At 38.0% G+C, this 288,358-nt stretch overlaps 5 protein-coding genes across 12 annotated transcripts; 3 read left to right on the plus strand and 2 right to left on the minus strand.

Annotated features, from left to right (window-relative positions):
• Positions 1–29,148: 29,148 nt before the first annotated feature.
• Positions 29,149–33,340, minus strand: MZT1 (mitotic spindle organizing protein 1). Its single transcript, XM_010405567.3, has 3 exons — positions 33,171–33,340; positions 31,105–31,250; positions 29,149–29,702 (listed from the first exon to the last, which is right to left on the minus strand). The coding sequence occupies exons 1-3, from the start codon at positions 33,217–33,219 to the stop codon at positions 29,679–29,681; spliced, it is 219 nt and encodes a 72-aa protein (XP_010403869.2). The 5' UTR covers positions 33,220–33,340; the 3' UTR covers positions 29,149–29,678.
• Positions 33,341–33,484: 144 nt separating this feature from the next.
• BORA (BORA aurora kinase A activator) lies at positions 33,485–51,881 on the plus strand. 2 transcript variants are annotated; one of them, XM_039548179.1, is made up of 12 exons: positions 33,485–33,631; positions 34,221–34,391; positions 35,491–35,597; positions 37,933–37,978; positions 39,399–39,480; positions 40,702–40,767; positions 41,512–41,568; positions 43,614–43,831; positions 45,169–45,322; positions 46,340–46,941; positions 47,326–47,457; positions 48,930–51,881. In XM_039548179.1, the coding sequence occupies exons 2-12, from the start codon at positions 34,236–34,238 to the stop codon at positions 49,107–49,109; spliced, it is 1,800 nt and encodes a 599-aa protein (XP_039404113.1). In that variant the 5' UTR covers positions 33,485–33,631; positions 34,221–34,235; the 3' UTR covers positions 49,110–51,881. The 2 variants fall into 2 exon arrangements, with proteins under 2 accessions (XP_039404113.1, XP_010403871.1); XM_010405569.4 differs by lacking the exon at positions 33,485–33,631 and adding an exon at positions 33,658–33,947.
• Positions 51,882–51,997: 116 nt separating this feature from the next.
• DIS3 (DIS3 homolog, exosome endoribonuclease and 3'-5' exoribonuclease) lies at positions 51,998–72,102 on the minus strand. Its single transcript, XM_039568369.1, has 21 exons — positions 71,806–72,102; positions 69,510–69,667; positions 68,575–68,768; positions 68,389–68,462; positions 67,130–67,297; positions 66,058–66,222; positions 65,042–65,155; positions 64,820–64,957; positions 63,623–63,769; positions 62,285–62,401; positions 61,371–61,472; positions 60,703–60,767; positions 60,518–60,602; positions 59,801–59,928; positions 59,257–59,343; positions 58,451–58,607; positions 56,662–56,876; positions 55,433–55,601; positions 54,875–55,033; positions 54,345–54,467; positions 51,998–52,307 (listed from the first exon to the last, which is right to left on the minus strand). Exons 1-21 carry the CDS (start codon positions 72,040–72,042, stop codon positions 52,218–52,220), a joined length of 2,892 nt encoding a protein of 963 aa, XP_039424303.1. The 5' UTR covers positions 72,043–72,102; the 3' UTR covers positions 51,998–52,217.
• On the plus strand, positions 71,698–178,820 carry PIBF1 (progesterone immunomodulatory binding factor 1). Of its 7 annotated transcripts, none has more exons than XM_039570142.1 (18): positions 71,698–71,820; positions 73,354–73,669; positions 74,503–74,603; positions 76,829–77,027; positions 81,954–82,073; positions 90,260–90,393; positions 92,435–92,543; positions 95,824–96,005; positions 97,739–97,864; positions 101,868–101,966; positions 134,725–134,890; positions 138,130–138,280; positions 141,742–141,832; positions 146,945–147,047; positions 148,818–148,948; positions 157,999–158,083; positions 175,782–175,958; positions 178,184–178,820. In XM_039570142.1, the coding sequence occupies exons 2-18, from the start codon at positions 73,418–73,420 to the stop codon at positions 178,238–178,240; spliced, it is 2,283 nt and encodes a 760-aa protein (XP_039426076.1). In that variant the 5' UTR covers positions 71,698–71,820; positions 73,354–73,417; the 3' UTR covers positions 178,241–178,820. The 7 variants fall into 7 exon arrangements, with proteins under 7 accessions (XP_039426076.1, XP_010403875.2, XP_010403872.1 ...); XM_010405570.3 differs by lacking the exon at positions 71,698–71,820 and adding an exon at positions 72,194–72,753; XM_010405571.3 differs by lacking the exon at positions 71,698–71,820 and adding an exon at positions 72,194–72,697.
• Positions 178,821–197,790: 18,970 nt separating this feature from the next.
• On the plus strand, positions 197,791–216,429 carry KLF5 (Kruppel like factor 5). The gene is given in 5 exon segments (XM_039548306.1): positions 197,791–198,157; positions 198,160–198,209; positions 200,101–200,977; positions 202,070–202,129; positions 214,514–216,429. Coding segments are annotated over 5 exon segments (1,335 nt in total). The 5' UTR covers positions 197,791–197,988; the 3' UTR covers positions 214,693–216,429.
• The last annotated feature ends 71,929 nt before the right edge of the window (positions 216,430–288,358 follow it).

A 288,358-nucleotide genomic window follows, 5' to 3' on the forward strand; every position in this document is an offset into this window, starting at 1 on the left:
GAGCTACCTAGAAGTCAGCCCTGAGCTGGTCATCATGTGTTTCTCTTGACAATAGGGAGCTTGGCTGAACCACTAAACCTCTGTAGGTATAAACTGGATGGGAGAGTAGGTGTCTGTCCTTTCCCACTGGCTACAGAAAGATTACAGACTAGCTCAATAATTAGCACCCAACATCTAGGAGGCTAACTTATGGTAAAATAAATCCTTCCCAATATTATTTTTTTATCTGTAAGAAAATAACTAGACAGCTGCATTCTTCACAAAAATCTGATAAACACCCAGTGCTCAGGCTCACTATTTAGAATAAATACAGAAAAATTTATGCAGGTGAAGCATATAAATAAAAATAGTCTCATAATGCATATGTCCAGTCAGGATAAATTAAACCATAATTATTACCAGCCTTAATTATCCAACCTTATATCAGTTTGTACAGCTTCTGAAGGCAGTTCAGTCACATTCTTGCAGCATTGGTTTTGCAAGTAAAATCCTGCTTAACTCAAGCAGGATGTGTCCTTGTCTCAGTCCTCTTTGTCACCTCTTATGCACATTACTGCCTGTATTATCACATTTTGTGATAACAATAAAGAGCCCATGTTCCGTATCTTAACAGAGGGTGGAATTTTCAATCCATAGAAAATCAGTTCAGATTCAAAGCCTAGGTCCAAGTCTCTGCTGAAGGCTATGTGATCAGCAACCTTTAGATAAAACAGGATTACTGAGCTTGGAGCCAAATTTTCAGGGGTCTAGCAAATCAATTCTATCATAAGTGACTATGTTCTCTGTCTAACAAATGGAGATAAGTAGATTAAAGACTATTTTAAAGACCCTCAGGAAGTAACTCTGCCTATGTAAATCCAGGCATGTGGATTTTACCCCTGGAGTCTGACTCTTAGAACAACAAAAAGCAAGGTGATCCAGTCTTGATCCAGTCTTCTCCAAGTGAAAATCATGTTGAACCTATGCTCTTGACACAACACTGAAATCTGTCAATAAAGCTGATGCTTTGAAAAGGCTGCCTCAAGATGCCATAAAATGCCAACAAAGTCACACAAACCAGTAGAGAAGCCAGCACAGCCTTTATGAGAGATTACAGCTCATGTGTGGAATGAAAGGGCTATCCAGCTTCCAGCAAAAGTCAATGGGTACTGCTTATTTGTCATTACCACTCCTCTACGCAAATTTTGAAGGTTGGACAATTTACAGTTGCTGTATCAAGTGTCTTAGCCAACTCCATGTGGCTGACTTTGCACTTTTACTGGTATGAAATGACAGGGTGCTCTCCAACAGCAAGGTCTTGGAGCAGTGGCATAGATGCAGCAGAACAGCTGCTGGTGTGAACACCTGGTGCATCTCCAGATATCCACAACTGACTGCACAACAACCATGTGCACACTATCAACTGCACACCTGAGGTGTATCAGTTAAAGAAAGTGGTAGGCTGCAGCTGTTGCTATCTGCTGTGGCAAAGAATGCGTGTTCATATGCCCAAAGCAAGAATAATAAAGCAGAGCAAAAAAAGGTAGGAATGCTGGTATAGTGTTAAGAGTGGGTTCCAGCTGAGTATGTGGAAACACAACACACAGAAAAACTCATCAGTTTCTCAGTGATGAAATCCCCCAGCCTGAGTCTCCATATATCAGATCAATGCAAAACTTCATCAAAGGCAGGAACAGAGACGGGTAGGTCTTGTCAGGATTTACAAAAGACACAGGAATACAGCTAATATCCAATATAGCATTGTCTCTGTGTGCTCCATTTATTTTTTCTAAGACATTGTTCAAAAAGGTGCAGCCAGAGTCATCCATTTCATGGATTAAAAAAGTGAATCTTTTCCAAACGGCAATATTTTTTATTTAACATTGTCTTCAATCTCTAGTCTTCAATGTGCAGGGATAGTTGTCTGCCCTAAATCTCATGTATGTATGCATCATGACTTCTTCATAAAAGAACAGTAGAATGTTGAATAATATGTAAATTTTATGTTGTAATGAATTGGGTCCTAAGATCTTTAAAGGTCAGACACCTGATATAATACATCATGTTCTTTAATATCAACTACAAAATAACCGTAATAAATTTTGCCAGTACCATATCCTCACACGCTGTTACCCACAAAGAAGCACCAAAGGAAATGTGTCATTTGTCAAAACATGTAGGGAAGGTGATGTGTGTACAAGTAATTTTAAAAGTATTGCTAAGGTTAGGCATAGTTATACAAGTTACAAGGTTGGCTTTTCAGAGAAGCAGCACATTGTCAACAAGCCTGTTGCTTAAATTCCCTAGAAGATTCATAAAGCCACAAGGCTATTTCTTTTACAGTAAACTGGCATCTAATGAAATGCTTGTGAATTAAAATTAGCTAGCAGAAGCCAGACACATGGCAAATTGAAATTATTACCAGACACATGGCAAATTGAAATTATTGATGTACAGTTAACAGAACAAGAAGCTGTAACTAAAAACACAGTTTATTTTGTCACAAATTCAGTAAAGCCTGTAAGAACACTCTTTAGGCCCAAAAGTTAAACATGTTTAAATACCTCGTTGAACAGGAAAATCATAGACATATGTTTCAATTTAAGTGCACTCTTAAATGTTTAATATAAGAGGTACTGAGCAGTTAAGTTCAATAGGCATTTCCTTAGCAGAATATCTTCTGGCAATATTAATACTAACAGGAGGAGAGATAGACAAAAACGTGAACTATACACAGACTTTGCACACTGCGATGACTGTACTCAAGATTCCTTGGGCACACCAGAGTGTCAAAAAGGATAGGGCAAGCACAAAAAAAAAGTATGTAGCTCTCTGACAAAGTTTCACAAAGATAATATGTGAGCCAATTTACTGCTTCTTCACAGTCTGCACAGGTAGGCAGCAAAGCCAAGGACAAGCAGTACACATACTCACTGCTTTCTTCGCTGGCTCAATTTGTGCCGACTGCTCCTGCCTTTGAAATGTGAAGGCAGCAAACCGGTTACAAGCTATGTCAGTGGCCAAATCACCAAACTGCACTTTACAGAAATAATAAAAAATAAGAAGTTTCCCTGACCTTCTAAAAGATAGCAAAAGGAAACTCAGGATCGTATCAGCACAAGAAAAGATGTATCCAACCATAGCTAATGCCACTGATAAAATATTGACACTTAACTAAAGGGAACTTCTGTCTAAGTCAATAAATGGTTTGTTGTTGTACTGTGTTCCCTGTGATGCAATTCTAACAATATGGCACTCGAACCTGGTCTTCCAGTATGCTCCTCCTTGTATGACTGCTCTTTCTCCCACTTACACAGGGTAGGATTGAGATTCTTCTTCACATTCACTCAGATTTAACCACATCCCATGTAGTAGCTACTTGAGAGTTAGGTGTCCAAGTTCCAGTTATAGCCAACAGAAAGATCTGGGGCTCAATTCATTTGTCTTTGTGGCAGCTTTGGTGCCACCTGAGTCGCTCCGAAGTAACCCAGTGAACCTCACGGTGCTGCTTTGGAAGGTCTCACCTGACACAGAGCTGGGCATGTATGTACAGGGCATGAATGGTGCAGCTGACTACCCTGAGAGCTTAAACATCCAGCCCATGAACAGATGTCTGCAATGGAGGCATACACACTTAGATAAGAGAGCTTTGAGGGACTCCCACACTTGCTGTTTTTCTTTGACAAGACCTACGTAGTCAAGCTCAAACTGTGCACCATTTATAAATAAGGGCCTCCAAACAGGTTGTCTGTTGCTGAGAACATCTAGAACTCTGAATGCCAGGCAGAAGTGGTGAATGAACAGGCCTGATTTCAGCCCTAATGAACAACTGCTTTCTCATTAACCATAAAATGAAGCCCCAACAAGAAGCTCTTTAATGACTAAATCTAGGAGGAATGAATGTAATGCTTAATTTTATGCATTTCTTTGTTGCCACTCATAATGTATTGTTATAGTTTATTTTATTTCTCTGGTTTTATGGAGTTATACGCATGGTCAATGGCAGAAAAATAGTCCCAGAAGAGAAAGCCCCTCTGAACAGGAAGTGTAGAAGGGAAGTTCCCTTTGGCCCTCTTGTAGCAGGAACAGATAGACCTGAACAGAAAGAGCATAAAAATCAGGGAATAATCAATGAGATTTCAGTCTGCATATTTGGCAGATTATACTTACCTTCCTTGCAAAAGTCTTTGGAAAATTACTGCTTAAGACTGTGCAGCTTTTTACAGGGGATGAACTGTGCAAATTGTTACTTTTTTACATATTTCCTAAGATACATTCTTCCTTTGATACCAGCACATAACCACCATGTATTAAAGAAATAAGAGATTTCCCCATTAGTGTAAAACAGATGTATATTATAGGATTAGCACCTGAAGAATATAATTTTAATCTTGCCATTTCATAAAGAAGCCTTAATTCATAAATGTTAATGACACTGGGGAGTAACAGTCTTTTCCCTGGAGAAAGATTAGACCTTATATCATATTGTACATTATTAGACAGAGTTTCAACTTGGGTTTTATTGTCGTGCGCATTTGATGATTTTTTTTTTCGAGTTTATACCATCATGGAAAATATTTTCACTTACATGAAACTTTTAGATTTGAATATACATGACATAAACATAATTTTTTAACCACTTAAGCCATTTCTGTTAAGGCATCACAGTTCACTCTCAGAGAGTGTGTCTATACAATGCATTTTTTACTTACTAGTGTTGTTTACCACAATGTGTGATGCACAATCTTCTAAAACTGTTTCTTACATTTTAAATTAATTCTAATATAGGTTTATCAGTTCCTTGTTATGGTGCAGAACTTATATTAAATTCTGTGATCCATAAAACCTTTTTTTGAATGACACATAGTTTAGTTTTTCATTTAGAGGCTATAAAAGTGTTCACAAAAGTTATGTTGGAAAAAAAATGATTGAAAGTGCTAAAACACTGTACAGAATATAAAATCCTTTCATAGACTTTTTATGACACATGAAACATGAGTCTTAAAGGTTTAATGTTACTGACTTTTATACAAGGCTTTTTAATTCTTGATTCCAGTTATGGTTCTGCAAATGAACTGTGACATTAAAAAGAATCAGGCTGGAACTGCCTTAGCTTTCTCTCTAGATGAGTTTCTCCTGGCCATGAAGGGTTCACATAATCTGCCCCACCCTGCCCACGTCTGGTTAGCACTAACTCGCTATAGCAGCAGCCAAGTGTAAATCCTGCACTGCATTAAATCTGCCTAACACAACACATCCTACTCAAATTTGTCATTTAGGTTAGGTGGGCTTATAAATTGTTAAGAAGGGTGAAGTGTTACTTAATTTCCCTTTCTCTTAATATTTAATAGCGTGCTACAACAATTGGGCGCGTGATTTAATTGACTGAATACAGAACCAGCACTGACATATACTCAAATAAAGAGAGACAAAGCCAGTTTTTGCACTATTTGCATAGGGGTAAAGAAGCTCATGCTATTGGGACCTGTGGAGTAACAGGTTCTTACACCTTCTAACAGCTAAAGGAAGCCAAATACTCACACATGGACCACCGTCCCAGCTCAGCAGATTTCTAGGACTCTCCAAAGGAGCAGTGTCACCATTTTCTGGGCCCTTCTGTGGGTGGATCTGTCACTAGATGACTGTATGTGCTATGTTCTCAGACAAATGTAGACATGGCCCAGCTGGAGGGCTTCCCTCATACAGCAAGTGACCTGCAGTACATACACCACATTGGGAACTACTCGTGGGGCAAGGAACTGCAGTCTTCTTGCTCTCCCAGAACCCAGCTCTGCACAGATACCTTGGACAATCCCATTTTGCCTGAAAAGCAGATCATCTCCATTGCCCCAATGACTTAGAGAGACCTGAGAATGACTGAAACTGGGTTTTCTTTGATCTGGACATTTGCAGCTATCTGCTTCAACAGGTTTATCTGAGCAAATTATCTGAGCAAGTTTTCTATACAATCAACAGAAAGAAAAAGGATGTGACTAACCTCATCTTGAAATAAGTGTCTTACAGCATTAGAAATGCCTATTTCTCTCCACAGAAGAAGCTAGGATAACTAGGTCAGGTCTAGATTTATATATATTGGGTCTCAGCCTTTGAGTCACTTCAACCTGACAACAGCCAGTCGAGAGAACACTGCAGTAGCAGAATGTGCCATGCGAGGGCTGTGTCTTGCAATTGTTCCCTACTGTTTGCATCTATACAACTAAAATTCCTTTATCTCTAAACACAATAGCCCTGACTCTACTTCTTACTGAGAAGAGCCCTCAGCTCATGCAGAACTCTGCCCAGCTATCATTAAAGATACACATAGAGCCCAAGTTGTGGCTCCTTATTTGCACAAATGGACAAAATGGATGATTCTGGACTGTGCTTAAGGTCAGGCCCCAAACCCGCTCAGTTTACTTGTGCAGGTACAGTCAAAGGCTGCCGGTTGAAGAGAGCCTTTAGCTTGCTAGTTGGTGTAAATGTAATATTATCAGTACATGAAATAATTGGCTGGGACTCAGTACCAATTGACTTTGGGTCTTGTTGGAATCAAAATATTTGCTGTAAATACTTATTCATGCTTGCTTCATATTTCATTACAAAATTATTATAGCTGTAGTATGCACACTTAACAAATTTCGGAGTATGCCATACTATAAATTATTGAAAGGGAATCTCACTGTTCTCTACAGGGTTAAAAAATGTCAATGAAGGTTTTCTGGCTTTTTTTTTTTCTTTTTAAATCCAATTATCAAATGGAAAAACACATTTACAGCCGAAGTTAATAGTGCATGATTGTGAAGCTGCAATCTAGTTCATGAGCACTCTGTCCAGCAAATGTTATGATCAGTGTGATTCAGCTGCTGATGAAGAAAAATCCAACACTGTTACCACAGTACATTGATCTATTCTGAACTAATTTCACAATATCAGGGTTTGCATTGGTTGCTCTTGAAAATTTGACAAGCATATTAAAGGCAGACAGAAAAAGATTGTACATTGTACATTGACGTTAACATCCAAACTTTGTTTTCATTTTCTCTTTTTTAAGGTTTTTATTTAGATTTCATCTAGAGAACATGTTTGAGTTGCATTTGTTGGAAGACATATTATCCTTACTGTGTGAAGGAGAAGAAAAGAAAAATAAAGCTGTAAAGTGCCATGAAAAGCTGTCTGCTACAAGAGCAGTATTTCTCTCCTGACAGAAAAGCTCCATGTTCTTTTTCCAAAACCCCTCACTAAACTCAGAAACATTGATCCAGACATTTCTATTGCTTCCTTGCTCCACAGGTTGATTACATACCTCACAAAAACTCAGAGCTGTTGTAAATTTTCGAACAAGAGAAAGCATACCACTTATCCACGCTGCAGTTGGATGGCATTTTCACTTTCCTTATAGCTTCCCCACCCACCATTTCCATTCAGTCTCAGGACAGATTAAAGTATTACGTTATGTTAAGCGGTAACGTAATGTAAATACAAATTAGAAGTAAGGTCTTGCTCTCAAATATCTCTAAAAGCAATCCAGTAAATAGAAGAATTCTTTTTCATGACATATCACAAAAACGGACAAAATTGTGCTAAAAGAATGAAGGTCAAAATCTGGATTTTTTTAGGAGTTTTTTTTTGGTCAGTGCTTGGATAAAAGTTCCAGTGCCCAATTTCAAGTGCAGGTATGCTGGGGAAGGGGGTCATTTTCTTACAGTGGGTCATCTTACCATCTCAGGTCTCCCTTTTCTCCTTGCTCTTCCTTCAGGACTTCCCCACTTCAACACAGCCTTCTGGAGTCTCTCTCTGTAAACGGTCATTTTAGTCAGAATGAACCCATACTCAAAGCTTTGTTTTTCCTTGTTCTCAATGTTGTTCTAATATGTGACTTCTGAGGTGAGAAAATATATATTCTCAAGTATTTTGAGCAAGGGAAGGTTAGAAATGAAAATAGCACCTAGACAAGCATAATCTCTCGGGCAAATGTGTTTACAAAAGAGACAAGGCTTTTTTTTCATAAAAAAATCCAAAATACCAGAATCAAAATAATTGTTAACAACAGTTAAAAGTGTTGAAAGCAATCGTAACCAACAGGACTATATGAGAGAGACTGAAGTGGGACAAAAGAAAAAGACATTTTCTTAAGCTATTGAATTAAGGTAGTGATAAAAGATAGGAGGAAGAGTGAAAAGGTAAAGAACTACAAGATAGCAAAGAATTTTTTTTTAATTTCAAGTTAACTCATTGCCAAAATTCAGTAAAGCTACCTAACCTGGATGAGTGCTGAAAATAAACACAGAAGGAGTGTCACTGAGATGTAAAACAGAGCAAGAGAGAAACAACATTAAAGTAGGAATAACAGCACTAGCAAGGAAAGCAGACCTAAAAGGGATGACATGAGTTCATAAGTACATTTTTCTGCTATACCAGGTGTAGGTACTTGCTACTGGCGTCTATGCTTTCAGAACTCACTTTCATTGTGTTTTTCTTTCCTTGAAAATTTCTTTTACTTCTCATTTATATTTTCTTCTTGTCCCTACATTGGGATGTTTTTTCTAGATGTCTCTTCACTTTCTTTGCATACAAACCCTAATACATATATTTTTAACTCAAGGAAATTCCAAGTCCCCTGTAGAGTTGACTATCTAAATCCATATGTAGGTGACTTCACTACCTTACTTGAAATTATTCATTCATCTTTTATTTTTTTATGAAGATATCCAGCTACAGATATACTTCAGCTTTTCTTTCCATTGAATTCAATTTGAATCAAGTTGTGATTGCTTGATCCAAGACAGTTCTATTTTTATCTGAAATAAAGTTTAAACTAGCACTGTCTCTTAGTTCAGGAAGAGTTGGTGAAAGGTGTGCTGGGTATGTACCACTGCATGTAGTTTTCTAGGCACTTGCTGTTTTCTCTGTTGGGACTGGGCTAATGGGAATTCTGTTTGACTGTGATAAAGTCATTCTTATACTGCTATTAGCACCACTTAATCTAGTACACCCTGTCCTTCCTCTACAACAGGAAAAAAACTAACTCATACTGGCTGAACTTCTAAGAGTTTCCTTCTCTCTTACTGCAACAGAGGGTTGCACACAACTCAAAACAGAAGGAACACTTTTATAGCTGACCCCTAGCCCTAGACCAGGACTACTTTTATCTTTCTTTTTTTTTTTTTTTTTTATGATTCTGGATCAGATTCTTTCTTCTCCCAGGAGCCACTCTCTCCAGGGATTTGCAAAGACATATGCTTCATGTGGGAGGCTGAACCGGGAGGCTGAACCAGGATGGTCACAGCTGTAGGAGCAAGCTAACAGAGGCAAATAATTGCTTTGCCTGGACTCTGCACCATTTACTATGCCTCCTCAATAGGAATATTTTTCTAGATGGTATTTTAACTTACACGTGTCATTTTAAATGCTTAAATAAACCCCACAAATATATTATTATGGAGCCTGTGAAAAGCTGCTGTTGCCTGGTAGGGTTTGAATCTTGTCCATGGTGTTGATCTATTCTGCCTGCAGAGGGAATTAAATTAATGTCAAAGTCTCCTGGCCAATACATATCTACCTCCACAAAATGGAAAGCATCTTGATTCTTGCAATAGTGGCACTGAGCTGACTAAAATAATATCCTTTTCACTGCCATTATACTAACACAATATAATTGGGGAATTGCTAGTGTCCCTATATTTAATTTTAGTGCCTCAGCAAATGATCCTAATAGCCTAATGGCTAGATGCTGCTGTTGCTAATGCTGTTCAATTGACTAGGTTTCAAAGTGTATCAATGAGTCTTTTAAGTATCCACTAGAGCTGTAAGGGTTCAGATTACAGCTCTTAAACTATATGTGATCCCTAATGAAAAAAGGGGAAAAAAAAGTAATTGATAAAGCAAGCTAAGGCAGCAAAGTCAGCAAAAATTGTGCAGGTGATCTAACTTCACTCTACAACCGGGTGAGCACAGAAATTACATTTGGTCACTAAATAATGCACCTGGGAAAGTAAGAAACAATGCAAATAATAATCCATTTTTTAATTAAATCTTAGCTAGGTCACAATGATGATTTTTTTTCTTAGACTATAAGTATAATCAGGGGATTTGTAAAAAAAAAAAATTGCCCTGTAACTTTTTATGAAAATTAACACATATCTAGTATTGATCCTGATTTGTGCATGTTAAAACAACTCTCCTTGGGTAAAATATTCTTAAAGTCAATAATATGCTGTAATCTCATGTGACACTAATAAAATAACACAAATGACAATTCATTTTTGTTTACTTGTCTCCTCTTTAATGGATTGATAAATTTTGTTAAAAAAAAAAGAAAACTAGATCTTGGTGCATAGTAGGCATATTTCTAAAACAGTTCTGATTGATTTTTTGAGTCATTTTTGAAGAAACAATCAATCTTGAGAATTCTTTTCTGAAACATATTTTAATGGCTGTTGATATATGTTGTGCATTTCACAAACACCCAAAATGCTGCACTGAAGGTCTTAATCCAGCAAACACTTTACACTTGCCTCCCCCAAGCATTTGATTTCTCCAAACATACAAGCAGCTCCAGTGAGGCACAGCTGATTTCACAGATTTCAAGTTAAGCATATGCGTTTGCAGATTCTAGCCTAAAAGAAGCTGAGATGACACAGAAAACAATTCTGTCATAATCAGTTTATCTGTCTACAATGCCAGCTGTATTTATTTCAAATTACTCCAAATTAAAATGGCAGCTATTACCATTCCTCAAGAAGCTGTACTTTGCAGCTTCTCGGAAAGAGAATAGGAAATGGTGAAAGTGCTGTCACAGTAGTGCTAAGAACTCCATGTATTCACTGAGACAAAACGAGCAAACATGAAGCTATTCTTCTGCCAAGGGCAATATTCCATCTCCTCAGTTATGGGAGAGAGAGAGGAAAAATAAGCTAATTTACTCCACCTGTACTAACTGATAAAAGGAAGTAGGGTTTCAAGGTGTTGTGATGCTTTTGAATTTTGTAGGTATGGGCAAATATTTTCACAGGAGTAATCTTAGTAGCCTTGGCTGATATTTTGATGTTCACATAACAGAGCTAAGTGCTCACTAAATGGCAGAAAAATAAAGCCTGAATGGGGAAATGGCACCAACTTATCTTTTCAGAGGGGAGGTAGATTTGGAAGAGTATTCACTAGACCAGAATGCAAAGTGCTGTTGAGTCCCGTAGAAACATTCACAGATCCGATCTGTGGATAAACTTGCCACCCTTTTGCACTGACAACTCCAGACACTTAGTTTCCTATGACTTTGTGTTTGGGCTGTCCTTATTCCCCAGTTACAGAGATTTAGATGTGACTCAATGGCACTGAAATGAAATCAGGACAAGCAAAGCTAACTATTTCCCCTTTTAAACAGAGCCTCCTGGAGTATTTTGGTTTTTTCTTTTCTTTTTTTTTTTTAATTTTAAGAAAAATCCCTGCCTTATAGATTTTCTGGAGCAGAAAGGATATTGTCAATGACTAGTAATTTTTTAATAAAAAGCAGGAATTGCTGCAAATAAACAAGAAATTCATTTCAAAATCAGAGTACTAACATTTGTTTTAGTTTATTGCTTGTGAAAAATTCTTTCTTGTCAACAAAACCAAAGAAAAACTTTTTATATGTAAACCATACCACTTTGACAAATTACATATCCTGAAAATTCCAGTTTAGACCAGTTAAATTCTCTGGCTAAACAAGTTTTCAGTGTTGCTACTCTGTTGCGTAAAGATCTACTCCAGAGACAGGTTAACCTTTATGCCTTGTGCTATCTGTAGGTATGCATTGGCTGAAATACCTTCCTACCTCTTCCTGATTCAATTTAAGGAAACAGATTACTTGAATTACGTTACCTATCAAGTCCTTTGCTTTGTTTTTGCCTTAAACAGCCCCTCTTCTAGTCTTAAGCTCCTAGAAATTCCATCCGGCCCCCCCCGTTCATTAAAACAAACACTGCCTATTTTATTATTTGCAGTCCTGCCATCTCTCTGCCAAAACAAAAGGGTAGATTGTCTGCTGCAGGAGACACCTGGAAGGTGCACAGAGTACAAAGGCCAGAATTCAAAGGAGTTCCCAGTGTATTCAACAAGCAATTACTTCTGCTTCTGATGGGAGACTGTCATCTTCAAACACGAGGCATTCTTCGGAAAGATTAGTCCAAATTACATTTTATTACATTGGCCTTCTTGGACGGCCTGAACTTCATCTCGTTCTTATTCTAATGGAATTCAATCAAGGGTATTAATATATTGTTTATGACATGTTTGGAGTTCTTGTGTTATCAGCATACATTCATGAGAGGAGCTTCAAACAGTATCAGATAACAGTGAGCTGGATGTTGGATGCTGTACAGCACAGGGGATTTTATCATCTTGTTGAACCAGTGGCAGTGATTAAATTAAACTGTCTGAACAAAGCTTTTGCATGTCAGGCTGTTGAATGGCAAAATGAAAGAGTGACACACTTCAAAGATCAAGGAGAGAGAGAGCTGAAAAATTATACTTACGTAACTTCTTATTTAATATACTGATTAACTGAACCATTGGCTGCCTGAGCTTTTTCTAAACAATAATCAGAACAAAATATTTTATGCACCCAAGCATCAATACACTACATGTGAATGCCAAGGTGCATGCAAAGTTCTCGTATCACTGTTCTCCCATCTCTGTGAGCACCACACTGAATCTTACCAGTTTTTCCTGCCATACTTTCAAAAAATTTCCAGAAAATCTGATTTACACCAGTTTCCCTCACAGCTCACTTTTCATATTTGTGAGGTCCAAAGGCAAAATTCTTACATCTTCTCTAAAATATGTAATACCAATATGCATAATTTCATATACACCAGTAGGACTGTTAGTGGGAATAAAAAGTATTCATTAAAGTAAGGGCTAAAATATCCAGACCCCAAGCTCTTGAAATGCAATGTAGTAAATAACTTATATTCTCTTTTCATATCAGTTAGAAAGAAAAAAAAAGTGCTAATATGGAAAGACTGGTTGCAAGAGAAGAAAAAACAACTTAAGCACCTGCTATTGTCCCAGACTGTCTAGTTTCTGAAAGTAATGACTTCAGACAAATTTCATTTGTATATGTGAGAGCTTTTAATGTGTGCAGCATGATTTACAGTATAACATACAGATTGCTGGTATTTTTGGCATGAGCTCAGATATCTTCCCTCTACCAAATCTTATGTAAACAAATCCTGCTACCATTTCATCTATTACACTGCAATCTCCATAAAAAAATGGCTTTCTTCTAAAATCCCAAATAAGAGAGTCCTAGATTTAAAATAAATAGGCTGAACCAAAAGGCAATTTCTGTTACAAGGTTTAGCTGAATCTTCACCGAGGATGGATTATTGGCTAGGTATTCATTTTTTTAAATATTCATTGCTAGCATAAGTCAAATTTTAAGAAACATGGGAATGATTTTCTTTCAATTCTCTGCAGAACCCAGAATAGGTCTTGACCTTGCTCACAGTGTTAACATAATAGGAATTATCATTTCTTATCAATAATAATTTCATCCGATTACTTCACTTTGCACATTTAAACAAGTTTTAGTATGCTTTCTGCATAAATAAATAAATTTCCTTTATTTATACAACAAGATTAATTTGTTTTCATGGGCAAAAATGAAAGCATTCTTATTTTTGTCAGAGCTGTGGGTTAAAAACCATCTTCTTCAAGCCTTCCAGTGTTTTTATTTGATAGTAATATTCTTCCTTCTTGTAGAGCCATAGTGCAATGACATCCATTAACATTCAAAACCAGAGAACACTTTCAAATTCAAATCCACTTGAGATGGTACAGTAACAGAAATGGAGCCTGAGGGAAACAATTTTGAGAATAAACAGAGGACCTACCCATTAGAATATTCCACTGTGTACATCATTTTTTATAATTGGTGGTACATATGTGTGCATACATGTTTATATTTCATTGCAGCTCTATGAATAAATCAAGATTTAATATTTATGGCAAGCAGGCTAAATATTAGATGTTTCAGTGCACTACAGTGATTATGCAATAGTACAAAGACACCTAATTATCTGGTGTAGATTTAAATATATATGTGTGTGTGCTTCTTTAAAAAAAAAGCAAACAGTAACATTCCAGAGATACTTGTTTATGTTAGGCATTTGAGAAATTACAACCTATGATTTACTACATGCAGAATTCTTACTTTTTTTATCTTTCTCTTTTTTCATCATTAAACTGCACTGTATATGAGAAAATAGACAAATAACATGAAAAGTTCTACTTGCTTGGCAAACAATTGCTTAATTTTCTTTGCAAAAAGTAAATACTACATATTAGCTACTTTTGAGGCATGGACAATCTAACTAAAATAATGAAAACATTTTACTAAATAGCAATTCTATTTTACTATTTTCCCAATATTTTGGTATTTTTCCAATAATTATACTTAAAATGCCTATATATTTAAAATGCCTATAAAAATACTGGCTTTAGTATCATGCAAGTTCCTAACTTTGCTGACATGAGCAGCAATACAGTAGAAGGAATCAAGGAAGCTCTCCTGTTTAATTTCAGTTCTGCTACTAGAGAAGGCCAGAAAAAAAAGGGGTCTCATTATTCGTGCTCATATCCATGTAAGACAAGGAGAGTGTGACCCAGGTTGTACACCAAGTTACTACAGCCCTCTGTGTTGCAGGTTTTTTTCCAATCTATAGACTAGAATAAAAAATGCATAGTAGTATGTACACAGGTAACATATCTTTTATTGTGTCTAAGAATATGTACGTATACATGTATATGTATATATACACAGTGCTTTGAGGCTTTGTTTTTTTACTTGCTTAAGACAGGTGTAACCCACTAGTACAGAGGTTGAAAGCACTGAATAGCTGTCAGATTATAACAATAGTTTAGAATTTCCCCTGGTGACTTTTAGTTACTATGTGATTTACTTAGACTTTTCAAATAAGACAATTTTCAGATACTCGTAGTGTAAGTTCCTCAGCATGTAGACATTTATTCATGCAACCAGTTGCACTGCACTCAGCTAAAATACTATATGACTAATGGTTGTTGTGTCTCCAAGAATGAAATTCATCTGATCGATAACAAAAGGCTGTGTCTAATTTAATCTAGATAATTAGCAAATTAATATAATTTGATTTATCCACAAAACAAGTCAGACTGTGCCCCAAAGTTGCATCTCTCCTTCAACAAACAACATGCCTAAGGCAACCAGCTCAGCAGTAGACCTCATTATGGTAAATGTGAAGTTAGACAAGGTGAATCTTCAAGCTAAATATCTGCAAAGTCAAGTTATAGCATGAGGGAAGCAGGTCTCCATCACAAGCTATTCAAGTGCATGGGAATTCTACTGTAGATTGTAAAGGAAAAATAAATATATTCAATGCAGGATTGCAACCCAAAGCAGAAACAAAATGAGTGCTTTCATGGGCTATATAGGTATGAAAGAGTACAGTAACACTCTGAGACATTCATTCTTTATCATCAATTTTTCTTAAATAGGTGCACTTCAAATAATTGTAGTTTATTAATTATGTTCTCAACAACAAAATTCATACTACACTCCTAGATCTGAAATAGAACGATGTTGTGCTTTGGTGGTATTATTCCCCATGGAAATGTGTCAGGAAAAATGACATTTAGCCTTCATTTCCTGTATTGCTAAACACTCCTAAACTCTGGATAGAGTCTGGGGAAAGTTGCTTGTGAATTCCTTTCCTTACAATGCTATTCCCTAAAATGTCATGCAGACAGAGGCTTAAACTGTTCCATATTCCATAATGTAAGAAGAACCAGCAAAGAGTGGAGTCCTGTTTGTGCAGTAAAAGCCTCATTTAGAAAATAACTTTACAACATGACTTTCTGCAGATAGAGGATGCATTATTTCAACTAGAAAGCTTGAGGAATGCATTCCCATTCTTAATACCTAGGAATATATTAATTATTCTTAAACATGGCTGTTAGAAGCATTAGTACATCGATATAAAGCAAAGAAAAAGGCAGTTTACAGTGTGCAAAAAGAGCAAGGCAATATTTTACTGCCTAAACTATATACTTGCATTAATGCTTGCGGTCAGAATCCATCATCACGCATCAATGCATGCCAGGTCGAATAGGAAGGAAGCACTGCTCTGACTGGCAGCCATAGCATGGATCAAAAGACCAGAGTGATATGCTAATTTGGTTTAAGATGAATAAGCATGTCAACCACAGCATTTTATGTAAAACAGAACTTGTGAAGTTTTGCAATCAGGTAGACACCAGAAAGGAATTACAATAATCCACATGGAGGTGACAGAAGTACTACATGGATTAACACTGCAGCTGCGGCCTGAGAAAATATTATCCCCAACCCAGCAACAGCAGGCACATAAGTGAGTAAAAGGTGTAGTGAGGATGGCATGTAAATGACTGCTGGAGAACACAGAGTAAGGTGACTCTGATTAATGTTGGCAAGGGATACAGGGAAAAAATGTAAAAAATGTGTCTACAGACAACTCAAGGAATCCATTGAAGTGCTTATATGTGTCTTTTATCTCCATAGTATGTGAAACACCTTTGTACATTTATCTGAAGGCCCTTACTCATCAATGCATATAAACTGGCAATTTGAGATACATCCAGTAGAGGTAAAAAACAGCAGCAGGTGCCTGGCAAGAGGGAGGACAACCCCTACCTACAGCACAGGGCTGCAAGAGGCATTAGCTCCTGAAATGCTCCTGAGAGGAATTTTCTTTTTCATATATGGTTTAACACAGTGTTCTAATAACAGTTCTTACTTCTTTGCAGAAAGATTACCATCAGCTAAAGGAGATGCAGCAAAATCACTGCTGTGCAACATGGCTGCCTACTTAGAAATGGAAAGTCACAGTGAGAATGTGGTAAGCCAGTGAACTTGGATTGAAGTGGCTATGAATAACCTTATAGAAGCAATTAAAATATTTATTTAACATTCCACCTTAAACTCTAGGAAATACTTGTACAAGACTGGTAGCCTCCCACCTTCCAGTGAGAGAAATGGTACTCTATGCTGCTTGGAGGGCATTTATTTTGGACACAGCTTTAAAACACAGAGCTTATGTTAAATGTATATCCTAATGTTGCTGTGCTTCACTTTATATGAACAAGGATTTGCTGAGTGTCAATAAATCAAATTACATTTCCCCAGTGAATTATGCTGGACGTGGTGTGAGTCTACTTTAAAACATACATATAATATATAAAACATACATTATATATATATATAATATATATATAAAATACAAAGATTATGCATTTTGATAAATATGGATATAATTTCTTTTTGCTTAGCTGGGATTGGTTGCACCTGGACAGGTATTTTATGGGGACATTCCCGGTGAAACTGGTTATCCTTAATCTATTGAATGCAATCAGGTATTTTAATTGAGAAAATAACTACATATTCAATGTCAAGTAGTTCAGTGGTGTTTAACCAGCTGCTAAGTGTCAAGGCTTCACACTTTGAAGCTGTACATTGCAAACTAAAGATTAAGCATGTATATGTACATTCACATGTACACAGCCAGGCATAATCCTTTTACTGAGTAGCAAATAGACAAATAAGGCGTAAGTGTACAGGACCTAAACAAGTAAGCTGGATTCACAGCTTTACTAATGTATGAAAATAATTTTATAGGAAATATGCAACCCAAAGCCATCAAAGTAGCATATATAGTTGCAATGGTATTCAATATAATCTTGCAAGTTTTGTTTTTTGTGAATTTACTAAAATAAGCACTTTGATAAGCAAACAAGTGTAAGAGATGTAGGAGCTTCGTTACACAGCCTCATCGTTTTTTTGTCACTGTCATTGTCAGTCCTCTGTCTTGCTACTCTTCTCTGGGTACTCTTCTTGAAATTGGCTTATGAAGTTTTTCAGAACTTCATCAGAAGATGCATTACACTAAAATAAGTTTATTAGTCCCCTTTTTCTTCTTGATTTTGGTAATGACACATTATAAATTCCCCTATCTTTCTGTCTGGCTCAGAGAAGAAAATAACAGAATGTTATGTGGCTTGGGATGCTTTAAATGTTGTTAGGCTCTGTAGGAGATGCTTAAACTTCTCACTCTCCAAAGGATGACTCCTACTTTCAAAAAACATTTTGGACACTTGAAGAACGTCATAGTCTTGGCCACCCCTTAGGCCACCTGGTTCTTGCAAGGTTTGTAGTCTGAGCATATGTTTAGCTTGTTCGTAGGCAAAACCTTTGGACTATCAGAAAGCCCGTGAAAAAATATTTAGCTTGGGCTAGATTTCGGCTGGGCTACTGTAAGGGAAAAATAAACAAATAACAACTAAGTATACCTTTCAAGGCCTATTTGTATGTAGTCTCCTCCAGACAAAAGAATCAACAAGACGCTTGCAACAGTGCCATCTGGTGACTCCCATACAGTCAGCTCTAACAACAGGATTCATTTGCAACAGCTACACATTTCTGGCAAAAAAGATACCCACAGCAATCAGGAATGCTTAATTTTCAGTTGAACCAGTAAAAACAAATGAATTTCCATATTTGGACACTGTCTGCAATCAGAGAAGTGCGCTGTCTACTTTCTATATTTACAAAGAGCAGATAAAAGAGTAAGACATACAAAATTGTAGGAAACAGAAATATTAAAATAGTACATCATATATTGTTGTACACGTTTGGAACTACAAAGGAGCTATGTATGCACAGTTAAGGAAAATAGTGGGATTAAGGAAAAAAGCAAAAGATCTTGAGTCTAGTGCTCTGTATTTAAAACTCTGGAGAAATTAGATAATTCTTGAATTAGCACTTACATTGTACCATTCTTTTGAAAGGGAAACTGTGATGACCCAGGTAACTTAAAACTAGTAAGCATCACAAAAAAGCCAGGGAAAATTAATGGAAAAGCTAATAAGTTGATGTGGGATTCAATTAATACAAAATTGAAGGAATGAATGTAATTAATGATGGTCAACATGGTTTTGTAGAAAATAGGTCTTGTTAAATAAAACTTACTTTGTTCCTTGATGGGATTATTAATTTGGTTTATAATCAAGTCACCACTCTATCTGTAATTGCATGCTTTTGGACTTTCATGGGAGTTCTGACTTTAGAAAACATGACAGCCTTTTATTTTTTTAATGGCTTACGCAGTCTCAATAAAAACTCCTCCCATAAGCTTCAGAAATGGATAAGTCTTCCAAAAATCTGTACTCAAAAGCAAAGACAATGTTGAGACTTGATTTTAACAAGGAAAGGGCAAATACACAAACACACATTGTGGCCATATTATATAATGCAAGATCACACACAAGCAGGAGCAACCATCCTGATTTTTGCAGGGTGCTACAAGGTTCTGTAGCTGAGCTGATGCTTTGTCATGCGTACCCTGGAATTAAATGAAAAGAAATTTGCTGATATGGTTTGTAGCTTACAAAAAAGCTGGCAGAGTGACAAATGTAAAGAGAAAGCAGATAGAAAGAGGGTTTTGAACTGTTCAGTAAGATGGACCAACTCAAATGAAAGCCATTTTAATGCAGATATATGAAAAGCTAAGGCAACAAGTTGGGCCATCCTGGAATGGTGGAGGACCAACTTCTCTGAAATAGTAACTCCAGAAAGGACTTAAGGGACTGCTAAGGAAGCATTAAGCAAAGGGAATTCTGAGTGTGATACTGGAGCAAATCAGATAGATCTCATCTCCACACAGCAAAGGTGAGATTGCTACCAGACTGAAGGGAAGGGGAAAACCCCATAGGTTGCAAAGAAGCCCAGAATGAGTACTGGAGAGAAGAAGAAAAATGTTTTACAGAAAGAAAAAATCCTTTCAGCTTATCAAAAGGAAGATAGAGTGGTGACTTGATTATAATAGCTCCCTCAGGAGAAAAGCCCACACACTAGAGGGTTCTTTAGTTAAGAAGGAAAGAGCATAACAAGCAGCTGTGTACTGAGCTTGAGCCAGGTAAATTAAAACAAGAAATAAGGCACACATAGTTTAATAGTGGAGATGATTAACTGTGGAACAAACCAACAAAGGAATCAGTGGATACACTATCTCTATTAATGTCTTCAACTAAAGAATAAATGTCTTGTTGGATATGCTTTATCTAAACACAAGCTATTGAACTCAATAGAGAGGTTGTTGGGTGAAATTCAAAGGCTTGTGAAATACAGGAAGTCAGAGTAGGTGATCTAATGGGAATATTTGCAAAGACTAATCTTAGCCTCAGGATACTGGTCTCCTTGGGTTACCTTTTCAGTCAATAGAGAGTTTCCTTTAGAGAGCAATTCAGAATAATTTTAGCGCTCTCTTTGCCCCTCTCTCCACTGACTGCAGAGAAAAACAAAGGTTAAAGGATAGTTGAAATAGTCTGGGTTTTGTTTTTCTTTTTCCCCAAAAGTACTACCACCATAATGTATAAAATTGCAATTTTATTAACTATTTGGGAAAGGGCTTAGTGGGTGTGGGGAGTACTGGGATGAAGATGGGGACAGCTCTCTTTTCACTCATTAACCCTTGATAACCTAATCTGATTATACTGGGAGCTACACCTTGTCCCTGAAAGATTATCATCTATGGAGAGAGGCTGATTAATACAGCACTTCTATCCTACCCCCTTAAACAGCCTACTTCAGGAAATCTCCATCCTACTTCCATTCCCCTCTCATTTTGGACAACAAAGAGAAGAAAGAGATTGAGACACATATTTGGTGGACAGAAATGAGCTCCTTGCCAGAGGGCAGGTGGGAGTATTCATCCTGCCTCTACCTTTTATTTTCACTGCTGGAAATGATAGGGGTTGTCTTAATCCTTATGTAATCTACCACATCTAATAAATTTGACTCTTTATTTGGTATTTATTTTAAACTGTGATGCTGCTGTGATATTGGTACATCCATTGGCATATCCTCAGCAGGGAAGTTATATCTTCCTACGCTGGTTAGTCTAAGTGGCACCCTTACCTTGAGTATGCCTTCTTGTCTAAAACACTGCAGATTGCTGAGTAACTGCCAGAAAGCACTTAAATACAAAAGAGGAAAAGCTAAAGTGGCTATGAACTACAGCGGGTGACAGAACTTCCTTCAGTGCAGTTTCTAAGACAGTTTGTGTAAATTCTATTACTCTGAATGAAAAGGAAAAGATGCCACTCCCCATTTGCCATGCTGAAAACTCGCTCTTCTGTGGCCATTTCACCACTGGTATATCCCTTCTTAATAAAATTTATATAAAAACATTACAAGAGGTTAAGTTCTTAAACCTCAGTTCTCTCTTTTCTGAGCCAAAGTTATGTGATCAATAGCACACTTTTTTATTCTTCCTTCTACTTTTAAAATGTTTTTAAAATAAATCAAAAGGTTAAATTGCACCAGTCCTTCATTAAATGGGAAATTGATCCTAAAATACTATTTATTAGAATCTATACAAAACTAATAGAGGGATATTTTACAATGCTGCAGCGCTGGTTGCAAATGTTTGCCTGCCATCTAGTGGAATATGCAACAGTTTTCAGTAATACTTCTATTTATTCTTCTACTTTGTGTTTTACAAATATTGGAAGGGCTTAAAAAAATTGCTGACATAAACATGAAAACATGTATGATAACAGTACCTTCTTAATAAAATTATTAAGCAGCAAACTTTAGTTGTTGCACAGACAAAATAGTCATTTTTGTGGATGTCAAGGTGTGTAACACCAATTAGGTTCTGTCTGCTGATAATCCCAGAAGTTGGGACAGATAAAGCCGAGTAAATCAGAAAGAGGGCAAAGCACTGAGATTTTTTCCCCTAGAGTTTTTTTGCTAAAACTATAAACAGACACCAAATGTGACTTGGACACATCACAGAACATTAACAGCAAAACTCAAATAAAAGGTGTGTTTTAGAAGAATGAAGGATATCTCTGATATTTATGTGATCTCTCTACACACAACACTGCCATATATTTGCCAATGCATTTGGATACCTACACTGCAGACTAGACCATTCTAGAAGTATTTTAGGGATACATAAATAAAGAAGTTTGTGCACCAGGACACCGAGCAGATTTGAGCATGCGGGACATTGCACAACTCCACTTTCTCTGATAGCTGTGCACATATGACAACCAATCAGAATAATTCTATCAAAACCATTTCCAGCAGAAAAATCCGTCTCCAAGAAAACTGTTATTGAATAGTGTCTGATTATCTTGAGGATATATTGTAGAAATGACTGATGAGAAATTTGAAAACATTGAAGCCTGACCCACTCTAATGAGAGAATCAAAACTGAGGGGAAAGGAGAGAAGAAAATAATGAATTGTGGCAGATAGAGTTGGCAGAAAACCCAACTCACAGAAGATAAATGGGAATACAAGACATAGAATGACAAATTACAACACTACACTGAAGGAAATCTTTGGAATTTTAGAAAAATAATTTTCCTTTTAATTTTAATTATTATTTTTTAATATTTAGATGAAGGAAAATAACCTATTTTAACTGGAGTATCCTCCCATGCGAAAACTATAGGATTTTCCCAAGCAAAATCATGTCTTTATTTCCCCCACCTGGTCACACTTAAGATGAACAAAATCCGTATTCCCTGTTGATTCATGTGCTCTATTGCTATTCTCACTAACTTTTGTAAAATTTCACAGGGCCAATGCTGAGTTTGGCCCAACGTCTAAAAATGGAACAGCTGCTGTGAAGCCATCTAATGAGAGCAGACAGCCACTAATGTACAAAGACTGGCAGCTTTATTACTGATATCATGCTTACCAGTGAAATACATAGTCTGAAATACCTGCTAAAAGTGCAGGCCAGATTGTCAGTCTGTGTATGCACCAGAGTCATTTTTCTGCCTTCAATGAGAGCAATCATCACAGCACGTAGGAATAAATAGCTGTGCATGTACCTTGAGTTGTTCCTATGCCTGTGACAGGTTTTACCTGAAGTGAAGCTAAACAAAACATTCCTTTTTGAATTAGAGAAGCACTTGCTCTGGAAAGAGCCTGAATTTTTCTTCACTCTGTATCTCTGTATATCCTATATCTTACACAATTCAAAGTGCATCCTGAATTTTACGTAAGAGAATAGCAAGCCTCCTCTTTACATGTCCTAGGAAATGATTGTCCAGATGTTTTTGTTTGTATCTTTACTTCAAAATGTGCAAGTCTAGTGTATGATTCTTCTTTAAACCCCTGACTGAATCATATATATGCTAGAGCACTGTATTTGCAAAGTATTAATATTTTTCCCTAACACTGATCATGCAGCATTTATGTACCATAAAGTCTCAGCCTTTATGTGCATATTATTTTAACATCCTGGGGTTTTCACAGATGTGAATGACAAATACTAAATAACTACCTGCTGCTTACTATAGGCTTTGAATTCAATGCAAGTGCGCTGGTCACAGGAATGAGACTACTTCTCTGTCCTTGATTAGCTGTCCCCTCACAAAATTATAATTAATCCTGTTAACAACCATATGTCCCTATAAACTGGCTTGGGAACAAAACCAGGGTGTGTACCAAGCAGCTTTCCAAGAATGCAAGAAGAAATGAGGAGCTTTTCCAGTATCCCAGGAAAGTGGGATGGAATGAGAGCTGGTAACTCAGCTCCTTCAAGTCACATCCTCACAACCCACAACAGGCAGCAATGCAAGGAGGGATTGGCAGCCTTATTGTCTTACCAGTGCCAGCTTCAAAGCCAAATGCCAAGGCAATGTGACCACCTAAGTCTCTCTTTCCTCTATCTCCTGTCCATTAAATAGGAAAATAACTGCTGCTATCTTCAAACATACTAAATTTGGATCTGGTGTACAAATAAAATAATCATTAATAAATTCAAGCTGGGATGTTCCTCAGACTCTTCACCCTCGTGAGGCCTCCTTCCCTAGTAAGGGGTCCTCCTGGCTGCTTCCTTGGGTAACCACAGTACAGCCTGACATCTTCTTCACTCCTTCATTTTCCATCTCTTTCAATGAAAGTTAAATTTGAGCATTAAACTCCCACTTGCCTACATAATGACACCACTGAGCTCTTTCAGAGATCCATTTTCATGAGCTGGTCTCTTCTTACGTGTAAAAATTGGAGGTGAGAAAATAAGAACATTTATAAAGTGATAATAAAAGTGCCTAGACTCAATATATTCCAGATTTCCAGTGCAGATAATTAATAGTTGTGGTGTTTGGGTTTTTTTCATCAGGTAACATTTAAATATCTTGGAAGCCAGGCTTCCATTTATCTTACTGACAGAAACACCACTGATAGTCATCCTAAATATTCCTAATTTTCCTCACATTACTTTTACTTAGAGCTGTTTTACACTGCCCTTCACAGACTCCGCAGACAGAGGCTGCTACAGCCAGCCTCTCTGACACCCTGCAGAGAGGTATTGCAGACTTCGCCCCAGAAACTGGATTATAACATCTTTTAGAAGTACTTTTAATTTCATTTTAACAACATCAAGCAGTAACCAGTTGTCATTTCCCTAATATGCTATGTCAAAGATTACTTACTTTCACTCCTGGGAAGTTGTGCCTTATTTTTAAGATTTGATTTCTCCAACATCACCTATTGCATCTGCTTTTCTCTGTCAGGTTAAAAAGATGTACCCACAAGACTTCCTTTTTGCTCAAGGGCATAACTAGGGTCATTACATCTCTTCTCAACTTCCCTTTGAGAACCTGCACAGCCCCTGAGTGCTTTGAGACCTCTTCAGGCTTGCTTTCCCATCCCAAAACAGTTTTATGGCTTCATTTAAATTATCCCTGTGCTTTCTTGAAGCATAAACAGTGGGTCTGGAAGCAGTAAATAGACAGCATTACGGTTTTACTTCACTATTTCTACTTGATGGAACGATTTTCTGTAAATAACAGGAACCCTTCCTACAAATTCACAAAAACCTCACAGTAAAGTATCTGTTCATGATGCTTCAAGAATCCTTCTCAAATTACCATTTTTCAAATCCTGAGATTTTGGTTTCACCACTTTTTAAAGTTTTTTGGTTTTTCTTTTTCAAATCTCACTCCCAAGCTAACATGACACCAAAACAGGGAACAACACAGTACATTTGTGCTTTTACTGAATGATGCCGATGGTGCTTTAACAGAAAATTGTCCTGCATAAATTGAAGCATACAGCAACACAGAATCACTAACGTTGGAAAAGGCCTTGAAGATCATGAAGTCCAATCATCAACCCAGCACCACCACCACATTCACCAGTAAAAGATGTCCTGAAGCGCCATATCCACACATTTTGTGAATGCTTCCAGGGATGGTGACTCCACCACTGCCCAGGGAAGTCTGTTTCAATGTTTTACAATCCTTTCTGTGAAGAAATTTATCCTACTATCTAATCTAAACTGCTCCTGGCACAACTTGTAGCCATTTCCTCTCATCCTGTCTCTTGTTACCTGACTTTTTTAATCTTTCAGTCTTTGCTGATAAAATCCCAAATTTAGCAGCTGGATGTTTGTACTGGCGTGAGGTCACTGGTATGAAACTCTCTGTCCCTGCCCTCACTCCTTTAAAGGTTGAAATTACTTTGACATACCTTTCATTCTTTGAAATTCTGTTTTCAAACTTTAATTAAGCAGTAATATTTGTGACTCAGAGTTGAATCTTCAAAGTAAACTAACCTGACAAAGTCCCTAGCTCAGACCACACATAGTAATGTAAAGCTCCTCTTTAAAGCAGGTTGTCTACAGCCATACTACATCATGCATCACTGTTGAGTCCAAGTTATTGTCATTTTTTGTGCCTTTTAATTTAAAGTATATTCAAATAATAAAAACTGCAGTGTTTCTGTAGCACGAAACTGAGCACATAAAAGCAGATGGGATGTTTGAAGTCGGAAAGTGCTGGGGAAGAACAGACTGCTCTGGTGTGCAGCCTGCTGGGACCAGTCCCTGGAATAAAGGGTGCCTGCAAAAGCACACGAGTTAAAATCAGAAGGAACTAGTTGATTGAATCAAAAAGCAAATCTAGGATTGAACCAGTATTTGCTCACCTAAACAGCAGCAGGTGGGAAAGAACATTGGGGATCCTGATAGTTATCAAGCATGCCACGCTCTCTGCAAGACTGGATTCACAACTGTGCTTAAACTCACAGTCAGAGCTGCTGTATGTGACACTGAAGACACGTGTGTAAAATGAAGTGACACTGAAGACTGGTGTAAAAATGATGCATTTTATTCTAAATCACTGAAAAGGAATGAAAATAAATGGTCAGCTCCTGCTCTAGGTCACCAGTGGTCCTTTGCAGTCTGATACATTGTGTGCTGCATGACTTACTTATAATTAACCTCAAAAAAGGGATAAAACAACAAAATTTCCCAATGATAAAATCAGTGATGGTAGCAAGACTACTAGCAAACTGTGATGAACTGCAGAAACACATGGAAGATTGCTTAGGAAAAAGTGGCAGATGCAATTCAGCACAAACAAATAAATAATACACATGGAGATAAACAACCACAGTTTCCACATATGAAAAAATAACCTCTGAGCTTATCACTTTACTAAAGAGTGAGATCCTGCAATTACCCTAGATAATGCCATAAAAACAGCTCAACATTCAGATCAAATTAAAAAAGCAAGTCAAATATTAGGAATTACTAGAAAAGGAATAAAGAACAAGAAAGTAATCAAGCAGGCCTAGTACTTAACTGCATGGCTAATGTTGCATGCATTTTTGGTTCCCGTCTCAGAAAATAATGTATGAGACCCAGAAAAGTTTCAAACAACAGTAAATACAGATCCTATTCCATGCTTTTGGTCACTCAAATACTAATGCATTTCAGTTTAGAAGAGGAAGTTTAAAGGCGAGTTACATATCTGCAGAACATGGCACGGTAGAAAAAAGTTTACTGTGCAAGGGACATTAAATTAAACTAGTGAAAATCAGGCTCCAAACGAACAAGAAGTGGCAATTCTTTATGCAACAGCCATCTATTGATAAAGGCTGCTGTTACTCAGGAAGCATATATAGTCCAAAGGAAACTAGCCAAGTACTGGAAAAAACAGCATTGAAAATTACTAAATAGACAAACCATATGATGTTCAGGAAAGCCTGGAATAGAAGACATTTAAAAGCCAGGAGAACACAGAAGAAAAGCAACCAAATGCGCTTGCATTGTTCTTATCCTTCCTCAGGCAGCTGCCTGCAACTACAAAAGAAGCTATTGTGTTAGAAAAAACAACTTCGGTCAGGACCTGTATAGATATTCCTAGTTTATCTTCTCAGGAGTTCCAAGAGCATGTAAGTAAGGAGCAGAGAGGAAAAGCACGTGCTGTTTGCTCGGCTTCTTGGTTAAATGTGATAGAAGGTGATGTGTGTTACAAATGCAGCCAAGACTTCTCAGTCATCAGCGCCAAGTCTGAGCACTCATGTTCACATAGTGAGGATGCTATTGAAGTGATACACTTACCTTGCAGCACAAGCATTTCCAGTATGAAACTTTCTACTAGAGGGATTTTCTTTATCATGTTTCACCAGGAAGAGGAAAAATAAAACTTATTGTATTTGTTGTGGATGGTAACCCAAACCAAAAGCAGTCGGAGTTTTCTTACACCACCTTTAAGAAACAGCATGTTCTCCCTTTTTAGTTCCACATAATAAAGAGAAATAATGCATTTTTAATTTTACAGAAATCAAATTGGGGTTTTGAATGTCAAACACACGCCCTTCTGTAATTCTGCAGAACAAATGGTCTACCAGAAAATGTCTAAATACATAAAAGCTGTACGCTTACAGATGGTAAAATGGTAGATGCAATTTACTGGACAGTTGAAGATCATATAAATTATATCAATTATGTATAAATTCTCATATTGCAGTTGCAAGCTGGTTTTAAGCATTTCAGACATTGAACCCAAACCAAAATTGAGCTAGCAAGTCAGAAAAAACCCTGGAAATACATAAATGCAAACTAATCAATAGAGTGACATTCAAGGGAAGTCATCAGACTTCCTGTATTACCCAAAGATCTGGCAATGGAGGAAAAGGAAATGCACCAGCAGAAACATGTATTCTAATAAAATTTCAGTATTATTTTGGGCACATTTGCTATAATTACAGCAAACTTTCAGAGTTTAAGTTATACAAGGGAAATCTCACAGACTTAGATGTGACTCCTGAGACCAGCAAGAATGCTTCCCAAGCCTCTTCTCATTGTTGACATGTATTACTCAGTCCAGAGAAAATTAAGAGAGCTGATTGCTCATTTGTGCTGATCTGACTGGAGTTTTCATGGTATTTTACTGAATTTTCAGATTTCCTAAGATAAATTTCATTGTTGATATATTTTCATACAGCCAATATTCAAGTTATGAACATTTAAAGTCAATTTGTAAATTGATGCTGTGAGTGTGCAAAATAAAACCACTTAAAAATTCCCCAGTTTGGTTATTTACAGCATCTTCCTGGAATGACTTGTTGGCCAGGCTAACTGGAAATAAAGGTAAGTGATTCACTGCAGTATAAATATTTTTCTATTCTCTCTGCCAGCAATATGAAGTATTTAGCTTCCTTCCTTGCTTTTTGTAGAGCTATGACCCAGAGTGTATATGATGTAAACTCTTAAAGTAAAAAGAACTTTTTATCTCTGCACAAATGTAATTTTAGGCTTAACTAAGATTCCAGGTTCATTTTGAAATCTGCTTTGCCCTATTAACCCTGCAGGTTGCTTTAGGTCCCATTAGGACTACACTTTGAAACCACCATTAACAAAAAGTCAAAAAACCTTAAATAAAAAAAAAAAGCTTAAACAGCAGCAGATGAAGAACACACAAGAAAACATTTTCTTATGGAGTAGAATTCCCAGATGCAAGGATGCTTACTGGAAATTAACACTTGTTTTGGCATCAGTGAAGGTTACTAGTGCTAAATGAGAAGACATTCCTGTACCAAGCAGCTGCTTAAAGACTTACTGATACCTATCAACCAAATCAGATGCTTCTCATGTATGCACTGACCATTGTATTGCAGTAACAATACAGCCTTTAGATCCTGTATAAGTGCAACAAATGCAGCACGCTATCTCCATGAAACATTCCATGTCATCCAGAATTTAAATTTACATACATATCTACATGGATAGCTGAAGAACCTTTGTTATCTAAGTGAAACACTGTTTCCCAGTAATTTGAATTGAAATCAAAAGGACAATTCAATAGCCACATTATTTAAAAAATGCTTTATTTATTACTTTCAGCTTAGGACTTAAGTTACTGCCCTTCCTCTAAAATAAAGTTAGTATGGGCTTCATTCTTATCTGGACCATAAAGCAAGACTAAAACTGTACATGTAGTTTTTCATCAAAGCAAGAGATAAAACCCAGAATATACTAGCACTTCTAAAGGATGCAATAACAAAGCTACACTCATTATAAAAAGATCTGTTGGTGCATATTAAATTCAACAAATGTACAATATCTGGCATGATTTTAGAAGTATAGGATGCCAAAGAAGAGCAGTTGCACAATACACACAAACAGTTCACAAAAATACCAAGTAATAATATTACTAGTGAACTTATTAAAAACTTTTCAAAGCTATAATATACACCATTGTTTTGAAAAACATTACAGTAATACTCTGAAACCTTCACATACACTCCTTTCTTTTTTTTTTCTTAATAGTGGCAATCTTCAGAGCTCCTGTTAATTTTAACTTGGCATGCTTCTCATGCAGAGATGTTTTTCCATGTCAGCCTGTCATATTTTCAGCAGCCTAGAAACAGAAAAAAAATTATTCCAAGTCACCAAAAGAGACATAACGTAGATTAAATCTAATCTTTTCTTGTAACTTTTTAAATTTACCTAGAGAACTTAAAGGTCTAAAAAAAAAGCTACTTTCATTTTTTTCTAATGAACACTAGTATTTTCTAAAAAAAAAAAAAAAATGCTGTCAACTGCCACTACCCTTTACTAAAAGAGCCACTGATGTTTGCTTGTGTTACATCCTGTATCTAAGCAGCTTTAAGCTTGTACATTTTACCCTAATACTTTCAAGAAAGGCTCAAATGCATAAATATAGTTACCTTTGGAGTTTACTTTATATAACTTATGGTAATTATTACCCCATCCACACAGACAAATTATTGACACAAAACTCAGAAGAACGACACTAATCATAACTGCATAAATCACACTGCCAATTATTTGATTAAGAACATAAGTATTTTTATTACTGAATAACTCAACCCTGTCAACAAGGCATGGTTGTTGAAGACTGACACTGGTAGGTTTTAAACCAGTTATGGGACAAACATGCAGAGGAGAGCAGCAGGAATGGTAAAGCAGTGAAAGCAATGGAAGCAGTAAAATAGCCCTCAATTACTTATACACACTTAAATACACATGCAAGCATATGCTTAAGCACAGACACAAATACAAAATATGCATGAGTATAGAAAAAATGCTAAGTTAAAAATAAAGGATGCAGTCTTTCAGAACAGAAGCAAGACATAGGCTTCCCCTCCACCTACCAAAAACACCCAAAACACAAAAGTCATGACTGTGATGTTTAGGTAGACAGTAAAGAATGAAAATCCTTTAAAAGGCAAGCGAGAAGTTTTTTTAAACCACAGTTACCCTCTACTAGTTAAACAGGTAAATATTCATATATGAAAAGCCCTACATATACACACATCACAAAATCCCCTCTTGTTAGTCTTCGGAAAGGTTCAAAGCACAGGTTAAGGGGGTAAAAGCAATATGTAAAGATTATGTTAACAAGCTGCATGTAACTGTTTACAAGCACTGCTGCGCACTGTTAGATCTGAGGTTGTAGAAATGAGGTGATATTGGTTAAAGGAAAAACCTAATTGTGATATTATGCAGGTAAGGGGACAAATGGTGACCATAATAAAAATTTTTGAGTTTTGGTTGTGGTTCTTTTCCTTCAGAAGAGTTAGTCTAATTATTTCTTTTCTACAAAACATGTTATTTATACCATTTCCTGCTTCACGTTGAATTCAGTTGTATTTATTGCCTCCTCTATTGAACAGTTAATTTTCTTGATTTAAAAACGAGTCATATCCAACTACATTTTACAAACTGAAGCATAGCAAGTTGCATGTACATCTTACTCTTAAAAACAAATTTATAAGCTTTTTAAACTAGAGCATTACCTTTAGAGCTTCTGTAGCCTTACGAAGTTCTTTAATAACAGATGATAATGCTTCTGGATTTATCCCTTGTTCACAAAGCCGCACACAAATAGACAATGTCTCCATATCCAAGCCAGTGTTTAATATTCTTGAAATCTCAAACAGAACTGCAACAGAAAAAAATGAAAAAGCAGTTTAGTCCCTACAGACTACAAAAATTTCAATGATCAAAATTGTTCCTCATCAACATTTAACTTCTACTGTACCTCTACAGTGTGAACATGGTAGATGTCCATTGCTGTTTGAACTTCAACAACATGCTCAATTTTCTAGCATAAGCCAAAAGCTACAGCTTTTAACACAAACACCATGCTTTCCTGGTTCAGGAAATTTAATACTGGATAATGGGTTTTGAAAAGCTAAAGAAAAAAGTGAAGAATTCAACAATTAACATGCCTGCCAATTAGGTAAAAGGTAGGCTGTAAGACCCCTCTGTGCTTTTGGACTCCAGATAGGGATGAAGCCCTTTCTAATCTTTAGGTGTTGAGGCAGTGTCTTTGGCAGAGAGATGTAGCAGTTTCTCCACAACAATTCTGAGCTCTTAACAACTTTACAAACAACAACTGCTAAATGTCTATATCTATCCTAAATAAAATATACACATAGTTACACAGGAAGCCTGGGCTCCTAAATCTAAAGATCAGTGCACTTTCTATACCTGTTCTCAAAAGCCTTACTTTGTCTTTATTGTCCCTCCTGTCTAAATCATTCCCACAGAAGTGGAAAGAGGGAAGTTGTCAGAGATTCTCTGTCCTTCCCAAAGAAGTCTCTCTATCTGCACAAAATGGTTTTACCCTCTTGCAGCATCACAGGGGCCATAATGACCCTGCTAGTCCTGTCTTGCCTCCAGCAGCAGGTCACAGCATGGAGATCAGTCGCTGAAATGCTAATTTTTACACCGGCTCAACTCATGAGGGTCTGTACTAAGAAATGCTTTTGTAACAGCAGCGGTAACTTCAAGAGAAGTGAAGATGCTGAGAAAATAACAACGCACTACCCCTTGAACATTCTCCCTAGACTCTACTCCCTCATTAGGGCATTTTCAGAGAAAGTCTTCACATTCAACAACCCTCAGCAGACTTCCTGGCTGCTTTCCACTCTGCATATAAGCTTTTGGTATAGGCATTTTGTGGAATTCCAGAGTTTCACACTACACTGAGAAACAAGCCCAAAACATGGCAGCTTTGGTTCCTCACAGTCAGGCCAAAAGTGAGCATCTAAACTTTACTCATCTGCTCACATTTCTCATGACCTATCATTCTCCAAAGTATTTCCCAGTACTCCCACTGCCCCTTCTCTCACATTTCCTATCCCATAACAGTACCTGCATTTTCGGATTGTTTTCATAGCAGAAACTATTGTAGTTCTGTAACACCGACTACTGTGCTCAAAGCTTTTTCACTATGTTGTAGTTCGGGTTTTTTTGATTTTTGTTTGTTTTTGGTTTGGTTTTTTGGGTTTTTTTTGTTGTTTTGGTTTTTGTTTTTTTGCAGTTTACGTCGGTTTTCTGACGTGAGCCACGCACAGGAACAAAATACCGGGGTTCAGACCAGTTCAGGGGCTGCGCTGGCACCGTGACAGGGTCGGGGCCTCCGCTCTGTCCCGCGCACCTCCAGCCTCCCGCCTTAAACCCAAGATGCACTGGGCCAGGTCACAGCACTTGCATTAACCGTCACAAGGAACGAGAAACAGCAGCAAATATGTATATATGCACACGCATCTATGAATGTATATAAACACACAAAAGCCCCCACCCAGTATTCTATGTTAGTTAAATTAAAAACAACCGAAATCAAAAAACAAGAAAAGCCACGCCAGGTCCAAAGACACTCGCTCTGCGGGGGTGTTTGAACCGTTTCACGAAGTGACACGAAGTAAAAAAGAAACTGCTGCGGGCTGCATCTCTCAGCTGCCGCAACCCGCATCCCTCGTCCCAAGAGGGCAGCCCTTGTCCACGGCCAACGGCGGGGCCAGGCGTTCACTCTCCCTTGCAGCCTGCGCGTCCCTGCCCCGTGGCTGTCACCCACCATCCATGGTCTCCCTCACGGCATTCAGGCTGGCGGCGTTGCTCGCCATGGCGACCCCGCGCCGCCCGGAACCGGAACGCCCCGCGCACTCGCGGGCCGGCCCCGCCCCCCCGGCTGCACGTGACGCCCCGGCGCAGCGCCAGCGCGGCGGGGGCGGGCTTGCTTTGAATTCGTGCGGCGGCGCCCCTGGCGATTGGCCCATTCGAGAGAGGGGGAGCCCTGCCATTGGCCCAGCGGCGCACACCGCGCGCCGCGATTGGTCAGAGTCCGCAGAGGGGGCGGGGCTTGTTAAAGAGCCGCCCGGGGTGGCGGGGGCGGGAGCGGCGCGGTGGCGGCGGCCCGGTAACGGCGGCAGGTGGCTGTGCCCGTACCCCCGGCATTCCCGGCATCGCCTCCTCGGCGGCGGGAGCTTGGGAAGGCGGCGAGTGGCTCGGCGCGGTGGCACCGTCCCGGGGAGAAGTGTGAGAAGGGGCTGAGCGGGGGCGCTTCCCCCGGGGCTCCCGTCCCCTTTGCGGCCAGAGGCGCGGGAGCTGCGGGGCCCGGGAGGGCTGGGGCTGCCCCCCGCCCGTTGCGGCCGAGGGCGGGCGGTTTCAGCGCCCGGGCGGAGCGGGACCTGCCCGGGGCGTTATTGCCGCCCCGGCCGCTCGGGCAGCGCCGCGCATCCCCGCAGCCGGAGCTGCCGGGCTCGTCCCGTGTGCGGGCAGGACGGCCGTTTGGTCTCTTCTGGTGGTTGATTTGGGATTTTTTTGGTTTGCTGCTTGTTTTGCCCTCGTTTTGGTGGGTTTTTTTTTAAATCCTCCTCTTCATGTTCTCTCTTACCTCGTTTTTATAGTTTCTATTTATTTGTAATTGTTCGTACCAGTCTTATTTATCAACTTCATGTCAGTAGGTCCAAGCCACAGCTAAATTCATTTTTGTTAGTTTTTGAAGTATTCCTGGTGCCTTAAAATGATTAATCCTCTCTTCCCAAAGCCTTCAGGATGGCCCTGAAATGTCAAAAGTGTGATTTCATTGTTTTCCTTAATTTTGCTCTCCCTCTTTCCTTTTCAGGTCTAGCTTAGTGTTATGGGTGATACAGAAGAAGCTAAAATGCAGATAACACCAGAAACTCCAGGACGAGTTACAATCCTGAATCCGTTTGAAAGTCCCAGTGATTATTATACTCTTCAGGAGCAGATTGTCTCCAGTCCTTCAGTCTTTAAGTCAACGAAATCCTCATCTGTAAGATCTACTCATTAATTGTGTAACTGTACCAATATAGTGCTAATATTTTCAAATGCATCAAAAGGATATTTTATTTAGTGTACTTTAATGTATGTACCAAACTCAATAACTTAGGTGGCATTTGGAGTTTCTTCTCTTTACAGAACTATGCTGTTTTTAAATACTGATATTGTCACTTAGTCTTCCTCCCTTCCTAAATTTATTTTGGTTTTAGATACTAACAATTTGAGTGCTAAAACCAGGAGGAAGTAGATAAAGAACAGTTATTGGATGTGGTACTCTGGTCCCACTTAAAGTGGAGAAAACCAGTTTTCTTGCTGAGCAAGCTGGTTGCAAATAAAACTTAATTGCACTTCTATTGTGAGCTGGTTTTGTATTCAAGTTAATGATTTTGTGTATCTGTAACTTTTTTTTTTAGTTGCAAATTACATACTGGTTTGCAGTTGAAATTATTTTGTGATAAGCAGTAGAGATGATACTGTGATAATGAAACTAAAAAGACTCACTTGGTAGATAATTTTCCAAATATATTTGAACAGTACTTTGTAACTGTTAAATAAACGGGTGAAGCTGCTTTATTTCTGAATTGGATTTTATTGTGCCGTATGCACGGTATTTATGAGGGAGACTTTGCAGGATGTACATGGCGTTGCAACTCGGGTATTCTTAGAAATGGGAAGTGAAAGGAAGACTGTTTGGATGACTTGGGTTAGGTGTGGATACTGGATTTTCATAGAACCACCGTTTGGATTGTGCAATCAATAGGCAATTTAATTTTATCTCAAGTTATGTATCTTTAGTAGACCTGTCCTCAGAAATTGAGAAGACACTGACACCTCAGTTTGTAAATACCAGCTATAACCTTCCACTTGATAGTGTCTTGTAAATCATTGTGATACCACTACCAGGATAAAAAGCCTGACTGACTTAACTAATTCTTTTTTACAGTAGATCATTTAAATAGAAACACTTTTGATTGTCTTTGACAGGAACTATATGGAAGCTGTGATTGTATTGTTCTGTTGAGATTTGTCCTGTGATTTTACTTGTATCCTTTTAGAATAGCAAGCATTAAGATGCCCGTTTCTTTTTTCAGACACCAGGAAAATTCAGATGGTCTATTGACCAGCTTGCTCTAATAAATCCTGTGGAAATTGACTCGGAGGACATTCGACGCCAAGGAATGTATTTGAGCTGTGCTAGGTAACTTAGAATCTATTTTTATGCAGCTAACTTAGCTTTAATACTAGAACACTGTTCTTTTGCTTTACTAACATTTCAGCATAGCATTAAAGACTTTTTATTCAAATCTTTTAACATAATTCTTTACATGATATGGATATAATATTTAGATGAGGCTGCCTCTGTGCTGCTTCCTTTTAATGTTAAGAACTGCTGATCCACTCTGATTGCAGTTTGGTAGACAGCCAGATAAAACCAGTTAGTGGAAACAAGAAAATGTCTTGCCAGTGATCATTACCAGGCTACCTCTTCTGCTCCTTGTTACAACACAGTTTATCTTCTCGGAATGCTCCGCAGGGAGGCTTCTTTGGTCTCTGGGGCTCCTGCAGAAGGGTAGACTTGGGAAAATTAGCTGGGGAAGCCCTAGCACTCTCTTCGAAAGATACAGATTAGACTTAATGTGAAGGAGGGGGGACCAGTGCTAGTTACTTGAAGTAGTTTGGGGACCTTATCTGAACTTTTTTCCTTTCTCTGAAAATAACTTGTGTGAGGAAAACGGGTGGTGGGTAAAACAGTCTTGGTATTTGGAGCTTATCTTGAGGGATCGTTTTACACACTGGTGCTAGAGAATGACATGCCAGGTGGAAGTAGCGAAGGGGAGGCCTTAATGGTGAATCCTGTAGACTCCTGTATGTTTCTCAGATACAAACTTGAATGAAAGAACTGCTCCTCATGGCATGAATAGAATAATAAACCAAACCTGTCTAGATCAGGTTGCTCAGTCCTATCCACCTTGATTTTGAATGTTTCCAGGGATGGGACATCTACCACCTCTCCAAGCAATCTATTCCAGTGTTTCAACATCCTCATCATAAAAAATGCTGTGAAGTAACTTGCTGTTCTTAGTGTCTGACTGAACCTACATCTCTCTTTTTGAATAATAAAAGCTATAGGACTGTAGCTGCCCCCATCTGTATCTGAGTCACCAGGTCTTAATGTTTCTTGTCCTTCCTCTAGCAGCCTGTAGGTTTCAGACTAATGCTTTTTATACATTATTAAGCCTTAAGTTTTTAGGGATTTGATTGCCTTCTTTATGGAACCTTACTCAGACAAACTAGCTTTAATGTAGATGGCTTGTGTGACAATTCCAGGAATAAGTGATGTGGCCCATAGATATAAACATGCATTGTCTCTGTGGGTCCTTCCAGTCTGTCCTGCTGTTTCATACCCACTGTGATGCATTTTTTTTAAAAATAATCTGCTGTGACTAGAAAGAGGCTAGATTGACTATATGTAGATTTGCTGTGTCCATGCTTGCATGTTTCAGTGCATATATATACATAAAAATACAGTGATTGTATGCTTTTTTTTTTTGGTACAATTACTCTGCAAGTGTCTCCATAGAACTGTCACTTTAGCATCATCTAGGCAGACGTAATTGAAGGTGGCATGTACAAACATTGCAGATATATTCAAAGTCTGATAAGCATAAAAGAGAGAGTTTATATATTTGGCACATTTGTGTGTGCTTGTGTATCTAATAATATCTTGTTATCTGACTGATTTCTAAAATTATTCAAGGGTAATTCAGGTATACTAACTGTATATGAAAGTATTGGTGGTTCAGCTAAGACAATGATGAATATTTATAAGCTTCAAAAATTACTTCAGTAAATTACTTAGCAGTAACTGAAAGTCAGGCTTGAAGGTGACCATTAGAGAAAATCTAAGTATAGAATCTCACACATCATGAAGTAACTGAAGTAACTACAATATTTTTTTAAAAACTAAGTTAAAAGCTGCATAAGGAAACATATTCATTGTTAGAAACTGAAATATACTGTATTCTAAACTGAAGAAAGTGTGGCATACTATGTATTTTACTAGGGAGAATTCTGTGCTGGGAAGGTGGGCTGTGTCAGGAATTTGAGTGTGCAAATTCCTGGAGTGTTTTCAGTTGGCCTTTAATTCTTTACAGCTCAGTTTTTTATTCTGCTGGGTTTTACAGTGCAAGTCTAATCTCATGTTAACTTTAATAGTAAAATATATTCATGTGACATTATTTTGGAAGATCAGTTATGATTGAGTTTTTGTCCAGACATGCTGAGTAAACGGAATATTTGCAATTATGTACTTTTAAATGGTACAGATCTTTCTCAAATCAACTGAATTGAAAAGTGCAATTTATAGTATGAGACTATTGCATGTAAAAACATAGTAAGATTTAGGGTTTAGTGCAACTTAATTTATAAATTTTCTCTTGAGCATCTCTAAATCATTATATGGCTGTTCTTTACTTTTTTTCCTACTTACGTGCTGGTTTTGATAATTGAGTTGTTTTTCATTTGTTACTTAGAATTGATAAGGAGACAGAAGACAGAAGGCAAAAAGCTATTGAGGAGGTAATAAAACTTTGTGCTATCAAATATTGATTTGTTTTATCTACAGAAAAGATCCACGTCTGTTACAGGATTTCAAAACCCAGAAGCCTGTATTTCAGTAAGAAAGTAATTTTGCACCCTCATCCCTTGCAGTTGTAGTTGGAATCCACACACACTTTTTCTTCCCATCTTCTTTCAGACACGTGTAGGTCAAAACAACAGATTTTTTTCTTTTGTTTTTCTTGACTAGTGGTAATGTAGCTGTAATATAACTCTTATAAATAGTTAACTTCAGGTTAAAAATAATGACTGAGAATTTGGGGGTTTACAGTAACTGCTGGAGTTACATTAAATTTTTAAAAATACTGCAGAATTTTTGTGATTTTTTTTTTTTAATTTCTTCCAAATTCTGCTTGGTTGGGTGGAAGACTTTATTCTGGTAGCTTGTATCTTTCCATTCATTTTTCATTTTATTTTTCACTGTTCATTTGTCTAGTAGATAAGGAAAAGTAAAGTGTTTAAAATATTCACTACAGAAATCTTCAATGTTATTTCAATTAAAAAACAACAACAAAAAAAAAGGCTGTGATAGGCAAGTCTATCAGTTTCTGTCTCTACAAAAATTGTTTTATGATTCTGTAAAGGAGCTGTGTAGTTGGCCTGCAGCTAAGATGCTCTGTTGTTCTAAATCTGCATTAAAAGGGATATTTCCTCTTTGTGAGGTATAACGTAATGGATTATGCAGCTGAACAGCTTGAAACCCTGTCTCTGATAAAAATCATGCTTTTGATAGTTGGATGTTTCAAGCTGAGTTTTTTTCACTTAATTTGAGTCTTGCATTTATTGTGAGAACAGGATTTGCCATGTGTTTCTTGAAGCTTTGTGATAGTGTTCATCTCCTCAGTGTCAGGGTGTTCCACAGTGCAGCTGTGATGATAGATAGTTTCTGGTTCACAGAGAAAGACTGAAGTGCAGGTACTCAAAAGTGTTTTACCACTAACCAATTTAGCCAAATACTCTAACACTAATAATATTGCCAAAAACCTCGGTTTATCACTTTTACTATTACCACAGTGTCTCTTTATCACTTCTGTGAAATAGCTCAATTGTCAAAATAAAACTTAACAAACTGAAAATTTAAAAATAATTACTTTAAACTACTATGCAAGAAGCGTGGTAGTGACAATTCAACTTTTTAAATGAGTAATTATTGTTAAATGGAACTTGTGTATAGTTTTCACTCTGCAGACTTGAAAGATCTGAAGTGCTATGTGTCATAAAGAACACAGGGGTCTTCAAATCAAATAGTTTTTTTCTTTAATCTCTTTGGTCCTAAAATAATGAAATGTTCTACGTTTCTTTTCTTGTTCAGGATACTAGTCTAAATTTAAGTTGAAAATTTTAAAAAGTGCTCAGATGGTTTGTTTTTATTCTACTCCAGTTTTTCACAAAAAAACTCATAGTTCCTTCTCCTTGGATTGAACATGAAGGCAAGCAAGTTTCTCAGTTTAATTCAACTAAATGTAAGTTGCTTTTGTTGTCCACCCAAAATAAAGTAGCTTTTGGAGAAATTATCAAGCATATTTTTTTTTAACCTCAATTTAAATTGTAAGAACCAGTGATAAAATATGGCACAACTGATTGATTTTCAGCTCTTCTCTCCAAGTGCTTTCTTTGTTTAAGAATTGTTCATGAATGGAAAGCCTTATATAATTTTTCCTTTTTGTTATTCTTGGTCTTTGTTCTTAAATTTTTCTACTTTAATAACCTGTCTGCAACCATTTTAATTTACACACATAACTTTGTATCTCTAACGATCAACTTTGTTGATCCTGCTGATAGCCAAGTCTTCTACTTCACTTTTTTCTTCAGATATTTGCACGTCCTCTTATTCCGACTGCTTTCCTCACCGTATAAGCATATCATAAATGGAATTCTGTGTTCTTTTACCCTTATTTGCAGCATAAATTCCTGTTGTCATCCTTCTAGCTCACTGCCACTAGTCATGGGTTTTCTAAGTTTATTTCATTTATGCCACTGTTAGATTTTGTTCTTAATGCTCTTATTGAAGTTTATATATAACCAGCAGAATACAGAACAAATGGATTACAAGATGGGCAAATGTCAGCTGTAATGTATTGTTTGCATGTCCTGTTGTTTGGTATGAAAGTCTTAAATAAGTGGGGATTTTTGCAAGATTTGGAAAAGGCTAAGCTGTTAAATTTTTTTATCAAGGACATACAGCTTGTGGATAGCGTATTTTGAATTGTCAGTGGTAAGATGGTCACTTTTGGGGCAGAGAACATAAGGCATAATCTGAGATCTGGTAAAGTGAATGGTGAAAGAAAATGGTCTGTGTTCTTGAGCTGTATAAAAAAGATGAAGTGTTTCTTCACCTTTCTCCAGTCCAGACTGAATGATTTTCTGGAAATAGGTTTTACCTGAACACAGCCTGTTCAGCTAAGCATGAACTAGTCTGTTTTAAATCTCTCTTGTGTAGGGACAGGAGGAGACAAAGTTTTGGGCAGTGTCGATGCTACTTCACTAAGCTTTTTTTTGAATAGAAATGTGCTGAAATTCTCTTGATAGCTATAGTGATAACCTTTTTTCAGTACTCCTTTCTAATCTCTTCCAAACATTGATGCAAAAATTTCGTTTGGTTGTATTAAGTATTGTAACTTAGTGTTGCAACATTTCAAAACTCTGTGTGCGGTGCGTGTTTAAATTCAAGTTCTCTTTTACAGCCATAGATATAAATAACATTTCTCCCATTGGAAGACAGCTGAGCTTGCAGCCTGGGAAAAGCAATGGTGAGTAAAAGGCAATGCCTAAAATTACAGGCTTTCTCTGAAGATAAATAACCCATTTCTAATGGCTATTCAATTTCAAAAGGAAATTATTTGTTTGTTAGTATAACTGTAGAAATAGTTTTTCTTGAACTGTATATTACTATTAATTTTAATACCCATTTCTCATAGTAATTTTGTTCTATTATACTCTCTTGTATTTTTTCAAGTAAAAAATTAAGTCCCCTGTAGACTGTGGGAGAGCATTTTTTTCCAACTCAGTATATATACTTTTTCTGGATTAAAAAGTGAATGTGTACTTCAGGTTTACAATAAATTACAGTTTCAAGAAACCTTTAATATGTTGGATTGGTTTGGGTTAGAGAATCGTGATTCTTTTCTGTAAATATCAGAAGTCTTAATACATCTTTTAAACTGCATCATTTTTGATAAATACATACTGTTTTTCCTCAAGGTATTTTGATTCTTCTGCCACTTCCCTTTTGAATCCCTCCTTTCTCAGAGACCTCTCTTCTCAGCATAAAAGCCTCTAGAGAGGCATTCTTAAAACTCTTGGGTTTTTATCTCTAAGCCTAGTGTGCTGCGTGTAGTGTTGTCAAATCAGAATCGTACTTTAATTAACACTTTTCCTTATTGCAGCTGTAATTTAAATAGCTCAATTGCAGTGCAGTTTGAAAGTGAATTTTGTTTCTACAGCTTTAGTAAAAGGTCACTGTAAGCTAATTTTGTTGGTTTTATTCATTGCAGCTGCTTGTCAGACAGTACTGTCTTTGCCAGTGGATTTTAATTTAGAGAAAATACTAGGTATGTCATGCAATATCTAAATTTAATTATGAATGTCTAAATAGAAAACTTGGTTTTGTACTGTTGGCTGGGTGTTTGTCTTGTGAAATACTGTAAACAAGGTATGAATGAAAGTTTTAAGTATATATTCTAAATAGACAGTTACTGCATGTTTCATGGGACGCGTGACTTAAATTATGTGGATACAAAAATGCTGTTAGCAAGGAATTCTTCCTGCTTCTTCTAAACCGTGAGATACTTTTCTCTCTCATGGAAGATAATAGCAGAAGTTCTGTAAACAATGAAACACCTGCAACCTTGCAGAGCTTTGTTTATGGTACAATAGAAAAATATTTTGACAATGGATGTTTTAGGATTTTAGCCAATCACCCCCAAGGGGTGGCTGATCCTTTGTCCAATTAGACTATGAAGAAAAACGTCTATAAAAGTGTTTGTAAAATAATTAAATAAATCAATCTTGCTGCACAATTCCTGCCTGCTGGATCTTCTCTCCTCCTCCCTACGGCTGCAGGACACGGTGATATCGACGGCGGAAATAAAATTATATGAGTGTGGACATAAAGATAAAAAAGAAGGGATATGGAGGGCAACTGGAAGTTGTTCAGCCTGGAGGAGATTTAGGGGAGACCTCATTGCCATCTACAACTTCCTCATGAGGGAAAGAGGAGGGGCAGCCACTGATCTCTCTCTGTGGTGACCAGTGCCAGGACCTGTGGGAATGGCCTGAAGTTGTGTCAGGGGAGGTTTAGGTTGGATATCAGGAAAAGATTCTTCACTCAGAGGTGGTTGAGCACTGAACAGACTCCCCAGGGCAGTGGTCACAGCACCAGGCTTGGCAGAGTTCAGGAGCATTTGGACAATGCTCTCAGGCACAAGGTGTGACTCTTAGGGTGTCCTGTGCAGGGCCAGGAGTTGGACTTGAATGATCCCTGTGTGTCCCTTCCAACTCCAGATGCTCTGTGATTCTATGAAATTGGTTGACAGTTCTGAATGCCTGAAAGGTTATAAGCAGAAGATACCCCGTGCTCCCCCAAACAGAGCAGTAATTTGTCTTAGCAGAGCTGTTTGGTTACAGATGCTGGCCAGGAGGCTCCAAGCCCAACCTTGCATTGAGTAAAGCTGTGCTGTAGCTCTGCCTTTAGTGTACCTGAAGCCATGGTGGGGAATAGAAGTTGTGTGGTGGCAAAAAAGCCGTGACTACTGAGATAGGAGGCAAGAGTCCAAATTAACTGTCTGATTATAAGTGCTACATCAAGCAATTGCTGCCACCTTCTCAGGCAAGGGGGCTGGAAGGGGCTGATCTTCCAGTTCATAGGTGGGACAGTGGGTACAGCCAGCTCAGAGCATTTTGGCTGCATGCTTCTGTCCCAGTGTTGAAATTCAGAACCTGGATTGTGGGCCAACAAACCGGAACCGTATCTATTGCCTTTGTTTTTTGTCTTAACAAATGCTTCCATCAATACATAGTTTGGGAATTCATGAAAAATCTCTCCTACAGGGAACATCCGACTAGAATAGAGCAAGAGCAAAAAGCTAAAATAATCTGGTAAATCTGAGCATATTTTAATGGGTCTTAGTTTGTGCTTTCCTACTGTAAACTGCTAACTGCTTAGATTTTCTTCAAGTCTAATCTGTTTTGCCTCTGGATGTATCATGAAGACCATCAAAGAATATGGGAGACCTGAAAAAGAGTCTAGGTTTGCTTGGGTAGTAAAATAATCCATGTTTGACAGCTCAGATGTGAGGAGTAATACAATTCTGGGAGAAGACCAAGAAGTAGATACAAGCAAATATTTTTAAATTTTTTAAATTCAGACTTTAGTGTTAAGGGATGATGGGCAAAAGTGGAATGAACCTTAGTAGACAGAGGTGACATTTTGTAGGGATGACAAGCAGTCCTTTGGGATAGGTGCCTAAACAGATTAATCAGTTGCTGTATTGGTAAATTGGATTAAATGTTTTAATTTAATTATATATGTCTCTGTAATGGAATATATTTTTTTCCTGCGTTCTTACTGGAAACAATTTCTCCCCCACATTTCTAGGTGAATATTTTAGAACTGATGAATTTGCAGATCAGTCTCAGGAAAATCTGAGCTCTTCATCACTCAGAAGAAAGCTGTTTTTGGAAGAAAATGGGAATGTATCGGCATGTTTGTCCCCTTCTCTGCATAGTCCATGTGGTAGTCAGCCACTTGGAGTGCTTTGTTCAATAGAATTATCTCCAGTCCGGTGCAGAAGCCCCCTGGACACATCTAGTTCAGTAAGTAGCCTGTTTTGTGGGCTGGGTGGGATGTACTTTATGAGAGAGTAGGTGTTAGACTAAAAGATGGTGTTTTTTTATTTGGGTTTTCTTGGGTTTTTGGTTTTTTTTTTTTTCAAATTCCAGATTCTGAAAAAAAATTGTGAACAAAAGTCTTGAAAGAATATATTACTGACTTTTTATTATTTCAAATTTTTTTTTATGCTGCTATTCTTTCATAGAGGGAATTGTGTTTTAATTTTGTTATGAAAAGGTAGTAAGAATTAAAACATGACTTGCTGAAAGCATGTTAAAACCTTTCTTTTTTTGATAAAATGTGTATACAAAAAAGTCCCGTTTAAATCCATGAATTGCTGTCTACAATACCAGTTGATATGAACATGTAATATAATTATTTCCCTTAAATCTCATAAACTCATTTATAGTGGAAGAAATGACTTGTGGATCTTTGAAGTGCAGTGCTAAATGTGCTTTTTTTTTTTTCCCATCGGCCAGAGTTTTCAGATGAGTAGACATTTATTAAAACACAGAATGTAATGTCCATTTTTAAATTAAACAAAATGAACCTTATCCCCATGTGGACAAAGCACACCTAAAGTGGTTTAGGTGATACAGTTTTACCTGTTTCGTGGTTGAAGTGCATGGAAAAAACCTACCTACACTAGGGTAGTGTAGCTTAAAGAAAAGGTAACCTAGTAAAGAATTCCTACAATATAATTACAGTGCTGGAAGTGATGTGGGGGTGAGGGGGTATGTTTTGGTTTGGTGGGTTTTTGTTGGTTTTTTTGCTGTTGTTTGGTTGGGGTTTTTTGGTTTTGTTTTTGTTTTGTTTGGTTGGTTTTTTGCATGATAGTCTTAAGCAAGGTCATGACCACTATTCTGTTTTCTTAAGGAGAAATACTTCTGTCTTTTATCTGCTGCTGAATTTAGTTAACATGGATTACATTAAAATATAAATAGTGGCTGACTTTCATCTGCAGTGATATGAGTAAGAAATTTAGATTAAACACTTGACTAGATACACAGATGGCATTAATTCTCTATTTAGGTTTCTCACAGTTCTTAAATATAATGGATAAAATAGTCCTAGCTGATATTACGTGACAGCTTGAGTCCATTGCTCTTTTCCCCTGTGTGGAGGCATAAGGTCCAGATGAAGAGCTGCAATTGAAATATTGAAGCTAAACTAATGATAGAGATTGTCATTGTAAAGGATTAGTCTTTCCCAGTGCTGCCATATTAAGCTTTTTAGTTAGAACAATTTTATATATACATATTAGCCAAAGTTTAGATTATGAAAATAATGCTCTGTGGATTTGATTTTTTTTATTTTGAAGGGTCAGTTTTCATCAAGTCCTATTCAGGGAGGAACAAGAGCTTATAGTCTGGGAAGTATAACCAGTCCCACGTTTTCAGACGGGTCTCCTGCACATAATGGTTCTCCCGCTTTTTCACCAATTGCTTTTCGCATAAGAAAAACACCACTCTCAGGTATGGCTTAACTGTATATGTCTTACTCTATCTTGAGTAATATATTTTTATTATAAAAACTTAAAAATTCTTAGTGGAACCTGCTTCTGTTTGGAGATGAGTTCCTGTGCTTGGCAGACCAGCAGTCTCCTCCTATATGACACATCTGTGCAGCAGTGAAACACATGAAACAATGAAATGTATATACTTGCAACAGATGAACTAGAGAAAATATTTTGGAAGAAGGGATTGAGACCTAATAAGAATGAAGAAAAGTTAAAAGGGTTAATTTAATGTGGGAGGGCTTCTAAAGCCACATGCCTGAACTGAGTCAGATTACAATTCTGATTTGGCCCTGAATTATTTTAATGTTAATGGGCAAAGAATCTTTAGCTTGATCTTTCAAATCATGCCAGCTTGAAGATTATTTGAAATGAAATGACTAGTGAGAAATCACAAACATTTTGTGTCCTCATTGCTCTAGAAAATGTCACTGTTTCATGCTGTGTCCACACCTGGTAAGGCTTAATACCTTGTTTAAACATGATTATACCTGTTTATACATGATTTTTACACATTTTGATTAAACATATTTTACACTTTTATATGTGGAGTTTGCATAGATGTTTTCTCACTTGTTCGATCTTAAACTTCATTGCTGCCAAAAATTTAAATGCCTATAGATTGTGTATTGATACTTGTTCACAAAAAAAACAGAACCAGCGTTCACACATTTTCCTTTGAATACTGTATAGTAGTGACATTTGAAAATACGAGGTCTCCAATATAGCAAATCATGTCATAGAAAAGAAATTTGGTGGTGAAATGGGATAAAAACTTGCCTTTATCATGGTAGTTAAAATATATGGGTGGTTGGTTTGGTTTTTGGTGTTGCTTGTTTGGTTGGGTTGGGAGGCAACAGTCAGTGAAATACTCTGTAGTTGGGTATAAATTACTCAGTGGACTGTAGGGCTTTGAGAATGATGAGTTTTTGTATCAGCTATCAGGTGGAGTTAAACTTCTCTCATTTTTTTTCAGACCAAAGAAAATTTACTTTTCGTTCTCCAGACATTCCTTCTTCCTCAAATATAATGACACCCCCAAGTACGAGAAGTCCTTACATAGATGGTTGTTCTCCAATTCAAAATTGCTCTCCTATGAGGCTTGGAGCCTGTAGAGGAACTGCCAAATATCAGACTTCTGTCATTAGAATACCAATTGCAGTTGAGAATCATGATGAGGATGAGGAAGACAAGGAAAACGCTTCTCCAGCAGAAGCTCGGTTCCCAGAAATGGATAATGGAATAAACTTACGTCAGGAAGATGGTGATACTTTTGCGCATGGTACACATCTTGTGGTGACAACTGTGTCCATTGCACCAGATCACTCAGAAGGTTGTCATCAAAGGTTGTCATCATTTCAGGATATAGAAAGCTTAAAGGAAAATAATACTGTAGACATGGCTGATGCAGCTGAAGTGTCAGAGGAAAACACTTGGATAAAAGAAGCAATTGGCAGTAGCAATACACCAATGGCCAGCTTTATGACAGGCATTACTTTCAGTATTGAAAGCTCTCGCATGTGCATGTCACCTCTTGCAGAAAGCAGCGCAATTCCTTGTGACAACAGTAGTATTCAGGTAAAAATAAAAATACTTTTTTGTTTTTCTGTAAAACTGAGCTCAACGTGGAATATGTATACTAATATGGAAGTAATTGTTATCTTCTCTTACTTCATATGGCATGCAGGTGGTATCATGACATTTATCCCTTCCCTCCATCCCCTCTTTCGGTGGAGTTAGCATAGCAATTATAATTATTTTTGTGTTGCTATGTGCAGTAGTACATTTAACTTAATCCAAACTAATTCTGGCAGACATGCTTACAATTTGCTTTTGTTAACTGGTCATAATTGGTTTGTTGGATTAAGTTCTGTTAATCAAATGCAAATCATATCAGGTATCTGAGGGATTTAATTGTGTTAAATTACAGTACATTTTCCAAGCCCTGCTTTTTGATTTCAGGTGGACAGTGGTTACAATACACAGACTTCTGGAAACAGCATTATGGATACTGCAGGGGCTGAAAACAGTTGCAGAGAAAATGATGTGAATACTGTCGTGTTTCAGAATAAATCTCAGCTGCTTAGAACAAAGGTAGGAGTTAAATTGTGGTAAAAAAGTGATAGGCTTCCCATCTAAAGCATCCGTTCCCCATTTTATTTAGTTGCAGGGAGCCTGAGGGGAGAGACTATCAGGTGATAATAAAGATGTTAATGTAGCATCATTTCAGATACTATGTTGAATAAACACAGGACGAATACCTTAAACTGGCAATATAATTAATATGGTTTATGATAAAAGCAAAGGTTGTCTTGGAGGAAACTGAGGTATATGCATGAAAAGTAGTAGCGAGGCTGCTCATGACTATTGTAGTCTGTCTCTTATTTTTGTTTCTTTTGTTCTAGCTGCTTCATTTATTGCTAAGTTTTTAAAAATGTGCCTGTGGAGAAGGACATTTCTGGGGAAAAATTGTCTACTGTTAATTTTTATAAACTTAGCATCAAGTCCTAGACCACACCTGGCACACTGACTTGGTGGGGAACTTTCTGCATAGGTGCAGTCTTTTGATTACAAGCCCTATTTGAAAAACAAATTACAAAAGACGATACATATCCAGCAAGGCTCCTAAACTCTTAATCTTGTGACTGACAGGAAGGAGTTCTACTTCTTCCAGAGTAGCAAGTTAGTTTCTTTGGAGAAGAGAGCAAAGATCATCTCCTCTCAGTAATTATGGTCACATGGTGCTACAAACTAGTAGTTTATGGTCTGCTTTGTCTTGGAAGTCCTTCAAGGGGAGACAGTACTAACCATTACTACTAGATTATAAAAAAACCTTAAGTAAACCCATTCAGCCCTGACTTCACTTCTGGATGTGACATGCTAAAAGCCACCTCTCTGCCAAGGGGAAGTGCAGACTGATGGTGTCTTATAGAGCACTGACATCAAATTGTAAACTCTGTTCATTTAAGATTAGGACAAATGTGCCCATACAAGAGCAACAGACGGATATTTTGTCATTAACTTCTAAAAATACTCAATCTACGATCCTGCCCCAGTCACCCCATAGGACATGGATTTTGTGTGAATGTACTTACCAGAATCAATTGTCTGGTATCAAACCTGTCCTAGAGGGACTTGGCCAATGTCATGCAGCTGCCTTTTCCCACTGTTAGTCTTTGAACTGCTGGATCCTGACTATACCATATTTGGGTTTTAGACTAGGATTAAAGTGTGAAGGCATTAAGCGCTTCATTCAAATCCTACAATTGAGAGCTCCCAGGGAATGAAAAGAAAAAAAGCACAGATATTGCAGGCTGAAAGATTCAAGTCTTGCTCATTCAGAGCATGTGAGCCCTTGAAATGAGGTGGTTCTTGGAGATGGCATATTCCAAAGACCTGTGTAGAGAAAAGATGTTACTTCATTTCTTTCTCATTTCAGAAGGGCAGAGTTGGTACCTGAAGTACTTACTATACTTGAAATTTGCAGATAGCAAGCTTGGATCTTGTTTCTTTTGGAGAATTTCTGTTAGAATGGTTTTAAAACTAACTTCTTCTTATTCACCTAGGAGTGTTCTGCTTTAAGCCATAAGGACAATCAGTTGCTGAGAGCAAAATCTCCAGAGAAGCAATGCTGCTTCCAAAAAGCCAAAACACATAGCACAGTATTTGGTCAAAATGCAACTTGCAACATTTCTACTTGGAAAAATGAAAATCAAGTTCAGGGGTTTCACAAAAGTGGTATGTAGTCTTCTGATGGAGAACTTAAGCTGTGGTGTCTAATAAATTTTTATATATATGACCTCAATTACCTGGATTATACATACAATTTTGCTTTTCTAATGCAAGTGTAATAAACTGGTATATATTAAGGGAGTTCTTAAAATAATATGGAATTTTTCAGGTCTTATTAAGAAATTTATTGGTATCATTAAGTGATCCTTTTTGAAAATTAAGGTGTCTAGATTTGGTACAGAGAAACAATAGGTTTTTTTCAGAATTGTATTCCTTCTGTGGTTAGGGTGGATTCCATGAACAGCCTAGGATAACTTGCATAGGAACCAATATAACTGCAAAAGCACCTACATTTTAAGATTTGTCCCTCCTAAGGGCATGAGGGACATTTTTCTTTGTGGGAAAGAAAAAGGGCTATTAGTCTGGATTTGGATTGCTTGTCTCTAACCAGATTTATTGTGTGGCTTCATAAATACTGGCACTGGTACCAAGAGTAAGTCACTGGACTAAAGTGAATTGCTGGGGGGGTGATGAGAGCAAACACCAAATTTAGTTCTCTTAGTAATATAAAATAAGCTTTATGTCAAAAGAAGCTGTTTAGCAATTCTCTGAAACACTTTTTCTTTGGTTTGAGAAAAATCTGTGATCTGTCAGTTAGGTTTACCAGGTACTTAAGTAAAATGTACTATTGGTTACCTTAAAATCAAAAGGTAGTGTTGTTGCTTTGGTAATTGTATTAGTACTACACTTGGAGTTCATCACCTGACACTACCAGTGTCTCCAAAGAACACTTGTGTCCAAACTGATGATCTGGTACCCTTTGGAAGGAACCTCAGAAGGTGCAATAAGATTCACTGGTTTCAGTACATCACTAAGAAAGTGGTGCAGCCTTTCTACTATTAAAGTAAAGCATTTCACTTCACTCTTAATTCCTAGTATTATTATGTTGCTTACAGAAATTACCAAAAAAGATAAATCCTTAAAAATATAATTAACTTTTGCATGCCATTTGTTACAAAAAGTATTAATACAAGCAAACCTTTGATCTTTTCAAGAAAACCATCAATGAATTAAAGTGATGGATTGAGCGGGGTCAGAAGCCCAGAACTCCCTTTGTGTAATTAAATCAGATTTGGTTGAATTTGCTTGTATTTCTTTAAAAGAACCTTCTGGAATTTATAAATGTGAATAGGGGAAAAAATCCATATGATTATCTTGTGGCCCTAGTGAGTAAGAGGGAAAGAAGAGATAAGGGATACTTATTTCTGGGCTCTGTTTATGTAGAGCTCTGGTAAACTTGGTTGGATTAATGAAAAAGAGTCCATTCTAACAAGTGTTCCAGGTGAAGCAGTCTTCCTCCCTTTTCATAGCAAGGATGTCCCAGGATACTGGATGGAAGTTCTGCTTTCTGTTCTATTCCACAACCCACAGAAAAGCTTGTACCAAAGTGACAGACAGTGGCTGATGAGCAGCTATTGGCACACTAGGCCCAAAACCTATTGGTCAGACCTAAATTTGAAGGCAAGACAGTATTGTAAAAAAACCTCATAAGGGGAGGTGTGAACAGAATCTCATGGCATTAAAATCAGTATGTTAGACCTGAGAGTTGTGTGTTGTTTGAATTGAACAGTTCTTGAAGTATTTTCATTAATAATTTCCTATTGAAGGCTTTCTGAAAAGCACATTTAAGAAAAAGGGAAATGTCTGTCTGAATCACTTGATTGTAGTTCTCACATTGCAAAAAGAAATATAAAAAAACTTACTTTAGAAATCTAATGAGCAAACATGGTGTGCATTATTTTTACTTCTGTAGCAATTTAATCAGTATTTCTGTAATGCATGTGGGATTGACAGTAATGGAATCTAGTGTCATATATTAGCTATTTCATGATCTTCAAACAGTGCCCAGAAGCTGGAAATACACCGAATTGATAACTGTTAAGGAATGATTTTTTTAAAAAATAGGAAATTAACTCAGACTTCTGGAAAACGAATTTTATAGAATAGGGCCTTCAAAATGTTCTTAGCTTTAGCTTCTAACTTTTGTCACTCAAAAGCAGGATACAACTTGCCTGAGATTTAAAAGTTATATATATGACCTGTGTCATTTCTGTTTCTCATGATAATTTGAACAATAATCAATGGAAAGGACTGTACAAAGCATTTATTTTTGCAATTGTGATTACTAAAATAGTAATGTAAATTTAATGAACGTTAAGCAGGGTAGTCCAAATTATGATCTGTTTCTGAAATTTTCTGAGTTACATGTAGAATTAAAATTTGGTTTTACTTTTTAACTAAACTTCTTGATTGTTTTTATAATGTTCAATGATCAGAGGCTTTTGAAGTATTCACAAGTAAAAAAGCTATCACTAAAGTATTTAATTTCATCCTGTGTTAGTGTTCTCTTAAAGGTAAGAAAAAGGTAACAGCAGAAATGGGTGAATGTGAGAAGTGATTAAGGATCCCCTCCCATATGGATTGCCTGTATTTTCTGTCCTGTTTTATAGTCTTCAGTTAAATGGGTAATATTTATTTTATGAAAATATGCCTATTTTTTTATTATGTTTGTACAATTGATTTGTAGAAGAAACCTACTGTGCAAATTACCATGGAAATCACTTGACCATTCTGTTTCTGTAGTTGTTCTTAATGCATTGGTTGGCACACATTGCACAAAGCGGTCATTGTTTACATTAAATTAATATCAGTACTTTCAATGAGAGTCCTTTAACATGTCTAATTGTAAATTGAGTAGTGAAACAGAATAAAGACATTTCTTTAATACCTATATTGTTCAATTACTTCTTTCAGTTCTGAGGTGCTAAAGAGAATGCACTGAAGTGCTGACTTCTGTCAGACTCTCAAACCAGATATTAACAAGAAACTCTACAATCACCTCTTCACTTTGCAGAAATATTTATTTTCACCCACAGGACAAAGGTGTAGATATACATTCTTTTAAAACGTTCTGCATTCATAGTCATATAAAAGTAGTTTTAAAAAAATTCTTTACAGATTATTAAAATGTGTATTTCAAAAGTAAACAAAACCTGCTTCTAGCATTTTGCCCATAGGGTAGATGCAAGTACTTGTGATTTCTTCTTGAATCTAAAATCCAGCTATTTTTGTAGCTTCTTTTTCTTTTTCTCTGGTTCATCCTTGCTGCTTGCCTCTGCAGACAGACTTGCAGGCATATCATTTCCTAATATCTACAGTAAGAAAAGAACAGAAGTCAGAAAATTTTTATTCAATTTTTACTATCCTGGTAAAACTTGAGTTTACTTTACAGACCTTTTACAAACACTGTGTCAACCATCAGAAACTTCTGATTTAGAAAATCACCTAAAAGAGGGCCTACCATCTTAGAACAATCACAGGTACAACACTCACCTGAAATAAAAGCTGAAAAAGGCAAAGAGAAGCAGCAGCACCACGCCTGACAAAGCCAGTAGGTTGTCTGCACCCCACCTATCAGCTTGCATTAGCCTTACTCTGTCTGTTTTCAAAGTGTCCCTCTGACTAGAGTCATGGCCATAGGATTGTTCCTGAGTCATGCCCCCAAAAGAAGCTCTTGACAAGCTCTAGAGTTGGTGAGCACAAGCAGAGGGCAGCTCAGCATGTGAATGCACAACAGGATACAAGGGTTCATTTCTGCTACAACTTTCATTGTCTACTCCCAGTTTTTGAAATCATAGGGATTAAACTCAACACAGACTGGGGCTGAACAGATTGAGAGCAGCCCTGCTGAGAAGGGCTTGGGGGTGCTGGTGGATGACAGGCGGGATATGACCCAGCCATGGGCACTTGCAGCCTAGAAAGCCAAACATGTCCTGGGCTGCATCCAAAGCAGCGTGGGCAGCAGGGCCAGGGAGAGGATTCTGCATCTCTCTTCTGCTCTGGAGAGACCCCACCTCCATTGCTACATCCAGCTCTGGGGTCCCAGCATAGGAAAGACATGGACCTGTTGAACCGAGTCCCCAGGAGGGCCATAAAAATGATCAGAGGGCTGGAGCAGCTCTCCTGTGAGAAAATGCTGATAAGAGACGGGGTTGTTAAGCCTGGAGAAGATGTTCTAGGGAGACCTTTGAGCAGCCTTCCAGCACCTGAAAGGGGACCCTACAAGAAGACTGGAGAGGGACTCTTCACACAGGCATCCAGTGCCAGGAAAAGGGGGGAATGGCTTCCCCTCCCTTGCCCCCACCCCCCCCAGCTGAAAGAGGGTAGGTTTCATTTAGGTATTAGGAAAAAATTCTTTACTCTGTGTGATGAGGCACTGGAGCAGGTTTCCCAGAGAAGACGTGGATGCTCCCATGCCTGGAAGTGTTCAAGGCCAGGCTGGATGGGGTTTTGAGCAAACTGATCTCATGAAAGGTGTCCCTGCCCGTGGCAGGGAGGTTGGAACTAGATGATCTTTAAAAGTCACTTGTGACCCAAACCATTCTATGGTTCAAGCTCATACAACAGCTCAAAGGTCAGAATATATTTACATGTGTTTGGGAGCATCATTTCTCAAGGAAAAAAAAAGCCATAGTTTTGACTGTATAAACAAAAAGAAGCTCTTACTTATTTTGGGTTGTCTTTTTCCTCTGAGATTAGGGTTACTGAATTGCTGCAATCATCTTGTTTACCAAGGAAGTCCCATGTACCTTGCTCTAAGAGCACAATCTTGTAATGTTATGTAAAATACTTATCAAGCATGAAGTGTGAGAGCAGAAAAAAAATCCCAGTGTCCCAAATGCACGAAGAAACTAGAACTGAAAAGTCTTGCGACTAGAGACCATTATTAGGACATTACAGTTCCTGTAACATTATCAAGAGAGAATTTTTATATTATGGGAGTTGTAAGACAGAACTGCCATTGACAGCCAGCAATTATACAGTTTTCTTCTGAGTCACCCATCACAGCTACACTGTAATTCACTGGAGCAAAGAGGAGACCCTACCGAATTTTGGCAGATTTTCAGAGGGGCATTTGATTACAGAACTGTGAAATTCAATACATTACTTCAGCAAATCATCATCTTTCCCAACAGTGGAATATCCTAATGGGCCCAGAACGGAAGTTTAATTTATTCTTTTCAACAACACAGTGAAGACCTGTGTTTTGTTGAGTGTGAGTATGAAGCTATCATTACAAGCTGCTGCTAAATTATGTTTTTTCTTCTGGGTTAAATTTCAATTTTACCACATGATGATTTTTTAACATTACTGAAGGATAATACGGTTCTAAGAATTTTGTGCCTTACCTTGGGTTCTACCAAGACCATCCGCATTTTCTGATGCTGGATGTTGGAATCATCTAACATAATGTTCACTTTCACTTTATCAAATACACGTAATGTTGTGTCTTCCACAGTAAGTGATGGCACCTGAAAGTTCAAATTTTGTATAAATACTCACTGTTTGCAATGTCTGTTTTTATACAAATAAACATTTTTGTATGAAAATATCACTGCTACATGTAAATAAAAATAACCAAAAATTACTGTAGTGAATATTCAGTGTTGTAGCATGTGGTATATACATTTTTTGCAGTAAAGATAATTAGATGTCAGTACTACCTCTTACAGAAACACATTCCTGTCAGAACCTACCTATTTAAACTTAGAAAGATTATAGTGGCACTACTACTAGAGGTTAATAAACTTGCATTTAGAAAAGCCTTTCTTACCCTTCTAAATCCAGCTAAAATAGATTTTAGCCATTCTGCTCACTTACCAAATCAAAAAATAAAGGTGTTTAAGAACAAACCTTAAGAATAATAATAAGAACATACCTCACTGTTGTACTCCAGTTTTGGTGTTGGTTTGTCTTTTTCTTCAAAGAAGACTGTTCCTTCTAACCCATACTTGGGAATCAGAACCACAATTGCATTTTTTCTTACAAATAAGATATATGCATCTTCATTTACTACTCCCTTGGTTTTGAAGAACAGCTGTAACCAAAGTAAAACACACAAATAAGAAAAAAATACAGTAGAACATTCTCTTCTCAATTACAAATATACTGTCTCAGAAAAATAAAACATTCAAATACTTAGTGATTTTTAGTGGTAATTCTATACTTAGTGATAATTACACAGCATATCCTGAAAGCAGATTTTAAAAAATCACATAAACCATTTGTAACATTACTGTAGTGTTAAGCATTCATATTTATAAAAGCACAAAACTAAAAGAATCCTCAAGATGCCATTCCAAATTTTTCAGAACAAGCAAAGTAATGTTTAAGCTTTTTGTCAGAAGCATCCCTCAGCCTTTACCATTTCTGCACTCTTGCTTGGTTTTGCACTAGCACTGTCCATAGTTCATCCTAACATCTCAGAACTACTTACCTGTGTATGGAATGCAACAGAGGCCCTTTGTGCATATTGGGCCATTTTATGTCGGTAATTGAGATTTTTACACATCTCTGCCAGTTTGTGTTTGTCTGTAAGTTCTGGATAAGTACTGTCTGCTCCTATGGCCACTGCCAAAAGCCGATGGACTATGATATCAGCATACCTGTAAAGATGAGGTTACAATCATCAATGACATAGTAAGACAGTTTTTAAAAATTAATAAAAAAGTTTCTGAACATACGTTTGTTTTTGTGAATCATACAGATTTAAGTTTTTGTAATAATGACAGTCTGCTGGCAACGCCCTCTATTAATTCAGCATCCATCTCTTTGCTGACCAAAGATGCACTGCAGAGCCAGAATACTGTTATGCTCTTTGCTAAAATAAATTCTTTATTGTACCAAGAGAGCCTGTATTGTTGAATGTTTGCAAAAAAAGAAACAAAGTTTTATTTTTGGACTGAAGAATGATCTTTCACCATGGCATTTTAAGCCAATCCCTCTTCCCTTTCCCATGAAATTAGACAAATTTAGTGTAGAATAGTATTTCAATGCCATTGATCTGCAAAGCATAATTGTATTTGAACTTCTTGTTGCATAACTTATTATAATGTCAGCGAGGAAGTTTTTAATGCAGCTGGTAAGAACTAAAATTTGCCCTTTGGACTCCTAGAAGTTCCACAAATTATCCATATGAATGCATAGGAACTTTAATTCACATCTAAGGATTTCACTTGAAATATTTCTGAGGAGTACAGTGACAGTTATTTTCTTCAAAACTCAGTTACTTTTCCAAGTAGTATGATTTCATTACAAGGCAACAGCTACGTTACCAGGTTTCCAATTACCAGTGTTTTCATATGTAAAATACAGTTTCAAAATTTAAACACAGCTTCCATCTGAAAAATGACTGAGCAAACTCTGCCTCAGTCTCTGGCTAAGACTAAAGCTGACTGACCCCGAAGTGCATTTCTATGCCAGGCATCTGCATTAGGGATGTATTCCTATTATTCTTGTAAGTACTTTTAAAAAATGTTACTAAACCTTAGGAGTCATGGACAGTAAACCCAGGAGTGTACATGAGGATGGACCACCAAGCCACTGCTGTTTCAACTGAAATCTAACACTGAACAGAAACTTTGTTTTTAAATGGACACCACCACAATTTCTTGGCAAATAAATCACGTATTTCTTTTCTCTGAAACTTTTATAAAAGACAAGTACCTTCGAATAGGCGAGGTAAAGTGGGTATAAATAGGTGAGGCTAAACCATAGTGATGAAAATCACTATCCATTCCTGAGCAGAAATAAACAGCTTGCATCATGCAGCGAGTGGCCAAAATTCGCAGCAGTGTATTTAGGTAGGGGAATGTAGGAGATTCAGCTTTGTCTAATGATTCAGCTAAAGCCTTTGCTGAATCTGTCTTAATTTCCAAATTCTGGAAAGAGAGAAGAAATAAAAAAGGTCAGGTATTACTAGCAAATATTAAGAATATAAGCAGAAATATAACAGCTACTTCTAGGATTATCTTAGCAACCGGCACAAGTATCACACCTAATAATGTGATGGAATGCCACTATTACAAAAGCAAACAAACAAAATCCATGCACAGGTCCCTCCCTCATTATTACTAGTGATCTATGCAAAAAATGAAATAGTGAGTCAGTAGCCTAGGAATTCAGAAAAGACACCCATTCTCAACTGAGAAATACTTTATGCCAATATTAATGAGGTTTTATTTCCTTTGGTTTGATTTTTCTATCCCTTTATTTAATCAGAAAGAATGTAAAAAAACCCCCGTGTATTTATGCCACACACAGATTCTCATCCAAGCACAAGGTAAGTAATTGACTTTATGGTATTTCCTCTGCAAAATGATTAGAATGAATACTCGGAAAAGTGACATGTAAAACTAGTACTGTGTACTAGTACATTTTGCTCCCTGTTTGCCAGTGTTCTCTGATAAAAATTCAGTTAGTGTGAAAATACATAATGCATTTTTAATTTTCAGAAACAAGGTAAATTTCAGCACATGATCAGTTGAATGCTCTTTCCTTCAAATACAGCACTGACAATGAAGTTTGATCCAGAGATCAAATTATGCCTGTATTATGGTAAGATAATTGCACATTTAGTAAAAAAGTAAATATAGCATATTAATAACTAATTGTGATGGTTGTGTCAAAAGTAGTAAAAAAGCCACTTTGGTTTATTTAAAAGAATGTTTATCTATGCACAGGAATTTAGCTTTCCAAATAAAACAGTACTTTAAAAATAATTTTCAGGACACAAATGAAATAATTATCATTATTCCAGTTTTATAGCAGTGGAAAATTAAATGGGCTAGGTTTAGACTTGTCTATTTATGTCACACTGAGCGAATCTGGGAGCTTCTCTCTTGTCCATAAGAAAAAAAAAATGGGGTGGAGAAAGAGTTGAAGGGAAAAGAAATATGAATGCACATCACAGTAACTACAGAGTTACAAGTTTAGCTCAGATCAAATATCCTGAAACTGGAGAAGTCATTTTTTCTGTTCAGACTCCTTAATTACACTGGACTTACTTCAGACTAAATAAGCCTCTAGCTGATCTATGGAGAGGATGGAAACTATAAACACATTTTCTTACTTCCTGACTTTAAGAGAAACATATTATTTCATGTGACTGAACAATTTCTAAGTACATCAATAATGTATGTGATCCAAAGCCAAAAACTGGCTCAAAAATCACGTGACTTGGAGAGGAGAAACATTCACAGCTCACAAGTGCTACAAGGCAAGATTTAAGACACTGATTTGTTTTCTTTACCTAAGAAAGGGTCTAAAAAGTGTAAGACTCTTCTTTTCACCTAGAGGTACAATTATCCTGCTACAAATACCAGTGATTTCAAAGTGTAGCCGATAAACTTTCAAAATACGGCTTTCCAGCCCTTATTCCTGAGTAAGTGGCCAACCAGAGAGAAAATATAGTTTTTCATAGTTAATTCACTTAATTAATAAGGTAAAAACTTGCCTTGGACTTTGCAGACTTCACAAGGATGTCATAATTTGATGGGGGAGGAGCAGGATGTTTCCGGAGCAAGGCAAACTCTGGGAACTCATCATAAATTTTTTGTGCAACAGAAATGTTGGCAAGCAACATGAACTCTTCAACCATGGAATTTGTCTCTCTATCAAGATAAACATTTTATATTGTTAAAAGCATTAGACATTTACTTTGAGTGCCTAATGAAGAAACATTCCACCATCCTAACAATGTTGTATAATATTAACTAGTGGTTTTGAACATTTATACGAGTAGGCAAGCAATTTTAAGATTAAAACCAATGCATATTAAGTTCCAAATACTCAATCGGAAGAAAAAAAAATCCCTGAAATATTCTAAAACATTAAAGAAAAATGCTCATTAAAATGCCTGAAAAGACCAAGAGATAACCTCTTGACCTCTTTCTGAGAAGTTCACATATGAAGCATACAGTTCAAGACTTGCTAAATAAATACCACAGTAAAATAGAGGAATTCTCTTTTTGAGGATCAGCTTGACCAAAGAAGTTGTGGATGCTCTATCAATGGATGTGTTCAAGCCCAGGCTGGGTGAGGCTTTAAGCAACCTGGTCTAGTGGAAACTGTCTGGGCCCCTGGCAGTGTCGCTAGAACTAGATAGGCTTTCAAGGTCCTTTCCACCTCAAACCATCCTCTAATTCTATGACTGTCCTGCACTATTATAAGAACTTCATACACTATTAACTAAATGTTGCTACTTAAACATGTCTTTAATTCCATCCCTACTCTGAATTAACTAATAAATAAAATGCATACTTGAGCTCCTTAGTCTGCAGATCAATAGGATCGTGAGTTTCACTGTCCATGTGGAAACGAACTTCTGGTGATGCAAGTGTCAAGGCTCTGGAAGACATTAAGTGGTATTAAAAAATTACAGTAAAGCAGACAGAGCCGCTGAGCTGCAAGCCTGTAACATCACCTGGGTTATCACGACACTATAACTTAAAATTAGCAGAAATTAAAAATAAAATCATGGAATTAATGTTCAAATTTGCAGGAAACGTCATGTGAATACACACCATAGAAGCTCCTAAAATTTCAAACACTACTCCTCTAGTTGTGTTTTTATGACTCTATGAGATCCATATTGATTGATCTTGTGGAGAAAAAGTTAATATCCCAAGTTTATATTTTTTGGGAAATAAGGATAGGCATTCTTATACAAATCAAAATGGCAAAATACTTCTCTTCCACAAGATTTTCACTAAAAAATGGACACATAACCATTACATATTTTGACAGCAAGAACAGTCAGAAAGAATGGTGGGGGAAAAGGCAACAGGTACCCTGCATGGCTTACCCATTATCAATTCTTTTCTTCTTCAGAACTTTTGCTAATTTGTTTAGTCCACGTAGGCTGGTAGTAATGGCATCATTCATAGTTGCTGAATCAATTCTCATCTGTGCTTCAGCATATGTAAGAGAAGCCTTGAAGAGGTTAAGAAAAAACAGACATCATGATACATAATTGAACACTCCAAAAAGAAAACCATAGTTCCTTCTGTCTTGCAGAAAGTGCAGCTTGCTATCGGTAACTTGGTTCACAATAATACAAAGCTTTGCATTCAATATCTAAATGTCTGCTATTCACAAAGAACAATGGACATACGAGGACAGATCTACGCAAGATACTAAGATACACCAGGCATTTACAGTGGGGTTGTTTTTTGCTGATCACATGTATTTCATATATTAGAGGTCTAATTTTCAGAAATGTATTGAACATCTACAGAATCCACTGAATTTAACTGACTAGATGGTATATATCAGCCATGTCCTATATACATCATACACAGAGTAACTGCACACATAAACACTGCAGCCTTAGAGGTTGAGAAGGACATGGGAGAATCAAACATTTTCTTTATTTTTAGTATTTCAGTACCATTTTCTAATTCTAATAAAATATAAATCATTAATCAGAAAGAAGACTTTTTAATCAAGTCTGTTGATCATTGTTTTTATAATACAATTTACAGCTTTTTTTCAGAATTATAGTAATATTTACATGACTAACCTTGGAATTAATAATACTCTTTGTAAATCTAGTTTTTAGAATCTCAGCCTTATGGTTCATCTCCCATATGCATGAAAATGCAAGCCTATGGGAGAGAGAGAGAAGGAGGGGAAAATCTGTTAAAATGCATACATAAACATCTGTAGTTTCTTGCCAGGATTATAGTACAGATCATATACATATACCTGTCCACATTAGATCTCAGGGAGCATAAGTTGGAACTAAGTAGCTCTGGAACCATATCAATCCTCTGCAAAGTAAAGAATAAAAATCAGTACTTTATAAGTTAGTATTTTAACTTCCTGATTTTCAATATAATAAAAGCTTGAAGATAATAATTATTTTTTTGACAAGAAAGCTCAGGTTTCTGAAAGAAAAGTAAACCACCTTAAGAAAATTCATTCCAAGATTCATTTTAATTATCATCTTTTTAGTAACAGTGATTTCTGAAAAGAAATCGTGGTCTGGAAGAAACAAACAGGACTAAGCCTACAGTGTTAATGAATGCAAATCATAGGAAACTTCAGAGATTTAGCTATGACAAAAAAAGCAGAAAACCAATGGAAAAGGCAAAACCAGGCCACTTCTGCAATTTCATACTGGAATTGAAGCAGTATTCCAGTTTCAGAAGCACATGCTAATAATGCTTCAAACCAGAGTTGAATGGGATATTGTCCAGATAATGGCTTTTTAAAGATAAAAAGGAAAATAAAATTGTCTTAGACAAATTGTCTATTTTTTTTTCCTCCTTAGTTCAGAGATGTTCAGAGATGATTCATTCCAAAGAATTAAAAGAGGAAAGCAATGAAAATCCAACCATTTAATCGTACAAGAAGCTGTAGAAAACAATTACTTTTTCACACAGATACACTGTTGTTCCTCTTTTTACTGACTCCTCATCCAAAGCATTTCCTGGGCGAATAAAATGACTGACATCTGCAATATGTACACCAACCTAGAAAACAAGCATCACGTTATGCACCTCATGAAACAGAAACAGTTTTCAGAGTGAAATAAACTTTCCCACATTTTTACAAACCAATTTATCCATTCCCAGTTCCTTTCAGCAGCTCCCATATTTCATAAAAAGAACAGTTAAAACCTATCATACTAAAAAAAAGAACGGTCGCATCAATTATTCAAAAAAAGAGCATTTGTACATTTAGGGGAAAGTTATATTCACTACAAATGCAACTCTTCTTTGCCTGAGGGCTCAAATAACCACCTTCATGTTCTTCAAGACTCACTGCAAATTTGTTTTTGCTTTTCTGTTTGCTAGACCTTCCACTCTGGCACAACCTGCTATTACAATTCCCAATTAATTTCTAAAGAAGACAATCTGACTAAATCAGATATAAGGGGGTACAGAGCTGGTGTTAAGCCCGTAGCTTTTAACTGCCTTTTTTTAAAATTAAACATTAATTCCATAGGCATTACACCAGTATCTTAACTTTTTCTATGATAGCTCCTTATCCTAGCTGTAAATATCCTTGTTTATAATACTCAGGTGAAGCAGTAAATAAATTTTATGTTAAATTCTCATGCTAAATGAAGATAAAGCAGGGTGAATTTAGAAGACACTAAATTCCCACTTTTGACACTGACCTAATGCAAATCAACTCTTTTTATTACCATCTGGCAGCTGTGCAAACACCATTAATTTATTTATAACAGATCTGGAGCTTTGCACATGTCATTTACCACTACTGCACTGTTTGTAAAATAAAGGAACAAGTAAATAAATAAATGACTGGATTGATACAATACCTCTAGATTTCCATTCTCCATTTCTCTACAATGTAATGCATCATCAATATCTGTACAACCAGGAGGATCAACACTACAAACATTCAGATGCCTTAAGTCCTCCCTGTGTTTCATATCCTGAAATTCAAAAGAAGCAAAAAATTGTTTTCAAGAACACCTTCCTTTCCATAGTAAAAATAATCATTTGAGAAAGGCAAGATCTTCCCAAGGAACGAAGCATTTTCAGAATGTTTGTTTTGCTTTGGGAATTATTTCTGTTTGTTTGTTTTAGGACAAGAACAAAACAGATATGCAGAAACTACAATGATAAAAAAAAAACCCACAGAAGATCAAGTACTAAATTTTTTTTTGGTTTACAGAAGTGAGGAAGAGAATCAGAATACAACCATAGTTTTATCATGATCTTAGAATTAGCAGGACTAGGAATCGAGACTTTTTAAAGTGAAATTTTGACTGAAATCCAGCTGAATGACTTGTCTTGGATATGACTGCTCCTAAGTCTAGCTTTCTAAGGCTTAGATGTCTAGATAGTTGAAAAGAACTGCACACTTTAGAAGTATCTACCCTTGCAAAATGGCTACAAAAAGATCTCTTAGACTAGACAACTGATTTTTAGAGAGCTAATTTACACAAAGATCCCTTGTGTTTCAACATTCAGAAAAAAAAAGGAGTAGGTAGTAAATTATAATAGAAGTAGCCAACCTCCAGGAGATTAAAACACAAACCCGAAAACACTCAGCCCAACCCAAATCAAAAAATATCGTGCTCAAATTGTTTCCTAATGACATTTTCCTGTAACTTCTAAAGCAACCATTTCCTGTATTTAAGCTACTGTGGAAAATGTAAAATTCACTAACTGTATTTGAATGAGTAATTCTGCAAACACAAATTTCTCTTTCTTTAATTACTGTATTACAGCAGAAATATATTAAAGTCTCCATGCCTCAGACTAATTGGGATGACACATAGGCTGCCGTATTTGGTTACAAAGCTATTTTGCATGATGAAAAACTCCTAGGGATGATTGTATAGTTGCTGGAATTGCAGTCTCTCTCCTTTGCAGAAAACCTTCTTTTATCTTTTTATTCTTTAACAAAACGTGTAGTATCATCTTTATTTTAAAATATTTGTCCTCAACAAACACAGTTTTAGCCAAAATGCAAAAACTTGAAGAGCTCTTATTTCCATTGGAAATCCAGCTGAAAGTTCACACTAAGACAGAACGGTCCTGGACAACATTTCTCGTCTGTATCTGGTGCACTGGGATATTCAAGAATGTCACAGTTTGCATTGAAGGGGAAGGCACAATAATTACCACAATAACTTACGAATTATTACCTCTTCGGTAATGCTCCATGGCATTTTTGGTAGGAAACTAAGGACAGCCTGGGAAAAAGCCTGGTGAGGGACATCATGTTCAAGCAGGAGAACTTCTGTCTCTGTCTCTTTATCTCCAGCGCTTCCCAAATTCTTTACAAAATGACCCTGAGGAATAATACAGGTACATACACGCACACGTATCAAGCAATACCATTGTGTCCAAAACTAAGTATTTGAGAACATTAACCCTTAGGTTATTCTTATATTAAACTACACAGTAGGAGCAATCTTTTTCAATTTGGTTAACTTTCTCACCTTTAAGAGAAATTTAATTTTAAACATTTATTTGATTCTCTAAGTCTGAACCAAGTCCATCCCCCTCCTTTCTTAGAATGGCTCTAAATTCTCCACAATTAAGACTCCAAAAATTATAAACGTGAAATCATTTTTGCAGGAAGGAAAAACCACTGCTGCAAAAACAGCAAAACTAATACACTCTCATTTCTCTATGGGCTTGGCCTTGTGCCACACATCTCACACCCTAATACCACATCAACTCTACCTTATTCCTCACTTCTCTGCAGTAATGCTGACTTTCTCTTAATGCTTCTTCCATATATTCCATGTCCCTTCAGTTCTCTAAACTAGCGGGAGCCACCTGTGCTCCGCTTCATTACAAGCTGTGTATTCCCACATGAGCCCCTTGAAGACTTCAAAACCCGGCTAGTGTTCTACGCAAATGGAAGGCAGGGTCCTCAGTTTCTCATACAGCCTCTGTTACTTACACTGAACCTTTAACTACTTTTAACCTACTGGCAATTTGATTGCATTTGGTGCATTTGTCAAGTATCTGCTAGGACAGTGACTGGTACGCATGAATGAGCAAAATCAGAGCGAAAGATTCACATTTCTAGGAACACAGACTAAAACAACGCAGTCCTTGGTTACTCTGTATAAAGCACCTTAAGTAGCCCATATATGTTTCACTGCAGAACTGGATGAGTAAGCTTTTTAAGCATAACCCCATAGCTGGTGGTAAGACCAAATTAAATCATTTGAGGACTTCCTTAATTTGCACCATCAAATGGCACTCAAAGAATTCAAACTTCATGTCAACACTGTTTGCAGTTACTCAGTGTTGCAGATAATAAATATTTTACCTAAGAACACAAAACATCAGATAGTTAAAAGTTCAGAAGAAAATGCTAAACTTACATTCGGATACCTGGAATTCCTGGGCCAACCATCAATAGCAACAATTATTCTTTGCCCTTCCAATGTATCTGCTTGTCTGGTTTCTATTCGAATGCGAGGAATTCTGCGATCAGCTGGTGTAAACAAATGGCGCCTTGCCTATTAACAACCAGAGAAAGGAACAATTAATTTCCAATTCAAGAAAAAAAAACAACCCTGCACTTAAGTGAATCATTTCCTCACCTCTTTGATCTGTGACTTGGAAAGCATCCCACAATACGGCCGCCAGTTTCGTTTTATAATGCCCACTACTCTTCCCGTAGGCCTCAGCATGTCCTTGTTAACAGAAGTCTTCAGCTGGTAGAACAGGTTAAAAATACAGAACTGTCTGAACTCACGTTTAACTACAGCAGGTAACTTAAACTTTAGTAGCAACATTTTGTAACTCATTATAAATTCTATTATGACTTCATAAATAGAACCTCCTGTGCCTCCCTGTGCTTCGCATAACTTTTAGTATTTTCAGTATGTGACACGACTACTTAGCTGTGAGTTAGCAAAGACAGTGGGAGAAGACAGCGTTCTCAGTTTTTTTCTGCTGTTCTTCATTTTTCTGAAATGATGTCCATTAAGAAAACCCAAACAAATAACATTTTCCATGTTATCTTACAACCTATTATTTTAATTTTTTGGAGTCCTTTTATGCTGCCTGAAAATTCTCCAGTAATTCTCCACATAATCATTAAAAAACGTTCCCATGAAATTCAGTGGAAAGGTAATTTTTAAGAAATTATCTTCTTGTACAAGGCATACATGCGTGTGCACTGCATGCACATGAAGTGGAATTACTGAAAGACCCAAAAATATTTTACAACAGGTTCCAAGTGTATGTATTGCCTATAAAAGGTGCCTCTCGGTATGATACACCACCTGCTCCTACTCTAACAAATCCTAATCTGCACATCAGTATATAAAGATTTACATTATTACATTATTACATGACTACCATTCAGTAACTTTTGGATTTATTAAGCTTAATAAAGTAAAGTGGGAATTTCTAGCAGAGACTAATTAAAAATGATCCATTTTATCCACCATCATGTACTTAACACAACTGTACAATTACAATTAAGTTTCATAATTTCTGTAATCACATTTTATAAAGAGCATATACTAATCTAAAGCCTAACACTGTCAGGGTACCACAGATTTCATCTCTTTCGTAACACCACAGTTAAGAAAAATTTTTTCTTTCATACAATGTTTTCTTTCTCCTCTTCACTTTCAATGCCCTCTTCATTCTGGCCATCATCTTGCAAAACCACGGAGGACGGTGCCACCCATTCATCTTTTGCCAACAGCTCCACGGCTACAACATCTTCATGAATCGCTCGGTTTAAATGTTTCAGTCCCTGTACAATTATCTGGATTTTTTAGAAAACAAAATGGAAATGCAAATATTCATGATGATGAAAACAGAAGACCCAAATCTAAGGAGTGTAACAGAAGAGTAAACACGTGTGACAGGCTCTACATTCCAAAGAACATTTTAAAGCATGTTTGTGATGCAGTTTTTTCCTCTGCCAAGGTTTCTTACAGTACAGATGATCTTACTTCAACATTCCAATTGCTTCTATATGAAATATGTTTTCCCCTGGTTTTTGGGGGTTTAATTAAATCAGACAATCCTATTTTTGCAGGATAGGGGATTCCACATACTACTGAGAATGAGGAATAAAAGAGAGACAAGAGAAGTACCTCCAGCTGCCACAAATAGGGAGGGAGGAGACAACTGCCACTGCTTGGAAACAGCATCTATACATCTGTACCAACTGAGAATCTAGCAGGCAGACAGATGGATTAACTGCTGGGTGGGGAACAGCCCATCTACTCCTCATCAAGCAGGAAAATAGCAGGGGAAACAAAGCAGAACCCCATAAGGGCTCACAACTGTTTTTTTCCTGAAAATCCTCCTACACACTTGCTCCTGTGTCTTTCACTATGCATTTCAAACTGATTTTAAAAGCTGTTACGAGCCAATTGAAAAACTATTAACAACCAAGACTCATCTTTATTTTACCAATTGCTTTATCACACTGTAATTTTAAATACATTATTCTTTTTTCAGAAAGAGCATAGTCAGCATTTCAGCAGTCTATATCCATACAAATAAAAAATGCAAGCACCAGCAAAAACATCAGAAAAAAACCAGAAGAGTAAAAAATTACTAATATGCTCCATTTTAACATATGTCACCATGAAAGAATTAAATTTTAAGTCATTATTAAGGCTAGTTAAAGTTTACAGCATGGAGGTAAAATAAAAACTCACCTCTTTATTTTCTTCAGCATCTCCATGAACCCAAACAGTAGCTTCAAGATAATTCTCTCTGCTTGCCCTGTAAGTTCCTTGGAGGTAAATACCAGATTTTATTCCTTGCTGCAATTTGCTAAGAGGAATATGTTCTGGGAATATTATTTTTCCACCTTCTATTTCTTTCTTTAGGAAAAAAGAAAAAAAAGAGAGGAAATTTTCAGTATTTTATATTCATGTTAATTTCAAAACCAAGCTCAGGAACACGACACACTGAAGCTAACAAACTACCTAATGTAACTGTGTGTAGGTATGAAAAATGAACAATAATGAAAAATTGTTATTAAGCAGTACTTTTCCTAATGAATCATCAAAAGCATAAAAATATGGCAATCATAGAAACTTTTCCTGTTTTCCTGCACTTACTTAAAAATATACTGGACAATTTTATGTTGATTTGGATACAGTGATTAAACAGCCACTTAACAAAGAAAGATTAGCGTAGCAAAGAGTATGGTGCAGAGTGTATCTACTGTAAGCTATAGAAAGCATTATGAAAATACATTACTGTGACTAAACTTTGGAGCAGTCAGACAACTGCTTACACCTGAATGATCTACAGTTAACTGCTGAGAACACCTGAGCCCTCCACTTTCTTCCTCCACTCTTGCATAGAGGTCTATTCTGTTAAAACTAACTCTGATGAAATTAACTTTCCCATTTTTGTGGCGAGTGTTCAGCTTTATCAGTTGTTTGTCAACATATAAGCCTTTGTGTTTATTCTGATAAACACAAAGCACAAGCAAGTAGAAGAGGATGTAGCTCAACTCTGAGCTGCAGCCTGCATTTATGTCAACTTCACTATCACCAAAAGAAAATGTTTTTGATCTATAACATAGATTTCCCAGCAGACACGAAACAAAGATCTAAATGGTTTGCAATATATTTTGGTTTTATTTTGTTCCAATTATTTCTCATATTTATACACTTTATTTAACCTACTGTTATTATTCTCATCTTCACAACAGTTAACTAAAGCAACTGGCTTTTTACAGATAACAAGATACATACTAACAGGCATATAAGCAGGACTGAAAATGGCTGCAATATTTCCTTTTTACTTTTCAGTTGTGAAAAAGTTAAATTGCCAAAATGGTAATAAAGTCCAGACTCCTTGTATTCTAAACTGACGTCAGTACCCTGACACACAGTACGCAATATTATACTACAAGCTATTTGCGATTAATTTATTTTATAAAACGAAAATAAAAACATACCCCTTCATCAGATACACAAGCAAGACGATCTACAAGCTCAGGATTAGCTGTCAAGCTTTTTATATATTCCTCACCTAAAAAAGCACACACATAAATATTTATGCAAGAGATGCGTGGGATTTAGGTATGAAGAGACTGCTCGGTTTATTTAACCAATAAATTAAACATACATACTACTTCACTTACATGTATAAGCAGTTATCCCTTCCTCCAGAGCTTTCTCTTTATTAGTTCTGTCATTCGTTAAAAAGACAACTTGAATCTTCTCCTCATCCTCTATTCTCTTCAAGTGTTCATTGTACCATTTCACTGCTACCCGAATGGCTCTGTCATTGCGGTCGTTAGAAGTTTCTCCCCGCTTTTGCTCTATGTACGTTTCTCTAAATAAATTTTAAAAACAAAGGGGGTGCTTGACAAAACAAAACAAATCCCAACATCTATCTATACTTTAAAAAAATTTCCAGACAAGTAAGATCAAGGCTGTTAGGCCAAAAGAATCATTACTGTACCCATTTTTGTAACAGGTGTAACTCTCCTTAGGCCACTAAAAGGCCAAGAAACAGATAGCTAAAGGAAAATAGGAAGGAAGTGTTCATTTCTAATACAACTTTCTCACAGAAAATTGAAGAGGTTTGCATTCATGCTGTTAGAACTATGGATTCAAGATTCCTAGAACTATGGTACTGCAGTATTGGAAACTAATAATGAGCACAAATAAGAGCAAATTAATTGCACCTTCATTTCTTAGAGCTTTCTGTCACTAACTTAAAGGATTTTTGAATTATGCTACACACTAAGCTGACAATATTAATAAAAGCATTGGAGTATGTTTAAAAGGGACACAAAAATGGAAAATCAGTATCCTACTGCTCAAAATAACAGCGCTGTCTGTAAAGCTTATTCAGTATTCTAACCCCCTTTTCATAACATACATAGACTTACATAACTATAAACAGAAAAGCTCCTGGAACATCAACTATTTTCCAACAATATTCCTTAGAAATATACAGTTCTATGACACCAGTGTAATTTTTCTTCCAATCCACATGTTCCAGTTTTGTTTCCCATTTTCTTTTACCAGGTATCAGCAAAACTTTGTCATAACCCATTCCACACCTTACCTGTGATGCTCATTGGTGAAAGAATAGAAATGTTTTTCTGGGTTTTGAATCAGGTCCCTAATTCGCTTGTACACTGGCGCACTCCGATTCCTGACTTCTTGTAGGACTGTCTGCAGCACAATGACATTCTTAATAACAGGATCTTCAAGGATATCAATCTGAGGAACAAAATGAATATGAATTAAAATTGTTGTTTAATTCTATCCAATAATAGGACTTGAAATATTTCCTTGGCTAATATGTGAAAAGCTAACATGAATAATGAATGGCACTACTTCTACCTTTTTCTCTCACTACTGGAAAACTGAACAGTGTATTGAGTGTATTGTTTTCTCCTCTTGTGGGGAAAAAAGTCAAATAGGATTTTCCAGCCTGTCTGTGACCTGAAGTGAAGGACTTATTCTGACTTCCAACAAATTAATCCCCAATGTGTGCAGGATTCCAAACAAATGCAAGGCCAAGTGTACACAACAAATTTTGCTTACATAAAATGGGTTCCTGTAAAATTTACCCTTAGTAAACAAAATGCAACTATGCACAATCTGACAGAAATCTGACATAATTTACAGGCTGTCTGCCTTTGTGAGGAATGCAAGCCATAAAATGGTACCCAACTACTCTTATATAGCTGATGTGCCTATGTATGTGTAGGCTTGAGTTCTCCAGAAAAAATCCCACTGCTAAACTGAAATTTCATCCATGGAGTCAAATCGACGGGAATTCTGCAAACTCCTCTTTGCTTTTGAAAGACCTTTTCCTTTTTAAGGAATTTCATTAAATTTTTCAGCACTTTTCTTTGCCAACTCCTGATACCAAGACCAAGAAATGTGCACTAGAGACCCATGTAATCTATTGGGAGAAGAAGATGGGAGCTTCACTTCCTAAGCTTGTGGCAAGAAACTGTGCAAACCCACCTGCAAAATGAGACAGTAGTAAGTCTCTAGAGGGCACAGCTAAAAGAATTAAAAGCAATACCAGATGGAGCTTCTGTGAACCTGATATTTACATGACCTGAAAGATTTAGAGCTGTGGGAAGAAATCCAGCATTATTCAATGCATAAGCTGAAGCACTAGGCCAAGTCTTACTGTGGCAAATCTGTTTCAGTTTCTAGGCAAAACCCTTCCCTACTGTTACCAAGACTTCCTAATCTCCACTTCTCCAGTTCCTGTCAGCACACCCAGGCATTCTCAGAGCATTCTCTAGGACACACACACAAACTTCACCAACAGACACCAAGAAGTCCATTTGTACGAGGCTGAAAATATCCCCCTGACCTGCTGTTTTGGGACGAAAACCCTTACAACTTTTGGGATCTCTGCTGAAACACACAAGTGTTGTGCCTGTCTCTAGAGTACTCCATGTTAGGATTCATATATTAGTTCCAGTCTCCAAATTCTGCACAGGGCTATTCTACCTTAGCTTTCAATACATAGGTATTGAAAAACAACCAAAGAAAAAACTTAAATATCAAGCTTGGAAATTACTCCCAGCCTCAAAGTCTACTGTCTGCCCTGCTCAGACTCAAACCTTTGCACAGCCATTGGTGGGCTGCAGAGTTAAAGGTGCCCCCGTGCTTCCAGAGTTATACATGGGATGATTTTGCACCTTCTATTCACTACGTGAAATCAACATCACAGTATAAAAAACATAAACCTACATCCTGAAAAACAGAAGAGGCATTCAGAAAAATTCAGTGACCACAGAAGATCCAAAAATTCAGTGATGACACAAAGATCCCAATCGCTATTTCAGAGTCTAACAACTTTCCCTGCTTGAATTTTCATACCCATATCAGACTACAACGAGAAAATTAAATAAATACATACATACTGTTCTTTATTCCTACGATTCAGGCAGAAAAAAAAAGAAACCACAAAAACCAAACCCAACACAACAACAAAAAAGAAAACGACACAACAAGACAAACAAAAAAACCCACAAGCACACACTTTCGCCCCGCATAAAACTGGACCACAGACTAAGACCAGACCAGGCTCGCCGATGCTGCAGCCTTCTCCTCAGGAGCTGGCAGAGGAAGAAAAGACTACCCGGGCAGGGATCAAGCAGCCACAGGAAACAAGGGAGGAGCCAAGCCCGCAGCGCGCTGCCAAACGCGCCTCTCCAGCGGGACGCCGGAATCCACACGGAAACTTACACCCACAGGGATTTAACACGGCCGGCGCGGGGAAGGCTTGAGCCTCCACATGGAGCCCGGCCGGGCCCAGAGGAAGGCAGCGGCGGGCCCTCCCCAGCGCTGAGGCGGCCGCACCATCCGTCCCTCCCGGAGCTGCTGACCTGGTGCAGGAGCAGGTTGGTGTCGGGCAGGACGAAGTGCGGCCCGGGGCAGAGGCTGCTGGCGGGGCCGCTGGGACGCGCCTCCAGCCCGGGCGCGTTCCCGCTGCCGGTGCCGGGCGGGCAGAGGCGGCACGCGGCGGCGCCGCACGCGATGTCATCGCGCAGGTAGTGCTCGCGCACCACCTTCACCACCGCGCCCGCCCGCGTGCGCCTCACGAACGTCCGCGAGGTCAGCATGGCGCGGGGGCCGCGGGGAGCGCGAGGGCGGCGGGAAGCGGCGCGGGAAGCGGGAAGCGCGCGGGAAGCGGGAAGCACGCAGGAAGCGGCGCCCCCGTCGCCGCGGTGATGGCGTGGCGCGCGGCCCCGCCCCGCTGCGCCGAGGGAGGCGGAAGCGCGCGCGTGTTGCCGCCGCTGCCCGAGGTGTGCGGGGGCTGGCCCCGGGAGCGGCACGGCACGGCACGGCCTGGCCTGGCCAGGGCCGCTGCCCCCCGAGCCCCTCACTGCCGAGTTACGGCTTGGGCAGCTGCCCGCTGCCTTTAGCAGCTCTGGGCATCCTGCGGGACGAACAGCATCCCCCCTTCCCGAGCTGCCCCCGGCTGCTGTGGGGAAGGAAGGGGTGGTGGTGGCCCTGGAGAGTGGCCCTGGAGAGCAGCCCACGGCAGGGCAGCCCGGCTGTCGCTGGCCCGGGCTCCGAGCGCGGCGTCTCCGTTCCCTGCTGGGCTCTGAGCAGCGCCGTCTGTAAGGAACAGCCGTGGTCTGTGCCAGTGGTTGTGAAAGTCCGTGTGACCGCTGGGTCAACCAGCCTGGTAACAACAGTGCTGCTGCTGCTGCTGTGAAGGCAAAGGCCAGCAAGGTTTGAAGGGAGCTTGTCGGCGTCGGGCTCTCCTCCCAGGTACCCAGCCACAGGATAAGAGGACAAAGCCTCAAGCTGCACCAGGGGAGTTCAAGGTTTGACATTAGGCGGGTTTTCTTCTAAACAGAAAGGGTGATTAGGTATTGGAATGGCCTGCCCGGGGGGTGGTGGAGTTACCTTAACCTGGAGATGCTTAAGGAAAGACTGAACATGGCACTGAGTGCTATGGTGTAGTTGACAAGGGGTTATTCAGTCAGAGGTTGGACACGATGATCCCGGAGGCCTTTTCCAACTTATGTGATTCTGTGATCAAAGTATTCCTTTACCTTTTTCTCCAGTAAGTCGTGATGTACCTCTTACCTGCTCTCTGGCGCTGTTTGCGCCCCGTAGGTCTCGGAGTTTTCGCTGCATGCGCTTTTGACAGCGTGCACATCTTTATTTAACTAGCATCGTGCTAGTGAACTGGATTCACACTGGTGTTCACACTGGTATTTAGTTTATTATCGTAAAAGCGCTTGGTATTGATTGTTTAGGAAGAGGATCCTCAGGCTGCAGCCCTCTTCAGAGTTTCTCAAAATGTTTTTCTTGAGTGAAAAAAAATGTTAATGTGATACTGAGAAGCATCGCTTGCTTAGTGGTCTAATTTAACTGGTTAGTTTTTTATGGTGACATTTCATTTGTTTTAATTCTTGCAGTTGATTCTTCAGGAGGCTCATCTCAAAGTATAGTTTAAAAAAGCTTTGCAAATAGTGGAAGAAAATGTCACATAAAAGCTCTAAGGTAGTCAAGAAAGTAAACGTTTCCAGCTCCTTGGAATCTGAGGATATCAGCTTGGAAACCACAGTACCAACCGATGATGTTTCTTCCTCTGAAGAGAGAGAAGGTACTGTAAAAATCACTAAACAGCTGATTGAACGGAAGGAGTTGCTCCATAATCTTCAGCTGCTTAAAATAGAATTGTCACAGAAAAACTTGATGATTGACAACTTGAAAGTTGAATATTTGACCAAGGTAAGGAGTCTTTCTCCTTTCATTATATAATCTTTTTTTTTTGTTTTGGTGCTTTTATAGTATGATAGAAACTTCTGTTCTGGAAAGAATTTCTTTGAATTACATGATGGAGGTCTTGGTTTGGGGGTTTTCTTGGTGTGTTTTGTTTGTGTTTTTTAATGAGAAGAAAAGGAAACAAAGATATAGAAAACTTAGCTGAGTTGTTCAAATCATTATACTTACAAATGTATGAAGGAGAATCTAATTATTTTTACCTTTCCTAAATACAAAGGAAAAACACCTGTTTTCTTTCAGAAATGAAAAAAAATTCTGTCACTTAGCAGCATAGCAGGGCTTTTAACCTGAACTTCAGTGGAATACTAAAAAAAGTGATCTGAATACTCTTCAATGCTTTGTTATTGAAGATGGGGCTAGAATATACTGACATGCTAATAGTAGATTTTGTTGTGTACAGCTTGCACTAAGATGCATGAAATTAAGAAAGGTGTAAAAACTTTGCCACATTTGTGTGCAGTTCATTTACATAACATATAAATGGCTTTCTGCTCAGAGTTTAAGCCTAACTTGAAATTAGTTGAACAAATAGCTATTTGACTGAAAAAGACCCATTTAAGAGCTAAGCCTTTTTTTATTTCTAGGTCATTGGGACAAAGTCTGTATCATATTCTGTGAAGCCCGAGCATATTTAGAAGTCTTGTTAGACAGCCATTTTTGCACTGCTCACAGCATTGGGATCTTCGCATTTTTATTTCAGCTTGTTCTTTTTGTAAAATATTTTTTAAAAATTAATATGGTAACTTACTTTGTTTTATACTTACATTCCTTATATTTAGATTGAGGAGCTAGAGGAGAAGCTTAATGATGCAATCCATCAAAAGCAACTGTTGTCTTTACGACTGGATAGTCAGTTGGCATTACAGCAAGAAGATGCCAGGTATGATGGAAGTAAAATTAAGAACTTCATCTTTAACAAATTTGTGAGTTAATTTGAATTTGTATAAATAAGTTATTAACAGAAGCAGATAATTATTAGTTGCAGAAGTAGGAATTCTTTTGCAGATTATATTAGTGCTTTCATTCTAAAAATTTAATTTACGTATTTAATTTACATATAAGTAAATTTTAATTCAGTTCTCACTGGCTGAAGTTTGTGGGTTTGGTTTTATGTTACCTAAATTCAAAATTTAGTAGGAAGAGGTAGTAAAAATGTTCTTAAAACCAATAAAGAACAAAAGGACTAGGCAGACATGGCAGAATTTCCATCAATTTAAACAGAATTTTTAATAACTGCAGCATAGAAGACTTGTGAAAGGTAGGTGCATAATGTTTAGCTTTTCCAATTAGTACTTCTTATGTGTCAGAAATGCTTTTGATTGATGGTATAGAAACTCACTTTCCACGTTGTTTTTCTGAAATATTTTGAGTTAACCTGAAAAATAGACTGGCTAGCAGGCTTCTCCAAATCACGTTGTCAATTAAATATCTCCACACCTGTGAAGGAAGAGCATTACTTACATAGTCTCATGTTAAAGTAGGGCTTACACCATGTGACTAATTTGAAGTCCTATTCAGTAGTAAGGCTAGAACAGATTTAGGGATGTGAAGCCAGACCTGAGATTAGTTCCATCAAAGTCTTTCAACTAAGAGCAGCTGATTGTCAGAAAAACGTCTGTCACTCTGTATGCTTAGATGCACCAGAGTGGAATATTTTTATGCTGGCCATACTTGAGATATCTAAGGAGTGCTCAGTAAAATGTACTGATGTGCAAACTGTTATTAGTAGGCATAAAAAAGTTAAACTACTTTTCCCAATCTTTTCATTTATTTTCTTGTCAGTCTTCAGCTTTCATCTTCATGTAATAGAATTGTACACACTATGGAGCGTGTCCTTGTGTGACTGCTTTGCTGACCTCAGTTCAAAAAGACTGTTATCTTTTTGAAACCAATAGGGTAGATGTTGCCTTGTAGTACTAGTTAGTATTTTTTAAATTCCTTTTTAAGTAATGCAGAAATGACCGTGATTGAATATATTTTCAAGAGTTGCAGCTAAAAAAATAAAAAAAAGTAAGTTAGTTGGTTTTGATTTAAATAAATTAAACACTTCTAAACGTCATTAACTGATGTGCAGTTTCTCTTGCTGTATAATACCTTATCACTGATGATAGTAGTTGTGATGGTGTTTTAAGGCTGGAAGTAAGGCTGCTTGTTTTATGGTAGTAGTGGTTTGTTAATACCGTCCCTGCCCGGCTCCGTGGGGTCCCGCGTGCCCCCACAGCCGCACGGGTGGGTTCAGCAATGCCGTCGGTACCAAAGAGTCCAGAAGGGCATTTGCGTGCGTTCCGCCAGCAGCATTTATTGCTGCTACGCTGGCGAAGGGTGCAGAGGCAAACACCAACATGATCCCGCAGCTCACAGTTTTATCCAGGGGTGGGGAAAAGGCAGGACTAGGGAACAGGGACCAATGGGGAAGCTCTGGGGGAGCGATGAGGGGTGGAGGCTGACAGCCAACCGGGGAATCCAAACTGGGCTAGATTCACATAACAGAACATGGCATCCTGGGAGAAGCCTTTCTGGTCACCCTAACATAAAGTGGTTCTTGTGGTACTAGGGGCTTGTCTTACTGAGAACTCTCTGTCCCTTGTAATGTATGTTCACCGGCCACCACAGTTAGTTGCTGTTTGTTTTTTTTTTTAATAAAGGACTCAAACTTTGTATGTTACAGTAGTTAGAAGGTTAAGGGTTGTGTGCATGTGCTGAAACTTGGTAAGATACAAGTTAGAGTTACTATCGCTTTATTTGGTAATTTACTATTTCCTTGGGATTTGTGTGGAAATAGATTCCGCTTTTTCATGTTTTTAACCTTTTAATTGGTTAATGAAGCTTGGTTCGTAAATTCAAGGCAGCATATGTAGAGATTGACAATACAGAGCTGAATCTGAGAGCAGACAATGACTATAAAGTTCCTGGCTTTTATATATAATGTAACTGATATGACTGTTTAACCATGGTGGTATACATTCTGACACTAATTACCTAATCTTTGTAAATTTTTCCCTCTACAAAATGAGCAGAACTCACTTCTTTGTTAGGGTATTGCAAAGCTTTGTCACTTGTGCTACTCACTACCTGCTATCTTCTGCTTTCAAATCCATCTTGAAGGAAACATCAGGCTCTAATGAAACAAGAAATGGAAACTATTTTATTGAGACAGAAGCAACTGGAGGAAACAAATCATCAATTGAGAGAGAGGGCTGGAGATATCCGTCGTAGCTTGCGAGACTTGGAATTAACCGATGAATGCTATGAGAAGCTAAAGTCTCTTCCTGAAGATCAGCTTTCTATCCCAGAATATGTTTCAGTGAGTATTGGGTTTTTTACTGGTTTAAAACCTAACCTGTGTCTTGGGTCTGGCTGGTACAGAATTGACTTTCTTCATAGCAGTCCAAATCTTGCTGTGATTTGCACTGGTGGCTAAGACAGTGTTTTGGCTGTTGCTGGACAGTGCTTGCACAACATCAAGGCTTTCTTTTTTCCCTGTTCTGCCTCCCTGTGCCCCAGCAAGCAATGAATGGTCATGAGATTGATAGGGGACACAGCTGGACAGCTGACCTGAATTGGCCAAAGAAATACTGTGTACTATATAACATCATACTCAGCAGTATAAATTGGAGGTAGAGAAAGAAAGAGGAGGTGGGGGGTGGTGGCTTCCAAGGTGGTTATTACTCAGAGAGTGGCTGGGTATCAGTCTTGATCAGTCTCCACAGTTTCCGGGAGGTGGTGAGTTCTTTGATTTTCCTTTTTTAGTTTTTGAGCTCACCTCTTTTTCCTTCAGTAATTGTTTAGAAAACTCTACACCTGAGTTTTCTTGCTTTTGTTCTTCTCAGTCTCTCCTCTGTCCTGCTCCCAGGGGAGGCAGCAAGTGGGTGAGCAGCCATATAGGCTGCTGGGCAGGGTCAACCCACCACAAGCTGTAAATTGTGGTGGGTTATGGTTTTTTTTCATCTCTAACTAGAAATAAAGGACCCTCAGAGGCAGATGTGTTTCTGGATCAGTCTGTTATGACTGGGTTCCAGTAAAGAAAGGAACTTTTTAATCCCAGATTTTGATGCCTTGAAAGAAAGTAGAATTGCTGACGTATTTTAAGGAGGTTAAGCAGATGGGATGTTACAATTAAAATATGAGCACACATTGATGATATGAAATACAGCAGGCTGAAAAAAGGAATTTGAAACTTGGCTTGCCAGAATCACAAGTTGGGGTGGCTCTTGCAAACATCCCTTACTTTTATCTTATGGTTTCCATATGTCCCTTTCCTATTTGACTAAACACAGGAGACAAAGTATACCTTAAAGTATATTTTAAGACTCATTTTCTTGATTTAAGATGTTTGTTAGTCATGGCTTGTGGGTATATGAAGAGGCCATGGTGTACTCATTTGCAGTAAAAAGACTGCAGGATATGTCCAGAGCATCCCACCTGACTTATGAGGGTGAAGAAGATTTAGACATAAAAACCTTAATTCACCAAAGTATTAGCATTGTACTTACCTATAGAGCTTTTTATTAAGGAAGCTGCAAATAAGAAAATGTTAAGAACCTTAGTACATTTGTTGAGGTATAAATGCTACATGAATGAATCCTCTGGATCAAAGTCATGGTATACATGCTCTAGATATGTACAGAGAAGTAAAAATTGTCACCCTTATCTAAAGCATGTTCTTTTGAACGTCTTTTAAAAAGCTGGGCTTTTCAAAGTGCTAGGTAAATCATAAGGCTCTGTGGGATAAACAAGAACAGGTAGTTTGGGGCCTGTTAGTTTACCAGCCCCTAGCTGTCTGCTGTACCTGCTGCCCTCTGCAAAAGTGTTCGAGGAGGTTTTGTTGATTCCTGCATCACCATGGTTGAAAAAACCAGATTTTTAACAGAAACTGAAATCCATGTGAATGGATCTATTGAAATTGGTGTGCAGGAAGTTCAGGACTTCAGGAATTGATTGACAGTTGGTATAAAAGACTCTGTAGAGAGGCAGGATAGATACCAGGAATTAATAACCTTGTCAGCTGCTTTAAGTGAAGCTGTCACAGCACAATGTAGATTTAATTTGTGAGTAGAAAATGGCTGTCAAAAAGATGTGAAGTGGGAGAGATGAGTAGCAGCCACCTTCTACCCTTAACCTTTTCTTTTACTCTTGTGTTCAACCAGTAAATGTTATTTTTGTCTGTGACAAAAACTCCTCTACTTAAATGTTCAGTGAAGCCCTCTTCTTCTTCACACATTATTTTTTCTTTTGAAGAAGTCATTTTTAGACCTTTCTTTTTTCTGGATAAGGCATTCTGAAGATGTATTGTAGTAAGGTGTTGTTTTCTGCTTTTTTCAACTTCTTTTGGCAGAGGATTAGTGTGAACATAAAGGTATCAGTTAAGCTTGGTGGTTGTTTATCATTACTTTGAGTTATGCAGCTGATTCAAATGCTGGGAGGCTACAAAACTGTTTTGCATATTTTGTCTGTGCATCCATTTGGCTCCTGAAGGCTTAGGAAAGGACTTTGAGGGGAATGCTGTTTTCTGCTTTGCTTGCACTAAGGAGGAATTGTACATTTCTCAGGCAGTTAAAATTTCTGATCTATATGCAAATTAATAATATAGCCCACTGACATTAGGATAAAATTTTCCTTGTCAAGAAAGGGTCCTGCATATGCAACTTGAGCAAGAAATTTTCAGACTCTTTTTTTTCTATTTATCAAGTATAAATACTGTCTTGGAATTCTTCAGGATGGAAGTAAATGTGTAGAATGCTTAGACTTTATTTGAAACCCGATGGACTGGACAAACAGCAGGAAGAGCTTCAATGCAGATTTTGTATATAAAGATACTGGAATTAAAGCAAGTGTGAGATGTTTTTCCACTGTTCTTCCACAAAGGGGTGCCATAGTGACATGTTAAAACAAAGCCTAAGTAATGTTTAATGTTAATGATCACAACTGAAAAATTTTATTTTAAGCATCTTTCACTTAAAATCATACTTTTTTGGTTTGAACTTCTATGTAAAAATTCAGATTTTTATTTAGTCATTTCTAAGATGTTTTTAGAAACAGTATATGTGAAATTTTAAAGTACTTCAGGCTGTTAAATGATTCAGCTGCCAAGCACCAGTTCAACTTGTTCAGTAAAGTGAACCTCTTGTGTGCTACACTGTAAAAAAGAAATCAGCAAATTTTTTAAAAATTATGTCTGCAAACTCTGTTTGAACTGATTTTAATTGCAACGTATTTCAGGTGTATCGTTTTGCTAACTGCAGCTCAGTTGCTGTTTGTTTAAGAAGGCAGTTGTTAACTGATGGAACTGCTTTCACATAACTTCATTTAACAGAAGCCAATTTTTTCATCCTCTGCACCCACCCATTTTTACTTAATTCTAGTTTTCCATAAAAAGAGGTGGCCACATGCTAAGAGTTTTTTTAAAATTGCCTAGAAAGAGGTAACTGTTACAGCATATCAATATAAATTTGTAATTTTTAAGAGACGCAGTTGTTTCTGAAATCCCTTTTACAGTAAGTTTTGTTTCTGGTATATTGAGTTGGCAAGAGGCAGTGTGTGCTCTGACTGCTGGGTTACATGAATGTTTATTGGCTATCAAACCAGATAAATAGCAACAGTTGAACTGCTACAACCTCACCCTCATCTGCTGCATTCATTTGCACTTTCTAATTACCATGCAATGATCTTTTCTTGGGAAGGCTGTGTAAATACCTTTATCTGTGATACCTGTATCCTGTGTAATCTTGGTTTCTACTGGGAAATCTGTTTTAAGGTTGTGATTTGGGAAATAATTGTGGTGTGATAGCACAAGTTTCCTAGATTTCCTAGGGAAATTGCAGTAAAAATACAAGGACTTACTGGAAAAGCAGGTGTGGTTTTAAAAAAACCACAATGCTTTAAATGGTTACCAATTAGTGATAATCAAGGTTACTTTTTTCTTTAAAAATGATCCATTGAATCATCAGATGCTGCAGGTAAAAATACTGATCTTTCAGTCATGTTGCACACTTGCCTTATCGTATAAAGCATACTACACCTGTGTTTACATTGCAAATTTCTATGGCTTCTGTGTTTTGTAATGCTGTCAGTTCCATGAAGTGTACCTGGAATTTTTCTTTGTCTTCTGCTATTTACAGGTAGCAAAATAGAGACCCGTCTTCCTTCTGCATGGAAGTGTAGTACAGCTTGCTCTTGAATACTTAATCTGTGCTTTCTTGTCTGTATTTCTTCTTTAATCATATATCAAAGAGAGCATTAGGGATGGAGGGTATGCAATAGCTCTTGCATGAAAACAGTGCTTAATTATTTATTCTTTTCACACACACGCCCAAATGCAACATTTTCAGGTATCAAGTTAATAACCTCTGTGTACGTGTATGTGGGTGTATATCAAAAAAACTCTTTCTTTATTTTGTCTCTTTTTGTTTTTTAATGCTGATGTTGTGGTTTTACTACTGTATTTCCTAGTCTTTTTTTCTTGATCAGTAGAAGAGTTCTGAAAAAATTCTATGGATGTGAGACTTACTTGCCTGAGACTATGCTTATGACTAGAGTGGGGGAAGAGAGAGGAGTATGCATTACAGATTTTAAATTTTTTTAATCCTGTAAGAAGTTTGGGGGTTTTGGGCGTGAATTTGGCAGAGTCGAGTCTTTCAGACCTTTAGTTTCCTGATGCAGTTGAATCCATATAGCAACCTATTACTGCTGAAGGTGTAGAGAAGGAGGGATGTCATGGTTCTTCCTGGTTATGTGCTGTTCCTGCTCCCTGTGCTTGTCTTGCATTTTTTTTTTTTTTTGGTGCAAATTCAGCACACTGAGCTGGCAGAAAATAAAACAAATCTCTCCATTTCTACACACCCCATAAAAATTTTCTTGGCTTGGGGGAAGTTAATCAAGTTAAGTTGGTTACTACTAAATAGATTTTTGGTTTGTTTGGGTTTTTGTTCATTCTGGTTTGTTTTTTTTTTTTTTCTCTTTTTACACTGTTAATCAAATAGGCTGTAGGTTTGGCACAAAGGAGTGTGTGGGGCCGTGTGGTCCATTAGCAACTGTATTTTTTTGATTGGTCAGCCTGAGTGGAAGCTGCCTTAGTTGTACAGCAACATAATCTTTACCTTTCTGTCATGCCCTAGAAATAATTTGGTAAAATTATTGTCAAAAGATGTTCAGCTGATGTGTTTTGAGGTTTGTAGTTTTGCAATTGCAATTTTGCCAGCTTCAACTTTGAATATCTGCCTTTTTCTTCTAGGTCCGATTCTATGAAGTAGTCAATTCCTTAAGAAAAGAGCTAAGTGATCTACAGATGAAAAAGGAGAGTCTAACAGAAGAACTAAGTGGGTACAGATCCCAACTGAAGTGTCTGACAGAGGTCTGTGCTCCTTAGTTACCTCAGTTCAGAAACTGGAAATATGTATATTGCGAAAATCTCATTCTCCAAATCATTATTGATGTGTAAGATACAAAAGCTTTTTTGCTGTATAAACATTACTGCAGGGAGAAGAGGGCGGGGGGGGGGGGGGAACGACTCAGGGAGAGAAAGAGGAAATAAGCTATATGTATCCTTGTATAACAGCTGACTTTATGCTATGGCTACCCTGCAAGATTTGCTCATGAGACTGTTCAGGGTAGTCTCTTACCAGCTGTGTTGTGATTTCTGAGGGCAAGATTTCACAGTGGGGAAGCTGGACAGGAGATTCACCCAGCAGCAGCTGAAAACACGGTGATGGTTCAGTGTATAGTTTTTGAGACAGGAATGTCTTGGTAGTCAATTGCTTCACCTTTTGCTTTAATGTTACAAAAATCTATTTTTAGAAGTTCTTCGGAGTTGCATCTTCTCTGTTATGCTTTTCAATTTTTTACATTTTAGTTTTCCTATTTGTTTCTATACTAAAGAAAAAGATCATTTTATGGCAGGCAAGGTGTAAACACCAGAAGTAGGGAAGCAAATTATGTAAATATTTCTAATTTTTATTTTTAAAGAGCTAAGGAATAAAAATGGTATAAGGAGCATGTTGTTTCTAATATATTTATGAATGTTTATAGTATTCTTTATATGAATACAGCTAGGGTGAGTTGTATTTTAGCTTAGTCCTGCATAAATCTGGAGTTGGGACAACAGTTTCAGGTACTCAAAGGATATTTAGCCGTGTTCTGAGTAGCAGGGATGTAAATTACACTGTCATTTTACTGATTCTGAGAATGTATTTTAGTTACTGCCTTTTTTTCCCTGCGAAATTTACTTACAGAATAATCAGGTGAGAAGATTAAGGAGAAATTATTTATACAAGTTTATCTTGTGACATTCATATATTTTCATGTCTCATTCTCATTGAATTAGAGAAAGTAGTCAATAAAATTTATGCATTTATGTGCTTCAGCATTAGTTTGCATCACCATCTCTGGTCATAATTGAGATTAAACTAATCCTGAGTTTTGTTTTTTTTAAGCATTTTCCTTCACTGTACTTCATACAAAGCACTTAATGTGCTTTGATTTAATAAAATTGTACAGGAGGATTTCAGCCTTAGAGATTTGACTGACATCTATATTAACTTCTGCTGAAGCAAATTAACAAGATAGTAGATAATAATTAAAGTTGTAGAAACAGTTTTCTTGGGACCTTGACCTTCCTTTAATATAGACTTCTAATTTTGTTCTTTTTGCACCACATGGTGGCAGTATCCACCTTTCCCTCTGACCTGTTTCTCGAAGTTTGAAGTGTGCTGTGCTTTTCTTTTATGGAGAGACGTAAGAGTCTCTGTGTCTTGATTCTGGCAAGTTCAAGTTTTACCTTGTGAGTTGATGAGTGTCACTGTAACAAGGTACCTCAGATAATAAGGTAAGAGGAGCATCATCAGGATGTGAGGGTACTTCAGAATCTCTAATGTGCTTGGTGCATGGAGCTGACATATCTATGCATCTCTTGCAGTTTATGAAGAAGTGATTTCAAGGTGTACTGCTGGGGTAACTTATTTGAGCTCTTCAGTAAGGTCAAGCTTTATTGCAAGGAAATTTATCAGTAGGAAATAAAACTTTGTTCAGAGCCTTACCTAAGCTCTTACACTCTTCTTGTACTGGATTTTTTTTTTTTTTTTGTATTCCAGTAGTTCTTTTCTTTCCAGGTACATGAAATATAGTTGCTGAAGTTTCTTGCCTGTTATTCAATAATTTTTATACTCTGCAAATCCTTCTTCTGGGTTTCCATCCAGTATTCCGTAAATTTTAAGTTTTCTGTAATCATTGCAATATTTCTGTTCTCTGTATAGTTTATGAACAAAGTCTGTTCTGAGTTTAAAACTTCTTTAGGAATCTAGTTGTACAGAAGTTTGAAATACAGTCATCACTGAAGTTAAAACAATTGGTTTTTGTTTCATCTTTTTTCTTTTGTGAGAAGAAGCTACTTCCTACAGTAAGCATTCCTTCTTTTTTCTACTCTTGCGAATAATTAAGGCTCTTCTTAGTGAGTTTCAGTGTAGGTTTCTTCCCTCTTTTTGGGACAGAGAAAGGAACAAAAAAATATGCTTAGCCCAACTCTTTCTATTAGCTATTAATGTCTTGGGGGAGGAGGATTTTGTTGGCTTTTCTGTTTGTTTGTGGCTGACAGACTAGGTCTGAGTAGGTTTTATACATATAGGTACTCACCCAGAAATATAGTCATAAGAAATACGATACAGTTTGTCCTAGACTCATAGAAAAGTCTATCTAGCCAACTAAAAATGGAGAAAGTTTGAGGAAAATTCAAACTTGTCTTAATAGGTTAAGTCAACTTTAAGAAAATTTAAATGTAATATTAATTCATCAAATAAGACAACCCTGCTGACTCTGCAATTCTGTAAACTTCTCTTGGTGTGTTGCTACTCTTAGCCCTTAAAGGCTGCTGAATCTGTAACACAGACCCAGTAGGGTAGGGAGCTGTTTCTGACGACTGGTAGCAGCAAATGGTTTGTGAAGACTGATTTCTAGCACTGGAACATGGTCTGATAAAAGATATTTGTTCTGCTGCTTTCTGTTTTTAAAGTGGTTGGTGTAAGTGGTTGTGCTGTACAGTTGCTAAGTCAGTGGCTCTGTACACAATTGTTGCCTCTGTGATTTAGACCAGTGCAGTTCATCTCGTTCCAGGTACAGCAGCCACAGCCCAAGGGGAGGCAGTGGAACTGGTGAAAGCCATGTTCTTGTACTGCAGTGCCAACTGACTTGTTATTAAATTATGCTACAGGCTTGTTTTAGTTCTCCTTTTACAGTGCTCAGTACCTCAAGTATAAATAATGTTGGCACCGCCAGCCTTGGAGGTAAAGATAGAGGAGGAAGTCCAGTTGTGGTGGTGTATTACCAGAAGCTTCCCAGAAATAAAACCAGCTCCTGATGTGTGCATTCCCATGCTGAACATCAGTTTACTATTTTCAGAGTTGTTTGTTTCCAAAGTGGTTAGAACCTTTCCTCAAACAGATGTAATTTACTTCTAGTGGGTTTCTCTAAAGGCTGGGAGAGTGTCTGGGAAGGAAATCTTGCTTTTCTTTGTACCTCCAGAAGATGAAGTATTGCTTTCTTCTTCTGGCTGGGAGTTTCCTGGCAATGTTTTCCTGGAATTTGGTATTGATACAGTTTTATCAGGGCTTCCTTTTCTTCAGTTATTTTTTTATATAAAGCTGCCTTCAGGATTTACAACAGAATTTATAGCATCAGAGTATCTGAACGCTGTGGTTATCCTAAAGACAAAGCTGGTTATGTGTAGGACAAAGATCTTTTCTAAGACTTCGTCTCTGAATCAGGATTAGTAGCTGTCAGATTTTGCTAGACATAACTAATAATTTTCTCTGTGATAATGTTTTCCAGCTGTAGGGAAAACATATCTATAGTCTTCAAAGAATAAACTAAGCTTTTGTACTCAAAGGATCACGTGGCACTAGATGTGTCTGAATATTAGAAATTGAGGCTGTTGTTGCTACTCCAGAAGGACTGGGATCCCTAAGGTTTCTCCTAAATTTTGCATATCTGTAAAGACTGCACTCTAGAACACTTCCCCAGCCCCCTGACACCACTTCTTTCAAGCAGTGCCTTAATTGTTTGGTCTTCACAACTCTCTTGAGAGAGATGAGGTCTTGGTCTTAGGTGAAATATGTGCCTGGTTTTTTTCGCTATTGTTAATATTGTTCAGGAGAACAGCTGCAAAGAAGATACTCTACCTGCAACTATGAGCTTGAGGCAGCAGTAAAACCTTTCCAAAACTTAAGGAGGTAACATATCTGTGAAAGTTCCCTTTTCTATCCAATACCTTTCTACTCTTTTGATACATAGCTATGGCTCTCATTGACTGCTAGCTGTGGTTCAAAAGTACAAGATGGTTTAATTATACTACTCTGTAATGATTTCAAGGATCCTTTTTTACCTGAGACTATTTCACTGAAAATTCTAGTAAACTCAGATCCAGAGAAATAAACTTTTTATTCTTCCACTTTCTTTTGCTGTAGAAGAACTTACTCCAAAGCTTTTCTTTCATATTTTCCTTGCAGAGTTTCTCTATTTTGAAGTAGCTCAACAGTTTTGTTTATAATTTTTAGTAGCTAATAGTGACCTATCTACAATCAGATTACCAATTTCCAATCTACAAGCAGATTACCAATTTCATAGCAAGTTACTAAAGAGATGTCTTATTTATCCAGTTATGTATAGCTTCTTCCTGACATTTGGGCAGTTGCATTCCAATAAATGATATATTGACCAGTAATTTTTGAAGGCAGAGTATGTAAACAATTGAAGAAAAGTGTCATCTTTACGAAGGAGCTGCATCTCATCCAAATAACTGGAGGGAATTGGCTTTCACATCACAATAGTAGAGTAGCTTTACATTTGTCTAGGGCCTTTAGGTACCTTAGGATATGAACAAAGTGCTGGCTTTTGTAAGTGGTTCTTCAAAGATCTTTTAAAAAGCATTTTTAAAGCAGAATCACTTTCTTTCACAGTCTTACCTGTAGACAGTGTAAAGCAGTCATGTTGCTTCTGCTTGATTGGTGGATGAATCTATTCCCTGCATTTCTGTTTATCTTCTTATCTTGAAAGGCTTTTTGGAAGATCACCTAATCCCTATCATGTATTATGTGTCACTAACTTAGTTCAAAAAGTCTATCACCAGGATTTTGCACTTGAAATTCAGATAGGTGTTTATTTCAGTGACTGCTATAAACTGCTGCTCATTTCAGATTGAGGATAGCAGTGAAGTTTAATATCACTAAACTGAGGTCTGCCATTAGATGTTTAGTTTCTCTACCAGTTTAGGTTTTAAGTGGTGCAGGTCAGGCAAGTTGAGAATCTTCTTGCTTGAAACATCCATCTGTGGACAGTATTTGTAAACCAAATGGAAGCACTTCTTACTAGGGACTGACTAATGTCCTGTAGAAACCACCTGTACTGGTTAATACTGGGTCTCTTAGGCAGCTTTGTCAAGAATTTCTTCAGGCGATGGTTGCCTATCTGTCTCACACGGGACGGGTTTGGGTTTTTATTTGTTTTAACCATCTCATCAGTCTGAGTTTCTGCTCCCTGTAGAAGCAAAAATTAGTAAGAGGCTGAAGAAACACCATGAGGTGTTCAGAGTATTATCATAATCACATTCAGTGTGAGGAAGTTCCATTTGTCCTTTAATTATTTTAAGGTCTGTGGGCTTGCTTAAGTTACTACTATTTATTATTACTGGTATTATTTTCAGGACCTAATTTCAGTCCTTGTTAGAGCTCTTTATCATGATTCTTCTAAAAGCCCCTTTTTTGCTGCAGCAGGACAAAGCTGTTCATCAGGATGTTCTAGCTATATTTTGAAGATAAATGGAAATATAAAGCTGTTCCATTGCAGAGATCTTAAAATCAGTTCAGGGTATATGGACATTGTTAGAAACTGAATTAACTTCATCACATGCAAAGCAAGGCTTCTTCTGCCTAAGCACAGTCAGCTTGATTGTATGTCTTTAAGATGTATTGCTATGGAAGTCCAGAAGCTTGTGTGTGTGCTACCTGGAAATACGCATACCGCATAGTGGGGGTTGTGTGTTAGCCTGTTTACAGCCTAGACTGGGTATCAGCTTGCTTTGTCGTGTTTCTTCATCTGATTAAAATACTACTTGAACACCTTAAGATTAGGTAGATGAAAAACAGTGACCTATGCAGTATAATTAGTGTTTCTTCAGTAATTACCTTAAATCCTAAAAAAACAAACATAATAAACCCCTATAATTAAGGTAGGTCTTAAATTCTGCTTTGGAAAAGTGACACTAACTTACTTTCCCTGGAATTACTATATTGTTATGGGACATTAATATGACATTAATAACTGATTTATTAAATACAATTCAAAAGTAAGTTTAGGTCTCAGGTATTAGAAGGAACTGATTTTGCAGATATTCAGCTATTCTGTTAATTGTTGCTTTAAAGCTGTCTATGACAACTTTGTCCAGAGGTTAACCAGTTTAATTTTACACTTTTGGTAGTTGTGTTCTAGCTGCTCGATGGATAATACTGTAGGAGCTTCAGTAGCTCGCTCAGTGAAGGGTATGTGAATTTCAGCATGGTATTAGCAGCAGAATGGCACGGGATATCCACAGAAGAATTGTATTCTAAGCTTAATCTTTCAATTTGCACTTAACTTTTAAGTGCCCTTACCAACATTTCCTATTGCAAGATGAGTCATGTTTACACTGCATAACAGGGTACTTGCACCATTATGTTACATATTTGAAACTTTAACTAACTTGTGGACAACACCTTTTAAAAATATCTGACACAGACTTTACCATTATAATAATGCCATCTTTATAAATAATGACATAGGAACTGATTAAAGAAGAGAGTGTTTTATAGTCTTAGTTTGCTTAATGTGTATCCATTAACTAAGGTAAACATAAACCATATATACCAGTATGTGTTAGGATGAATAACAGTCATGTCTTCAGATTATGTGTTTGTAATAGTAGACCATCCAGAATCCTCATGAAAACTTTATGGGTGTTGCAATTTTTTTTGTGATTTGTGACCTGAAGTGATTTTAGTAAAAGTGAAGATAAGTAGGTCTGTGAAATATAAAACAAAAAATTCTTTTTTATCAACAGAGTAGTTACAGTATGTTTAGTAGATTAGGGAGTTTTTTCTAGTGTCTTACAAGTATTTAGATGTGTTTTTTCAAGAAGGTATTCTGTCAGTCTTTCAGTTGATGATGTGTGTGAAGTTTATCAGTGTCCTTGTGTCATACACTCTGCATATGCTGTTGCCCTAAACTTTTCTTGTCTATGAAAAACCAGCTAGGCAGTTATCCTCCTGTAACTGTATAAAGCATGGCTTTCGGCAGTTTTGAAAAATTATGCACTCATATAGTGTCTTTTACTGCAAAATAAACTAAACTTGCAGTGGCTAAATTCTTGGTTTAGTAATGACATTTTAAGGCTATGTTCACCTTCAGTTATAATGTTGCGATGTCTATTCATAATAACCAGATAGAATTATTGTTTATCAAACATCCATTATTGAGCTTGCTATCAATCACAGCAATAAACAACTGAACTCAGCAGTATTCTGGGAAATAGGATATGGAAAAGATGTAGATGCCCGGGGGTATTCTCAAATTTTTAACAAGCAACTCTTTTTGTAGTCCATGAGCTTTACCTTGTATAAGTGAAAGAGCATTATTATTTTGGTCATTCTTGTGAATAAATTACTAAGTAGTACAGTATTTAGGACAAGTAAATAAGATGAGTTTGTGAAATAAGTACCTACCTAGTAGAAAACTGAAAAATGGAGTCTAGATTGGGGATTAAGGTATAAAAGTCTGCTATTCCTGTGGAGAGTTGGAGGGAATGAGTGTGATTAGGGAATCTGTCGATCTTCAAAATGGATACCTAGTGTTCTAAAAGATGAATACTCTCTGGGTATTCTCTTGCTTTGCTTCTGTTGTTTTAGTTTCCAGAATAATCTGTAAAAGTATATGAGGAGGAAAAAGAAGGTAAAATGGAAATTAATGCTGATGGACCATTAAGTAAACTTTTTAATTTAATTTATTTTGTCATCCACCAATGCTTTCCATTTTTCAGGAAACATAAGGTACCAGATACAATAGCTACAATTGGGAAGTAACTGGCTGAAATCTTTCATATAATGACAGATGTTGCTAAACTTCTGAACAAACCATCCTCTTTCTTTTTTTTCAAATCAACTAGCAAGTATTTTCGCAAGTATCTTTACTCGTTTGAAACTATTGTAAAGGTGGTGTGACTACTGTGCTCCTAGTATAGGTTTGCAGACCGCCGGCTGTATATGTGAGGGGTACTGGTCTTGGAAGTTGTGCTAATGGACAAATGCACTGGAAAAAATAGGTACATTAATGAAGTATTTGTAATAAGATAGTTGAGTATCAATACAGCTGGTTACTTTGTGATGTGCTAAATTTCCAAATACTGAGACAAATTAAAACATTACCACTGAATATTCATAAGAGGCTTTCACAAAACATAGTCGGTAATTACTTTAAGTAAATGTCAGTGTAGCTGTGATCATTTCAAAATGTCTCACTTCCTAGAGCTATGAAGATGAGAGGCGGAGTCGGTCAGATCTTGAGGTCAGATGCCAGCATTTAACACTGGAACTGGCTGATACCAAGCAGCTGATTCAGCAAGGTGATTACAGACAGGAGAACTATGATAAAGTAAAATGGTAAGTATCTCTATAATTCATTCTATAATGTTCAACCAACATACAAATGTTAATAAAGATCAACCTTGATTGATGTGAGTTCTTAGTTTTATTTTTGATTTATGTGCACCACAGATATTTTGCCTTACCTCGTACGCTGATAGTTCAATTACCTGCTGTAGTATATTGCAGACATAAAATGAACAACATCCTGAAAACCTGTGCATCAAATTATCTTCCTAAAAGTTTATATTTTCAGATTTACTGTGTTTTCAAAAGGGCCTGGCAGTCTCATTGCAACTAAGGAAGTGGGAGCTGTTGATGGCAAGCATCTTGGAACAAGTACTCTTTTTTTATTCATAGTTTAAAAGCAATGATCTAACAGAAGGCCCTGTGCTCTATTCTATGCTGCCTGCAGCATGAATTAGGAAGGCAGGACCTTGGGAATCAATATTTACAACTTAAGATATCCTTGAAACCATAAATTTGAAAGGACTGTTATGAGAACTCTGTCAGATAATCTTAGGATTACCTTAGTGAATTGGTTTAACTGCAGGAAGTTCCAGTGTCTAGCTTTTTTAAAATACGGATTGCTGTACCGTTATAGCCAATGTTTTGAATATCCATCTTGCAAAAAGCAATTGCAAAATAGTGAAAATAGACTTATTCTAAATATACTCATAGATGTATACTTCACAGTCCAGCTTCCAAATGGCTTTTTCATTGTGCCTGCAAGTGCAAGAAATCTGGTCTTTGGCACATTTGTTGTGAAACAGATTCAAAAATGGGGATTATGAAAAGACGCTGTCAGCTCCTTAGTTGTTCACATGGAATGAACTCAGGCATAGTTACTGACATGAATGACTTTGCCCACTAAGTCATTTGAAGGAGAATCTGTCTTCTGGATTCACAGCATTTTTGGTTCACAGCTATATGTACTAAACCAACCTTGGAATCTGTCTGGCATCTTGTTGCAAATAGGGTGGATTGATGCTATGGTTTGCTTCCTATGTGCAACTGCATCTTAATAAGTGGATTGTAATAACTTTCATGTGAATGGCCCCAGTGTTCAACAGTGTGTGTTTAAAATAGTCATGAGTTGAGAAAAGCATGAATGAACGTGCCAAAACTGTATTTGAGAGAGTAGGTTGTATTCAGCTGGGTAGGCACAGACGAAGGGGAGGAGAGAGCTATGTTGGCATAACTGCATGAGGATATTTGGGAGCACTGCAGGAGTAAATCACTTCCAGACTTGTTTCTGCCTTTAAAAAATACTGTGTCAAATCTTCTAGTTCTGCTGTACTACAAGTTATCTCAGTTTTAAAGCTATGCTATGCTTAATATAATATTGGTTAGATTTTTTTCTAAACTGCAAGCTCATACTGGCTCATTCATTTCACTGTTCTGACAGGGTGAGAGTGGAGACGTAGCAATGCTTCTTTGTGCATCCGGAAAGCACTCTTGCTCAGGACAGCAGCACAATTTTTGAAGATGTGTCATGTGTGTCATGTATATTTTAAATGTGACAATCCACTCTGGTTTCAAGGGGCAGTATACAGGAGAGAGTACCTACTGAGAACACGTATACATTGCTTTCTGCTCTGTTAGGAAAATGGGAATGAAGTTGCTTCACTTTTTCATTGGACCTCCGTGTCTGCAAAAGATTAAAGAGAATGTCATGGAAAACAGCATCAGAAGCTTATTAAAGCTAAAACGATGGATAAGGGTGCTTAAAGTTGATTGCTAAGAGGAGAAATGTATAGCCAAAAGTTACACTAAAGAGGAATAGTAGGAGGAGAACTAAATAATTTAGGATGGGAGTTTGAGTATTGTAGAATTTTCTTGGTTTCTGAGTATTTAAATTACCTTATATTGTTTCATATAATAAGATACTCTTGCAGGTGTTAATAACTGTAAAAGGTAAGATTATCACCAATTGTTCTGCGAGTGACTGGTTGGAAGAAGTCAGTGTCGTGAACTAGAAAAAGGCTGACAAATTAAAAAGGCACAGGAATCTTGTTCATTACACTATGCATCTAATAGTTTCACTTTGCTTTCACAGTGAACGTGATGTATTTGAGCATGAATTGGCAGAACTCAGAAGAAAACATGAAATACTAGAGGTGTCGCACAAAACACAAACTAAAGAAAGAAATGACTTAGCAAAAGAGGTAAACATAAAGTTCTTACTTTAGTAATTGTGTATTTCTTCACCTCAGGAATTTGATTCTTTGTCTAGTCAAGTTTGTCAGGATCATGGAATAATTTAATTACCATGGTCTTAAGAGACCACCTGCTCCAACCCGCCCATGCAATGCAGAGCAAGATTAGGTCAAGTTGCTTAGAGCTTTGTCGAGTTTTTAATGTCTCCAAGGATGGAGATTCCACAGCCTTTTGGACAATCTGTTCCAGTGTTTTTCTGCCCTTTTGTGAAAATGCATTTGTAAAAACTAATCACTTGCTGCAGCTTTTCTCTGTTCATCTTGTCCTGTCATTATGTACTGCCAAGAATCTGGCTCTTTTTATGTGTTCCACTTGGATAGGTGAAGATAAAAATAATATTTTCCCCCAACCTTCTCTTCTGAAGGCTGTAGAAAGTTCCAAATATTTCTCTTAACCCCGTGTACATCATATGCTGCAGTTCATGACCATCTTGGTAGAGATCTTCTGGTCCTGCTCCAGTTTGTTAATGCATGTCTTTAGGACACGCATGTCATGGGACATAGCACTCCAAATATAGTCTCACAAGTGTGGAACACAGGATAATAATTTTCTTTAACCCATTGTCCACGTTGTTCCTAATATAGCCTTGTAGCCACTTGGCGTTCTTTGCTGTCAGCACACATTTCTGTCCCATGTTCAGTTTGTTCAACTGATGTTTGTCTATCTGATCTGTGTTTTGCCAGTTTTTCCATAGAGCTGTTATGGGAGGTGGCTGAAAGCCATGCAAAAGGTCAAGTAAATGACATGGACAGTGGTCCTCCCCATCCATAGAGCTAACATTTTTGTCGGGTTTGCTAGGTTTGGCCTTCGTAAATTTCTACAAGTTTTTCCAGACACCTTTTCCTCCGTATGTATGGATATAGCTTCCAGCGGGATTTGCTTCATGATCCTTGCAGGGACTGAGATTAGATTTACCAACCCAACTGAGTGCTTCTCCTTAAAGGAGGATTCTGGTAATCAGAAGCCTTGATCGCTTGCTATGATACTTCAAACGGCTGGTCAGCCTCACAGCAACATCTGCCATCTCCCTCAACACTGGCCAAGTGCTTCCCATTTTTCCCTAGCCATTACATACGTGCCATTTTCCTAGGTATGTGACTTAGAAGGCTGAAGCAAAGACAGACTGAACTCTGCCAATAAGCTCAGGAACCTGGGAGGGCCCAGGGGAAAATTTACCGGTGGAAGATGAATGCTGTGAGTATGCTTGATATGGTTTAACCCCAGCTGGCAAGTAAGCCCCACACAGCCGTTCGCCCATCCCAGTGGAATGGGGGAGAGACTCAGAAGAGTAAAAGTCAAGAAAACTCATGGGTTGAGATAAAGACAATTTAATAGGCAAAGCAAAATCTCCACACACAAGCAAAGCAAGACAAGGAATTCATTCTCCACTTCCCATGAGCAGGCAGGGGTTCAGCCAGGGAAGCAGAGCCCTGCAAGAACAATATGGAAGATCTTCTGTGTGTTAACACTTCAGCAGCTGAGTAAATGAGACAGACTACTTCTGAGAGTATCCAGGAGACATGGTGCTCGTTAGTGTCTCTGTATAAATGACAATGTTACAGATAAAATAGTGGCTATAACTGCCACTTTAAAGATAGCATTGCTCTGCCTAGTTTTACAGAGAGATTTTCAGAAATATTAGGGAAAAAACTGAGTTTCTATTAGAAAATACCTCTTTGGTATCAGTCTGAAGGCTTTGTTAGTCTCTTTATTCCTCAGTCTAGCACCATAAGAGGACATCAAAGGTCAAGTTTGTTCTCAGCATGCAACAGTGCCCAAAAAAGTATTGTCCTGTACATCAAGTTTGTATGTACATGTCAAGTACTGCAGAATAGCAGCGACAATGGCTTTTTCTCATTTACTTTATACTAAATTAATCAGTGAATAAAAGTAGCTCTACTTTAAACTAAAATACCACTTCAAACTTTGTGATTACTTAAATATCCTGGAAGATTTGTGCTGGTTTTTGTGTATACTGATACAGTATCAAGTCCTGGATTGGAAGAACATCCAACTGGGATTTTTTACACAGTACTTGTTCCAGAGGAGGAGTATTTATAGGAGCAGTAACTGCTTGCTTTCTTCATGTAGTAGTCCATGGTGTCTGTTCACTATGGATATACAGATAACATGTTATTTGGAGAGAAAGCATGTTTACTTTTTTTTCTTAAATAAAGTATAGAACAGGCATTTTTACCTCACAGTGAGTATGGTGCTCAGCAAGAGGGCTGATGGGGAGGAGCATGGCTCCAAGAGCACTGTTTCTGTGTGAATTTTCATCTGTTTAGCTACTTGCTCCATGTCTTTCTCTCCAGTATCTTCTTTAAGTAACCTTTAGTCCTTCTATGACTTAGAAAAGGTGAATTCTATCTAAACCATGTACATGATGTCTTCATAGATTTAGGAGACATGTTTCTGATAAGTTATTATCATTCTTTGAATTTAGTATGTGACATCCTCAGGAGCTTAAATGGCAAAATTCTTTAGTGGGACGAAACTGTGTTTTGTTATCATGGTTATGGAGTTGCGCCACCTTGCAACAGTGGCCCTATGCTCTTCGGCTGTTCTCTGTGTTCACCTTGAATGGATGGTGACTACTCCGTCTCACTTTACTTCTTGGTGTAGTAAACATGATTGATCTGGTGGCAAAGGCAGCTGTTCCCAACTTATTCTTGTTTCTGCTTAGGCATCAGTTCAGCCTTCTGTAGCAACACCAGCTCTTTGCCCTTGGGGCATGCCTGGAGCATTGCCTTGTCCACAACAATCATGGCATACATCAGCCCCAGAACTAACAGTTTTACCATTTGTTTATGGAGCACTAATCACCCTGGTGCCCTTAAACGTTTCACTTCTTTTTCTGAGACATTCATAGTCATTGTGACAGGTTGGCACCAAGACTCTCCATCAGTATTTCTGACATAGCACTACTCAGTACTGTTGCTATTCAGTACTTCAGTACCATTTCGATACTGACGTAGATGAAAGGACCTTTTTTTCAGGTGCCAACTACTGGAAATAAATAATGAAAACTCATAAAATTAAAATGTTAATTAAGTCTTTTTTCATCTTAAAGCTTCATCAACTTACTTAAACTAAAGTGTAAATAAAGTCTTTTGGTTCAGGTGATTTCATGGAAGAGAGCTGAAATTAAATTCCAGATATGTGTACATAGGTTAAATATTTATCTTGAAATTCGTATTAAAGTGTTCTTTTTAATACCTTCTATAGCTGGCAACCATACAACAATCCCTCAACTTGTTGCAAAAAGATAAAGATTATCTTAATCGCCAGAACATGGAGCTCAGTGTTCGCTGTGCACATGAAGAAGATCGTCTTGAAAGACTCCAGATTCAGCTGGAGGATGCCAAAAAAGCTAGGGAAGAAATGTATGAAAAATATGTTGCGTCCAGGCAAGTTATTGTGTGTTCACTTCTATCACTAGGCAGGTTATTTAACTGTTTTCCCTTGTTTCTTGCACAAATCCCATTTAATTAATTTTATTTTTCAGAAAGCTAATCCGTATTTATGTAACTAGAAGCACAACACTTTTCTTGGGTCATAATGTGGATCACAAACATTCTTTTAAACCTTTGATATAAGACCATAGTAGTGGAAGTAAACTTTCAGCATTGGGAGTTGATGGCAATTGTTGTCTTAGGTTTACTCAGTTAATTATAAAATGAACTTTTTTTTTTTCAGTGTATATCCATAAATCCTATGTTCTGTATAACTAAGAGGAAGTGTGCTAATACAACTCTCCTGATAGACAACTAAACCAAAAATTGTCATCTAAGTGAAAATAGAAGGGCATTCTTGAAATGATCAGTTATGGAGCTCCAGCCCATATCAGAAGAATTTTAAACACTATTTTTCCTTTCAGTGCAGTCGCTCAGTTTCTTAAAGTTGTTTTGCATGTTTATATCTCAGAACTATGTTCACCCAGAACTTCTATATTTTAAATAAAAGTCTTACTCTGAAATGCTGTTTTAAGAAATCATGTTGTTCTTGTTTTTTTTATGATAAACCTCTTTATTGTGTAAAAGGTCTTCATACAGTGTTTGCTATAGTGTGGCACAGTTGAGGAAGAAGAAATAAGTTTACTTTTGCCTTGAAGGGTCAACTGAAATTCAGTGTCTGAATAAAAAGAAAACAGGAAAACCTGGTCAGCCTGCACTCTCCATTTTAATATTTCGCAGCTTTTAGTTAATGTGAGGGAGTTTTTGACCAGCTCACATACTGATTTCTAAAAATTATGGGCTATCACATGATTGGAAATCAAATGAAGTCTAAAACCTTTTACAGCTGTAAATGCACATATCTTCATAATATGCTTTTGTTTCCAAACCTGTGATTTTTACCAGTGGCTTTACTGCTGATTGATTTTTCTTGAACATTAACTAGATGCTATAAAGTCTTGACACTCCTTAACTATTAAGTGCTTACAACATAACCCTATTTTTGTAGGAGAGATTCTTTATGAGATTCCCTGCAATCTGTAACTTCCAAAGTTACAAAAAGATGTCAGTATTTCTCTGAAATGAAATTCTTTTGTCCTGATATGTTCTGATATCTGTTGCTTAAAAACTTTGTGTTTTAAATAGTTTGTATGTCACATTGATGGGATAAATTCCCAAATCTTGAGGTTTTTTGACTTTACAAATCTCCACTGCATTTAATCTGCAGTGTTTCTTGTGATGTTTTTTCCCTCATGAGGTGCAGGTAGTACACAAAGAAGTCTTCTAGTGGCATGGCAGCATTGCAAGTCAGTAAGTTAATTAATCCTTACCCAGTGATGAAGAAGAAAGTGAGGAATTAAGTGATTACTTAATATAAGCACTTGAGTAGAGGCTGACAAAGAATTTCTGGAAGAATGTTAAAGTTATGTGATTAATCAATATTACATTACTTTAAAAAGTTTAAATCTGTGTGCAAAAAACTTCTGTTTATTCACAGTTAAATATTATTTATTCCTGGTTGATTTTCATTTAATTTATGTATCAACATAGGCTGATAAGTATTTTAAGTTGTTGAGAAGTAAATGACTGAAGATTGAAATAAAATGTAAAATCAAGAAGAACTCTGCTCTTGTAAAGCTGTACCTGAAGTTTTGATATTTTGACCTGTGCAATATATTTATTTACAGAGACCACTATAAAGCAGAATATGAAAAGAGACTCAATGAAGAGTTGGAACAAATAAGATTGAAAACAAATCAAGAAATTGAGCAACTAAGAAGCACTTCAAAAGAGATGTATGAACGTGAAAACAGGTAGGTAAGGTGTAGGCAATAACCTAATTGGGGGAGAAATGACCAAGCACTGTTTTGTGCTTAGGTATAATCCTAGCTGACTGACTCTTTGAAAGGTGTTCAAAATGTAAGAATTTAAGTTCAGTTGTAAAACTGTTGGGAATCTTGTAAAAACTAAAATGAAATTGTACAGTAAGTATATGTTGTTAAATTTATTACTAAATGATGGACATCCAACATGATCAGTTGAAAAGGATTATTAAAATTCATGTTCTACATAAGCATTGGTGGTTTGAAGTTTGTTGAGATGTATAGTGTTAGTTAATTAATACAGGATGACTTTACCTGTCATGCTATAGGGGCAATCTTGAAGCTGTGCCAGGAATCCAGAAGAGAAGCTGTTGATGCAAAAAAAACAAGGCAGAAAAAACCTAGAAGAGAGAAGACTTCATCCTTTATGAAATAAATCTAGTTGAGATTTTTTTAGAGCATTGTGATTGAAAAAAAGCATTTACTTCCTGTAAATTACTTTAAAATTCTCTTTTGAGGAAGATTCTAGTCCTGCAAAGACCTGCATACTGAGTTTGTATGTGTGCCATCCAGATGAATACCATGGAATTACATGCACATACATAAGCCTTTAGGGATTGGAGAGATTTGGACCTTTGGCACCAAATTTCTTTCTTAGCTTATTTTTTGCCCATTTTATTCCTTTAAAATGGGAGGAGTGTTTAATAATTTAACTTCACTGTAGATGTCCTGAACGTGTCGTATGGAGGAGGAAATGACAGTAATAAAATATTTGTGGCATCAGCATCTGTTCCTCTAATAGGTAGTTTTGTTACTGCTGGGAAGAGTGGAAAAAGAACACAACTTCTGCTGTCTTTCAGTCAGTGGAAAGGTTCTAATTAAAAAACAATTACATCATTGTGTAGTTTTGCAAGTATGAGTAAAATACATGCACACACATATACATCCACACCACTTCCTGTATGCAAATCTCTTTTGAATTACAAAGTATGAATTTAAACATGCACTCCTTGTGGAAATTTGACATGGGTCTGTATATCATTGAGAAAGCTACTGAAAGATATTTCACTTGTATCTGGAACTGCTTTACAGAAGTTTTGTTCCTCATTTTGAAATAATTACTTCTGAAATGCAAATCCCTTAGATTTGCCTACATGTTTTGCAAAAAAAAAAAAAAAAGGCTTTCTAGCATATGCTCTTTCTATAATATACCGAAAAATTCCACCATAAGGCAGTCTGCCTCAATGGTAAGATAAATGAAACCTCAAATTGTGAGCTAAACAATTTGCACTGAATTTGTGTAATGTGATGAGATGCTGTTTGTGGCTGAAAATAAAGTTAAGGTGCTGGTTTCATCCTCCTGCTCAAAGCATGGAATGGTATTACAGCTAAACTAATCTAATACTCAGTTGCTCAAATTCTTTGCCACTTTGCCAAGCCTCATAGTTCCTTTGAATTTATTGGCACTTACTTTATACTTGGATGAATCAAGAAACTAAAACGGGAGGGGGCCACTAATAAAAAGGTGATGCTTTAATGCCTAAATTTTTTGGCATCAGTTTCACTTGAATGGTTGTTGTAAGCATGGGCTATGTTTGCAGTAGCAAGCCTGAGTGAATTCACAGGGCATGTGAATGTCTGCAAGAGGTTTGACATTGGATTAGCTGTAGTCTGTTCCCATAGATCAAACACAATTTAGTAGTCTTGAGCATGTGAGATGCTTTCCCTGAGCACCTTTTCTGACTTGGTTGAATCTGACTAGAATCCAGTTTGTGCACTCTGGAACAGTTTAGGGATGTGACAAAGTGCAGTAAATGGCAGTCGCCAAGATGTTTGTTCGAAAACTTCATAAACACACCCATGAGCTGCTGCCTCGCCTGTCCTCATCCCACCTTTTTTCCCCCCCATGCCCATTCTTGATCCTCTAGATAGTATTTCTGTCCCATTTCAGAAGGTTACTTTCACTTTTGTGATAGGCTGGCTAGATACCTGATAAGGCTGCTCATGTGCAGCCATTTCACCTCCTTTGAAATGGCAATCACACAACCAAAATCTGGCAGCATCACTGGTGTGTGCCCTGGCTCTGTGGAAAGAGAGTATTTCAACAGAATTTGCCTCACATCTGTGATTGTTGTCTTGTTGGTTGAATAGTACCTCACTTGTGTACTTTTTCCACCTATTGCATTTTCAATTGATTAGTTGTTCAGCTAGGCAAAATAGTTTATTCTCTAAATGAGTCTCTGTATCTTTCCTACTGTTTAATTTTTATCCCACTCCCACTACTCTGGTCTTAAGGATACAGCTCTGGACTCCTACTCTTAAGACATAATATGCTTGATCTTAATATTGTTATCTAAATATCATTAATAAATTAATGAAATTTATTGCTATGTTCCCATATTTTTGTATGAGTCAGTTTTAAAGAATCTGATCTTAAGGTCAGTCCCTGAATTTCTGCACTAAATTTCTGCATTAAATTCTGCCTAGTAACTCATTTTTTAAAGAAAATTATGTTATCTTTCTCCAATAGCCAGTTAACTGCTACATAATGCTGTTAATTTTTTCTAAGTAACTGTTTCCTGTTCGTATGAATTCCTTTGAATTCAGAAAAGTGCCACCAATAACTTTCATTCTAGGAAATAGTCTTTAAACCAAAAATTATATACCTTTAGTATACAATGACCTAGGTTAACATTTCCATGGGCTTAATGATTTTCTTTTATATCTTGACTTTTCACTTTTCTTCAAAACTTGCCTGAGACTTTAATTTCACTTTGACTTAAGTCAGAAAGCTGCTATGGGGAGAGGGAGAAAAAGAAACTTCAGTGGGAAGATCTTGGTTGCATCCACATTAGCAGTTTAGTTTAGATGAAGAATGTGGTGTTGAAGTGAAACCCCCTAGTCATTGCTGCTAGCCATGGTTTTAGCTTGCCTTGCAGCTGTGGTTGAATTTGCTCACGTTTGTAGCATATGAATAGGATTCCTTTTAGATAAAACAAAACTGAAAGGAATCTTTAAGATCATCTAATATGTTCCAAATGCTGATGAATGTTCGTCATAGAAGCAAACCGGCAGTAGAGTAAAATCCTTAAAAACAGTCATAACACAGATGTCTGATCCTCAACAACCACTGTTAGCTCTGGCGAATTGGCTGGTGCTGTGTTACACTAAAAATTGAACACAGAGGTTATATACAGTATCTAAGCAGGGCTTCCCCTCAGTACAGTCTACTGCAGTGTTGATCTGTAGCCTGCTTGTAGCATAACAGTCTATTAATAACTAGTGCCAATTTTTTAACACAAAAACTGTATGTTTTATTCTAAATATCCTGCTGTTCTCATTTGTGTCAGTAAACTAATGATTGAGGTAGTTTGAACATCTTGACTGATCTTTGGTTAAAAAAAAAAGTATCAATTGATCAATTGATTGTAATAAAACGTTCTTTTGTGGTTCTTCGCAGATCAAAAATGTTGCCAGCAATAAAACCCAGGAGACATCAATGATATGTAATAACCTATCTATCAGAGTAACTAGACAATTAGTTGTATGTGGAAGTAGCATTTCTGTGCTCACCTAAACTTTTCTTGCTCTCTCATAAAAGTTGTGAATCATCTCCGCTAGGCAGACAGCAATCCTGCCATTACTAGCAAAGTACCAAGCAAAATCATTGGAAGTTATTTAATTCCTGCAAAAAACAAGTAATTTTTAGTTCTAATATTCTAGAATAATTAGAGTTACATGTTTCCACATATGAATAGGTGATTTGATAATTGTTTTTTAGAATTTCAGAACTGGAAGCTTTGCTGGTATATATGAAAGTAACCTTAAGTAAACGCTCTGTACTAAATAGGTGAATAGATAGACAGACCCTTCTGTCATTCCGTGAGAATTGAAGAATGTAGTATTGAAGTTCAGATCAGAGAGCAGTAATTAATGAAGCAAACCAGTCTTTTTTCTAACAGATTCTTAACAGAATAATTTTTGTTTCCTTCAGAAATTTGAGAGAAGCAAGAGATAATGCTGTTGCTGAAAAAGAAAGAGCAGTTATTGCTGAAAAGGACTCTTTAAGAAAATATGATCAACTCTTAGAACAGTAAGTGTCTTTAAAAAACATATAAAAATCTAAAGGTATAACAGTGTTTATATCTAGGAGGTGTAGGTAGGAGGAAGGACTAGCTTTTTGCTTACAAAGAACAAATTGAAGTACAAATTCGTTGTTTAAATGAAGTTACACACTTAATTCTGGGAGTACATTTTTCCTGTTATCAATGCAGTAACAAGATGAAAGTTTGGTATTTCTCCTGCAATCCTTTAGAGGCAAGAAAACATAATTATTCATTTCATAGCAAGAATGTGTATTGTATACTGTACAGTAGCAGTGGTCAAACTCTGAACCTGTGGGGTTTTTTTCTTTAGTTGAAAGTAGAAAATCATCTTGTAAGATGACTTCAATAATAGTTTTTATGAAGTTTGGATAGAGAGCAGTCATGAACATTTATGTTTGTTACATACTTTTTTTCTTACTACTGTCTCTTTTCAGTCTTTCATACTCCATGTGTAAAATTTATTGTCTATACAAATGTATAATTCTGTTCATATGGAGAAAGAAACTATGGTAGATTTTTTGCCTATTTACAAGCAGTGTTACTTTCACGTTCCATAATACCTTTTCCTTAATTTTTGTAAATTTAGAATGTTAGCTGTGGTAAACTATGAGGTAATGTAAAACTATGGATAGTAATCAAAGTTGTTCAGGTTAAGTTTGTCATGTGTCTTTAATTTTGGATTTAGTTTGTTGTTTAATACAATTTTTTTTTTAAAGGAAGAGATCAGTTCATTAACTGACTGTGCTACTAGTCATCTACTCTAAGGAAGTACTAGATGAACCTTCTTTGCTCTAAAGCATTTTTAATTACAAGTAGTAATCAGTTAAAATGTTGTTAACTTAAGCATAGGAACAAATTTATTAAAGCTTTTAATTTTTATGTCTAGCTTCTAAATTGCAGTGGTGATACTACCGAAGAAATAGCATTGCCTAAGGACTGAAAAAATGTGATTTCTAACTGATGATGTGAAACAATAGGGGTAATTCTAGAGCAAATGAGATGGGTCAGAGGACTTGATATCCACGATGAGTTTAAGGGGCTTGATTTCAGATTAATTCTAGTTCAGCTGAACAGGCCCAAGGGTGCAGAATGCCTTTTAGTGGTTAGAGCACATTGTAGGGGTTGTTGGGTTGTCAAAAAGGAATTCAGTTTGCAAACTCTGAGATGATGACTCCACAATGTGGAAATCAAAGCTGTTTAAGTGGGGAGGACCAGGAAACTTGTTTGAAGCAGATCTCCTGAATCAAAATAAAATGCTAATATGAGTCAACATGGGTTTTTTTCTAATGAGACTCGTACGTTTCACTGTGGTAAGATATACTAAGACATGGGGATTTCATATATGCACTAGAAACTCTTGAAAATCAGTCTTGCATATCATAATTTGAGTTTGCACTTTTACTTAATAAAAATACTAACTTTGAGATTCTTCTGTATTTGCTTTTAAACTTAAGAACCATGGACGAAATACTTTTCTGTTCAGCTGTATTCCCACTCTAGTAATGTGTCATTTTTTCATATTGTTGCTTTATTTTGAGGAGGAAAGTTCCCCTGCTATTAGAAATATAGGAATCTTGTTTGATAAACTTAAGCTTCTGTGCTCTTACAGCTTTTTCGAGTGATAAGCCCTCCAATTAAGTAAAACTCTCCTTTCCTCATGTTAAATAAATTAATAAGTTGATTAATGCTGGGTTTTGGAGTTTGAAGAAGTAGATTGTTCCTCAGAAGATTATTTTCTGCTTGGGAACATGGAAAACCCTTACTAGCCTTTTTTGAAATGCAGATGCCTCCCTTCAAAACTACCCCACTTCTAACCATATTACAGGTGTCAAGACGATGAATTTCTCCACATTCCAAATCATTTACCTAACTGAACTGCAAAGTAACTAACTGGCATGTTGAGATGGTATAAATACCTTAACTTAAAAGACTCCAAGTTCTGAATTTACTGTGGACTCACATGTGACAGTTCTGTGGAACAAAGAAATTTTCTAATATCACCAGAAACCCCCTAAGATAAAAAAGGAAAACCTGTGTTGTCCAGTTCTGTATTTAAGTGATTATAACAGCTTGTTCTACTTTAGTAAAAACAAGGTGACTCATCGTAGTTACCACTGGTATCATAATCTGTATAAACAAACATGTTTGAAAGCTTCAGAAGTATGTGGAATGTTGACTGGCCTGAATGGTGGTTAAATAAAGCCCCTGGCATATCTTGTGATCAGAAGTGTAACTAATACCCAATTTTCTAGTCAAGTGTAGTTATTTTCTTTTTTTTTTACACGTTTGTGGTAGTTTTCTGTGAACAGCTATTTACAAATGCCAAGAAAATACCAAAGTGATAATATTCATTAAAGAGTTATATTGAGAAAGGATCTGCTGTTTCAACCTTAAAGTAGATCACTGTGATGTCAGGACGTAAGTTTTGTTGCTCCCTTTGCCATTATGCAGCTGTAATTTCTGTCTAAGAATCCATGTTTCATTTACCTATAACAATGCCAAAAACCTTAAATTGTTTGATATTTGAGGACAGCAATTTTGTAACAGCTCCATCATCAACACAGTTAAGTATAGATGCTACATATGTTCCAGCTTTTCCTTCTTTTGAATATTCCTCGAGTGTTATTTTCAAACTGTTGACTGTTAATCTGTTACTTCTCATTGCCGAAAGAAAAAACATCCAACCCACCAAGACACCACCAACCAAAAAAAACCAACACCAAAAAAGTAGAAGTGCACTGTGGTTTGCTGTTGGGTTTTTTCCTGATGGTTAAATTTTCTAGTTTCCTGTAAGGTTCAATGTCAAACTTAAGTGGTTCCTTTTCTTAAAGTGAACTCAGAGGTCTAATATGGGGTGAACTCATACCTAGAGCACTTCACTTACAAGAACCATCTCTTGCCTTTGATTGTTGACTTCCTTTAAATTTCCTCTAAAAGGAGTATAATATCTTTTCCCAGGACTCAGCTATATCAGTGGAAACTGGCTTAAAAATTCTAGAATTACTGGGAACACAAGGGAAGTTCATAGTTAGTGTGATTTTACAAAACCTTTTTTTCTTAGTGACAAAAAAAATTGTACTCTTTAACAGCCGATTGCTGCTCACATGATGTACGTAAAGTGATTTTTCTTTTCCTGTCTTTGTAATGATAAAGTGAGAAGTGTAGAATAATGAAGAGAAAGAAACAAAATAGGTATGCAGTGAATGGAAAACAAGTATGCAAGGAAATTGTGTTATGGCAGTGCTATTCCTTCAACTTCGCAGTGGACACTATGCATAAAAACTCTTGGTGTTGTAAAAGCTAGTGAGAGGTTTAAATTCCTGCCTCTGTCCATTGGGTAATAGGATATTTTTAAGTATGTACTTTTTTTGTCTTATTTGAATATGCACAGATGCACGGATGATGAATTTTAAACCATATTTCTGTAGTTGTGTTAAGTCAGGGTGATGACTACAGAAATCATTTAGAGCCTTAGGTTAGTTCTATAAAGATTTCAAAGTATTTTGTATTATTTAAGCATTTCTGGATTGAGGTACATAGCTCAGTTTTTTAAAGTTATTAAATTTATAATGTAAATTTATAATTAAATTTATAATATTATGATTTGCTACAGGTCAAAATACCTTTAGGAGTATTTCTGCTATTTAAGTTAAGAAATGCTTTTCTCAAATAAAAACCAAAATTGAATAAAGATCATTGACATTTCTTGATAACATTTGTCTGTGTTTCATAGATTAAGAAAAGTATGCAAAAAGTTGTCTGCATGTTTGTGTTTACACATTTAATGTTTTTCTTTCCAGTCAGATGCAAGCTGACTATGCAACTTAGAGATTTATTCTAGTCTCTCCATAATCTTTTTAATTTGAATCTTTTATCCCTATTTTTTTCGTTCTTCATAATTGTGGTGCATTTTAGAATTCATCTGGAGTGAGGTTGATGCTGATATTAGTCATCTGTCTTAAACTTTTTAGGTGATGGGAGAGAGGGGATAAATTCTATTAATCAAATGGGTTTTTAAATTAGACTAAATTATGGTCCCTATGTCTTATTAATTGTACACAAGCCTAGAGGACTGTCTTAGGTGCGAAGATAATTGGATAAATTTAGTGAACAAATAAATGTTAGAATGCATTTAGAATCTCTGTGGAACATGCAAGAACCTCATCATTAGATTTTCATTTATTACATTATACTTTCATTGTTAACAGAAACATTAAAACTAATTATTTTCCTCTTCTGTGAGCACTTTTTTATAATCTGGGTGTTGCATACTTCAGTGACAGGATTCTAATACTAAAATTATTAACTCTATGTATGTATGTGCTGGAGTTACTAGTAATATTTAAATAGGTGCATGTTATCTCTTCAAGAATATTTGTATCAAATGAAGATTTCAGTAATGAATTTTAAAAAATCCATTCTGAAAACTGCTGGCCAAAATATTTCTTGGGCAAAGCTGCCATCACCCTGTGATAAAAACTACTGTCAGAACTTCTTACTCCCTACACATGGCTGCTATGTTTGTATATGAAGTGCCTTGTAATCCGTTGAATTGAAGAGCTGTGTAGGTCTTGAAAATCACTACCACTTTAAATCTTCAGTTTCAATTAATTTTTAGTGTTTTCCAAAATGCTTTTTTGGTAACAATAATTTGCTGCTGCTGTATTAATTTATGACTTCTGTAGTAAGATTTGTATGCATAATTTTTTAACACTTAGAATTTCTATCAGAATAAAGCCAAGCCCTTCAATGGCATTATTAGACTTTGTTTGGATTTCAGCCCTAGCCAAGGTAACTATTGTACATTTCCCATAAAATTACCTTCATCTTGTTCTCCTGATGAGAAAGTTAAATATGAGGTACAGCTAAAAGGGTAAAATTAATGAATGTCATGGAAATTGCTGAAAGACACCCTCTTGGAGATTCAGAATCAACGCAAGAAAGTCAGTGAAAGAACCAAGAGCAATAATATGATGGAGAAGCAAAGAAAAAGTCCATTTCCCAGGTGACTAGGTCTGGTTTGTTTCCAAGCTGTAGAAGCAGCACTGAAATACGTAACAAAAAAAGTCTATGCATCCTGTGTTTCTCCAGAAATGACTAGGGAGGCTCCTACTCTCTTCCTTTTCTTCTGAGGATATGTTCATTTGAACACTTTACATCTTAACAGATAATTCTAGGATGCATTTTAATTAACAGGAGGAGAAAAACCTAATTAACTGATTTGATGAAAGAGATAAATAGTAATGTTGGGAGCACTGCACACTTGCTAAGGCATGCCTAGTTGGTTTTGGTTCTTAGATTCCTAATCAGGATCTTAAAATTTTACATTCTTAGCTAAGATAGTGTTCTTGCAGAATGAATGCTTTGAGCCCTGTAAGCAGTCACTTCGTAACTGTAACTGTCTTGATGTTGAAGAATTATCTACATCAAGACTCACAGGAATGCTGAGTTAGTCTGATGTCTGACCTTTCTGAGCTTCATTACATCTGGAACACAGGCTTTGAAGTTTGTTCTCTTACTGTGCAAGGAATGCTCAATGATTATATTTATAGCTCTAAAAACCTTTTATTTCAGTTGCTCTTGCCCCAGCTCCTAAAAAATAGTTCTCACAAAATATTTTTAGCCTCTGAGGGGTGCTTTGGAAAAGTTGTAGTATCAACATATCCTCATATCATAAAGATTTTCCATAAGCCTTGACATTCTCATTTTACCTTTTATCTCCTTCTAGCCAAAATGTTTTAATTTTAAAATATTAGTAGAGACAAATTGTTAAAATTCTGCAATGGCTATTCTGACTACCTAAGAAACTATTTCTTTACTCTTTTAAGTCCTAAGGGGTTTTTTGCTACCCTGGAGAGGTTGAAATATATAATGTCCTTTGAGAACAAATTTGAAAGCAGTTGCAAATTCCTTCAAAGAGGGATTCTGCATTACAAGGGTGGTGGTGCTGCTGCTTATATATATTTCTTAAATTATTGGGTTGACATTTCCACTGCAGTCCATGATTTTGCTTTGATTGTTACTATTCCTCATGTACACACCCAGTTTTGTGACTCACTGCACCCAACTTCTCTTTAATGGTGAGCACTGCCAGAATGAACAAGTAGGGGTCCTTTGTAACTCCTTACCAAATCATGTTTCAGGTACTAAATTTTACATGGGTTCAAAACGAGACTGGAAAAGTTCAAGATAAATTTGAGAATCACTTTACAGGTAGAAAACATATCCATTTTCAGGAAATGCTCGAGTGAGAAATAGTTGAACACTAGTGGCAGAGGATTAGGGAGAAATACAGAATATGCAGAAGTTTTTCTTGCTTTTCTCAAAACACTTTTGGCTGCAGTTGGAGCCAGCTTTATCAGGCTACGTGTGCCTTTCCTGTGATATGCTACAGCCATTCTGTGTAGAATAGAAACTATGAAACACAGGGAACTCCTCAACCTTTTTACTGCGTGTGCTTTGAAAAGGGTACATTACACTGGATGTAATGACAAGATACAAATGAAAGCTTTTATCTGAAGAAATTATTAATCTGGGTTTTTTTGTATTTTTCAAAGTTTATTACATATATCAGGTTACCTGTGCAAATAATGTCTGTGGAGTATTCCTAACCATCTGAGCTTGAAGGACTAAATGTGTGTGTGAAGTCCCTGCCAGCATTAAGTAACCCAAAGCATTAACACTTCAGTGGCACGTGAGAAAAGAACCTGTTTGTAGGAAGTTCCCAAATATATGTTTTTTAGAATACAGAAGAAAAATAGGTTGCAGATAATAACATGACCATAAATACAGGCAGGGAATGTTAACTGAGTATGTTTACCAAAACAGTGTATTATAATGCCAATTCAAAAGCTAAATTCTTCAAAGCAGGGGTATTGTATTTTCTGTGTGTCTGTACAAAAATGTTGATCTTCAAATTATGGCTATTTGTGTAGTACTATATTAAAGACTAATAAAACCATAAGAGTTTCCTTTTAATAGTAATTATCTTCTGTAATTATGTTCTCAGTCTGTGGTTACTCCATGGAAAAGGGGTTGAAATCATTCTGATTACCTCCTGGAAAAGGATGTGATGCTATACTCATTTCCAGTTAGCAGACTTTGGAAGAACAGGGTCCAAATACATGCTTGTGTGGTGTGAGAAGGAAGTTACAGCTTTGTGATGTTAAAACCTCATCATAAACTTTGAAATGTTGGATATGAAGACTTAACATTGATGAGTTTTGAGCTTTGAGCAAAGTTTTGGCTAGAGCTTGTCTTCTGCAGAATCACCTTGGAACTGTTGAGAAAATACTAGATATAACTGAAGAAAGCATTAGGCTGGTCCTCATTTCCGTGGTGGTGGCAGCTATTGTGTGTAACTCTTACAGATAGGGAAAATGGCGGTGTGTGGTTCTGGAATAGAGCACAGGTAGTTAATTTGTAAATGAACGGATGAAGAACTGTGAATAAATGAAGGACCATCATAGTATGTTCATGCACAGGCACCCAGAACAATATACATCAGTGAGCCAAGGTACTTTCACACCATAAGCCACAAGAAACTGTTTGCCCTGGACCTTAGTCCATCCAGCATTGAATATGCCTAATTAAACTCACCAAGGACTTCCCAAAATAGAGTGATGTACAATATCTATGTGTAGTGCTCACAGCTGGTGAGTCCACTGTTCACAGTTGTGAAACAACCATGCAAGTCCTTGGCAGCTGTTTTGTTGCTTTCTCTCTTCATGAGATTGGCATGTGTGGTGACCAGTGCTTTGATGAGGAAGGAATGGCAAGACCGGGATTGGAGGGCTGATTTCCCTTTTGTATAGTCTTTTTCTAGGTAAGATTGCCTGAAGAATGTATCCCAGACTTTGTCACAGTTGACTCAGAGAGTTGTTAACATTCAGGGACACCAGTAAATTTTTTTTGAGACTGTATGTGTTCAGTACTGAAGTATTGCATCACATACTGGATAGGGGGAAGGCCATGCCCGTCAATTTACTTACTCAGTGCAAAGCTACTTGGGTAATTTTTACAGCTGTTGGTGTTTCTACCTAAATGATCTAAAGGCACAAATGTGTCTACTTATATGACTGTATGGGTAATTCTGTGAGAATATTCTGTGAAACCAGAAAAATGAATGTGCAATTAATGTTCAAGGCACAGGTAGCCAGAATTCAAGAGCTTCCTAAGGAATACCTTGATTTGGGTAGCTGTAGGGTGGCAGTGTGAGATATTAGAACATTTTTACCAAACATCATTTAGGCATAGTGACACTTAGCTGTGGCATGACATTTGAATTATGGGGGTACCAAGAGGGTGGTACTACTTTGAGCTATTTATGATATCAGTGAGGGGAAGCTGGTTTCAGATTTTTTAAAAAAAAAGTTACTTAGAACCTTAGCAAGACCAATGTGAGATGGGAACATTTGTTCTGGATGGGCCCCCAAGGGGAGCACAGTGTGAAAGCAGATATGCTGGTCTGCTCCTGGGGGTGGCTGCTGGTGAGCCGGGAGAGGACTTCTAATTCTTTGGGAGGAGTGTGGTGAGAGGCAGCAAGGACAGAGAACCTGGGGACTGAATAAACCCAACCAAGATGGAAAGGAGGGGTACATACAAAAGACTAAATCAAGGAGCTTTATGACTAACAATACAGGGCTCTTGCAGTTCTTACCACTGGGCAGAATCCATAAAGATCCTGTTCATGTGTCTATACTGCCAATCCTTTCTTGTGAGCCCTGTTTAACAGTAGGTTTTTGTACTAGCAAGGAAACAAATGTTGTCAAGTCGAGACATTGCTGCACAGACCACCCTGCTGACTCATCAAGCGTGGAGAAGGTGCACTCTGGGTGTGTGTCCCTTTGAGGTACTCCAGCAGCAAAAAAAATTGCCAGAGTTTTGCAGCTTCTCACCCGTGGAATAAACAAAATTGAGAAACTTTCTCTTAAGAGGAGGTAAACTTTTTCCATCAAGTGGCAGTCTAGTCGGAAGAATAAATGTAATTAGAAATAGGTTCCTTTGAGATGAAGCTTGGGCGTTACATAAAACCTGTCAGGCATTTAGTCTTTATATAAAATGTTGGATTTCATAATGTACATGTAAAGTGTACATACTTGTACTTACAAGCCTATTTGTACATCTCTTCTAAAATTAAAAATTGGATATGTTGTCAAAATGCTGCAGCTCTTGGCTAACATTTTAATATAAATACTGCTGCATGTGTATGTATATAATCTAGTTTAAGCTTTGATGTGGAACTTGCCATCTGAAATTGTTTTCATAGATATTCTAATTGTTTCATGGAAAGTGTTGCCATGGATAAACAGATACAGAAGTGCACTGATTCATCCCTTCTGAAATTTTGCTTAATGTTTGCTCTGATTTTTTTAAGATCTTAAGCTTTTCCATTCCAGAAATATAATCTAGATCATAAGTTTCAACATGCTTCAAAAAGCTAAATCTTCCCATTTTATCTTGGATGTATTGCTGGGGTCACTAGAATTGGTTGTGGGTTATAGAGAATGAAAGAATTTGTCCCACTCAAAACACTATGGGAAGGGGAAAAGGTTTTATTTGTGCAAAATAGTACTGTAAGTAGATGAAAATAATTAGAAACCATAGTCTTTCCCTTGTCTTGATAAGCTGCTCGGTTCAGGTAATTAACTGACTCCTAAACCTCAGAGTACACTCGTGACAGAGGGTTTCTCTGAATGGTAAAGGGCAAGTAAAGTGTGGTCAATGAAAATCTCTTGTCTGTGAAATGCCCGGTATTGCTGGAATATAGCCTTTATTGATACCTTATTTCTAAGATTTTTAGACCTGAAACCAGGTGAGGAAATCCTGTATCTTTATTGTCTCTTGCATGTTCCTCTAGAAGGTTTTTGTTTTTACAGATAGGTACTTTATGGAAGCTAGTGAGGCTGGGTTTTTTGATTTTAGGTTTGTCCTTTATGACACTGCTCCCAGTCACAAGTTGTGAAATCTGGGTCTAATTGTCTGTGTCAGAGTTCTTTTTTGTTGTTTTCAAAGTACTCTATACGCATAAATAAATGGGGTATATTTCAGGTTTATTTTTTCTGTGCCAGATGACTTCATTTCAAAGAAAGAAGAAACTTTTTGAAGTAGTGCATTTGCTGCAAGGTAGCTGTATTACTAAAATGTGCAGATCTACAAAAGTAGTTGACATGCTCCAAGTCAGAAAAGGGCTACCTTATGGTAATTTGTTTGCCTGCCAGGGCTGTCCCCCTGCCCTGCATTTTCTTACTTTGTAAAATAATCAAATCTTCCTTTTGTCCTTTGTCTCAAATGGTCATCTATTTATACTGAACAACTGTATTAAACAGTTTTAGTTTAACCATTAGAATAAGGAAAAAAAATTGGAATCCTTTTTTATTGCTTAATTGATATCTTTTGGCAGAATTACTAATTATTTTTAAAGACAGTTTTACATTTATCTTTGTAAGTCTCTTTTGTTATGCCAGCTGTCTAAATCTTTTCATAAACTTCAGTTAAAAGAACATACTTTCCGTGATTATTTTAAAATATAATGTTTACTGGAAGCGAAGTCTAGTGAATTCCCACAGATGAAGTGTGAGTGTATTTCTCCCACTTGTAAATGAGTTCTTATTTCCTACAGTATGTATTCTGGTACCACAATGAGTCATTTTCAGCATGTTTTAGTTTAGCTTCTAAAACATTTAAAAACTTGGCAGATGCATGTAAATGAATGTTACATCCAGTTTTAGAAACTGCTTCCAAAGATTATTTTACTAAAATGAAGACTGTTAATAGACCTTTCAGAATGCAGAAGTATCTTTTGTGATAAGCCTGAAGTCATTTGCATAGGTCTTTTGGTTTGGGTTGTTTATTATTGGGGATTTTTTTCCTTGCCTTCAACAGGTTTTGGTTTAACCATCCTGTAAAATAGGGAGAATGCTTTTATGAAAAAACCTTAAAGCTTACACACAACGTGTTGTTAATTGGATATTTTAGCCAGGCAAGTAATACCTTTCGTCAGTACGTTAACTGAATTTTGCGGATTTTCATGCTATTTTATTTTAAAATTTTTCAGTTTTATAACTTTTTTTAAATTAATGTAGTGCCACCTTCTACTGTGATTTAATGTGTTTAAAATTATATATGCCATGCCCTACTTAAATCTATTTCCTGATGCTACCTTGACAGTTCAACTATTAGAAAAAAACTCAAGACTAAGTAGTTTGTATGATTAAAAGGAACTAAGGAGTTACGGCGGTGGAGTGTGAGTGGGAGGAAAGTGGGGGAGACAAAGCATGTTTAGATTCAAAAGGAAAAAAAAAACAACAAAAAAAAAAACCACCCCCAGCAAACAAAATCCCCAGTGCAAAAATGACCAGTGTTCCATTTCTGAGAAAGTTATATCTATTATTTAAAGAATATTTTACATTTTAACTTCATTGTCCTGGCTTCCTGGCATCTGGAACATTTAATATAATGGGATCTTAGGTACTTTGCTCACACGTGAGTGAACATGTGAGTGTATCTATGCTTAGATACACTCACATTTCTGCAGTCTGGATTTGAATACCACCCCAAATATTTTCCAATTTTTGGCAGCATTTGTATTGTCAGTTATGGTAGGGGTAACTTTGCAAATCTCTGATTATTCTCTTCCAACTTTAACCATGTTGTCCATGATGCAACATCATGTCATGAGTAAGGTCTTACTGTAACTATCACACTTAAAAATTTCTGTAGCTTTTTATTAGACTCAGAAGATGATGGGGAAAACATATAAAACTTGGATTACTAAGTCCTTCATTAAAAGATTTCCTGGAATCCCTTTTCCCTTAGTTATGTGGTATAAAATATAAAGGAAACCTATTTCAAAACCCTTCTCCACCTGCCTCCTCAGACTGGCCCTAAATACAGTAAATTTTCATCAAGGAGAAAATCAAAAAGAGGAAGGGAAGTTTTGTTCATACCACTGTTTCAGAATTTTGTGATTTTTTGAATTATTTTTAAAATGCAGTATACTGTTATGCTTGGATGAGTTCAAACATTTGCTTCTGACCAAAGTAAGTAAATGCAGCATGGATTTTAGTACGGTGTTTACTGTGGCTGTCGTCAGTCTTGTCTAATTTTAAATGCCTGTGCTGGAATGGAATCATGTCTGTAGGGTACCTGTTTCTTTCCATTGACTTATAAAGGGAGTCTGCACAACAGGCTCAGATGTAGGTAACCACATCATAAACAGCAAAAACTACACAAGTCAAGTCCCACATGGCTTTTCTGAGTAAAAGGAGTTTAGCATAGACTCTTTTCAGAAATTCATGGGTTTTGGAGCTTTTGTGCTTTACCATCAGTCTTACTCAGTCCTCCAGTGCAGAATCATCAAGCCTTTAAGCATTTCTCTAAGGCCGATTGTAAAATGGAATGTTTTTGTTACAAGGTACTATATGCCTTATATGCTGCTTCTTTTTTCCTTTTTTTTTTCAAATGATCTCTGTTGTCTTCCGTGATTGGAAGTGTTTTAACTGACAGAAATTCAATCAATGTAGGTCTAGATATGCAATTATACAAAAGATTGGACCTGGTTAATGAAACTACGGAAGGTAGGAAGATATGATACTCCTTCAAAATTTTCAATTTTAGCTACAGTAACTTTTAGCTTGCAGTAACTCAGAAAGAGTTGCCAAACCCAAATGAAGAGGAAACTTGCATTTGTCTTTTTAGAGAAAAGGGGAGAAAGGACAGAAAAGATCTGTGGTGTAGCAGAAATCCACCTGGTGCCCATGGGAGGGGTGGTGATTGCCTTAAGGAGGCTGTGACCCTGTGGGATGCCCATGGTGGAGCAGGTTTGCTGTCAGGACATGTGATCTCACAGGGACCCACACTGGAGTAGTCTGTTCCTGAAGGACTGCACCCCTGGGAAGGACCCACACTGGAGAAGTTTGTGGAGGGCTGTCTCCCATGGGAGGGACCCCATGCTGGAGCAGGGGAAGAATGTGAGGAGTCCTCCACTGAGGATTGGCAGAAATGTGGGATGATTTGACTGCAGCCCCCATTCCCTGTCCTTCTGCACTGCTGGGAGGATGGAAGTAGAGAAAATTAGGAGTAAGGTTAAATCCAAGAAAGAAGGGATGGGGGGAACATCATTTATTTTAGGATTTGGTTTTGTTTCTCATTACCCTTTTCTGATTTGATTGGTAATAACTTAATTTTTCCCCAAGTCAAGTCTGTTTTGCCTGTGACGGTAACTGGGGACTGATCTCTCCCTGTCCTTATCTTGATGCATGAGTCTTTTGTTATATTTCTTCTGCTCTGTCCAGATGCAGAGGGGAGAGATAGAGTGGCTTTAGTGGGCACCTGGGATCCAGCCAGGGCCATTCCACCACAGTGTACTCAAAATGTAATGTATGGTTGGTAAGTACAGGTTTTGCACATGTTAATTGACTTTCCAACAGGCTGTCATAGTGATATCTGGGGGTAGATTTTCCCTGATGATATTGCAGTGAACTCTCACCAATACCTCCTGTTCTCAAGCACCACCTAACCTCAGAGGCACTTAAAATGATTCCGAGTTGGAGCACATTTAGGTAGAGGTCCTTGTGCATGCTCGGAAGTCTCCTGGTTTGGAAAGCTAAGTGCTTATTTTGATGGGGTAGGAGGTGCTTGAACTCTGTTCAAGTCCCTGAAGGGCCTGTTTTTATTAGAACATGGGTAACTCATTCAAAATCATTGAGTTCACTCCAGAACACTGTTAGAAGAAGAGGTAATGGTTTAAGCTTTGCCTCTTTTATAACATGATTGGAGCACTCGACCAGAAAGTTTAAGACCCTTGTCCTTTTCCCTTTCAGTCTCCCAAATTATTTAAACAGGTTTTGGTGTTACCTGGAAGTTATGCCAATTTGTCCGGAACTGTTTGCAACAAGTCTTGATATATATGATGCATAAGTTTAACAAAATGCCACAAAAGAGGAAAAATAAGCAAATTTGGGGATTTTTTTGGTGAAAGTCAAACAAATTCTCAACAAATTTTAAAAATGCAATTAAAATATAACATTCAGAATCTTCTAGCTGTGTAATTGTCTTTTTTATACTTCTTTTTCCATTATTAAATGAAGAAAAAACTGAAAACCTTACAAATGTGGTTAGTAGTTACCTATAAGGTTTATAAACATCATTTTTAGAGTAAGCCTTTTGGATCATTGATTATTTTGTCATTTCATGTAACCATCTTTTTAGAAATTAAACTCTGAACTGTACTGTTCCTAGTGAAAGACATTCTAGTTGTTATGTTCAGATGGGGTTTTAATTTCTGTTTCAAGATTATTTTCTCCTGGTTTATATCACAGTGTTCCAATGATAGCATTAGCCAAATTTATCTATTGTTTTGTCCCCTTAAAATCTTAGTCAGACTTTGTTTTTTCTAGGTTGTATCTTATTTGACTTCTCATGGGATAGATTCCTTGTTCTCTTGGACATCTGAGTACCATTTCTTTTAATCTTGACCTCACTTTAACACAGATAACTGGAATTCTGAATAATGTTTCAGATGATTTCCTGCTCTATCTCAGATGATATCATAATTTCCACTAGATGTACCTTAGGGATTCCTGGAACTTTGTGTCTTTTGCATAACTGGGCCATGTTAGCAGTTTAGTTATCTTAATCTCATGTTAGAAATCTAGATCCTTCTCATCAGTCTGCTCTGTCTTTCAGGAGTCTGGATGAATAGCACCATCACCTTAAGTTTCCTAGCCCTGCTCTAAGTCTTCCATCCATATATACATTCTTACTAGTTTTGTGATTGTGCTACATTATTATTGTTCTGTGAGAATCCCACCCTCCGTCATTTCGGAGAAGCACATCACTAGAAGATGTGCAGTCATTTTTGCTCCAAATACTCAGCATGAGATACAACTCACTTAAATGAACCTGTGCTGAGTACACTTACAAAGGAGCTGCAAACTTCTGAATTATTATCATTCCTGAAATATGTTTTTAATCCACATTTCAGATCTTCAGCTATTTGGTGTTGTGTCAATAGGATGCAAAAATGGAATTGCTAAAAAAGGAAGTAGGTTTCAAAGTTGTAATTTTAGCTCTGGTGTGTGATGCTAGTCAAATTGAACTTGCATTACTGAGTTGTGGGGGGAAAATAATATTTGTGAAAAGTGCAAATACTTGCAAGTTGTTTCTTTGTTCTTATCATTTAACAGTTTAACAGTACAAACCTGTCAGGGCAAGTTTTTTCCTGTATTAGTGATGAAAAACAAAACCAAATTACACTGGTTGCTCTGTAATTTTTTTGCTTACATTTTAACTTTTTTGCTTACATTTTAACTTTTCTGTACACCTTATTTAGCACCTACCAGATTAAAATGTTACAGAAATGTTAAGTAATATTCCTTTTTTGTCTTTAAGAAATACATAGATTTTAGTCACATCTGTTTTCACTAATTACTAGTCATATCGATTATCTTTTTGTGTCCTGTTAAACAGAAAATATTTGGTCTGTAAGAATGCCTTTTTACTCCACTCTGTGTTTAAGGAAGACAATAATATAAATTATGTTACAGTTCAAACTACATACTTAGCTTTCACTTGCCTGCCACACTTTAAGATTTTATTTATGTGTTATAGCTCATATATGAAGTGAATAGACATGCTTAAGCATCACTTAAATAGTGAAATTCTGTCATCATATTAGTAGGTGTTTTCCATAATGTTGACAGTTCAAACAGCTTTCATGCTTACTTGCATTGGCCTTCCTACTCCAGTTACCACCCTACAAAATAAATCCTTGTATATTCAAACTGATGCCAAGATGCCAGCAGTACAAACTATAATGCATGATTCATAATGCAAACTCCCAGAGCATTTACTCGTGTACAAGTACATTCCTAAGAAATGACAGTCAGATAACTTTATATACGTAAATGTGCAATCACTGAAAAGAGATTCTTTGTTGATATTGCATGTGTGCACATTTCATACCAATTCAGTGATCTTAAATATGGTTAGAAAGTAGTCATTGTTTTGTTACTCCCATTTTAATGCTAAAATAGGAAATGAACCATTTAAAAACAATCTTCTAAACTGAATTTGTTTGAAAGATAGAACCATATTTTTCAAAATTAAAAATAAGTTTGTGTATCAGTTTGTGGAGGGAATATAATGAAGGAGAATCTCCTAAAATAAGGAAATAAGAAGGTTACTGAAATGTGATTGTTCCAAATGAAAGAAGAATAGGTTTTGCCAATACAACACTGATGCATATAAATAGTTTTCTAGGTCTTCACACAAATGTAAGTTGTATCCCTACCAACTGAATTGTGCTCAAGCCCTCTTCCTTTTGCCATTTTTGTAGGTTTTTTTCAAATTACAGTTTCAGAAATTGCATGCTAATAATGATAATACTTTGAGAACTAATAATACTTATAGAAGTAACAATACTTTGAAAAAAAACTTGAAAAAAATTTATTTTTAAACACAGTCTATTTGACACACATATAAAATTTTGCTATTGAAACTCCATAGCGAAACTCTTGAACACAGAGTGAAAGAAACATATTTTAAATAGTACTGTAGAAAGGTTTCTTTTCTCTTCTTGAGTCACTTCAGTGTCAAATGGTCTCTCTTCTTCCTTTTTTCTTTTCTTAAACTTTATTTTGCTGTTTAGTATTCTTTTCAACAGTCACAAGCTGTGCATTTCTTTTTTTTTTGAAGCTTCATAAACTGATTTGAAGTGAGTGAGAAATTCAAAATGAGACCTGTAAATGCCACTAGAGCTGTAGAAATGGAAATTCATAGGAGAATAATACCAAAGCACTGATTATTGTTGCTTTTGTTGTTGCAATTTAAAGTATAAAGTCTGACCAAAATATTTGCAGTAGCAATAAACTTTTCTGTATTAAAGTGAATATGCAAGTTATAATTCTCCTTCTAGTATATATTTTAATTACTTTCCTGTCCACAAAGTTTATGGTGCTGTTTGATGTCTCTGTAAGAGTACAAATACTTCAGTCTGCTGTTTATTTTATTAATCTTATTGCATTGCATGTATTTGATCATGATCTGAGAGATGCATTGAATTTCTTTAAACACATGCTTTAGATTCCTATAGATCCATAGTACAGTTGTTGAACATACCCTGCATTTCTAAAGAAGCAAAAAAAGATTGCTCACATTCGTATAAGAGCTTGCTTCCATGCCAAGAATGACAGATGCTGTTACAGCTGAGAAATGTAGTGTTTTAGGAAAACACTCAAACAGTAGTTATCTTAGGCCAAAGTAAAAAAAAATAATTTAAGATGCCTTAAACTAAACTGGAGTTAAAGGTACTTGCATTGTAGATGTTGGTTGTACAAACTGTCAAGGATTATGTTCCAATTCAGTAAATCTGCAATATCTGAATGAACAAAATAGTTTTTTTCTCAGCCTTTAATAATTTCTCACATGCCTAGTTGTTGTATTTCTCATTTTAAATAAATATATTTGCAAGAATTTTTTTTATTGTTTGAATCTTTATGTTGTAGAGTGTGTGTAAATGATAGCATACCAAGGAATGGTGAAGAGGGGAGTTGTCTGTGCGTAATCCAAACTTTTGTGGCCTGTATTTGACTTCACTGTGCCAAAGCAACATATTTGTCCTATTTTAATGTTGACATGATCAGTCAGAGTCTTTAAATTCATTCCATGTGCTACAGAGAATAATTCATGTGCAAGACCGGTTTTCATGTTTAGCAAGAATATAAGATAATAGAGTAAATGGAAATTTGGAAAGTAACAGAGAAGTATTGATAAAACAGAAGTACCAAATTACATAGCATTCTATACAACGATGCCACAGTTTTAGAAACACAAGAGTGGTAATGGCACAGGTACAACAATGTAGCTCTTAGTGGTCTAAAATCCTGGCACACGCTACTGCACTTGTGTAGTGACAGTTTTGCTTCCTACAATGCTAAAAATGCGTATGACTTTACCTAAATCAGAAAAATAATTGTTCTGGATTTTTTTAAGCCCCTAAGAAGGGCATAGAAGTAATAACTTCTGAATTCTGTCAAAGACATTAACTTCACAAACCTACAAGTAATTCTTTAATGTCCAGCAAGGAAACTTGGAAAAGATGCTTCTTGTCACCAATAAAAAAAACCAAAAACCTATAATAGGTGGGAAAGATATCTGCAGTTGTATAACATTTTATTCTTTCATTAATTTATAATGATGTGTGTCATGGTAAGTGGCAAATAACTAATATTCATTTGCTTTCAGAAAGACGTTATATTTTATATAAACAAGCAAGTTCTGTTGAGTTGTGTTACATTCTGTGGCTAGGGAACAGAAATTGATAAAAAGCATTTTCTTCTATATTGAAGAAGCAATTTTAAGCTAAATTTTCTGGATCTTCCCAGTGTTGGTGTTAGAGGCAGACTTGAATTAGCTTGATGATATTTTTTATTATTCTGAAAGGGAGAACGTCCCTTGAAAGTTCAAAGAAAATTGTTTAGAGAGTTTAAGCCACAGGCCACATCGGAATGATCTCTGGTTAGAATTTGGCATGTATCTGAAATACTGTTTCTCTCAAAGCAGGTATTTTTTACTCTTACCAACATACTTGAATTCAAACAAGAATTCAGGAAAGTCATTCACTTTGTGTGGATCCAAACAAGCTAATCTCTATGGTTACTTTTGGCTATATCTAAGACTATATATAGAGTTTATTGTATTTTTGAATGAATCTGATCTAGCTTTATACTAGTCTCTACATACACTGTTATTAACTTCATCACAAACCTAAGTGAAGTCTAATTTATATTCTTCTTACCTTAAGTATTGAGTGGAGTCTTGGAAAATGCCCTTCATTGTTGAAAACCCAGACATCTGTTAGAAAATCTGCCATGGCCAATTGAATTTCAAATCTTAGCACTATTCATCTAGAAGTAACATCTTTTTATTGAAATACTAATTCCCTTAGGTATTTGTCTCCACATCTGAACATTCATACACTTAAGTCTAATCACAGTTTCCCTTTATCAATATTCATGCATGTCACCTACAATCCACAGTCCTACATTATCATACTTAGTCTTTTTCAGCACAAAGCAGAGAATAGAGCACAAGGTCCAAAACTGTACTGTGTTTCTGCTTTATCTTCACTTCTCCAGGGTGTCACCTCCACTGGTAGCTTTCTCACTGATGGTAATTCTCAAATTTGACACTAATGTTTTTTGTTTACTCTGCTTTAAAGAAGAACATTTTATGCAAGGTCCAAAACATCGGCAAGAGAAGCTATTATTAAAAATTCCAGAAAGAATCTCATCTGAAAGAGCCTGTGAACTCCTTGACAAAAACAGGAAGCTTGGGTGGAGATCCTATTTTGAGTAAAAGTGTTTTCAATCTTAACTTCCTAAAACCTTCACTCCCATGACAGAGACCTTTTACTTCATCTAAGGACTTAATTCCAGTAATCTGCTGCTGTAAGGCTTAAGCTTCTCTCTGGAGGACAGTTTACACTTCTGTATCCCTGGAACTTAAGAATAAGTATTCTGTCCTCTGCCTGTAAGTTCAGAATCATTATATGAATAATGATGGGGTGACACTATTCTTGTATCATTAACTAAAAATAGGCAAAATGAGATCTGCTCACTTAGGAATAACTGATCAAATTGAATTGGTTAATCATCTGATAGGAGAGTTGAGTGAATTAGTAAACGGGATGGCTTGTTCCCAGCTAAAAGATTACTAAAGTGAAGAGTGATGATTTAAGACCTATTTTCAAAGTACTTGGAGATAACACAAGATTGGACACCAACAGGAAGTAAGTGTAAATCTCTTCAATTTCCAGTGAATCAGAGATGAATTTGAGAATGTTTTTTTTAACTTTCTAGCTGGGAAAGTTGCAGAGTGTTTTTTTATGTTGCTTTTGCCAAGCAGAATCATCTGTACGGTAAATCCCCAGCATCCTGTAACAATGGGGATTCAGTAAATGGAAATATAACTAATAAGGTTCTTAGTAGTGTTCTCCCTGTCAGCAGTACTGCTGGATTGACAGTTATCCTATTCAGCACAGTCACTGGATAGTCTGATATGAGGAAGTATTTTTCAATGTGTGTGCATCTGGGTCAATCAGATTCTTGACTTACTTTATGGTTAGGTCACTGACCTTTTTGAGGTAATGTGGCTACTGCTTCATTACATATTGCAGTTTGAAATGTTTGGCCCTTTAACTCTTGTCAGGCAGTAAGAAGAATTCTTTTCCATTTATTCCTCTGCAGGGAAATTCTGCTCTGCTTTTATAGCTGATGTGCTTTCCTTTGATATTAATAGACTTCAAACCTTTAAATACTTTTTTAGCATGTGGCAGAGTGATCCTAGGGAACCTCAGTGCCACAAGAGCTTTTTCATGGTGTGAAAAATCTCTAATACTTGTAATGTAGTAGAGCCTGTGTCACTGTGATGGTTCCCAGCACAAGTTCACCCCTGAGATTGTGCTGCAAATCACAACCTTCAACTCATTAAACCCTTATGCTTTATATTGCTTTCAGGATGGTAATTCTACAATTTCTATTGAAGATTCCTAACCCATACTCATGGTGTTTTTGTGGGGAGTACATCTTGGAGTAACTAACACTCTGGATGTCCTGAAGCAATTTACCTGTAACTGTTCTTTAAAGTACAATTTCTATATGCACATTTGCAGTGTACACTGTTTATTGCTTGCCTTTGAATGTCTGTTTATGGTTACCAGGAATTCTGAGATTGGAAAGATGTGAAAATACGAGCCAAACTCCACCCCATTTATATAACAGCAGTCAAAGTACCAGACTGTGTATCCCATCAGTATTGCTAAGACAAACATGCTTTAGTGTCATGTACCTATAAACACTGCATCTCCAAGAACAGCTGAGAGTGTGCAGAGTTTCTTGTTTTCTGAAAGACTGACTCTATTCTGAATTAAGGCAAATTGAGGTATTACCCTATTAAGGGGTTTCAGATTAAGCCTAAAGTCTGGTTCTAACCTGGTTCAGACTCTAACAGCAGAAGAATGGAATGTTAAGAATGGAGCTCAGAGTGGAATAGAGTTTAAATTACTTTGGAAAAATATTAAACACATTTTCCTACTGAAACCTTATTGTAGAAAAAGAATTGCTCATCACACAAAATAAGGTTAACTGAAGTGCAGTGGTAACTAGACTGCTTTTCAGTCATGACTAAAATATATTCATACAGAACTGGTAAATAGCATGGCCAGACTGAAGTGCAACAGTTCATTCTTCCAATTTTAAAGGGAAATTAACTTTTTCTATGAGTATTTAGGTCCCCATTCCATGGAAGTCTTGTAAACCATAAGAATACAAAGGATTGAAGCCGTTTTTTAACATAATGTTCAGTGAATGGATTCCTTTGTCGAAGGAGTTAATATTAACAATATGAGATGTCAGAAGAAACTTTCCATTTGCTCTTCAGTGGGTACAAGAATTGCATCTGCAGTTGCTTCCTTAGTTGCATAATAGACAGAGCCGCATTCTAGGGCTCCTAGAAAGAATGGATAATGACAGGGATGGAATGTTACAAACAGTGGATACACAGAGTAGTAGTTTTCTCTTTCTTCCACAAGAAAAAGATGCCTACTTTGATATGCTGCTCATTTGGGACAGGGAATTTTCAGAGATCAGGAGTGTCTTGTCCACAAGTCCCATTAGGGGAAAAGACCCAAAAGAACAAACATTTGTTTCCAAGTCCTCTAGAAGGAGAAGGAAAATTATACTTCTTAGGTGGTGTTGCAGGGATTATGATAGTTCAGCTAAAGAAGGAGTTGTTGAAATGGTGAGAGAGAACAGAGCAAATGGGAGGAAAAGAGAAAAATTAAGACAAAGATATGTAGGAAGAAAGAAGAAAGCTGGACATAATTAGAGGAAGCAGAGAAACAGAAAATTTAATTACTCTGAGAATGATATGCACTAAAATAAATGAATTTCAGTGCTTCTTGGTGCCTCAGGAGAAAAGTGATGGTTCTGTCACATCTAAGACTCTTCTTAGAATGTATGCAGGAAACTTGTATTGCAAAGCCTTTTAGTATCCCAGTAATTAATGAATCCTGACTTCCTTTTCTTCTTTTCAAACCTGTATTTTGTTTTCTTTATTTTCAACTGCTTTTCACAATACTGCTCTTCTCAAATTAATAATTTAGGTTGTAAAGGCAAAGTTGTGTCTATAAAAATTTTGTTAAACTTGTCAGATGACTGATAAAATACAGAAAAGTATGTTGTGAAAGCAGATATGCTCAAGAATGGAGACAGCTTGGAGTTAACTGATTATTTTTCACAATAGTTAACTGCATTTTTAAAGTATTTTCATTTTTCACATGCCTCAGCAGGTAATATAGGATAATTTGATAACTGAAGAATTTATTGGGATAGGCTGCTTTATAGAAAGCTTAGATTCACTTGACCTTTTTCTTGTTTGCAGATGAAGAGAAATGAGATTGTTTCATTAGTGTCATAAGCAGCTTGGTGATGTATCTGTTCAGGAATAATTTATGACTCCAAGCTTTTATAAGCATGGATAAGGTGACTGTAGCTTGTTCATTTTGTTTTGGGCTGTGAAAGTATCTTCCATATTCTCTTGTGCTGTTGATACCGTTTCCTGTGTGTTTATTGCTCTTTAAAAGATTCTCTGTTTGATTTGAAAGACTTGTACAGTTCAGGAAAATAATTTTTAGAACCAGTATATGTTTCATTTCTGGATAATGACACACAGAGATAGCTACACTTTAGGACTTGTAATAAACCAGCTAGTATACAACACGTTATTATTTGATAGTTGTCTCTAGAGCTGAAATGCAGTTGTTGAGTTTTTTTGGTTTTTAAGTCATGTTTATGAAGAGAGGTCTTCTCACTGTCTGCTTTGTTTTCCTGTTAATGGTAATGTGGTTCCAGTTACTGTCACTGCTTAGGAAAGGACGTTTTACATATCTTAGATTTGAAAGAAGACAGATCCACTTGTGCTCCCCTACCCATTGCTTGTCTGTCAGTCATTTTAGTCTTCTTTGATGACCATCTCTGCTGTTGCCGTTACCGTGTCTTTCCATCCTTTGCTCTTCTAATAAAAGTTCCCCTGAGCTGCCCAGTTGCACTGAAGCATGCCTGATGGCCTGCAGGCAGCTTAATGGAAGTTCCTTTAAGTTCTGAAAAACAGATGGAAAGCCACGTATTTTTCTAGTATCATACTTAGTTTAAAACAACTGCTGGAAGTACATTTATAGCAGTCTTTGGTATGTGAATTTTGACATATTAATAGTTTTTATGTAGCATTCAATTGCTAATAAGGAAATGCAGATTATCTTCTGTGGGATCATCCTTCTTGTCTTTGAAGGGAACAAATGGTTTTTGTAAACAGCAAGCTCAGTATTAGCCAGCAGTGTACACTTACAAAATCCTGGGCTGTATTATCAGGAGAATAGTCAAGACACTAAGAAATGTCCCGTTTTGGAACATTCAATACAAACAGCATAATGATGAACTGGAGTGAATGTAGATAGAGAAGAGCTGCCAGAATGGTCAGGGCTGGAGCACTTGCCCCAGGAGGAGGGGCTGGTGGGTGGCAGGGGGGTTGTTCAACCTGGCCTCTGGGGCTCCTAACAGTAGTATCCCCAATGCCTATGGACAGGTCACGGGGAGGATGAAGCCAGGCCCTTCATGGAAGGGAGAGCAGAGAGTGTCAGTTGAAACTGAAGATTCTGACTTGTTATAAAGAAAATCTTTCTCACTACAAGCATTACATGACCAGTCTCCATCCTTGAGCTTTCAAGACCCAAGTGGCTAAAGCTTTGAGAAATCTGGTCTGATTTCATAGGGGACCTGGCTCTGAGCAGGATGCTGGACTAGATACCCCCTGAAATTCCATCCAACCTCAATTATTTAATAATTGGTTTGCATGTGTATCATTGAGATTTTATTTTTAAGGCATAATTTGACTGGAGAATAAATGGAATACTATGCAGCAATGTGCTGGCCTCTCATAAGTCATTACAAACACCAAGAGTATCCATTACATTAATTATTAGGGGAAAAGGTAGTTTGCTGTCCCTCATTGCTAACTGTAGCACTTTTAGGAACATGTCCTTGAAAGATAACAAGGTATGCCTGTACCTTGAACTCTGCTTATCAGGAAATCAAACCTATTATGTGTGATATAAAGGACATACCAGTCATTTGCTAAATTATGGCAGTTTGAACCCTAACCTGACCTATTCTGCCAGACTCTCAGTGGGTAAATGGAGGGGGAGTAAGCAGTCTCTGGTAGCACAGCAGTTAGCAGCTTTGTCTGATGGTCTCCCAGTTAGCCCTATCTCAAAAGATTTGTCCCTATCTTCTCATTTCTCTCCCTGTCCTTTTCCAGAAAGCTTCAGTGATAACCTTCCTTTTCTTATTTTTGCTTTGCTGGTCATCTATTTTTTTATCACCATAGAAAACAGAATTTTAGATTTTATATTATTGATTTCATAAAAGTTACATTTACGGAATTAAGAACATAAATATTTGTATGTTTATTTCTGACCATTTTAAGAAGGCATATGGCATTCCAAACATTTTTCTTCTTGTAGTTGTCTGTAGTTGTAATGCCCTTTAGATTTTGTTAAGAAGAGAGAGACATTTGGTTACTCCTCTTGTCATTTATGTAACTGCTGTTCTGTCAATCATTTCACATTGACTTTTTCCCTCTTTGCATTATTTGAATTAAGAACCATACAGTAGTTATCTTTTGTTAAGTATGTATTTGCATCTAAAAGCATCTTAATTAATTTTCTGTTAAATCAGAGGAACAGGAGCATATACATCCACAAACAAGGAATGCTATTTAGGCTAGGAAGTAATAATCGCTCTGCAGAATCACAAGAAATACCTGAAAATATTGATATTGATTTAACTGAATATTTGATTTAATATAACCCCCCTGACTATTGGGAGGGGAGAGTTTTAAGAGACAAATTTTTGTATGTTTTATCCAAGAGGAAAAAACAGTTCAAACAACAATTTCAGAGTCTTTGTGTAACTGTTGACTCCAATCTCTTTATTTGCTTCAGCACTGAAAAACAATGTTTGTAATGTTTGTAGTGCAATAGTGGTAATGTAATGAAAAATTTCTATAGCTTCCAAGATCAGATCTGTTTATGAATGTTTTATCTGCTACAATAGCAATTTATTACAATTATTTCCAGAAACACAAGTACTATTACTATTAGAGAATATTTTAATAAAGTAGTAGTATCTCTGAAAAAGCTACTACTTGGTTTAAGGAGGTAAACTGTGGAATTGTTATCAAAACTGTACAGTACCTTGAAAAAATTATTAATGAACAGCAGAAAAAATTATCAAGCCAGAAAATTCTAAGTATATGCTACAAATTTGAATCTTAGTATAAAAAGTCGATGCTTTCATTTTTTAGTGTTTAATATCAGGGAAGTTGCTGGCTTTTCTTCATTCAGATCTGTTTTATATTTCTCATATCAAAACCTCTCACAGTTACAATTCCAATTAATTATTTTGTCATTAATCAATATACGTAATTGGGGGATAAGTCTCTGTACTATTCCTTGCCTTTTTGTTGATTTTGTACAAAATTCAGCTTTGTTAGCATGGTATTTTTTGCAAGGAATGAAGTAAACCATGAAATGAAAATATTAGTTTACCAAGTTAATAGTTTGGGATGCCATGGGAAATCAAATAGAGAAAAGTATACACAGAAAATATGACTAAAGATTTAATGAGGTTTTAATAAATGTACTTTGGGTTCTTTGCTGTTGGATTAAAATATGTACAATAGACAAAACCATATTGCATTGCAGGGATCCTTTTCAATCTGTCACTTCAAAGTGTTTTGGTATTTTTTTTTTTTAATGAAGTATTTATTTGTTTGAGCAAAAATGTTGATTAGGCAATGAGAAATTTAATCATGCTTATTCTTCTGCTCGTCCAGATGTATGATCCACCTCAGTTTAGCATGTTTCTCATACTCCCAAGATTGGCAGCTTTTGTCACTTTATGTGCTAGTGCACATAGATGCAAAAGATAACTTTGTGCGTTGTATTGAGGCTGTGCCAGAAACAATAGAACTGTTCGGCTTCTTCTGACTTCTTTTGGCTTGTGGTCCTGATGTCTGCACCCTTTATCTTGGCTATGTTTCCCTTTTAGACTGTTGTCCTGGATTTAGGAGACTTTAATGAAGCTATTTCCATTGGTTTCTCTTCACTAGGCTTCAGAGAACTCATTTCATAGCCTTCCTGTTTGAAAAAGAGGAATCTTTAATCTTTCTTTGGGCTTATTTTGAAGCTTCATTCATGGGATCTTGTGAGGTGGTAATTCCCATTTTTGGATTCACAAACTAGGTATCTCTGCGCCTACATCTCCTGAAATACCTGATCTGGTAGGTATTCTCGGACCAGCCATGTGTTTCATGCTTCTATATTTTTTATAGATTTAGAAAAATTTATCATCACCAGAAACATAAATGAGAACACAAGGTTATACATCTTGACTAATTTGTATAGGCAAAGAGAAAAGCAACTACCATTAGACTCCTAAAAATTACCGAGGTGACTGTTCTCCTATTTATGTATCTAAAAAACAGGTATTGAGGAGGAAATGGTGAAAGTATATCACATCCTTTATTATATGCTTACTTGTTTCTTCAGGTCCTTTCTTTTTGTTAAGGATGCTGTCACATCCTTAACAAATGTCTGTATACTGGTAAAGTTCAGTTAGGTTATATGAACATCTTTTGTGTTTATTTCATTGAAACAAATAACAAAAGAGTCAATAAATATATTGATTACTTAAACTAAGCAATAACAGCGTAGGTAAGTGAGCAAACTAAGCATGCATCGGCAGCACTGAGCTATTGCAGAGTAGCAATCATACCCTGCTTCATTTTCTGTAAAAAGGCATTACAGGAGTTGCTTTTCTTATTTTACAGTTGCCCTAATAAAGAGTGCACTTTCAGTAAGTGAAAGGCTAGACTTGATGCCCATCAGAGCTCCAGGATTGAGAGAAAACTCCCTAGTGAAGTTTTATTAGGAAATTCCCGTGACTGAAGTATGACTCCCAAGCACAGGCTTGGCAGTAGCAGTCTCTACCCAGTAGTCTTGAAGCAATGTCTTGGTGCAGGAGAGAATCCTAATGTTTCACAGAGTCAAATAAAAGGAAGCACAATTGCATAGTCCAGAGACAAAGAAAAAAAGATGTTTTTCTGTCCCTGTCAGTCAGCAGGATTCAGCAGATACATTTAAGGCAGTCATAACTTTCGTATTGTTCATTCTTGTAGTCTAGTGTACACTGGGCATTAGTCTAGTTAGGGTGGAAAGAGTACACGGGTCCCACATTTTGAAGAACTCTTATTTATTGCATAAATGATTTTGGGTTTAGGTGTCCAGAAGCTACAAGGAGTGTAAACCAACTGTTTTATCTTGCTGAATATGGATGTTTGGAACTAGCAGTTCCTATAAACTGCCAAATAGTATGTGGAAGTTTTTTTGACAGAATGAGGATCAGAGGCCAATACAAAATAAATGCTTAGAATGCTGCAAGATACAAAAATCTGCTTTGAAGCAAGCAGCTTTAAACAAAGCTTCTAAGCTTTCTCTCTCAGATTTTACTGAACCACGTGCAAAAGTACTGTATGTTTAATTACTTGATATGAAGCAAATGTAACATCTGGTAAGAACTTGAATGTTAAATCAAGTTTACCCTTTAGTGTCTAAGCTATACGTTTCTGGATTTTTGGTTTTTAGTTACAACCTGAACCAGGAATATTGGGCTAAAAAAAAATCTCAGCATGTTGTTTGGGAAGAACAAATTTTAAGTGCAAATTATTTCAACCAATTTTTCATTGCTTAAACAATTTGTAGATGACATGCTTCATCTTCTGTTTAATTATTATACAGAGAGCTTTTTTGTTGTTGTTATTGGAGGTATTTAAATTTGTTGTTATGAAGTGCATTGTTATTTTTGACCACATTAGAAATCATTTAATATATTTGATAGACATGAATGAAGTAATAAATTCTTCAAAAAACTGAAAATGCCTATAAAGTTGGTGTAGAAACTTCATAAAATACGTATTTTGAAATGAATGACAGATTTCTTACCCATTTTCTAGTACACATTAAAACAGACTTTCATTTTGTGAAACCGGCCAGATACATGACTAATCAGACTTAATCTGAGTGCTGCAAGAGCTGGGAGATGAAAGCATTTGAAAACTAAGGATCTGAGTTCCTACAGTTTTAGTTATTTAGTGAGTAGCATGTGAACACAATTCCTGGGAAATTCTTGATTGCTCAGAAATAAGCCAACCAGTTTTGAGAACCAGTGGAAACAGTACTCATGAGTACCCATGTTTGAGCTGGAGTCTGGCAGTTTGCTGCATGTATGGACAGGGTTTGTGCAGTCTGTGACATGACTGAATTTAGTTGAGGCCTATCTAGACCACTGTTACTCCTTCTGTGACTCCAGCTGGCAAAAAGGAGAGTAAGGAAAATTCAGTTGTGTACTTTTATGCTTAGCTTGGGGCTCTTTGGAAGTCAGGAAGCCTTAACAGGCAGACTCACTTGCAGAAGGTGAGGAAGTTAAACTGGGACTTAGCCTCAAATTGCAAGAGGTTTGGGTAGGATTTGAGGAAGGATGCCAAACTATGAGGGTGATAGAGGAGTAAAGAGAAATCCAGAATTTGGACAGTAGGGCTTTAAGACTGGAATGGAAGCTGAATAGGCTATGAACATAGGTGAGAAGAAAAACATGCCCTGAGAATAAAGAATGAAAATAGAATTGGAATTCAAGAGATGTCTGAGCTGGTGCTGGGACAGAGAGGGAGAAGGACAGGAACATTAGAGGACATGTTGGGGCTGGAAGTGGGAGGTTTGGAAGAGGACAGGTTGGGGAGGGAACGTCTGTAGCATTTAGGTTTCTTTGCAAATTTGGCACTGAACCAAAGCACAGACATTTTTACAAATATGAGAGTATATTCTAATTGCTTTAAAGATCATAGATCTAGAACTGACCCAGCTGTGGACTCAGTATGATTTCACAATTTACAGGGGGTTTTTTCCATTTTTAAACTTGAAAATAATTTCTAAAATATATCCCACAAAGCTTTAGGTCAGTATAATAAGGTTTACAAAATTAGAAAGTGTTTGCATTTTGTATAATTTTCGTAGGACTTTCTTTGGAAGATACATTATTTACTTGCTTGGCATTCTTTCTTACTAACAAGTTTAATACTATGATTTGCCACTTCTTGAAAGGTTAATTTTACAAATTTATCGTCTTCTAATATACTTCATTGTTCAATTACCTTTTTAAGGAATACTGCTGTACATCTCAGGTTTTGTAGATGGGCAGTTTATAGTTCCTCTATTCAAAAAAACAGTTGGTTGCTGTATTTTCTTCAGTATCCAGTCTACATGATTTTACCATTAAATCTTTCCGTTTGCTCTCGTATGCATATTTTGACAAGTTGTTATATCATTATCTGCTACTTGAAAAACAAGCTCCTCTGATTGAAAAATCTTTCAAACCTTACAAAAGAGAGTTAAAGTCCATCTCTGAGTATTCCCTCTTCTCCTTTACTCTATAAATAATTCTTTTGATAACCATCATGTCACTGCTTTAGCAAACTTCAGGCATTATTGACTGGTCAGCCTAATGCCACAGAGACATAAAGGAATTGAGACCTCATTGCAGATGATTCTTACATGTGGAATTTTTTCATTGGCTCAATCTGTAATTTCCCTTTCATTCCCAACCCTCATTCTTCTGTGAGACTAAAAACTCTACTCTTTCATTATATCAAGTTTGCTAAAATTTCTCGATGGAGAAAAATCCTGCAGACCCACATTCCACTGTTTGTTTTTTTTTTCCATAGCAGTAGTATTAAGGTGTAGGGCGGTTTTGTTTTCTTTTGTTTTCCCTTAGAGACCATCTAGGCAGATGAAAGAATGTATTTCAGCACATTGTGTTACATGACTCTGTACACACATGCACACACACTTGTGCTGAAATAGTAGCCAAGAAAGCAGAGATACTATCTGGCCAAGTAAAAGCAAATATGACAAAGAAGCTGAATGGTGCTATGGTGGAGGAGTTACTAGTGTGATCAACAGCGTAGTAAGGTTAAAAGAAAATTGACCCCTCATAACCTTGCCAGTGCAAAACAGATCACACTCATGTAAGCTGCTTCAAATTTCCAAAACAAAATGAAGAATGCTCTGGAAGCACCCAGTTGATTGAGTAGAATCATCAGAGAACTATAGACTCTGTAAGCTCAGTACAGATCATTGAAGCTCAGAGTGGTTGAAGGTCTGAGGATGTGCACAGAAAGGCACTGCCATTTGTTTGTGTTGAGGCAGAAGGTGCAAATTTGTTGTTGAGAGTCATTATTAATTTAGTGTGTTTCATCGCATTGCTGGCTGAATGACAAGTACCTTCAGGAAGACAACTCATTTTGGAACAAAGCATTTTTCCCATGTTTGTAGACAATGTGTATACCAGAACAGATTTAGAGTCATGTTTGCAGCCAACCATGTGCAAAGTGTGGAGAATTCAAAAGTGCTGAAATTTTTTTTGTGTGGTAAAATGAAAACAGGAACATACAGTCAGGAAACAGTGATGAAATACTTTAAGTATCAGCACTTGAAAAGCATCCCTAGGCAAAAATGACTGGAGTAGTCGATAGGTAACTGACATTTAGCAGCTTGAGTGCAGTAACTCTGTTTGATAAAAAACGTCATACTATTAAAAAAGGAAAATTGTTTTTAAAAGAAAAATTTTCATGAGCTTGGTAAGCAGAACTTCCAATCTCTGCTCACGCAGCCAGTGAGGAAACTGTCTTATTCATGCATTGGACTATTTACACAAACATGGATGTCTACAGTGATTATCAGGGGCATCATAATGACACCTGTTTGTTCTGTTCAAATTAATTCCAGTGAAAATGCTTCCTCTTTGAGCTTTAGAAACATTCCTACATCTGAAATCCTCAGGGAAAATATTTGAAGTAATCCCCTTGTTTTTGTTAAACACTCTCCATCCCACCTAAAGATTAGGTGCTAAATAGGGTGGAATTGTGTTGCAACTGTTATTTGACAGATGACAGCTGACACGACAGCCATGCTGGGTTAGAGTAAAGGTTCATCTGGCAATCCTACAGTTTGTTGTGATGTGGCTTCAGTGTGAGAAGTACCATCGTGCATGTAATGGTTCTCAAGGACTTCTCTGCTGCAAGTTGTTCAGTATTCTCTCAAATAAGTGTTAATTTTTAGCATCCACAGCATCTTATGGTGAGGAATTCCACAGCTTTCGCATATGAAGAGCAATTTATATTTGTTCTCACTCTGCAACATAAGATGACTTCTCATTCATCTATTGGAAAATACAGTTGATTACTATCTTCATTCTCCATGCAGTTCATGATGTGACAGGCCCCTTATTTCTTCCTTTTCCTTAAACCATCTCTTTTCCAGGCTGTAGAGTCCTAGCTTGCTTAAGTGATTTGTTCCACACAGTGCAATTGTGTAACTGTGTGATGTTGCTGGATGTCAAAGGTAATCCTTCCTACCCTTCTCTGATGCTCTGAGACTTCTGTTCTTTGTGAGGTGAGGTACTAGAATGGTTGTCAGCACTCAGTAATGCAGTCAACAACATGGAATTGCTAAGTGGCACAGTGAGTTCTGTATTATTTATTTCTTTCACAGTAATTTCCAAGATGTTTGTTTTGACCATTATTTAAAACTGAACCAAAGTTTTAATGGTTTTATCAAGTATAATAAATTCCAAGATCTCACTTATGAATTAAAACAGTCAGCTAGGGGTTTATCATTTTATGTATATGCTCAGGAGCATTTCTAAAACCTGTGATTTACTTTGCATATATCTCTTTTGAATTTTTTCGTATGTTACTTAATGCTAAGATCCATTTGATTTTCTCCTGTTCTTCACATCACCTGAATTTTCAACTATCTAATAATATAGTATTCCATCAGCAAACTTGTTTATGCCTCGTTTTTGAGATTGCCTATTAAGTAGAATGAATGAAAAAAATAGATGAAGTCCGCTTCTAAGTGGACTATTATTTGTCACTTAAAATTACCTTATAGTGGTTTTCTCAAAATTTTACTTCATTTCTGCTTTTTGAGAAGGATCTGTGATTCTGAGTGACTGTGGAAATTAACACCATAGTGGTCTGACTTTTCTTCACATCTTTGGGTATGGAAAAAAGCAGTGTAGCTGATACCCATGATACCTCAAAGGATGCACTATTAAAATCACTGATGTCTAATGCCTCTTCTCCCTATCACGTGTAACACTTGGTGGTGAAGGGGGGAGACAACATTTCATCAGTGTCTCTCTGTTGAAAAGACTTCAGTGCATACATTTGTGTACCAAGAAAATTGATCTGTCACTTTAAAAATAAGGAAAATAAGGTATACTTTATGGTCATTGTCATTTGATTCTGCATTTACAGCATATTTAGAAAAGCCATTGACAGAGTTTTCCATCTACTGTGTTGTGTTGTCATTCTAATATTGAATTTTCCTAATGATGTTTCAGATACAGGTTACAATAGTTACATAGATAACCATACTAACACCTATTAAGCTTTTCAAAATACTGTATTAATTTTTGAAATTTATACCTGTAATGAACAGAACTAGGATATATTCTAACTTTGCTTATTTTTGAATCATCAACACTTATTTTTTCATTTTTCTTTTAGGTATAGACAAATGCAGCTTGGCACAGAAAGCAAAGTAGCTGAACTTCTTCACCAAAGTAAGTTAAAGTCCTTTGAAACTGAACATGTTCAACTCATGCAACAAGAAACAGCTAAGAATCTTTCACAGTGCCAAATGGAATGTGAGAAATACCAGAGAAAGCTGGAGGTATGTTATATGAAGAGACTTTACGGGGCATTACATAGTTGTTTTCAATTAGAAAATAAAGTGGAAAAGCTTGGGGGAAAAGGAACAACATGGCATGACCTAATTAGTATGTCCAGCAAATTCTGCAGAAGCAGGATCAAATGACAAAGCTTACTAAATTTGATCAGTTTAATGGAACACAAGACTAAGGGGAGAGGAAAAAGCAAAAAATCTCTCATGGAAAGATGTTAAAGACAGCACCTCGTTCATGTGGGGTATATTTATCTGCTTGTGTTACAAAGCTGCTTATGTCAGTCTGTGTGAGAACTGTAGGGAGAGAAGAAGACAGTTTCACCAGAACAAGTATGGTGAATTCAGTATCATCATTTGCAGCTAGGATCTGTAATAGCATTGTTACATAATAAAATACTTTTTATTGATATACAGCTCTGGAATAAATTTTTACAGCTGAAAAAGTCAAGGGGAGCATGGTGTATACAGCATTGGAAAGACCTAACCTTGCTAGTCCTAGTGTGGTGGGTTACCTTGGTGGGGTGCCAGACCCAGTCACTCATTCCTCCTCCTGAAGAGGATGAGGGTGGGCTAAATAAGCTTATACAGAGCATGGTTTGATATAAAGATAGGGAGATCACTTGCCAATTACCATCATGGGCAAAACAGATTTGACCTGGGGAAAACTAATTTCACTTACTACCAATTCACATAGGTTTGGATGGTGAGGAACAAAGACAAAAAGTAAAACATCTTTCCCCACCTCTTTCTCTTTTATTTTAACTTCCCTCCTTCGTTTCTGACTCTTGTACCTTCCACTTCCAGAGCAGTGCAGGGAGGGATAGGAAATAGGGGTTTGAATCTGTCCGTAACAGCTCCTCTGTCATGGTGTTTCCTCACACTTTTTTATCCTACTCCAGTGTGGATCCTGCATGGCCTGCAGCTTCCTTCAGGAGAAAATCTCCTATTTGGGGGCTCTCCACAGGTTGTAGTGCCTTCTGGGGATATCCACCTGCTCCAGCATGGGGTCCTCTATGGGCTGCAGTTGCAGACATCAGCTTTGGTGTGGTCTTTCATGGTCTGCAGGTAGGCAACCTGCTTCACCATGGGCTGCAAGGGAGTCTCTGCTCTGGCACCTGGAGCACCTTCTCCCCTCCTTCTCTCACCTCGGTGTCAGCACCGTGGCTCTCTCTCACTTTTTTCCCCTCTCTCCTCACTGCCATGCAGCATTTTTGTCCTTTATTAAATGCAGTTTCCTTGAGGTGCAGCCCCCTTGGCTGAGGGACACAGCCTGGGCACCTGCAGCCAGTGCACCTGTTTATATGGGCTTTAACTACTTTATTGTCTTTCAAACATACGTATCGTACCCTGTTCACTTATTGTAGTCTTGGAAATGTGAGTGTTCCACAGAGAAAGCTTACTTTAAAAGAAAATTTCTTCACCTGTCCAAAGTTAGTCCCAAAATCATATGACAGAGTCCTGTTTATGAGATTTAAATGAGATTGGTAGTGTATGTTTCAAACAAATGTCAAGATACAAACTGGACAGAACAGAAGAAAGTAACATCTATGGCAGCCTTTGTTTTTTGGGGAAGGACGCCAGTCTTCAGGTCCCCCCATTTCTAGTGCTGAAGCTGCCTAAGTTGTTTATGAAAAGGAGCTATAGAGTGGAAACAGAATTAGAGAGTTTTAGATAGACTGTAATTTCTTCTTTTGTCTGTATTGGGACATTCAGATTCTGGCTGATGAGGTTAGTTGTGGTCACAAGCACTGGGAGTCCCAGTTTTGCTAAACTTAGAGGTTGCTAAACAGATTTTTAATTGCACAGACATGTCCAGACTTGGAGAATGTAGTTCAATTTGAGTTATATTTTCATTTTCTTTGTGGAAATTTTTTTGATCTGGTAATAACTCAAATATTTGGCATTCAATTCTACTAACACTTTTGGCACTTACTTTTTTTCTTTAGAGAGACACTTAAATTCTTTCATTAAGAAATATGCACTTAAGTACTCTTTCATTAAGAAATATTCTTGCAGAATTTAAATATTTGATGTCTGAAGCTTTTACTTTGTTCCTTTTGACTGAATGCTTGGGGTTTTTAAGTTTTCTTTCTTATATATAGCATTAATGTACTAAGGTTTTTTACTTACCCTTACAAGACATTGATCTTTATTAATAGTGTAGGCACTAGCGGGTCAGCTACAGCTTTCTGGACTAACTCTTGCTTTTATTTAGGGCATAGAGTAGTTTCTCTTGATCAACTAGGAAACAGATGGTTTATATGTCGCCCAGTTTTGACCTATACATTTATTTCTTCTGTGACACTAGACTGAACTTTTTATATTCAAGTGGCTTGTCTCTAAGCATTGTGTATTATTTTTTTGTGGTTTTGACAGTGAGTCTGGTATTACTGCTCTGCACACTGTGCATATATTTCTGTATCTCAGAATCTATATTCACTTGTCATTCTGAATGTTGGTGATTTTTACTTAGGAAGTGAATATGAAATTTAACAGCAGTACCACTTGGTTTTTACTTTACCTGTTTTGGTGGGATTTTTTCTGCAATGTATGTAGATTGCTACTTTACATACCAAGGATTTTCTTGTTCCACTTTGGTGTGTATTTATTTGGTCAATGTTGTTTCCTATTATCAAGCATTATATCAAACTTAAATTATTATACAGGCCTTCATAGCTGTTAGTTTTGAATATGGGAGTTTTTTGTTGAAGCTTAGTGGAATAAGTATTGACATTAGTCTTGAATGTTGATGGCATATTACCTTTTATTAATAAGTAAGTAATAAGACTTGTATAGCTTTAATGGCAAATTTTTGTATTTGCATTCTGTGAAGGAATCTTCTTTTCATAAATTGATGACTGAAATCAGCATCCAGTTAAAGCAACAAAAATGATTGCATTTATGCTATTTTGACTGCTGTATCTGAATTTTTTTTTGGTTGCTACCTGGCTTTTCCTAGGTTTCCTTTAAAATTCTTGTAGCTTTTTCAGCTTCTTAGAATTACTAAAGCCTCAGCAGACAAGCCTAGGACCTGAGAGTTTAATATGTGCAAGATAGTATTATTGAAAGAATAACTGCTTTTTAAAGTATTTTAATCTTTGCTGTGCAAAACTTGCATCAAGTATTTAGTATCTTACTGCTCCACATTTTACATGTATTATATTTTGCGTCTTTCAAAAACAGCTGTAATGCTGAATCCTTGATCTTTCCATTATTCATTCTCACAGGTGCTTACGAAGGAATTTTATAGTCTTCAGTCTTCTAGTGAAACCCGCATTATTGAGCTTCAAACACAGAATTCTGAGTTTCAAGCAAGACTAGATACTTATGAAAAACTTGAAAAAGAGCTTGACGAGATAATACTGCAGACAGCAGAAAGTAAGTTCTGTCACAAATTCTGGTTTATCTGTAGGTGTTTCTGGCATTACGATATCTTTTTTCTCATGGCACTTGGAAAGTCTTACAGCGCCTGTCATTCTTCTTCATTATGCCTGACAAATAAAAGGCAGTAAAGATTTTGATAGAAAATATTAATGACAGGTTTCTAAATGTACCTGTAAATGTGTATCAAACATCCATATGTCTGAGTTTGTGCTTATTGAAAATCATCTCAGCATTCTGTCATTTCTCTTTTTCTTATTCTAATAATCCATTATAATTAGATACAGTCTTTAGGATTCTTCTATTATTTAAATACATGTTAAGTGTTGGGAAGCCCTCTTAGTTGGTAGGCAAATACAAGTTTTATATTTCAGTACAGTGATTAATGTGAATTTTATAACTAATTGGAAGGGGGAAAAAACTCTTCCTTCTGTTGAATTAATAATAATTAGACATTAAGTAGTTACTTGTGGCAGCTCAGTCTGTTCCAAGTACTAAACCATGGATTAAATTCATACCTGATTACTCTTGAAAATTTTTGTCTCTCATTAGCAAAAATTAAAATGTTCTCAAACACAGCAAAATTTGTGAAAAATCTCTATTCATTTGGTTCTCAGCCTAAATCAATCCACAAAGCAAGTAATTTCTAATTTGAAACTATGATGCTAATCTTGAAATCTTTTAGCCTGTGTGTAAACAGAGTAGGACATTCTAAGATTTAAGACTAACTCAACTGTCGTCTTCTCCTTTTCTCTTTCCTTCCTCCTTCAAAAAATAGTTGCAATTTATAAAGTATTCCAGATAGAATATTATTGTATACGCTTTATATGTAAACAGTAGTGTATAGCAAAGTGTGCCTTATTACCAAGATGCAGTGATGTTAGGGTATCTTTAGTAACCAGACTGCACATGCTTTATTAATTGTATGCCCTGCAGCCTTTATTAGAATGGCCTGGCTACCCAGAGGTTCCAGTCTGACCATAAGCATGTTTGCTGTATACACGCTTCTGTTGTAGTCAGTCGCATGGTTTTTTGAAGTGTGTATATATATATTTAAACTTGCCTAAGGAGTGTTTATGTATTAACACAGAATTTTTGGACCTTACCTTCATTTTCTCCAAGGAGAAGGTAGAGTTCAGAACACTGGGTTTTGTTTACAGTGGTTTACATTTTCTTACTCATCTTGGCACAGCAGTGAAGTTTTTTACCAGATCATTCTTAACTTCTTCTTAAATATCTATTTTCATTACAATTTATATTCTATGCTATAGAATGCTGAAGAAAGGGAATTTGCCAAATGAACTGTTCTTTTAAAATGGAGTTACTTTATTTTCTGATTTCCTCAGAGAAAAAAAGGAGTTGCAGCTTAGTATTATTTCAGTGTACTTTTTATTTAATAATGAACTTGCTATTTCAGTGTATTTGATAAAGAAAGTTAAGATTAATACTAGATAAGGCTAGTATCTTAGGAAAAACAGAAGAAAAAAGTATTTTTTTTAAAAAAAACACTTTGAAGGACAAAACAGATATGCTTGCTCCTGTGTCTCAAATTATGCCATGATAGTTACATGTTATAAATAGCTAAAGGTAGAAAGATAATTGAAAGGAAACATAATTATTTTTCAAATTGAATGCATAATGGAAATACTTCAGTCTGTCTTTCGGGGAATATAATTTAGACTGAAGCATTATGTGGAAGACAATTAGAGTTTTCTACAAACTTTAGTGATCATAAGGATTAATCTTCATTCCTGTGGTTACCTCTTTATATTTAAATACCATATAATGTTTTTTTCTTCATCCTGAGTCATGAAGCCTCTGCTGTTTTACAGTATTGAGGGATGCCAGTGGGGGTAGGATTCTCTGGACTTTTTAATAAACTGTGTATTTTTTTACACGTGTGACATGGCTTTTGTCATATAATACATAAATTTTTAATATATATATATAAATTTTTTTTTTTCCCTTTGGAAAATATGCATGTGGAAGAGATCACTGAATTTTTACTGTTACTCCCTGATTGTTATGCCTCACTTGATTAATATTGAAATGACATGAAACAGCCTATTCAGGAAGCTATCAAGAATTTATATAGCCACTTCTTACAGCACATGAGAGGTTTCCACATGAATAACAATAGTAAATTTCCTTTGCATTTGTCTATTCTTCGTTTTCAGGATAAAATCTTCCTGTTAGAGTATTTCTGTTGTAAACCAGTTGTTCAATTTTTCTCGTTTCCATTGGTTAGTATCTTTCTAAGAAAAAGATTGAACTTCTCTGTATCCTCACAATGGCATGTCTTTGCTGGGTAGCATAAGAAACTGTCATTTATAAGTGTCCTCTAGCTTGTAAAATGTATATTTTACACCACAAAGTCAGGTGAAGAGCCTGGAATGTTTTAAGAGAAAAGAATCACACACTGATACAAACCACTACTTTGATAACTACAACATTTCCAATTTCTTTTGCGTTTGTCTTCATGGTATGACATTTACTGGACACTGCTGACAGATCTGAATTTACAGGACAGGATCTTACTGATGTTTTTCTGAGACTTGTGACACTGAATATGTAACCAAAAAGAGGGGTATTAACAAAGGCAGGTTGAATTATTCTTTATGTTTTTCTGAACCAGAGGTGTTTACAGCACTGAAGAATTCCCTGTCATATTTAAGACAGCTCTGAAGTTCTGCTGTCTTTGTAGTGCCACATCAGTAAACTTTTTCTGTCACACTTACTGAACTTTCTATATTGTTTTTAATATAACTAGATATGTGACTTACCACAGGTGCTCTTCTAGAGGCTTTTCACTTTCTAAATGTGTTTTAAGAATCCTTATTTAAAATAGCACTACAAGGGTATTAGACATGTGAGAACAGAATTTACAGCATTTTGCAGGTTGTTGAGAAATGAAGGTATTTCTGATTTTGAGGCACTTGAGCATTAAGAAAGATGAGTCAGATAGGACTCAAATCATTTCCAAATTTGTTTCTCCTGTTACCGGCGATTTGATTCATCAAAGCTTTTGTGTGGTGCCTGGGCTGGTGTTCACTTGTTCTCTCTCTTTCTCTCACACCCCTGCCAGTCCCATTTTTTCTCGTTGTCCCCCTTTATCCCTCCTCTCGGTCCCCCTCTCTGCCCCTGTCTACCTCACACATAGGCTTCTCTTTTTTCTTTCTTTTTTTTTTTTTTCTGGCCCACTTCATCTTACAGGATAGAGGAAACCTGAATTTATATTAATCATAAAAATAAAAAGTGTTGTAGGTAATTAAAGTGTGGCACTATATTTAATGGTAATGGTGAAAAAAATTGTTCCACTTAAGTCCAGAAGGTTACTCCAACTGAAAATTTAGCTTCTAGAAAAATGTTTTTGTATGTTGAGCTGTAAATGGAATTGCTTAGAAGTTTGTAAGTTCTGGCACTGTTCTTCAACAGCACCTTTCTGCAATTTTTTGCAGTGGAAGATGAAATTGAAGCTGAAAGGGTTCTCTTCTCATACGGATATGGTGCTAATGTTCCTACAACAGCCAAAAGACGACTAAAGCAAAGGTAAAAAAAGTACCTAATGAATTTATTTGTTCAAGATAAACTAAATGAAGATAACATGCATTACGTATTGTATTAGTGTCCCAGGGTTAATTTCCTCTTTTTACCGTTTCTTTTCTTCTTTGCTTCTATTTCGTGAGTTCCTTTACTCAGAGTTTGAATTAAGATGCAGGAGACCGAGAGTTCATCTTCAGACTTAGTTGTTTATTATATCTTATCTATAACACAGCTGCACAGAGTGTGCCTCCAAGTTTAACAAGGTGGAAAATGGCCGTGAGTTCTAACTTCCAAGGCTTTTTAAGGTGTAAATTACCCAACCAAGTAATTTTTATTTATAATCCAGTAACTAGCTGTTCATGACCCACAGTCCGGTTTTCTTAATCCAATACCAGAACCCTAGATTTGTGAAGAGGAAGGAGAAAGGAAGAAGAAGATCCACACCCAACATCCTCCATATTGTTACCTATATCCCCTAAACCTAATTTTTCTACTCCTCTATATATTCCACCCAGTGATATAACTTTTAATTACACAGCAACAATCTCAGCGTTATCACACAATTTAGGGAGCCTTTCCCAGGGTTTCAGATCAAATACAGTGTGCTTCTGAGGATCACTGCCTGTCTGAAATTCTCAGAACCCAGGGTTCCAACAGTTTTGTCTTCGAATCCAGCCAGTTTGATTAACATAAAGAGGTTTTTTTAATGACTTAAGTATACAGGAATAGATTGAGGACGAGGACCTGTTAATGTCGTTGATGCATATGAATGAGCATATACATATTTTTCTAGGTCATTTTAAGATCTCTTCTCATTGACTTTCAGAAATATTAATTATAATTGTATAAAACTAAGCAGCTGTAAAAACAGATTAGTTACATTGTTTACATTTGTGTAATAGGATATGCATTATTAATACCCTAAAAATCATTGTATTTAATAGTAAGACATATCTGTCAGGATATTAACAAGGATAATGGTTCAGAGCATCACTATTTTATCTTCACTAATACAGGATCTGATTCACGTTGCATTTTTTTAGTTTGCTCTGGTTTGGCCAATTTGAAAATTTGATCAATATATTAAAATGATGCATAGGTGAAAAATATACCTCTTGATCATAGTCATTCTGAACTAATAAATTTATATTATGCATTGTCTTTAAGAAATAATACTGACATTTGAATGGCTCATTGTGAGCCTGTGTGTTGTGGCTATGACTCACTTGTCCCACGCAGCTAAGAACAGGGTAAGAGGAAATGACTTCAAGCTGTGCCAGGGGAGGTTCAGGCTGGACAATTTCTTGTTGTCAAGCATTGGAGTAGGCTGCCCAGGAAGATTGGTGGAATCACCATCCGTGGAAGGTGGCATTGATGCCATGAAGATTTTTGCCTTTTCTTTTATACCCCTGTTATACCTTTTTACAACTTCTGTACTCCTAGTGCTTTTGCCTACATTCTTGGACTTGTTTGCCAAGCTAGGAGACTAAACATTTTAGAAGCTTCGTAGCTAGGGATCAGTGTGCCCCAGACCCCAAGGTCCCCTCCAGAACACATTCTGTAAACCAAGATAGAACCATCCAGGAGAAGGTTCCTTGGGGAGGGGGCTCAGTTGAGCCTCTCATTGGGGAATCTTTGATAGATATGCTAATTAGTAAAACCTATAAGGTTATAACCAATGTTGGGGGGCGGGGGGGGACACACAGAGATAGACTCAGTGGGGTGCATCTCGATGCATATGACCTGGACGTGTACACCTAAGGATCCTTAAAATAAATACCAAGGTAAAATCCCTTTTCCCCTTCTAACCGTGTATGACTCTTGATTTTAAGGCCAGGAAAAGGCATCACAATGGTCTAGTTGTCAGTGTGGTGTTCAGTCTTACGTTGGACTCGATGATCTTGGAGGTCTTTGCCAACCTTAATGGTTCTGTGAATGTGGGTTTATTTAAAATACTTATAAACTGTAACCACAGAATTTGTTGTTCAAAATTAGGATGGTGGTTCTCATAGGATTAGGTTTATTCCATGGAATATGAGTCTGCCTACAATTTGATCAAATGCAGGAAATCAGCTGCATAATTTGTGCTACTGGTAGGCTTTGACCAAAATGAGAAACTCCACAGTCATTGGTGGACACACCAAGAAGAGTATAAAGACAGGGTGACCATGTATCACAGCTTCACAGGGTACATTTCTAGCATTCAGAAGCTGTAATAGGAGTTTTTGTCATTTACAGCTGCTTTTTACTGCAAGTATTTTGTTTAGTTGTTTTTGTCTTCTTAACCCCTATCTTCTCCATAACAAAGGATATTTAATGTCAAAAGTTACCAATCAGAACTAAGGGCAAATGATGGTCTATTCATATTTTCAACACAGATTTATGGGCCACATACTGTTTCTTCTGCCCTATATATTCGTTTTTCAGGTAAGTGTTGTTGATGTGATTGTCAGTCAGATTAGACCTATTGTGCACTGACTTACATATTGCTGACAAAGATCTTATATAGTACTTAACTTTGGCATGGCTTAATTTGCTCTTTTAAGCCTCTTCAGATTGTTTCCTTGTAAGATTTGTCTTTATACTGCATAAAATTGAAGAAGAAGGAAAACAGTGGGGGTGAGGAGTGTGCAAAAAGGCCTCCATAACCCTGTTGTTTGTCTGGTTTAGAAAACTGTTGAGAGTTCTGTAGCACCATTTCCTAAAGCTTCATTTTATTCCTCTTCTGTCAATAGTTTGGGCACTTCTCTGAGTTTCCGCTTAGATCCTTCTTTTTCCCCACCTTATTAGATTCAGTTTAGATTATTTGCATGTATAAAAACTCTGGTTAAATCTCCTTTGAATGCTGAATCTGATGATCAGGCCAAGATTTCAGATATGCTTGGAAGACACTTTCTGAGCTTAGAAGCGGCTCTATGAGAATGACTCATGTACTCCACTTTTGTTCTAAAAGGCATTGACTAATAAACCTGGCTTAATCCTTCATAATAGTGTTGGAGACTTCATAAACTTTCTTTATCTTTTAGAATTTAAAAGATTAAAAAAGCCATAAAAGACTGTGTATGGTTTACCTGCTGTTTTGATTCAAGGAAAACTGCCATGCAGAAAATGTGTGTGATGCCTTTGGCTGCCAAAGTTTTTAAAAGCAAAGACCCTGACACCATCCTCTATGTTTAGAGCCATTAAAGAAACACTGATAAGTTTTCTGCTCTCTAGGATTGCTTAAGGAAAGAGAATATATTACAAACGTGAATAATCTTCTTTCTGGAGTCCACTACCTGCTCTTTAATCTCAGACTTCTGGGATCCTCAATGAAGAGCTCTTTTAATTTCACATCATGCACTTCAGTCTCTGATAGTTTGTACAAAACCCACCTTTTCAAGCAGTGTGGGGTCTATACCTCTTTGCCCACTTGCCAGAAACAACTATTTCATTACTTCAGATGTAGGCACTGTATATCCATAGTACTAAATTAGGCATGCCTGGGAACACTCTGAAGCATCAAGAACAAATGGCCTGTAGTAGTCCATTTCCATAAAACAATTCTCAGAGTAGTTTAGGCTACATGTGAACAGTGTACTGGCAGTGATTTCCTTGCCCATGCTGACTTGCCAGCTATGCCTAGGAACTGCTTGGGAGGTGTTAATGAGAGAGTGCAGAACACTACCAGGATGACTCTGGTGGTTTGCTAACAAAGAGTTCTTGAGCACCACATAATTTTCTAGTATAGTTGGAATCAAATGTTTCCAGCATAAGATGTCTTTGCACACCAGTCCCTTTGTACCTTTGCTTTAAATTTAAACTAATTGAAAAACATGCTGACAAGTATACTTGAAAGATGTACTTGTGTTACCCTTAAATATTTCCAAATTCAGGTAAAATTCACTGAATAGTTGTAGCTGGGAGAATTATGATGGGCTGCATTCCTAAAGTTGTCATGGGAAGGTATCCAAGTTCTCCCTTACACTCTAATAGCTACTAGTCAGAGAAGTGGTTCCTTTCTCTTTTGTACTAGATGAGATTTCTGCATGAAAGAATATGTTTATAACACAGATGAAGAATATTAAGACTTCTGCAAAATCTAAAAGTGTATTCCATTTTATTGAGGAAGAGATGGAGGTTATGACTGGTCAAATTTTCAGATAAACTTATAGCACTCAAAGATCTCAATTTATGCACTCTAAGCCTGAGCCTCAGGGTAAATATACTCTCCCTGTAGTCTGCTTTAGACCACTTACTCTCTCACAGATTCTCTGTTATGGTTAGGAACTGTGTGTGGAGTTACTCAAGAACCACCTGGATGCACTCCTGCACAACGTGCTCTGGAGGTTGGACCAGATGACCACTGTGGTCCCTTCCAGCCTTTCCCATTCTGTGATTCATAAGAGTTTGGAAGACTAGGTTAGATGCATTAGTAGGCTCTGCAGTGCATATTGAATCTTCCCATTGAGGCCTATGGACCTGTGCTCTTGAATGGATAATAAACTCTTCATTTCTGGACATGGAGCGTGCAAGATGTTGAGGATCTCATTTTTTAGCTAGGTTGTTTAAGTAACTCAGTAATCCTTTCTCTTCAAAGTGGATCTGTGACTCTCTACATAAGAATTTATTTAAAACGAAATTGGCAATAACATTTAATTATTTAGCATATTAAATGTCAGACAAAACAATTTTGCCTTTCTTTTGAAAGGGATAAAATACTACATTTTTCAGTGTTTTACTGCAAAACGTATATTAATGTGCATTTTTAAACAATTATTTAACTTAGAATTAAAGTGATTCTGTAAAGCTGCTAGGAAGTAAATAATCATAATTAAATGAAGTATTTTGAGAGTATTACTGTAGTTGTGTAGTATTGGACAAATTATATAGGTAATTATATAAAATATTACAACAGCTTAACTGTGTGAACGTTATTTTTGTGCTGTTAAATTTTGTGATATTTTCACTGTTTTTCTAACTTTGACCATGCAGCATGTTTAACTATGTGGTTTATATATGTTAATATTTAAGCATTGGTGAAAAATTAAGGCAATCAAGTCCTGAAGTATAAATGTGAGAATTTCTTTTGCCTATTTTGGAAAAAATTCAAGTTGAGCTTGCTTTTTATTGGCACAGTGTTCACTTGGCAAGAAGATTACTGCAGCTAGAAAAGCAAAACTCGTTGCTTGTAAAAGATCTGGAACATCAGAAGGAACAAGTAACACAGATTTCACAAGAGGTAAATCATTATTACACAAAAATTCAAATCTGTAGAAACGTTGCGGAACAGCTGTTCATAAAATGAAATATTTTCTAAACAGTGTTTTTTATCTATTTGATGTTAAAAAAATGGCCTCATAATTAACCAAAACTCCATGACAGAAGTTTTCAAAGAAGTTTGTAATTTGTTTTGCAATTAATACTGAAAGAAAGATTACTTTACAGGCTAAACAAGAATGTGAGCCAGATGGACGTTTTGATTTCTGAACAGAAGAACAGCCAGCCAAGCTAGTTTGTTCTGTTTGATACTTAATTGTTCAATGAATACATCACTAGTTTTTACACAGCTCTTCTCTTAAATCACTTTTGAAGATATTTGACAAACCTCAGCTTGAAATGTCCCAGACTTAGGGCAAACTAATTTTTTAAAAAAAATTTAAGGTTGTCTTTTTGTTTTTCTCTTAGGAACGAAGGGACAACTAGGTTTGCTATTAGATGTTGCCACCATATGGAATTTGTAGGTTTGCTATTTCAGGAATGTGGTTAACAGTTTGATTTTTAAAGCCATGGTAATTACAAATTAGAATTTCTACATCCAAGTACTTCACAGAGTACAAATACTTGAATTTCTACATATGTTTAAATTACATTAATTTTATAAATTTTATATGTGTATATATATTATTATATAGATTATTTCAGTGAAAGATACATGAATAGTGAAGTTTGGGGGATTTTTTAACCAATACTACAATTTTTTATGGATTCTTAAGTATATCATAGTAATTTCTATTTGACTAAAACATATTCTGTCAGGTTTTTACTTGGAGACATCAGGAAATTGGTGAATTCATTGTTATGCTTGGTATTCTTCCATATCACTATTCTTTATCTTAAATCTTCTTGGGTTTCACTTCCATACGTTCCTTACCCACAGTAGTTTTATATTTGCTTCTAGATCACTGATGAAAGACTCGGTATCAGTGACCTTAGTTCAAATTCCTGCAGAGTTCCACAGGAACTTCTTCAACTCATTTTTATCTTACCATTAAATTCTTGATCTTTTATCATATAATTGTATAGTTTAAATCAGAATGCAATACAGTACAAAGTTAAACATTGGTTTTTTATATAAAGTTCTAAAACTTCTCTTTGCTTCATTACGTGATTTTTGCTCCAAGCTATTGTCTTCCTTGATTTTCTTTTTATTTACGAACAAACCAGAGATCTTGTAGACTACAGCATGCTTAGGTAGTCCATTATTGTTCTTTTGACTGACAGTTTGTTCAGTCATCTAGATGAAATCTAGAACATAGATAAAAAGCTGATGCAAAAGTGATTTTATCAGCTTTTCTTTTGAACTTGGATCAAATACTTGCAGTGTATTTATGATACAACTTTTTCAGCTTTTTAAAGGAGGAAGGAAAAGACCACAGTAAGCCAGTAAGACCACAAACAGAGGAATTGACTCTACTTACTTTTTTAATCAATGGAAGCTGTTAGACTAAAACTCTTGAAAATGCAGATTAGGGAAGTGTAGAGAGTGGTACCATTATTGAAGTGAAAATAGCACACAATTAGAACAGAAAAGTGAGAAGATAATGTACTAGTTATCAATTTGAAGGTGGTGTGCTTCCTTTTTTGTGTGTGTAGTAACAGGTTTGGAGTTTATATTAATATGCAATCGGTAAAAATCAATAATGTCCAATAATAATTCAATAATAATCAAGTAACTGTGCTTTATGAATTACAAAATTTATAGTAGTAATACTTTTTTTTTTTTTGGCAGCTTGACAGAGCAAATTCTTTGTTGAACCAAGCACAACAGCCATACAAATACCTCATTGAAACTGTGCAACAGAGAGATTCTCAAATAAGTCTACAGAAAGAACATATTACACAACTTGAAAAAGATAACAGGTAATTAAAATCACTGATTCTTGTTTTATTTTCTCTTAAACTGAATGAAAAATCACTTATATTTTTATCATTAGAAAAAAAATTATGTTGTCCACAAAGTTGAGATGTTAACACTCCATGATTGACCAACTCCAGTCTTCATGCTGGAACTGTAGCACTTGTGATTTCTATCATAATGTCAGAGAAGGGGAATTTAGGTTTGGAAAAGTACCTATGACAGGTTTAAAGTGAATTTGGAACTGAGAAGAGCTCTCATGAAGTAGAGAAGAGTTTAGAAGAGTAAAAGGAAAGAATGACACAACAACTGTACAACAGTAAAAATAAAGAAATAAAGTCAGGGAAAAATAATAGAGTAGTCCACCAGCAAAGGGTATTTCAGCCATAATTAGAGCATATTCTCTAGTGGAGAGTCTCTGATTGGCTGCTGTATCCATCTGTCAGAGCTCTCTGTCCACTGAGCAACTTCCCAGCATTGTACAGCTTTATAAATTATGTTTAGCACCTGATTCCCAGGTAAGCTGTTATAAAATAATATGTCCCTTGATTTTCAAGGACGTTGGTAGCCGAGTTCCACTGCTCTACAGAAGAATTAGCATTTTAAGTATTAAGTGTTTTTGTGGTGTCTTGGTTTAGGAAAAGCAAACTATTAGGAGGCATTACTGTGATTCTATTATGAAGCAACTACATAAAAAATACAGGGTTTTCCAACTAATCTACTGAAACAATTAAAATAAAAAAAACAGGATTCACCCTAGCTAATACTTAATCTAACATACTGTCTTACATATGTATATATTCAGAGGGTTTTGATGGTTTGGGATAGTACTTGTTATGCCTTGAGGAATACCTAAAAATGCTTATTATCCAAGCAAATCTATATATGAATCAGTAAGTTTATAAATAAACTGAAATATTCATTCATACTTCCTGACAAGATGTCTTTCACTGGGCTTAACTTTGATTCAGTAAGAATAGATCTTTTTTTAATTCCAGAATCACATGTTTTTAATACTGTCCTAGACTTATTATATACAAGAAGCACTTCAAAGACAAGTTATATTTTTCCAGGAAATGACAAATCACAATGTTCTCTATATACAGTGTCTTACTTTCCAATTGTGAAAAATATCAAAGAGTTGGTCACAAGCAAATTAAATTTTTGGATTATGGTAATAATAATGGAATGATTTCATTATTCACAAGGTAGTCCAAAAGTCTCTCAAAAGGAAGAAAAAAAGGGAGTAAATAGGTGAGGTCATTTCTGAAAGTGTATGTTTCATGCTTTAAAATATGAAAGAATTTAAATGAGTTATTAACATTGATTATCTTGAGTTAAATGGCTCATTGCCAATAATCTGTATGCCCAGATATTCTTCCTAATTTTTCTCTACAAATTAAGGTACCTAAATTAGAGACTTAGGTCAACTTTTCTTAGTAGTTCATGGAGGAAGTGACATCTCCAAAGCATAATTCAGATTTTGGGTGGAGTGAGTAATTTCCTAGAGATTCCTTTTACTGCCCATTAACTGTAAAGGAAATTTTTTGCATCTTAAAGTGCCTCAGGTTAAGAAAGAAAATGGATCTGCCCAACAGTGTGAGCATTCATGTTAAACATACCAGCAGTACTCTACTGTGGGGAGCTGGGGTGTACTCACCACTAGTCTGTGTTTCTGTAAATGAAAGTGTGACCTGACAAAAAATGTTATAGCAAAAAAAGTAACACTTACTTTGCATATCAAATATTTTGGTTAGAAGGTTTTTTCCTGTATTTTCAATATTTGTTTTCAATTAAAAATAGATTTTATTCCACTATCACAAGTTTTCCTAGTTTAATTGGCCAGAGAAATTCTTGGGAACAGCCTAATGTCTTAGGGCTTTTTGTGCATATTAGTAGTCCCTAATTTTGCTATTCATAGCTCCACATTTAAAAAAAAGGTCCTGATTGGTTAGCTGATATTCCCTGGCACACATGAGAAATCATAATCTGGGATAAAAATGATAATGTTGGTCATTTGCTTTCCCATAAGTGAGAGGATGGTTAGAGGAAGGGATTTCTAACCAGAGAACCATTGCGTTCAAGAAACTTTTTGTCATGAAGATTACCTTTTGGAATCTGCTGATGACAGTTTTAAATTAAAATACCCCTTAGGTGATTTCAAATTACTCCCAGCTATTGCAGAACTGAATCAGAATGGGATTTAAGTAAATTAATGATAATCCCTACCAAATACATGCCAAGTGAAGCTCTGCTGGATCAAAAGATTTAGCCCACTGTTCCTATCCCTCTTAGTTTATTAAACAGCATTTTGTTGGTTTGTGTGTGGAATATTTTTGAGAGGATGAGTTCAGAGAATTAATGCTCCTCAAGGAGAGCCCTAAATTCTGCAGATAATGTTGTTGCTATTAGAAAAATACTAGTGAAAACACTAAACATGGTTTATGAAGCCTGGTTTCTCTGTGTCTCAGAGCTGAGGGGAAATTTTAATACTTGTAAAAACATTCAAAATGAAATTTTTCAACCATTACTTAAAATTAATAGTTATTACTTCAATTAGTTATTCATAGTCATTCAATTAGCTATTAGTAGTTATTACTTCAATTCTGCAACAGCCTCTAAATTGAGGTTTAATTTGTGCTACAGTTACACCAGGTACATTATTTTTTAGTACTTTAAACACAATAATGCATTAGTTTTGTTTCTAAATAGCAATTTCACAAGAACCAGCTAAAAGAAATACAGTGCTTGAATTCTTGTTTTCAGACAGACCTTTAAAAATACTAGTGATTTTTTGGATACTTTTTTTTTAATCTCATATTTGAGTACCAGATTGTAGACAAATTAATGTAGTGTTGATATGCCTGCACCCTGAGAATCAAGACTGAATATTTTATTTATCCTTACAGCTGCCCTGTGCTTGATCATAATTTTCCTTCCTTCTTGTTTAGTGTGCAGATTCAATGGTGGAGGGGTGTTCTTTTTGTGTTGTGTTTTTATCTCATCTGCTCATCAAGAGAGATGGTTCTGCATTATGTAAATCATGGATTCCCCAAGCAGAGCAGGCACATCTGTGTTATCAGTGCCAGTGTTCTCTATCACCTCCCACTTAACTTGCTTGTGGAGCAATCAGCAAGGACTTATTTGCAAGTGAATTTACTTTTTTAGTCTTAATCCGTAATTGCCTTCTGTACACAGTGATCACGGCCAATAATCTTTTTAAAACATACTCCTGGCGTGATTTGGTTCCAGCAGATTACCCAGGATGATGAGTCAGTACTTTCTTGCAACCTATAAATGTTTGTAGCAACCTGCATCACTTTGTATTTCCATGTTTTAAGAAGTTTGTTGGTTGCTACTGGATGTGAGTTTGATACTTTGACAAAGTAGGCTTGTTGAATCAGCACAAGAGGAAGACAAGTTCGAGGAAGGCTATCTATGACAGAAATCTCATTTTGGATGTTCTTGGGCCATATCTTCATCAATTTTTCCTAAAATGGCCTAAAATCATTTGTATAATGGTCCCTTAACAGGCAACAGATGTGTTCACGATTCTCCACACTGAGAATTCTATTGAAGTGTCATTTCTGACAGCAGTTACTTCTGCAAGAGGAATGGGAGAGATCTGGACAGATCATTTTGATACAATATTTTTGACAAGTCCTGAAGACAAATTTCTTTCCAGCATGGTCTTCAAAGTTCACTTTGACTAGAGCAGCTTAGCTGCCTTCATCCTTAAGCATCACACCTCTAGAGCTAAGGCTGTCTTTCAGAGCCTTCAAATCAAAATGTCTTCCTGACTTGAAAGGACCGTTCAAGTGGTGCTCAAGGTTGCCTGTGTCAGTAGCTGTCAGACTGAATCACAGAGTGGTTTGGATTGGAAGGGACCTTTAAAGATCATCTAGTTCCACCCCCCTGCCATGGGTAAGGACAACTTCCATTAGACCAGGTTGCTCAAAGCCTCATCCAGCTTCTCACTGAAAGGGGAGAAACAGTCAGAATACTTACCAGACAGAATTAAAGTCTTAAAGTAGTATATTCCAGCAGAGCTGGAGATACTTTGTTGGTTTGCTGAGAAGTGTGCCTGTTCTGGACATCTTTCACGCAGCTCTGTGGGTCTTTAGCCATGCCTTCATAAGAGCTGCAAGTGCTGTTGTGGTTGGAGTAGATGCTTAGCTGAGCAGCTACCACTGCTGTGATTTGCATGAACAACTTAGGGACCCACCACCAGCTTATTAAAGGTGTGCTGAGACCGCTGTTTAGGTTCAAGTGTGAAAGCACAAGCATATTACCACTCGAAGATAGAAGGAGAGGTTGTTTAGGGGTAATGGAGGCTCTTGTCAGGTGTTGCCCACATCAGTGTTCACTACCACTCTCTTTCCCATCCCTTAGGATTCTCCCAGGCAGGCCATGGGCTGTGCTGGCACTTGGCCTCAAAGAGAACTTGGTTCTGGGAGCAGAACACGTGTGCTTGTGAAGTGAGCCATACACCTGCAGATACGTTTCGGATATAAAACCTCTGGTCTTGAGTGGCAGGGCATGTGCAGGGTGAATTTATAGGTGGTCTGCATATCTCAAAATACTCTGTTAAGTAACTTCTTATTTATATTAGACCACATAGCACTCTTGTTAATAAAAGTAAATAGTGATGGTTAATAAGAGCAGTGCTATGTGTGAGGATGACTTCTTGCTACTATAAAGAAATCTCTCTAGCATACAGTTCTTTAGCCAAAATTGAAAACACATTTAGCACTCATTTTGAAAAGAAATGCTTATAACTATGTCATGCTGTGGGAAAACAAATCTCTGAGTTTCATTCTTATGTGTGTAGTGAAGTAATTGTAGTTTTAGTACATAATTTTCTGCTAAAAACATCCAGGTTTATAAATAACTGGAGATGTTAAAAGGACTTCATTCATAAAGAGAGGGTATTTATTTTAAACACAGTTACTCAAATTTCTCAGTACCAATGGCTGGTTTTAAAAGAGGTTCCCTTACCCAAAAGCACTCCTCAAAAGCCTTAACTGTGTGGCAAATCCAGAAGCCATAGAAGGATTTTGCTCACTAAGAAGCTTTGTACTGAAATGTTCCTTACCTAAACATTTTGGGTTCTCTAATTGCCATCCAAACATAAAGCTCAGCATAGAGTGTTAGATGAGTTTTTCCCATCAAAGAATGGGCAATGAGCTTTTTATGAGAACATTACCATTCTGTGAAATATGCATCATCTATTCCAAAAGTACTGCAGCTTACCTGAGAAATGCTCCAAGCAAAATTTGTAGAAGTATGTCCTTTTTTATACATTTTCTGATCTGTAATACAAGTTTTTTTAACTAGTTATTTTGGGGTTATTTTTTTAACAATTTTGAAAAGTAATTTTAATTTGGACACTTCATGGATATGTTTTTAAGCCTCCTGAAGCATTCCAGTTAAAGTCATTAAGCAATACTCTCCTAAATCTGTTTAAAAAGATGAGCTGTGGTTATTTAGCTGCACAATGAGAGATCACTGATTTGTCATGTATTCTCTCTTGCGAAGACCTTTTATTTACAAAACATCTTATACCTCCGTTTCTAACTGTGTGACTTAAGAACAAAATTTGACCTAGACTAATAAATAACTGCCTGCTTTGAGCTATTCATCTGTAATTTGCAGGCAGGGGATAGCTTCACTATATGGCTATATTATATATTCAGTTATATGTACAAAACCTTTACATATACTATTTGTATTTGGTTTTTTCAGTGGTAATATTGTATCTGAATATTAGATGCAAAAAAATAATTCCGTATTGGACTATTCAACTTCATTCTGTAAGGGCAAATTAACAGAAAGGCACAGTCCTTATTTCTTACAGCATCTGGAGTACACAGTTCACTAAAAAAGAAACCTACATTTTTTTTCAAACTGAATAGAAGTAATAATAAAATCCAGTACTATATAAACCCATGTTTATTTTGTGTGTCCAGCATAAACATATTATTCAGAATATCTAATTATAGATGCTTCTGAACAGGATAGTAACTAGTATATTTACACTTAAGCATTAAGATGGTTTCATTGCCCAAACTGAAAAGAGTTTATAAGGCTGAAGTTCATAAGTATCCATTCTGTAGAAAAATCACGTCACCTAAAAATGTCTTACGTACGATACCCAAGCTGCCTTGGCTTTAGATCCTGAGTGAAGCAAGACAAAACAAGCCAGTGGTTGCTATGAGCAATGTGTATGCATATGACAAGTGTATTTTATGGTAAGCCCTGCATTCCTGGTACCTGGATTCAAACCTGGCTAGGCTTTAAAAGCATGATGGAATGAAACTGAATATCCTCCCAGACAATGTGGTTTCTTCTGGAAAAGCACACAGAAAAAGCAGGACCTGCACTGCTTTTCAGTTAGTTCTCCAACCTGGACTTTTGGGGCCACAGTTACATGACATCTCACAAAGGGCACCTTCTCCATGCTCAGGGTGAGGCCATCAGTGACCAGAGCTGTGGAGCACATCATGGTCCTGTCTTTTTAGATGAAAGTTACAACCCTTGAACTCCAGTGTGAGAAGCTGGTTTGCCTAGACTCACAGATAGTGGCTTCGGAATCATAGCAAGACACTTGAGGCACTCCATCACCAAATGGAGCATGCTTGCTTTCAGCTGTAGGTCTCCACTGTACATGGTAAATCAAGTTATTTTGGTGATCCATGTGAAATATAACCATTAAAAAGACTCCAGTGTCCATCCAGATCAGTGAAGGGACCTTATGTGGTGACAAATTGTCTAGTACCAACAGAAAGAGTAGGTTACCAGGATGTGGTGAGGGAAGGATGATCCTTCAACAACAGTTCTCACTTAGGTCAGCTAAAACAAATTGTGAAGCTGCTCTCTGATTTGTTACACTGCCAGTCAAAACTAGACTAGCTTAAACTACTCTTTGGTGGGAGTGTAAGGCAGGTTAAAGCTAGAACCTCTTTGCTGATAGACAAGATGCTGGTTCAGAACATTTTAAAACCAGGGACTGACATGGTCAGTCTTCGTCCCAAGATAGAACTTTTGAAGTTATTTCTGTTTAACCTTGTCATATATTATCATTCTGTCTGGTAACTACTTCTTTTTCTGTTAAATGTGTATTTGCCTTTTGCAGTATTCTTTCATAAGTACATTAATTACTCCCTTCTATCTACATTGATGGAAAAGCACAAGTATTGCAAAACTACCAAATCTGAAGTCTGCACATGCTTTGGTAATTCTGTATCAATATGTATGACAGAAAACACATCAAGTGCTACTGAATACTGTAGTAGTCTATGTCCTATATTTGACTATAAACAAAGAAAATTAGTACTGCTCTACATGGATCACTTATGTATTGTTTCAGAAGGTATAACTGGTATAAGTAGAATAGGTTCTGTTCTGTAGATGAAACTGAACCTCAAACATGAACTTCTGGTTCAGTCATGAACACTGATGTTTGTGCTTAAGTCAGTAAATACACTGCTTGTCATGGGAAACTTGTATTATTGCTTCTCAAATAGCTTTGTGAGCCTCTTGAAGGATTAGTTTATGTTCTTAGGAAATACAGAAATCCAAGAAAAAGCAACATGTAAGTTACAACACATGAACCCAAGAAAAAGAAAGTACCTAAGGGGAAAAAAAAGCAATTTCATCATGATTAAAAATGTGACAGAAAATAAAACTCTTGAAAATATTAAAATATTTTTATAGTTTTTTATAAATATTAGTACTTTCCTTTTAAATTGTTGAAACAACTGAGCAAATTGGCAAAAGCATACATTTTTTTCTGAGAATTAATGAATGCCTAGAAGGAATTGACAATCATAATTTACAATACAGGGCTTGCAAGGAACTGCCAGAAAATCTCTGGGGCAAAGGATGATGTTGCTTGTTTGAAACAAGCGGATGATACATGGCCAATTAAAGATTGATTCATTTTGTTGATCATTTTGGGATCAGATACTGGAAATATTACATAATTTGTGTTTGCAACATATGTAATTGCCCCATTTATAAAATTTTAATATATTTGCTTTTGAACTCCTGACCTGTTTCCAGTATTATGTATTTGCATTCCATATGCAGAATTGCATTTTTCATAGTTGTTGGTTTATGTTACAGTTAATATTGTATAACCTATTTAGTTAAGTCATGCTAATGGCATATATAACATGTCTTCCAAGAAAATATCTGTGGCTGCTTTAACAAACTAGATTATGTACTGGTGTTATGCATGCATTAGTCTGAAATTTAATGTTAGAAATTGATGCTGGGGCTAAATATGAAAATACATTTAATTATTATAGAGCTGCTGCCTGGAATCACAGTGTGTATGCTAAATATTTCAAATGCTCATTTTCTATAACTGTGAAAACAAAGAATTATTAAAGTTAAACTTTATATTCTACTATAAAATCATGCCTTCATGCTAAATCAGTTTTCCTGCTTGGTTCATAGGACAAACTTGATCCCATGCATTATGCTGGAATAAAAAAACTAAAAGTAACAAAAATACATTTACAAATTTGGCAGAAACTACACAGCTGAAAGGGGAAGAGCTGGATGTTTTTCTTCCTTGTATCTGCTATTTTCAGAATTCTAAATACAGTAGTATAAAAAGAGTTCATACAGTGTGCTATTGCTATTGGCTAATACAACAAAGAAATCCACATTTTGATATGGAAGTGTAGATATAAGGAGTCTTACTTTGCTTGTAAAATAATCTCATTTTGCCTAGAAGAAACCAAGAAATGATAATAGAAGATTCTGATCATTTAAATTACCCTTCAGAGAAAAAAAATAAAAGCATTTTATGAAGGCTTTGAGTAGTTTTTGACTAAAGTAAGGTGTTGTGTGTATCAGTGCATTTAGGCCCATTTATAAAAATTTCAGTGCTTGAATATAGAGAAGGATCATTTGATACAATTACTTGAGCAGATTTTTATTGTTGCCAGTATTTAACTTCAGAAAATGCTTGTTTCAGCCAGAATACAAGATTAAAAGAGATTATCTGTTGCTATTACTGCATTTCCTATCCTCTTTTTACCAGTCTTTTAAATAAAGAAAAGACAGCTTTGCTGCGTGTCAAGAATCAAATGGCAGCAGATTTGGAGAGACTTCTAAATGACCGTGAGGTAATCTTCCTCTTTTAGCATTACTACCATCAGTGCACTTTTTCGCTACTGGCCCTTAAACCATGGAGAAAAAAATTATTTACTTTGGTTTAATTTGTTGGGGTTTCCTTGTCTGTGTCATTTTCAGCAACACAGGTGACCATGTCTGTCAGATACTGGGGAGGGTCTCAGTTGTACTCTCAGTTGCTAAATTCTCTCTGATGATTTAGTGTCTCTGTTCTTCCTTTTCTTTTGCCTTGCAAAGTGTTTGGTGATTGCAAACATTTAACAAGAATCTAGATAAAGACAACAAAATTGATACACATGTAATCTGTAAGGCCTACATGTGCCACAGTATGCCTCAGGATCTCTTCGTGCTCCCCAATCCTTGCAGCCAAACACTGGACCAAAGCACTGTGCAATTCATTTCCAATACACTCCTTTGAAATCCTTTTCAACTCCAAAATAGGGGTATGGGAGAGGAAACAAAACGATAGTTGCACAGTTTTAGAGAAGAGTCGGGGTACTTTTTATGTACTTATCTGAGTTTCAGCCAAGCAAGGATCAGGGCACTACTGAACTGGAATACACTCCAGGATCTAAAAGTGTGCAAAATTATGCCATTTAGGGAACCCTAAAGGCTCTTGTCAAGATTTTTATGTGAACAATCTTAAGAGACTAATATGTCATGGTGTATGAGAGAAAATCTGCAGATTAAATGTCTAAAACAAAGGATGAAAATAAATGAAGTTTACTGCAGAAATCTGAGAATGTGAATGATACCACAGAATTTTCTGAAGCTAATGAGTACTGAATATATAAAACCAAAAGCTGACCTGAGCAGCTATTAAATCTTCTCCCAGAGCTGCTGAAAAATTTGGCAAGGATTTGCAGAGAAAATACAACATTAACAAATCAAGAACTATGAATATGAGGAAAAGCAATGCAAGTTATATATACAGAATGATGGGACCTAGGTACCCAGATACCCTAGTTATCTATTCAAAAAGTGATCATAGAGTTATATCAATAGCTCTTTGGCAACATCTTTCAGATCTTCTACTGGTAAGAGAAAAGATGGGGAGATTCCTTTCAAGGAAGCTACAACTCCCCTAAATTATCCTGTCAGAGACTGGATTATCACTCATTTTAATACATTTTTTTCATAGAAAACTGACTATCCATGCACCTCCTGAAGTCTCATTCCACCTCCAAAATTGATTTCCCTCATCTCCTTTTCATGCTGTTCATCAAATTCCCTTCTTAGATCAGTAAACCAAAATCCCTTTCATTAATTGGTCCAAACTAGATTGTCTCTCCCAAGCACTTAAAAAACTACTTTTTGTTAGAACCAAAACAAAGCAGTTTCACTGACAGCTGAGTCCAAGTGAGCCTCAACTTAAATGAAAACTACTAATTCTGTTTGCTTAGTTCCTACCCAAACTAGTCTATGATTTAAACATTTCTAGATAGTTTATAAACCTTACCATTATATTCGTGCTTTATCATATCCTTATATAAATGATATGAAAAACACTCTGAGGAAACATGACTTAATTTAATAAGCATGTAGTGTTTTTTTCCAATATGATAGGCCCTTGGCCTAATTTCAAATTAATTTCTTTCAAAATTTCCTGTTCCGACTCCTTCTTTCCCAAGCAGGGGTGCTGCTGACTAGTTATGATCGCAAAGTAGTTCACACTGTGGGTGCCTGGTTTTAGTAGTGTCTTATCAATGAGCATGCATTGCAGCTGCCTAAAAGCAGTAGAAAGTGGTAGAAGAAAAATTTTGCAATGTTTTCTAAGAAAACTGTAACATTTCTAACTTCAAGCTATGCAGCATTGTTTACAACCAAACAACATTAGCCCCTGTAAGTCCCCTCATAAACTATTCCTCATATGCAGCAGTTTGCTTCTTTGTGTCATTTCACCATTTCAAATTTTGAAACTATGTCAAACAATCAAGGAAGGCTGGCAGAAGCAGGCTTGATTGGAAAAGAAAAGCAAATACTTCAGACAAGAGTCTGAAAAGGACTTCTTCAATGTTCCTCATACCCTAAATGTTTAAGAAATTGAGTAGATATTTCCAAAATTAGTACTGTTTCCTCAAATTTCTTTTTACATCTGTTAAAAATAGGACATATTAGTCATACTGGTTTTGTGAAACAGTGAAGATGTTTTTTAAAGATACCTCTGCCGAAAAGGATATAATTACTGAAAAAGAAACAGTAGAAGTTGCCTCTTTGAGGGAAGAAAATTATGAAATGCCAGTACAATGCACAAAAAATACTCCTATGAAACAAAATATAAGCTAAAATTGTTTCAGGAAAATGTTTGAAAAGAACAAGTAGCTTTTGTGTTTGTGTGTAGGTTTAACTTTTGTCACTTCTGTTTATTCCTAATGCAGCCTTTTATTTTTTACTTCTAATGCAAACTTCTTCCAGTAGTTTTACACTTTCTGAATTTCTCTAAAAGGCAATTATCTCATATATTGAAATCTTTGTACAGGATAGTGAGTTAGTCTTTGACAATACATCTTTGCCATCCTAATAAAAGATTTAAATTTGCAGTAACATCACAATTTTCCAGTAATTATCCTTGCTGACAGAAATAAAGAATACAAATTTTCTCACTTCCAGTTAGTAAAGAGTTAACTGCATTTAAACAGTTTGCATTTTTAAATAAAAGTGACGTGCAACCTGTAAAGGCAGATTCATACAATTTGAAAAAAGAAGATGAATTACGGGTTTATGTGTTTGGTATGTGCTATCATGTAACAGGGTTGCTATCAGCCTTGTTTAGTCATTGCACATACTAAACTGTCATGTCTTGTTAGGAATTACCTTGTTGCTCTCATGTTTGCAAGTAGAAACATTAGAATTCTTGAATAGATAAACCAAAGATATTCATAGTTAAGATAAAATGAAGTTTAGGTATGTTAAAAGTAAGTGCTAAAAGTACAAGCAAAATGCCAAAACAATGCTAATGCTGTCTTCCAGCAACGTGTTTCAATAAGTGTACAGTTTTGACTTAGGTATTCCAGCCTGTGTGGTCTCAGACTGTATTAACTCTTTTTAATGGAATGTTAGAGTTTGAGGAGTTGGGAGTTTTTTATTTTTATCTCATTGTGGTATCAGCTAGATTCATAATGCTGCTTTGGAGGCAATTACAGCATTTTATACACTTTTAAAATAAAGAACTTACATTCATGATTAATCTTCTCTTTTCACAGATTTTAATTTTAGAAGAAGAAAGTTGAAAGTTATACTTTGAATCTTGGAAGAATTTCTGTAGGATTCTTACATGAGCTCTTTCATTACAGGAAAAAATTACAGTAAATGTTAATGTAATAAAATAGTTCATTATTTCAAATTATGTAGACATCTAATTTGATGGTGATTCTTATATTTTACTGTGGGAAATCAATGTGAAAGCTAGTTATTTGATTATGCAAAGCCTTAAAAGCTTCTGTCCACCCATGAAGGAGAAAAAAGGAAGGTTGGGGTTGTTTCTAGACTATATTCTTGGCCCAGATTTTGAACTGTTTCTTGGCCTACTGCTTCCTTCTTTGTCTGAATTGATTAGTAAATGAATGTGGAACACTTTTTAAACTAGTTTTTTATTCAGATCACTGAGAATCAGCTGGTAGGATAAAATTTCTTGCAAACCACACCTACCCTGTCGGGGTCCCTTCCCCCTGCCGTGTAGCCCTGGGAGAGGGGCCCTGAGGGCACAGACACGGGGTTTCCCTGCCCCTGCTCAGCCTCGTTCCCATTGGTTGGTTTGTGTTCCCTGCGCGGGCAGAAGGACCCTTGGTCCCGTGACTGGAACAGTTCCTGGGCAGAGCCCCGGCCATGCGGCTGGAGAAATAAACATCTCTGAAACAGCTATCAAGAACTGGTCCATGTATATTTCTTTTCCATGGGCCTCGTTGATTGATACACGTGTTACAGTATCCCCACTGTAACACAACCCCAGCTTGTAATTAACGGCATGACCTGTCCCCATATTTGGAACTTACTGCCCACATGTCTTTGTATAGTCAGAGTAGAGGAGAACAAGTAAGAAAGATGTTCCCTCAAAGCATAAATCCAGATGAAATTATACATCAGGCCTGAGTTGACCCAATAGCTATAGCACTGCCTTACTGCTTTGCTCCTGCTTCTTCTCCTCCCTCTTCCTGTTGCACCAGCTCTGACCCATTTCTAATGCTGCAGTAGGACCATTCAAATCACTAAACGGAAACCTAACCTGGCCAATAAAACCCTACAAAAGTGTATTGCTGTCTGTTAACTTAGCAATTTTAATGACCTTTGGAAAGAGTCCAACAAAGAAAAAAACAATTAAAAATACTTATCTATCAATATTACTTACCTGTGATAAAGAGGGCATTTTGTGTCCAAAACTGTAGAGTATAGAACACCAGCTTCTGTGCCATCCTTTATCTGCATCCAAACTTTATCCTTTTGTGCATATAATGGGCATCTCTAACTTAAAGGCACTGAAGTGCAGTTTTCTGTTAAGTGCTAAAGTTAAGTGGGATGAATCCACTAAATCTTTTTTTGGTGAAGCTCTTGATGCATGATTCCTTTCATCTAGTCTGTTGGTTTGGTTTTTTTCTTTCCAACAGTCGGCCTCAGACTAAGAGAAATATTTACCATGGGCTCTGTGTTCCTGGCAGTTCCATTGCCTTTCATGCTTGATGCAGTTGGTAGTATTTTGTAACATCAGAAGTGCAATTCTAGACTTTATCCATTGGCTTTCAAACTTCAGATGAAAACTTGGAAGGGCAGTCTGTCAGCACTCAGATGTTTGGCAAGAAGTTTTAGCTATAATTTCCTGAGGTTATATTTAAGAGGTTATAAATTTGCTATGCTTTGATGTATAGCATTGTACTATTTCTTCAGAAATTTAAGATGCAGATGTGTCATAATAAAGAAAACTAATAATTTGCACAATTAAAATCTGTTTCAGCTTTTCCAATTCAAACGGAGTGTAGAAACCGAGTTCTAAAATCTTGAAAATTAACTAGCTGGGGTTTATATTTTTAATGTGAAGTTCATAATCCACTGGATTTTGGGGAAAAAAAAAAAAGCAGAGCAAGTAGAAAAAATGGAGACATTCTTTTTATGTTTCAAATAGAATTACTGTAGGAGATGTTAAAGCAAATAATGCAACAGTGGTATAAGAGACACCAATAGAAGACTTTAATAGGTGTTCTTCCAAGTGCTAAGATCAATTTCTGTTTGTATGAATATAAAGGACTTCATTTACACTATTTTTTTTAAATGCTTGAAATCACCAGTATATGATGCACTCTGGCAATATGGTAATTTTTAGCCTATAAAAGTAAAACTAATATTATGAAATAATTGTCATAAGGAATAAAAGGATAACATTTTTTACATAAATGCTGCAAATTCAGGCTGTTTACCATAGCCATTCATTTCCTACGATGCAATTGTTTATGCAGACATGATTAGTTATCAGCCCATGAATATTATACACCAGGTAAGAAGATATGACAACCTGCTGATATTTTATCTGCTTTACACATCTGTGCACTCATCGTACATTAGCAGCTGTGCATACAAGTGATAGAATGTAAACTTGCTGAACTAGTCACCTGCCTTATTGACACATTCATGTGTTGCTGTGCCAAAGCTCTTCAAGTGAAGTTAGCAACCAGAAACCAGGCTCTGGCTGTCTGCTAGGGGACAAAGTAGAAAACATGTAGTAGTAGTTTAAATAAACCTATTTGATATCAGCTGGTTAAATGGCTACAGACACATGGAGTTTGAATGCTATTTGTTTACTTAAATCCACTTAGCTTATGTCAGTAAATTGTTGTGTCACTCAAATTGAGTGTTAAATCTATCTAAATATGTGTACCTGAATTGGTAGAAAATCTTCAACTAGATCGGGTTAAAATTTATTTTGGTTAGCCACTGCAAACTCTTATTTTATTTAAAGCATTTTAAAACATAAAAAACTCTTACTGAGTTGTTCTTGCTGAAAATAGTCTAGCAGGTTAATATTAAAATGCTAATTGCCTGAGTGACTGTTATGTTGAACTTACTTTCTAATTGGCAGGTGAGGAGCATTCCACATCTGATATATAACTCACCATTTATGAGTAAACCTAATGCTTTTCCTTTACAACCATGTAATTCATTCCCCTTCCCAGGTTTTCACAGTTTCTTAGCAATATGTCAAAATAATCCTGTTTATTAACTGAGTATTTCTCTGTCCTTCACCACAGTAACTGAACACCTGTCTCACAAATATTATACCCACAAGTTAAGCAGAAAACAATCACTATCCCTGTTTTGCAGAAGCAATGATCAAAATAAAAGAAATGGTGCTTTGTCCAAAACTCCCCAGTTTGGAGAAGAGGTTAAAAGTTCATGTGTCCTAATGCAGTATCTTAATCGCAGCCATTTTTTGTTTCTTACATGTTTCAGTTCAACAGCCTGGAAAGAAAATCCTCCTTAGTGTTTATTTTTCCTAAGTAGACATGAATTAACTCTTTTCTCTAAGTCGTCTTCTTATATAGGAACTGGTTGCATTTTGGAAGGGGTTTCACAAACAATTACATTTTTGCTTTGTATCATTCTTAGAATTTACATTCACTTCTAATCAACGTCTCCTGAAAAAGGCCACTTTTCAAAGTCCTGCCAGTCTCTCAAAGATTAAAATCTTAAAAACTTAAAATGTAAATTAAAAAAAAAATTCATTTGATCTGTAGGATTAATATTTTATATTTTTTTATGTCATATTTTCTGGGGGAAAAAAGAAGATAAATTTCACAACAGGCCTGAAGTCTTATGTGAGTGAGATTAAAGGTCTAGCTTATTTTGTCCAAGCAAACAGAGGATCTGGTGGGATGCAAGAAAAGGAGATAAGCATAAGGCAATATTTTGTAGGTAATAAGTAAGCATAGAAAAAACAACAAAACAGGTGAGAAAGATGAAGTTAAGAACAGAAAATACTTATTTCATTATCTTTAAAATATAAAAAATCTGATTTATTATTTAGTTTTTGATAAATGGTTGCCAAATGCATTTTCCAAGTGTGTTTAAGATTGGAGAGTCCAAATGATCAATAGGAGGAACAGTTACTAATTAGTCATATTAGGATATGCATAGTTTGTGAAGGGCTCTTACAAGTTTTTTCAGAGCTTCTGTAAATTATCAGGCTAAGGTTTCCAAGGATTTAGATAAATGGTCATGAATGTTAGACTTTATACCTGGCCATATGAATTTCAGAATTCCATGACATTGTTCCAAAATTTTAATGTTCACAGTGTTTGAGAATCTGGTAGTCTCTGTGCTTGCATTCATCTTATGTCAGAATCCTGTACAAAATCCTGGTACTTTTCAATAGTTACCCTGGTTTTTTGCTCACAAGAGTGAAAGAAAAGTCAGATGGTTTTATTCTTCTTTTCCTCTTTTGTGGAAAAGCAAGGTGTACTGAAGTATCTCTGCTTTACCTTACTTTGACCAGTCCATTCTACATTACTAGGTTTGTCCTTTTTACTTTCATATTGCCTTTGGGGACTGCCCCTCACTGCTGAATTCTCTGTGCCCAGATTTTAATTGCATCTCAGCAATGACCTTGAAAATTCCAGATGAGTTTTCAGCATTTCACTATTAGTCATACTTTAAAGTCCGGCTAATACTATCCTTAGCTGTAATTAAGTTATGCTGAAGAAGATTGACTAGGAATAACCTAGGACAGAAAGCCAATATGTTGGATTTAGGAACCTGCAGAGTAGCAACAGCTGCCATCTGCAAAAAAACAGAGGTGGAGAGAAGTTCAGACGCTCATAAAAAGCTTTGGAGTCATAAGGGGGAGGGCAGTACGTGTTTAATCAGGGATGGAAGCTTAGTGGATAAAAGGAGAAAACTGCTTTGTTGGGGAGAGGGGAAGGAAGGGGTATCTGCAGGGGTTGGGAAGACACGAATGAAAAGATGTGATTGGTAACAGGTGCCTTCAAACAATCTCTTATCTCTGCCTCTTCCCCCTCTTCTGTGTAGAAAGATTGTACACGATAATGTCAAAATTATTTTGTTTCCAAAGTGAATGACTTCCTGCTCATCTATGTGCTGCAACTTGTTTTATATAAAAAAATGCTGATGTACAATGCTTAGCTCTCTTTTTAAATGTTAAGCCACAGAGTAATTATCATTTTTCTTATGCTACGTTTATGTTTCAAGATTCTAGTTTCTATTAATGTTCTGCATGTTTTCTAAGTAGATTACAGGGACATTTCTGCATCACAAGTAAGCCCCGGAGCTATTCTCAGCTTTAAGCTTGGAGAAACAAAGTGACATTTACTTTGCTAAACGAGTGTAGAGAAGTTTCTGGCTCATTTTTCACAAAGAAAAATATGCTCCTAAGCAGTATCTCTCGTCTTTTTGTTATCTATTTTGTTGCTGTCAAGCTTTAATAAAAATTGAATTCCAAATAGTACTGAATTTAGGAAGAAGAAGGACTTAACAGCATTGACTCTTTTCTTTGAGCTGTATTATTCAGAGTATGTTACTATTTTTAATATATATTTTTTGCAAGAATTATCTTTATATTCACAGTGGTGTACAGTAAGCAGCTGTGTACTAAATAGGAGGTTTCATAGGCAAAATGCAACTTATATATGGATTATGGGACGGAATTGACATGTGTATTTTAAATCATATGGTTTTGAGAGAGCCAGAATCAATTAAAATTATAAGCTTTTAAACAAGAAATTGTTAATTAATCTGAAATTGTTCATATTTTCTCAAGATGTAACCCGTGTTATATTCTTTTTCCTGTATTGGCTATGTATATTTCTGTCACATTCTACTGCATATCCAACTATGTAAAAATTTTACTTTTGTTCATTTCATGGTAGCATTTGACTATTATCAAGTGGAAAGTGAATTTAAATACTATGTAAGAAATAACAAAGACAGGAAAAATTAAACTAGAATATTACCATCTCAGAAAATACAGTAACTTCTCCATAATAATTTATGTAAATAAAGGTGTTTTAATATATTAGCATGTTAGCATCCATCTCCTGTTAGATGTACTTACTCAAGAAAGCATGCTTTTTATTAAACATTGAGTAAATGAATGTCACAATGGCTCAGATAAAAAAGTATTTGGTGAATTAGTCCTAGTTACAATTACAAATATATTTCTGATCTACAGTAAAAAATTGAAAAAACCCTAAGAATCTGATATGCTAGTTCTGAATGATGAGACAAATTATTTCCTATTTTTGTTAAGAAGTGAGAAAGATTAAACTGTTAAGAACAAGTTTAAGATACACCTGAAATAGGCAGAGATTTTGTATCTAAAAAGACAGAAGCTGTTCTCTGCAGTGACTGGGATATTTTATTTTGTTGCCACAGTCCTAGTTCACCTTATAAAACTGGAAGTAGTTTGTAGATCCATATAGTCACAGATCTGTCAGTTCATTTTACGATTTTTATATGCACTGGGATACAGAGAACTCATGAATTAAGTGTAGTGCAGAGAAGCTATCCTGCATATGGTCTGGCACCTTTCCACCACTCAGTTATCAGGTTCATTTGTTTGATCAGGACATTTCATACTGTCTTCCAGTTTTCAGCTTTACAGTGTGTATCCATGTGCCTTAGATGACCATATGTGCAGTTCTTAACCGGAATTCTTGCTGACTTCTCATATTTCCAGCACAGCTGCAATTAGGATGTAACTATGCCAAATACACTCTGCCTTACTCGAAGGATTGAACAATGACTTGTTTTCTTGATTTCATAGGCGGTTGTTAAAATCTTCGTTGAGCTCTGTTATGGATGTAGATTCTACTCCTGATAGGCACAAGCTCAGGGAGTTCCACTGTTGAAGCTGAGTTTCCACCAGTTGTGCCACTGCTTCCTATCCATCTGCAGTCTTTAGCAGTGGAATGGACTGACTGACCATTTGCTTCATTTTGCTTTTATGTCAAAATGGTGCTTCTGCAGTGTCTTTCTCCTATTTCACACCTTGTCATTAATTTTACTGTCCAGTGTTGTGAATTCTGTGCTAATGGTGTTGGTCTTTTTTCCCACTTCAGCCAAAAAAGGGAACAGATAATTAATTCCAGGCTATAGGCTGTCTTCTGCAGTATGTCTCTAGCAGAAATAAAACCACTGAAGGACAGTTCTAAAATAGTTCTTTGTGTGAATTGTTAGCACTTCTGAAGAGGAGAGGCATTGTAGGTACTACTTTTGATTGAGAGTCTCATTCCTTGATAATAACACATATATCTCCTTCCTCTAGCTTTGCTCCAAAGTTTGAGTACCATACTCAAACTTCAAAGTGTTGTATGCAAGTCACTGCATATGTTGAAAGGCGGAACCAGATTCTTTTTCAGTCACCTAGTCTGTTGTTGTCCAGAAACATGTTTATTCCAAGAATCCCTACAGTGTGTTTCGTTTGTTTACCTCCATTTTAACTGGTGAACTCCAGTGCTGTTAAAGAGTACTGCCAGTGTAAAGATGATCTGAGAAGTCGCTTGTCAAGTGACAAAGTAGCAGAGATGGATCTTGCCTAATTTTAAAAATCTATAGTGTAGATACCTACATCTGAAAATCATCTAGGGATTTGAAGTCAGAAAGAAAAACAGGCACTATTATGGTGTGATTTACCATAACCTAATTTAAAATAAGCAAAACTAATACTACCTTTGAATTTCCCACCAACAGCAATGTAGAGGAATCAGACAAGCTAGTTTGCCTAGGTTTAAATATTACTACTGAAGATATCTAAAGATGTATGTGAGGAAATCCAACCAAGTATCCAGTCACATGTTCCAAAGCCAAACTGCAATCAGAGTTCTCACAAATACCCCTCTCCAACTTAATATGAGCAATTAAATGATACAGCTTTATTTTTAACATACCTTTGCTTTCACAAAAGTTACAGTAGGAGTCTAAGAGGGATCCAAGTAAGGAACTGCACAGGACTTCATAGAGGGCAATATCCTTAGTATTTTCTCTACCATCACCTGATATGCCCATTAAGCTTGACCCTAGTGAACACCTCGAGAAAGACAACTGTAAAGATGGTTCCTTCTGGCCTTTTTCCAGATTAAGGTAATTTTCCTTCAAGAAGGAGATAAAGGAAGTATAAAATTTTATTTTTTTCTCTGAATCCTCTCATGAACCTTTGTATATTGAACATGAACTTTTAATTCTTGAGAGACTGAGAAATCATTCCAAAATACGCTCTTTACAGAACACTACCAAATGGGTAGAACATTCTTAAATGCTGGTTTAAGTTTCTCAAATCAGTATTCTTCAACATACCCATAGCCTCAATTTTTGAACTGTGCTTTTCCCTGTGCAGACTTGTTTGAAGACTACAATAGCTGCATAAATAAGAGGAAACATGCATGTGAAGACAGATTGTGCTGACTTGCCATGAGCATGTTTTTCATCCCAGTATGGCTACCTTCCCTCAGTTGTATGTTCTAATATATTTATTGTTTTTATTGTTAATGTTATTTTAGAAGTTAATGCAGCCATAATAGTCACCAGGCTGCTACATTCAAAGCTACTATTTGACTTCCACATTGAGGAGTCCAGTCTCTGGACTCAAATTGTGGTGCACTAAGTCTTTTTGTGAAGCAGTTTTTTGTTCAATCCCTTCCATACATGGGGGATGTACAGTCAGCCTCCAGACTGGATACATATTTTATTTTGAGTTATAGTTTAACCACATGGGGACCATATGGCAGTTAAAGTGAAGAACACAAGCTTTCCAAAGGAGGTCCTGACCATACATGCTTTGCTCTCACAGTACAGGATTCTTACGGATTGGGAGTGAGAATACACATCTAAAATCATCACATTAGTGCTTGACTCACAAATTTGGAGAGACCTTAACTTTTGATCAGCATCCCTGAGGGAGGAGACCTCTAGTTTTATCCCTCTCTCAGCTGATTTTTCTCATTTTGACCATGAAATTGGTTTTCTGTGCTGTTCTTTTATGCTGTGTTCTTCTCTGAGAACACTTGTCAGTCATCAAAATTCAGTGATTCTGCCAGACCTGATATATTTTCTAGGGCAGAAGTCTCTTGTTCAGCTTCCACAATACAAGTTCTCTGCTTAAAAATGCTGTTATAATCTAAGGTGAAATTTGCAATTGTAAATTTATAAATACATGCAATTGGAAATTGCATATAGAGTTCCTAAATTCGATATGCTGAGCTAAAAGTAGAATGCCGCTTGTCATGATAAAGGTTCAGTTAACTCTGCATACTATTATCAGGGTCACTTTTGCTTTAGAGGATATTTACCTGACTACAGTAGCCATGGGCTTTACTGAATGAGGAAGGAGTCAGATGGGTCTGATACCCATTGGCTTCTTCTATGATTTTAGTGATACGAAAAAGTCATTAAATTTACCATCAGAATGAGCCATCTTGAGACCACATAGGTAAATATCTCCTCCTACTGCGGATTTCCAGCTGTTTGGTTTGATCTACATAAAGCTTCTTTTCAACGTCACTGTATGGAGGTTATTTGAGGTGCAAGATTTCCCTGCCATAAGAACCTAAGAATTGACATGTATGTAATTAATTCCTGTTAGCTAGTTACTTTTTCTTGAGACTGTTATTTTGCATCTGCTTCCAGAGCATGATACATAGACATGTCATTTTAACTGCTTATATAAATTTATATAGTTATTATAACTATATATACACATATATAATGTTAAGTGCTATTGCAAGCTTTTGAGTGCACAGAGGATTCTTTCTTCCTTTGATTATAGTTATGACAGACAGTAAAAAAAAAAATTATACTGCTGAAAATTCACTGAAAAAAAAATGAAATTACTATCTTGATACTATACTTGATTACAATGCTTAATGTAGGCAATTCTTTCACATACTTCATCAATTGCATGATAAAAGAGCACCTTTTTATCCCTCAGTCATTTCCCATATGAGATAGTTCTTTTTCATTTTGCTTTGACAATGTAAGTCATGGTTTTGTTATAATACCTAATATTACATTAATTTTGAATTAGGAAAATATAAGATGCTCTTTTGGTCTGTGTGTATTTGAGTGTGTATCAAGGACATCAAAACAAATGTTAATAGAGTTCCCTTTATAGTATCTATAACTCTAAATACATTTTTATTTTATATGGCTACTTGCCTTACTTTTCCATTTACTTGTCTTCTAGTTGCCTTGCTAGTTGAAGGAATCAAATTTTATCCTTTGTATTCCAAAACTGATCTTCAGTCTCCATTTTTCTAGGTACTATTTCAATTACCCATAATAGACAGGTAAAATCTACTTGAAATAAACTGTAGCTTATTTTTACTTTTACTTTAAGCTCAAACATCATTTAAAAATCTCTGAATTTTCTGGAGTAATATGAGCAGGTAATACCCTTTTTTACTTTACCTTTTACAAGTTACTTACACTTCTTTAGTTTGGTTCTTGTAACACTATTTTAAAGCTTGATGATTTTCAGTTAGTTCCACAACACCAGCACTGATAGCATTTAGCCTAATAAATTAGCAAGGTGGAATTTGGAAAATATGCCAGACCAGAAAACATTTTAATTAATGGACACCCTGGAAGAGACTGCTGTCTATCCTTTGTCTGTACCTAAATAGTCACAGAAACACTAAAAGTTGGAAAAGACCTCTAAGATCATTGAGTCCAACCTTTATATCTCCTTCCCTGTTTGTATATTGGCACACAAAATTGCTTTTGCTATTTTTAACTAAGGTTGTTGGACATAAGTTACCAAAAATAAATGGAAATAAGCAAGTAGTTTCTTCTGATACTATTTACAATGCAATACATGTCACCTTACTTCACCTCCTTCTACATCACTCCCTGTGTTCTCAGTCCATTCATTCTAATCACTTACTTTGAATTCCAACTCTTTCCTGGTTATGTATGCAGAATTTTCAAGTATTCTTTTATAGTTCAAGTAATCTTTACTAAATATGAATTAATATGCATAAGTGGAATACAGGATGTTAGATTGTCCTAAAGTATAAATCTCTGTATGTTTTGGAAAACTTACCACATAGATAATCTGTGGTATGAAAGCTTGTTCTAGAAACACAGTTCTTTTTCAGAAAGTAATTTGATACTTCAAATCTGTATGCAAGGGGAATAATTTAGGTATCAAAATGAAGGTGTCTGCAGTGAGGTATCTCTCTGTGCTTTATAGTTAACAGCAGCCTAATCAGCAAGGCTGATGTTACAACACCAATAGTGTCCCACTTCTGAATGGAGCCACTTTCCAAGCTACATTGTCCGTAATGGAAAATTAGATTCTTAGCTTGTGGTTAGATACTTATGTTTAGATACAGCAATTTAAGTGTTTTAAGTTCGAGTGAAATCCCACTTAATGTGTCACATAGCTCATTACTTTGATTATGGGGACTTGGGCTGGCCCACAGAGCAGCATCCTTAACAAAAATTCATCCGGTTGCTGTGGACAGACTTTCAAAGTATTTAATAATACATACTTGTTTGTATGGGTGACACTAATTGTACATAAGCACTGTTTTTGTGCCAGCTGCATAGGTTAATTTTTTCCTTGTGTCATCTTAACCCACCTTTTTTTGCCAGCTGCATTGTTTTCCATGTATCTGCACTGCCACATCCCCACAGAATGTTGCGTAAGCAGTGAGTGGGCGCTTGTGTTCCCATAGCTTGTGACAGTGAGACCAAAGGTGTAAAGCCAGCCCAGGGAGGAGCTGAGTGAATCCACTCAGAGGTGTTGGTACTCATAGTCCTCCCAAGAAGGATTGCTGTCTGGCTCTCCGAAGCTAAAGCCCTCAGACCTGGAAGCCTTAACACAGTGACACACAGCATGGCTTATATGTCCAGGAGCCAGCGTGGCAAAGACCAAATACTTCCCCAGTGAAATTGGGAAATGCAGAGCTGTAGCAACACTATTTTCTACAGTGCACTGAGTAACTGAAGGGAATATTGTAAGTAAACAATTTGCACAGCTCTGCCTGGACATAGAAACATGGACTTGTCACAGTAAAAAACATAAAAATTTAAATCATCCATTTCTCTTCACATCTTCCTTTACTTAGCTTATCCTGAAACTAGTACATGTCCTTCTACACAAACGATTCTTCCCATCTCCTTTGAATCCTCTACCTACTTTCCTCTTTTTTCGTAAGGTCTTGTTCCCACTGGAACAAGTTCACGTATTTCTGCTAAGTACAATCTCCAGAGCTGCTTTTCCTTACTAGCTTTCTAGACCAACTTGCTGGATTTTAGGATTGGAAAATAATATTCATAGAATCATGGTAGCATGCCAGCAGTAGCAGGTAGTGCTAATGACTCTTGGTTTGGAACTTAAAAGTGAAGGTAAGAATTGTGTTCAGGGAGCAGAGAAATCTAAAGAGATGGTTAAAATTACTGCAGTTCAAGACAGAGCTTTGTTTTCAGTATTTCTTTGCTGAAAACAGTAAATCTCTTGCAAATATGTTGGGCCAATTTTCTTTCCTTGTTCAGCAGTACACATCCCATATAAATTCATTATTAACAAATAAATATTTAAGAGGTTGAAATGTAATTTAACGGAATAACTTCTACTGGATTTGATGTTTCTTGTGCTATTTATTTTGCCAAGTTTCTTAAGGTCTTTCTTGCTAAATGTGGAGGGGCTTTAGAACAAATATTAAGGCAACCTTAGCTAAATCCTCATGATATATTTGGCTGTGATGTCAAAATAGCTTCTTCGTTGTGGACTAATTTTTCATCCCCACTCCCTGTCATTCCTTCCTATAGCTTCACATTAGAGAATCCTCCTGTCACAAGGGAAGCTTGTGTGAGAGCTGACTCTCCAGAGCCTATTCCAAGTCTGAAAACAGACAGTGCTGTCAAGTACCAGACAGATTCTGTTAAGTAGAGAAGACTTTAAACTGCCAAGTGGATCTTGACACAAGAGAATTTGACCCTACACATACAAGTTTCAACTCCGTTTCTGAAATAAATCTGTGTGGCAGTTTTTGGGTTTTGCCTTGTTCAAACGTGCAACTATTTGGTCCACAGAATAACACAGTTTAAGTATAGGAACACCATTTGCTAATGTCAAAACATTGTTTATGTACAATTTAATCTCCTGTGATGGTGTATTTATTTGCTGTATACTTGCTTGAGTTATTTTCATCAAGAAATTCTGTCTATGTGTTGCTTTGGCAACATCTTTGCCGAGTTTACAACTTTGAAAAACATGCTGGCATCAGCTATGCAGTCCTTTTAAACAGCTGCTCTGCAGTCATGCTGTTTCAACATGCCACCACACATGACTGAATTATGCAAATAGTTAATATTAAATGACTGAGATACAAGAACAATTTGTACACTCTATAAAGCTGGTCTTTGGGGTGTAACTTCCATTCATGTAACTGAGTTAGCATTCAACAATTTAAAGGCTACAGCATGTTTCTTTTGACTGTGTTTCTTGTATTAAAGGCAGCAGTGGACAGAGAGAAGGTATATGGCAGGAGTATTTTAAAAGGCTGAGAGTTTTTTTAACTTATTACTAATAATTCAATGAAAATAGAACATGCATCAATATAATTTTCTGGCAAATATTAAATAGGTAAGATATTAAAAATGTTTGTTATTCAGCTATAAACACAAATTATCCTTTTCTGGTTGAGAGATAAGACAATGTTAATTATATATAAGGCTAATACAGTAACAGTGTTGTTTATTGAAGGCAACGACATTTGTAAAAAGCAAACAAAAACATTAATATTTTAAAACATGTAAAATCATCTTAAAATTTACATTGAAAGGCTTTTCTACTGATCTTGTTCTAATTCTACAACAACGAATGCTCTAAATAATACTACTAGTAGTAATAATAATAATAATTAATGCTTTAAATTCTGTAACTTGTTTTATAGTAATCATACCCATTACGTGGGGTGGAGGGGGAATGTTGGCAGTAAGTGTGGTGAAAGATGACAAAGGATGTTCAGTTTAGGTCAGAAAATGCTATGTTTTTTCCTTTCTCACTCTACTGTACATTTTAAATAAACTGTTTTGTTCAGCTAAGTATTAAGGAAAGATTACTTTTTTTAATTCAAATTGTTTTCAAAGCAAATTATTAGGATATCCAAAAAAAGTCTGCACTTCTATATAGTCTTGTTCCTTTCTCCACACATTTTTCACAAAACTTCTTCTCCATTCTGATCCTCTTTTTGCTGTACATCCTCTAAAGGTTTTTTATTGATTCTTCTTTTCTAATCTAGATATAAAGACATGTATTTCTAGTAATGTATTTATAAAATTTTTGTGAAAGACCTAGTGCTCAAAAGTACAAGTTGGCACAGTCCTTCAAATTAGATTTGTACACTCCCTTAGCCTGACAAAATAAATGCAAAAGAATTCTTTAAAATGAAATGGAAGTCTAAGTTAAAAGAGATAGTGTATTTCTTACTACACAGTAAATGTTCTCTTTTACAGCCTTTAAGCAAGACAAAATTTGAGTTGCATAAATCCTCTGTGCCTATTTTATTTTCTTAATTTGCTAGGGTCCAAGTAGTAATCTTATTCATTGTAGCAAGTATATCTTCTTCCTTTTTAGATTTACTGATCCATGTTTGGTGAATATAAATTCATTATTAACAAATAAATATTTAAGAGGTTGAAATGTAATTTAACGGAATAACTTAGCATTGTTCTTTTGTGGTTTTATAGGAACTAGCCACAATGAAGCAGATTATAATTAATCTACATGGTAAACGCTATGAACAAAATCCACCTCAGTCTTTTATTGATGTAAAAAATGCAAGTGGAAAAAAATCAAACCCTTTGGTAAAACTGCTGTCAGAACATGAAGAAGAAAATATATTTACACCTAAGCCAACGTTATTTGTAAGTACTATGATAAGACTAAGTGCCAAAACTTCTGATGGTTCTCCTCACGTTTTAAAAAGAAAAATGTGGATTCATCCTTCAAGGAGATATATAATTAATTCAGCTAAATACTTGAGGCTCTTTATGAAAACAGTCAATGTTGAGCAGAAAAATCAAGAGTTTATGATGTTTTTTAGCTATTTGGTTATTTTCTGCATCTTAAGTTCACAGCAAACCAGGTCTTAAAAAAAATACCATTGTTGTGTTACAATACTGAGAGTGGTTAGCAAAATTTTAGTAGTTGTAGAGATTCACAGACCATGTATACTAATTTAAATCTACCATGATTGTGTATTAAGTGGCCTTTGTGCATATCTATATTGAGAAGCAGGAGTGAGGAAATAGGTGTATTTCTGTATACTTATATTCATGTATATTAATGTGTATGTGTGTATGTATCTAAACATATATAAAAAATAGAACACCACTATTGATATCTCTTCTGTTGCTAAGGATGCCTGATATTATAAAACCCTGTTTTATTCCTTCAAAAACAAAAAGCTTGGATTTTAATATTTGAAGTGGCCCACTTCAGATTTAGCGCCTCTGGTATTGGAAAGCTTCATGAAAATGGTTTAGAAGTTTCTGACTATGACTGTGTCTGAAGTGATAGATTCAAGACAACCAAGCTGCAATGCTAAATCACAAAACCAATCATGACTCTGTAAACAGACTTTATGATGCTGCCTTTCTCTGGGGTGGATTGGGTGTATCTGCACTGCATAGCATATGTGCTGATTTGGTCCAAAGAGAAGTCTTCCCCTTTTTTGTGTGTTTTTAGTCTTTTTTTGTCTTTTTTCTTTCTTTCTTGGTGGAGACTTTTAACACACAGTGTCTTAAACGGCGGTATGAGGTTTTTTTATTGCAGCACACCAGGTAGTAGGTTTCTAACACAAAACGTAGGAAATGGTGGCATCTCTGGGACATGATGTGAGGACATTGGGGTATTTTAGGGGTTCGAAATTTGCTTGAATAGCATTATTAAACTAAACACAGTGCCGTCTCATCCGTAGTGCTTTTGGTAGTGCTAAATTGTACCACCCAAACTTTGTCTTTGATGGAGCTTTTCAGTGATCCAAAACATAAGCAAATAGTTTGTGTAGATGATCTGGGGTTTCAGTGCATAATCTCTCCTGTTTTACTTAGGGATATAGAAACTGTGTAGGAATCCAGAAAAACTGCATTTACACTTAGAAATTGTAACCAGTTTCTCTGTGAAAAACTGTAGTCTTTGCAGACTTTGGAGTAGAGAACTGAAAATGGGTGGTTGGCACAGGTTTTCTTAGATAGGAAGTCAGTAGTCCTGTGAAAATCCTGCCAGTTTAGGTCAATTTCTAGAATTCTAAAAGCTTGCACAAATAGAGCAGATTCATTTTTGTAACTGAAATCTTCAAAATTAATAAAGTAGATTTTTAAATTGAATGCTTATTAAGTTGTGGAGGTAAGAAAGAATAGAGAGCAGACAGAAAATAGAACTAGAAAGGAACAAGTTTAGGGACAACAGACTGAGACAGTGCTCACTAACTCAAGAGATTATACCCAGCCCTGGAAGCAGAACAGTCCTTACGTTGTTCCACCTCTACTTGATTCGTTTTATTTCTGTTAAACTGTTTTATTTTCTACAAACCACCACTGAATTTGCCACAAGTAATCCTGATTGTGTAGCAGTAACCCATAGGATTATGAAGGCAAGGAAAAGTTGCTCACAGATAAGTCTCTGCAATTAAAATACCTTCTACAGAGTCAGAAAACTACTGAATTCTTTTATTTTCAATTATAATTTTTTAATAACTATATTTCTGCATAAAATGTTAGTCAGTTTTGGCACACCTAAGATCTCTTTTCTAAGATCCATTCCTTTCTCAGCTGGAAAACTCAGATGATGCTATTTCAAATGAAACCTGTTTATGGCACAGTTGATGCTTGTTTTCATTGTGACAGATATTTTTTTTTAAATCATTTCATTTTTATCTTATAATCTGCTTTTTATAACCTGGAAATAGGGAGGTTTTAATATTGGCATGTCGTAATAGTAACTTTAAATGCACAGTCTTGTTTCTGATATTTGCATTTAAGCAAAGAACTCAACTGTGAACTGCCTTGGAAGGAGGGAGACTTGTGTAGATTGCATGTTTTTCTTCTGGTGTTCACTGTCTCACAACTACATGTTCTTTCTTTTACAGACAAATAAAGAGGCACCTGTATGGTACAAGAAACTGCAGAAGAAAACATCACCATAGCATTTTTCCAAAATCATTAAAAATAATCCTTTGGGGAGTTTTTCATTAAAGTTATTTTCGTCATAATGATGTCCATTTTACTATAAAAGCAAACTGGTTTGGTTTTAACTGTTTCTTTTTTAACTGTCAAATAATCTTACACTTCATAAAATAATTTCTAGATTTGTTATGTGAATGAAATGTGTGGAAATAATGCATGCAATAATTTTACTAACATGTATTTGAATTTTAAAAGATAAATAAACATTAGTGTGTTGTACACATTATAATCTGGGCAGATAAAGGATGTGTTATTCAGAGTGTTCCAATTAATGCATGTTTCGGCTTTTTTTATATTGTTTTTCTTGGACCTTGTGTTTCATGCCACATTCCTTGCAACTATTCTGGCTGATGGAAATTTTTAAAATATACATGAGTTAGTATCAAACTGTATCCTACTTTCTGTGAAGGAAATTCACATCAGCTGGAAAAAAAATTTCTTACCAGACTTGATTTGTAGTTTATCACTTGATGTCACTTGTATAACCGAACAGGCATTAAAAATACTTTAGAGAACCAATAAAATACATCTTAATTATCAGCACTGATAAGTACTGTATACTGAAAATATTGCTCAGATTTCACTTAAGAGAAAGCTCCTTCTTCTTAGCACCTTTTTCCTAGCTCCTTTTTCCTTGACAATATCTTAAATTGATTGTTTTTTCTAACCTGGACACGAACAATAATTATTTGCTACATAATACTGAGCTATATCAAGCTTATGATTCCCACATACACTTTTCTTCCTTTTCCAAACAACAGTTGAAGCACACTAATACTTCCTCTGCTCCAGAAAAGCTTCAGTTTCCTTTTTTTTCCTTTTCTCTTTCTGAGAGTGCAAGGTAAAAATGCTGGCAATTGCACATCACAGTTTAAAATTACCATTCTGTGAGTGAGGGAGGCCAAGTGTGTAGACAGACGTAATAATCTTTTATTAGACTAACTGCTGGTCACTGGGGAAAAAATCACACAAACTTTTGGACTCACAAACCTATATATACAGTCATTTCTGAATAACTGGTTTCCTGAAGTCTAGGTTTTATCTAACATATATTTTTATGTGAATAGAATCCTTAACTTTTATTTCCTATGAAACAGCTCTCATATGTAGATACTAATTTTGTGGACTGTAATAGGTACTTACTAACTGAACTTGCCATACTATCCTGTTTGTCTGTTATCAATGAGTAATTAATAAATTGTATTATCTAGAAGGACAGTGAGTTATTTGAGGCAAGATACTAGTTGGAATCTTAAGTATTTACAGTTTTTTCTCCTGTGGTATCTTTATAGACAAATTGGTGAGATAGACTGTAGGGTGGGTGACACACCCACCTGAACAAAACACGGTGCTATGTCCAGGTGGAATAGTGTAATCCCTTGGCAAGTTCATAGGCAATACCAGATCTGAGGGAATAGTCTATACATGGGAGGGAAAGGTCTCAGAAGATCTCAAGAGGCTGGAAATTGGGTCAACAAGAACCGTATGAAGTTCAACAAAAGCGATTGCAGTCCCACATCCAGGATGGAATAACCCCATATGCCAATACTGCTGCAAAGCAGCTTGACAGAAACAGACCTTAAGGTCCCAGTGGACAACAAATGGAATATGAGTCAGTAATGTGCCAGCCAGCCACATCCTGGGTGGTTATTACCAGCAAGATAGCCGGCAGATGCAGGGAAGTGATCTTTCCCTTCACTTTGGCACATGGGAGATCACATACGGAATCTTGCATCCAGTTTTGGGCTTGTTCAAGAAAGGCATTGACATAGTGCAGTGAGTCCAGCAGAGGTGCACCAAGATGGAGAGGGGCTGAAGCACCTGATGTAGAAGGGGAGGCGGAAAGAACTGGACTTGAACAGCCTTAATAGTAGAGGACTTACAGGAGGAACTTGTAGTCTCCAACTACCAAATGGGAGGGTACAGAGACAACAGAGCCTGACTCCTCTCAGAGGTGCACAGCAATAGCATAAGAGACAATGGACACCAGATGGAGCACTAGAAAACTCAGTTAGCTATTACAAAAAATGCTCTCACTGTAAGGATGGTCAAATACTGGAACAGGTTACCTAGACAGGTGGTGGAATCTTCCTCCTTGGAGATGTTCAGAACTCAACAAACTCCTGAGCATACTGGTATAATTGGACCTGATTTTGAGAAGGACTAGATGACTGATTTTCAGAATTCCTGTCCAGCTCAAATTAGTCTATGGTGTTATTCCTAAATATACTGATTATCAGATAGTGACATTAATTTATTTTATACCATCCAAAAGGCAGAATTCTGTTTAATTCTTCCATGAAAATACAATACACAGGAACATTTTTACTCTTAGAGAACAACTGTCCATTGTAAATTTCTGTGTCCTCCAGGCAGCCTGATTTTCTAAGAAGGCTGGCAGAAGATTAGGCTGATTTTGTGGTGAAATTTTATTGATACTTAAACAGTTCTTCAGATGACAGAGTGGCTTATTCTATCAAAGGGTTGTGGGTTTTAGGTTTTTTTTAATTATTAACAAGGTCCATTTTTAAACATAATAAAAGCAATTTATTGGAATATGCTGCTAACACACAATGCTGTTGGTAAATTCTTTTAATCCATGTAGTCCGTGTGTAAATCTCCTCAATATTGTGGGGGTTTTTTTAGTTGAAAACTGTATTTTTCCTGTGATTCTTCACTAGACTCCAAGGCTATAATTAATTATCTAGGAGGAGACCTTCTAAGCTTCTCATGAGAAAGCTAGGATGTCACTTAAATATAACTATTCAAATATGAGATGCCCTACAGCAAAAATTAATGAAGCTTTTTGCTCTTTAAGTAATGAAAAGGCTCAGTTGCAGTACCTGTACAGCACTTTTACTGGTGTTCTTTCCCACAAACATAGTTGTCAAATGAATTATTCCAAAATTATTCTTCATGGTCTTTGCCATCTATTGTCACAGGCCTTGTGTCAATGATGTGTGAGTCAAAAATAATGAAGTGAAGAGAAATTTCTAAGGGTAGTCATGCATGTAAGCAACTTGTGACTGAAGTGCCCAACCCACATAATCGTCTTCAGTTCCTCTTTTTCAAACCAAAGGGAGCAAAGCCAAAAAAAATCTCTATCCATTATTACATTTCTTTGTACATTAAGTAGGTGTTACTTAAGTGATAAGTTTTGTAAATACATGGGTTGAACAGGAAAGAAAGAAAGACAATGCTTTAGAGCAGGTTAGGATTTGGAGGTTTTTTAACACTCTAATTGCTTTCTCACCTTTCTGTCCCTTGTCTGAAGACAAGAAGCTGTAGTGCATCAAGGTAATCTCTTGTTTGAGGAAAAAATTGAAAACATAACTGCGTTTTTTAATAAGGACCTAAACTTTTAAGGCTTACTGCTGAATCCTGTGGTCATAGTTCCCTGGCACTGTAGTTTCTAAATATTTTCTGTACAAATAAACAATATGCCTTTTGGATTTGTAGTCTTCATTCCCTTCAAGACTTTCTGTACAAAGCAGCAATGAAATCTGTTGAAAGAGGAACATCTATAAATTCAGATATCAATTCAGTATTTGTCAGTATCTCAGGGATACGATTTCCTACCTCTTACACATTAGGTGTTATTTTCTGTTTCAGTTACACTTTTTTATGATATGTAGTTTCAGTAAAAAAAAACAGGAACACTTCAATCTATTAAACCTCTGACACCTGCAAGATGGTCAGTCAGAATTCTTTTACTCCTGGTAGGCAGGCATTCATTAACTTCCATGTCTTTGAAAGACATGACTCAGAGAGCATGACATTGTAGAAACAAATTACTACCTTTTCAAGAAGTATTTTTGTTATTATGTATATGTGTCTCAATCAGTTGTCAGTCTGTAGCACATTTACATGAAAACAGATTTATACACAACAGTTTGAGTCTGTAACATCCTGTCATCTTTCAGGGTTGTGCTTATTAGGGAGGTCTACTGAGGAAAGCATTTCTCTCCCTGTTAACATTACGTTTAATAGATCATATGCCAGACTTCTTACTGAGTCAAAGAAATGTATCCCTGGTATTTTCTTATACCAAATATCGAGCATCTGTATTCATTCTCGACCTTTGAAAATGAAACAAGTATCTCTAGAAGATCAAGTTTTGCTTAGTGTCTTTGGGCAATATTATCCCCTTCTTAAATTCCTGGGATTGATTGGGAACTCTTGACCTTTAAAACGCATACTTCCGCAGCTTGATTAAGGCAGTTACACTTAGGGTATTTCAGACTGAAGCTGGGCAGCAATTGGCAGCAGCAGAGGGTGCCAGCTCTCAGGGGATGGCATCATGAGCGGAAATGGACAGCAGTTGGGAATTGTGCAAGAGTGAGTGGCGAGTACTGTAGAAGCTTTTAGCAGGAAAAGAAGTAGGTACAGCTCTTCACAGATGTTAGACCCTCTGCAGCTCTTTTCAGCCCTCTGCTGACAGCACAAGAGCCACAAACTTTCTTCCACAGAGTTCATTTTGTGGAGGTCCCTGTGTTTCTTTCCTCACTGATAAGTTTTCCATAACAGTAAATACCTGTGGTTTTTGTTTCTTGGTTTTTCTTTTAGCAAGAGAAAGACTTCTTTTTCTTAGGACACTGGAACTAAGTTTAAAAAAAAAAAAAAGGTGAATTTCAATCAGCTTACCCTTTAAAGGATGAAGGGGATGAAAACTACCAGCAAACTTCATCCTCATGAGAGGAGAAAATGACAGAAGTATTAAATGTAAGAAGTTAGCATTGATCATGGAAATAGCTTTTACTCAAAAACTTACATGTTTTCACAGACTCTGTGCCCTTTTTGAAGATACTACAGAAATAACCACAGTAAAAGAGAATGCCGCTTTGACTGAAGCAATAGAATCAACTTTGTTTGACCATGAATAATTGAAGTCTTTGTGTTAATGCTCCTTTTAAGGGAGTCGTGGATCAGTAAATGTAACTTAATTGCAGGAAAAGTCTTATGGATGGAATTTATGACTGTATTTCAATGAAAGTCTTTTCATTTTTCCTTTTGGTTCAATAGAAAAAGGATTACTTAGATTATTCAGTGTTGCAGCTGAAACTGTGAGCAATTCCCAGTGGTCCTGTTTTTCGTGATTCTAGAGATACATATTGTGGCATGCAAGACTCTCTTTTGCTTCCTTATTCAGTTCTTCAGAAGAATTTGTTTCTTTGTGCATTATTATTTTGTAGTGCTTGATTCTTCAAGGGAATTTACACACACAGTGTATACGTGGGTTTTAAACGGGATTGTTACCTAAGTGCAGGGGTCCTTTTTAGAAGAAAGAGTTGAAAATATTCCCACTGACCTCTCTCAGACCTTGAGAGAGGGTTGATTCTGCACCCAAGCTTTCTTGTGCTCCCCATTGCCGGTACAGGGCCGCAGATACAGGAGACCCGTCACTCTGTGTTTCACAGCACTGTGGTTTCCAAGCAGTGTAAACACAGATTCACACGTTGTCATCTGCAGCTACATGTAAGACATTCACAAAAAAATTAATATCACTCATCTCCTCCATGGTGCTGTGGGAAGTCTAAACAGGGGGAAAATACAATATTTTGGTGCAGCCTATTCACTTGCCACCTTTTCCTTCATGGTTAGCATATAAATAACATTCTAGCGAGTCTTCATTTTTGGACATTGGAAAGGAAGCAGCTTGCGAGTCCCGCAAGGATGGCTAAGTCCTTTTTTCATATACGTCATCAGAGATGTTCTGTGTCCACGTACTGACCAGACACCTTCTAAAAGATCATTAGGCACCACTTCTTAAATATTAATTTTTATTTTACTGATTTATTATTTAAATACTAAGTCCCCAGAATCTACTCAGTATTTATGAGTAAAGGAGTACGTGCCTGAAAGTAACAACAAGCAATAAAGGGACTAATATGTCAATGACTTGAGTCTTACTGAATTAGCACATTCCTTGTCATTTTGTGTCATTTCTTTCATTATTGCAGTAATTAACGTTGCAGAATTGCATTTGTGCCATTCAGCAAGGAATGGAGAACAATAACAGTGTTTACTGGCAGCAGGAGGGAGCTTACCTTTCTTTCTCAACCCCATAAAATCTCTGCAGGCTAATCTCAGTGTGCAGCCAGGGTGCCCTCCTACACAATGGAGACTGTCTGAAACCTCCCTTAGGGGAACCTGAGCGAGCTGATTAGATCTCGTCCACGAAAGCCAGATACCCAATTCTATGAAATATAGCGGATTTTCATTCTGACGCACCATTTCACATCTGGGCAGGCTGAAACCTTTGTCAAATAGATTTACACCATGATAGTAATTCTGAGATAGATGAGTGATTTAAAAACAACTACAGAGTATTTTCAGTCCATTAAACTCTGAAATTACAAAGAACAGTAAATGTCTTATGTTTCCAGCTGCAGCTGGAAATTCATAATTCACTATTATTATTTTGTAGCTGTAAACTGAAATACTATAAATGCATACACATTTTTAACAGAAATTATTTGGGTTTGATTATTTTTAATACAAAGCAAAATATTTTTTGGTGAACATCTGTGTTTAAGGTGCTTCTGGTCAGGAGTTAAATGCCAACAAAATATATTGAAATTAATTTTATTTTAAAATATATTACTGTACTTCATTACATCATCTTCATGGACCTCTCTGATCTACTGTACTGGCTCCAAGAATTGTCAGATTTATAACAGAAAGGTGCAAACTCCCCATGGGCCAACAGTGGACAGAATCACATTTACTGATTTAAATGACAGCCCTAGTTTTCATAAAGATGTACAGTACCTTTGATAAGGAAGTTTCCAGATTCACTGGATGTTTCTGGAAACAGGATTACCTGATCCACCTTCTCAGCTATGTTTGTTGTTATTCTTTCACATAAGAGGTTTTCTGTGTTCTTTATTCTCACCACTTCTATCTAATTTCTGAAAACATAAAGATGTAACTGTAAGGTTCTCCTGCTTGGGTGCCCCTCAGCCATGGAGGTATCAAAAGCGGAGATGTGCTGGCATTCCCAGGGATCACCTTGTCTTCTTCTAGTCATGATAGCGTGAAGTCCTACTCTACACAGAGAGATAACAGCACTAACATTGCTTCACTCTTATGAAATACCAACTGTTGGGTTTGGAATAGGAACAACTGTGATCCTGAATGTGGATTTATTGGAGCAAAAATTGGAACTCCATCTGAACAAACCTGGCAAGGCTATTGGCTGAACAGTGCTTTATAGCTGTCATACTGCTTCCATAGGAAACTGAGTATGTACCATTTTCTTCAGGTGATGGATAGGATTTCATGTGATCATCCCTGCTGAGTGTTCACAGAAGTTCACTTTGTCTAAGATGATGATAGGGGCATTTCTGAAGAAAGGAGTGACCTTTGGAAAGAAACTGCCAAGACAACATTCAGAGTTTCCAGTCTGTTGGCTTGAGGCACCTTCTACAGACTGCATAAAGCTCCTCAGTACTGTTACGATACTGAACTTCATATTCGCCTCTTCCTTCTTCATTTTCTGATGTCTACTTTAAAAATACCAGCTTTCCAGTTTTTATTTATCCCATTCTTAAGCACCTGACTTTATGAAATAGTAAAAAACCTTTGGCAAATATTAGAGAATATGAATACCATGACTACTTGAACACTTGGCTTTGCCAAGGGTAGGACTTTCCAGCTGTGTGTAGCCAGTTAGGTGCATTTAATCCAATAAAACAAATTAAGGCCATGGCATTTGATGGAGGGTGGATATTTAAAAATGTACAATGTTTTAATGTTCAACTAATTGTAGAGGGGAATTCCTCAAGTGGCATAATTCGGTGTGAACATGCAGCTTCTTTGTCTGTTTGATTACTTAGCTTTCTGTAAGCACTGTTTTCACTCCTGCATTCAGAGCAGAGGGAAGTGGGCATTGCATCACACTGTGTCTCAGTGTGATATTTTTGAGAGAAACACTGACATGAGACTAGTTTAATAGTACCACAATGTCCTTGGGATAAAGAATATAGAGCTGGTTTTGAATTCTTAAATTAGATACCAGGAAAGTTTATTGCTACTTCTTCATACTATAAATAACGTCACCTGGATTGGAAGTGCTGCAATGGATCATTGCAAAATGTTTCTGTTGATAGAACACAGTGGACCAAGCTGGTCTAACCTACTATGATGAATTATCTCATAGGTGAATTTCACTATCTGCAAATAATTGTTTTAACATACGATTTAAAACAGCTGCGATGGATGCAGAAGGTATTCACGAAAGACAGTTTGTGCATTTGCAACCTGCTCTATTCACATGATCTGACATGTGAAGCAAAAGAAAAACATGAAGCAAAAGGAAAAGAGGTAATTTATTTGTCCCTTCCACTTTTACTTCTTTCGTTTGTCAGTGAAGTCATATCTGAATGCAAAACTTAAAACTGAAAAACTGTAGTACTGCATGGTAAAACACTTTAAAACATGTAGAATAAGATGTTTATCCTGGTCCTGGCTAAATGCTTGTTTTACTTATAGTGTGTTTCTCCTGTGCACCAGAATGCAGATTTTTTTTTCCATGTTACATGTAGTTATGTTGTATCTTATGTTGATTTGTACCCAGTACTGTGTGACAGATTTATGAATCATTAGGCCCTACTCTTGAATTGCACAGAAACAAGGTTTTCTAATCATTAAAAGAAGCTTTGTATTTTATTACTCTACAAAGTTATCAATATGCAATCTAGAGAGAAAGAAGCCTTGTTTTGTTAAAAGATTGAATCAACTTTTCCTCCTCTTTATCTTATTTATATCTTTCAGGCAGCACAAGGATTAAGACATGTTGTTAAGGTCTTGCCTCATCCCACTTGCCACATTACCTCCGAGTTCGTGCGTAAGCGGGCTCTGTAGCTTAACTAAGCGTGTTGTGAACCGGTCAGGTAAACGCGTCTGAAATGAGCTGTACATTCATGAACAGCAGTTTTCCACACCACAACACAACAGGCATACACCAAACTTCCATTAAGTCACCCAGCAAGAATACTATTTACAGGTCAAATGTGAACATCCTAATACATAAATATGTTTTATCTAGAGCTGTTCTAGTTAAAAAAAAAAAAAAAACAAAGCATCATTAAAATGGGGAAAGTTTTTTATACTGGTATCTTGTTCTGAAAGAATTTATTTTTACTTATTTTCTTCTTTAATAATTCAAAAAGCATTTTCAAAACAAATTATCGAAGAAAAACTTTTATAAAAATATTAGTGGAAACTAGCTAAGCTGGTTGTAACATATGATCGTAAATTAAATGTCTCATTTTGAAAAACAGTATCCTTCATTACCTAAATAAATTAATATTCTTAAACTAGGTGCAGAAAAAAGCTGTATTGAATATTGTACTGAATATTTTCTTGCATGCTTTTCCAGGATGTTTTGTAGAAAATATCTGACACTTGAAGCTGAAGCTATGAGTGCCAATATGCTAACAAAGTGTTTCATGTTTTTCACCCCAAAAAATTATTTGTTTTTGTTAATCAGGTTCTAAATATTTTCAGAAAGGCAAAAAATAGTGAGGGGGAAAAAGTAACATTGTATTAACTAACTGTTTAACTATGTTGAATATTATTTACCATAATCTATACTCAATATATGTCTGAGAAATTAAAAACATTCTAAAAGACTTTGAATGCATCTGCAGCTCCTGGGAATAGTATAGTTAGCAAAACTAGGGTGAGATACGTAATACTGTCCTATGTCATTAAATATTTCCTCTTCTGTAACATTTGATTTGACTTCTTTTTTAATGGACATCTTATGTGACTTATTTGAGAAGAGAGGTATTTCTGTGTGCCAGCATTCTGATAGATGTATGTCGCTTCTAAGTCCCTACTGTGAACAGACATTTGAGCTGTCACCGATAGCCACTGTCATTTTTCACCTATCATCTTATTTCTAGATTGTTGCAGTGTTGGCAAACTTGTTGTTTTCTGACTATGCCCTACCTAGAGTAAATGAAACTAAACAAACTGTGTGGAGACAGTTGCTTCCTTGATGGAATGAGTTTCTCATGAGGCAAATAGAAACCTTGAAGGGGGATGCACTATGCAGTTAGAAGAAACACAGACATTTCCTCATCCAGCAAGATGAATGTTGTCACCAATTCTGTAAGCCCCCAAGTAAACAGGACTCATGTGCAGCCACATTTTATCAAGGCTGATCTGCTTCCTCATAGTGGAGGACTGAAGTCTCTGAGGTTGGCAGCCTTTCGTTCATTCATCTTTCTTATTGGTCAGCTTGTGAGGCCACTAAACACAGCAGATATTCTGATGAGTTTTTAGCTTCCCTAGTGAGTCCAGATACATTCTCTCATTTCTGGAGTTTTGATGATCATAATTTTAAATATTTTCATCACAAAATGTTAAGTGTGTACTGTAAATCCTCTTCTATGTAGTCATTAGGATGAAAAATCAAGCACATATTCGTAAGTTTTCTTGGGAAGCACCTTTCAAACTCCTGAATCACCCTTCTACTGCAACCTGAGGTCTGGTTTTGTAATCTCTACTTTGTTATCCCTTCTGACAAGTGATATCCAATTAGACAGCTCATTTATGGAAAGATGTTTAATGTGTCTTCACTGGAGGTCAAACGTCACTCTTGAGGCAGATGCATAGAAAATCAGTACTTGCTATTGACAATTTTTTGAAATTACTTGTTTGTTCCTAACCTTCTTTTCTATTCAAAACATGTCAATCGACTTACCAGGATATGTTGAAAAACTGTAATGGTCACCTGAGTTTTTACCCTTATTATTAAGCAAGTGAGAACCCTGTGGTAATTTTAATATCCTCTGACTGACTGAAAATCCTGCTTTTGCTGATGCAGCAGCTGTTTCTGAATGCAGAAAGGCTGGTTCCTTCCAGTTGTTGGGGGGCTTTCCTCCCCAAGGGCAGACTGTTTAGATAGACAGGAGATGCTACCTAATTTTTTCTGCTCTTTTGAGCTGGGGTGGCTCCTCTGCACCGATCATGGAAATGGAGCAACAAAACCACATTACCGGGTTACTTTAATTGGGAATTCCTGAGCCATGCTGCACATGCCATCAGTGCTCTGTAAGCTGCATCTGAGTGATTCTCAGATACAAACAAGAAAGATCCATCAGACCACAAACAATGATAGTCAAGCAACCTCACCGTGGGAGTCCGATCAAGATTGAAATTGTCTAGATTTAATTCCAGTCATTCAACCTCCAGCCTCAGTAGATCTTTTAAATGAGAGCTCCAAGAATCCATTTTCAGTTTCTGCTCTATGTAGGCATCCATACTACACATAAGTTTTAAGTGTGTGCTGTAAAGGTCTTTCTAAACAGGTGTCAGTCTGTGAGCTTGTGCTTTTGAACTACTAGGATTCCTAAAAATGTAACCAAGAAAAACAAGTCTGCTGGTGCTAAGTTTAAATTAATTATACCATTTTTTGTGTTGGGTTTTTCATTATTATTTTTTAAACAAAAAATAAAAGGAGTCATAAGGAGGGGGTCATAAGTAGGAAAGAGTGAAAACTTCATTCTTAAAATGAGCACCTCAGTCTACTGCATGGTCCATCCAAAATCTGGGTGTTCCAAAGGAAGCAGTGTCTGCCTCCATCTTGAGGCGCAGCTCTCTCCACTGGCTACACAATGGATATTCCACCAGACACTGCAAGTGCATGTTGGCTCAATGTGAGAGTGATTGCACCCTGACTTGAGCTGTGGATGCTGAAAAAGATTAAGCTCTTCAGTGAAAGCACCCTGCCAGTTCAGTATAACAGCACTACATGGTTCACCTTAGATGTTTAGGCACCTAAGATTTGCATCTTTCCTGGCCATCTGAGGAATCTAGCTAACTAGCCATAATTAAGCCATGAACCTTTTCATGTCTTCATATGTATCTCTACTGAAAGATGTATAGCTTAGAAGCATCCCACATACCAAGGAATCTAGGGATTTGTTGTTTCAGTAGACAGATTTCCCACCTTCATAATTAATTTTTCCCCCACACTTACTCTCAAAAAACCTGATCAACTACTATGTTTTCTTTTAGAAAGGCAAACAGCTTGTCATTAAAAACTAATCGGTCCCCCGGCATGAGACCTGATACACCAACCTGGCAATATTCCATTTGAAAAAAGATGAGACTTGTCAGTTAGGAATTTCAGCCAAAAATGCTGAGCTGAATCCGGTGATACACTTTGCAAAAAGGTTTTTTTCATAAATCTGTTATATTTTGTGACCAACTTTATCCAAAGGTAATTCAGCAAAATCTTGTTTTCCATTAGCATATACTGAGTGACATAAATAATACTATCTATTTTAATAGATTCACATACTGACTGTTCACATTAAGCTGCTCAAATTAATGTCACCGTGCAAGCTTATAATTAGCTACATCATTTAATTTATAAGTATTGGTTTTACCTCTAGTTTTCTTAACAGTATTCTGGAACATGACTAATCAAGCAATTACTGAATATCAATCCTGAAAGCTCACTGACCATCTCTCTTAAAATTCTTTGTGGGAAGTTATCCAGACATGGTCATCTAAGACCATAAATAGTAGCTGGTTTAATATGCTCTTGAATTACTGTTGAAATCTAAAGCATTTTGTCATTATATGATACAAATATGTTTCCTTCTCTTTCCCCAAATGCAGCACAAAAATATCTAGCATGTTTTTTCTCTTTGCATATCAACAATTCTACATCATTTGTCTAAAACCAGACAATTGTTAGAGTTCTTAATACATTTCATGGACCTTTTTTAAATGTTTTTTTTCAATGCAGGTCATTGACTTCTCGGCATCTTTCTTTCTCCATATTATTTTTCCATAATAACTGCCATCAATGTTATATTTGCTGTTACTAGTTCAGCTGTTGAGTGTCTATAATTGTAACTGTTTTACAAAGTGCCCTCTAAAGAGGCAGAGGGAAAGAGGCTGTTCTTTTGAGGAAAGGGTGTTTTGCCTTCCATGGGATTGTACACTTTCGGGACTGTACTCACCTCACTCAGCCTACAGTTTATTTCAGTTTTGTCTAATGTAAAATTTGTCTACCCTAGATGCAAGACTGTTTGAGTACAGATATGGCTTAGTTTTAGGAATTATGCAGACATTAGCACTAATAGCATGAACCTCTCCTGCCTCACCCCTAAGGGCAGAGCTCCATGGCACACTGAAATTTAGGTTTCTACACTTCTCTGAATGGGGCAGTTCAGGTCCCACAGGGAACATAACCACACAGGCTCATTAGCTCTTCTGGATAGCCAAAGCTGTCTCTCAGGGCCTCTGCTCTTCTCCAGGACCACAGTGAGCAGCACACTGTACCCTGCAGATATTGGGCTCTAAGGATCTTCTTTGAGCACCTCATAGGCAGTTGATTAAGAAGCTTATCCTTTCTTCCCCTATTTGAAAGGACACAGCATATGAGGTGAAAGAATTTTTTCTGACCACATCCCTTAATTATTTTTGCTCTCAACATCAGGATTTAGTTCCAAATGAGCATTCATTGCCCGACCTCATTATGCTCCTAGGGATTGTTAACCTAGCAGCTCATTGCTTTAATGCCCTCCTAGCTTGTCCAGCCAGACCATCCCCTCTGCCATGTCCAAGCCTGTATAGGCTCCATCTCCCACCTGGCAGACCAGTATTTCACAAGACCCAAACCACTCTCTATTACATTATTTCTCTAATCAGGAGATTTCAGCCAAAATACTCAATTGTGGCGGCTTTACAGTTAGCATTTGTTAACAGATCCTCAGCATAAACATTCTGGAGCCATAAAGTGCTTTCTTTAGTAGTAAAAAATGTGGGTTTTCTCATATATTCAAGCACTTAAAACAACATATAAGACCACCTATTGCTAACAAGCATTGCCAACACCATTTGCTCTTTTGAAGCAGGCAGCCTCTGTGTTGGACAGGGGAGGTAGAAGTGAAAAATGGTGGTGGCTCCCACTACACTTCCAAGTGATGGGCAAACCACCTTTCCAAGTATTGTGAATGTTATTTTCTAAGTACATTGACATTTTAACCAATCTTGTCTAATTACCCTGCATGTACAGATTTCCATCTGCTCTAATAGTACATAAATAATTAAATGACATGCTGAAGGAGCATGTCGATGTCATTTCTGGCCCTACTGTGCAACAAGTCGGAGCCAAGCAGCTGTATGACAACGGATGAAAATACAGGAAAGACTCATCTCCTAAAGCTGAGTCAGTGACCTGTTGTTCTCAAAAAGGCCTGTTGTAATAAACAGCCGCTAGGTCAGACATACACTGAACCTACAGAGGTCAGAAAAATCAAACTGGTAATAATAAAAGATTTTTCTGTATTTTTTGTCAGATGGGCTGAAAATATTAAAATCGTACCTGAAACCTAAGTAATATGAAGCTGTTTACCCAAAGGTAAGACTCATTAAAATCCGACTAAAGATTGGGTTCAACTACTGAGTAAGATGTCTTGTTCCCTCCAGACAGGTTGATGATTCTTAATCCAAGAATTCAAGTAATGAGCAGTTGAAGTTTCCATCTGGAAACATCTGTTCCGCCAAGTCAGCACTGGCCTTGATAAATAGCAAATCAGACTGATGCATGCAAGTGTATACACACATGCGCAAGTTAAACTTCAGGGAAAATACCTGAACAGACCTCTGCATAGGCAGATTTATATAATTAATCTGTAATTAGACTTTGTGCAGTGCAGACTGACTCAGGTCAAAACACAGAAAATGCAGACATGGTAGGATCTTTACCTGTTGCTGCAAAAGTTTTTTCCAAAGGTTGTTTGTGGGTAAGTTTACATACCTTTATTTAGTTGTCACAAACCTTCACTGCTATTTTAACTTATTCATCTTACAGTGGAAGAAAAATACGTTTAGCTAAAGGATAAAAACAAACCAGAAGTACAACTGCATCTGCGTTCTTTTAGTAATCTTAGCAAAGTTCAAACATAACTTTAAGAGTTTGGTTAATTTTGTAACTGTGCAAAATAAAACCTTGTGTACACCTCTCATTTTATAAATAAAAAGTCTGTACCAAGTTTTGCAACGGTGACTCTTCTTGAGCCTGTAAAAAAAAGAAATAATTTCTTTTTGCAGATGTTTTTAGTCTTTATATCCTAAAAACTGTCAAATCCAGTTCTCTGATGCTGATGTCACTCTTTTGAGGAGATTTCTACCTGATATGATGTGCCAATTTAATTCCATTAACAAAAATGCCAAAGCTAGTTCAGGAAGGTACACACTTCACTCCCAGCAGAGCAGCAAAGAAAGACTGATGAACTCCACTGGAAATGGGAAGGTTTGACACAACTGTCCTCTAGGGTATACAGGGGGGGTGGCAAAACGAAATCTCACTTTCTGTACATCCTTCAAAACAAAGCCTTGTCCAAGGGGAACTAGAGGTATTTTCCTGATTGTCAGGCTTTGCACACTAGAGCAGACGTGGAACAGGATGACTACTGAAATGTCAAGAGGGAAAAGAAGTCAAGATGAAATGTGTTTTTACTCAAATGCCAGGCTGAAATAATTACGGAGTGCCATTTGTTATTTCAGCAGGAATATCCTTCTCTCCGTATGGTTTATCACAGTATTTCTGGTAAAGTGAAATGGAAAACGGGAACTGGGCTTGCCTTTCATAAGCAAAGGGAACACCTCTGTAAGCTAATCCTGAAACTGCAAAGATAAAGGTACACAGGAATAGACTGTCATTTCATGATTTCCCACATTCGCTTCAACAGAAAGTCACCCTGCTACATTCCTTGGTGTGGTGGTGCTGGATTATATAGCACGAGTGCCATTCGCAGAGCCTGTCATGAGTTAAGATGGTACCTCGTGGCTGGTGCAATCCTGTCTTCAGATGAAAGTTAGCACGAGAAAAATAATGACTTTCTTAAAGTAAAAGGATAGTGCCGGCTCTCTTTTGAAAGTTAGAAGTCAAAAGAGAAACCATTTCTTCCCTTGGGGAGATGGAGTCTCATGAGTGGCCAAAAGTACAGACAGCTACTATTTTGCAAAAAGAAAGTTCATGCCCACTTCTCTAGTAAATTTACGTGAAAAAATGAGGTGTGTATTTGCTGAATCAGAACAGGCCTTTCCATGTGCTAAAAGCTCCTGAAATTATAATCAGACATCTTCCTGTGGCTTTCAAGCCTGGCTTGGTTCAGCTGAGGTCCTTGGTTTTCGCTCACCTCATCATTATGAAACAACTTGCCCATGTCTTTCCAGTCCTTCCCTAGGCCTCCAAACAACACATGTGCAGGTCCCCATAACTCTGGCCCTTCTCCCAGCAGGACAGTGGGACACCAGTACCTTTCCTAAGAGGTATGTCTTGTGAAGCGATGAGTTAGGAAACCAGAGAGCCTGTCTCCATCCTGGCCCCCCTTCTGAACTCCTTTGCTCCCAACCCCAGTCCCACAAGGCAGTGCTCTGCTCCTCCACTGCCAAGCTCCCAACCGCCTAGGACTTGACATTTGTTCTTGTTTTCTCCTGTCTCCCCTAATGGGCATAGCACTACTAAGCGAATAGGAATGTACAGAACAAGAGTTCAAAGTAATTGAGTCTACATTCATTCAGAAAGCCTGGATCCTTGCCCGCTCAGAACCTGCAGCACTGACATAGTTTCAGAAAGTTTAACCCTTTTCCCTGAACCTGGTAATGTTCTTTCAACCGCAGAGCATTGCACTTCTCTTGCCAGTGGCTGTGGACACTGAAAGGTGTCTTTCACACACCTAGCTCTAGGTGCTTACCAATCAATGCTTTATTCCTCCTTTTTTTGCTCTGCAGGACAATAACTAAAGATCTTGAGTTGTTATTTTTATAAGATGCCCAGGGACTTGTGTTGCAGAGGAATGATCACTTACCATAACAACTAAACATGTCTGCCTGAAGACTTACTTACACAAACAGGGCTGTGCTGGGTTGAAAACAGCTTACTTGGTTTTCTGCTGCAAATTCATCTGTTAAGGTGTAAACTCACTTCTAACTCTCTCTGCAAAATCAGCGAAAAAGTAAAAACACTGCAAAATTATTATAGCTGTAAACTAATCTTTTTCATTATTATTAATTCTGAACAAATTCTCATTTCAATTTAATTTAGGAGATGACATTAGTTGGCAGCTTATTATTGATTCAAAATTTGTAAATAAAAATTATTTGTTCCAAGAAGTGTAAAATCTAATAACAATAAGAATTCTTAAAATGGGCTATCAAATAGTTATTCTCTCTGGATCTAAAAGTGCATTTAGACTATCTGTAAACTAAATAGTGCAGCACTATGTAGGTCAGATAAGCAGTGAACCTGAGTAGGAACAAGAGTCTGAGTTTCCTGTTTAATTGTTAGTGATAGTAGAAAAGTCAAAATAAAAAATTGCCCCTAAAAAAATTATACAGTCTTTAGTCATCTTCCACTGATTGCTGCTTGACAAAAGACTGGAGGACCTAGACCATCAGTAGCACAAAAACATGGTGGTGGATTTATTTTTCTGCAGTTCAGACCTAATTTTATCCTTTCTAAAAAAATTAAAACACATTCAGAGATGCTTCTGAAAATGTTTAAAGTATACACAGAGCTTTACTCAGTGATACCATTCTAATTAACCTGACAAAGCTTTTGCCAGGGCAGGCCCTTTATAAATGTGTATATACAAAACAAAACAAAAAAAACAAAAAATAATTTTGAAATTATCTGTTTATCATTCATTTAATCAGATGGAGAGAAAACATGCAAGTAAGGTATGCAAGTGTCAGAAACTCTTCAGTTACTATAGCCACAGAATTTGTATAAATGTCTGAAAGTTACCAGTACATGCACGACATCAGATGCTGCCCAGTCCAATGTTGTGCCTGATCTAGAAGAATTCGTTTCCAGACAGCGTAGTGTAGTATTGCTAGTTTTGCATTTTTAAAGCTGTTAGGGAGCAGTTTATATTAAACTTGTCCTTTCAGATGGTCAAAAACACAGTTTGAAGCCTAACTGGGTTGACATAGGGAACACATCGGATATTCAAAAAGCGTAGTTTGAAGTTTAACCCTAAACTAGGGTTATGTGAAGGGCATTCACACAAAAACGAGACATGATTTTAAAATCTGTTAGTTAAAACACCTGCTCCTAGGCTTGAGTGGGGAAAGAAATGCCAGCCATGAGTCTTCAGTAAATGACACCGAAGTTGCATATTGCCTAAACGGGAATACGTGTTAGTGTCGGATGGAAATGAGCCTGCACGGCCTTAAATGCTGCGCTGACGGATCTACGTTAGTAATAACAAGCATCAAGCGGCTACATATTGCTAAACAGACAGTTTGTGTAAAGAAATGTTATGCTGAGCTCTTCCCCGGTTCTGTAATTAGCTTTCTGCATGCAGGCTCTGAGACATCCTACTCGCTGCGGACTGGGCGGCAAAGGGGAGGAGTGCCAGGTTGACCGGAAAAAAAAAAAAAAAGGGTTTTTTACGTTTTTAAGAAAAGAGCCTTGTCTGTAAATGATAGGGGATAAATACGGGGAGGGGGAGGTTGCCAACATTTCTGTGGATTCCCAGACTCTCTCCCTGCTAACCGAGAGCGCAGAGCTGACGGCTGGGAGAAAGGTGGAAAGTTTGTGCTTTTTTCCAAAGCTCCACTACATGCTGTACTTTTCCCATACGACGTGAGCCGGTCGGTGTTGCACGAAAGGACGGCGTTCCTCCTTTTTCTGCTTCAGCGAAACATGCGGGAGCTTAGCTCACCGTCTTGTGTCTACGGGGAAATATGCTTTGCGTCGAAACCACACCTCAAAACAAGTAAATAGAAACTTGCCTCACGTCGGGGGGGGGGGGAGGCAGGGGGGGAAGACAAGATTCAATTGTCGCTACCTCTTTTCCTCTACTCGTCTTCCTTCTTCCTTGTCCTCTGCGCTATTTCTGTAAAACGCTGAAAAACTTCATTTTCACAGGGTATGGAGGAGGGGGGGCGGGGATGTATATCGCTGGGCTGATATTTATTAGCAGCGGGTTTCGCGTACGAGTTGCCTTCAGGACAAAAAATAATTAATCTGAATGACTGCCCTTAAAACCCTTTTGAAGATGAAAGGTAGGACAAGACAGTTGCTCTAAAGTGCCCACATTAGCAGTGCTTCTTTACAAGACTATAAATAATAGTAAAAGCACGAGAGAAACCTCGGCGGAGCGCCGCACTTGCTGAAAACCCGCTTCCACTCCGGGGCGAGCGCCGCGCCGGCCGCTCCTTCCCGGGGACTCTGCGCCGGGCACCGCTGCGCGGCTGCTGCCGGGTGATACCGCCCTGCCGGAGGCGGCACCGGGGATCGGGATCGGGATCGGGATCGGGATCGGGATCGGGATCGGGATCGGGATCGGGACCGCTCGCCGGTGCCGCCGCTGCGGGGCAGGGGCGGACCGGGCCGGGCCGGGCCGGGCGGCGGGGAGGAGCTGCCCGCGCTCCCCGTAGGCAGGGCGGGCGGCAGGGCCGGCCCCCTCTCCGAGCTGGGTGGGGTATAGGGGGGGCCGGGGGTGGAGTAGGGTGAAATAGAGGCGGGCGTGTGTCACCGGGTAGATACCCGCGGCCAGGTACAGGCGGAGGCACTGACGACACCGGAGTGGATTGCGCTCTGGGCTGGTGCTCCTGGGGAGTGAGCGCACGAGTAGCCACCGCCCGCCCGCCCGGAGCCGCCCGTGGGTCACTCGCTCTACGCCGGGGCGGGCAGCCCGTCCGCGCCGCGCCCGCCGCCAGCCCCATGGCCACCAGGGTGCTGACCATGAGCGCCCGCCTGGGGCCCGTGCAGCAGCCCGAGGAGCCGGTGTTCGCGCAGCTCAAACCCGTGCTGGGGGCCCGGGAGGCAGCGATCTTCCCTGGAGAGGACCTGAAGCAGCAGCCGCCGCCGCCGCAGCAGCAGCAGCACCCGGGGGCGGCGGCGGGGGCGGCGGCGCGACCCTGCCGGCGGAGGAGATGGTGCAGGTAGGCAGCGGGCACCGCTCACAGCCCCCGCCGGGCACTCGGTGCCCGCGCAGAACCCCGGGCACCGCGCCTCGCCCTGGCGGGAGCGGCCGCTGCGGAGCGGGCGCGACTGGGTGGGGCCGGGCTGCGGGGCGAGGGCGGTGGACACCGAAGTGCGGGGCTGTGGCGGCAGTGGCAGAGTGTGGGTGTGTATGTGTGGGTATGTGTTCGCGTGTGTGTGTGCGGGGAGCGGCCACGCCGCCCATCCCGCCCGTGCGGAGCGGGGAGCGCTCCCGTGTTCCCGCCGGCGGAGCGCGGCGGGGCCGAGGCGGGGCGCGGGCTCCGGAGGCGGCGGCCGGGCCGTCCCGGGGCGGCGGGGGGAGCGGGGCTGCCCCCGCGGGTGTGTTGAAAGCTACAGCTGCTGCCTTCGCACTTGCCCGGCGGCAGAATTAGAGCGGCCGCCTGTCCTCCTCGCCCACGCAGGGAGTCATGTTCGGGGAGCGCGCGGGGGGGGAGAGCACACGGCGCCCCGGGTAAGCGGGGACTTCCCAGGACTTTGTGCCTGTCCCAGGAGGCTGTTTGGGAGGGGATCCGCAGGCAAACAGCTGGAGGAGCTAAAAGCGGGAAGGTGCCAACCGCAGCCGGGCTCCAGCCCGCGGACGGTGCCCGCTCCAGGGGCGGCTCCCCGCGCCCTGCGAGGCACCGGCGTCCCCCGGGTCGGCGGGGAGAGAGCCCCGGTGCCGGGCAGCGCTCTGTCGGGCGCTGCCTTTCGGTGGTGTCTTCCCCAACGAGTAAATAACTCCCCGTCTTCAAAGCGAGCTGCCCTCGACTCGTAAACAAGAGCTGGAAAAAGTAGCCTGGCATGTCGGGGCAGATCCAGATCAAAGGGACGGGAAGGCGGCTGTGTTTGTTTGTGGTGTTTAACGGGGGTCTTTGAAGAAAGGTCCTAAAATCCACTTTCGGGCAGAGTTGCTGTTTGTCAGCTGCTTTTGCTTGCGGAGTGCTAAACGGGTCTGGTATGAGCGCTCTCTTGACAGGGCAGGGGGGAATGTAGCATTTGCCCACTGAAGAGTGCGTGATAAATGTTTTGCCGATGACTGTACACCAGTAATGTATAGGGCTCCAGCCACCCACGGATTCCCTCGCACTACTGTGCTAAGAGGATGATTTTCCAGTAATTAAAGAGCTCTCCGAGAACCGAAGCATGGATAGGGATATGTTTATCACGCTATTAGCCAATTATACACTGCATAGATTATTATTGGTTTAAGTGTAGTCCTGGAGACACTTTACACAAAGAGTACTCTGATGTAGTCAACCCGTCTTCTTTTTATTCGATATTACTAATAACTTTACACTTCGGTGTTGTATTTCTAATTAAATACCGTTCTTCTAGGGATGAAATATCATGGAAGTATGGAATATATATATATATAAAAACATTATTTGAAGTATTAGTATTCAAATAGCCAGCTGAGGATGTGGCTTTTACAGTTAGCATTTCAAAGAGAAGCGGGTGAAACAGATAGGCAGTGACCCTGCTGGAGCAGTGAATTCCAGAGCAGGAGATCTGCAGATTAGGCACAGTGCCTGTCACTTCTGCGCCTCGCACTGTCTTTTAGGCATAAAAGATGAAAACTTTGTGTATGCTGAAACATCAGATCGGTCTTAATGTGTGAACGGCTTGTTCCATGACTTTATCTCCTTGTCCTTGATGATGTTGATCAGTGTGCTGATTGTAAAATCAACCAGGTTTTCATTAGTGTGAGCGTTAATAGCTTCCTCCGTAGGTGTCTTGTGGCTGGCTGAACAGTATTGCCTTTTATTTGTAAAACCTCACATGACTTAGATGCCATCATCTTTCTTAGCTGGTAACAAATCATATGGATTATGGTCTGTTTTGTCTTTGTAGACAAGATGTGAAATGGAGAAATACCTGGCACCCCAGCTCCCGCCCGTTCCTGTCATCCCTGAACATAAGAAATACAGAAGAGACAGTGCCTCGGTTGTAGACCAGTTTTTCACTGACAGTGAAGGGTTGCCTTACAGCATCAACATGAACGTCTTCCTACCCGACATCAGCCACCTTAGAACTGGCCTGTACAAATCTCAGCGACCCTGTGTAACCCACATCAAGACAGAGCCGGTCACCATCTTCAGTCACCAGAATGAAACTACTGCCCCTGCCCCTGGCCCTGCTCCCACTCAGGCCCTCCCCGAATTTACCAGCATCTTCAGCTCCCACCAAACTCCTGATGTGAACAACATTTTCATCAAGCAGGAGCTTCCTACTCCAGATGTCCATCTTTCCATCACGCCCCAGCAAGGCCAGTTGTATCAGCTGTTGAGCTCACCGGATTTAGACATGCCCAACACCACTCCTCAGGCAGCCGTGATGGACTCCCTTAACAATGTCTCCATGCCCTCAGCCATGGCAGGCCTTAACACGCTCTCCTCGGCTGTCCCACAGACTGCGATGAAACAGTTCCAGGGCATCCCCCCCTGTACCTACACCATGCCAAACCAGTTTCTGCAGCAGCAGGCCACTTACTTCCCTCCTTCGCCCCCAAGCTCAGAGCCTGGAAGTCCAGATAGACAAGCAGAGATGCTGCAGAATTTAACCCCCCCTCCATCATATGCCGCAACTATAGCATCCAAGCTGGCGATTCACAACCCAAATTTACCAGCAACTCTGCCCATAACCCCCCAGAACATCCAACCTGTCAGATACAACAGGAGAAGTAACCCAGATTTGGAGAAAAGACGTATCCATTACTGTGACTACCCAGGTAAGCAATCTGTGCCAGAAAATCCCAGCACTTGCAATAAAAAAAAAAACTGTGAATAATCATGGATGAGGTATAAGTGTTTTTCTTTAGTGGTCTACACCTAGGGAGAACCAAATAGTTTTTTGTCCAAGTAGAATTTGTCTTCATTGTTGTTTTATTTTGAGTGGAGCACTCTGACATTCTTTAAGTAATAGATACGCTTCATGTCATTTGTCAGTCTCTTGAGCTCATTTTACCAGTTTGGGCTCTATAGAAAACAAAAAATTGGACTCTATAGAAAACAAAAAATAAAAAATACTACTTTTGCTAGTGTAAATCAATGTGACTGTCCAATATCCATGATGGAGCAGAGGCTCAGTTTGATCAGGGCAGTACAGCTCAGTTTAGATTTTCTGGCAGAGCAAAAATAATTTCAGCTCCCAGTAGCCAAGGCCACGGCCATTCTTCCCTCTTACAAACAAGAGATTCAGCTGCCCTCGTAAATCCATTAAAACAGTTTCTGAAAATTGTCCACAGATGGATTGCCTTCTATACTGACGGGAAAGAGGGACCTGGCTGTAAAGTGTGCCTCCATGTACAACATGATCCCAGATACAGGGCGTGCACACCCATTGTAGCGCAGAGAGAAGTTTCTGCTCCCCTTTACCAACATAACTCTTGGTGCCGTGTCAGATGATAAATACCCAGTGGAAGAGTTATGTTGAGCCCTGTGTGATGATGACACGGAGTCTGGCTTGATCAAGTCCTCTTGGAAATTTTTAAAAAATAATCTCCCCGTGCAAAGTTGCTGACCTACGTAGCAGGTGTTACTGTACATAGATTGTAGCTCTTGGCCTATATACTACATTACAAAGCAGTAAGTCTGCCTGAAACATACATGTTTTTCTTTTTTCTGTGTAAAGCATCATACCTCTAGGAGAGTTCTATATAAAGTTTTACTTCTAAATGGCAAAGATGATGCCAGAAAGTAGTAAACTTAAATGTGTCCTGATAGTACCCCAGCACTGAATGAGGAAGTTTAAACGTAGTGTGGAGTGTTTCTGTTCTCCCTACTGAAGCCTCTTTGCCTTTTCTGGTTCTTTTTTGTTGTAGGCTGCACAAAAGTTTATACAAAGTCTTCTCACTTAAAAGCGCACCTGAGAACTCACACAGGTATGTACTCACTCTCTCGCTGTCTCTCGTTCGTCCGTGGCTGACGCGTTTTCTGACAGTGCAAGCGCGCGGGGTCTGCCAGCTTCTCCCTGTTTTCTCTAGAGTGGTGTGGACAGACTGGCAATTCAGCTACAAAATATTTGAATAGTGGTAAATGAGAAGTAAAATTTCTTTTATTAATGCAGTTTTTTTAAACCTCAACGGAACTCAAAATAGCTGACAATAAAGTAGATTGAAACTTTCCTTTTCAGTCTAAAATGCCATTAAAATATTTTTAAAAAAAGATCTTCCCCCTCCCCCCCCCCCCCGAATAGTGAATTAAACATAGTAAACATGTTCTACTTTTGAAGATTTATCTGAGTAGATAGAATTTTCTGGCTTGGGCTTTCTCTCTGACCTTTTAGAATTATTTAATCTTAGAATTTTTCAGAAACATCATGAAAACTCCCAAGATACGTCCATTTACTTTGTACTTGGCATTAAGTGGGCTTTATTTTTTTGAAAGACAAATGGTTCTCCATGTTTATCTTAAAAAAAAAAAAAAAAGACGTAATTTCAATTTTTTTTTTCTGTCAGGGAAAGACATTAAAATGGAGAAAATTAAAAGTGTCAGTGTGTCACACTTGTTTTTTGTACCCTGATCAAACGCTGCCTGCAGCTACAGAGGCAGTCCCTCTTCCTGGGCCCGCGAGGAGCGGAGCTGGGGATGGTGTTGGTTGTGTGTAGGCACAAGAGCTGTGAGTGCTGAGGACGGTGGCTGGGAGGTGGAACTGCCCCAGATGTTCTTCCCAAGCTTTCACCTGCTGAGGCAGGGGGAAGAAGGAGAGAGGGAGAGAAAGAGAAAAACATAGCTCACCACCAGCACACCTGAAACTGTTAAAGGCAGTTCTTTGCTGGGATCTTGGTAAAGAACCACTCATGCTAAATCAGTGAAAAGCACATGACTGATTTTGTAAAGAAATGAAGTGAGAGGGCTGCGACTCCTGTTTTTAGAAGTGAGTGTGAACCTTGGTTCTTTTATGCATGGGCTTAGAATCAGAGAAAAACACGAGTCACAGTTCAAGCAACTTTGTTATTGAAGCAGACTGTCAGCGCTACGGCTGTGCCGTTCAAGGAGTGAGTTTTCACCTGAGCTATGATCTAACAAAATGTTTCACTATCTCTATGGAAACAAGGCCTTCTGTTCAGCAGCTATTATTAATGGATTGTTAGATTATTGTAGAGAAGTTGAGTATGTCCAGGCCAAGTGTTACTAAGGAAATCTTGTTTTCTGAAATGAAAGTTTCCTGTGTTGTACAGTGAAAAATTAAAAAAAACTGTAGAAGATTATTGTTTTGAATTAGTACCAGACTAAACACCAATGCTGTTAAAAATATTCTTAATATATAATCACTAGCAGTAAGTTTAGTAAGAAAGGAGTATTTTCATGAGGCTGTAAATCTGAGTAGTGTCAGAGAGTAGAATCCCCCTTTAATAAATAATCTGTAAATTTAAGTGTACGATTTCCACTTGCGCACTTCAGCCAGGAACTAAATACCAGTTTTAATTATCTTGATTGCTATTATAAAATAACTAGGAAGAGAGATAAAAGCAAAGCTTTAGTCTAAACATTAACATTGCATAGTCAGCATTTGAAATGGACGCTATTCCTTTTTTAAAATCAATTTATATCTTTTTCTGTACCTTGAGTAGTAATGACTTCAGGGTTTACAAATGTAGTTGTTGTATGCATAGAAATACATACCTCATTGCTAGCATGTATTGCTTAGGGTCACTAATGTTTATTGTTGCCTTCACTTTTTTACCTAGAAATGTGGGTAAATGTGCAAAGGTCAGAGGAGCTGATGTATTCATGGAAACAAGAATGTTGTTTTAGATAAAAATCTAGTGAACTTAAGCAGGTCTGTAACACAAAGGGTCTTCTGGGGAGGTGAATGAAGGGATAAACTGTCTAAAGCGTGCATTACATGCAAGAATGTGAGTCCGTATCCTGTTACCTGCAGTATTTCAGAGTTTGGATTAGTTTAACTCTCTTGAATATTCACTTCATGCTTGAAGATTTCCAGCACCGATTCTGATCTCTGCCTTAACATACGGCTGAAGTGTGTTTTAAGAGCCAGATCTCTGACTTAACGTTTGATCAATAAAAGAATGTAAAGGTAAAGAGGTGCAAACTCGGGGAAACCTGTGCAGTTGCTCAGCTCCCCCAAGAGTGCAAGGGAATCTTGTTATTGATCTCCAAAGGACTCGATGCCGAGGGCTAAATCAGGGTGTGTGCCTCTGCATCCCATCCCCCCAGAACTGTGAATTCATACAGCACTAATAAGTTTTGATTTTTTAGTTTTAAAACATTTTTAAAGGACTTTTGTGAAGCTTTTACCTTCAAAGTCTAAAGCAAATGTCACGTAATCCATTTTAATAAAGTTGTGTGTGATATTCTTTCAATTCCCTTCAGGGATAGCAGACCTGTTTATCTGGCTAAACCCGTTCTTTAGTAATCATGGACCACTGAAGTTGTTCTCTCCTTATTCTTAGTTTCTTAACAATACCTTTTAAAATTGGCTGCAGTCTCTCTCTCATCCCAACCAGTCCCCGCCCTTCTCAGCAATCTGTCATCTTAAAATAAAAGAGCCTGCAGCAAAGTTTGTCTGCCATTAAAAGTCAAGACAGACCTTATGGTTTTCCTTTTGTATTGGAAAATCTCAGCCTTTTCACGGTATTTATTTAGCAGCCTTTCTCTTCAGAAAGGTTTTCCCTGGGTTTAGTAGATTTTCTTGGAGAACAAACCTAAAGGAAATGTTACTTTTGATAGATGGAATGTAGGCTGTAGTCTATTTTTTTTTCAGTTCAGATATGACCACACTGTCAGACTTCATAAATTACATCTAAATGAAACTACAGAAGATGGGCAAGAGGAAAATCCCATATATTTTTCTTTTTAGGTGTTCCCAAGCTGTTTACCTTACACCAAGTCAGGTGGTATAAAGTGATATAGTTATGCTGATTTAATGTAATTACACTGGACTCTTGCTGTTGATCAGGAACCCAGTATTCCCGTTAAGAGCTAAGATAGGGTTGTGTATTTGTACCAGTTGTTGAAGCAGGCACATGTTTTTCTTTCCCTACGTAATGCTTTAGCATTTGTTAATGATGAAATAAATTTTAGTTGGTAGATTGGCAACCCCAAAACAGAGTATGAGCAAAGGCTCAAGTGTTGAAAAGATACAGAACACTTTTTGTCCGTTTTCATGCAGTTCTGGAGCAGGTGTGTGGTACATTTTAATACCTTAAAACACTTCAGTATGATACCTGAATCTGGTAGTTGCTTCTGAAACAGGTAAAATGGTATCCAGTATTTTAAAGTACCTATTGAAACATCTTTCAAAAGAGGTTGGTTTTTTGACCTTTTGAAGCAGGGATTTTCTTTTAAAATAATCTTTAAAATCATCTTACCTGCTTGCCATGGAACAAGTTTCGTTTTGTAGCCGGCATTGTGCAGCTGCAGTATATAATGTGTGAGGGGGCTGCGCGTTTATCGCGGGCTGTTCAGCAGCAAAGCCACCTGAAAGCTCCGGCGTAATGGCTGCATGTCCAAATTGAAACGTGCCGGATCCCAGGGAAAAGCAGTTACTTTTGTATTGCAGATAAACTTCATTCCTTCTTCTTCTGGCATCCGAGTATATACATATATATCGAGTAATCATTTAGAAACAGCAATCCTATAACATATCCTTTTAGATTTCTTTATATGCCAAACATTTGGATTGTGGACATTGACTGTTTGCTGTGCAGGCACCTGGAATACCATACCTGTATGCTACCTGTAGTGCCAGGGGGGTTTTATTATTTCTGTGAGCAGCTGCACACTTCAGAATTGTGTATGTTTTTAAGAGGAAAATCTGTGATTGTTTTGAACACATCAAGGCATGCACATTGAGGACATTTTCCAGCTGGATACTGGTTTTCTGTATACAGAGTCTTTGTACAGGCATGTTCTCTGGTCACATGGTGGGCTTGCCATTAATAGTTTCTAGTATTAACTGCAGAACTATTTCATCTCTATCTATAGATCTAGCTTGTATTTGGTGATGGGAAGTGGAAGCCGAGATAACTCAAGAGAAATGGCATTTCTCTAATGAGATGCACTCAAAATACTTCCACTGTCCCTGGTTATTTCAAATGTTTATATAGGCATAGAACAGCTGCTGACTTGTGTGGTTCCTCAAGGTGTTAAACATTTTATTTTATTTCAGATCTCTGCCTCAATAGATCCAGAATTAGACTGATGGTACATCAGAATTAGAACCAGTTGTAAGCAGTAGACTTCAGCAGTCCCTGGGACTCAGCACTCTGAGTTCATTATACCTGTATAGGGACACTTGTTAAAGATAGTGCCATTTGCCTGGGAATTCAGAATGCCCCAGGTCCAGAAGGGGAGACAAGTAGTAGTTGGGCTCCTGCATGTTGGGAAAACACGTATCAACTCAAATCACACCAAGACTTTGGGAAGGGATTTCACTCCTGATGCGCAAATGAGGAATGGAGGCCCCAAAGGAATCTGCCTTGGATCATGGCTGCAGCCTTGCATGTACATAGCAAACCTCATCCTGAAATCGTGAAAACAGCAATTAAGTAGTATTTCTGTGCAGATCCAGTTTCTTTGACCTGTTAGATGAGTCAGTTGCATAGATTACGCTTTAAGGAGCTGTCAGTAAATGCCATCGTTGATAGAGACCATAAGGAAAAGTGGAAGAGAGTTAAATAAAACTGTTGACAAAGTGCATTAAAGTGCAGTGTTGCTAGGCACTGCTGCAGGGTGTGTTAGTATCTTTTATTTATGAATTCTGCTAAAGCCATTAGTTGCCTGTCTGAGAAATGGAAGTACATTATTTTCCTGTGCCAACCACAGTTTAAGGGAAAATAATGCATTTTTTTCAAACACTTCATGAATGATCTGGTTTTTTATCTGAAGTCATGAGCTGAATGAGAAGTGTTTGAATGTGTTGCTCAAAAGAAGGTGAAATCTTAGCAGCATAAACCTAAATTTTATTTAAATATTACTGATCATTCTCATCGGCATCCAGCATACAACTTTTATGAAGCAGGAATTAAATTCCAAGGTGTCAGGTGGGGGTATTCCTGTTAGATTTCAGATACTGAAAAGAAAAGCCTAATATTTTCTTTTTGATTAAAAGCCTAGAAAGTCCCTCTAAGCATGAAAGCTTAAAAAAACTGTTGTTTCTGTCAATTGCTCCCTGAGAGGATTAAACTTCAGTTCCAGGATATTTGATTCTTGATAAGGAAACTGTTGACCTAAGAGACCGGCTTTAAATATAGTTCATTTTGAGACCGCCCTACATAGGCTAGTACAGTCCCAAGATTCGCAGCAATTGCCAGTGATTAAAACTTTCCATTATTTGATCAGACATTCTTTATTGTAATTAATTTCTGAGGCTTGACTGGGACGATTGACTCCTGGTTCCATCCAGGGTAGTGTGTTGCTTGTTGTTTGTTAGATGACCTGCACCTCCCATTGGTGAAAGATTAGAAACATTTAAGTAATGTCCTAGTTTAGTCTGAGTATCTTGGTAGCAGCATTCCTGTCCTGTCAGGCTGCATTATTTATATTCAGGGATCTCTAACACTCTGATTAAGGACATATTAAAACCTTTGATTTTGGCAAGTGTACAGTGCCTTGCTTTGAGTTAAAATAGCTTTAATGTATTGCTTTAATTTTTTTTTTCTTTGGTGTGTGTGTGCATACAGTAGATGCAAATCTGGAAGTCTACAGTATGTGTTTAATAAATTCCATTTTAAGAGCACCTCTTATCTGACTGTACAAAAGCCAGTGTTATTGGTGAGAGAGCTAAAGAGCTGTTCTTGTACCACAGCTTAGGTAAGGAAATGTGTTCTTCAGCACAGGATGTGTAGACACAGCCGTGCACCCCAAATGGCATGGATTTCTTATAAACCTACTTAAAAAAAAATTCCTTTCCTCTTTGTTTGCATATCTCCTTGAAGAGAGACCACCTCTGTTAAGACAGAATGTTATACCAGAAGGAAAATAAACCATTGCACAGGCCAGTCAAGATTCCCCACTAATCCTTGAACTGCGTAAGACAACACTTAGCAAAATAAGTGCGCTTCAAGCACTGGTGGGAGTGCTGAGAAGGTAATGCCTTCTGCACCTCTGTAGTCAGAAAGTGAATTCCTTTCCCTGTCCTCTTTGATCACCAGTCAGTTATCTTTTATTCCTCTTCATGCTTCATTTATCAGTGGTCGGACTTTGTGCTGAGCTCAAATCTCTCTGTTACAGAATTCCTTAAAATGCTGTTTCATTGTGAAGTAGTGTTTAATAGTCCCCCTTTAGCCACTACTATAGTAGGCAGAGACTTTATTGCATTTAAAAGTGTGCAGCATATGTTGCTCATTCATATCATTTATGGATGGATGTTTTAAGCACTAAATGTCGTTGAATGTTTTGTCACTCACAGAATAAGCTGGATGTACCTCGTGTGCTGTCAGCCCTCTCATCCATCTCCATCTTGGACAACTGAGAATTTTAGTGCACAAAAGAGCTTTTAAACACCTGAGGGAGTATATATTTTGAAAACTCAGCTTTCTGTTCTTTCTCTAAAAAACCCAAAACCAAAACAGGCCAAGAAGCTGCTTTTAATGACGACTACAGCACTTAGGACTTAGTCAGTAATAGAAAGAAGGTCTGATTTTAGGTAAATGTTGGGAGCAAAAAACTTCTGAATGCTTGCAGACATACACCCAAGTAACTGCATCCAGGTCCCGTGACCCAGTCAGAGTTTAAAACTACTATGGTACCGTGAGCTAGAGAAACACTATTTCAAGCAAACTAAAATAGAAAAAACATTTCATTTGTTCTTATTTTTTCTAAAATTTGAGGCTATAGCATGTCAGGGAATTAAGACAACTGATGTTAACGTGAAAAATTTGAAGACAAATGCACCACAAAGCTTTGAGACAACATAAATCTTTTTAATAATCTGTTTTAAAGCTGAGCATTGTAAAAGTTATGTACATAACTGGTGCAGTTTTGGTGCAGAAACTTTGGCTTTACCTGCCACAATTTTATCACACCTAGTTGAATATTTTTAAGGCCAACCACTTGCCACTGGAAATAATAAGCACAAGTAATATTAAAATGATGGCAAGACTGGAGGAGGGGCTGTCTTTATACTTTTATACCCTTATGAGCTGTAATCGGGTGCTGTCATTTTGAAGTCTCTGGAAAGTGTGCTGCTTTTTATTCCTTAAGGATGCTCCAAACTCGCTGCTCTGACAGAAATTTCTGATAGGAAACAAGTGAAGTTGCAGGCATTGGCTGGTGTAATACCTGTATTTGGATTTCTGCATAACAATAGAGTTACCTAACTTTAGGTTTGAAAATCCAGCCCTTGCTGTTTACAACCTTATTTTTAAAGAAAGCCGTCCTAGCAGTGAATTGCAGAAATAAAGTCATAAAACTCTTTGGTGAAATAAGGAAGCTTATTTTCTTGTTAATGGGGAGATTCGTCAATAATAGAGGCTGTCAGTGACTTGTTTTTTCCAAATAATTTCAAGCAGAAACAGGTTCTTGAAGAGAGGCTGCGTGTTGAAGATAACAGGGTGTCTTCAAAATGTCTGTCACCCCCCCACTGGTGGCACTGTGCCTTACCCAAATGAGTGTGGCCATGAGGGTCACTGCCAGCAACTGGAATTAAATGTTAGGAAAGCAACTGGTGCATTTTGGCACAACTGAATCAGAAGAAGAGAAATTAGAGGGAGAAGAGGCAACACAGTATGTGTGCTTTACTGGTGCAGACCACTCTCTTGTATTGATAAGAAACCCCAACCATGGGATCTGCCAGAGGAGATTTTATCTGTTGAGGTGGCTGGTTAGTGTAACGTATTTTATGTGAATATCTAAACATCTTTTTGACATCCTTGTAATCTCACAGCAGTATGAATAATTTTTTTATAACTAATAGGTACATTGGAAGCAAAATAGTCTCCCTTCAGGTTAAACTCCCTTATCTCTTACTCCGTGCTTTCTTTAAAAGACCTTCCAAGCTAAACATTAGGGCTTAAAATTTCTGTGCTCAAATACAAGTCTCATTCTCATGCTCCGCAAATGTATTTTTTTAAAACTGGAGAATGGATACATATTAAGAGCTCATAAACTTAAAAATACATTTTGTGATGTATAAGCCTAGCAAAATATTTTAAATCATTGATACTGGAAGGAGGTTGTGCAGAAATCCAATTAAACTTATGAAATCCCTATCCTGTTGAAGTATAATTTAAAGGAAAGCAGTTCTGTTTCCCAGAAGTGCTGTGTATAATATTTCTGGCTTGGGAAGAAAGGGTTGGAGTGTGCTATTTGGCTGGAAATCGGTACCAGCTTCCTCCATGGTGTTTTAGTTGAACAGTGTTGACATTCTAACAAATCCCGTGGAAGCTCCCCTGAAGTGGAGGAGTTAGCTGTTTTCTTGCTTTTACAGTGAAATATCTGTTTGATACCGCGATCGTGTTCCAGTAACTGAGCCGTACTGCCCTCATATTTGATGACCAGTGGCATTCTTGGTTTAACACTCTATAGAAGCCCTAAATTGCTGGAGGAAAACCAAATACTTCTGAAACTTTACGGCTACTGTATTTCGCACAATCAATAAAGTAAACAAATCTTACATTACTATGTAGCCAACAAAAACAGTGGATAAAGAGTTCAGTGTCTCTTGTTGTGTATACCTGTTTTTTTAAAAACTAAGTCTTCAACCCAGGTTTCTCAGAGCTTTAAAGTCAGCACAGCAAAGAAATAGGATCCCTTCAGAAAATATGTGAGACTCTTTTTCCCTTGCTTGCAGGAACTTAAACCATATTCTTATTTCTGCTAAATGACAAAAAGCATGTGTATAGGTTGGGAGAGAGGAAACACTACCAGCTAGTTGTTCTTCTGCTTGCTCTGAAGGAGTGAAAATTAATCTCCACCTACCTTTTTTTACCCCCCTTCCTTCTTGCCCAAAAGGAAAACATTTGAAATTGATTCAGTTTTTAAATAGAACTTTCCAACGGAAACTAGCATTACAAACATAGATATTCAGTATTTTACCCCTAGGATTTATTCAAAATAATCCGGGCCTCTACACTGGCACTAAAAATACATTTTCCAGTTCTCACTGTTGGCTAAAGCAGGGGTTAAAAGCAGCGTTCTGGCTCTAATTTCCAGTACATAAAAGTAACACTATTAAAACAATCTGAGTAAGGCACCAGCTCGTTGCCTCTGCTCATCCCCTGAGCACCGCTTGGTTTAGCTCAGGTCTGCAGAAGTCTGCCAGCAAGGAGGAGCGGTGCTGCTCTGCATGGCACTGCCTGAGCTTTTCCCCAGTGCAGCGCTGTTGCCCAGGAGGGTTCGTGGCTATGGCAGGCAGTGAAGTGACCATGACAGTGTGGTGAGTTTCTAAACAGTGTCTCTGCAAAGTTGAGTGCCCTGGAGTTTGGTGGGGGTTCTGGCCGTGGGACTCAGCATTGTCTGGGACGCCGTGGCACCCAGCAGGGCACAGGGATCACCACTGCCCAGACTGCCAGCACGCCGGCACTTCCTCTGCCAGGAGCCTTCACAGTACCTGCTGACACTGCTTGCGTGTTAGGAAAAGTTTTAACGGGGAGCAGCTTTTTTTGTTGTTGTTTGGACTCTGACAGGGTCAGGTGCCACCTACACAGGACGACTTTGAGGCTGCTTTTACAGTGCAGCACAGTCCGACACTCAGTGAAAGTTGCGTGTACTTCGTACCTCCTCAGCGCCAGACTTGGAAACAGATTTTAATCTCCAGGTCCCCATTCCAGTCCGGTCTGGATGTTCCCAGGCTTTTGTTAACCAGTGCTATTTTCCTGCCCTCTTTACCTTCTCTGTCATTCCTTGTATAAGTCTGCAAAACATAAGAGGAAGCATTCGGAGTAGATAGAGACCTGACTGTATGTCCTCTGCCTGGAAAGTGAGGGTGTTGGCCTCACAGGACTCAGCATCAGGTGTAATGTGGCAGTTTTGAGTGAAGACTTCTAAAGAATAATTTAAAGTACATAGGGAGAAAAGGAAAAAGAAATAAGGAAAAGAAATAAATACATTGGTTCTAAATTAAGACAGTTCAAATGCAGGAGTAATGCTTTTGTGTAACCTCTGTGTGTGCATGTGTGTTTTAGCACAAAGTGTTCAAAGATCATCTCCCTGGTGCTGTGCTTTTGGATCATCAACACAGGCTTTTACAGCCTCCATTAATAACCCAGTTAAAATATGCTGAGGATCATCTATACAGTGCAAAATACCCCTCACTGAATGGGGATCTTTCCTGTCATTCTATTGTGAAGACCAAATGTGTTATCTCAGCCGGCTTCACTGGTGTTAGAAAAGCTTTACACACTGGGTTTGCATGAAATCTGTATTTTGGCCTACAGTATGTGTTTCATGGAGCAAAAAAGAATCCTGTATGATAGATCATTCCAGTCCTAATCAGCATCAGAATTTACTCTGAGTAAGTTCAGAATTTACTCAGACAGACTAAATTCAGCTGTGACAGAAATCTGTGGTGATTTCTGTTCTGATTTGTGATCCACCAAATAATTACAAATTCTATGAGAGGTGATGCCGAGCTCTTGTTTTTCCTAAGGGATGTTATGTTTCCAGCATGATTTCAATAAACCACAGTTGCTGTTTATGCAATGAGATTGTTAGGTGGTTAGTTTTTCTTGGAAAGGTCTGGTTCTGGTTGTGACAACACCTGCCAGTGCAAAGTCACATCCCCATTAGGAGTAAAGGGCCAGTTCTGCAGTCAGTGGTAGAAAAGTTGCTAGTTCATCAGATGAAGCAGCAGAAACTCCCAGACAAAAACAGTTTCATAATTTCATCTGCATGATAAATAAGTGCCTCTGAAGTAGTGTTTTGGAGCTTCTCAGATGGTTTTACCTGCATAACTGATGCAGAATAAGCCCTCTGATTGCAGGATACTGTCTTCTGTCTTTCTTCCACATGCTTGTGTGGTGGTAAAACAGGGAAAAGTATGAGGCACTTCACACTGCTGTCAGGGTAGAGGTTTGAGACCAGTGGAGATGCAGAAGATCTGTAAGATGGATTAGAAAGAACTGTTTGAGAAGCTCAGCTTTGGTCAGTTACTGCTCCAGACGAAGCTACTGCCAAGTGCTTTGACACACTCGGTTTTCTTTCTCTTCTTGCCAAATGGGTCAAATTAATGTAAGATATATAGATAGCAATTCACTCTCCCAACTGAAAGGTGTTTTTGTCGAACAACACCAAACATTAACTTCTTTATTTATATGAAGCTTGCTTGTATGGTGACATCATGCCCACACAAGCTCCTAGGCAGGTGTACATACCCGTGTAAAATTCTGATTTCACACAGAAGTTGTCATGGCTGTGTGACTCCATATTTCTCCCATTTCAGCAAACACCTGTAAATTGTAGGCATGCTTAAAATACTGTGTTTCTAGTTCTAAAATGGATGAATGTGAACATTTCAGCTGCTTGGGCTGGTATATTCAAGACCAGGTGGTTATTTTGAAGTTGCATTCAGAGCTGCTGTAACACAGCAAGTTTTCAGAGATACCATGTTCCTCCTATGTCAGTGTAGACTGCTGAAGACAGCAAGCACTTGCCACCTCTAAAATACGGCTGGCTACTTAAGCACCCGATTAAAGACATTTCATTCTGAAAATGGGTGCTTTGAACTTTGAGGCGCTTTCTCCTATATATAGGTAGCCCCAAGCAGGATACCACAAGTTTTTATTGCTTGTGACATTTTGGAAAATACTATCCCCGTTGTGTTTGTAACACACTGTGCCCCTTTCTTCACACATCAGAAGTTCTTGAACAGATCTGCACACTGCGAAGAATCCTTATAGATGTCTTCCTTCCCATTTCGGACCTCTTAAAAAAGCACTGTATAACTTAGCTTACCCATTTTTGAAAGGTGCAAGTGTAAGTTACAAACCAGGCTGGATTGTCACATGAGACTGCTTTTTTTTCCCCTACTCCCTCTCATACTGTGGTGAGTGTAAAGGAGAATATTTTGATCTCATGCAGGTTTTTTAACCCTGCATTTCTGTACTGTAGCTCTCTCCAATTTGCATGTTTGAAAATTTTGTGCATTTTACTGAGGTGTTAAATCCCATTTTCAAGAGCAAAATTTTCTGAGAAAAACAAAGGCGCTGTTAGTTTGGGGCTTGATGAATAGAGCTGTGAATAATGAGGATATGTCAGCTCCTTGTTTGTAATTGAGGTGCAATGCTGTTCAGTGTGGACCCACATCAGTTTTCTGCTCGAGAGTTAGAGCTGACAGTTCATTGCTCTGTGCTCTCTTCCAGGTGAGAAGCCCTACAAGTGCACATGGGAAGGCTGCGACTGGAGGTTCGCCCGCTCGGATGAACTGACGCGCCACTACAGGAAGCACACGGGGGCCAAGCCCTTCCAGTGCGCCGTCTGCAACCGGAGCTTCTCCCGCTCCGATCACCTGGCGCTCCACATGAAGAGGCATCAGAACTAAGAGCTGGACTGCTCATTGAGGCTGTTTTGTATCTATGCAATTTCCTATTGACTCTCAACATACAACTGAAATTAGTTGAATTTTTGAGTATATCCATTTAAAAGAAATCTCAAAAGAAACTGGAAATGTATATTTTGTATATTTATGCAGAAAAAGGGAAGACACTGTATCACGATTACCAGAGTGTTCGGTCGTTTGTTTGCTTTCATGATGTATATGGCTTTAGTCAGCAGGTTTCATCTCTTTACAAGTATTATATCTCGACACATTGCAGCTTTATCCTTTTTTTTTCCCTCTTGCAGTGTTTTGACCAAAGCACTGTCATTATTGTGACAATGTTTAGTAAACAAATCAACGAGAGGATGCAGAAGAATGCACACAGTGGAAAAGCCATGAACTGTAATCTGTCAGGTTTTTACTGGACATACTTAAGTACATGCAGGGGGTTTTTTTAATGTTAAGCCATTCTGTGGATATAAAATACATAGAAAAATTAATAAACAGCCATAGAACAAAGCATTTTGTTCTGTGTGTTGCATGTTTGCTATGACAAAGATTTTGTAAATACGCAAATCAGCTTTTTAGGTTTAATACAAAAGTTTTCTAAGAAACATCTGAAAAAATCAGTTGTTTTACATTTGATAACATGGCACATTTATAAAAGTTACTTAAATACCTCTCAAAATAGTACCAATTTAGTCAGACGTTTTGTACCTGTTAACTCAATGGTGTGCACTGAATATTCAAAGCAGGATTTTGTTTTCAAATTGCTTAAAAGGGCAAAACATGCAGAATGAACTGTAAAGTCAATGTTGGAAGCCAAAATAGTGGGGATAGTTAAAATGAACACAGAATGTTAAACCTCTTACTATAAGCTAAACTTAGTATCACTTTAAAAAGAAGGATTTAGGATGCAGTTTCCATACACAGACATGTTAAGCTGGTTCAGCACCAGTATGATCTAGTTTCATGTGGATATTGGATGTAATTTGCTAGAAGGTAAAGGATACAGTAATTTTGTTTAAAATTACAGTGCAGTTTAGTTAATCCACTGTTCAGATTGACACACGCAGGAAAAAATTTTCTGCTGACAGAAGTAGCTGAAATTCCACTGAAGTCAATGAAATGGTGCCCTTTTATGCTAACTATGACTTTGATCCACCGTGCTCAGCCTTGAAATCATAGATGAAGGGCCAAAGATGAGGTTAGACCAGGTAGGATTTGGCCAGACAACAGGAGAAAACCAAACAAACCTAGTAAGTGTCTGAAATGAACAAGCCGTAATATTAAGCTGTCAACCAAAGGCTAGAATAGACAATCAAAATACCAAAAAAGGGTCTTGCAGGAAAACCTAGCTTTGTTAAAACTGTTGTTTGTCTTTATTTATTTGTGGTATATGATAGACTCTTTTTTTTTTTAAGACAATTTTACGTATACTTGATAAATTATAGTTTTGTTTGTTATAGTTAGAAATGTTGCTCTCAGTGTACATAGATGACAAACGATGTAAATAATTTTGTAAGGCTTCAAATGTTTATACATGGAAACACATGCAGAAATTGGTTGCTGTTTTGCTTCTTTTGCCTCCCCCCTACCTTATTTTTGTATTGTGGTATTTCCTATGCAAATGATGGAGCAAACAGCTGTATAGTTGTAGAATGTTTTGAGAGAGAATGAAATGGTTTATATATAAAGACTCTTTTTTTTTTTGCAAAATAAAACAAAGTGCCTAATGTGTTTGTGCGTGTGTGTGCTCTCTCTAGCTCCTGACAGTGTAAGTTCTGTGTTTTGCAGTGGAAGCTGGAAATCATGACAGTATTAAGCAAAGAATGTCTGTTCTACATAGCAGGGACTGCCTCTTTGGAAAGTACCTGGCACTTCTGCATCCTGCCCTGATGAAAATAAGAAATGTGAAGGGATAAGGGTTGGTGCTTTTCTGCCATCTGACCTTTAAAGGAAGTGATGGGTTGCTTGAAAACAGTTGCAGTTGTCCATTGACAGTAGCATGACTGGAAATCAAAGGTACCTGCTGGGTGTATAGAAGTATACAAATTCCTTCCCACTTTCAAAAGAAAACTCATCAAGTGTTGCCCAAGAGAAATTTCTCTCCAAAAAGGTCCTTCCATGCCCTAGGAAGGTAGGAAGGTCCCGCAGCAGCACTATGCAATACCTACCATATCAATGTCTCCTTTTCAGTATTTCTCCCTTGGGAGATGGAAGTACAGTTCACTTGAAATTTCAACTGGTTGTGTATGTTCAGATCTGGGGGTGCATCTGTCTTCTTTCCTCTAAGCTTCAAGAGAAAAGGCCTTCTGTGCTTTTAAAAAGGAATCTATCTTAAACCAAATAAAAGTCAGTTTAAATATGATTTGCTAGCAGATGTTAATATTCAAATCAATAATTTATTCAAAATTCCATTATTGTCTCATAAACTCTGTCTCCTAAATCCTGTCTTGAAATTCTGTGTTTTCCTTACAATCAAATTTTGTTTTTTCTTCAATTGATTTTTCTCTCTTAATTAGCCTCTCTCAAATGTCACCAAATCCCTCCTTTTAAAAAAATAGCTAGGGTGGCATTAAAAAAGTCAGTGAAAACCCAGTAAATTACCAACAAAATCTCCCTGCATCTCACCTAACCACAACTGCAAAAGTAAGCACGATGTTTTGGAGCATAGGGAGAGAGAGCTTCCAGAAGCGTTGCTGTGCCATTACCCTTTTCTGATCCAGCTGTTAGAAAAACACCCAAGTTTCTTGGAGGTGTTTCTGCTCAGAGAAGCTGGCAGTGAACTGGGCAGTTGTCCATGTCTGGGAAAGAGCTACCAGAGCTTATTTTGCTGAGCACAGAGGGAGGTGTGAATAACAGCAGTGATGGGGGCGTTGGGATTGGCAAGTTCTCCTGTTTAGCTCAGTCCCTGGTTTGAGTTGGACTGGTGGTGGGTTTGGTAGCCCTCTGTCCTCTTTGCTGAGTTTTGTCTCAAGTCTGTGGATGAAGGCAGCACTCGCTCCCCTGTTTCCCATGCCTTTTCACAATGAAAGCCCGCTGATTGCATGGTTTCAGCCTCCAGTGTTGCCCCATACTTGTTTTAGATGTTTCTATTGCTCAGCTACCTGGTTGCATAAACCAGCCTAATGGCTTCATATTAATCTTGAATGAAAGGCCATAATTAGGCTAGTCTACTTCAGCAGCATTTAACCTAATGCAAGCAGAGAGAGAGAGAGAGAACAGACCCATGCATGAGAATATGTTACAAAACCTAAAGTAGAGGGGCTTTCTTCTCTGGCAAGCACTGCAGCTGAAGTATGCAGTATTGATACAGGGGTTCAACAGCTTGCCTGGTCTCAAAACCCGTGAGAAAAAGCACTGTTACCATAGCCCCTGCTCGGTTCCTTTACAGCAGCTGGCTCAGAGTCCCCCAAGGTACCGAGGCCACCCTCAAATTCAACTCTCCAATTATCCTTCAGAACCCAAATTATCATTCCACGCGAAGAGAGAAAATCTGGTAGACCAACTGGTTTTTCTGGTGGCCACGTGAACACCTCATCCTCCACTTGACTGGGTGCTGAGTGCCTTCCCATGGTTTTCTATGTGACTTTACAGCCTGATCCTCCACAGGAGTCCCTCTACCTACTTGGGAAACTTGTAGCCTTCATCACATGGGATCCTTGCATGGATCCTTGTTTTAATCTGGTGGGTATGGTGCCACAAGGCTCTGCCATGCTCTGCAGCTACCATAGTGGTGTTGCTATTGACCTTCATGAACAAGAGACTGGCTCAACAACTTACTATTAGCCAAAAGAATGTGGTTGATTACTCATGTGCTGAATAATGTATCCTGGCACTCCGAGTGTGTTAGGACAGAGGGAATTTATTGGCCACTGTAAGTAGCAGAAGCAGCCCAATGGGTATGCTTTTAATAAAGCAACTTGCATACTTTGCTTGTGTTTACTTATTCCTCTTCTCATCCACTACTAACCATTAGGTTGTTGTTGTTGTCATCTACAATGTATCCAACACCCTCACCAATGCTGCTTGTTTCGGATTTGGGATTTGAGCAGACTCAGACCACTGGAGAACCCATGGCAGATCAGGCAAAGCCCAGTCTCAATACAACAAAGGCCAGTCCATGACAAATGAAGAGCACCTTTGTTCACCAGATTCCTTTGATGTTGTTATTGTCCTTTCTAAAAATAGTTGCTGTTTATTTATAAATATGTATATAAATATATATTGGGGTGTGCGTGTGCATGTTCATTTGCACATTCAGTTCAGTTCTGAATCCTGGCAGATACTTGCTTTTGGTGACCTGTCACAGCAGCAAGCTCCACAGGTTAGCTGAGGAGAAAATGGGTGCTCCTTAGTGTCTATTCCAAATTTCCAAGTGACTGGGTAAATTTAAAACTCTGCGTTCCCTCTGACGTGTACTGTATTGAGAAAAAAATATAACAATGGCTTTCTTTTTCCAAGGATTAGACAATTTCTTTATTTTGGAGTCTCCTAAATCAGAGGTGGGGGGGAGGAAAGGAGATATAGGGAGAGGGAGGGTGGTTTTACTACAGAAACAAACTGAATTCACACTTAAAAAAAGAGTAACTTCAGCTAGGCAGATTAGAAATGTGAGTTATTTCTGCAGGAGAACCTGTTCAGGTGGCAGCAGACAGCATCCTGAAATGAGGTCTCAAGGGTAGCTTGCCAAAGCAGGCTTCCTTCCTCCACTTTTCCTTCTGGGTCTCTGCCCTGTCCTGTTTCTGTTGCCTATCAGTCTTGAGCTTGATTCATATTTCCTATTGCTCCCATAGCTTCAGCTCCTGTTGCTGCTCCTTCCCACCCAACCGGGCAGCTGCGGTGATGGTCTTGGGCCAGTGCTGCCCTGGCCCAGCTCTGCCTGCCTGTGGCCAGATGCTACACTGGTGCTGGCTGGGGCACCCTTCTCACCTGCCTCAGGTTTGAATTTGTGGCATAAACAATAACAGCGTAGCTTGTTTGTGTTCTGCCGGTCTCCCTGTCCTGTATAACAGGGGCAAACTTCTTCCTGTACGGGCAGTGCTTGTGTCAGTACATAGGACATGCTGTGACTACTTTTGCACTTAGTGTAATCTTTATTCCACACAGGGCTCAGGAAGCTAACCAGAGCCTTCTCCTTCCCATGGGATCAAGCAAAAACATGCAATGCCAAAGGAGATTCTGCACTTTTGAGGCAGCAACTTAGAAGGGCTTCAGAGTGGAGTTGTGGGGTATCCAACCTTTGTTTTTGTGCTGACCTCCCCATTTTCCTGCCTCACTCTTTTTTACTCTAGTAGAGTCAGTTCAACAGCTTTGGCTACGGGAAGATTTTGAAAAATGTGGTTTGTGTCTTTCTTAAGAAACAAGGAGTCACAATGGCTGATTTGCCATCTCCTCTGCCTGGGAAATCAAAGTCTCAAGTCTCTTCAAAATAATATCCCCAAAGGCCATTTCTCTTCCCAGCATCAGTTGTTGTTTCTGTTTATACTTGGTTTTGTTTAGCTGGCTATTGTTATTGTGGTTTGTCATTATTTCCAACCCATTGGGGTGGATCACTAGACCAAAAAAAGGACATAGACCCCTCAGAGGGACCAGAATCCCAGTCTCCCAGGTCAGTACCCATGCTGAGAGGATGCAGACTTATCATTCTCTTTTTCCAGTCCCATGAATCCACCAGTCTTGGCTGCTTGAGGAGGATGAACACAAATGAAGTGAGCTCTCACTGTGCCCCTGAATAGTCCATGGCCTGCTGGGTATCCTGGGAAGTTGTGGATGCGTGCTTTTGGCTTTCTCAGGGCCAGGAGGAGCCAGTACTGCATCTCCAGGCCACTGGTGCACTATCCTGCTTCATAGTTTGCTCCATCAGAGAAGGGAACCATCATCAAATTCCTTCAACCTGGTGGCTTAGCAAAGAAAAACAGCAGCAGCTTGTGAGAAGCTGTGGACATGTAGAACATGAGCCAGAAGTGTGCCTTTGAGATTAAGATCCCAAGAGGATTTAAGCAGGGCAACACCTTGTTTCTGGATCCTGAAAGGGGGTGAGCATTGAGTCCTTAACAGCATGAAGCCTGAGGCTCTGCGGCAAATCTACAGAAGCATAGCTCTAGGACCCCATAAGGAATTTTAAGCTCATAAATTTATCAGAGTTTAAGCTGTAGGGTTAAACATTAGCAGTATGAATGTTTTCTGGATTGTGTGCTTACATTACACCCCACCTTAGGCGCTAAATCCCTTTTAGGTGGATCAGACGTTTTGCTTCTGTGAGAAGAAGAAATTTACAACTTCAGTAACTCACATGACTGGAGCAGGCTTGAGAAATCTGTTTCTGCGGGCTGCATTGGCACCAGAGACAGCTCTGAGGTCTGGGTCTGTGGGAGCAGCCTTCTTCCTTGGTAGAGTTGGTGAAGAGCTGGCACCAGGTGGGCACTGCCACCACCTTGTAGGTGACTCTAGGCACCTTGTAGACTTTGGGCTGGACTGGGCAACCACCATCACTGATTGAAATAATACACTGAAATAGGGTTTAATTTGAAAAATTGGCTGTATTTAAGTATGACAGAAAAGAAGACCTAAAGTCTGTGTGTGTTTCTCTTGGGGAGTTTTCACAACAAATTTCTGGATGCCAATCTTTTAATCTGCTGTGTCTCCTGGGGCTGGATTCAGATTTGATCCTTTAAAAGAGATTCATTTTCCAGTTTTATTTGAATACAGTGAGATTTCTGCTGTGGAAGATGGCAGAATTCTTGCCTGATTAACACCATTTCCTCTGCTGACCATTATCAGTTAGTAAGAGCCTTACATGCTCCACATCTTTCCCCTCTGCCCATCTCTGATGAACCCCTTGAATGAACTTGAAATTCATAAAGTGTGGGTAAGAAAAAGCAATAGAAATATATTCAGATACACTTGAAGTTGAAATTAGTTTGGCTTGTTTTTTTGTTCTCTGTGTTCTCACGTAAGTAATGAAATAACAGTAGTTTTCTTATACAAATATTCATATGCTATTACTAAATTTACCTGTGGTTTCCCCTCCACCCCAAAAAATTAATAAATCGCTGTTTTCCTAATGCTGTGTTTAGTTTTTCTCCTGTGCTGTTATCAGGCCAGAACTAAGAGTCATTCCTCCTTTGAAGAAGCTCAGACAAATGGGTAAGCCAGGCTCAATGTCCCCGGGGGAAAACTTACTTCATTTCTGAAACATTAACAACAGCAATCAAATGAAATGTGAGTATTTTCAGAGTACATTCTGTGCCTTAGGACATTTAAGCTAATTTCTTGAATAAAGGAACTTTTCAGTAACCTTAAAGAAGCGTGCTCTGAAAAGACAGTTCTGAATACCAGCTATTTCTGACGTGTACCATCTGCAGACAAATTAGTCTCAGGGAACCCACATGTTCCTTTTTTATCATATTTGGGAGATTATTTTGTGTATTTGTGTTATGTAGCTTGCATATAGTGGCTAGCAGATGATCCTTTATTTTCTTGTGTCTGGGATTGCTGTTTTGTGATGGTCCCTTAGAGACACTTTCTGCTGTTTCTTCTGCCTGTTGCTCACTTTTCCCCCAGAGTGGGGAATAGGGTGTTATCTGGGGTCTGGTAACTCCAAAGAGGATGACCATCTGACCAGTCTTCAACTTGTTTCCAAGCAAGTATTCTTTCCATGCAAATACCACGAGCCACTGCTGCCATAACGTGTGTGGGTTGGTGCACCTTATCATGCCTGGAGAAACATCTGGGACTGGCACATTTGCAGACAAAACCAAATTAATTTGAACTGTATGCTATTTGCACAACTGTGGTTGGGGATGGTTTGGCTCATGCCTGACAGACACCTGACTTGAATTGTTTTCCAGTGCTCAGTTGTAAGCACAGAAAGTTTCTATCTGCTCCATCTCAGACTTTTAATTCTTAACGCCATTGGAGAACTGGCAAAATAAACAAATGTTTTTGTTTTTTTCCCCCCCAAGTGTCTCATTCTTGCACTTAAGCCTGAACATCTGGAAAAAACACCCTTAGCAATTAATGGAAACACATGAGTCTTACAGCCGAGGCAATGCATACAATCATTCTACAAGCAAAAATATATATGTTTATGCCAGCAAGATGGATAAGCAGCTTTCTCCTTGCAACAGCATAGTTGTACAAGCCTTGTTTGAGCAATCAGAGCTGCGTCTGTACTCGTAAATTAAACATGCTTGGGACTGTTCCCTGGTGCTGAGGCCAGTGGAGATGGAAACAGTGCATCCATATTACTGACCTCCTCTCTCCTCCTTGCCCTGCACACAAGCTGCCTGTTGAGAGTGGCCCCAGCCCATGCCAGCTGTTGGCCTGTGCTTGGGAATTGTTCGGGAAATTTGGCCCTGGCTCTGCTGTGCCAGGCACTGTGCTAACAATTAAACACCACAGACAATTGCCTTCCAGTGCCTGGGAATGTTCCCCAGCACTGTTTCATTTACCAGGATGGACATTAGCTTTGGAGTTCAAGCTTTGGCAGATTCAGCTTGACTTCGCCCTGACTTGAAAAGGAGGGAAGCAAACAAACAAAACCCCATGGCATTCAGGGGAGCAGTTCTGCTGCATGTGGTCCTTCTTAGAGCCTGAGAAATATCAAATACACAGGCTCTATTGATTTGCTTCAAATTGCTCTGCATTGACAATAGAATAAAGACAAAAAGCAGAAATTGCCCAGAAAATTGCCGCACTATAATGAAAAGGGAAAAGGCAGTTTATTTTATTTTATTTTATTTTATTTTATTTTACTTGGTTTGATTTGGTTTGGTTTGGTTTATTTTAGTGAGTGACAGCATGAGGAAGAAGTCTAGTTGCAGGGTTCAATGAGGAGACTCTGCAGGGAACTATGTGGAAAACAGGAGAGGAAATATTCAGAAATGTTCCTTTAAAAAAGAGAGACAGAGAGGAGAGAAAAGAAGAGGTCTAATCCCTTTGAAGCTTGTAGTTTTATGAGAGCTTTGTCCTTGAGAACTGTGCACCAAAGATGACTAGAGCCGCTTCAGGCTTTGCAAAATTACTACAAACATAAGGTAAGTGGCTTTATCATAAAATTGGAGTGGCCATTAAAACTTCAAAGGAGACGTATGACCTGAATTTTACCTGTCACAGTCTGGAGTATTTATTAGAGGAAGATTTGATTCCTTTCTTTAGTTAACAACCTGGTACTCACGTGAGGTCATGGGCCAGATTATAGTTTTCATTGGTGGTATGACAGATTAGATGTTAATATTTTATTGCTCCTGACCTTGGGAATCCATAAACCATTGGACAGGTGAGAGCTGAAGAAAACTCAACCTGGCTCTTTTAGGAATGAGAACGTATTTCTAATACCTGAGTGTGGCCATAGTGGTAGCTATCCATTGACTAGCTCCTAACTTGGCTGGCTTTGACAGGACACGTACCTCAGAGGATGTTAGGGATTGTAGTGCTTGCTTTAGGAGCCTTGCCAAGCAATGACACTGCCCCTTTACTGAAAAACCTTGAAATTAGAATACCCCAAAGGAGGAGCAGACTTGACAGTCAAAATGGTAGTGAAAGACACTGTGATAAAGCCACCTTTGTCCAGGAACACCCACCTGTTTTTCAAACCTTGATCCTTCCTCCTAAATCTGCTGCTGCCTGGCTTTGCTTGAGCCAGAGGGTTTCAATATCTTGTCATCTCAGAGGCAAGGGTGGCACCTTCCTTTCATTCTTGATGGGGCTACCAATTTGGTCACCTCTTCTACTGCCTTGGTTCTTTCTCATTTTCAGCCTTCTCCTTTCCAGTCTTTGAAGCTCTTCCCCTAGACGCAGGCCTACGGCTTCCCACCTTCCCTCTCAGTATTTTCTGCTATTCTTCTGCCCACCACCAATAAGTGCTTTTAAATGAGCAATTGCCACACAGACCTTTGGCATCCCGGTCTGCTTGCATTGCACCCTAGCAGGCACTTGCGGGAATATTCTTGCCTGCAGCTGTGCTTTAAATGATCAGAGTAGTTTTACTAATATTTGCGTTAGACTGAGATGCCGATTGTTTTAAGAGAACATAGCAAGCATTTTAACAGTAGTCATATGGGATCCTCTGTAAAACTGTTAATCTGTACACATCAAAGTTAGTGAAGTAACTTCTGCAATGTCCTATCCAAGGAATTAGAAGCATTATGAGCTACCTTGACCAAGGCCCAGTTGAGAGCAGAACCTGCAGGTCTGGATTCTGAAACAAATAATAACCCTTTTAACTATCTGCAAATAGTTTCCCAGATAGAGATCTAAAATTGAGGTTCCAGTGGTCTCTAGGTGCCTAATCCTGGACAATTGTGAAGATGGCAAGCTTGACAGTACTTCTAAAGGTATCTCTATGATCAGCTTAAGAACAGTGGTCCTTTTGCTTACTAGGAGTAATGGTGGTGGCAGCTAGATTTTGCATCAAAGGCTTATCACAGGACTACTTTTCCAAGGACTGAGACTTCCACAAGATATTTTTCATTATCCTGCTGTTGAGGCGCCACCAGCATGGCTTCTCTGGTAGCCTAGTCATGGCAGACAAGGGTACAAGAACTCCTTGAAAAGGAGGACTGTAAGAAGGGAAAACTGTATTTGTGTCAGCAAACCAATTTCTAAGCCAATGATTGTTATGGTACATAGAAGTAAAGTAGACAAATACAATCTAGAAGTTACTATTTTAAAAGCAAAGTTGTCTACAGACAGCCCTACGACAGGACTGGCTCAGACCTCTTCCAGCAGTGTGATTAAACTTGTAGATAAGGTTGCAATCTTTGAAATAAAAAACCCAAACTACAACAACAAAGGAAAATGACAACAAAACAAACCCAACCCAATCCAAAAGAAAAATCATCAATCTGGAGGTGCAAGCCTGTTTCCCTAGCTGCAAACTAGACCATGTCCAAACCATCCACTATTCAGCACTGAAATGACTGAGAACTCCAGCCTCTTGAGTCTTCAACCAAGATGTCTTTATCTAGTCCCGTCTTTCTCTAGTCTCTTCGCCTCCTCTTTAGTGACCTAAAAACCATCACCTCATCTCCCTTGCTCTGAATCATCCTCTTTCCCTCATCTTCCCTTATTATCTTCCAGTCCTAGCACCAGGTTATCTCGACCATTCATGGCCTATCTTTTCCTTTGTCCTTTCTCCTCTGTGTTGGAGCTGTGGTCAGTCTGGATGGTGGCATGGCTGGATGTCTGCCCCTGCTGAGGTCATCGCACCATGCATTACCAGGAAGATCATTTCCTCTTCCAAGATTGCAAGAGAGTGACTTATCCTCTTTTTCCTTGCCACAACAGGCTCATTGCATTCCCCCTGCTTTCTCCTACCACACCAGTATCCCAATCCCCTCACATAAGGAAAACCTGGGATTAAATTGTTCCACCACAGCTGTAAGCCACAGCAAAACTGGCCTAACTGGTTGGAGACCAGCCAAGTAGCAATACAGTGGATCATGTGTCATGTGTACTTATAGAAATGAAATGTCACAGCACTCAAATAGGGAAGGAAGACTTGGTCCCAGGCCATGAGGTGTAAAAAAGCTTTGTTGGAATTTTTGCCAGTTGAAACTGATCATAAACTACTTATTGCCACTGCTAAAAGAGACCTGGCAAGCATCTGGCTGGGAAACAATTTTTTTTCCAGTTACAAATATGAGTTGCAAACTAGATGCAATCCTGAGCAAAATTTGTGAAGCAAATAGACTCATTTGAGCACCTCGGAAAAAAATGCCGCAGAACAAAGTCCGGAGCTGGTTATTTATGTTGGAGTTTTATAGAAAAGCCTGCCTGAGATAAAATATGCAGTGTGACTGTAATCTATAAGGATGTAATCCCCCAAAAAGGAGATGAAATAATACGTAATGTTTCAGCATAATGTTTCTGGGAAAGTCTCTTCTATTATCAGTGTTAAAAGAAGCTCTTAAGACTAGTAGGATTTTGGTTTAAGTGGTCAGGAGAAAAAGCCTCAAAGTGTTATAACAAAGATGAGTGTTTTAAAGAATAATGTGAGTAGCAGGAAAGCAATCTAAGAAAGGTGCCAGAGACTGGCTTTAGGCAAGCAGAGAAATCTATAAAGGCTTGACCTGTGTTTTTGATAGGTAATGAAGAATTCGGTATTCGATATTTCAGGCTAGGACTAGAAATAAGCTAGGCTCCTAGACCCAAATAATAATAATGGATGCAAAGGTATACATTCATTTAGCATAAAAGTTCTACTTGCAAGTATCACAACCAGATAGAGCATGTCAAGTTTCTTTTTACTGGACAGAGTGCACCATAGTCCGATTATGTGTCACAAGTCAGGCAAGAATTAAGAAACAGGATTAAACAGGCAGTGGATAATGTCTGAAGTAGGCACCGGTTGCATCCAGCCTCTCTCCTGATGTCTTATTCCCTGCAGAGCTGGTACCAGCCCACTGTGAGGACTTGCTACAACCAGCCTGGTCACATTAGGGTAGCCTCTTGGCTTTGTCAGGCCAAGTCCACTTGGTTTTTCTGTGCCACTACACCATGTTCACTCCACTCCTATGCTTCCCCAAGTCTGTTTCCCATTCCCAAGGTTTTGGTTGAAGAGTCCTCCAGTTCCAACACTCCATCTTACTGTCTTTTCGTATCCTGACCAGTCTTTCCTCATGCCCAAACTGCTCATTTCCATTAGTAAACTGTGGTCAGGTAGTTGTTGTCTTCCACTCTCTCAAGCTTCCTATCAGGACTTGCTGTCTGTGTTTACACCATTGGACCCAAGAGTGCTTCCCAGTTCCCATGTCTGGATGTGTGGTTAGTCATGCCCCGGCTCCATCCTGAGATGGAAACCTGGACATGTGTGCTGGATGGGAGCTGCAGCGTGTCTCAACAGGCCAAGCTGTTCAGATGACCAGGAAATGAGGGCCCCAAGATATGCTGCAGAGCAAGTATGTACAGATGCAGCCACTGTTTCTCAGCTATCTGGCTCTTCAGTCCCAGGTCTCCGTCCAATTTTCCATACTCAGTCATCACTCCTGTCTCCACACCCAGCCAGCATAGGTTTCTGTTCCCTGCTTTGGGACAAACTCTCAAAACTTATCCTCCCAGTGGATCCAATTCTATCCTCTGGTCTGACTTTGATGTCTCACCCTTCAAACCACATCTCTGCTTCCTCTTCCCACTGCCTTGTTTCTTGCTCTTGGTTCTTAAACATGACCCCTTCCTGCTCCTAAACATTGCTAACAGCCACTAAGCTGTGAAGAAAGCCTGCTCTGCTTCAGCCCAGCTGCTTTGTGGGGACACTCAGGGTGTGGTTCCACAGGGGTCAGTGCTTCCACCTCTGGTCTGTAAAGGATCCTGTAGTCATTAAAGGTCTGATGCCAAGTGCCTTGGACATAGGGTTGACCACAGTGTGAGCAAAGACCTTGGTTTTTCACATGCAGTGAGACCAGAGTCCTGCATGAGAGATTTAGAAAGAGATACCTGCCCAGATTTGCATGCCCTGCCTGGGACCATGTTTGTGCAGTGCGGTCATGTGCAGGAACTTGTGAGAAATGTAGAGTTCAGTGATGCTGAAGAAATTTAGCTTGAGCTGGTTAAAACACCTGTTCAGATAAAGCCTGAGCAGGTGCAGACATCAAATTTTTAAATTTTTCAATTTTCTGAATTTGGGTAGATTTTCATAGGGGCAGGGAAAGGTGCAGGTTTGCCATTATTGTTGGACTTCCAAGGTGTGCCCAGAAAACATGGGACCCCAGGGTTGTTAAACAGAAAAGCTCAAGAATTGCTTTGCAGGCCAAAATGCTAAAAATCATTTCAGAAATAGCAGGGAAATAAAAAGAAAACCCTGCAGGAGATAGATAGATAGATAGATAGATAGATAGATAGATAGATAGATAGATAGATACCTGTAAAATTTCAGGCTATATTGTTACATTTTGATAGATTACATGCAATCTTACCTCAGCTGGGAAGTGCGTACGTTTGTACTCTTTAGGGCTCTAGATGGGTGGGAGAGGTCAGAAGGCAAACAACGGGGTGTATAAAGTCCAGAGATCTCAAAAGAGCAGCACTCTGTGGGCCTTGTACAGTCCTGCACTCCAAACTTTTGCTGTCGTAGGGGCAGACTCAAGCACTAGCCATCTTCAGTCACAGCCCCAGCTGTGCTCCTGGGAGAAGGTGGAGAAGGTAGCTTGAGTGCCCTCACTGTCAGCCTTGTTCCTGAGCTGCCACTGGATCTGTGGAGGCAGCACAGCTCCCACCAACCCAAGAGCCTATGCTGCCTATGCTATTTATTACTAGCCACGTTCAGACAGTCTCTTGCTATGTGTTTTTGTGAACCTAGGACACAAAGGTTTTTCCTCTCAATATAGGATCACTCTTTGGGACAGGCTGCTCATGAGAAGCACTTGCTTCCCATATCTCTAGGATATATTTAAAATGAGTTCTTTAAACATTGATCTTACCTGGTCATGGCCTTTCAGGGACAACTGGAGGCCAGAGCCCTCAGGATCATAAAATCATAGAATGGTTTGAGTTGGAAAGGCTCTTCAAAGTCATCTAGCTCCAACCGCCCCCTTGCCATGGGTAAGGGTACCTTCCCCAAGACCAGGTTGCTCAGGGCAGCTCCCAGCCTGGCCTTGAACTCTTCCAGGGTTGGAGCATTAGTCAGGCCACTGAAGTCTCAACTCTGCCTGCTGTGGGGCAGTTACAGTCCTGGGCTGTGGTGTCTCACACTGAGCTCTTCTGGGGTGCTGCTGGGGCTGCCCAGGCAGCCAGAAACTAGTGTGCATCCCTGTTTTACCCCTTTCTAGAATCATGACATATGCCCAGACCCAGGACCTCAGAGGGGCTCCACACATCCACACCTCTTAGGGACCTGCCAAATGGCTGATGTTTGCTGAGGGTCAGCTGATGTCTCATTCTCTTGGTGCAGTGTTATTGTTCCCAATTCCATGTTTTCCCTTCCCCCAGCACACCTCTTCACTAGTTCCTTGCATTCAGTCTTCTTACACTTCATATTCTCTTGGTGGTTCCTTTTCTCCTTTGAGGGTGCATGGAAGTTCATGGAGGCGTTGAAGTCTCCCAGCTGACTGACACAAAAGACCATGAAACAGCCCAGGTCACATACCATATCCAAGACAGCCAAAACCTAACAATACACAATCCGTCATACTCCTTTGGCTAGTACAGCCAAGAAGAGCTGTGACTTTCAGGTAGACCTGTCATACCAAACTCAAGCAATTTGCAACCTCTTTGTTCCACAGCTGTGTCAGGTTCTGGTCTGACTTGAATGGGAGAGGTATTCCTAAAACTGCTTTTGTTTATTTATTTTCAGATGTGCATACCACAAAAATTAGATTACGGTTTGGATTTTGTCACGGCTGTCTCCTGCAAAGACTGATTCTGTCTGTAGCAAGTATTTTCTGAAGGTTTTCTTCTATTAATTATATGCTGCCACCCACTTATTTCCTTAAGGCAGATTTTGCATCTGTGATTTCCCTATGAAGTTTCCTTCCTCTAAGGTAGTATGTCTCTAAGGTGGGCAGACCGACAGCATAGAAAAGGCTTTTACAATCCAGGGGTCAAATATTTTCCTTCTGCTACATTGAGGGATGGAAACTGCAGAGGCTGTGTGACAGACAGCCTTAATTTATCCCGTGCTAATTCTGCAAGCAGTTGCAAATTGAGGACACAGTGGAGAATCCAGCATTGCTTTGATCCTGCAATCCCACATATGCTTGGCATTTGTAAACAAGAAGAAGCATAAGATAAACACAAAACAGTAAGGAGATGATAATTTGGAAATTTGTTAACATAATTTGGGTTTTTTTAGAGTTAAATGGCAGAGTGGTTGAGGCATCTTGCTGTATATGGAGACCCAGCCATTTGGGCTGGAAAGTCAGAGATTGAGGCTGACTACCAAAATAGCTGCATCATGTAAACTTCACAGGCCAGCCACACACAGACGTAACTCTAATATCACTGTAAGTGTTAAGTTTTGTGGTTGCAGCATCTCTCTGCTGATGTAGTGAACAGTGCTTGACTCACAAAAGGACTTCCAGTGTACTGTTACTATATGTCTCCATGGGAACATCTGGGAACCCTGGAAACTATGGTTCTGTGATAACTGGAGGTGATCATGACCTCAAATGAGTTTGTTACTGCTCTTTTATGACAGATTTGCTGATGCTGGAAATTTTGAAGCATCCATCTCTCTCTCCTGCTCAGCAGCCCTTGCTTGCCATAGCCCTGTGTTTTCTTTTGTTTCTGTTTATCTTTCTGTCCCTGGGTTATTGAATATTTATTTGTTCTGTTCAACATGGGGCCATTTCTGAGGGAAGGATCAGAGAGCCCATCTGCATACCATGGGTATCCCTGGCTGATGGCAGGGATGCCTGGGAGAAGGCGTAAGAGGTGTGTCCTCCCTCCTCCTCCTCTGTCTCACAAAGGGATGGAAGCAGCCTCTTTAATCTTGAGCAAGGGCTTTAAATGTGAGGTACTGTGTATAGAAGGGTTTGCTACGGTGTCCTTTCTCAGCCAGTCAGGCTTCATGTTTGTGGTCTTTGTTCTCTGTGTGCCTGGTGGTCATGGCCTGGTGTTCTCTCTGCGCCTGGAGCCCTGCAGGTAAACAGTGGATGGCGTGTGTACATCCTGTGAAGGCTTTGCTGCCAAGCTGCTTCACACAGTCCTGCCTGAGGCCTTCATCACCTTGGGTGAAAATACATTACTTACAGGTTCTGTCTCTTGAGTATCTCATATGTCATATCTCATATCTCATATCTCTTATATCTCATATCTCATAGCTTCAGAACCACCTGAAAACCATCTTTCCCTTCTGCCTTTCAGGTACTCTGAATGTAAAATGGAGTGAAAACTCAGCCCTTTCACCTTTTGTAGGATGTTGATAGAAAAAACAGAAATGTTTTAGCTTTCAGATCGGTATTTTCACTTTAGTTCTCTGTCCCTGCTCTCATCTGCCCCTTAGTTGTGTTGAAGGTTTCTTTGGAGTCATAGTGGTTTAATACTGGAGAAAGAAATGCTCTGCTTTGGCAAATCTTGCATGCAGAAAAAAATCTTCTGCAACTTGGTTGTCAATTTATGTTTTGTGACTCTATTTGCAAATGCAGCTCAAGGAATAGAGACTGAGTAGTGCACGTTTTGACAAATATGTTAAACCAACCCTCCTTTGGGAGAGCTGATTTTGAATTTTCCAGGGCACTTTTCCAAAACCAAGAACTTAGGAGCTTGGTTCCTTTTTTATTTTCTGGGTGCTTCTTCCCATATACTGACTTCACAAATTGTACCAAATCACACTGCCTGTTACCTGGAGAATAACATTGTTACATTTCTAATGTACTCAAAAAATTTGGGTTTTCCTCAGACAGGAGACCTCATGATGTTGGTAAAACTGGTAAAACCACAGCTGCCTTGCCTTTTTTTTTGTTTTTGGGTCCTTAAGTTGCATAGCTGGCCTTGGCTGCTAGAAACGCTCTTCCCAACAGCACGAATAAATCTATAAATCCCCACGTGAGAATTTGAGTCTGACATCTACATACACACTTAAAAATTTTCACCCATTTAAAGTAATTTCAAATTTTTAATAGAAGAAAGTATGTGTATGCTTTAGCATAACTCACAGTTCTCTGCTTTCTTAATCTACATAGGGACCCTGATGCACGTTATCATTGAACAAGATTTTTAGCTCTCCTAAGCACACTAACATGACAACTGCATTTGCTAGGAAAGCTCAAATGCTCCTTAAATAAAAATGAAAGGAAACTGTGGCACCCCTGCTTAACAATAGCAAACATAAAACAGTGAGAGAGCACTTGATGTTGAAAATCTAATTTTCGTCACCATGTATTTATCTGAGCTTAGTTCCCATTCTTGGCTGATAAGGAATAACTAATCATGATTTAAGCATTTCTTCAAACCTAGCAACCTGTTGAACAGCTTCTTAATGTGCCTATCAATCATTTGGAGATAAGGATAGTTTGCGCTCATAATAGCTAGTTGTAAAAATAAACAGAAGTTACTATAACTAGTTCAATCAACAATGGGATCTTTGAGGTCAGAGTGGAAATAATCAAACAGTAAGTATGAATAGGCTGTAATTTTTCTGATTAACAAATGTTTTGCTTGTCATGTGATCTTGAGAGCTGCTCTTAGCTCTTTAGAGGACTAAAATACATTTCAGAATGTATGTATTTACATTAGGGGGTTAAACAAATGTATGCACATACCAGTTATTTTCTAAAGCTATCTATTCATGTAAAGCTTTTTTTTTTCTTTTTAATTTTAAAAAGTAACTTTGTCCTAAAGTTAAATTCTCAACTGGCCACTCTACAAAGCATCTTGGATGAAAAACGGAAATCTAGTAACACGCAGAAAGTACTGTGGAATGCAAACTATAAATTACTGACATACAAAATAAACATATTACTCACATCTCTCCAACACTGCTGAAAATATAACAGCCAACAGGAACATGTTACATCTCAGCACCAGTTGTTGATCAAAATAACAGTGTCCATATATAGCTACTAGTTGTGTGAAAAGAGTCAAAGAGCTGTGTCTGTATCTGTATATACATACAAATCAATGACATTCACAACCTGGAGACTGACGGGACATTGATCATAGTTTTATGAATCCAAAATAGATGCTCTGATCACCCTCTGGAGGCACCTATTTTGTCAAGTTTATATAAAGACCACAAGCCCCTCACTTTATTTTAAATTGCACCTGTGGTGCATACCTAAAATATATATGCAGATGATGTGGATATAGCTTTCTTCTGTCCTCATGTTGCCTGTACAAAAACACAATCTTCCTCTCTACCCTGGGGTAGAGACTGCAGTGAGTTCAGACAAAGGTAGACACCTCTGTAGCTCATAGACTGTACTCATGTGCAGACAATCTGGAAATGTGTCCTCTTAAAAGATACAAATCATGGAATCACTCAGACAGGAAGAGTCCTTGGGAGGCCTCTCATCCTACCTCCTGACCAAGGCAGGGTATGACACAAATTCCGACCAAGTCGTTAGGGCTTTGATCCAGTTATGTCTTGAAAACTTCCAAAGAGCTGTTATCTTCATGGTGATTTTATTTCTTTTCTTATAGCCACTCTGAACCTCCCCCCTTTTCAACTTAAGGCCACTACCTCTTGTTTTCCTGCTGCACACCACTGTGAAGTGCCTGGGTCCATCTCCTTGGTGGCCCCCCTGTAGGTTCTGGGGGCTGCTGTTGAGTGCCTGAGCAGCTGCCTCTTCTCCAGGCTGAACAAGCCCCACTCCCTCACCCCCTCCTCACCATACAAGTGCTCCAAGTGGAATTAAATTACTGATGAAAATACCTGTGTTGTCAAGAAACCACAGCATATCTGCTCTATCAGTTTGTTACTTCTAACCTTATCCATTCAATCATGAAAGCAGTGACAGACAGCACTTGACAACTCTGTAGGATCTTACGCAGTAAATTCATGTGAGCCTTTTCTAGATTACAAAGTTTGGCCTTATTTTGCAAGGCAACGAGCACTCAAAACTTCTGTATGTCTAACACCTCCCAGGAGCCAGCCCTCCATTAAATACAGCAAGGGTGTTGGCAATTTGGATATTTTGGTATTCAAAAGGAAAAACCAGTTAGGAGAGAAGAAACTACAAAGGAACATTCTAAAGGAAAATTTGCTTAAAGACCACGGAAAGGATGAGATTCACTGATGTCTAGGAGGAAGAGGCAGGACTTCAAATACCATGGAGTTATTCTGAAACACCTTTCTGGAACAGCTGATGGTGTGGAACTCACTCAATTTGCCATAAAAGATCTGAACTGGTTTTGTTTAAGGAAAAAAGAAGTTCGAAATGAGATGCTGTGACTACTTCTCCAACAGTCACTTTGATCTCTTTTGAGTTATCTCTTTTAATTTGAACACAGCATAAGAATACAGCAACAGCAGCCTCTTCAGGACTTGATTAAAGAAAACAGAATATAACGAAGAGATGAGCAAATCTCCAGCATTGCAGACAGTTTAGCTGGGATGTGTCTTTTCAAAGAAAGATCCAGTTTTTATTTAGGGGTCTTGGATGCAGAATCCTCTTGACCCCTTTGTAGATTGTTCTCTGAACACAGGGGTTAGTGCAAATGTGTTCATTCAAAGGGTCCAAACCAGATATTTAGATGAATTTTTGAAGTTATTGTGGGAGTGTGTGGATGTCTGTTTGATTTAAGCCCAAGTCTATCATTGTACACTTTGGTTTTGTTTCATAAACTTAATAAGACCTATGAGTAAAATAAGTGGGAATAATAAATATTCTACTGAGGACATCGATATATAGAAACCATAATGAGACCTTTGGAAACCATGCTGAGTAAATTTATATAAAAGTCACTCAGGTCCCCAGTAATAGAATTCTAAAAAATGTCTTCCCTCAAGTAAAGGACATAATGAGAAATCCTGCATTATTCTGGCTTAGTAAAAGTCCATTTTCATTCGTTTCTGAGACTGCAGTAAGGGCTTATTTGTGGTGCCAGCAATGGCTGCAGAGCAACAGTTCTTATTTTAGTGTAACAGACAACCATCCGTGATGTTTGCAATCGTATCAATTGCAAGTTTAAAAGTTTAAAGCTTTCCCGTAAATGCTGGTCATGAGGAAATGGATTAAAGAAATAAAATATAGAACTCGTTGAACTTGTATCTATTTTAAACTGGGAGGATTATATCTGACAAAGCCTTTTGTTTTAAAGTAGCCATCCCAACATCAACTAGAACAGATTGTGTTACTTAAAGGGCCACTGACAACTCTGGAGAAACAAACCCTTAAGACAGGATCCTTCAGTGTCTGAACTGTGTGCTGGATATCATCTGCTGCTTTTGTTCATTCCTTGCTCTCATTCCGTTGCCTTTAAAAGACTGTGATTCAATCAAAGGAGACATGGAATAAGAAGGAGGGAGAAATCCCTTTCCTGTCATTTCCACCCTGGCTAGTGAGTTCCTTATTGGAGAACAGAGTGTGGCAGCCTGGGGATGGATGCTGTGCAGCCCAGACCTGTGCTGCTGGGGAGGCATATGACTGAGGTGTGGAGACCTTCTGCACCACTGGAAACATGGGGGGACAATTTAAGAAATCAAACTACAGTTAAACTAACACTTTAAAAAATTATTTTGATGGGGAAAAAGTGGGTGGTTTTGAAATCATTGTCTCAGCAAAGGCCACAAAACTGAGAGAATACCAGTTAATGAACAAGATTATGCAATCTGGCTGGTTATTTCCCCTTTCAAGCATCTCCTCCAGCTAAGAGAGGTCCTCGCTGATGTAGGCTGTGTCTATGCAAGCTGAGGGCTTGAGTAAGGTGTGTGAGTTTATGTGTTTGATGAGCATTTCATGTTTGGTGACAGATTTCTCAGGGCAGAGAGGGCAATCGCATGGGGCTGGCTGATAGGATAGGGATACAACGAATGTTTTGGACGCCATGTGAGATACTCTGGAAGTATCTTGTGTGAAGTGTGAAAACCAGAGTCCAGGCAAGTGAATTGAGGCCTAAGTGACAGTCTGAAGGGATGGGATTCAGCTCCAAGTTGTAGACACCCAAGCTTAGGTCTCATTGCAGGCACAACATGGGAGCCAAGTGCCTGAGAAACCAGCAGGGTCAGTGAAGTTTTAGCCAACACAGTTAGTGGGGACCAGAGCTATGTGGTAGGTCTTCCAAACATGATAGATAGGCCATTCTTGCTATGAGCTGAATAGCTTTTTGAACTCCAGCCAACGGAGGGTATACTCCAGTCTTTATACATGAGTGGTTATATAGTTTTGAATGAACTGCCTGGGATGACACTGAATATAAGGAAAAAAGATGTAAAAAGACAAGACTTATCTACAATTTTCTATGCAGGGAACTGGACAAATCCGAGGCAATATCTTTTTTTTTAATGAGCTGAAGCTGAACTATTAATTTCATGTTTTTGTGACATGTAGATGGTACCTGAAGAAAGTATCTCCTTTTTTTTTTTCTTTTTAACTAAAATCTAGTTACTCATAGTAAGGATCCATTCAGTGTCCAAGTCCTGCACAGCAGCTGGGAGTCCCATCCCCTTGTTTCCCTCCACAGGACTCACTGTGGTGTGCATCCAGCTCAAGTTCTCATTGCTGGACAGTAGCACTGGTTTATTGGGGAGGGAAAGAAATGTCCAAGTCCTGGTCTTCTGCTTCCCTGCCGGTTGCCCAAGTTCTCTGTGGAACAGAAAGCCACATCTTTTTGCTGGTCCCTTCCCTTGTATGAAAGGAAATAGTTGGGTTTGCCAGGTAATGGATTGGTCTGACAGCTGAAATCAAATGAAAAAACAAAAAGCCTTTAACTTCTGTCTTCAGAATCTTGAGCCTTGCTTATTGATACTTTCCCCCTTGTTGAAAGTCAGTCTTCCTATGCAGGAGACAATGCAGCTAATAGAGTTTTTATTTTGGTAACAAAATTTATCTTTATGCTTGGAAAAGAAAGAAAAAAGGAAAGCTTCCAAACCATATTATTACTTAATGTAGACTTCTGGGTTTTCTGCTTTGCCAACTTGGTCAAGACAAAAAGGAAACAAATAGAGTCTTTCCACTTATTTGTGTCTTGTGATCTTATCCATGAATGTTTGCGTTGTGTCCCTGGCATCTAGATTTCCAAATTTCTTCCTGTTTGAGCTTTGCCACAGGGTCAGTTTTGCTTGGGTGCCTTCTATCCAATGCCTTCAGGCAATCATGGCAGAGGTGTTGTCAAGGTTAGCTGTCAGACTATGATTCCCAATCAAAACCAAAAGAAACAACTGATCAGTGAATTTATAAAAAGACCAAATGCAGTTTATTTAAATGACTCCAATAAAGCATGCATCTGCAGGGCACATCTATCCAGGATGTGTTGAAAGCCAAGTTTTCCTATGATTTCAAACACTGGAATACTGACGTGTAGTCTTTTACATCTCTGTGCTTGAAGAAGATGTTTCTGAACCACTTTCAGAAATAAGCACAAGAAATGCAACACCTTGACCAATTTCATGTTTTAATTTCACTTTAAGGACTAGGAGTTCATAGTCCTATACAGCATAGTGTTACTATGGTGACAGACTCCCTAAAATATCTATAAAATATGAAATTGATTGTCCGATTACAGTTAGAAGACATCAGTTTGTTTTTTATAAACCATAAAGCACAAACATTCTCCTACTATCTTATTACTTTTTCTAGGTTTTGTGGTTGCACATAGAGGCAGCAAAAGGGCTTGTACTCTTATCTAGGTACTAAACAAATTCAGTGTAAAAAAGATTATAAGTAAAATTTTATATGTAGATTTGACAGGAATAACAGCATATTTTAGAAAAGCTCAGTCACTCTGTGTTGTCAGAAGAGAGTACTAATAATTTATCCCACATGAAGAATACAGGAGATACTCAAGGAGCACCAAAGAGTTTCCTGATTTTTTAAAGAACTGCTGATATCCTCTGCTTTAAGAATAAAGTGTGCATATGTATATACCTGCTTAGGACCTGTGTATGAATCCACATATCTTTCTTTTGATAAAATCAATTTTGGAAACAATTTGCTCTCAGGCTTTAACTGCACATATATCAAAAATCTTACTGCAGCCCACACAGTTCAGTGAAATGAGCTGCATTAGAACCAACCTAACTATTATCCTGGTTTCCCCTAGTCTTATTTAGATGGGATGTGAAAAATGTGCAAAATGTATGAAACAAGACGAAAAGATAGAGTCAAACATCTGCCTTTATGCTAAATCTCCCCACTTCTAAATTTAAATTAATATTTCCAAAATACATTTCTGAACACATTTCTTATTTAAAGAAAAATCCCCTGTATGGATAGGCTTCAAAACTCCCTAATTATTTCTGAGTCTTGTTATAGTCTGTCAGATGATTATTTGATCTTCCACTCTTTTAAGTCAGTGTCAAATCTCTTACTGAGTTTAATGGGTTTAGAACTCAGACTGAAGTAGGGAATTTTAAAAATACAGACTCTTGGCACCAGGTACCATAACATTTTTGAAGGTGTATAATGTTAAAAAGGTTTTTTAGCAAGCAGCAGAATTAATTTCTTTGAAGTTTTACAGCCTATTGGGCAAATGAAAGTACAACAAGCATGCAGGATGTTTGCCCATTGAGAACTCTTGGAAAGTTTTAAATTATGAAAAATCCAAATGCTGTAAATGATGGTTGAAATTCTTGCTTGCTTCCATGGTTCTAAATATCCAGATTTTTCACAAAAACTAGTGCACATTTCCCTCCTGAGTACAGAGCTGCATCTCTGTTATGGTGACAGCTCCATTCTTTATCCCTTCTCTGAGTTCAGACTTCAGTTCTTTGCTGTTTTGAGAAGTTATTTTTCTAAGTGCAACTGGCTGAGTGGATTCTGAAACATAACTTTCAGCAGAAGTAGTCAAGAACTGCCTTTGCATTGGTATCTCGCCATAGCAATGGATGACTTTTTCCCTTACCAGACATGAAATCAAATTTACAGACAGAACCTGCAAGGGGCTCTGTGTCCTTGTAGTTGCCTCCTTGGTAGCCCATGACAACCTGGAAAAGGAGGTGCTTGTTGTACTTCATGGGTCTGTCTACTTTAGCAACTGGCAGTGTGGGTGCAGGGTACCTCCAAAGGGTGGAAAGCATGTCTTCCCTGTGTCCTGCAGCAGGGTTCTGTCAGCACCCTCCACACAGTCAGGGGTGGGGGGGCTGTGCAGAAAGATACTTTGCATTGCATTGTCTACTGAGTACAGATGCTCATAGAACCAAGGTGATTCACATCAAACCAAACACTGCTCCTCCTTTTTCTTGCACCTCACCAGCTGGTAATATGAACGCCCACAATGTGGTAACTCACTGGAGAAATACAGCATGTGGCTGGTCTATCTCTCTGCTAGTGTTTAATTTATCTCTTTAGCTCTCTGATACAAAGATCTTATCCCCTTCTATGGAGAAAATCCTGTGGGGTTCTCAGTTGAGCAACTTCAGTTCTCATTTAGTTCTCTCTCAAATTACACATCTTACTGGACCAAGACATTGACACTTGCTGTGAGGAGATCCCAAGTCAAAAACATGGGCAGACCCAGCACAATATTCATCAAGACACCAAAGTATAAATAACGCATAAAATTGATTGCAGAATCATGTACTGAATCTGAATTTATTTCTAGAGTAGAGCATTAGGTGCTAGTACAGTCAGGATACTGTAGTGGCTTGTATGTTAACTGAAAGCCTGTGCAAATTATTAAAGAAAGCTTAAAATTGCATTGAGCAAATTAGAATTGCTTAGTTGCCAGGAAAACAGTTTTAATGGAAGGTGTGTCTTTAGAGAAAGGAATCTGAACTGGAATCCTTGGATGTGAAACAGCAGCTCATCAAACTGCAAGCAGGAATGAGGGACATGGTCAAGGGTTGGTGGTGACACTATGTGCTGGAAACTGTGTCCAGGAATCTAAACCTTGTACTGCTGAAATTACTAAGACAACTGATCTTAGTTTCTGGATTGTTTTGATGGTTTTTTTCTGAAAAAAAAAAAAAAAAAAAAAAAGAAGGCAAATATTTTTTGTGCTAAAATTTTGTATGCCGAACTTCAACCTGGGACTGATTTGCCTGGTCAGAGGGAAGCCACAGTGTGTGCCCCCAATGATGGAAGTATCAAACTGCATGACAGACCCTTCCATGGAGAGGGCAGAATCAGAAGGTGTGCACTGTTTGGAATAGGAGGATAGCTAGCATGTCTACATGGCACAAAACACTGCTTTGCAAAGCTACTTCTAAATGACTCAGAAATAGTCTATCTTCATGCAGTTTTCTCCTTAGGCTAGTGAACTCTGCCTCTTGGCAGGGCTAGTTAACCCATGTGAAGTGCTATGCTAATACAGCTAAATTGTGTTCATTACCCACATTACAAGGTTTCAGGTCAGGTTGGCTATCTTTGCTTTCAAATGCAGCTTGGCAGTGCCAAGTGCATCAAAATTCTTGCAAATGTGAGTCTCTGAGCTTGGCTCTGCCCATCCTCTCCAGAGCAAGTTCTTATTGCAGGCAGTGGGAACATAGCCCAAGGAGCCCATGACTGGGCCTTTAAACATTCAAGACCAACATTTTGAATAATTGACTCTCTAGTTTGCCTCAGGATATTATGATACTTTTCAAAGGCTGGTTCCAATATAGCAATAAGCCACAACAACGTGTGTGTTAGTATGAAATCGGTGCATGCCTCCAGTGCATTGGCATGGAGCCTTTACCACCCAAGAAGTATTCCCGAAGTGATCCAAAGCCTACTGAAATCTGTGGAAAACTTTCTATTGACTTCAGTTAACTTACATTTCCATTGACTTCAGTGAGCTTTGGATCAGTCCCAGAGATTCCCATGCCTCATATGAGGATTGTTTACATGAAATAATCATTAGCTAAAATATACAAACAATTCTTGGAACAAGGACCAGCACCTAGGACTCTTCTCCTTTGTGATGGATGAAGAGTCATATCCTTTCTTGCTTTCTCTCTCTGGGTCTCAGTGTTTGTTTTTGCTGCAGTCTGGCAACTTCAACACAGTGGTGGCTGGAGCACTCCCTGGGGACTTGGAAGCTGAACCACTCCAGATGGGAAACTACCATAGGCTCCATATCTCTTCCATGTTCTTCAGGAACGCCCTAACAGCTAAGTTGTTGTATACAAAGCAGTTGTTGTCAGCTCTTCCATTGTCTAGGTTTTACAAAATGTGGTATGAGCCACTCTTTTGTCTATCTAGGTCTTTTAAGTTAGTGCCTTTGGCAGTCACATCTGGGTACATACTTAGTTTTGCTTATCCTCCTGTTGAACGCAAATAGAGATGGAAGCCTCCAAACAAAAGCTCCCAGATTCAGGGTTATCAGGAGGACTTATTGAGGTACTACTCTGGCATCAACTTTTTTTTTTATTGTGAAATGGGTGCTTCTTGATGAGTAAACTTTGATAATTGGTTCTGCAAGGGCTGTAGAGGTGATGATAAGATCTGAGGATATAGGAATGTGCTAGCTCTTTGGTGATCATACAAGTAGAGTGGTATTTCCACAGCCAGATTAGTTAAAATATCCCGGTAGGGAAGGAATTTAAATGCTCACAATTCTTTAATCAGTATCCTCACAGAATAATAAATTAATACATTTATTTCTGAGATAAAGATGAGAGATTTTTTCAAATCATTTAATCTACAGGCATATTGATTAATGAATTAATGGAGAAGCAATAATCTAATGAAGCATTTAGGTAATGTGTTGTTAACAATGAATGTGCTGTTAATAATAGTTAATGTATACTGTTTAGTTAAATGTACACTCATTAATCAAAACAGAGCAAGCCATGACAGTGCTAAATATTGCTCTATCAGTGTATTGTCAGCTTGGACAGTGCTGTTAATTATAGGCCAGATGTTGATAATCTTGCTCAGTTTAGGGAGTTACTTGTCCCATCAATAGCCTCAGGGAATATTTCTACATTCACTCTGAGATGCTCCCTGAGGCTGCTCCCAAGACCACATGCACTGAGTCTGCCTCTCCACCAGTAAATTAAATAGTGCCAGGGCACTGGAACTTAAGTCATCAGAGCAGTTGCTGACATGATTTTGGCCTGGGCCACCAAGAACTTCCCGAAACAATTCCCTGGCACGACTGGGGACTCAGCAGAGGCCAGAGATTGTTCCCTGGTGGCCATCCGAGTCTGGCCACCCTGGTTTGGGAAGTAAGAAAATTTAATACTAATGGCATGGTACACTGTGAGTTGGCCAGTTTTGATGCTGGAGAATGGTCCCATGCAAGTGTCATTCATTAGTGTAAGTGCAGCTGGGCTGCACAAAGAGCAAAATCTGCAAGCACAGTCTCAGCTGTGGCTGAAATCAATCTTTGCAGAGTCCCAGAGACTCACGCTCAGTTCACAATCCTGTGGTGCACCCCACAGGCCCCCATTCCAAAGACAGCTCCCCTAGGAACACCAGTACAAGCAGGAACTGGGGGCATCAAGGGCAACCCTCTTCCCCAGACACATGGGCATCCCTGTGGGTTCTAGTAGGTGCTTCTGCAGTGCTACAGGTACTGCTAGTTGCATGCAAGCACTTTTCCTTTTTTTTTCATTGCAAACAATGGATTATAGAAGTTCAGGTACTTGAAACACCCATGGGGGCCCTTCGAATAAGGACACAGGTGCGTCTGTGGCACCCTCTTGTAGTTTACATGGATATTGACTGCTAGTCCAGTCTGGTGTGTTCAGTGTGCTCACTCATCTGTGAAAAGTCACTTGTGACCATAGTGTTCTGCAAAACTGAGCCTGAGGCAACCAAACCAAATATTGTCTCTTACTTCAAGCAGTAGATACATATATACAGATATATTGCTGACTTGTAGCAATTGTTGATAGAGCAAGTTCTGATGCTGCAGTTAAATTGTGCTGAGTCATTAATCAGTGGCCCTATTTTATTGTTTTTTGACATCACTTTCTACAGGTTGAAGAAGTTTACCTTTTTGAGAAGCAGAAAGTTGACAGATATAGTAGATAATTCTGTTATGCCTGTTTAGAAATGATTAATGCTAAACTTTTGAACAGGTCTGCCTTGAAAAGGAAATGTCACCTGTTCAAATGCAGCTTTGTATGTTCTCCTGTGGTAATGTATTCAGTGCTTATCAACATGCTGATCTACTGCTAGTTTCAGGGAGTAAATGTGAGTTTCAGCAAGTGAAGCCTGATCCTGCAGGTGCATGTTTAGGCAAAACTACCATTAATTTTAATGAGAGTTTGTTTTATTCAAAAGTACCCGATGAAGCCGAAGCCAGTGAGTGGGTAATGAAATATGTGAGCACAAGGGTGGGTTTTTGTTGCTCAAAATACATTGATGTGCCTTTGAGACTTCCACTCCAAAGTGTTTGGAGTTCACTTGGATTTTTCATGCAAAACCAGTCATTGGAACATTTTTATGTTTTATTAAATTCTCATTTTATTTCACTCCCTTCTGGCTGCTTAATAAAGAGTTTCCAGCTGTTTGTAGTTCCTCTTGGTAGATAAAGTATGGTCTTATTCTGCAAAGCACTCAGGAACATTTATAACTTCAAGTGTTTGAATGGTGTCCTCTGAACACGATTAACTGTCAGTGGGCTTGAAAATAGTGACAAAAAATATAGAAGCAGGGCAAAAGGATTTTTAAAGGTGCTTACACATGTCCATCACTCACTCTGTAATGATTTCTTTGGTACTCCATGTAGTGATTAGAAAATAACAACCGCAGAGCCCCCTTGTACAGTAATGTATTTCAACAAATTGCAGTTTCTGTATTATGAAGAATTAGGAAAAACAAGTTAAATTTAACAGGAATGCAAGAAATAAAGACAGAGCAAATGGTCGCAATACATGAATGTCATTTTCTCTCTGGAGTTATGTTAACCGTCTACAGGTATGTTACCACACGACCTCTCAGATGTACTGGGATCTCACTCTTCCTGGTACTAAGCAAAATAAGAACTCTTATGATCCATCACATTGTTTGAAGAACTCCAGCTGTTTCTCCTCTTCATGATTTGCCTATGAGCTGTTCACGTTTTCTATGAATTTGTCCATTGTTTGGATTTGTATGATATTTATTTTCTGGGAAAAGCCTATTAATTAACTAACCAAGGAACCAAAGATTGGGGCCAAAGGGCCAGATTTTCAAGTACTCACTAGGGAGAGTTCTGTTTATACATATTTCATGGGAGGGGTTATAATTTCAAAAATAATTGTGGTGGTTTGGAATTTGTAAATGCTTTGGGTGGATATTGTTACATACTAAGTTTTTGAAGTAACTAACATTCAAAAGACATTCTTAGTCATTTAACCATTCAGTATTTGAGCTTCTCCTTAGAAAGTAGTTTGACAAATACCAACACCATGGAAACTGTAATATTTATGTACTGATCGAATACAAATAGAACATTTCCCCAACCACTTATCTTTGTACAGAGTAGACAGTTCCTCATTCCAGATCTGTCCCTCTGTCTATCTATCATTTATCTATCTACCAATCTATCTATCCATCTATGTTAACCTTGCCATATTCAATTCTTAGTGCATATTACGAGAATTGTCTCAATAAAGTTTTTGTTCTACACGTTCTGTCATTGATCTATTTGTATATCTATAATGCATTGATAATTCATTTGATCCTTCAGGTTTGTCACAGCTTAAACTGCAATTCAGTATGTCTCCTTTTCTCTACTGTAGAGCTGCCTGCAGACCTTATAGGGCCAGTGGATGAAAGAGCCACTGTACTCTAGTACCGTCTGTGTCACTGTGCAGAGAAAATTCAGCAGGAAATGGAAGGCTTGTGGGAGAATTTTTTTTCTGGCTATTTTCTTCCCTGCCATGTGCCCTACTACAGTAATGTAGAAAGACACAGCTCTTCTCAGCTACAAGAAGGATGCACTCTCCACCTGGCTTTAGTATCATCCTTGTCCCTCGTGATAAAACAGCACCATTGCCACTGATGGAGACTTTCCACTGCTCTCCTGCAAAAGCCCACAGGACTCCCAGGGTATGCAAGTAACAGCCTGGTTCACCTCCGGTCCCCAAGTAACACTGAGTGGAGCTGCACACCCTGTCTGAAAAATAGAAATCATTATGCAATCACAAATCACTAACTGGTCATGCACCATACACAAGAATAAATTATTATCAAATTTAAATTATTTGTCAGGTTAAAATGTACTGCCTTTCACAGCACACAGAAATAAAAGAGTATTTTCAAAGAATCCCCAATAAAATCCTTTTAATGCATGAATTGCCAGGTCCTGAAATGTCGTTCCTGACACTGATTAAAGTAAAAACTACAAAATAATGGTTGTTTGATGACAACCTCTATAATGATGCCCAAGGTTTTTGTTTCCTCACTTGCTCTGTGTACCAATATGGACCTAGGGTAAACAGAAACATGAGCTTTCATTACCTTGTATTCAAGCAGCTGCAATAAAAACTGCTAATGGAAGAGGAGAAAAGAAGAGAGAAAAGATCAAATGCCCTAAAAGATATTTACACAACATAAGAGTTTTGTGGCCATGAGATACTATTCTGAGGTTACATACAGGGAGTAAAGAAAGAAACTGCACTTTCAGAAAGCTTTGTGACAAAATCGGTGGGAAAATAATTATGTTGCATGACTAGCCTTCTCTTTGTACAGACATATTATATGGCAAATGCCAAAGCAAACAGTTTATCAGTGAAGCATAAGTTTTACTCATTTGCTGTCTGATCAGAAGTATTTATAGATGCCTGTAGGATGAGTGTGTTTAGCGACTTTTTCTTTTTTTAACATGCAAAGTTTGTTAAATAACTGATTGAAAAGTTCAGGTATTTATTTTAAAAATACTTTCACTTTGGAATTTTGTTTATAATGTAAGGATAACTTCATGTTTTGGCACAAAAATATTACCATAATTTGCCCTTTTCCTTCTTGGAGTGGATAAATAACCTACTGAAAGGTGGGGGAACAGCGGATAAATATTTGGTGAGAATTTTCTGACACCAGATTTCAGGATGCTGTGAGCAAGGTAAGGAAAAACAGCCTACAGAAAATAATTGGGCAGAAGGACAGCCTGAAACATCTCTCTTGAAGAGTAAGCAGTCACTGCAAAATTGTGAAGTCCTTGAGTAGGGTCCTTGCAGACTTTTATCTTCATCCCAGCCTTAATCTGGCTTTTCATGAAGGGTCTAGACAGCAGGCTAGAGAGCAAACACATGCACACACACACCCTCTCACAGTTAATTAGCAGAAGGCACCGATAGGATGATACTCCAAGCATGTTGGAGATCTTCACAGATCAAAAGGGCAAAGTGGGGGAATGGACTGAAATTCAAAGAGAGAAACTAAGTGGGGGGAAGTGCAGAGAACTGCAGTTTAGAAGGAAAAATCAAACACACAAATAAAATAGAGAATAATGAGAGTTACAGCAGCACAACAGGAAAGGATTACTATGAGGCACAAGCCAACTCAGCAATCTGAGGCTGTTGTGAACAAGAAAAATTCAGCATGATCTGATCAAGAACGTCATCTGTAAGAGACAGGAAGTGACTGCTTAGCTCTGTTTGGCATTGATGAAACCTCAGCTGGAAGATTCTGCCCGCTTTTGGGTGCTGCAAGGATATAGGCAAACTCCAGAAGACGGTAACAAGCAGAGGAAGAGGTTTAGAAAACAGGACATATAAAAGAAGAGCGACAGAAAGAGAATTACTTGGTCTAAAAGGGAAAGACTGAAGAGGGGTTGCAAAAGTCTGCTACAGTAAGGAGATTACCATAAAAAGATAGATTAGCTCGAGGGAATTGAAAATCTCCTTTTTTGGATGGGCTAGAAAAATGTCTGTAGGGGTGATTTGGGAACACAGAAACCTCTTAAGGTCATTTCTAGCCTTATTCTTTGCATTCATTGACCCACCACATAAAACTCAAATCAAACATCTATTTTAAAGTTGATTATTAGGAGACTTCTTGGAGTGGTATATTCTTTGCATGACACCCTACTACTTTTTGTGTACAGAAAGAAAATCTAGTAATTCTGATGTCATTGTTTTCTTGTTACTTGATTATTTTCATGAATATTCATGAATATTCATATTGAATCTTTAAATTTTCTAAATCAGAATTATGTTTCAAAGGGTTTTGCTGTAGTGTTGTGGAAATTTATTAGATGGCAAATACCCCTTTAATCTGTTTCCTCCCAAACAGTTCATCCCAAAGGGTAAAGTTTTAATGTCTCTCTCAGAACAATTGTAACAGTTGTATTTAATGTACATACTGCCATTTAGTTGTAAAATACATGTTTCCAATTGCTTTTTATTTGTCTAGATTGTCATTTCCAAGCTCTATCTCAGTATTTTTTAATGACACTAGGGATGTGCATTTGTATCATATTTGCTTCATTTGCATCACTTTGCGTTGCTTTTTGTTTCAGAGCACTTGTCCTTTACAAATATGCCTACCTATAAGTAGTGACCTCTGGATGTTGTCCTCAGCATACTCAATGAGAAAAGTTTGTGAGAATATTTGGCTTTTTTGTTATCTTAGTGACATGAATGACATGAATGTCTTGAATTGATTGAGAAGAAAATGTGCTGCACAGATTTCAAGCTGCATTTAGCATTCTGCTTAAAAGAAAGCCAAAATGCTTCATTTATTTTTGCATCAGAGAAAATGGAGAGGCAGTTTTCCTTTAGAAGAAAAGTTGTGAATGTGACAGTAATTTTAAAAATATTTTGTCTTAAATCCACACTTCTTTCAACAGAAGAACTAGAGTCCTGTCAATAGCATTCATTACGAGATCCATTTGTTAGCAAAGAGACACACATAAATTAATGGCTGACAGAGTACAAGTTTGTGCTCACTGTAATAATAAAGCAGGGTCTGTTGTGTGGAGAGTGAGGTGATAGACCATCGACTTCAAGGCACGTGAAGGACCAGACGTTGCTGCAGTCGATGCGAGGGATGTATCATCTGTACAGATGCATGAGCAGCAGAGATTCTGTAGTCACAGGATGGGAATTTTTTCTAACTTAGGGTTTAGTTGGGGGTTTAGTGCATTCTTAGTGGGCTGCACATTAATGCACACAAAAGGCTTCTCCTATGATAACTACAATACAATTAGTGTTCGCCTTCTGTCCAGTAGTGAGATGTCTGTGTTTGCCTTCCTCCCACAGGGGTGGCTGCAGGTTGTCTGGAACAGAGCTCCAGTCCCAGCCCAGCCCATAGGCCATGGATGCCAGGCCCAACCAAAAAGGGAAACGTTTTCCTGTAGGGATACGCAGTGGAGAAAGTGTTGCAGCCCTGGGGCATGAGTGAGGCAGGCACCTGGCAGCACAGCTGTCAGGTCTCTGAGGCATGAAGCCACTTAAGCCACCCCACAGCTGTCACAGCCACTGAAAAATTCTGTCTCTGCTGCCTCATGCCATCAGTAGGCCTGCATGGGATGCCCAGCAAGATTACCAGGTATTCCACTAAGATTCTCTCTCCAGCAACCCAAAGCTGACTCTTTCTTGGTAAGAGTTCACGGGCAGTTCCACACAGCTGCAGGGATCTCAGGAGACATGCTCGTTATTCCAGCCTGTTCACCAAGGGTGTACCTCCTGTGCTTATTTTCTCTTTGAGGCGAAGGTGAGGGAGGTGAAATTAGTCGCCTGGTATATATTTGTTTGTGGTAATGGGCAAACACCTTTTCTTGCTGTTGGCTTTTCTTGATTGAACCTGTACAGCTACACATCTTTGCTATGTATTTACCCAGCCTGTAGGGCACCATATTCTGTTTTCATTCTTCAAGTTTCCTTGCCAGTGAAGCAGGACTGGCTCTTGGAAGTTCAGAGGCTGGGATAGTACCCATATTTATACCTTGTTGTGCTGTAACTGTCCAGGTTGTGTCAAAGGATGCATTAGGACCAACATAGGCAGTAACTCACTTCTCTCACTTCTAAAATCAGCAAGACATTTTTTTTTACTGCATGGATTTTTATCCAGTTGTAAATCCCAATTTTTAGTAATATATTTCTGTTAATGATTTGAAGTCAAGCCTTGCCATACCACGGAGCTGAGTAAGGAGAAAGAAATGATTCTTACTTTACCATTTCTGCTTGAAAATTAGCAGAGATTCTCCACTAGTTTCAAATCAGATGATATTTTCCTGAAACAAGGCAGAAGACTCTGATCAAATCTGAACAAAATACAGAGAGATACGTACTCTGTGCTTGCAGCTGTCTAAACAGCTTCAAGCACAAGAGTAAAAAAATGTACTGTAGTATAGAATATAGAAATTCTTTACTATAAGGGTGGTGAGGTACAGGTTGCACAGAGAGATTGTGGACTCCTCATTCCTGGAGGTGTTCAAGACCAGGCTGGGGGGTTGAAACCAGGTGATTTTTAAGGACCCTTCCAACACAAACCATACTACAATTCTACTGGAATACCTTTCTGGTGTAAAAGTGGTCTACTTCCAGGCCTATGGCCAGTATAGACAGGCCTCTTACTGGTGTGTCCCTATTTTTGAAAACCTGGAAATCCCATGTGTAGTGACAGAACTGTCACAGCAGAAATGCAGAACACAGACCAAGCCCTGGTTGTCCGGGTAACTCCAGTGCTGCATTGAGGACATGTTGAGGAAAAGAACAGCTCTGAAAAAGCAGAATGAGCTTGACATGAGGGATGGGAGAGTTCAGCAAAATACTAAAACAAGGACCAAAAACTCTCACATATGCATTCAGAGTCAAGCATAAACAATTTCTGGGATGAAGCACTGACAAAACATGAACAGTTGAACATCCTGCATAATGGAGAGGCAAGCAAACCTTCTTGCTTCTTGTCTGAGGTATATAACATATTCTTCCCACTATTGCAACAACATGCTGTGTCTCACCATTTGTGTACTTCCTCCTCCTTTACCTGATCCTTCCAGCAGAGCCATGTTTTCCACACTTACACTGTGTCATGGACACAGCATTATTATTATTTCTGTGGCACCAATTGCTTCAGCTGCTACAATCTCTACATTGCTGGAGTCCTTCTGTCCTTTTCTATAGAAGCATTTTAATTATTGCCATCAAGAGGATAGTCAGATGACCTCTTGAAACTGGTGATCTTTGAACTGTGATACCTCATGCCTCTGTAATAGCACTGGAAGGTGCAGGTAAATTTAGGAAAGAGAATCAGCCCCATATTTCCTAATTTGTATTCCAGATGCATCTACTTGTTTATCACAACACTTTTAGTATACAGCAAAGAATTATGAGTGAGTCTGTCCACTGGTGTTTCACTGAGGGCTGGTTAGGCATACGGTGCTGACTCCTCTTTGTTGTCAATTGCTAAACTGTAGCAAGTCTCTGGTAAAGAAAAGCATAAATATCTTCCAATAAAGGTATTTGCCACTGGAATCTGGAAGAGGAATGAGTTCGGTTCATGTCAGCTTTCCCCCAGACAGATAAATGGGCATGTCCACCTTGGACAGGCAGCTGGTATCAACTTCATTTCCAGAATCAGTGTGCTGTGAAGTAGGTCCTCAGCATATGTGGTGAATTGCACCACATTATGACTTCACTATAATGAACTGAACCAAGTCAAGCCCTGGTTGTTCCTTTTTTTGGGAGGGCCTCAATGGAGGTTACTATGGGTGCATTTACTGGGAAATGCTTTTTGATCCAATGTGCTTGCAGTCCATGTTTCACAGTCCAAACACCTACAAGTGGCTTCAATGGTTGGGTAATCCAGTGTTTCCAGAAAAATGAAAAGGAACACAGACTGCCTGTTTGACTGTAGTTAAGACATCCTCCCCTTAGTAGCAACCATTTTGATTATGAAGCAATGATCATGCTTATTAATGTTGTTACACTAGGGACAACAAAGTCTAATTCTTATATTATGAATAATTTCATGTACCTGCACAACTCTGGTTCTTGTTATCTGTGAAAGCACCTTCTGGTTTAGATCCTCTTGCAAAACCTCATCTACTCCAGACCTCTCTTCTTTCCCTTCTTACTTTTTTTTTTTTTTAACATCACTCACTTTTGGAACCTGCTCTGTTTCTTGTCCCCTGTCTATTGTGATACAAACTGTCTCTCTAACAGTTCTATGGCTGGACCTTGGACTGGGGAAGGCTGTCTCATCTGCTATGACGTGTGTACAAAAACATCTCTCCAAGAGGTTGTGTTGATTCCCTTATTTGAGTAACCCATGCATTACTTATCAAAAGATACGTAACAGTAAAAAAAGATGCCAAAAGTCTTGTACATCTCCATCTGAGCCTTAGTCCTTCCTTGTGTGTGTTTCACATGTTCCTCTTAGTCCTGTTGCCCTTCTCTTCTACTGGAAGACACAGATATCCAGCAACGGCTGCATGTTTCCAACCCTTTCTACTGGAGGCTACCTTTTAGCAAGTTTTAAGTTTCTTCGATCCTGACCTTGGAAACATCCATCTGTAACCTACCTGGAGCCAGATGGCAGACATTTCACTGTTAACAGTCCCTGTTCTGAAAGACTCCTACGTATTGTCTCTGAAAAATATTGATCTTTGTCATGATTCCATTTAGTATTTGTTTTTCTTAACAGTCTTCTTTAATTCTGTATAATTGAGGAAAAATATTCAGAGATAAAATGAGGTACCAATGATAGTCTTGAAAATTATAGAGATATCTCATTCTTTACAACAATCAAATGAAGTGTTTCACACACTCTAACCTTGCAAGCTGGGTATTACACAAGTAAAAATAAATGCACACACCCATAAAACTAGTAAAACTGGCTGTTGCAGCTACACATAGTTCCTTGTGTTCATTAAAATTCTATCTTTATTGAGTTTATCTAGATTGGCATGCAGATCAAAGTGAAAACGTAATAAATAAAAGAATATACATAATGGAATCCATGGAAAGAAGCTATTCAGAAGATAATTCCAGTAGGTGAATCGCAGTGAAGTTTTAAAAACAACAGTGCAGAAGCATTTGAAACATAACACGTCATACAGTGTTGAAGGGCCGGATCTTGAGGCCATTACTCACATGCGTAGACACACTGACTTCAAAAGAATTACTCACTGTGGGTAAAGATAGTTGGAATACGACTTAAACAACAGAGCACTGGCTCTTTTGGCGCAGCTGTGTAGCTGAACAACATCTCTGTGTGAGCATGATCCTGTCAGTGATACCCAGCTCAGTCCATAATGGCAGCTCCAAAACCCCTCAGGAATGCAGTTAAGCACCTGCGTAAGTCAGAGGATCCTTGACCAAATGGAAAGTGGCAACACAAATACTCATAAGAATGAAATGACTAAGTTTTCCTTCAGTTGTGCTCACCTGTGCTGCTTATGAAAATAATTTTCTTGCTTCCCTAGCTCTGGCTGGCCTTCCCCAGCCCATACATGGAAAAGTGATCTGGATCAGCCTTGTCTCATCCATTATTAAGCAAATAGTTGTACTTTACTGAACTGGGCCCCTGATCTCCAAAGCTGAATTTTTATAGCCATTTAAATGTATGGAGAAAGAGCAGTTTGACTTTCAGATATCAAGGATGAAATTTAGGGCAAGCAACAAAAAGCAAAAATTTTTTTTACACCTTAAACTGCTAACTCGAGTATTTTGAGACAGTCATAGGACATGAACACAATGTTATTTTGTTGAAATTTTTATTGGCACAATTACAAAATTGACATAAAGGAGGATTTACAAGGTTAGTCACAAAAGGTGAACAAGACAGAAACTAGATGACAGATTGCAGACAACAGAAACTAGAAGACAAAATCTGCATATTGTGGGCTATTGACCAGAGTTCAATCCAGAGTGTGAGAGAATATGTAAAAAAAAACTGATGAAAGAGAAGCCTAAGAGAAAGGTTTCTTAAATAAATACAGAAACCTAACTGGCACCAATGGCTGCTGTTTATATCCCGTTTCAGCATCTAGGAGCAACAAAAAGACCTGGGTATGCCAGATTTTTCTTTTCTGGAAAGTAAAACTGAGGGAAATTTCTCCCACTTTGGTCTTTCATCCCTTTTATGTTTAAGCATTCTTATTACATACGTCGTATAACCAAGAATTAGCCAGGCTGTCGTGCCATAAGGATGAGTTTCAACAGAGAAAAACATTTGTCTGTGGTTACAGACAGGCTCTCTGGGAAAAAAAACAAAACAAAAACTGGTTGCGGCAGTACGTACTGGAACTTCTAAAAGCAAAGCATGAGGCTAAGTTTACCTGTCTGCCTACCACTGCCTAGAGTGTTTTCCCAGGTCTCAGCTAGTTTAGAACACACGGTTACCTGCAGTCATGTGAAAGTGTTTTCAACCAGCCTGGTGTCTTATTGGCAGCCACTGTTATTTAATGTAAAAAACATTGCATGTTATTTAGAAGTAGTAGGAGGCAGTGTCCCCTTCCTCAAAACATTAATACATCTTTTGAGCCAAATCCACCCTACCTCTTTGAACCAATTTTATGTTTATGTGACTTAATTGATCCCAGCAATATTACATCCATGTGTCATTTTGGAATAAAACACTGCAGTGAATCAGTACCCTTTGCTCCTTTCTACATTTTTCCACTGCCACCATGAGAGATTCAAGGAAATTTTCCACATCTGGGACTTTTCTGAGTATGGAGTAGAAGATATTGGCATCCATAAAACCCTCACAAGCATCTCAAGAGATTATGATGTCTACAATACTGAAAAAAATGCCACCCAGGTTATTTCAGTACTATTGTTTTGCTTTTTCTTGTTCATATTTTGTCAGCAAAACTAAATCAGACTCAAAGAGATGAGTGGAGCCTTCTCTTTAAAGGAAAGTGTGTACCCAGTTCACTGAAACTCCTAACCAATTGACACGGAAGTTAGCTGCACTCTGTGGGCTTCAGGCCATCCTCAGCACAATCAGTCCTCTTCAAGCTGAAACTTGCTGTGTTTAGGCAGGTTGGGATTTCTGAACAGGTTGTTCAGCCCTATTTTCTATGCCTGGTTGCCCAAGGATTTGTTTTCTTCCAAGAGCAACAACAAAGTATTTAGCTTACAAAAGTTTTGAAAGAGTTTATAATTTTGAGAGAGTTTTCTAGCCTTAAAATGTGCAGTTCCACTATGACAGAGACCAGGTTTTCAAGTTGGAATGGCTCAGCAAATTACAAAGGCTGGAGGGCTCATACCTCTGGCTTTTCTACCTTTCAAGTATGCTGTGACATTACTAATGTTTGTCAGGGTCTAGAGGTCTAAGTGAGGACATTTCAGGACTCTGAGGAAATATTAGTCTCAAGTGTTAACATAATTTTATTTTATCATATTCATTAATAAGGTGCTTAGAACCTAGAAAGGGCATAACTGTCAACTCAAGCCTAAATAAGACTTAATACCCTTTCATGTAGAGTTCATATTTGTGTGGTTTTTGATGGCGTGGGGCTTTGCTACAAAAGTGCAACAAAATGCTTTGTCAGCATATCATATTCAAGTAAATATATATTTACTTGAAAAGAAAAAGAAAAAGAAAAAGAAAAAGAAAAAGAAAAAGAAAAAGAAAAAGAAAAAGAAAAAGAAAAAGAAAAAGAAAAAGAAAAAAAAGACCCAAGCCCTGCAGAGTATGCAAACTAAAGGTTCTGCCAGCATGTCTTCCAAAGCAGTGAGTAATGAAGTCTATGCAAGGTAGAGCTGCTTCCCATTAAGGGAAAAAACCCCAAACCAAGCACAAATTCATGTAAGTGACTCAAAGATGAAATGAAGGGTCCAGCTCAATTGTCAATTGAATCAATACAATGCAGATCATACAAGGCTTTCTTTTGTTGTCTGTCCTGTCCATGCTAGAGATTGATCCTAGTGTAACACATGGAGCTGCACATTTAAACAGCACTGTATTAATAAAAGATACATATCCAGCTTATTCAACTTAATAGTTATCTTCACTGGTGGAATCAGCCTTGCACATGTAGAGTACTACAAAGTTCTATGCTACCTTCACAAGCTTTATACTGCTGTAGTAGTTCAAAGAAGAAGAAATAAAAACCGTGGAGTTTTTAAGCAGGGGTTTCAAAAACTGCCAGTAGCATTTACTTACAGTATTTCTATTGGTAGCCATAGATATTCAGATCTCCACAAGTCAGTGGCAGTCTGCATACAGCAAACATCCTATCTGTTGGATATGTCATGCCAGTCGTAATGTGTTTTTCTAGCTTCAAATTCCAAATAAGAGAGAAATCTGGAGGTGTTAAATGCCACATGGAGTGCCTAGAAGGAGGCAGTTCTTATTGTAAAATATGTTTGAGGCTGCAAATAAAGAAGAAAGTACCGTTATCCCTGTTTTATAAGTACAGGCATCATGAGATGAAAAGATCTGCCTCTGTTATTCATGGAAAGATTATCATTGACTTCAGTGGGTGTAGTATCAGCCCTATAGCGGTATGAAACTTGGCTCCTAATTACATCAGGCCCACGTAGACTTAGTTTCAGCCACAGTTCATTTTTATCGCCAGGTTGTTAACCTGTAAACCAAAGGTATTTCAACTGCTGACAGAGTCTGACTTGCGGTTCTGGGCTCCCAGGATGCCTGACTAAGAGAAACCCATGTCCAGTCACGTTTCGTTTGCGCTCCAAGTGTTTGGCTTCCATCAATGGCTTGGGATGGCCTGCTCTCTGCAGATTAAGAGGAAATAATACATGACGCACAGGCTTGTCTCCTTCACTTCAAAGTGTGAGCAACAATGACTCACCCACCTCCACAGACATCTTTAAACCCTGCTCTGAGTTTCCTATTTTTCTTCTTGTGCCATAGATAGCATTGCTGCCTTTTGTTTTCTCCAGCCTACCTTCACCAGCTTCGCAGAATTTTGAATCCAATCTGGCAATGAGGTTGAGCTTTTTTTTTTTTTACAGTTCTTTTGGGTTCCCATATTCTTTCATAGTTTACTTAACCAAACAGCATGTGTTTAAGTTTCTCAGTATACTCCAAGTGTTACCAAATAAGAATAATCTGCATAATATCTACGTGAAAAGAGGCTTGTTATTCACACTTTGTTATCATCCTGTCCCACAGACAGCTGCTGTCACTGTTTGCCCTTTTCAGTGGCAGTGGGCTAAATTCATCCTAGTCACAGACGGGGGTAGGTGGCTGTGGTGCAGTCGCCATCCATTTGGAATATGACACACTAGATTGACTTATTCTTTCACAGAGCAGGGAAGCTCAGTGAACAGAAAAGATTAATTAACCTAACTGCAGGCCAAACTGGGGCAGAAAAAATGTCTATAACTTCTTCAAAATATATTTCATTAGGAAAACCATGAAAAAACTCAATAATTGCCTTATTATAAAAGTCTTGCCAGATAACACCATGGCTTCACCAGGAAGAATTTATCTGCTCTTCTGCTTGCAGTCTGATGCCAGAATTCAATGAACGTGGGTCATCCATGGTTGTGTAGGCAGTCAGTCCTGTAGGCTATTCTGCAAAAAGTGGATTCCACCACCACCATTACCACTGCTTCTTCTACACCAATTCTACACTTTTGAATTAAAGTGACAGTGGCAGCTCTGCCCTGTGTTGAATCTAGTGCTGCTGATATGCATTAGACATGGTCTAAGCATGCCTGGAAATGGGAGATTCTTGGGGGCCTTAGACAGTGGAATACCTACTCTGTAAAGGCCAAATGCACTCTGGGAAATGGCAGTTTATGTATTTAATTCAGCAAGGTGTCAGTGCTGTAATTTTAAGGATGAAAGGCAATTTTATAATGGAAGTTTTGAGTACGTTAGTGGGGCAACCATTATAGGGAAAATCACTTTTCTCTTTCTTTGATGAAATTCTCCTTGTTTGCACCATAAGTGCTTAGGTGTTTTATTTGAATCTTGCTGAAGGCACCTGCCTGTCTGTGCTTCAGCTCTTCTGGGTGTCCAGAGCACTGCTTTGGCACATGCCCAGAACAGTTTAAGCAGCTTGATAGCTATCTCCCACCTATGAAGCAAGGCATTCCTCTGCTGAAGTCTCCTGGGGAGCTCAAACCTGCAGACATTCTCAAAAAAACACTCAACACACACCCAGAAAGCTCCTTGGAAAATTATTCGTGGGTGATTTTTAGAGCAGACAGTGGAGGAGGATCTGCCACCCACCTTTCATACAAAATTCTTTGGTTAAATCATTTGCTTAGGAAGTTAGGCTCAGACTCAACACTGCTCTGACTGAAGGGGTTGAAATCAACATTTTTCCAAGGAAAATGTCCTCTTCTCAGGGATGACACTGTTTAGAAAAGAAGAGAGGGGGTTTTATTCACAGTCTATTTTTTCTCTTCAGGTTATACTAATGTGTAGCAAATACCCTCAAAAGTCACTAGACAGGCACATCCACAGAGATACATCATTCTGCAGACTGCACAAAGTAGTTTTGGGCAGAAACCCAATAACACACTTTATGGTCAACACCCTTTCAATTCAACCCAGACAAGGAGGACATTTGATACTTGAAAGATTGGAGGAAATTAAATTCTGGTCTCCCACTTTGTCCTCTACAACATTACTTCTACTAAATAGACTAAATAGACAGAAACATTTCCATCACCAGCCCATTTTAGAAGCATGCTGACCTGAAGAGGAGATGTAGACACCATCTTCCAGGTTCTGATCTGTGAATGTGAACTAAGGCACATTTTCGTCTTTGTATTTTCATTTTCACTGCAAAGCGGCTGAAAGTTCCTGAATGGTGAATAGGGTATAAATGTAGATTTCAACCCTCTATTGGAATCCTGACCTTCCTTATGCAGTGCATGTAAAGCACTGTCCATAGGTTCTATTTTCCAGCCCCATGCCCAGCTACACAGGCTACAACTGCACTTGTTTTTTTGTTATTCTTGGTAAGACTCAATAATGCTGATTTGTGTTCTTAACCAACATCTGAACCAACAGCCCAGCAGTTTTTTCATCTGGTTATATAATTTTGCTGTTTTCTAGGTCCACTTTCTTTCTGGGCCCATATATTTCCCCTTTAACCTGCATTATACACAACCTATTTTGTAGGCAATGACTTTAAATTATTCACAATAGCAAGATTATATTCTACTGTATCTATGGATTCCGTCTTTTCTCTTGTTCATGGATGTGAACACCAAAGTGGATTCTTGGCGAAGAGTGTGAGGTCTTTAGATCTCTGCCAAAGCAAAGAAAACCCTAGGGAAATCCAAAAAGCAGGAAGGGTTAAGTCAGAGAATGATCTGGGGTTTTATATTCAGTGGAAGCTTTGTCTCTGAAATGATAGTGACAGCAGAAGATGGCAACAGCATGGGAGAGTCACCTCTGTGTGGGGAAAGGAAGGGTTGGCAGGAGCCAGAAACCTTGAAGGGGATCCAGGTGAGGGACAATGAGTCAGAGGTCAAGTGGATGGACAGGAAAAATTGGAGCTTTATGTTTCTGGGAGTTAGGGGATTAGTCTGGAGGGATAAGAGAGAGCATGTGGGAAGTTCAAGTGGGAGGGATTTTTCTGCAGAAGAATGGAGGGAGGGTTAGGAGAAGTCAGGACATAATCGACATTTAGAAAAGCCAAGGGTAAGACCTGGGAATTTTGCCAGGGGAGGAAATTTCCCCTCAGGAAAAAGATACATCAAATGAATTGGGAGCTGGTGGAGTCTTCTGAGGAAATACAACTACTTAGATCTGAAAAATCTGGAGGAAAAGAGATTGTGAGGAACTAAGGGAATGGGGGTAGTCTCTCATCTTCCTCAGCTTCTTGATTCTACCTCCAGGGTCCTCAAAATTCTTGCATGGGAGCAGTGATGCAACAACAACCTCTTTCTCCATCAAAATCAATCTTTATTTTGAAACGACAGATATGTTTGAAGGTCGTGAACGCATGATAACCTTTTATGTCTCTGAATGATTTACTCTACAAAAACTACAGCAGCTGTGGGTTCTCCATCCCTGGAGGACTCCAACACTCTCTCAGCAGGAAAAGGCCCAGCTGAGATGCTTCCATATTTTCAGTAGTTCCATTTTGAGCTGGGAGTTGCTGTAGATGACCTCCAGAGCTCCTTTCCTACAGGTTTTCCCATGGCCCATGGTTCTAGGAATCCAGAATACTTTTAGTCATAGAGACTTCCTTATCCTTGACATCTTACACTCTATCTTTGTTACATTGCCCTCAATTTTTTCTCAAGATGACAGATATGTGTATCTGCAATATCCCATAATGTTGGTGTTCTAATAAACTTGCAATAATATATTCTGAGTTCCCATTTCTGTAACAAAAACCAGCTTAACTGAGAGAAAACAAAGAAGACCACCTAAGGGATTTATATGCCTCTTGCTAAATTCATCTTGCAGTTGAGGTGTCCGTCTAATCTCCCCATTTTGGCCCTCAAAATCATCACTTCTGCTTGACTTGCTTGTGGGCCAAAGGGTAAGTTGACTTGGATCTTTCCGAGTCCTGTTAAAGCCCATTTCTGAAGTCATAGTTTGCTGAAGAATGGAATGCCTCCATGAACTGGTAATAGAGTTCTTTTGCACTGGTCACAGCTAAAGCTGACGGGAGGATTTGGAGCAAATGTTACTTTGCTTTCTAATGATGTAGAAGTTTTTGTGGATTCAGAAATATCTTACTTATGTTTCTTACCAAAGAAAACCCCTCCCCAGAATGAATTATGAAGTAGGAATAATTACACTATTTCATTGATTTGTTTTGGAAAGCAGGAGGTGTGAGGTAGTGCCTGAACCTGCATTTGGCTCCACTGCTGAGGTACCAGTGTTACAGCCCAGCCACCCTGGCTCTCTCCACTCTTGTGGAGCCACCAAGTCTCCCTGCCACCCTGAGAAAGTGCCCATCATCCTCCTGCGACGTTAGAGGGAGTCTGAGATGACTAACCCTCTAATTTACATGCCTTGCATGGGTGATTAACGTTAGGTAGGATGAATTGTGACTGCAGTATATCATTGAAACATCTTACCTTATTTTCCAGATCAAAGTATCTCGTGTTTTTGTTCTGATGAAACAGTTTGGTACTTAACAAGAGGAGCACGTAAACATTCAACATACAAATTAGAGAAGCCAGCTGTTTACTGTATCTTTCCATTATCCTGCAATTCTGGTTCCAATAATATGTTATGGCATGTGGTTTATTATGGACTTCCACAATGAAGCCATAAAAACAAACAAATATCTCTAATTGTTACTAACAATGAGAAATTTTGAGTTGAAATGCAAATTCCTCTCCAAGTCAACTTTTTAAAAAAAGTAAAACTTTTTATTCTGTGGCAATTTTTTAAATTTTTGGTTCGGTTGTGACTCAGCACCGAAACAAATTCTGAAATTATATTTAACATGAACTATGTTCACAATTTTAACCAGTTTTTCTGTTTCAGCAACAAGAGGGACATTCGGCTACTAATTCTCATCTTAAAGACTGAGTGAACGGTTGGAAAGCAATGAGGAATTCCAGTGATCATTGTTGGTAGTGGGTCAGTGGACTGCATTACCACTAACTGCTGGATACTGTCCAAGTAATTTGGCTCTAAGATGCAAAAATAAGCTAAACGTTTAAGGATACGATGAATACTCTTCAGAAAAGTTCAAGGTCAACACAGTCTAAATGGATATTAAGTATAGCTGTTTACCAAAGTGTTTTCTAACAATAGTAAGAAAGTAACTAGAGACTTATTCAACCTTAAAAAAGAAAAAATCCAAAAAGAAAAACCTTACATTTCTTTGAATAGAATGTAATCTGACGAACACAGACACAAAAAATCCATTTGCAGTCCTGTTTGACTATGCACTGTGCAGCAAAATATGTTAGAGCATCTACTGTTAAACTAAACAGAAGCATGCTGTGACTTGATTGGCCTATGCATCATTGCATGCCAATCTATTTGAGTTGTTTCACAGTTTGGGAACATTCTCACATAATCCTACATGAATGCTCACTGCACTTGTTTTTGGAGTTAACTTGTCCTTCTTTTAAATAGTACATATAATCTTCAAAGTTCAGCTGGGAAAACAACTTATAAACTGTGATAGTAAAAAAGCGGCTCTAATGCTTCTTGTTGGTGGCATGTGGCTGGTACTGATTTCACTGAATTTCTTGTAAAAGTCCACTTGATCTGATTAGCAAGAAATCTCTTATGTGATGGTAAGAAGAGATGTCATGGTGCTATTACAGATAACACATTCGAGTCAGCAGTGGACTGTGGTCAGGACTATGTAATCAAGGTGGTTTGTAAGTTGAGACACGTTCCAGCCGGATGCAGAGGAGGTGGCTTGGCATTTGCCAGGAATATTCATCCTGCAACTGTCAAATCCACAAACACAATCCATCATGCAGAATAATGGTTTCCTCCTTCCTGTCCACTCCATGGTCTAAGCATGATTATTCATCTTGAACACAACCAGTCTTTCACAAATGTTTTACTTTATTGCACACAATCAGAGACACACTATGCTATCCTTATAAAGTAAATATTTATTAATCTTCATTAGCAGAAATGCTTTCTGGGTTGGTATATGATACTTGAAAGTAACCATCTGTTTTACATGTTAGGGTATGACAACAGATGACAATTGTTGGTTTTTCAAAAATGGTCACTGGTAGGGTGAACAAGTACAAGGTGATGAGATAATCCTTACTCCTACTCACTTCTCTGTAGTAGGCAAGGCCTGAAAAATCAGGAAAAAATGTAGAATTCTATTTCAGGATTTCACAGGAAGTATTCAAGGTATTCCTGAGAAAGTCTGCAGACCTAATGGAATAGTAACTTTCATTAGTAACTTTCATCAGAAAATTTTCACCTGCTGTCTAGAAGTGTTTTAAATATTATATGCTTTCAGTAACAAATATATGCAAATAATCTTTTTTTTTTTTTTTTTTTTACCTCTACTAACAATATGTAGCATTTAGTATAGCCTTCAGGAAGTGCCTTAAAAAGAGACCCATTATTTGGGGTATACCACAGATTCTTAGCCAAACGAGAGCTTAGAAAGATAAATGTATTTATCAGCAATCTCCAGGGAGTTAATTTTATTCTGAGTTAGAATGCAATGACAAAGTAAATCCATGCTTTCTTTTGCTTTTTAGTGCTAAAACACCTTTTCTTCCCCTTATTTTTATGATTTTGGGTTTCAAAGCAGGATTTCTCCAAGATGCTTGCAAATTGAAGTCTGAAGGAGAATTAGGAAACAAATGTGTTTACTGAGTAAGATTAAGCCTGTGCATGAGCAGGGGAACAGGAAGGATCATAAACCAGAGAGACCAGTTCAAACCAATTTTCACAGAACTCCTCCCTTCAGTTACATTACTGTAAGTTACAAATATTACATCATCAGAACAAATGATTATTTGCTAATCCATGATTCAGAAGGACAACCATTGTTAAACAGCAGACTTTGGAAACTGCTTAACCCGTCATCCTCCCATTGCTCTGTCACCACATGTAAAACAAAGAAGCTATGAATGAAGTGTATTGAGAAGACAGTGACTATGAAATCAGTAAAGAACATACACACTCCTGTATACAGAGAAATGGCAAAAGGTGGCAGGTAGTCAATGTGGCAAGAGAAGCCATTAGTAAAGTCATACGAGTGCTGACAATTCATTTTCTGGAGATTGGGCTGAACTTTGCCTGAAGAATGTTGCCTACAATAACTTCTTTGATGTAAATCTGTAATTTGGGTAATGGACTTGGGTAACCACAGACATATCTTTCGAAGACACTGATATCCACATCTGCCCAGACCTCTAATTTTTTTCTATCCCAATGAATACTCCTGTCAAAGAACAGAAATGTCTCTGGAGATTAATGAATGTATACGATGAACCACAAGCAGAACATATTACCAAAATCAGAAGATAGGAGAAGGACATGTTTAAGGACAGGTCTCTATTAATGTTTTTGTTTAGGTTGGCAGTCCTACTTTGAGGGGAATCTCCTGACTGCCCCTAGCTAGTATAGAATCATGGAATCATAGACTGGTTTGGGTTGGAAGGGCTTTTGAAATTCATCCAGTCCAAACCTCTGAAGCAAGCAGGGACATCGTCAACTAGATCAGGTTGCTCAGGGCTTCATTCAACCTGGCCTTGAATGTTTCCAGGGTTGGGGCATCCACCACCCCTCTGGGCAACTTGTTCCAGTGTTTCACCCCTCTTTTCATAAAAACATTTCTTACTTGTATCTACCTATTTTAGTTTAAAACCACTACCCCTTTTCTTATCACAAAAGGCCCTCCTAAAAAGCATGTCTTTCTTATAATCCCCCTTTAAGTATTGAAAGGCCACGATAAGGTTTCCCTGGAGCCTTGTCTACTCCAGATTGGACAACCCCAACCCTCTCAGCTTTTCTTCATAGGAGAGGTGCTCCAGACCTCTGATTATTTATATGGCCCTCCTCTGAATCTATTCCAGCAGGTCCATGTTCTTCCCTTACTGAGAACTCCAGTGACGGATGCAGCACTCCAGGTGGAGTTTCACCAGGACAGAGTGAAGGGACAGAATCACCTCCCTTGACCTGCTGGCCAATAAAGCTTTGGTTTGCATCACAGAGCCTCCTAAAAAAAGGAAGCTAGGTTCCTTTTGGATGACACTAACTAAAAAATATGCTCCAAAGCTCCACCTAACACCCTTCCATTGCTAATGGAACTTCAGCCAACAGGACCAAACTACAACTAGTCTGATGTCAAACCCCAGAAATGTGTGCAGAGTACCCAGTATTGTTGGGGTCCCTCCCCCCTGGCGTGGGGTCCTGGGAGAGGGGACCCTGGGGTTGAGGCATGGGGTCACCCTGCTCCCTGGTCGCATGTACCCTAATCCTGTTCCCCATTGGTTATTTTGTGTTCCCCTGCCTGGAAAGGACCCTGGTTGTCCTGTGATTGCTCAGTTCATCGTCAGTCCCTCGGCCATGTGGCTGGAAAATAAACATCTCTGAAACTTCTAGCAAGAATCGGTCCCTATTTCTTTCCACAGGCCTTGCTGTCTGAATGCATGTTTCAGGAAACCCCACTGCAACACAGTATTCCTCAGCACCTCTTTCCATTAGTCTGGATTTGCTAAGGCAGCTGGAGGCTTAGATAGCTCAGGTTTTGAGACACTCACTGCAGAGCTCTGAGAGGAGTCAATAAATGATCCAGAACACCTCATTGCAATTTTCAGCTATTCCATTTGTCTGCAATACGAGTGCTGTTTAAAATTCTGTCTGCTGTCATAGAGACTTTGTTCTCAGAGTCCTGAGAGCCTTTAGGAATGACCTTTTTTTTTGGTCACTTCTGGGTGAATATTCCCCTATGCACTGTTGAATGTAATTAGGCTACAGATGAGGCTGATTGTGGTCTGAAGAAGTGTGTTTCTTTTTAGAGGAAGTTCTTATGGATAGTTGAACATTAGTTGATTTCCTTGGGGCAGAGTTCACACTCTGTGTGCAGATGATCTTCTTGACTTTGTGCTTTGTTGGCTGTTTTATTATACCAGATAGCAATGGATAACATTGACGTAGTAATGGATTACATTGATGTAAATGGCTGCATAAGAGATGTAAATTACTTTCACTTTCTGTCTACAAGTAGTAGGGAATTTTTCAGTCTATATGTAAGAATTCTAGGTATAATTGGAAAGGAAAAAGCACCTCATGAGAAGGGTGTCTGAATTCAGAAGGGTGTCAAATTAGACAAGATAGGTCAGAGAAATCTTCACAAATCCCCAAACAGATGAGTGTCTCTTTTCCTCAGGTCTGAGTGTGCAGGATTCAGCTCAGCCTAATTTACGGTGTCTGCCGTGTAGATACCTGCACCTCAATTAGGTGTTAAGCTCCTATTAAAATTAATGGAGAGTTTGAAGGTTGCCTAAGCACAGCCTTCTAGTGTCATTTGAGATGCCATCAAGAATAAAAGATATCTGCATAAAGCCTGAAGATAAGACTCAAGACCTAGGGGTGACCCATGCTCTTCTGGAGCAGCCTGAGGTTGACAACACATAGCATCTAACACTTCAGTAAGACTTCTATGTCTAGGAAACTGGCTTGGATATGAGCTTTCCCTTAACTCTGATGGGAACTTGAACAAGCCCAGATATAGACACCTGTGATACATAGCTTAAATTCAGGCAAGCTGAATTCTTCTCAATATTTCATAATGAATGCAATGGAAATGGTAAACAAGTGCAGGCAGTATGAAGAATAGCCCTGTTCACAGGGAAGAAAAGGCAGAGGTGGGTTGTGGTACTATTAATGAACACAAGTGGCATATTTACGTGTGCTGGAAATAGAACTGTGCAAATAATGGATTTTTGGGTTTGGTGGTTGAACTTAAAGTTATACAGTAAATTCCTTTTAGTTAACCTGAAATAGATTTTTTGCCTCTTTCTGTGAGTGTGTGTGTGAGTGTGGTTTTTTTTCAACTAATATAACGAACATGTGTCTCATCTGCTTCATTAAGGACATGAAACTAGACTTCTATATACCTGCAGCCATGGTATAGCATGGTAGCTTTATTCCTGTGGAAGTGGATTAAACATCTTAGAAAGGATGCTAGGTAGGAACTACTGGTTCATGAACTGAAAATTGCCATGCAGTGATATGACAGGAAAGAATAAATAATATTTGTTCACAGCATGACTGGAAAGCTTATCTGCCATATTACGTGTTTTATGAGTTCTACTCTGCAACTTTTGCTTTGGATTGTGTTCCCTGGAAGTGCCACAATACTTATTCACCTGTGTAAGTGAGCAAAAATTATTCATCATGCAAAAAGATTGTGAAAGCAGGCAGTATATCTTACGTATCTATGTTTTCACCCATCTCTAAAATAATAATGCAAAACCCATTATTTGGGGGATATATGAGCCAGATTCTTGTACTCTGACATCAGATTTAGACCTGAAAGTTTTTCTGGTTTAATTATATTGTTAAACTAGTAAAATACGTCTGTTTAAACCATGCTATTACAGTTTTGGAAGTACTGAAACTGCTGAAGGTTATGCCCACTCAGAATCTAGAATAAACTATAATGGCATTAAAACTTACATCCCAACACAACTGTGTTTGCAAGAGAGCACATACCTGTGCTTGTAAAGCTGCTAGATTTTACCTACTCATATGGGAATTCTCAAGTGAATAAAATGAGCAGACTTTTGAGTCCTGATCAACAAAAACAATCTATACTAAAAAAAAAAAGTAAAAATACCTGTGATATTAAGTTCATACCCATGAGCAGTTTAACACTACAGATATTTAAGAATATAGAAGTTGAATTTTTCAAAGATATGTGTTTATACTTCAAATTATCACGTGGAAAGTTGTGCAGTTGGCAGCAAAACCTGCTTTTCCTTAAAAAAAAAAGAGTTATATTAATATTTACTTGATTGCCTGATAAAAGTAATACTACAAAAGAATATTGCAAAACCTTGGAGGCTTGGCATGCTTTTCTATGTGGGTGGAAAAATATTGTGCTGAAGCCAAGGTGGAATGAATCATGAAACTGTAGCATAAAAAACATACTAGATCTACTTTTTTTTAAGAAAAAAAAAGATGACAGCTATAATAATAAAACTGTGGGCCTTACAAGTATATGCAACGTAAACATGTTGCTGAAATAATATTGGAGAGTACATTATGCAGGACAGACTTTGATTGTAAGGAGAACAGTAGGGCTTTGGCCTTCTTTCACAAGTTTGAGCTCCGAACTGAGAAGTCCCATCACCCAAGACATTCTCTATGGAATCTCAATAGGGACAGGATATCATGTGCCCTATAAGTTCCAATATTAAGGGACCTATACAGTGATAGAACTTCTAGAACTTCATTTATTTCACTGTATCTTATATATTAGTGGTAAATGCCAAAATCATACCCCACAGGTTAGTGCAGCAGAGGTTGGCAGGTAGGCAGGTTTCTTTAGCCTTTATGCCGCTGGTGTCTCAACTCTTATGGGACAACTTCGGGGAAAGGCACGCAAAACTTGATTGCTATGCTGACACCCCATCTGTCTTCCTATCAACCTAATGCCATAATTACCAGTTTGAAATAAAGACATGTGTAATGCCAGGTAAAAATAAGAGTGTGTTAATCTCATGCGTGAGCATCAGCGCATATGTATGGAATGGTGCTGTCCAAAGCAAGGGCAGGGACCATGCCCTGACCTGGAGGCCAAGTGACGCTGGCTGTCTTGCATCAGTCCTTTCTACAGGTGACTCATCCCAGAGACTGCACGGAGGGACAATCTTCAGGACAAGGCCAAGAGCTGATCTAAGACTCAAGCAGAGTGACCATCAAGAGTCTGGTGAATAAGCTCTCTAGCAGATTGTCTGTATAAATGTACCCATTGTGGTTTATCATAGGGAAACAGTCATTGTAGGTAATCCTATCCTAGTTATTAAAGTTATGTAAATGTATCAGATACATATACTCCATTGACTGTTGTAGTCCTGTGTTTCTGCTTTTTATAACAATCATTTAAACATATTCACCAATTGACAAACACAGAACTATGCTTGAAGCACTTATGTATAAGATTTTATAGTATTTTTTTGAATTCAAGCCAAAGCACTTCTTTGGATGGACCAGCTAAAGAAACGAGGAAGCGGAAATACTAGATACATGGAGAATTATCTTCATGGGTGTTCTTTAGTGTCCAAAAAAGATGAGGTGAAGTACTATTGCAACCTCTTCAAGGAATTTGCTTTTTAATTTTCACTCAGAAGAGAGTAGTTTGGAACAACAAAAAAAAGTATACTCCTTTTTGAAAGGACAAAAACATCATGAAGAGTAGACAGATCAACACCCAAAGAAGCACATGTGAATGGGAGGAATGGGAGAGTGGGATGTGCTTGTGCCTTGTAGATACTACTTGCAGCTACATCTCCCTACCTCATCCATATGCTGAGTAAAATCCCAGGGCTCTTATCACTCACCCCATCTGGATTTGAGGCCACTCCCCAGGCAAGTAAATTTGTCAGGAACTTTAGCTGGGCATTATGAGCTGCATTTGGCCTCCAGGTATTCACTTGAGGAAGCTTGCTCCAATGTCCAAATTCTGCCACTCTTGCTGTCCTCAAACCGTCCCTTATTTCCCAATCCATTTGCTATCTCTCAGGTCTCAATTTGGCCTTCTTTTAGCAACAGAGATAAGGTATCATTTACATTACACTGAGATTTTTATTAACATCAGAGAAATTCATTCTGCATGACATCTCCATGTGCTACCTCTAACAAATCAATGAATGAATAGTTGTGTAGGAAACACATTTCAAATATATATATTCAAATAACATTAAAAAGAAAATGTATAGGAATTAAAAAGGCTAGAGAAAATAATTAATCAAGTATTTCTGCCAAACAATCTTTTTTGTTAGCTGTATTCAGCCAATACAAGTTAGAAAAATGAAGACAAGAAAGTGTATGGATAGGTAGAGCCTATTGTCTGTAGTTAGCCAAACAGTAAATATAAGTGTACCCCCAATACAGTACTATAATCAACTGCTTCTTTCATCACTCACTGCGAGCAACATTTGTTGTACAGAAGCAGTGTCTCCATGTTCCCTCAGGAAATTCCCACAGAATTTTCTGATCATTTTAATTCTCCATGATAGAAATTTCATACTGTATTCTTCCAGAAATTTTGATTTTCTCTTCCGTGTTTGTAGCATATTTGGGAGTAGATGAGGTTTTACACGTTCATTAGAAAGCAATCCTTCCCAAAAAGCTCACACAATTTCTCAGATCTTGGTGTTTCCTTTACCACCCAAAGACAGACTGAAGTTCAAATTTTCACGTCTCTCCCAGAACCCAGGATCAGCAAGCAGATGAACAATGAGTGAAATATTTTATGTTTGCCTGTGTCTGAATGAGCTTCATCAAATATTGCCATTGACTATTCTAATTGAAAGAGCATAGAGCTAGAACACAGAGTTCTGCTATGAAGAGTCTTGGATATGCCTCTGACCTTTGAAGACTTTTCCCTTTCCTAAGATGATAGCATAATTCTTTCTTTTAGCAGTGGGCTCCTTGGTTGGAAACTTGCTGGAGAAGAGTAGAAACAACAACCAGAAACTCCAGCTGGTAGAAACATAGCTGTGGAAACAAGGATTATATACATTGTATGTATATATGTAGTCATTGTATGAAAAAATTCTGTGACCCCTCTACTAGTCCCTTAATTAGGCAATCTCCATTTTATGAATTTTGTGGGAATTGTGCTTCTCTAACAGTTATGGAGATCTGTACAAATTCTGTTCTTCACTAACTGTTCTATAAAGGGAAGAATCCTTTGTTCTGTAATTGCAGTAAGGGGTAAGAATCACAAAGAAGAATATATAATAAATACAGATGTAGGAATTGAAAGTATGATGAATGCTCCAAATGTTGTGCACATTGCTACTATCAGTCATCCATTAAAATTAAAAGCAGCCAATTCTTAAGTCCCAAACAGATAAATTCGATGCCTTGGTCCTATTTTTTCAGAGGAAAACCAGATTCAGAGAGGATTTTACAAGGTTTCTTTCTTGTGCTCTTGTCCACCTAAATGTGAACACTGGACCTTAATCCAAGGCAAGGGCTTAAGTTTCTTGTACAGTCAGATGCCTATGGAGTCAGTGACTGTGGAGCAGAATTTCAAAGGGAGATCCAACTTAGGTTACGTTAGTCGTGTCTCCATATTTTTTTTAACATTTAACATTTGTAACATTATTTTAACATTTAACATTTGTATTATTGTTTGTTGTATTAGTGCCTGCTGCATGTGAAATTATTAGTGCCTAACTTCTGCACACATCATGTAAGACACATAGAAATGTAAAACTTCTGCTCCAAGAACCAGAAACAATAAATTATTTAGATCACTTAAATAACAAGTATTTTTTCATTTTGTTTCCATGTAATTTTATTTCCAAGAAAGCATTAGTACTCCAGTACGAAGCCTGTGCCAGTAGGTCCATCAGGAGTCAATCCTGATGGATTGACTAAAGCTAAATTTGTATATTGTAAAGCTAAATTTGCATATTTAACTGTACTTGCAATCATGGGAACCATTTCTTTTCCAATGACAGAACTACGTTGCACTTTTTTTTTAAAGTAAACATTAGAATATATTACCTTACAAACACACTAGCAGCCTTAGTGTTAATAGGGAAGATCTCATTTATTTGTTCTAATTGTGGTGGGCCTGTCCCCAAAAAGAGTGAGCTTGGCCACCATTGTCACTCTTGGCCTTTGAAACTACGTCTGCACTGTGATTGACCTTATACCTCACTGAAACTTATGAGAGATAGAGCAGGAGCAAATTTCCCTTGAGTCTTGCCTACAACTCTGTGCTTGCCAGATAGAAGCCCTTGGCAGAATCCTCTACTCTAGAGCAGGAAATTTTTTTTCTTCCAGTAAATACTTAGTTATGTGTTTCTTTAGTTAGATATATTGTGTAGCATTCTGTTCATCACTTCTAAAACTGCAAAAGCAGTTTTTGTAATGTTAGGTCAGGGAAATGTTTTTTCCAGTATTCATGATTGTTCTATAACTAAACTGAGTATTCTCATTTCTAGAAATTCCTCTTTCACCTTTAGTGTTGCTAAAACGATGGTCCACAGAAGCTCTTTCTGGCCTTCAGAAGAGGCATATTCCAGAAGGATGTTGTTTCCCATTCCTTCCCCTAAAGATCATAGTAAGCTGAAGACTATTGCTGCAAACTTTTCCTTTCAGTTCAGGAGTGCTGGAATCCTTGTTCTACTCCAAAGTTTGTCAGAGACTCAGACCTTTTTAGGAGTCTTGATGTGAGACTTGGCTCAGACAAGGCTCCTGTGTGCCTTCTACTAAGAAGGTTTCAGGGCACCAGAAAAGCAGCAAAGTCCTCCTTCACACAATGCCCAGACTGGGACTGGAAAAAGCATTTTTCCTCAAGGTACTGAAGGGGTGGATTGCATTCCTTGTCCTCTGGAAGGGAGAGACTTCATGTAATTCTCAAAAAGTAGCTCATGTCTCATACTTGGGAGAACAGATGCAGGCAAAAATAGTGGCAGCAGCAGCAGCAGCTTTCCCCTGGAACAGTTTTTTCGTAGAGGACCATTGATAACACATCACTTTAGACAGCTAACAGAAGAGTTTGACCCCGAGCGAACTTTCACACTTGCATCCCCTGCAGTGGTGGGTCGTAAAGCTGCACCGGCGGACCCACACTTGCCTCTTCTATCACGTGCAGCCTGTGATATGCAACTACAGTAATGAGCCTTTTCTTAGTGCTGAAAGGAGCACCTCATTCAGCCTGCTGAATTCTTCTGGACTGAACAAACTTATTTCTCCAAGATGATATCCACTTCAGGAGGCAGATCACTGATGTCAATATGGACACATCCCCATCAAATTTGTTTCCTTCTGTCCTCCTCAGCTCTCCAAAAACACGCCCCAAGCATCCCCAAGTGAATATATGCCACCTTGCAAGACACATAACACGTGCCCTCAGAAAGCATTGTTCCACTAGCTGCATTGCAGTATTCCTATCAGACACATTGAACTTAAAAACGCACACAAAAATGGTTAGTATGTGTGCTGGTTTTGGCTGGGACATGGTTCATTTTCTTCTAAGTAGCTAGTAGGGGCCATGCTGAAAACAAGGGCTATGTGCTGATAACAGTGTTGATAACACAGGGGTATTTTAGTTACTGCTGAACAGTGCTTACACAGACAAGGTCTTTTCTGTTCCTCAGCCCACCCCACCAGTGAGGAGGCTGGGGGTACACAAAAAGCTGGGAGAGGACACAGCTGGGAAAGCTGATCCTAAGTGACTAAAGGGATAACCCACACCGTATGGCATCATGTTCAGCATATATAACTGGAGGAAGAAGATGGAAAGAGAGGACATTCAGAGTGATGACGTTTGTCACCCCAAGTCACCATTAGGCATGATGGAGCCCTGTTTTCCTTGAGATGGCTGAACACCTGCCTACCCCTGGGAAAGGGCCAATGAATTCCTTGGTTTGACTTGTTTTCATGTGTGCCTTTTCCTTTACCTACTGAACTGTTTTTATCTCAACCCAGGAGTTTTATCACTTTTACTCTTCCAAAACTTTCCTTCATCCCGCTGGGGAAAAGTGAGTGAACAACTGTGTGGGGCTGAGTTGACGTCTGGAGGTTAAACCACGACATTATGCCTTAGAGCTTCTAGGGAGCTGTGGTGTTCCCACTTCATGCAAAAGAGATCCAAGCCAACATAGCCATTAGACACCCTGCAGTACTTGGACTGGTGGGCCACGGATCTCTCTTTTGAGAGAATGGCTTTGGCAGATGTGTCCCATGAACCCCCCTAAGTCATCCTTTTGTTAGCCTCAAAAGAAGTGAATTCCTAAACCCCTCATTTTGGTAAGACAAGTAGCAAATATCTCAGGACTCCTTTCTTCAGACAGAGATACGAAGAAATTCCTAGAGACAGCACAGAGAGAACCATGTCTCACATACCCTTGGAGATTTTCACATATTACAGGTAGTTCATTGGTTAGCAAAGGAAGCTAGTGAGAAATGTGTACTGGATGCTAACAAATGTAATACTAACCTCTAAACCAGATACTGTTAAGAAACCATTATGAACTCTTGTGTTTCTATCTTTTCCTTTGTCCATGAAAGAAGGAAATGCTGGCATGGTAACACCACTGAATTCCATAAAGACAGAGTCATGTTTATGTCTCACGTTAGAGCTTTTACATACCATGGTCTCATCCTTACCTTTGCACCAGATTACTTATTTAATTATTCTTTTTTCAAAACCTGACTCTAACACAGTGAAGCCAGATCGTATATTCTGGATACACAAGGAGGTGTTTTTAAAATCAGGATAGAGCCAAAGTTTTCAGATATCCCAATGTTGTTTGCCAGTTTCACAGATAGGACAGAAAGTCAGACAGTTAGCCAGAGGCTATTTTAAGTGGGTGTCTAATTGCATTAAGTTTGTTGTGAGCTAACCAGATTAGATCTACCAAATCAGGCTAGGGATCATGCCACCACCAGAGTACCGGCAGCCTTTGTGGCTTCCCTGAGAAGTGTGCCTGTCTCTGATATCTGGAGAAGATTGGGGATCAGGCCATAGATTTCATTTTTCTCTGCTCAAAAAATTAAAACCTGAGGTTTGTGTTCACTGAGCTGTCCCACAGCCATTATTTAAGGTAGTCTCCAGTAGTCTCACCTCCTACACATCAGGTCATTGCTTGTGAGTCATGGCAGCAGAAAGCATAAGGACGTCAAGAAAGGATGTCAACTATGGAAATTTCCATTACTAGGGTTTCCCTTTGGCATAATAGAATGTTTGCAGTAACCATGAGGATTCTCTGAGATGTTGCCCAACCAGCTTTCCTCACTGCTGGGGGGTTTTATAATGCCTGAATTCTGTAGTGGCATAAGAAAATTCAGTCTTGGTGAAATAGGTGGAGGAGTTTTACTGCGCAGGCGCAGGCTTAGTAGATGAGGCTGGCCAAACATAGATATGAAAAATTCAGGCATGCCAAGAGACAAGTGAAGATGAAAATGCATTTGAAACAGCCATGGCTACCATGGAGTAACTAATGAGTCCTACTTGCCAAAGTCATCATTTCTAGACTTTGTGAGAGCTGTGCCAGCTCTAATGAATAATAACTACATGGTGAACCTTTGATTTTATTATCTGTTGTTTGCCATAAGAATTTGAAATCAAGGTGTTGACAATGACATACAATAAAATCAAGTTACTTGACCAGTCTGGTCTTACTTGTAAGCCTGTTGAAAGGAACATGAAGTTTAAATGATGCAATCTGCATCAGGAAATCAAATGGTAAAGTGAAAACTGCCCCATTTTTTTTCCCAGACTAAGATGAAAATTAGTTGCTAACCCTACTGACAGCAAATAATGGTTTCTGCATTTTTCTTAGATGTTGTGTTGTTATTGGACGTATTTTCAATGCACCGTATGAGGTAATGCTTAATGTTTCTTAATAAATAAGCCCGAGGCATGTTCATAGTTGGCATAGTGGGTAATATTTTTAGTGGAAGAGGGTGGTAGTGTGCTGATGATGTACCTGATAAGATAAAGAGCGAAAAAGTACATTTTTCTGCATGTTTAAACTTTTTAAATTAGAAAATGTGATCAACTCAGTGTGATGATTCACTTGGAAAACAACACCGTGAAACCAGGCCTAATTCATAAATTGACTTGGTTTTTCTGCTGCCACTCCCATAAAATAGAATGTGCATTACAGGTAAATAGAATGTGCATTACATGTTCTGAGAACTATTCTTCCTTTTTCTGTTCTGCCAGTGTGAAATTTCTTATGTGGATCTTCAGCCATGCCATTGTTAGATCTTAAGGGAAAGCAAGAGCAGATGGGGAAACTCTTCAGGAAATGAATTGTGCAGAAGGAAGTGATGCTGATGAATCACTAGATTGTGCTTTTTGTTCTGAGTCAGAACGAGGCTGGTGCTTGGCAAGCTCATGATGGCGCATTTGCTGTTGAATTGCCACATTTTGGGTGAATAGTCAATGTCCTAGTGCTTTTCAGAGTAGTGGTTTCTGTGAACTCCCGGTTTGAGGAGTATATTTAGCTTTTCCTCCTTAAAATTCCCCTGCAGTTTGAAACGAACATTGTCAACATCTCCTCAATTCCTCTCCTCTTTTATCGTGTCATGCCATTCTGTGCCTAGCACTAATTGCCCTCTTTCTCGCTGTTCTTACATGACATCCATGATTCAGAGACTGCTGGAGTCAATCAAAGGTCTGTAATGACCTCAGCAGCTTGTGGTGTGGATCTGAAAAGTTTTGCCAAATGACAAAGGAAAACACTTTAGTTCTCAGATTCCCTCTTCACCCTACAGTGACATCTTTCAGTGAAAGACCAGCAGCAAGTACCTTAAAATAACACTTTAACTCCAAAATCGTGCTACCTAGGCAAAAGATTGCCCCTGATGCTCCATGCAGCCCTGCTGACACAGGTTTATGTTCAGACACTGATAAGCTTCTCTCAGCATCTCTTTCTGTGACACAATTTCCAAAGCCAGTGAGATTCTCTCATTTATTTATATCTCCCTATGTGTTTACATGCTTGACAGTCACTGAAGTGAATGTATGAACTTCTTCATTACCATTCTACTCATAAAGGCATATTTTATGGTAACGCAGACAATATTAATTCTCAGTTTCAGCACCAGTCATAAAATGGTTACCTCTCCTTTTCTTGACAATTTCTTACTGCATCAAAATGAAGTTCAACATTGTTATTTGGACTTCTAGTAACATAGATCACATTGACTTTTCCATTCTTACCAGTTATTGTTGCTAAGTTTAACAAAACACATAACCTTCAAACATACAATTGCGTGCCACCTGTTTTAGAAAGGTTATGGCTGGACAAAATTCTGTTTGCATTTTGATAGCAGAGGTGACTTACTGTCCTTTCCTGGATACTTGGTGTTCATACAAGTTGTTCAAGTTATTTTATATGTATTGTATACACGCTGTGTATTTATATAAACACAATTTCCTTCAATCTACCACACAGTTCGTCATGGTAAGTATAAAGAAAACCTGTTCTCCCAGCTCTGCAGATGGCAGAGAGAGGCATAACAGAGGTTAGAACAATATCAATATTGCAGTCGTATTTAAACAGTTTTAGCTACACAGATGGTAAGCCTTGACCGGGCCTTTTAGTTCTTTTAAACCACAGTCAATATGGGTTTTATCACTAAAGGGAAACAATGAAAGGTCTTTCTTTAACCTCAGTGCAACCATCATTCTGGGGGGAGATAGCAGTGTCATTTACAGTAAAAAACTCTACTATCTTGGAAGTTTGCGTGTTCTTTGCATCATGAGCAAACTCTCTGCAGATCTGCAGCTAAAATGTTTTATTCTGGTGCTCTGAGCCAACAATCATATGAAGGTAATTTCTTACAGAAATTGACTCAAAATTTTATCACCATACAAAGCACTCAGTTGCCCAAACATAGCTGTCTCATGCTGTCTGAGGCAGACGCAGATACCTAATGCATCTGGATGGCCAAGGCACGTGCATGGCACTAGCAGATACAGGGTACCTGTGCAGTAAAGTGTTGGGGCCCTCCCCCTGCCATGCGGTCCTGGGAGAGGGGCCCTGGGGGGGAGACACGGGGTTTCCCTGTCCCTGGTCAGCCTCGTTCCCCATTGGTTGTTTTGTGTTCCCCTGCGCAGGCAGGGACCCTCGGGTCCCGTGATTGAGCAGTTCCTCAGCAGAGCCCCGGCCATGCGGCTGGAGAAATAAACATCTCTGAAACATCTACCAAGAATTGGTCCATATATATTTCTTTTCCATGGGCCTCGTTGATTGATACACGTGTTGCAGTATCCCCACTGTAACAGTAAAGCTGCTGATCAGGCAGGATAACATACTGTGTTCAAATGGTGCTAAATGGCAATGTTTAAGCAGTTAACGTGAGTCCCATGGACAGGATTCCCATCACAGGCTCAGATTACTGAAGACAGGTGTCTTCTCACAGGTGTTTATGTGGAAGCCTGGTGGTTAAGTTCCCATTATAGTCAAGGTAGCTCCATCTGGCTGCTCACAGATGGGGCACTGGAAGTCATGTGCAGATATCTTGAACATCCCAGGGCATCTGGTATTGTTAGAGGACTAGTGACTGTGTCTGTGTACAGGTAGATGAGACAGGACTGTACTCTAGACCTGAGGGCTAATGTCAAGATGTGGCTCACAAGCAGCTCAAAGGTCCTCTATCCACAAAACAAAGTAGTTGCATCCATAAGTTCCTTAAGGGAACATTTCCTTGACCCATCCTCTAAACCATGTCCATGCTCCTTCTGGCAGGTTACCAGCCTGCACCAAAACCAGCCTAAGGTGTATCTTAAAGCATAGAACAATAAGGATGCTCACAAGACAGCAATGGAGCCTGTATCTGAACCGCTTTTGAGCCTCCAGAACATAAGAACATTGTTTCAAGTAAACCCACTTTTTTCCTATCTCCCCAAGAAAAGTATAAAATATATTTCTACTTTAAAACCTGAAGATATTAATGTCTAATATATTTCATTCTTATTTTTGGCATTTTCTCTGCTCAAAAGCTTTAGGGAAGATCATCACTGTGGAAAATTTGCTATATAAATATAGCCATGATCATTTCTGTAGCACCACAAAACACAACAAAAAAAAATATAGTCCTTAATAACAGCATTTTCTAAATCTCATTTTTAAAATATTAAAATTTATATGTTTCTAGCCCTCAAATTACTATGTGTTTATTTTTTTTTCTATTAAAAAGAATTATAAGCTATTCAAGAATCTATTCTAGTTACTTTTCAGGTGTATCTCTAATGCTCAATGGCTGCATTTCAGCGATGCAGTTCCTGGTAAATGTCATGTCTTTAAATCCTGTGAACAGGTACTCTTCAGACCTAATAGCTACTCAGGTGAACTAGCAGTCAGAATAGGAACAGGCACCCATACTAATTCAGTCTACCCCTAAACAAATATTATTAGCTTGTAAGTGGCTTTGCATTATTATAATCATATATACATTCCAGTTCTAAAGGAGCTTGGAGAGGATGACGGACTCTTTGTATAATACTCCATTACATCATGTAGCTAGACATTTGGTATCAGCTATAAATTAAAATTTGGAGTAATTTTGGCATTTTATCATATAAAAATAGTGCAACTAAGGAGAAATTCAGGTCAGTATTCTCTTAAATTAAAGAATATTTACTTCCCTGTGTTCTGAAAATGGCTCTTTGTTGCTATATCTCAAGATTTTATTAGGAACCCTTGTGATAATCAATATTTTTCTTCAAACCAGCTCTTTGAAGTATTGTGCAGAAGAGTCTCAGTTTTTGTTTCAAATAAAGTAGGGTTGAAGAAATGCTTGAAAATGTGAGCACTGTATAACTCAAATGTGCCTGATCTAGGTAAAAGGGAATTTTCACCACCACTAAAATATATCATTCACTTTTTCAACAGCCTTGTGTGGTTCTGACATAGGGAGAAAAAGGAAGAATTTATTTCAGTGTAAGATTTTGACAATATAATAACTTGATGGAAGTATTTGCATTAAGAAGTTACTGATATCCTAATTTCAGGCAGAGAGTTAGTAATAATTGACACATACAATGATTTATTGCCAGCCAAGGACATAGTTTATTAACAGACATAACTGACAGTAGCTGCAAGAAGTTATGCATGAAATCCTGATTTAATTCCGAAAGTTACATATACTAACGTGGAGGTGACATATTACTTTCTTGTCTAAGAGAAGGCAAAGGTACAAGAGACAGTCCTTTTTGCATCTTCTTCGTAATTACGTGGTTTACTGACATGCTCATCACACTGGCATGCCAAAATGCTGGCTGCGTAATGAGATGCTCCAGCAAAAACATACATTTTATATAACTGCAAATGCATGAATCAATCTCTCAGTTCAAAGAGTTTTTCCCTATTATTTTCAAAAAGCAAGCCCATCTAATTCTGCTCGAGGCAGGAGATGTGTTGCTGGGCACAGTAAAACCATGCATTGTTTTCCCCATGCAACTGACTCATGAGCCAAGATACCAAAGGGCACATTTCTGAAGCCTCCAAGGGCTCCCAGTCATACTGGCAGCAGATTGGACCCTCCTGAGGGAGGTGTCTAGTCTGTATCTCCTAACCAGTCTCACCTACTGTGTTTGTCTGCCTCTCACAGATTGCTTTGTGTTGGCATCCACCCCCTGCACGGCTATGCCGGAAGAGTGAATAAACACCAGGATACCCTGGCACTGGGAAGCATTCTCATAATGATGAAAAATGAGGATTCCACAGACTGTGTGACTCAAGTTCTCTCTTCAAAGATGAGGTAGCTGAAGTCTTTACTATGGCCAGGTGATGCCTAACCCTATGTGAGAGAAGTGGGGGTTGAGGGCAAAAGCAGCTGGCTCTCCTTTGCCTCTTGTCACGGTCTGGAATAGAGGCAGCTCACTGCCAGCATAGCTATGCCGTTTGCTTACAGCTGGGAGCAAGTAAACACAATATTTTGGATAAATGGAGCACACCAAGATGCCCTACTCCCTACACAGAGAAAATCAGGCAACAGTCCCTTTTGGAGACCAAGAGGCTCAGCATCAACCTCCCACCTGCTCACCTGAGCTGTTTTTTTTCCAACCTTTTGCCAAAATGTCTAAATCTCTACCTGAAAGAGCAGCAAAACTGTCGGAATGTTTAGTTGAGTGTCTTGACTCGCAAGGGAGTGAATATCAGAAATGAGAGTCTTCTGCTAAAAGCAATTACATGAATTAATTACCACAAAGAAAAGTATTTTCTCTCATTCTATGAAGTTGTGGAGAAGAAAACATTATTAACTTGCATGTTTTATTTACTAGAATTAGCTGAGATCAAGACACATAGCATGTAATTTTGTTTACCAGTTGGGAAACAATGTCCCACTGCACCTGCACTGCACCTTTGAAGCTGAGTTACATTAAACAGGTAGGAGTAGAAACAGAGAAGGATATCTGATGTGGTAACCTGGAAGTGTGGTGTCAGATGCTTGGCTCCTAAATATTTATGTGCACCATTTCACCCACAGTTTACATGGTCACACTAATTTTTACTCCAGCCCTGTAATGGCTGTTTAATTTTGAGAGAAAGTGTAATCTATGACTGACATTAAATAAACTCATTTATCACTAAGATAACATGTCTTAGAGAGCATCTCAAGGTAAAAGTATTTTAAATGTGTATGATAAAACAATAGACAAAGATCATGATAATAAAAAGAAATTAATTTTGTGGTTCTGGTGATTAACTAGGTTAACTCAGCTCTGGAGGTTTATGACATTCCTGAATCTCAAAGAATGAATTACAGCTTTCTCTTGTACAAAGAAAGGTTTTTCAAACTCTAACAGTGAGAAGCTTTTGTATTCTCATATTCCAAGTACGATTTCAGGAACTAAAGTAATACTTTGAAACTGGGCTTCACACATTTCAGAGAAAGTATTTTGCGTAGCAGGAAAGAATGAAACTGGATTCCCAGGCAGTAATATCATGATATGGTACATAGTGCACATGAAATGAGTGGCTTCATATTCCTTGTGCAACAAATTCAGTCAAGTTTTATGCAATTTGTTCACCTCTATATTATCTGGAACTCTTTTTAAAAAGAAGAAAATATGTCTTGCCTGTGAATATTGTTATTCCATGTGATTTTCAATGGAGGAGACTGGGAGCATTAAAAGTGTGATAAAGTAAAACATAGAAATACTACTCCCTCTCTTGCATCCTCTGGGTAAGGAGTGAGTGGAAAAGAAAAGGAGACAGAGCCTCTAACCAGAAAGCATGCATTACACTGGGTGCAGGGTCACATCATCATCATCATCATCCACAATAAGGGTACTGAAGAGATGCATGTTTTGGTCTTGTGGGTCATCCCACCGCCAAGCAGCTCTATGGCATGTGCCTGAGGCTGCTCAGTTGAGCCCTGCTCCATGCAGGGAGTCCGTGGCAAACCACAACTGGCCCTTGGAGCAGTCCTTGGCTCTTGCCTGGTAGCATGATGTCCTGCACGTAGCCTATTTTGTGGAAAGGGCAGAGTTAATGAATGCTTAGGTTGTCTGAACAAACACATTTGCCACACTCAAAACCCTGTGGATATCACTGCCCCTACCATCCCGAGTGGAAGAGCAGCCTGTGTCATACTGCAGGTGCCTACAAGGAGACCAAGAGGTTACTGCCATTCAGGCTCAGGTACTGAGCTACCTGCCTCTGCTTCTCCATGCATACTTCCTGGTGGCCTGATGGCATGTGATTCAGAGCTGCTGACTTTAGATATCTAGTATGTGCTTGTCTAAAGGTAATCTGCTTGTTTTGTGCTTTAGTGGAGAGAAATAGGCATGTTCAGCTGGTGATTCAACTGCCTGTTCTAGATTCCTGTCCTACACAGGGGTGATTTGCCTGTCTCCTGCCATTCACTGAAGACAGTGCCTGATCAGCTAACTTCTGAACTTTTAGAGGTATAATATTTAATGAGATTAATTCATGCCTAGGTGCTTACTTGTGAGCTATTTGATCACAGACTACAAAGTGGAACAAGTGTTACTAGAAGAAATAAAATCCAGGTACACACTAAAATGGCTTTTATGTTGAGTTTTGTTGTCATTGTGTGCAATATATCCTGCTAATAAAAATGAAAAGAAAGTTTTTATGTGCACCTGTGCATATGTTCATGTATACAAAAAAAATTAAGGTGTGTTGTGAAACTACCTGTTTTAGCTGAACAAATGTGACAAACTTCCAGGCACACAAAAACTTCTAGGTTTTTTTGTGTGTATTTATATATATATACACATACATATGCATATAAAGGAGTAAATATAAAACACAGCAACCTATTTGTGTTGTGACAATGTACATCTAAAGTCCAAGTATACATTTCATGTTCCTTAATGGCATGCCATAACATTACGTGCAGTCCCTTCAAAATCTCCCTTTTTGAAAAAACAGTTGAATACATATACTTAGACGTACTCTAGTATATGTAATAGTAGTTCTGAGTCAAGTTTAGTTTGCCATAATACATATTTGACATAGCAGAGATAAACAGAGAGATGTACACTTGTGTGTGGCTGTGGCTGATTGTCCACACACCTGCACGCAGTGTAAGCTCTGGTATATCAAACTTGTATGGCTTACTCCATACTTCAGTGCTCCACCAGGCTGCTTTCAAATAGAAAACAGCCTTGAAGACTTCACTTGGCCTAAGATGGTGAAAGACATTGTAAGGAGCTCTAAACCCCTTTCTGTTCACTTTGCTGAGAGTGTTTACAAGAGGACAGAAGAGATGGCATGGCTGCTCTATTACATTGCCAAAGAACATGCCCCCAAGCCCCAGAGAGATGTGAGCTTAAATCAGCCCAGGTGCTCAACAGTGAGATCAATCCCATCCCAGGACTGGCACAGTGACAACGTCACTTTGAACAAACAAAGCACAGCTGGGGATAGACCTCATCAATAAAGGAAAAAATAAGTAAAATAAAAGTGTACTAGTCATAGAATAATTTGTTTGGAATATGTGTCTACATTTTTTACATTTAAAATATTCCTTGCTATAACAATTATTTTATGCAGACACTCCCTGTGTTGTGACTAATGAGCTGATGTCAACAAGAAATCAATGAGTTGCAGAGATCTAAATCTGTGCTTTAATAAAAAAAAAATCTGCACTGTAGTCTCTTAACTTCTTTTCATGTAATAATATAGGTGATCCTCATTGTGTAAGTCATAAATATGAATAATTTGAAAAGTAAATTAGCTGTTTTCCCATCTGTAGCTCTTGCATTCTATTTCATTTACTTCTGAAAATACATCTCAGGGCCAAATGTTGCCCTTACCTGTATTTGTCTCTGAATTCAAAGGAAACTATGTCTGTAGATCTGAGCTGAAAGAGTGGAATGGTTGGGTTTTTTCTTCCACCCTGTCCACATAAATCCCATCTATGGACCTTATCCAAAAACTTCTGAAATCAAAGGAAGTTTGTAATGACTTCAATGGATTATGAAGCAGAATTAAATTATTATGAAATTATTTCAATTGGCAAAAAAAAAGGTAGTTCTTCAAAGCCAAAACTTTTCATTTTCATAAAAATACCTATTTTTTGAGATATTCAGAGCCTTGAAAAACACTTGGAAAAAAAAGTTTGGAATTGTTGAAATATAAAGAAAAAAAAAGCTCTGTTTTTCCTCTTCTCTTAATTTTTTATTTAGAAATATTGACTGGAATAACAATTGTTTGTTTACATAGGATTTTAAAGCAAGCATTTCCTTATTATCAAACTAAAGATATCAAAGTATCTGAGCTGTGTGTTCTTATGTTTTCTTCCAAAAACATTATGAATTTTGAGAATTCCTTCCTCATCCCTAGTGGGATAGGAAGAAAATTTCAATGGATGAAGTCTATGAAGAACTCCCCTTTGGTCCAGGCGTTTAGGAGCAGAATAACTGGCGAGCAAGTTCATACTTCATGATAATGCCAGCTGTAATTTCCTTTGCATTGAGTTAGGCCCACTGAAATGAGACAGAGCTCATTGAGCTTAAAAAAAAAAATTTGGAAAATAAAAAAGCAACAAACTATTTGTCTCTTCCCAACCCTGCAAGCCACCCCTGATAACATATTTGCTGTCATCAGAGGAGACAAGCGTTGATAACTTGAATCTGTCAGCTCTTGTCTTCCAGGTTTCTAATGAGTCTCAACATTCAGCTGCTAAGTGAAATTGTGATGGACAGACCTTCCAGTCTTCTCACTGCATTACAGAATAAAGGAGGTCTTCCTATTGTGGCTAAATATTGTCTGAAATACCTCAGCAGAATAAATGGTAAAGTGATTACTGAGAAATGCTCTGCTGTTGTAGAATTCCCAGTCTTTATGGAAATGCATTAATAAACATATTTAGGATATATCTCATTAAACTGAAATGAGGTACTGCCTTGAGCGATAGAAGTTCAATCAAAAATTGCTAAAGCAATGATAAATATTAGCTGTTCCAAAATGCAGAATTTTTTTTGCCAACAAGTCTTAATTTGAATGAACTTTGTGGTCAACTGTGAAACTGCAAAACAGCACAAAAAACCAAGAAAATTTTAAAAAAAAAAAGGAAAAAAAAAAAGGAGAAACAAAGTCCTACGGAATTGAGAAGAAATAGCAATAATAAAAAATAACTTCCCTGGTGGTTTGACTCCTAGAACCAAACCTTTGAGTTGGGAATGATCATATGCACTGATATGCATTGATTGCATTGTGGATGGGCCTAGAGATAGGCATTTGTGTTGTGTGCTGAGCTGAATTTAAAATTTAAACTCTGCAGAATATGAAATATTCAGATAAATGTTCATTGAATGGACCTCACTGCCTCTCTACACATAAATTCTTGGCCCATGATTTATCAGAGCTAGCGTGCTTTGCAGTCTGGTGTGCAAAGAAGAGAAGATGAAGTTTAGTTACATTATTTGGCAGTTCTCTATCTTATCCCAGTGTGCAATTACTTGCTGCACAACACAACCATGCAAACATTTGGATTCAGTACAATATTCAATTTGTATGTCCATTGAAAATCAATTCAGGTATTATGGAGACAGCACAATTATCTGTAGGACATGAAATCAGCCACTCAGCTCTTTCTTTGTTACAACAACATGGAGGAGTTATTTTGGCAACACTTTTGTAATGTGGGCTAATGTCATGCAACTACACTGGATATCATGTCTAGGAATAGGCATTTGACATTTCCCAGAGCATTTTCAAACCTACTGTTTAACAGGTATCTACATGATATAAGGAAAAGAAGTATTCTTTTTTTTTTTTTTCAGAAGTCAGCTTGCAAGCTTTAAAATCAGGCTTACAAACTTCTCTTTATGTGATAAAAACCCTGAGAAATCCAGGGGAATTCAGAACAGCCACTGGAGCAGGTCTTTTAAAAGACATCTCTTATATTCAGCAAGTTTTTTGAATATAGCCCCCTATTTTAGAAAGTAAAAAAGCAAGGAGAGGTGCTTTAACCTCTTGACTACCTGTAATATTGACTCTCAAGAAACCAAGTAAGAAAGGGGAATGAGAATACTATACTATGGCTTGAATCCTGAAAAGCAGAGTGAATCATTTATGTGAGTGCTTGGGATGATGTGTATAGGAATAGACCTGCTATCAAGTAACCATGAAAATCAAGATAGGTTATTCATGCGACTTGACTGAGAAATTTTGAAATGAGGAAAAATGATGCTTGATATTTTTTCAACTAGGACAACAGGGTTGTAAAATTATGTAGGTGCCAACTCCAATCTTTGCATTAGCTGAACATAATAGAGTTGGTGCAGTAACTGAGACAACATTTGAACGGAGTGCATGAAATTAATATCTTTAAAAATTTGTATTCATAGTTCCATTCAAATCCATTTCTCCACATGCATAAATAATAGACTAAACAGCACTGTCCATTGCAATAACCCCACTTTGGCTCAGAAGAAGAGTGAGATTGAAGCAATATTTGAAATCTAAGTTTGAAGTCCTATACTGCACATCACTGTGGTTTTACATGAAGTATTTTCAAGGTGATAGGCAGAAAAAGGAGACGCTTTCTATGTAAGGTATATACTCTCATTTGTCAAACCTGCATCAACCATGTTTGATAACTCTCAGGCTACATTTACACTATCAAACAGCTTAGGTCCCCAGATAATTCCTGGGTCTCTATTCCCTCACAGTACATGTTGCATAAATTTTCATTTGCTGCTAAGCTATTAAAATTATAGTGTTATGGTGGCTACAGATAGATAAATGGATGGATGGATGGAGGGATGGATGGATAGATAGATAGATAGATAGATAGATAGATAGATAGATAGATAGATAGATAGAAAATGCTACCTGTATTTAAGGGCTATGGCAGTTCCATGAGATCATGTATGCTACATCAGATCAGAAGTGTCGAGCTTTCCCTGAAAGAGGCTCCACTTGAGCAGTGCAGACGCAATCATTCTGCATCCCTTGGCTGAGGATCCTGCTCTCAGTCTCTGTGTCGGTATCACTCTATGCAATGTTTTGCAGAAATAGCTCACATGGTTCTGACAGAAGAGTGAGGTTATATCCCAGATATTAATGGCTTCTTCACTCAGACCTTTAGCAAAAAAATGTCCCATCTTTTCATTCTGGAAAGTGTGAAAAATGGAAGCGGGAAGACCATGTTTTGTAATCTATCTCTATTTTTCTTCCCATCAGATATAGCCACTACCATGTCCCCTGCAAGATTTTCTTTTACATGGCTAGCAAAAGCACAGTGGGAGATACCAGTGAGGAATGTACATCTTGCAGTAAGAAGCCCATTAATTAATCAGGGCCGTAGCAATGACTGACAGTGTTTCAAATTTTTCAGAGCAAAACTATTTCACTAAAAGTTCCACAATCCTAGATAAAGTGAAAGGCCTGATATTTGATAAAAACATAGAAGTTAACGACTTCCAAGTTCAAGTAAGAGAAGTTACAAATTTGAGAACACTATGTACTAAGAGTGAAAAATGTAGATGAAAGCTATGCCCATAGATATTGTTATACTTACTGATTTAGAAATAATTTCCTGTACGTGTAAAGGTTGGATTTTGATAGCTTGCCCAGAATACACCCTGGATAACGCCACGTTTCTCTGGATTGAATAATTTCACCTGAAATTAATACTTTCAGAAGTCACGAGTCAATCTGCCTTCCCAGCACAGTTGTCCTCTTGTTTTTTCTTTTTCTTTTTCTTTTTTTTTTCTTTTTTTGTTTTGTTTGGATAATGCTTCCCTATCCATAAAGTCCCATGTTAGTGTTGAATATCTAACTTTTATGGGAGTAAGGAATTTATTAGGTAGTTAAACTAGGCGAGCAAGGTACAAGACTGTAGGAGAAGTGTAAACAAGAACTTTGAGAGTGACTGTTCCCAGGGGTCTGTATTTAATTCATAATTCTAATTTGCAACTGAAACAGTAATTATTGCACATTTGGCTACTGAAGAAAGATTCAAAAAACACAATCATCAGTGTCAAGGTGGATTTGACCAAAGAGAGATGTTTTTGATGTAGAGGTTTCCACCTGAGCTAAGGCCAGACTTACTGGTAGAGGTTGAAATTTCATTAGGTCAATTGTTATAACTTGGAAAGGAAGACAAGGCTTCAAACCTACAAGCCCTTTTTCAAATCAGAAAGACTGCAAAGCCCAGAAGCTTTTGCTACTTTTACCAACACTAATGGTTGTTCAAATAGAAGATATTACCTCTATCTACAAACTTTTCTTCACCTTTGCCCTTTAGACAATGAAGGTTACAGCAATATCCGAGCCAGTCACCACTTTGTAGTCAGTGGTGACAAACAGGAACTTACTTCATATTCCTTTTTCTATATCTACAAAAGTATGAAATTAACCTTTTGCTTATATTGCCTTATGTTTCTTATCTTATATTAAGAGATGACAATGATTGACTTACATAGAAATGTCACAAGTTCACGTGTATCAGTCCTATCTGATACCTCTACATTGCAATGTATTTCTAAGTTATCTCAAATACCAGACATAGTGTAACTAATGTAAAATGGAATTCAGTGGAAATTAATTTATCCTACGAAATTAGCCTTTTGATAGCTAGCATTAAGAATATGTACTTGCTGATCAAAATAGCCTGATGGAAATAATAATTTAATGTGTTAAAGGGTGCTGTGGAAATAACCAACCAGTGTGATGTGCTTTGTGACCATTGGAACAACGAAGACCTAAAAAAAAAAAAATTAAAAAGGGCTTTTAAATTCATTTCCAGATGTATTGAATATTGTGAGTTTCTAAGAGTTCTCTATGAATCATCTTCTCTTGGAAAAGACTTCCTCTTCTTCATCATTTATCAAAGATAATGGTGAAGGAAAAATCTGAGTTGAAAGGGCTTTTAGGTTACTGAGAGCTGGTAAAAAACAATTTTAGTTGTTTCTACATAGAAATACTGCATTTTTTTTATTATATTATTTTGAATTTTTTTTTTTTACATACCATACATACTGGTAGTTGAGTGTTCTGTGAAAAAATGGACATATTATTTCAGTGTTGAGAAGTCAAGATTACCCTTTCGGCAGCCTTCCTTGGGCACATAGCTTAAGCCTGTTTTTCAAAGGTATTTAGGCATTGCTCCAGTCAGTGTCGCAATGATTCTGTAATCTATCAAAGCTGTTACATGAACTAATATCTCTAAGTTAAGTCAACACAGCTTAAGCATAAAATAAGATGAAGTTTTTCACAAGGCTGATTAACCCTTGTTAGCAACAGACTATACACACGACAAATTCTCCAGATCCCCAAGCCTAAAGTAAGGTGGGAAATCTTTCAAAAGGGTATCTCTACTTTAAAAATGTTATAAAAAAATGTCACTGTGCTTTTGGGCCTATGAACTTAAGAGAGTCACACTATTAGCCATGATGTCTTTGAGCTTCAAAATCTACCAATATTAATTTCTCTTTCTCGTGACTGCTATTACCTGCCTGCTTCTGCAAGGTACTGTGTGGTCCTGTCTTTATGTCTGGCAACTTTTGAGGTCTTTATCCTCATTGAAAACTTCTGAAACAGAGCCATCTTGCACCCTATGGCTTACCTATTAAAATGCCCTAGGGTATATTACCGTGTCCCACAGCTGTAGGGAGGAGGAGAGAAGATCCATCAGGCAGGAATTGTGCAGCAAGATTGATTTATTTAATTATTTTACAAACTCTTTTATAGACTTTTTTATTCATAGTCTAATTGGACAAAGGA

The sequence above is a fragment of the Corvus cornix genome, chromosome 1 (assembly GCF_000738735.6).
Source record: "Corvus cornix cornix isolate S_Up_H32 chromosome 1, ASM73873v5, whole genome shotgun sequence".
Classification (NCBI taxonomy): Eukaryota; Metazoa; Chordata; class Aves; order Passeriformes; family Corvidae; genus Corvus; species Corvus cornix.

Excerpts from the sequence above, each read along its gene's own strand:
- BORA (XM_039548179.1), top strand. The coding sequence starts at position 34,236 with ATGGGTGATACAGAAGAAGCTAAAATGCAGATAACACCAGAAACTCCA. Across the intron at positions 45,323-46,339 it reads AAGAAAAACACCACTCTCAG|ACCAAAGAAAATTTACTTTT; the intron begins GTATGGCTTAAC and ends ATTTTTTTTCAG. Across the intron at positions 46,942-47,325 it reads GTGACAACAGTAGTATTCAG|GTGGACAGTGGTTACAATAC; the intron begins GTAAAAATAAAA and ends TTTTGATTTCAG.
- PIBF1 (XM_039570142.1), top strand. The coding sequence starts at position 73,418 with ATGTCACATAAAAGCTCTAAGGTAGTCAAGAAAGTAAACGTTTCCAGC. Across the intron at positions 74,604-76,828 it reads TTACAGCAAGAAGATGCCAG|GAAACATCAGGCTCTAATGA; the intron begins GTATGATGGAAG and ends TCCATCTTGAAG. Across the intron at positions 175,959-178,183 it reads CACCTAAGCCAACGTTATTT|ACAAATAAAGAGGCACCTGT; the intron begins GTAAGTACTATG and ends TTTCTTTTACAG.
- DIS3 (XM_039568369.1), bottom strand. The coding sequence starts at position 72,042 with ATGCTGACCTCGCGGACGTTCGTGAGGCGCACGCGGGCGGGCGCGGTG. Across the intron at positions 67,298-68,388 it reads CTTGTGTATCTGATGAAGGG|AAAGAAATAGAAGGTGGAAA; the intron begins GTATGTTTTTAT and ends TTTTTCCTAAAG. Across the intron at positions 63,770-64,819 it reads GGAATTCCAGGTATCCGAAT|GGTCATTTTGTAAAGAATTT; the intron begins GTAAGTTTAGCA and ends ATTATTCCTCAG.
- MZT1 (XM_010405567.3), bottom strand. The coding sequence starts at position 33,219 with ATGGCGAGCAACGCCGCCAGCCTGAATGCCGTGAGGGAGACCATGGAT. Across the intron at positions 31,251-33,170 it reads CGTGAGGGAGACCATGGATG|TTCTGTTTGAGATTTCAAGA; the intron begins GTGGGTGACAGC and ends TTTCTGTTGCAG. Across the intron at positions 29,703-31,104 it reads AGGCTACAGAAGCTCTAAAG|GCTGCTGAAAATATGACAGG; the intron begins GTAATGCTCTAG and ends TTCTGTTTCTAG.